The following is a 288,358-nucleotide window of genomic DNA, read 5'->3' on the forward strand; positions in this document are numbered from 1 at the left end:
AAAAATCGGCCCCGAGTGCCAGACTGTTCACTGTAGTTACCAGTCGCCATCCATTGTTTCGAAGTTGTTTGCATTAGTTTATTTGTTATTTCTTCACTGCATAATTATTACATTTTTATCTATTCTGCTCGTAGCGGTCAACAAATCGTGCGTAACTGGCGAGCAGTCTGTACTCGGGGCCGGTTTTTCGTGGGTCACCTTACATTACTTCACTACGATCAGCCACATAACGCTACAGTTGGCTGAACGAGATGTCACGAAAATAACAAGTGTGCGAGAATTCTGTTATGAATAAAAACTCTGTACTCCAGGGGGGAGGCAAGTGCTCCCCTCTTGGCGCCTTCCATCTTCAGTCACCTATGCTACTAATTTTCAATTTTTTAAACAACCATATACCAAGCACAGTGAACGGTGAACGAGTACAAATGAACGGTTCCCAAAAAAGAGCGATCACCCGTGAACTAGTTCTCAAGAATGAACGACTTTGCGCATCTATAGTGGAACGGCCACATTTACTGGGGGATTAACTGGAAGATTCTTCTGGAAGTTTGGTTCAGTCCACGATGAAGATAAGTTATTAAACTGACTAGTACTTGAGTATTGCTACCCAGGGTGTGACCATTACGAGGAAGATACAGGAATGAAGGAAAACAGAAATGAGAGCAAGAGTAGTAAGAGGGAAAATGTCACGAAGATGGTCCTGCACCGCAAGCTAAAGACGTAAGAAGGGAGACATTGTGAGTCATGGAGACGTTTCCTGATATACTTACGAGACGCTACGTTTATCTCTTGATAAGACCATAAGGTTAGATCAAAGAGCTTTAAGCTCGCCCGGGGGCTTATTAGGTGTCGACCTTTCAGCACTCCATTCGCAACTGCATCAGAAATGGCAGAAGTAATCGTGCACCGTGAGGGTGGTTGCGGACCATAGATGTAGATGTAGATTTATTTCACTGTTATATTTCATACTACCCGCATCGTGAAACCTTAGGTAAATACATTTTGTAGTCCATAGCACGTACTGAATATATTGTCCGCTCAAAAATATTTATAAGCTACAATTTTTATACCACAAGACATGTGATATTATTTACATAAAAATGTGCGAAAAAAATTTCTATAGTACTTTACAGTAATATTTAAATTTACATTCTGGATGAAAAATTCCAAAACACATGTGTATACTCTATAACACTCCAGTTGCTATTTAAATAAGAAAAGCAAATACGTATCAACATTCAATGCTGCTTCCGTGATAACAACAGCCTATTTTCATTACTGCATTGTTACAGTTTTGTGTGTAAGCATTTCTGCGGACTTTATTACATCTTTTAGAAATTAATTTTTAGTACCGAACGACAATACCTACGACGATGTCATCAGAGCTGAACATAGAGTAAATATCTCTGGAGTGAGCATTGCGTTCTTCGCATGTTGTCAACATTAAACCAGGATTGTCACGCGTTTTCGGGACTTCGCTGTGCGTGTGTGCTTTCTGCAGCGATTGAAGTTTATAATATCAAAGAGTTTTTGTTGTGTTGTTGATAGTGTAACAGCGAGGGTGCATTACTGTTGTTGCTACGGATGCAAAGAAAAATATGTGATAGGAGGGATAGTAACCTTTCATGGGTACATACCATGTAGCTCTAATTATAATTATCATATTAGTAAGCGACACTGTATATGCTTAAAAATTTCGAGACGCCTTATAATTAAGGCTTGAGTCAGTAGACCTATTTTTCTACGATTTTATGACTATAAAACAGATATTACGGCTCGTACAAAAGCTTACAAACAATCGCTTCTTCTCGTAAATTTGCTAGTGGAACAGGAAAAGGAAAGGTTAGTTGTTTCAGTAAGTACTATCCTCCATGCATTTATCAGTGACTTGTCGATTATGTATATACATTACTCAGTCTACTATTTATTTAATAAACTGGGGGCAAGTACTTAAAATGCGCTAAAAAGATCCCTCAAAGTGCCAACAGTAAGAAAAATTGTGTTTTAGGTCGCAAAAACGACTATCACTGCAAAAATGTGCGTCAGGCTCAGTAACACTATAAAGTGCCGTATCGTAGCGAAAACTACCAAAAATCGAGTGCATCTGAACTAGGACACCTATCGCAAAGAAGCAGAATGTAACATCACTTGCCCTTAAAAGTTACGTAGCTGCTTTATTCCCGGTATCAAATGGATACTGTTAAAATGTCTGCGCAACATATATAAATAATCCACAACACGTACGAAAAGAATCCGTCTGTACTAGCGATGTAGTGACATTCTAAATATACAGGGCGCTATACGGACAAACACATCTCCCGAGATCACGTGACCAGGCCGGCAATGTATGTTGACAACACAAAATCTGTTCTGCGCATGTGAATGCTCACTCCAGAGATATTTACTCTATGGAGCTGAAACACGATCTGTGATTGGACAAAGATGTTGCAGGAAATCGATCGTGTTCTTTCCACGGGAAACGCCCTACCATTTGTCTCAACGAAAATCATGGTTAAGATAAAGCTAACCGCCGGATGCAGTGCTTCCGTTGCACCACCGGTCGGTGTTAATTTCAGTGCCCCCATCATTCCCTCGGCGATTAGTTCTTACTTGCTGTTTAGCTGCGAACAACTCTGTGAGGAAGAGATGCGGTGTTCGCAGCCCGGTTTGCGCCAATGACATTTGGTTAGCCAGTTGATCAGCTGAGCTCCCTGTACTACTAATCGCCTAACGGTCACCCGACCCCACGGGCAGGTTGCTTGACTAACGGCTAACAACAGCAACAAATTTTATTTCGTATAATCATTGACAGAATTTAAAAATTTAAAATGCTGTCGTTACTTATTCATAAAGAAGTATAATTCTACGTTAAACGATTAACACAGTAAGACATGTATTACAATTAGAAATTCTGTATGTACTTGAGGGAGCGTGCAAATCGTATAGGCGATATTTATCCAATATTTGAGCATGAGAGAAGTTACCCAACTCTAAAAATCTTTGCATATGATTTCAAGCCTTTTAGAAATTTCTGCTTGCTAACACCCAGCACAGAATACTGAAACGGAAAAAGGTTTTGTAGTTTACTACATTGTCGCAGTTTATGCAGTGAAAGTTCAACATCAGGAGTGACGGTTTCATTTATTATTTCTTTACTACTAACTTTCTTCAACACTCATTTTTGGGAAATATCCACATATGTCAATGAATATACCTACAAAATTATGCAGCTGTACGACACGTAATTCATAAGTTATGACACAACAAACATTGAGATGTGTAAGAAACTAGCTTTTCGTGAAACGGAGCGCAATTCTTTGAAGAGTCGGGTTCTAAGTTACTGCTAGCTATTGAAATCTACTTCCTCTCCTTAATTTCTGTTTGACTGGTGAAAAATTTCTTCGTTTCGGTGCCATTTAATCTACACACTTTCAATATGTAAGAGTTAATTGTAATTACCTTTAGTGCACTAACGAGAGACACGATTAATATTGGTACATGCTACAAACGTAATCATAAATGTGCGTAAAAACACAGCGCATACATTTGCTGCTCTGTATGAAACGATGGTCCATTGATTCTTCTAACGGAAAACTATATCTTCCGTCTCAATGACAGGAAAAATGTGGTTATTGTACTATACAGCTCTAACAATCTGATGACTATTGCCAAAAGATATTGTAGTAATAAACAACGATAGTAAGTCTTTAATTTCAGAAATCCAATTTTAGAATGAACATGATAACACACATACGCGTTTCTCAACTCTGAAGATTAATATGACCAGAATGTACTTGTTAATTTACAGACTTTAGCAGCGTTGACTGAATAACTCTGAAAAATATATATCACTGAAGTTTATGTTTCAGTCATCGTAAAGAAAATCTTTGCTTGACCTCAAACAGTAAATACTCTGCCTCACACCAAAGGAGCGGGAATAAAAACGTTCTTTAGCATTACGTTAGTGTCATTACTGATAAATTCGTCGTAGGAAATCATCTGTGTTTTAACAATGGCCTCGGAGGTACGTATTATTTAATTAGAGTTCTAATACAGACATTTAACGAGCGAGTAATCTGTCTTAGTTAAAAATAATCGTTAAAGAGGTATTCGTTGTTCTATTTATCCGTATGTCATTTTACGGCACAATCTGCGAAGGCATGTATTATATTTTTATTTAACCATTGTTAGCTTCGTTGACTGTTGAATTTATTGTGACATTTATTAGGGCAGACAAGATACGAATAAGCAGCTACCTCTGTACTAGTCCTTAAGAAGTTAGTAATAATCGAAAAAATGAAATGCATGTCAAGAATTCGTTTTCGTAAAATGGTTTTTACTTTTAAAGCAGTCAACATGAAAGTAGAATAGAGAGTAATTCGAGATTATCGCCCGTAAATACAATTCTGAAACACATGGCATGGTGTCTAGCGTGCGCCACATGATATTTAACGGTCAGTTTTGTTTCACAGTGCTGTTTTTATTGCTTTCTCTGACTGTTGTCCATAATATAAACATTGAATGAAGAGAATGCTACACGCTTGCTTGCTTCCGAATTATTATCTAAGCAGCAGGTGTAATTGACAGCCCACGAGTTCCCATAAATGGAAATTTTCAATTAACCCATCTTCCTCAGAAGGACAAGAAACAAATTTCACATCAGCAATCAGTCAGTAAAGCTATCTCCTCGTGAAATGTGTAGGCAACGATCTGCACGTCCATATGTAAAAGTTAAGGCCCCCAGAATCAGGGGCTTGTCACATCAGTACAAACAAACTCATAAAATACCAGACCATATAAGAGCTACGTGCCGACGTACAGACAGTCGGTGACACATTTCATGTGGAGATAGGTTTACTTACTGATTGCTAATGTGAAGTTTGTTTCTTGTCCTTCTGAGGAACACGGGTTTAAACCTGTTGTAACCACGGAAAAGGTTAACTGGAAACCTCCATTCTTTGCAACTGGTTGGCTGTCTATTGCACCTGCTGTTCTGTAATCGTTGCCGCAGTGCAGCCATGTTCAAAATATTATTTTAGAAGTTTGAATTTCCTACACTTGACATTACGCCACCCTTGTGACAGCTAATTACAATGTATTTTAACCTGATTTATGACGTATTAGCCAGAAATTAATAGGCAACAATACCAATATTACTACCGTATACAACAGTGTCTTACATTACAGTTGGTAACAGTCATGCTTGACTAAATGCCAAAAATTTGAAAATAACAAAACTGCAGAAGTTTTGATCTTTTGTCACAGTCCTTGGTGGGTAAGGATGATCGATTTGGTAATTTCAAAGAATGATTGCCTATCGAAGTCGCGGGGTCCAAACGATACATACAGAATGTGCGATTGTAAATCGATCATGCGACTGGTGGTGGGCGTTATGATCAATTATGTGTGATCATCATTTTTATCTGTTTTCCGTCCTTCCCTTAGTTACTCAAATTTAGATACCTCTACGAATTATTTATGAGTCGCTAGGGAAACTCAGACGATTTATGTCGGTAGTGAGTGGGATGTCTGGTGTTCTTGACGTTTCTTCGGCGAATTCTCACACGTAGAACAATCTAATTCCATGCTTATCCAGCGTAGAAAATTGTTACACATTTTGTCGCAAATATGAAGTACTACCGGACGAGGAAAGGAGAGACCGCGTATACTGTGGTGATGCGAAGTCTGTTAAACATTGTAAGAAGAGTTTCGATGCTGAAATACCGTTACAATTTCACTGCGGACAGTGCGGAAAACGAACCGAGTATCAGGGAGAATACATGGTACGACTCTTCCAAATTATCCATCCAGACCCGCGTGAGTCTTCTATCTTGCTGGATTCGAGACTGCACCTTGCAAGTAACAGCATCGGAAACTAACTTATCTGCTACAACCGTGTGCGACTATTTCGGGTTTTTCCGAGAAGTGTGTTATGTGGTAGTGACTAAAGACAGTGTACCTATTGGTGGACCGAGTGAAGTTGTTGAATGGGACGAATCTCACATAGCAAGGAGGAAGAAGCAGAGAGGACGATCTTCAAAGCGCGAAATTGATCATATTTGGGTATTCGGTGGATTAGATCGGGAGTCCCGGAAGTGTTTCGTTGTCACAGTATTGTCCACAGACGAGGTAACTTTAGTGCGTCTGATAAAGCACTTCATACTGCCTTGTAGTAAAATCATTACAGTCAGGTTTCAGTCCTGCAAGACACTAAAAGCAGAAGGATTCGACCACGAGTTCGTCAACCACTCTGTAGAGTTCGTGACTTCGGATGCTCCCAGCACACGCAGAACATCGAGCGGCTGTGGAAACCTGTGAAGTCTTCCATTAATGAGAACGACGTCCAGGACAAACAGATGAACGATACTTGTTTCAGTACCTCTATTCCCACAACTTGCGTTTGCAGGGAAAACGTAATGCAAGTGGCACTCTACCCATATTTTTGCGTTATATTTTCAGAGTTTACCCAGACTACGGCAAAAAGGGAATTTGTTTCCGTAGCGTACTCATCACATGGGCTTTCACATGACGACAACACCGAGGACAAGTAAGGTAAGTCGTCTCCTTTGTAATTGCAAGTATTTTTGTTACGCTCTTCTTTTGTCGTTGCTGTAGTGACCACCGTAAACATACTCATAACGCCCGCCACCAGAGTCGCATGATCGATTTACAATAGAACGTTCGATATGTATCGTTTGGACCCCACGACCTCGAAAGGCAATCAGACGGAAATTACCATCGATATTGTACTTAAAGTTTAGATTTCATGCTAATCGGCATAATTAATTTTGAACTGTTTAAAGCAATATGTTCTTTTTAAACAACCTTCGTTTTACAGATTTTTCGCGTTTAATCTCAGCAGAGGTCAAGCTCATCAAATTATTGTCAGATGCCTTTCTGGTGATTCATACACATGGTTCACACGGTAATCCATTGGCCTTCGCGGTTTACACAAGCACTGGTAATTTCCATTATGTATTCCGATATTCACCTTTAATGAAAGAAACTGTATTTCTCACTACTCAGCATAATTATAGAGTCCAACTGCGTCGACAGTGACACACACAGCCGCTACTTCGATCATACACACTCGTTTAGTAACGCGATTTCCACAATGTCTACCTTCTAACTGCGCAAGAATATCACTCACCCAACACCCTCGACGTTCCAAACTCGTTAATCAGTCTTAATACCAACCCGTGCCAGTGAGTAACGAATAACACTGTGTCAGGGGTAGTAGAGCTCCTACAAATTCAGTTTCTGTGCCCTTCTTCTTCCATAAATGTTAATTAAGTCTAAAAATCTGTTATAAAAAATGATCGCAATTGATATTTCTTCTCGTCTTAGAAACATTATACGCAATATTATGAGCACTATATTAGCCGTTTGGAAAGGTTTCCAAATCGAAATCCATCACATATTTTATAATTACTAAGTTGGAGCTGTATGAAAACTATGCCGGGATTAGGAACTTAGAGAAAGCTGCAAAATGTAACACTCACATCAACTGACGTCGGAGTGAATTGTGGTAAGTGGTGGCAATAATTACTTTTCACAAATGTTGTATGTAAGAGTCAACAATTAACGAAATTTGAATTTTGTAATTTTATGAGGTGGTCATAAACTAGGCACAACTTCGTAGTACACATTATTGAAAATACAATGATATTGCTAACAATGTACTAAAAGATATTTTCAGGTTATGGACACCACTTACAAATCAGTGCCCTCTTAAAAGTACGTATTGAGTGTAAGTCAACAACAATTAATGATTTATTATTGATGTAGATAGCAGTACCTCAAATTGGGCAGTTCTGTGTATTCACTGCACCGTACAGTGTAAAACATGCCTCGTCACCCCATAGAATGTTGCCCTCCACATGTGACCAACTTCTATCCGTACCAGAAAACGACGAGCAAATTTAGAACGTTGCTGCAGATCATAAGGTCTCCGTTGCTGCACCGTCTGGATATTTACAGATACCAGTGGAAAATAGACAGTACTTTCCGTACTATTGACCATGGGATAGACAATTTTTGTGACATTGCACGAGCTTTAGCACTACCTGGGGTACGTGTTGCATGGTCAGTTACAGCAACATTCTCTTCCAGGTGCCACACCAAGCTCATCAGTGTTTTCGAATATCATTATGATATTCTTTAAACTACTTAATGGAATCGGTTCTCTCCTCAGACCTTTCAGTCGGCGATACTCTCTAAATACAGCCGTTCACATTAAAACTGTTTTATTAACAGCGCACGGTCTCTCATGTCGATCCATACGCTTCACTGACGTTATGGCTCCTCAGATGACAACATGGATGTGAAGCCGTTGTAAAAACACCTGTAAAGCGTCAGATTTGCACCTGTTGGACAAAACTGGAACTATTTTTCTCCATAGCTAATCGATTCAGCATTAAAGCATTAGCGTGTCTGTCATACGATAATTAAAGCCTATCTCCGTGAGTAGCTAAAATTTAATTATAACCACCCGGTATTTGACATGAGCTTCCTTTCGCCTAAGGAGGTCATAATGCGACAAATAGGCCATAAGGATGCTAGTCCTCGGTAGTATAGTGGTTAGTATCCCCGCCTGTCACGCGGGAGACCGGGGTTCGATGGTTCAATTCCTGGCCGGGGAAGCCTCCCCCTCCCTCCCCCCCCCCCCCCCTCCACATGAACCATGGATCTCGCCGTTGGTGGGGAGGCTTCCGTGCCTCAGTGATGCAGATAGCCGTACCGTAGATACAACGACGACGGAAGGGTATCTGTTGAGAGGCCAGACAAACGTGTGATTCTTGAAGAGAGCAGTAGCCTTTTTAGTAGTTGCAGGGGCAACGATCTGGATGACTGACTGATCTGGCCTTGTAACATTAATCAAAACGGCCTTCCTGTGCTGTTACTACGAACGGCTGAAAGCATGGGGAAACTAAAACTGTAATTTTTCCCGAGGGCATGCTGCTTTACTGTGTGGTTAAATGATGAAGGCGTCGTCTTGGGTAAAATATTCCAGCGGTAAAATAGTCGGATCTCCGGGCGGGGACTACTCTGGAGAACGTCGTCATCAGGAGAAAGAAAACTGGCGTTCTACGGATCGGAACGTGGAATTCAGTTATTTCATCCCTGGATGTCTCGCTGCTCTTTTCACAAAATACTTAATGCAGATTGTTTTTTGCTTTTTCTTACCTGTAGCGTTTTTCTTCTTTCTTCTGGGATGATCAGGTGCTGCGTATTTCAGAATGAATGCACCGTGAATCATCTTTTTAGGAACCTGCAAAACACTTCACGGAAGTGCTTTTTATCACGTAGGGATAAGAGATTGCACTAGAAAGCTTCTGTTTTATGATTACACGCTGGAGCTCTAGGACTGTTTCGTTGCTGAGTGCCTACAGTAAAGAATAAAAATACCATCAGAATATAAAGAAACATGCAGTGTAGTAATCATAAGTGAACAGGTCAAAAAATACAACAGTACAAAATACCTGGCAGTTACCTTTCCATTTGTTTTTTTGTATTCTGTCCATTTCTTGGTATCACGGATTCTCTTCCTTCTTCCACGTCCTTGCTATACCTCTGACACGTCTTATACCTGAGATTCTATGTTATAAGCTCAGGATAACACACCAAGTCAGTTTGATAAAGGATAGACAGTTGGGGATATGGCACAAATGCAGCATAATAATATGACACTGAGCTAATGCGGCATTGTTAACGTTCTCTCCAGTGAAAAGCGCGTAATAAAGGTGTAATGTTACAAACTTGTGTAAAATAAATATCACGTATCTTGTAGGAAGGTGACAAAATGTCGGGTTCTGGAAAACTACATGCTATCGTCGTCCACAATGCAAATCTAAATATCTTACTTTGAAAATAACTGGATATGTTGAGTTTTGGAAGGTCCTCTTACGAGAATATGTAGAGCTCTAGAAATAACTGAATTTCAATGTTCATTTTATATGAGAGAAGAAGGGTTTTGGAGAGTACACTGGTGTTTTTTAGACTGTTTCAAGATAAAGAAACAGGAAATGGTCGTACCTCGTTTTACCTCGTTTTCGAGTCAAAATGTCAGATGATTTTTGGAACTATACACCTTATATATTAGCGTACAGCACCGTCACTTTGAAAGTTAACTTTCAAAAGTTTCCAGGACATAACGAAACACAGGACAAAAACATCACTGACATACGAGCAAAAAGAACTGCAAAATGTGATATTGAAAGAAAAGTTGGCAACGATAAGGCCCGGAAGAAGGAAAACTGATCCCAGTCAACATAGTGGTCTTATGGCCAAAACTAAAAGAAGAGGGGGAAGCACATTACATATGTCCATGTATTACAGAAGACGTTGTCTGTACCTTTATTAGGCAATCAAAGTTTCCCCTTTGAGAAAAGAGAAAATTTCACTCAGTTGCTATTAGAGCGTGCGACAAAATCATCTGGCGGATTTTAACTAACAGTTAGATAACAACAATCTGGTATGCTTCAGTAACTTTTTATATATTTTACAATTTTTAATAGTACTGGAAACGCAGTTTACTAAACACATTTTGTACATCACAGTCGGCAATAGTGTGTACCATCTTTTTCATGCAGGTATTAAGCAGCAACCGTACGTCTAGTTAGTTGAGACATTACTACACATAATGATACAGAAGCCCGGTTTAATGAACTCACATTCAAAAATTTTAAGAAGAATTTAAATACCATAATCAGATCTGGAGGGGACTGGAGAAGCTCTCCACCTGTGTGCTGCCTTCTGCTGCTGCTGTTTGGCCCTCTGTGCCTTTGCAGATGTGTTGAAGTGCCTTATCCGGACGAAGGTTCAGGTTTTAGCGTATACTGTGATGACCTCTTGAGGAATAGTTGGAAACTTCCCAATTAAAAGTCTCGTCAGGTTTCTGATCACATTGCCGTCTTTACACAGAGTGCTGCCATGAAAATTTAAAAAAAAAGCACCTCTAACTTTAAAAAAATCAAACCACACATCTGAAGGGATGATTAAGCCACCACGAGACAGTTTCTCAATCCACTCAGAATTTGCGTGGTATTTCGACACTTCGAGTGTCTTACCACTAGGATGACCAAGTGATTTGTCAATGGAGACTCATCTGGAGGCAATATATCCAGCGATGTAGCGGAGACCTTCTAGAGAACACTCTGAATCTTCTATCAAAGGTGGAACAATTAAGTCATGTAGTGTAATGTCCCTCATTTGTTGATCACCTTCTATCATTGACAACGCTTCCTCAAAGCCCGGCACAAGTCCTGTAAACAGGTTGGAAGTCAAATAATTTGTATCAGTTTCCGCTGAGACTGGACAAGAACTGCGTAACTGAATGTCAGCAATACTTTTGTTCATAACTAAAATACGCAAACGGCTTTTAAATTCCACTGGTAAGGGATGATCATAGGCTCTGCCAATTGCTCTTATCTGGGAAAATAAATTTTCAAGGCAGTCTTGGTTCAACCTTGAGGTCAATACATACTTCAAACCGTAGTCATGTTTTAAATCCGAAAAACAACCCAGCAGTGACCGAATCGAGGTGAGTAATCCCTTTTGGAAAGGAAGTAAAGTTTTATGATTTCCCACTCTCATTTTTTCACAGACGGAGTAGAATCTGCGAAGAGCTTCCTACTACGTCTCCTTACACAATCCAAAAGCACATGAAATTGGTCGTTTGCCGACAGGTACCCTCGAATTCATAACATCAAAAGTGTCGTTCACCAATTTGAAGAATTCTGCCGTGTCTTTTTCTTCAGGCATTACAAAAGAAATTGCTTCTGATACAGTGTTGGAAAAGAGTTGGCAAGCAAGATGATCGCGCTGTCGATCTCTTCCACAAACTGTCAGATGATGAGCAGTAAGCTTAGGGCACAGTTTCAGTTCTCCATTATCTTTCGACACTAGCTGCTCGATTACGCGCTTTGTTATCGTTCTTCCGTCACTTAATGAGAAACCATCATCTAAAAGGTAGTTTCTGAGAAGTTTACCATATGTCTTACATCAGCAAATACCCAAACACGTTTCGTTTCATCATCTGGGTTGGTGAAGAACGTGTTTGTGTAGTCGGTGTGGAATTCCTTCCACACTTTCCCATTTTTACCCCCCCCCCCCCCCCCCCAAATCAGACACTGTACCAAGTACGACAAATCCCACTTTCTGCGTCTCTCTGACGATACTAATCAGTGAATCCCGATTCATCGTAGTATAAAAGTTATAATATACGGGCTGCTTCCAGGTTCCACACAAATCACATGCCATAACAACCTGTACCTGGCTATGTGATCCGTATATGGTGTCAGTTTCTTGGTCGTAGCATATTCGACTGTCCACATTCATTTCGTCAAAGCTTAACACACACAGCTTCTCTGCTTGACTGAAGTTTGTTGCTTGCTTATTCATTAAGTACAATACATCAGTCAAAATTCCAAGAACACAACGAAAGGAATTGGATATCCATCGTTTTAACCTAGAAAATCCAGGTAATGGTATTCCCATTATATTTCTTAAATAAATATAAGTTTTTCTGGACAGAGAGCGCAGAAGCAATGCTTTGCTTATATCTTCCTGGGTCCAATGGATACTCTTCTTTGATTTCAGAAGACATTCAATTTGTGCGTTCTTAAACACTTTTTTTTAAACTTGGTGTACTTTAGTTGTCACTTTAGTACTTCGTTGATACTGAAGGCTTTGGCATAGTTTTCTCTGTCTGCTTAATGCATGATCCAGTGATTTGTTTCTCGTTCTCAGCGTGTTGTTTTTAGCTATCAAACGCTTATTTTTTTCTGTCTGTAGCGATAATTCCTTATGAAGCCTCTTCATTTCATCCTCGATGCGGCCTTTTTCAGTTTCTGTGCTGTGATCCACTTTTTTTTTTCTTTGGTGACAGAGAAGCTAGTCTGTTAAGTGCACGTTTACGTGTTTCGTGATCTTTCATTCTGTCATTTCTTTCTTGGACAGAAGACGAAGCAGCAGCAGCTGCTGCAGATGTGGCTTTAATGAGGTGCAATGAAGGAACTGCAGTCGGCTTTAAGACCTTCTTTGGTTAAAGTTTCATTAATTCAGCTTGGAGATCCCGTAAATAATCGTCTTCTTTAAAATGTATGCTACAGATAGTAGCATTTTTAATGTTAAAACTATCACTTCTTCTACAGAGCTGAACCCACCGAGCACATGTTTCAGGATCTTTCGGAAACTTATGATAGGAAATACTACTCCCTTTACTCTTCTGATTATAGTTTTCACACAGAGCCACGGCACAATTCGGCATTGTTAAAGTGTCGCAGAAAGAATAAACTCGATTCTACACGATAACAAACAGCAACAACACAAAACTTATTTTCTTCAGCACATAAGAAAGCGCGCGCGAACTGAGCGAAGTTTCTCGACGCTGACGTCATGCGCAGTACGGCGAAAACTGTTCTGCGCACGCATTATGGGCCACCCCTGGGAACGTCTCACGTGTAACGACACATGTTTGCGTGGCAGAGTAATGATGGTGTACGTGGAGACGGTGTTTGCGCAGCAATCGCCGACACCATGTAACTGAGGCGGTATAAGGGGAGATGGAAAACCGCCTTAAAAACCATCCACAGGCTGGCCGGCACACCGGACCTCGACACTAATCCGCCGGACGGATTCGTGTCGGGGACCGGCGCGCCTTCCCTCTCGGGAAGCAGCGCGCTAGACTGCGCGACTGTCCGGGCGGTGCCACAGTCTGGAACCGCACGGCCGCTGCGGTAGCAGGTTCGAATCCTACCTCGGGCATGGATGTGTGTGATGTCCTTAGGTTAGTTAGGTTTAAGTAGTTCTAAGTCCTAGGGGACTGATGACCTCAGAAGTTAAGTCCCATAGTGCCTAGGGCCATTTGAACCATTTTTTGTCCTGGTGGGCTCACGACGGTATGATTCGGACAGCCAATTAACTTCGCCGTTTCTGAGTACTTCGCACTCAGTCGCATGGTCATAAGATTCTACCCTTTGTCGGAGTCGCATATGCCAGTGTCTTTTCCGCGCCTGCGGCCTCTGTCGTCGTTAAAATGATTCCCCAGACACTACAATACACGTTTCCTTATGAGCAATTCTTAGCTCGGTAGTGGGCAGGTTTAGCGACAAGCGCTATTCCTGCAAATCGTGGTTTTGAGAGAACTGACTGATTTGGACAACCTGTCGGATGCTTTGCATCCATTGACTGTTACGAGTTTTTAGGCTCGCAACACGTCAGGCCAACGTGTCGTTGGGCTGCGGTGGATTGAATGGCCCACTGCCTGAATGAGCCAGTTCTGAGACCGCTCGGTTTGTTGATAGAAATTTCTTGCTGTTTGACGAAAACGGTCCCTGAGAAGAGGGATTCCAGTCTGTTCGTGTAACTGGGCAGTCGGGTAACGACATGGCAGTCGAAGGGCAAGCCGAAGGGCGCGGTTCTGCACCCTCTAGAGCTCAGCAACTTGTGTATCGGCAGCATTCCCCCACGCCACGGCAGCAAATTACAGCACTGGACGAACCACTACTAGGTACATGGTGATGCCATGGCGACGGGGAAGCGTCGACGTCGGGTTGAGGAGAGGTTACAGGACATGAAGACGCCCTCCAGCTCTACCCTTTACCTCCTGACTGTGGGGACGCCACGTTAGCCTCTGGTCGAGGGTGACCCCGAGGTATTTAGCGGTTCTACTCCACGGGACGGGGCCTCCTGCGATGGTGGGCTCTAAAACTGGTGGTAGCAGTCTTTTTGTGAATATTACTGCTGGGCTCTTGGCAGTATTAAATTTAAGCCGCCATTTCGTGGACCGCGTCCCTAATGCTTCTCACCCTAATTGGAGACGACGTAGCATTTCAAACACGTTCATTCTCCGAATGAGTAGCACACATTGTCGTCGGCATTAAGCGCCAACGACACCCGCGCCACCCGCGGAGCATCTGCAATGTAAAGGGAGTCTAGTAGGGATCCCAGTGTGGACCCCTGTGGCATCCCAGCCTGAATGGGTCATTGCGTCGACAATCCGGCGTCCAGGCCCACGTGGAAAGTTCGGTTTTCGAGGTAGGACTTAAGTAGCACCCCGTGTGACGTCGGGACCCCGTGCATAAAAAGTTTATACACGAGGCCGCCATACCACACACAGAGTCGAATGCCCTAGAAACGTCCAGGAGTACCCCCCAAAGGTATTCCCAGGTCTCCAGGGCTCACATGGTCTCCTCCACAAGTCGCATGAGTTGATGCACTATGGAATGACCCTTGCGAAAACCGAACTGCTCATCGGGTAGCAGACGTTCGGCTTCCACGTACCTGAGGAGCCGTTTGGCGTATAAACGCTCAAATACTTTCGAGAGCGACGCCAGAAGACCAACAGGGCGGTAGTTCGCCGCCAGACAAGGGTCCTTGTTTGCCTTGGGGACTGCCACCACTTCCTCGTGTTTCCACACCGTAGGATAGATCCCCGTGCGCAACGCTAGAGAATACCGACGATACCTTCGTCCCCTCCAGCCTTTTTCGGGCAGAGCGACCGCAACTGCAAGGCTCCTTCTTCCACCGAAATGGGTTCAATGTCGTCTCCATCTTCCCTGGCAGCCAGGAAGGTGGGTAGTTGCGCTTCGACTAGGCGAAGTGGTCGTCATCCACATCTTCCATAGGCGTGAAAGGCTCCCCAAAGTGGTGTGCCAACACATTCGCCTTTTCATCAGGGTGGCTACTGACGTCTCGTCCTACCTGAGTAGGCCGAACGTGTCGCCGACGTCTCAGGAATGATTTGGCAACACGCGATGCATTGCCATCCACAGGATCCAGTGTTGCCACCAGATCTGCCCATTCCCTATTTCGGTGTGCCTCAACCGTGGCCTCGATCTCGCGGCGCATACGGTTTAGGCGAGCTTTGGTGCGTGGCTGTCGACTAAGTTGCCACTCACGGATGAGTCGATTCTCCTCCCGAATCGTCTCCCTAATTTCCGGCGGAAGGCGACGGGAGTTGACGGGTGGGTGTTGTGGGGGAGGCGGAGAAGCTGCCTCCGCGGCTAAGAGTAGTTGTCGAGTAAGAAACTGCAGGGCAGTGTCAGTGCCAACCAGAGCAGGGTCTGGGACGTCGACGAAGAGAGAGAGGACCTCCGCTTGGTAACGCTCGCGGTCCACGCGTTTCAAGTTAGGGCGACGCGGCGGAAGAGCAGCACCAACGATGTCCACGTCGAAGATCACTCGCACGTGATCTGACGACAGCGCAAGACTTGTCGAGGCAGAGATGTGCTGCCCAATATCCTTAATAAGGGAAACGTCCAGGACATCAGATAAGTGGTGCACAGGAAAGATCGTGTGATCAAATCGTCCAAGCGCAATGACACCATTTCTCTGGACAGCCCGGAGTAGGCTTCGGCTCGTCTGTGTTCCAATTATATTGGCTGCTGCACACCGCGTCATGTGACCACGCACACCGCGTCATGTGACCACGACGTCACCCACTGGCTTTTAGTCACAGGTGTCACAGCATTTTGGGCCACCGGTGAGTGCACTTATACGACCAACAGTGAAGATTGTGGCTCTCAAAGTAACTAGATGAGCTTCGTCGCACATCGTGAAAACCAGTTCATCTGTCATCACTTGTAGTACTTGTTCTGAAACTGATACCTCTAGTATTGGGCCTTAAGTCGTCAGACTACTGTGATTTTATAATGGTGAAAGTGTAAATTATACTCAGGTATTCACGTTACCCTGCGATAATGGCAGCAGTATGATCACGATGTGGCCGGTGCGGACTCCTCACTCTCCGTCGCACTTCTTACGTCGATTTTCATTATGTTGTGAATGACAGTGAACGGCCAGTTGATACTCAATTCATAGTAGAACCTATTTCTCTGCAGTTTTTCACCCTCGTCAAAAACCGTATTTCGGGTTGAAAAACTGCCTTCTCGATCCACGTTGAAGTGCTGCAGGAATAGTCGTTTAGTTGAAACTTAGGAATCGTGCTTTCTGAAAAATGTTTCCAGGAGAGGTGCACGACGTTAGCTCCACAGTTATCCTACGTGTATTGTTTAGCTAATACAGCTTCACTATGGAGCAAAGAATATGATGTGTAATATGTAGGCTACTATAAATTAATAATTAACTGATATTATTTTCTTTTGCACCCTGTAATTCAGCACTGTGCATATTCGAATTCACACTCGCAGTCGTTCATAATATCAACTCCATTATATCCTAGCAGCAGCAGTGGTTCTCGCAATGTGAGTGGTTCAATTCAAGTAATGGAGGCCAATATAGTCGTTGTATGTATAGAAATATCTGAAACATCGTAACAAGCTATGTTCAACATTTTATAGAACGCTTTACACAACATAGGCGTTAGCAGACATTACCTCGAAACAGGTGGGTAGCGCTAAACAAAATACGGTGGAAAACATTTAATACGAAACTCGGTGGAGCGCTTGTGAAAAAGAGTGCTGTATTTTGGATCAAGTCAGATTTTATTTCGCTTCAATAATCCAATTTCCTGCTAAACATTCACTGTAATAAGCGCATTCTGTACAATGAATGTACACATAGAGTTTGTTATTGTTCTTTTTTCGGACAAAAATTTGTTATTGGCTATCTAAACTGAGAATCGAATCGATGACAATAGTGATCATCATCTAGACTTTCCAATGGTGTTGCAGTCTGTTCAACAGATAATGTGGCTACATATTTTAAAATAACACCGTTTTTTTATCTTTTCCCAATAGCAAATAGGTAATGGTAGTTTTTACAATTCATCCAAACCGTACTGTGATTCTTCCTTTAGTAATTCGCCCCAACCCCACCCCAACGAACGAAATTATTGTTTAAGTTTTAATGTTTTGTTGGGTATTATTACAATAATGTATGTATGAATCGATGCATGTTATACATCTTCTCGTAAACCACTGGAGCCATTTCAACCAAACTTGTACACCTATTACTTTGTTTCTGGAGGTCGGCCCGAATGGCCGAGCGGTTCTAGGCGCTACAGTCTGAAACCGCGAGACCGCTACGGTCGCAGGTTCGAATCCTGCCTTGGACATGTATGTGTGTGATGTCCTTAGGTTAGTTATGTTTAAGTAGTTCTAAGTTCTAGGGGACTGACGCCTCAGAAGTTAAGTCCCATAGTGCTCAGAGCAATTTTTTATTTCTGGAAACAGTTGCTGTGGGGTTAATTATCATCTACCTAGCAAAGGGTTGGGGTAAAAGAACAGGCAGTTTCTCAGAATGAGAATACTTAATGACCTGCAATAAAATTTACACATAATTTCAAAATTTTATGAAAGTTTTTCTCGCTGACAACCCCTACAAAAAGATGAAAGTAAAATAGTTTGTTGCTTACTACCTTTTCGCTCTTCGTGTTTTAATTTGTTCGTGTTTTTATTTATTACTTCCTTACTACTAACTGTGTTCGCGACATATGATGTAGACAGTATTCACATATATCACCGACAGTACCAACAAAATTGTGTCATTATAGACACTGAGAAGCGCGAGAAACTACCACTTCAGGAATGACCTTTTAATTTACTGCCTACCCTATTTGCAAGACATTTCGCAAACTGTATCCGCGTATGTCGCTGAATGTACAGCCAAAGTTAATATCTTTGTGCGGCACATATTTCAGGAGATGCGACGTCATAAACGTTGAGCTCCGTGAAAATGAAACTGCAGGGCTCAATCCGCTAGAGATACAGCTGAAATATATGTACAAATACTTGTGAAATATAATTGACTGTGCGTACGCGGCCAAAGCTACGGGCGAAAAGGTTATTCTAACCAACTGGAACGATGATATCGTCGAAATTTGGTACACACATTAGTTACCAACCGCAAAGAAATAGTGTGGGGGTAAGATCCACCAGCCTTCAAACGTGTTGTGGGCGATAACGTGGAAAGAAAGTGGGAGGAGAAGGCGAATAGACAGAGAGGGGGAGAACGACATGGATGGAGAGGGGGAGGGGGAAATGGACAGAGTAAGGTAAGAGGAGGAGATGCACAGAGAGAAGGCCATCAGGAGATGAGCAGAGAAGCTTAGAGGAGGTGGACAGGGAGGGGTGGAAGGAGGAGATGAATAGGGTTAGGGGGAAGGGGGACTGATAGAACAGTGGTATAAACAAATACCTGTGGAACTCCGGGTACTTAGCTAGTCAGCGTAACCCTAAGCCAGTTTCGTAGCGTCGAATTGTTCAAGTTATGAAGGCAAAGTACCATATTCTCCAGATAACTCAGTACCTGCTTTTACTGTTTTTGAGTTCTTTCCAACAATTTAAGTCTCGATATGGCAGCATTCTGAGGTCTACCTTGTCTGAAATAACGTACACTCTCTTATTTGGCCTTTCTTATACGTTTCCTCTGTGTCTGCAACATACTATCGTATTGTCATAATTTGACCTCTGTTTTTAATTACCGTTGACAGTGTGGCGTTAGGAATGGCAAACTCTTTGCAGATTTTAAGTTTTGTTCTCTATTTTCTACTAACTGCCTGCAGTTCCATATGCGTTGTAATGGGAATGACGGCATATTTTCTACCCTATTTCTTTATTGGCAAAAATGACCTAGGCAGAATGTGATACAGGAATTAAAAGACTTTTGTGATGGATTCGATACATCGGGCTGAAAATCATTTCAGAAGAGCCACTGAAGTATGAGGTTATGGAATCTGCATTATTTAAGATCTACTACTGTCACAGAATCCGAAAATGTGGCCGCGCGGTTAGAGGCGCTATGTGACGGATTTCGCGGCCTCTCCCGCTGGAGGTTCGAGTCCTCCCTCGGGCATGGGTGTATGTGTTGTTCTTAGCATAAGTTAGTTTAAGTAGTGTGTAAGTCTATGGACCAGTGACCTCAGCACTTTGGTCCCTAAGCAATTCACACACATTTGAACATTTTACATGCTATATAGTTTGCAAAGTCCATGGTTCAACACTCATCATATCGCAATTTTATTTGGTGTGTTTTCACAGTCTCGTAGAATTATTTTAAAGGTTTTCATGTTCTCCATTCACCGCACGTTTGTTAAAATTCCACGACAGCAATTTCAACCTTTCGGTCATTTTCAAGTGGGTAACATCCACAGGCAATACATACACAAGGCTAAACATACCACTATCATCAGCATAGTGCAAATTAATTTGGACAATGCGATTATACTTCAACAGTGCATGTTTATAATCAGTATATGTATAATACAGTTAGTAGCTTACCGAATATTAACAAGTGTTGTGTTCTATTGCTTCAATGAGCTGACCATGTCAGAGCAAATGTTTCGAGTTCGTTGTCATGAAACCCTACTTTTATCACATGTACTAACATTCATTCTTTCGTTGAACAGTGCATTTTACCAAGACAACTTATGACACTACCACACAAATTCTTCGTGGGATTTAAGTATGGCGAATTACTGGGCTACTGAAGTACATTAATGTTGTTTTGTTCTATGACCGTCTTGACTGCTTGAGAAGTGTGGCACGGAGCCAGATCATGTTGAAATGTTCCTCCACCACTCCAAAGATCTGTCGGCATGGCACAAACCCGCGCCCAAGGATTTACATGTATTTCGGTGAATTCAACATGCTATTAACTGGAACTAGCGCTCCACGGCTACTTGTAGTGAAGAAATCCCAAAACGTCTTTGGGAGGGTGTTTTACTGTCTGTTTAAGATGCACAGCTTTCATTGCCTTATGGGTGCTTCGCCTTACATCCCTTGATATGTACCTTTGAACAATAAAATGTAGCTCATCAATGAAAATTATAAATTTCTTGTTATTGGTGGTCCAAGATTTAGAAAATAGGGCTTCTAGCTCATCTCCCCTTCTTACAGCATTGCCAATTTTCTATAGTGATAATTTCAAATGTTCGTAAAAATTAAAAAAAAATATATTGGGCAACTCTATTTTTAGTCTAGAATGTGATGGAGTACTTTCCAAAAGACAGTTCTCACTAGCTGCTAGGAAAAAAAAATGAAAACTAACGTTACAAGAAATTTTGGAGGAAAACAATTTTTTACTTCAACCTATGGTAGTAACAGAATCACTAATGTAATAGGACTGAAAAAAATTGTTGACATCCTCAAAGTTTACAGATACATATGCTGCGTCTTTTATTTCAGAAACATAAAAGTATTCTGAGATAAAAAAAAAATATTATAAGAGGTGTGAAACTGTGCCGACTGCGTAGCGAAAAATGAAGTTGCTGATGAATTTTCGCTCTGTGGGACTGCGAAGAAACTTCCCGCGAGAAAGTTGTTACGAAAACTACAAAAATATTTTTGGTAACATTTCAGACATCATTATTGTATCGTATCACGTACAGAGGCAAATTACTTCCGCGATATTCCGTGCGCAGCAGCACGCGTGTCGTTGTAGGCCGTCGCCAAGAGTTTTGTTCGGACGGCTCGCTTTAATATGGCCGAGAATATTCCCTACTCCCCGTAAATATTTTGCTGGCTGCTAATACATATTCTTCGTCATTGCATCCATCACTCAAAACACCAATATACTCTACGCAAAAGTAATTATAGTTATGTTGGTTTCAATATTTTCACTGAAGTCGAGCAAAATATTTGTTCGAAAGGCTTTGTGAAACCCAAGTTTTATCTAAATTTGCTGTAAGCCTATTATTCTCAGCACGCAATACGTGCTTGGTACACAAAAACCTCGTTCTTACTACTGCAGCGTCCCTGTCTTGTGTTACAAATTTCGTCCTTCACTACAGTTTCTGAATTAAAAATCAAGTGGGTGGAGAAGACAGCGCATTGAAATGACTGGCCAGAATAATCAATTTTATCAGGGACGTTACCCTGTATTTCTCTAGCCATCGTATACTGTCCTCTGCCATACTAAAGTAATACAATTCTACGATCTAGCTTTTTGTAAAAGTCGTCAAATATCATAAATTTCTATGCGCTTTTCAGAGAATCTTCTTAAAAACTTCTTTATTCATTTCTGAATGGTAATTGGATTGGCAAGAACTTTTTCCACGACGAAAAACAAGTTTGTCGTCTGGTATGAAGTCTGTCGTTAATGATCCAGCGTGGGGAATGGTTAATCGGCCACCTTGATTGAGGACAAGTTATTCTCTCACCTATTTTTCGTATACAGAAAATTATTAAAGATTTTGTTACAACCTTACGCACCTTGAGCGAGACTCTAGAAAGTTACTGACATGAGCAGACCTTGATGGAGCCTGGTAGGGCGCTAAAAGCATGAGGTATTTTTATGATTCTTAGCTTGCAGAAATGGCATGTTGGAAGTTGAAAGCAATTGGTGGCGAGCCCATCCCTCAGTATATCTTGCTGGACAGTCACAGCCATACAGGGCAGACAGAGCAGCCTCTAGCTGAGACAGGTCTCCAGTAGAACAATGCTGAGCTACGTGCCATGGCACCAGTGGAAGGCTGGGCTGGGGGCAACGGACTGAAGGGATGTGTCTGCACAGTGAAGTCATAAACTGGGTATCATACGCAGAGCCATGCGTAATAAAAGTTCACAAGTTTTCGAAAACATCTTCCACCTTCACAAAAACTTAAAAAAGCCAGCAGCTGGCAGTTTTCTTTTTTTTTTTTTTCAGAGATGCAGGTTTCAAAACTCTTGCGCCGGTTCGACATGAGTTAGTGCTGTCGTGTAGGAGGGGAGATTTAGCGCCTCTAAAGCCCTGTGATTGGCTCATGGCGGCGTGAAGGAAGAAGTGTCGTTCGTGCACTTTGCAGGAAAACGGAATTTTGTTTGTCTGGAGAAGTGCGAAGAACTCGGGTTCTGGACTTTAGTCTGGAAGTATCTTCTGGTCGAAGCTCTAGCATGTGTGGTTGGTGCTTGGGACCTGCCCTGAGACTGACTTCACTTGCAAGTAGTTAGACTGGAGAACTCATGGTGAAGTTCTTACTGTACCAATGTCTGACTGTACCAATGTCTCAGACTACTCATTTGCCGAGGGCACACTTATTCGTTTTTGATTTACTACTCTCGACGTTTGGTATCTTTGTGCGCTCTGTCGTATAAGTGAGCCAAATTGGTCCTTGGTATGACCAGCGAATGGGTGTGTCACACACTGAAATCTACCATGATTTCAGGGCTCTGGTAGAGAGTGAATTGCGATCCGTCTGCCTGATAGCTAGACCGTGAGATTTTTGCATTTCTTTCGTGGCTGCGGTCGATTCACAGGTGCCGCCTCCGCGTCCCGCCACCGCCGTGCACTTCTCCCCTTCTGCAATTTACATCGCCGCACAAAGCAACAGGGTAACGTATTGCTGCTCCGACCTTGTCAGGGCGTACAGATCTCAATCGCCACTTGCGCTCTGCTGCACCTACATTAAGAAACTTATGTAGATTATCAATCAAAGTCCGCTCAGCGTCAGATCAATTCAGACTGCGTTATCCACAATTTTGGGGCCAGAGTACTTGACCCACCTCTGCCACCCAGGATCCCTTGTCCATTGTTCTCTTAACCCAACTGTTAGTTGTTTACAGTATCCAATCAATAACTATAATTTATGACTGCTTTTTCTTTTAAAAAGATAAATGTTGTTAGTAAATTTTACTACATTCTCCATCATTTTATATAGTCAGCACCAGGGGTAACTTTCATTGTGGCGTCTCATGCCAGGATAACTTTCATTGTGGCGTCCCATGTCAGGATAACTTTCAACCTCTACTAGTAGGCACTTTCAAACCGCCGTTTCATTTGGAATAGTGCTATATATATTAATTGATGTGGTTCTGTGAAACGCAACTTTCATCCAAGTACACTACAGGCCTGGTGTCTTCAGCGTGCAAGAAGTGCTTTGTACCCAAAAACTGTGCTCTTGCTGCTGCAATGTCTCTGTGTCCTATTAAGAATTACCGTCTCTCTTTACACTTTTTGAATCAGAAACCAAGGGAGCGGAGAAGACGAAGAACGGAGGTCTATGAGCCCGAGTAATTAATTTTTTCACTTAAGTCATCCGCTGGATACTCTTCCTGTCGTAATGTCCAAGTATAGTTCTACGCACGAGCTCTATGTTAAAATCTTGAAAATCGGTTGATTTCCGTGCACGTTCGTATCCCGTTCTTGGAGAATCGAAACACTCATTCATGTCTGGAGAGTCTGTCAATGACACAGATTTGTTAATATGGCCTAAGTTGACTTGGCGACACCACACGCTTTAGCAGTAAGTTTATGAATTGCGCAAAATTTATTACCCGCTTCTTCATTGTAGACCAGATCAGTAAAATTTGAGTACATTCAATACGATAATTTTCGATTGTTTAGGAATGTCTTTCCATCCTTTACGCACACCGACCGGAGGAGTACCGCAAGTAGGCCGTTGCTCCTGCATTGCTGTTCGCCACCGAACACACGTCAAAGCACCTTTCTAAAGACTGTGTGACGCTGAGATCAGACATGATCACTCGATATAGCACGGTAACACTGAGCTTTCAGTTGCTCTGGCCTACCACCCCGCTAACGGTACCTGCATGGCAACAAAGTCGAGAGGCGGGCAAATCACTGCTGGCGGCAGGCAGCGGCCGTGACCTTGAGGACTCTACTTCCGTGCCGGCCACTTTTTTCTTTTCCTAAGACTTTTAGTAAAGTCTGGTTGACTTCGGGTTCCCATTGCCATAATATTAGCACCTAAGAGTAGACTTATCTATGCTAGCAATGGTCGTGTATCTGGACGCATGCGTGCATCTTAGTGTAGTCTCTGGAGATGGCGATGCCAACTTGAAATGCAAGCGCATATTCAGCACCGCCCAAACACATCGTAGCTACAACAGAGAGAAGAGACTTGGCAAGAACGGACGAGGAGCCTTAGGACATTTTCTACCAACTAAGTAGAAGAAGACCGAAGATTTTGAGCAGAAGGTCCGAGACCTATTAAATTCGACGACGTACCGAAAATTAAGCACAGATCCGACGCAGCGTATCAGACGGAATAAGAATCGGTTAATTAAGGGGTCTTCTCTGCCGGCAGTCATACTGAGAAACCTGCGCAACACAGAAGCCCTACCACCTCAGCTGTATAGATTGACTAAGACCCATAAGAATAACGTTCCACTAAGACCTTCTGTTGGCACTCCTGGCTCACCGACGTAAAAATTGGCAAAATATTTGGCCACTCTGCTCCAGCTGCACGTGGGGAAGGGTGACACATACAAGAGCGACTCAGGATACTTAAATGAGAAGCCGAAGAAAATAAAACGTGCAGCAAATGACAACCTGGTCAGCTCTGAAGTTGTTACTTCATGTACGAAAGTGCCACTCAATGACTCTCTTGTGCACATCACTTCCATTTTCCCTCGACACAAAAAAAAACTTAGAACCACTTAAACCTAACTAACCTAAGGACATCACACACATCCATGCCCGAGGCAGGATTCGAACCTGCGACCGTAGCGGTCGCGCGGTTCCAGACTGTAGTGCCTAGAACCTCTCGGGCACTCCGGCTGGCCTCAAGACAACACAAAGCTCTCTTTAGCATGTCTCACCACGAACTGTTTCTCGTGGAATGGCAACTTCCACGAACAACTGGAAGGCGTCGCCGTGGGTAGTACTCTCAGTGAACTGGTGGCCAACTTCTTCAAGGAACATTTCGAAACACAGGCACTGGGCTAGGAACGTTGTAAACCTAAGTTGTGGTAGAGATACGTCGATGATACTTTCGTTGTGTGGAGCCATGGTGAGAAACAGCTCGGTGATTTCCTAAGACACTTGAACAGTCTCCATGGCAACATAAAATTTACCATGGAAATAGGAAAGGACAAAAATCTATCATTTCTAGATGTGCTGTCACAAGGGATAATGAAAACCAGGTACACAGTGTGTAGCAAAAACCAACACACACGGACCTATAGCTGCACAAACTACCTTATCACCACCCGAACCAGAAGAGGGGCATGATTAATACGCTCGTAAAGCTAGCAAGACGAATATGTGAGCCACATCACCTCAGACGTGAAATACAACACTTGGAAAGTGTTTAGAGGAGCAATGGGTACTCGACCAGTTATATTAGAAGTATAACTGGGCCAAACACTCGGCGAAGTGACAAATCAGAAAAAGATATGCCGGGTACGGCCTTTCTGCCGTACATTCCCAGAGTTACGGACAGAATCGGCCGTATATTCCGCAAACACTTCGTACAGATTATTTACAAACCGACAAAGAAGATGAAAGCGTGTCTCAGATCGGCAAAGGGACCCACTTGTAACGTCGGGAATACACCGCATATCATACACATGTTGTAAGATTTATGTCGGAATAACTGGACGATCAATCAACACCAGGACCAGAGAACATAATCGACATTGCAGGTTGGAGCAGGTGGAGAAATCGGCCGTGGCAGAGCAGGCGCTGTGTGAGACCGACCACGTAGTAAAATTCGCCGACACGAAGGTCTGCCTGTAGAGAAGAACTATCACATCCGCTTGTTCAGAGAAGCTATTGAAATACAAATACACGGGAATAGCTTCAATAAGAGAGAAAAAAGTCTCAAGGTAAACGGATCCTGGCTTCGCGTGCTGCAGCGAACGACCGTCGCAGGTAGCAAGAGAACCGCATCGGAAATGAGCCCGGAGAAGCCCTCGGACGTTGGCCACGAGTTACATACAGTCTGCGGCCGCACGCTCGGCCCCAGCCCATCACCATCGATACAGGGTTAATCTTTGACATTGCCAGCCACTCGTGATGGCGAAACGTCAGAAAAATCATCAGACGAACTTCGCCGAGAAATCCGAGAAGAAGCCAACAGGCAGTTTGTCAACCTCTGTTTAATCTGTTTTTACTAATTCGTATCTTCAAATAACCTTGAAAGAAGGTGTTGTTTCTTGAGGTTTCGTTTTTGGCTGGCTGGCTCTGAGCACTATGGGACTTAACATCCGTGGTCATCAGTCCCCTAGAACTTAGAACTACTTAAACCGAACTAACCTAAGGACATCACACACATCCATGCCCGAGGCAGGATTCGAACCTGCGACCGTAGCGGTCACACGGTTCCAGACTGAAGCGCCTAGAACCGCACGGCCACACCGGCCGGCGATTTCGTTTTTGCTAGACGTTATTTCTCATACTTAGGCCCTAGCAAATCTAATTACGTGCAACGCCGAAAGACTGAATAGAAATATCTCTGAAGAGCTGTAAATTTCATGTTTACCGTTCCGAGTTTCTTATACTTCAATCGCGTTGGTACATCAAGTGAATGTCCGACCTGCAGTTCACTAATCTGTCACTATCTACTGAAGTAACATAAACCTATCAGCATTTTCTCTTTTAAAGATCAAGTTATTCATCAAAATATGAATTATCAGTATACTGTAAGTTTTAGATGTTAATCATCAGATTTTAATAAATTTGAGTTGCTCGTATTTATTTTCAGAAGTTGTCAGGAAGTACTAAACTCTAAGAAAAAAAATGACGTAGCACGAAGAAATTATCAGAATAGGATGGAAATCAGTAGATGTGATATATATGTATAAACACACAAATGATTAATATTTCAGAAAAATAGGATGATTTAGTCCAAAGAAAGAGCTTCACAAATTGAGCAAGCCAACAACATTTTGGTCTACCGCTGGCTCTTATTCAAACAGTTACTGGGCTTGGCATGGATTGATACAGTCGTTGGGTGTCTTACTAAAGGTTATTGTGCCAAATTCTGTCCAGTTCGTGCGTTAGATCGTCAAATTGGTAATAAATGTACTGTCGATTGCGAACATGAAGTGTTTCAAACTGATCTTGTACTTGTAAACTCACACTTCATTTTCAGATTTTAAAAGTTATGTTAGATTAAGTTGTTTTTAAGTCTACAAAGGCAAAGAATGACAGAGGTCACATAGCAGTTCTGAGGATGTTGCTTTTGACTAGAGAGTACATGTATTCCCATTACAATTTCAAGAAGAAAAGGGATCTAAGCCGGGGGAAACTGGGATGTGTTGGATAAATTCATTTATTTCTGAAGACAGCATAGATGTAAAACGATGAAGTCTAAATCGAGTAATACTTGCCTCATCTAATACGTTACACGTGTATCTTGGGTCCTGCCAAATGGCGATCATCTCAGGGAGCTCAGTCTTCGTTACTTGGGTGTGGGTTCGGAAAACCATAGGTTTCCAATGTGGGGGCTAGTGCGCAACACCAGACACCTGTACCTGTGAACTCTGGGTGTTCTGCGGCGATGGAACGTTGCGTGTCACAGGAAACGGGAACCTAAGATTAGCCCCATGGCCTCGAGATTAGTCCATACCTCTGTAAGGTGAGGGCACAACCGCAAGGAGCCCTACACGGCGACGTGGTGATGGTCTGTTGAGGCAGTACAGTGATTAGTGAGCAGCGTATGGTATAGCTGCTGCACAGTTGTATGGGCACTCTGGCTCTGGATCTCAGCTTGGTTAAATGTGGGCGCTTTTCTCGTAGCGCCTCGCCGTGAAAAGGTGGCTAACATCTCTCTTACATAAATGCTGTTCAGTAAATCAGGTATTCTTTAGCTTGATATCAAGAACCGAGGCAGTAAAAGAGCTCGACAGTCAAGCAGTGCAGAGCAATAAACGGCAGATAATGGCAAATGTCGGTAGTAATGGATAAGACTGTAGCAAAATACTGTACGTTGGTTTTCATGAAATGAAATGAAGGCAGTTTCGAGATGGTGTATCCGTCATTATTGTTGGCCATTACAAATGACGTCGACATTTAACAAAAGTCATACTGGCATGTCCTGCTATATTGTCGATCCATCCATTGAGTGGGATTTGAGCGCAGCCGAGAAGCATAACTGACGCTTCCACATTTTGTGCGTAAAGAAGAATGGCTTGTCGAGTTTCAGATTCAGAAACCATATTTGAATGTTGTTTTTTCCTGAAAAGATTATTTTATGCCACGTTTAAGAAGGTGAAACATCTGTCAGCACCCGTCAGAAGTCGACAGCGGCTGGTTTCTGGTTAGCAGAGAGCAGCTATCTGTTTTGGAGGCTGCAGCTAGCGCTGTTTGGGATCCTGCGACTGTGATGTGAACACGGAATGGATGAGTTCAGGAGGTGCATACTCAGTGCCATATAGGATCTCACTCGCCCCACGGATTTAGAGCCCAAGAGAACAGATATACTGTGCGCTTATGCCCCCACCTTGAGTCAAGAAAGAGACTAGTTTGCTGCAAGAGAAAAATCGACATGGATAGCAGGACAGCGTCTCGAGCACCATGGAGAATCATGACGACCAACTCTTAATAAGACTTCCATAGATGGGCCAAGAGAAAGGTCTGCGTTAACAGTTGTGCGCCCAACGGCAACGATGGACGCAGAAATTTAGTATGCCTGCGGGACCAACAAGGGGCCTCGGTGGTCCAGTGTGTAGAGCGCTAGGTTCCGGCACTGCATGTGTGGCGCGCACTGCCACATGGGAGCTCCCAGGATGGCTCAGCTCCATTCGGCCTGCTATGAAACTAGGACAAGTGGAGAAGGCGGACGGGTGATGGGCCCACCACCCTCCCCCTTTTATCACCGTTTCGAACGAAAGGTTGCATTTTTCCTGCTGTCAGGCACCACATGACCTGTTCAGACAAGTCACAGTTTCTTGTACAGCATCACGTTGGACGTGATCTTGAGTGGAGGTTTCGAGGAGAGCGAACGTTGCCAGACTGGTTTCGTTATTATCATGTAGGTCCTACACCTTGAAAGGGGTGCGTTTGGATGCGCAACACGATCACCACTGGTTCGCGTAGCCAGTTATGCCCTACATTCTAGGTCCCCGTGATGTTACTTTCCGGTGAAATAACACAAGACTGCTTGTTGCACGTATCGTCTCGACCTGCCTCAGAACAGGCGGTGTGCCAAGGGCAGCATGTTCTCCAGCTCTCCAGCTAACTAATAACAGGCTCCAATTCATTGCCGAGAGAATGGCGCACTGCCACTCACCAGCTACCGCGACTTGTCAGCTCCTACACAGACTTATAGCAGGGTCTGTGATGCAAGCTCTATTCCAATCAAAGCTAGTCGGCTTCCCAGACGTCTTTTCTGCCATAAGAAATCTGTGGCGCTCAACCTGTGAGACAGCTTCTGGACTGACTGCAGGAATAATGCAACCTTTCGTTCCCTGCGGCACTATGAGGGGGGATGGTGGTGGATCTATCATCCGTCCGCCTATTCCACGTGACTTACGTTTCACACCAGGTTGAATGGACCTGGGCCATACTGGAAGGGCCGACACAAGGAAAAATCCCCACTCCCATGTGAGAGTCAGCGCGACACATGCAGTGCCGAAACCTGGCGCTCTACACACTGGACCACCTCTGCCAGTTCTTGCTGCCGTAGGCGTACTAAATTTCTCTCGTACGTGGACCAAAATCATCTAGAAATGTAGTTAAGAATGTGAGAGATCAAAATTAGTGCATAACAACAAAAATCCGCTAGTCTCCACTTCATCATACATAAGAATAGTAAATAAAGCCTGTAATGTTGTATAGAACGACCACACAACCACAAAATAATGAAAGGGGCCTGTTTTTACTACATTTCATATTATTTCTAGTCTCATACTAGGTTATGTCCTACTGAAAGTCTAACAGATGCTGTTTCCGCTGATAATTGAGCATTTGACGAATGACTGGGAAAAGGGTACAACGTAGCAATCGTGTTTTATTCCATTTCGAATCAACAACTTCAGCCGTTTCCCTAACACGACTTGAATAATTTCTGTGAGATGTGGATGAGCGGTCTGAAGTGTAGCGGCGAAGCTCGGAGAAGCTTTTACTTCCTAGAAGTACTACTAAATGTCGGATCAAAAAGCTTGTCCATTTCATATCGAGAAAATAAGGGGAACACACTTAACATCCTTGGGGAATTGGAAGGTATGAGGGTCATTAAGCAGTTTCCCGATTCAGAGCAGACACTAAACGGGCAACTGGAGGTAGATCATCGTAGCATTCTAGATTGATTTTTTTTAAAAAAGTAAAAATGTCAGTTAATATTGTCTCTGCCTACGTTTGATGACCTCTTTAGTAATGGACCAATGACTCCCTATTTTTAGTGCTTAGCGCTCTTGGTTCGGAATTCAGTATACACAAATTATATTTAAAACATAAAACATAAAACATAAATAAAGTCGTTTTATCCAGGACTGTACTATTTAAGCACCATGTTACAGCTGTTCACTAAAATGTTCAGTAACATGCTTTGTTTACTTGTCATTTATATCTTACATTATCCTCAACTACGCTTGCCTGAAATTGCAATTTATACGTTTATATTCTGATAATGATTTCTACCAGTACTGTTCTTATAAGGTGCCTAATTAACAGATGACAAATTGCATTACCTTCCGCTCATGGTTCTTTGACACTTGTAACTGTTGTATTGTTCTATTAAGTATAGAATCCAAATATTTTGTCGACGAATGTGACCACGCCACGCGAATTTCTATAGGACACACTGTAATAGTGCGTATGCGTAGAACCGATTTCCGACACCGCCACAGATTATCGCTCAGTTCATAGTAGCCCGCCTGTATTTATGGTATGTCATTTACACACAAATTTCTACATCAGTTGCCGCCTTTTATTACTAAGTCGGCTCTTCCCAGCTTTTCACTAAATTTTTGACACTATGGATGGACTGTGCCCCTATATCTAATGTTTAACCAGTTACGTTCGGTCTTGTGTCATCCGTCCGGATTCATAGTTGGTGTCTTTAATTTTTAATTTTTGACTGTGTGTTCTAACTAGTTACTGGTCTTTCATCGCATTCATTTGGGAAAATATTTCTTGACCTTCCTTCCATTTTTTAAAAAGTTTTAAGAAATGTTTTTTGGATACGCTTGAGGAACAATGGAACCATACTTTCCACCTACCTGACGACCCACTAATTGCGTCATTTATTCGTAGACAAGGATTATTCTGTGCCTTCCGTGTTGCATTTATTGATTGTAACTACACTCCTGGAAATTGAAATAAGAACACCGTGAATTCATTGTCCCAGGAAGGGGAAACTTTATTGACACATTCCTGGGGTCAGATACATCACATGATCACACTGACAGAACCACAGGCACATAGACACAGGCAACAGAGCATGCACAATGTCGGCACTAGTACAGTGTATATCCACATTTCGCAGCAATGCAGGCTGCTATTCTCCCATGGAGACGATCGTAGAGATGCTGGATGTAGTCCTGTGGAACGGCTTGCCATGCCATTTCCACCTGGCGCCTCAGTTGGACCAGCGTTCGTGCTGGACGTGCAGACCGCGTGAGACGACGCTTCATCCAGTCCCAAACATGCTCAATGGGGGACAGATCCGGAGATCTTGCTGGCCAGGGTAGTTGACTTACACCTTCTAGAGCACGTTGGGTGGCACGGGATACATGCGGACGTGCATTGTCCTGTTGGAACAGCAAGTTCCCTTGCTGGTCTAGGAATGGTAGAACGATGGGTTCGATGACGGTTTGGATGTATCGTGCACTATTCAGTGTCCCCTCGACGATCACCAGTGGTGTACGGCCAGTGTAGGAGATCGCTCCCCACACCATGATGCCGGGTGTTGGCCCTGTGTGCCTCGGTCGTATGCAGTCCTGATTGTGGCGCTCACCTGCACGGCTCCAAACACGCATACGACCATCATTGGCACCAAGGCAGAAGCGACTCTCATCGCTGAAGACGACACGTCTCCATTCGTCCCTCCATTCACGCCTGTCGCGACACCACTGGAGGCGGGCTGCACGATGTTGGGGCGTGAGCGGAAGACGGCCTAACGGTGTGCGGGACCGTAGCCCAGCTTCATGGAGACGGTTGCGAATGGTCTTCGCCGATACCCCAGGAGCAACAGTGTCCCTAATTTGCTGGGAAGTGGCGGTGCGGTCCCCTACGGCACTGCGTAGGATCCAACGGTCTTGGCGTGCATCCGTGCGTCGCTGCGGTCCGGTCCCAGGTCGACGGGCACGTGCACCTTCCGCCGACCACTGGCGACAACATCGATGTACTGTGGAGACCTCACGCCCCACGTGTTGAGCAATTCGGCGGTACGTCCACCCGGCCTCCCGCATGCCCACTATACGCCCTCGCTCAAAGTCCGTCAACTGCACATACGGTTCACGTCCACGCTGTCGCGGCATGCTACCAGTGTTAAAGACTGCGATGGAGCTCCGTATGCCACGGCAAACTGGCTGACACTGACGGCGGCGGTGCACAAATGCTGCGCAGCTAGCGCCATTCGACGGCCAACACCGCGGTTCCTGGTGTGTCCGCTGTGCCGTGCGTGTGATCATTGCTTGTACAGCCCTCTCGCAGTGTCCGGAGCAAGTATGGTGGGTCTGACACACCGGTATCAATGTGTTCTTTTTTCCATTTCCAGGAGTGTATAACTAGATCACAATTCTAGGGAACGCTTTTTCTAATGTAACTGATCTGACCTGATTATGTGGCTTCTGGGTGACGAAACCGGTCGTTAAATACAGTTAGGTAACAAAAGTCATGGGGCACCTCGTAATATCGTGTCGGACCTCCTTTTGCCCGGCATAGTGCAGCAACTCGACGTGGCGTGGACTCAACAAGTCGTTGGAAGTTCCCTGCAGAAATACTGAGCCATGCTGCCTCCAAAGCCACCTAAAACTGCGAAAGTGTTGCCGGTGCAGGATTTTGTGCACGAACTGGCCTCTCGATTATGTCCCATAAACGTTCGATGAGATTCATGTCGGACCATTCGTGTGGCCAAATTATTCTCTCGAACTGTCCAGAGTCGTGTTCAAACCAATCGCGAACAATTTGGGCCAGTACATCGACCGAGTTAGAAAACTGCTGCGGAAGCAAAGGAAACTTCACAGCAAACATAAACATAGCCAAAGCCTTGAAGACAAACAAAAATTACGCGAAGCGAAATGTAGTGTGAAGGGGGCTATGCGAGAGGCGTTCAATGAATTCGAAAGTAAAGTTCTATGTACTGACTTGGCAGAAAATCCTAAGAAATTTTGATCTGATGTTAAAGCGGTAGGTGGATCCAAACAAAATGTCCAGACACTCTGTGACCAAAATGGTACAGAAACAGAGGATGACAGACTAAAGACTGAAATGCTAAATGTGTTTTTCCAAAGCTGTTTCACAGAGGAAGACTGCACTGTAGTTCCTTCTTTAGATTGTCGCACAGATGACAAAATGGTAGATATCGAAATAGACGACAGAGGGATAGAGAAACAATTAAAATCGCTCGAAAGAGGAAAGGCCGCTGGACCTGATGGGATACCAGTTCGATTTTACACAGAGTACGCGAAGGAACTTGCCCCCCTTCTTGCAGCGGTGTACCGTAGGTCTCTGGATGAGCGTAGCGTTCCAAAGGATTGGAAAAGGGCACAGGTCATCCCCGTTTTCAAGAAGGGACGTCGAACAGATGTGCCGAACTATAGACCTATATCTCCAACGTCGATCAGCTGTAGAATTTAGGAACACGTATTATCTTCGAGTATAATGACTTTTCTGGAGACTAGAAATCTACTCTGTAGGAATCAGCATGGGTTTCGAAAAAGACGGTCGTGTGAAACCCAGCTCGCGCTATTCGTCCACGAGACTCAGAGGGCCATAGACACGGGTTCACAGGTAGACGCCGTGTTTCTTGACTTCCGCAAGGCGTTCGATACAGTTTCCCACAGTAGTTTAATATACAAAGTAACAGCATATGGACTATCAGACCAATTGTGTGATTGGATTGGAGAGTTCCTAGATAACAGAACGCAGCATGTCATTCTCAATGGAGAGAAGTCTTCCGAAGTAAGAGTGATTTTAGGTGTCCCGCAAGGGAGTATCGTAGGACCGTTGCTATTCACAATATAAATAAATTACCTTGTGGATGGCATCGGAAGTTCACTGAGGCTTTTTACGGATGATCCTGTGGTATATCGAGAGGTTGTAACAATGGAAAATTGTACTGAAATGCAGGAGGATCTGCAGCGAATTGACGCATGGTGTAGGGAATGGCAATTGAGTCTCAATGTAGATAAGTGTAATGTGCTGCGAATACATAGAAAGACAAATCCCTTATCATTTAGCTACAATATAGCAGGTCAGCAACTGGAAGCAGTTAATTCCATAAATTGTCTGGGAGTACGCATTAGGAGTGATTTAAAATGGAATGATCATATAAAGTTGATCGTCGGTAAAGCAGATGCCAGACTGAGATTCATTGGAAGAATCCTAAGGAAATGCAATCCGAAAACAAAGGAAGTAGGTTACAGTACGCTTGTTCGCCCACTGCTTGAATACTGCTCAGCAGTGTGGGATCCGTAGCAGATAGGGTTGATAGAAGAGATAGAGAAGATCCAACGGAGAGCAGCGCGCTTCGTTACAGGATCGTTTAGTAATCGCGAAAACGTTACGGAGAAGATAGATAAACTCCAGTGGAAGACTCTGCAGTAGAGACGCTCAGTAGCTCACTACAGGCTTTTGTTGAAGTTTCGAGAACATACCTTCACCGAAGAGTCAAACAGTATATTGCTCCCTCCTACGTATATCTCGCGAAGAGACCAGGAGGATAAAATCAGAGAGATTAGAGACCACACAGAAGCATACCGACAGTCCTTCTTTCCACGAACAATACGAGACTGGAATAGAAGGGAGAACCGATAGAGGTACTCAAGGTACCCTCCGCCACACACCCTCAGGTGGCTTGTGGAGTATGGTTGTAGATGTAGATGTAGATGTAGACATGGCACATTGTCATCCATATAAAAATCCATCGTTGTCCTGGAACATGAGCTGCAGATGTTGTCCAATAGCCGAAAATAACCATTTAGTGAGCAGTTCAGTTGGACCAAAGGACCCAGTAAATTCCACGTAAACACAGCCCACGTCAGGATCACTTTTTACAGTGCCTTGTCGATAACTTGGGTCCATGGTTTCTTGGGGCCTGTGCCACACTCGAACGCTACCGTCAGCTCTTACCAGCTGAAAGCGCAACTCAGCCAACTAGCCCACGGTGTTCCAGTCGTCTAGGGTCTAACCGATACGGTCACGAGCCCAGGAGAGGCGCTGCACGTAATGTCGTGCTGTCAGCAGAACCACCCGCATCGTTCGTCTGCTGCCACAGCCCATTACCGCCAAATTTCGCAACTCTGTCCTATCGGATGCGTTTGTCACACGATTTACATTGATTTCTGCGTTTTTTCACGAAGTGTTACTCGTTATCAGTGATAACGTCGCTGCTCTCGGTCGTTAAGTGAAGGCCGTCAGCCACTGCGTTGTCCGTGGTGAGAGGTAACACCTGAAATTTGGTATTCTCGGCACATTCCTGATGCTGTGGATCTCGGAGTATTGATTTCACTAACGATTTTCGAAATGGAATGTCCCATGCGTGAAGCTCCAACCGTCATTTGGAGTTCAAAATCTATTGAGTCCCGTCGTGCGGCCTTAATTACGTCGGAAACCTTTTCACATGAATCACCTGAGTACAACTGACACCTCCGCCAATGCACCAATGCACTGCCACTTTGTACCATGTGTACGAGATACTACCACCATCTATAAATGCGTATATCGCTATCCTATGAGTATCATCATGTCAGTGTAAATTATTCACAAGAGCTGGTAAGCGGTTACTATTCAAGATGAAATTATACACTGAGGAGCCAAAGAATTATGACCACCGCTTTAATACCTCGTTTGTTCGTTTTTAGAACGAAATATATCACTCATCAGGTATCCAACAGTTTTTTGGTGAGTTTGTGCAGGTATGTGCATAAGATGTCAACGTACAAGTCATGAAACCCGTGTAAATAACGGGCTGTTGATTTCCGTATGTGGTGATGGCGCCCGATAGCGACCCAGATGGGTTACATTGGATTTACATCAGGCGAAACCGATCGCCGAGACATCGACGTGAGTTCACTATAATGCTCCTCAAATCACTGTAGGACGGTTCTGACTCCGAGTCACGGACAATTATACTGCTGAAAGATGACGTCACCGACGGAAAAGACATTAAACATGAAGGGATACAGGTGGTTCGCAGCTGTCAGACTATCTTCGATTACTATCACAGGTCCCATGCAAGCGCAGGAGAATGTCTCCCATAGCATAATACCGCTCCCACTAGCCTGCGTTCGTGGCCCGCTGCATGTTTTTGGAGCCGCTGTTCACGTCGATGACAGCGTTTGTGGCGACGACCATCGATCTAGTGTAGCAAACATGTCATTCACTCGAACAGCCGACGCGTTTCCATTGACTAACGATCGAATCCCGATGGACTCGTTCCCACTGCACTCATAATTGTCGTTGTGTCAATATATGATTAGGTGGAAGCGGTATGCTGCGGATCTCCATGTTCAGCAACGTACGATGAACAGTTTGCCCCAAACACTTCTGCATGTATCAGAACTGTGCTCTTTCGGCAGAGATGTCACATCTGACCATATATCCTACTTTACAGAGCAGAGAAGCCTTCGAACACGACATTGTGTGAAGAGTCGTGGCGTCCAACCATTTAGCGCCAAGTGGTAGTTTCACTCACCTTCTACCTCTTTTCGTAGATGCTCACGACAGAGCAGAGGAATATTCGACCATCTTCGCCATTTTCGAAATACTCATTTACAGGTTCTACGTAATAATGATCTGCCCTTTGTCAAAGTCTTTTATCTCAATGGATTTCACCATTTGTAGTAGGTATTTTCGCACGGGTGATACCACGTTCGTGTCTGCTCCGCTTACATTCTTCTGTTAACGCGTTACGTACCATCAACAACACCAGACGGCATCCAACGTCGCAGTGGACAGGGATCAAATCGAGGTATTGCATAGAACGTGAGATGTACATTATACTCTTGAGAATTTTCCTGCAGGACGTACTAACTGTCAGTAAAATTCTGTAGAGTGAAATTTATCGAATTGCATCATATAGAACACGTGTCGTGACCATCAATTCCCTTCTATACGAGACGATAAGATTTGTTATGAAAACTATTTACGGAATTAATATAATAAGTGTAATAAGCAACGAATTACGGTAGTAAGCAGCCAATTGCTAGGAAGACGTAACCCCGCACAACGAACAGTTTAGCTCGTATCTCCAATCGGTTCGGATTGTCAGCGATCACAGCATTGGCTTGGGGACTTTCACAAGGCAGACAATACTACAAGTACTTTCAGAGCAGAACTCATTTTGCTCGTCATCAACAGATTAAATGAAATAAAAATTAGCGTCACAGACTCAGCCATATTCAGCCACAAGTGGAGTACTTTCTAATGTAGCAGTCTGTTCTAACAATTGTAGTTTGTTAATTGTCATATGAAGTTTCTGATAACCTAGAAGCTTCACTAGTACTTAACAGACAGGAACTAAACGTAAATTAAACATCGCGAATTCCGAAGTTCTGCTTAGAAACTTCATTTCACCTCTTACTGATGTTTTAGTTTCTCTCTAGGTTGATACAGCCATTCATCAGACCCATTTCACTTGCACTGTCAAAGCAATATCAGCGATTACATGTAATCATAACGAGTAAATTATACTACTTGTTATTTTGATTATTGCGGACTAAACGGTTGTTTAGTTTCATTACGACGCATTTCAGGCAATACAGCCAAAACTCTCAGCGTTTTCTATTCCTTTTTACGTGGCTGATTACAGCTGTTTCTCCCTTCGTGACAGCAGAAGTAGAAATTGAATTTGCGTAGACACAATTACTGGGTCCATTGCTTTGCGATTTTTTGATTCAACTTCACTTTCTAAGTTCGATACATTATGTCATTCGTACCTTTCTGGGTAGTTCCATTTAAAGTATTCTTAAGAAAAATTGTTTTTAAGTTCATAATGGTAAAGAGAATAAAAAGTATAGGCTCCTAATGTTCACAGTATAACCAGAGATGATGCTGGAAAATAAAAAGAAGTGAGCCGCAGCTTGCAAATAAGCTTGCCATTTTCACAGAAAAAAACTATCATAGCTGCCACTGAAGATAAGGGCCATCCAAATAACTCCTCCTGCTTATACTGTACATATATATGACGCCTGGTTGCATTAGGTGTTTCTGTATGTTATTCGTAGCTATTCTTTTGACCCAAATGATAGTTACAGAAACACGAACTCATTATGCTATGCTTTAGGTATTTCGGCTACCAGTCAACGTGGCAGCAGCTGGCAATGCTGCGTCTTCGAAGAGCGAGCTTCTCAAGTGCCAGCCAGTTCAGTACATGGGCTGAGCGAATGTCTTCTCCCTGTCGCTAGCCTAACGGAGAACTGTCAACGTTGTAGAATACGTTTGGCAACCGTGTGGCCGTCGATCTACTTCGTCGAAGGTCCGGAGTTGTCGTATTGACAAATAATCTGAATCATTTTCAACTAATGTATAACACTGGGTTGTTGAACTTGTTATTTGATTCCAAGAAGGCAGCTCCATACAAAACGTATAACTAATCTCTTTCTTAATATTACGAATTCTCTCTATTAACAATCACTGTAGCAATGAAGCAGACTCCTAGCAGTACAGTAGCTCTAGTTGAATGGTAATGTGACTTCTTTGTGAAAGAAAAGATACATTAGCTCTAGGATCTGACATCGCTACAAACTGAAGTATTTTGTGTGTTGATTATTTCAAACCCACACCTGGTCATCCAGATTTAGGTTTTCCGTGATTTCGCTAAATCTCTCCACGCAAATGCCGGATAGTTCCTTTGAAAGCGTACAACCTATTTCCTTCCACATCTATTATACAATCCGAGATTGTGCTCCGTCGATGTCTACGCGACGTTAAACTCAACCTTCCTCCCTTCCTTCTTTTGTTTTTTACTTCTTCCCACACAGAGCGAAAAGCTTCCAGACCGAAAACCAGTAAGGAAATCTTAGCTTCACCATCCTAAGTCTCATTGGAATCTCAGTTTAGTACCTTCAAGATCTAAAGGTGACAATTTCAAGAAACTGTGACATTGCGTCATATTTATAACTCACATTCATCTCCTTATGCTAACATACTTCTTAGTTTTGTTAATTTACTATTTTAATGGTTATATGTGGCACTAAAAATTTATTTATAGCGTTTCTTTTAGAGTCTAATTTCACTCCAGGTTTGCATATTTTCGTGGTAATCCCGAAATGATTCTTGTGTAGGGCACAGGACTACACGTTGGCACCAGCCATACTAGGGTCAAAAGTGCGCACTATCTTGCTAATGAGGCTCTTACTACAAATACTTTTTATGTTATTAAATCGTACTTTTGTCGTTAGGGTGTCCTGGTAAGTTATAATGAATGTGAGGCATTGAGAACCGTAAGGGCTAAAGCACGCCGTCGTCGATGCTGAGACTGTAGCGTGTTCTCATGCTACGTACATCTCTTGGACCTGTAGTGAGCCAGGTTTATTTGTGCTGTAGGCCCATTGCACTTGTGTATGTATTCATGAAAAGCTGTCTCACCGGTTAGTCCATTATTCTCTTTAGTATGGTCCTAATGATGGTGCACGTGAAGCCCTAGTCATTCTCGGTCCCTTCTTTCTATTAGAACATGCATATTCTTATACTGTTTTCTGTTAGTTTATTGAATTTAATAGAAAAAACATAAGAGAGAAATTAGTCATCAACAATTTGATGATGCACAGGCAGTTTTTTGGTTCCATGGATTCCACGTCTGTAGAAAAGCTATAGCATCTGATATGAAGACGTCGTCGGTCCAAGTTTAAAGTGAATCTTTGATTGTTAGACAAGGAGTAAAATGTAAATGTCGTATGACTAGGGCCTCCCGTCGGTTACACTGTTCGCCGGGTGCAAGTCTTTCGATTTGACGCTACTTCGTCGACTTGCGCGTCGATGGAGATGAAATGATGATGGTTAGGACAACACAACACCCAGTCCCTGAGCGGAGAAAATCTCCGATCCAGTCGGGAATCGAACCCGGGCCGCTTGGTATGACATTCTGCCTCGCTGACCACTCAGATATCGGGAGCGGGCAGGCAAGGAGTGACAGGAAACGTCTGAGGCCGCTTAATGAGTGGACCAAATGCGGTAGGGATTGCTTTCCAGCCAAACACCTGGACAGGTCCTTTTGTGAAATCTGCATAGTGTAGACAAGCGTTTTTGTACCGTAGCAATGCTTTTAGGTGTGTCCTTGGTTACTTTTCGTATGCTGCGACCGCAGTGCATCTCAGTTGTTGGCAACAGATGGCAACTGCGATGGACGCTTCCCTGGGATGCAGTTCTTAATACAAAACACTCTCTTTGTGCTAGCAGACTCAAATTTAGTACTCATGCTGGCCTTTCATTCAGATATTTTATGTTAGGATCAACAGTTACTTTTTGTTTATTAAGTTAATGCAGAGTGCTTGAAATCCCCGTCTGACCGCCCGATTCAGGTTTTCGCTTATTTTCTTGAATCGGTTAAGAAAAATACTGACATCTTTGAAAAGAGTCGATTTTCTTCCCGAAACATCCCAGTCTGCTTCTTTTGTAACGATCTCGTAGTTGACGGGGTATCTAACATTAAGCCACCTAAATTTCATTTCCCACAACACTTCCCGCTGAATGCAAGTGCCTCATGGAGGTTACCGGCTCCCAGCTCATCACAGTTGCCAGACGTCGGGTGGACCAAAATGGTAAACTATAAAACTATCGTTAATCGAAGCCCGGTGGTCTTTAAAGTTGTGGGGAATGATTTACATCGAAACGAACCTACTTCAAATCGGTAATCTGTTTTCTGAGCTGATTTCTACTGTGCATTTACTCTATACACGACAGAAATATTCCCAGTTACCTGGGCTATATGCTACCTCCTCTCCATTAAATCCAAAGAGAACAACGCCATACCAATTATGTGACAATAAGTGACGTTCAAAACGGTTCAAATGGCTCTGAGCACTATGGGACTCAACTTCTGAGGTCATAAGTCCCCTAGAACTTAGAACTACTTAAACCTAACTAACCTAGGGACAACACACACATACATGCCCGAGGCAGGATTCGAACCTGCGACCGTAGCGGTCGCGCGGTTCCAGACTGTAGCGCCAGAACCGCTCGGCCACCAGCGGCCGGCAATAAGTGACGTTTAAACAATTAAATAAGAGAATGAAATCGATGTCTGGCGTTTGAGTTTACACTGCGCCAGGTTTATCACTAGACCATGAAATGCATACACCATCAGAGAATCAGAAGTGGAAAGCAACACTTTCTGTAAAAGTTTCTGCATCCTATAGTGTTGCACGTTCTTATGTGACTTTACTTCAGTGATTAGAAAATCAAGTGGGTAGCCAAAGCATCTAGTGAATATCGATGCAGACGAACAAGGAAATGGTGGCCGAGCGGTTCTGGGCGCTATAGTCTGGAACAGCGCGACCGCTGCGGTCGCACGTTCGAATCCTGCCTCGGGCATGGATGTGTGTGATGTCCTTAGGTTAGTTAGGTTTAAGTAGTTCTAAGTTCTAGGAGACTGATGACCATTGCAGGTAAGTCCCATAGTGCTCAGAGCCATTAGAACAAGGAAATGAATGTATCGGAAAGGTTGAAATCAAGCTCCAGGGAATCTAAACTCTCATCCAGTGTGGAGCATCCTTTATGTACTACAAAATAATGATGTAGCACTCTGTGGTGTTTGTTGGTCTGTTGGTATGATTTTAGCTTTGTGTGCATAAGGTGTGGCTCGATTGACACATGAGGCAACCATTTTTAACAAACACGGATAGATTCTCTTCACCTCTGGTTACCACAGTTGAACAATATAGGGTTGCACCGCAGTTCTAAATCGACATTAAGCATGACGTCCCTTCGTTCCCTACTGGAGAAGTGTGGCTTAGGTTGGACCATGACAGAGGCAGTAGGCGCGGAAAGTTGAAATTGTCAGCAGTAAACTTTCTTATACGACAAATATTATTATATTAATGAGACAATAGTCGTGTAACGTAACAGGGCACCTATATCTAATTGTTTTTGAACTTGAGGTGTTGAAAATATTGGTGTGGACTGGAAACTGGACTTAGCTTTCCGCTTTCGCTGTGTTTGACCCTTCTGAGATGATACTTCTGCATAGCACAGTTGTTTATCAAAGATTCGAAACTCCTCAAGGTCTCCATGAAATGCGTCTGTCTGGGTGCGAATCGTCGTTCAGCACAAAATTTTTCGTCATGGTATTTCAAGCTATAGCATGCGCACAGCAAACTACAGGTTAAAAATAATTTCAATTTCTAAGACATCTTCGTGCTTTATCATCAATAACGAATGGTGACGGTTTCAACTCCCAGTCAGATACCGAATTTTTCGTCATATCATTTCAGGTTAAAAAATGCCGCCCCTAGCTACTGGTGAAAGATAATTCGATAGTCTACGTCTCTTCGTGGGTAGTCAGCAGTGATGGTTTCTGTAGGGATTGATTACCTGTCTGCATAGAACTTTTCGTAACGTTATTTTCTGTTCAGACATATGCATATCTATGTACTGTGAAATATACCGATATTTAACAAATATTCGTTATTATGACATAATAATGGTAGGTGCTGGGGTCGAATCCCGGTAAAGCAAAAGATTTTCATCTCGTCATTTCTGTTCCCGTCATCTTGCAAGTGATGACAAATTGTGCTTACTTGACGTTCCGGTTAGGTGCTGGGTTCGAATTCCTGTCCAACACATATCTTTATGCCCCATCATTTCACGTGAATCATGTTCAGACTGTGTTACTTGTGAGTCGAATTCTATCTAAGATCTTTAGGGGTTAGTCAGTATGATTGATATCATATTTACCGAAGTCCCGTGTTTGAGTCCAGTACAAAAGTTTTTGTCATGGAATTTGAGGGCTGAAATCTGTTGTTTGAAATTTTATTTATTCTAGTAGACTTGGTTTACGAACTTTAAAGGCCGTGCCATCTTTAATAATATATATTCTAATATCTGCATTAACCTAATATTACTTTGAATTTCTGTCGTTAGTCACGGAGAACAGTTTTTCTAGTGGTCTCTTAAAGTAACCATTTTGTTTACTGAAACGATTGTACCGAAAAGAAAGCTGAGGAAGTAAGACAGTTACGTTATGTGTTGCGTACAAATCAGATGGATCGCACTTCAGGTCGTTTGGATACTTTTGAGAATGACAATTCAATTTTTTTCTCGTAGCATTTGTCAGTGGAGTCTGTCGAACATCTCCGTGAAGCTCTCGCGCCGATTAAACGATCGCCTAGCAAGGTTCATAATTAGTTCAACCTGACTGGGTCCAAGAGTCACGGGAAACACTGATGAGTAAGGTCGGCATTTATTTTGTAAGTTTCATCCTTCGCGGTATAATTACATTTACTTTAAGATCTTCCAGTAAATCTCATACTGATATCTGCTTTTCCCAGAATTTCTTTTACGTGTTCACTCTATTCTACCTTACTCCAAACGATTAGACCTCATTTTACGATTGTTATTGTCTCCACTGATTTGCCGCCAATAGTGTATTGAAACTGTAGTAAATTTCTTCACCTAGTTACGGGAAATACGTTACATTTACTTGCGTCGAGGGTCTACAGCCAATGCCTGCTCCCACCACCGATGCTCTGCTGACATTCCTGCAATGTTTTAGAGCTTTCTACCACCGCTATCTTCTTATAGACAACTGAATCGTGTGTGAAGAGCGTTACAGAGCTTCCAACGTTATGAAAGACGAGGAAGATTAAGGTGTAGCGTCTCGTCGACATCGAGGTCCTTGGAGACAAAACAGACGTTATCCACGTTATTTATGTACAGTGTGAACGAGAACTCCGACCACACAATTTAGAGGTGGTGATCTGAACCAAAAGAAGGAAATAAATTTGGTCAACGTGGTCTCTGAAATGCACACCGGAAGAGCTTATGAGCACTTGTTCATCGTCGTTGCTGTGAACCGCGTCTCTTCTACTGAACAGATCCTCATAGCTGTAAACGTATGCCCTTTCAAGCCAATGTTTACTGGCCATTCTTTCTCGATGTGGTTCATACTACCTCCTCCCAGAATACGGAAAGCAAAGAAATTGCAAGAGAAGATATTTGTCTCACAACAGCGACCATTTTCAAGTGCTTATAGCACTTAATGTATTCACTTTGGAGTCCACGTTTACTCGGCAGTTTTTTCTTGATTAGAACCCTACTATCACGTCTGAAAGTGGAGTTGTGATTCGTATTGTACATATTGTAAACGTTAACGGTGCATACGTCGTAGGTGGACTCCCAAAAATCTTTTTCCATTTGTGGATATAATTTCATTAAAAGCGAGGTGTTGAGTTCTGTCTGCAAGGAAGTTCCGAATACGATCACAAATCTGGTCAGATACTGGGTAAGAGCGTATTTTGTTCACTGAACGACATTGTGGAACTACACTGAAGGGCTAAAGAAACTGATACAACTACCTAATATCGTATGGAGCCCCCACGAGCACTCAGAAGTTCCGCAACACGACGTGGCATGGACTCGACAAATGTCTGAAGTAGTGTTGGCGGAAATTGACACCATGAATCCAGCAGTGCTGTCCATAAATTCGTAACAGTACAAGGGGTGGACATCTCTTCTGGACAGCACGTTACAAGGCATCCCAGATATGCTCAATAATGTTCTTGTGTGGCGAGTGTTTAACCTCAGAAAAGTGTTCCTGGAGCCACTCTGTAGCACTTTTGGACGTGTGGGACGTCGCATTGTCCTGCTGTAATTGCCCAAGTCCGTCGGAATACACAATGGACATGAATGGCTGCTGGTGATCAGACAGGATGCTTACGAACGTGTCACCTGTCGGAGTCTTATCTAGAAGTATCAGGAGTCCCATATCACTTCAACTGCATACGCCAAACACCATTACAGAGCCTCCACCAGCTTGGACCGTCATATGCTGACATGCAGGGTCCATGGATTCATGAGGTTGTCTCCACACCCGTACACGTCCATCCGCTCGATACAATTTGTAGCGAGACTGTTCCGACAAGACAAATGTTTCCAGTCATCAACAGTCCAATGTCGGTACTGATGGGCCCAGGCGAAGCGTAAAGCTTTGTGTCGTGTAGTCATCAAGGGTACACAAGTGGGCCTTCGGCTGCCAACGCCGATATCGATGATGTTTCGTTGAATGGTTCGCACACTGACATTTGGTGATGGCCTAGCACTAAAATCTGCAGCAATTTGCGGAAGGGTTGCACTTCTGTCACGTTCAACGATTCTCTTCAGTCGGCGTTGATCCCGTTCTTGCAGGATCGGATCTTTTTCCGGCCGCAGCGATATCGGAGATGTGATGTTTTACCAATTTTCCTGCTATTTACGGTAAATTCGTGAAATGGTCGTAAGGGAAAAACCCCACATTATTGTTACCTCGGAGATGCTATGTATCATCGCTCGTGCGCCGCTCTATAATATGACGTTCAAATTCACTTAAATCTTGATAAATTGCCATTGTAGCAGCAGGAATCGAACTAACAACTGCTCCAGATACTTGTTGTCTTATACAGGCGGTGCCGATCGCAGACACCTACAACGTGCTGACACGAGGAAAGTTTCCAACCGATTTCTCATACACAAACAGCAGTTGACCGGCGTTACCAGGTGTAACGTTGTTCTAAAGCCTCGTGTAAGGAGGAGAAATGCGTACCATGACGTTTCCAACTTTGATAAAGGTCGGATTGTAGCCTATCGCGATTGCGGTTAATCGTATCGGGACACTGCTGCTCGCGTTGGTCGAGGTGCAATGACTGCTAGCAGATTATGGAATCGGTGGGTTCAGGAGGGTAATACGGAACGCCGTGCTGGATCCCAACGGCCTCGTATCACTAGCAGTCGAGATGACAGGCATCTCATTCGCATGGCTGTAACGGATCGTGCAGCCACGTCTAGATCCCTGAGTCAAGAGACGGGGACGTTTGCAAGACCACAACCACCTGCACGAACAGTTCGACGACGTTTGCAGCAGCGTGGACTATCAGCTTGGAGACCATGGCTGCGGTTACCTTTGACGCTGCATCACAGACAGGAGCGCCTGCGATGGTGTACTCAACGACGACCCTGGGTGCACGAATGGCAAAACGTCATTTTTTCGGATGAATCCAGGTTCTGTTTACAGCATCATGATGGTCGCATCCGTGTTTGGCGACGTCGCTGTGAACGCACATTGGAAGCGTGTATTCGTCACCGCCATACTGGCGTATCACCCGGCGTGATGGTATGGGGTGCCATTGGTTACACGTCTCGGTCACTTATTGTTCGCATTGTCGGCACTTTGAACAGTGGACGTTACATTTCAGATGTGTTACGACCCGTGGCTCTACCCTTCATTCGATCCCTGCGAAACCCTACATTTTAGCAGGATAATACACGACCGCTTGTTGCAGGTCCTGTACGGGCCTTTCTGGACACAGAAAATGTTCGACAGCTGCCCTGGCCCGCACATTCTCCAGATCGCTCACCAAGTGAAGACGTCTGGTCAATTGTGGCCGAGCAACTGGCTCGTCACAATACGCCAGTCACTACTCTTGATGAACAGTGGTATCGCGTTGAAACTGCATAGGCAGCTGTACCTGTACACGCCATCCAAGCTCGGTTTGACTCAATGCCCAGGCGTATCAAGGCCGTTATTACGGCCAGAGGTGTTTGTTCTGGGTGCTGATTTCTCAGGAACTATGCACCCAAACTGCGGTAAAATGTAATCACATGTCAGTTCAAGTATAATATATTTAGCCAATGATTACCCGTTTATCATCTGCATTTCTTCTGGGTGTAGCAATTTTAATGGCCTGTAGTGCCATAGGACAGTGTGGGCCCCTCGGGCACTTAGAGAGTTTCGCCATCGCACCTGTGATGGAGGCGTGGACGGTGCTGTGTGTACACAGGACTCGGAGCCGCAGCGGGTGCTGTCAGGAGAGTCGGTGGAGAGCTGGGACATGAAGCGGCACGCGTCGAGCGCCTTCAAGCAGCAGCGGCTGCCCGCCTGGAGCCCCGTGCTGTCGCCGGCCACCGTGCTGCCCGTCTTCCTCGTCACCGGCGCCATCCTCATACCCGCCGGCGTCGCGCTGCTCTTCCTCAGCGAGACGGTCAGCCCAGCAGCAGGCAGTAAATTACTTGCTGCCCACAGTCCCGACCATGTCTCAACCGGTTCAGTGCGATCTATTCCATTCCACAAAGCGACAACAGTCCATCCTTTCAAATGAAATTTCCTCTCACGGCCGTGTAACCCTCCCACTGGCATGACGGCGTCTCATTAATCCTCTTCTCTTCCCCTGTTCTGATCGTATCTTGTATACAGCGCGTGTTTTTTAAATAAGTACCGTTTCGAAATTAAAAAAAGACGTGCTTAGATATCTCAGTAATTGTAAATAAGTTATACAAAACTGCAACCAGTCACTTTTTTGCATAACTAAGCTCTATTCCATGAACCGGTTTTCCAACCTTTTCAGGTTCGTCTTCAGATGGTTTCAGGAAGTTACATCATTATTGCTAGCATAATGCTGGGTGCTGGCTCTATGACAAAAAGATGGAACACACTTTAATGTATCGCCATGATTATAGCTTATCTGTCGATATGGATCTAAATTTAGTTTCTTTAGTTTTTTATTGTCATGAAAGGAGGGTATAAAATGAACATCAACAAAAGCAAAACGAGGATAGTGGAATGTAGTCGAATTAAGTCGGGTGATGCTGAGGGAATTGGATTAGGAAATGAGACGTTTAAAGTAGTGAAGGAGTTTTGCTATTTGGGGAGCAAAATAACTGATGATGATCGAAGTAGAGAGGATATAAAATGTAGACTGGCAATGGCAAGGAAAGCGTTTCTGAAGAAGAGAAATTTGTTAACATCGAGTATAGATTTCAGGAATCGTTTCTGAAAGTATTTGTATGGAGCGTAGCCATATATGGAAGTGAAACATGGACGATAACTAGTTTGCACAAGAAGAGAATACAACCTTTTGAAATGCGCTGCTACAGAAGAATGCTGAAGATTAGATGGGTAGATCATGTAACTAATGAGGAGGTATTGAATAGGATTGGGGGAGAAGAGAAGTTTGCGGCACAACTTCACTAGAAATGAGGAATCGGTTGGTAGGACATGTTCTGAGGCATCAATTTAGTATTGCAGGGCAATGTGGAGGGTAAAAACCATTGAGGGAGACCAAGAGATGAATACACCAAGCAGATTCAGAAGGATGTAGGTTGCAGTAGGTACTGGGAGATGAAGAAGCTTGCACAGGATAGAGTAGCATGGAGAGCTGCATCAAACCAGTCTCAGGACTGAAGACCACAACAACAACTAGTTTTTTACTTACTGCGACAGTATAGGCTGCTTTTTTCGGTTAGCGTCCATCTGTCTGCCTCCATTTCGATGTCCAGTTGTTGTATCACTACACACACTTCCACTCAAACTATATTAGTTACACTCTGACAGCGAGACTTTTCCAGCATCCAGCATGCGCTTTACAACTGTTGCTTGTAACAAAGATCTTGACAGAAAGATATGGCATAGGCTTACTTTGCACAGAGGTGTAATTTGTTCTTCCTTACGTATATTAAGGACGATATAAGAGCAAATATTTTAATCAGACTGGCGATAACAGGAGAGTACAAAATAAAATAATAAATAAATAATAAATACACTACTACAAGAACAAACTTCAGGTGATCTGATACTTTATTTCTATTTGTATATTACGTATAATACAGTCTGTTAACAGCATTTTTCCTTTTTTTATGTGATTGGCATTAACATGGATATCTATGAATCAATGCTACAGAGTTATTGTATCTGCAGTGAGATGCAGCTGTCTGTTAGACTAGGACCTTTATATATAAATTTCAATTAATAACTAACCTTCAGATGAACTGTTGATTTATTTCTGTTGTTATGTTAACGTGATTTGGGGTGTTAGCAAGAGTAGCTTCTGTTTATTGTAGCTAAAGGTATATGTATAAAAGTTATAGTGACTGTAATGGACTAAAGCTGTTTGTATGGCTGTACACTTTATATTTAAAAACCATGAACAAAAGTTCTTTAACTGTTGACTTATTTTTATTCTAACATTAAAGTGATTTGGAATATTGGTAAAGGCAGCTTCTCAATAATTTTATTTTTACATGAAAGCCTGTACCTTAATCTACTTTTGTACATAATTTCCGTCAATATTTAGGCACTTGTCATAACGTTGTACCAGTTTTTGAATACCCTCCTCATAGAAGTCTGCCGCCTGACTTGTTAACCACTGCATCACCACTGTTTTGACTTCGTCATCGTCTTGAAGACGCTGACCGCCCAGGTGTTTCTTCAAGTGCAGGAACAGATGGTAGTCACTGGGCGCAAGGCCGGGGCTGTACGGAGGATGATCTAGAGTTTCTCATCGAAAAGGAGGATGTGATGAGCTCTTTGGTCGCCACATGCGGACGGGCATTGTCTTGCAGCAAAATGATGCCCTTGCTCAACTTCCATGGACTGTTGCTTTGATTCTGGCGTGACGTAGATCACCCATGTTTCATCGCCCGTAACAATTTGGCTTAAGAAATCATCACCGTCTTTGTCGTACCGCTCAAGGAAATACAATGCACTGTCTAAACGTTTGGTGTTGTGCACATCCGTCAATATTTTCGGTACCCTACGTGCACACAATTTTCGGTAATACAAGTGCTCGGCCACAATGCCGTACAAAACACTGCGAGAAACATTAGGAAAGTCATTCCTCAAGGAGGAAATCGTAAAGCGTCTGTTTTTCTCTCACCTTATTGTCCACTTCCTGCACCAAACTTTCATTAGCGACCAAAGGACGCCTACTCCTTTGTTCATCATGCTCATTTGTGCGGCCATCTTTAAATGCTGTCACCCACTTTCTTACATGTTTTCTCCGTAAACTGCACAGATATCACGAAGAATATCGATTGCTTTTAGGCCTTTAGCAATAAGAAATCTTATAACAGCCCGTACTTCACAGTCGGCGGGACTCACGATTATCGGAGGCATCTTACACACTCAGTACACAACGTAAACAAGGAAGAATCAGACTGTAATGGCGTCAATGCGTAGATTAACGTACAGGCTTTCACGTAACAATAAAATTAGTGACATATCTTAACACGCCTTTTTTTAAATTTCAGAACGGTACTTAAAAAACACGCCTCGTATTTTTACATTTTATCATGGAGAAGGATATCTTTGGTTACAGTTTCCTACAATCATCGTTTTTACGTACGTGGGTATTTTTATCTCATCCAGTATTAACGTAACAAGAACAAAGTCTTACCCAAATATATTATAGTGCTTGCCTACCGAGTGAATGACATTATTCAACAACGTATTAAATATTTTAAGCTGGAGCATGTCATTTGTTCTTAATGTAATAGGATAAAATATTGACCTCTAAGAAATAATTATTTTAAATACACAAAACTACAAATTGGTATATATACTCGGTTCAGTGTTGCAATAAGTTATTAATTAAAATAATAAAATTTATTTTCACCTTTTATTTGGAATACTGTCGAAGTACAGTGCACCTAAAATAGAAATTACATGTAATTCAACACATAAAATAAAAATCAGTATTCATTCCACAGTGTATTCGACAATTTTTAGTTTTGTCTCGCATAGAGGTCATTACATATTAATTACTTAGTTAAAGTTTCATTCCAATATCTATTAAAATTTTTGACTTATTAAATTTCAAAATACTAGTAAAAATTACAAGTCTTCACGTGCAGGTCCCTTTTAACATCAATGATATAAATCAGTAACATTGTCAAAAATTTCGATGTTTTGAAATAACGATGTTTTTGGCCATCCCTGGTTACGATTCCTCTGATGGTGGTTGGAGAGAAGTTGAGACAAACCAAACAATGATATATTTAACATATCTGTGCAGTTCTCTCTGAACGCTTTTGCAACACTGACACAGGTATTTGTACGGACGTCCATTTAGGGTGGCAATAGATCCGGTGTCATGTTTCGTTGCTGGAACCGAGCCATTTAGTAGAACGGGGATTATCATTGAGTCTCACTTTGGTCAAGTATTCTGAAGCAGCCTACAACCTACTTTCCCATCGTGGTTCAAATGGTTCAAATGGCTCTGAGTACTATGGGACTCAACTGCTGGGGTCATTAGTCCCCTAGAACTTAGAACTAGTTAAACCTAACTAACCTAAGGACATCACAAACATCTATGCCCGAGGCAGGATTCGAAACTGCGACCGTAGCGGTCTTGCGGTTCCAGACTGCAGCGCCTTTAACCGCACGCCCACTTCGGCCGGCTTTTTCCCATCGTGCTGACAGTGTGTAGCACGCACACGGAGGAGCGGTAAGAGAGTAGACAGTTTGCTTACCTTTGTAACGTATGCTATCGGAAGATGACTCACTGGCTCACATTCTGTAGCTGTGCTTGTGGATGTTACCGTCAGCAAGGTATGCGACGTGCAGACAAGTCAAACGTGGCTCCTCATTGCTCGTCTTACTCTCTCCCTCTCTCTCTCTCTCTCTCTCTCTCTCTCTCTATCTCTCTCTCTCTCTCTCTCTCTCTCACTATGATGTTAACGCCTTAGTGCCTTACTATATGCATCCTTTGATGGATCGATATATTTGTTAACCAGCGAAATATGACGTTCAGTACTGCTGCTCTCCCTTCCTCTGATTTCAGTTCAGTTTGTATTTTTGCTTGACAAAATGTACATCTTCATTGCACAGTATTTTTCGGTTATCGAGTTAAGTGTGAGCGCAAGCCAATGGTACATTGTACGGCTCCCCATTTTACCACAACCCCCATGATTAACGTACACTAATAAGTTTAACGATTAACTGCTTAATTTACCTGTGTACATAGGATCGAGTGCGATATCTGCGATGCGACTTGGAACGGGTTTCATTTGTTCGTGAATGAAGTTCAGATGTTCAAATCTTCATCTACGAACTTACTTTTCTCTCATATTGACGATATTTTCGCTAGTGTGTCGTCTGAAGCCACGCGAAAAACTTAATCCCTCTCTGACACCAAAGATACTTCCTGAAAACTGTTTATCTAAGCTTCCTGGATATGATGGTGGGTTTTTTGCAATACCATCACTCAAACGCTGTGAAGAATTAACGTAGACAACAGAAAACAGACAGCAATGCACACTCAGCAGTTCTCATAGTGTAGAAAACATGCTAGAAGAAACCATTCATATCAGTCGTCAGTGTATCTTCGATATCATATTCGGAATTATTGATTCCCCTGTTTTCCTGCGTGCAAGGTACACCCTGCGTCTGCCACCGAAAACACTGGTTTTTTTTGTCTATGGGTGGCCTACATTTAACTCATTTAGATTGAAAATACTGCTTTCCAGCTGTTAACTTTACTCATTATTGTAAGCGATGCTGGGCGATATACTATTGAATTTAGCATCTACATCTACATTTATACTCCGCAAGCCACCCAACGGTGTGTGGCAGACGGCACTTTACGTGCCACTGTCATTACCTCCCTTTCCTGTTCCAGTCACGTATGGTTCGCGGGAAGAACGACTGCCGGAAAGACTCCGTGTGCGCTCGAATCTCTATAATTTTGCATTCGCGATCTCCTCGGGAGGTATAAGTAGGGGGAAGCAATATATTCGATACCTCATCCAGAAACGCACTCTCTCTAAAGCTGGACAGCAAGCTACACCGCGGTGCAGAGCACCTCTCTTGCAGAGTCTGCCACTTGAGTTTGCTAAACATCTCCGTAACGCCATCACGCTTACGAATAACCCTGTGACGAAACGCGCCGCTCTTCTTTGGGTCTTCTCTATCTCTTCTGTCAACCCGACCTGGTACGGATCCCACACCGATGAGCAATACTCAAGTATAGGTCGAACGAGTGTCTTGTAAGTCACCTCCTTTGTTGATGGACTACATTTTCTAAGGACTCTCCCAATGAATCTCAACCAGGTATACGCCTTACCAAAAATTAATTTTATGTGATCATTCCACTTCAAATCGTTCCGTACGCATACTCCCAGATATTTTACAGAAGTAACTGCTACCAGTGTTTGTTCCGCTATCATATAATCACACAATAATGGATCCTTCGTCTATGTATTCGCAATACATTACATTTGTCTATGTTAAGGATCAGCTGCCACTCCCTGCACCAAGAGCCTATCCGCTGCAGATCTTCCTGCATTTCGCTGCAATTTTGTAATGCTTCAACTTCTCTGTATACTACATCATCCGCGAAAAGCCGCATGGAACTTCCGACACTATCTACTAGGTCATTTATATATATTGTGAAAAGCAATGGTCCCATAACACTCCCCTGTGGCACGCCAGAGGTTACTTTAATGTGTAGACGTCTCTCCATTGAGAACAACATGCTGTGTTCTGTTTGCTAAAAACTCTTCAATCCAGCCACACAGCTGGTCTGACATTCCGTAGGCTCTTACTTTGTTTATCAGGCGACAGTGCGGAACAGTGTCGAACGCTTTCCGGAAGTCAAGGAAAATGGCATCTACCCGGGAGCCTGTATCTAATATTTTCTGGGTCTCATGAACAAATAAAGCTAGTTTGGAATTACACGATCGCTGTTTCGGGAATCCTTGTTAATTCCTACAGAGTAGATTCTGGGTTTCCAGAAATGACATGATACGCGAGCAAAAAACATGTTCTAAAATTCTACATCAGATCGATGTCAGAGATATAGGCGTATAGTTTTGCGCATCTGCTCGACGACCCTTCTTGAAAACTGGAACTACCTGTGTTGTTTCCCAATCATTTGGAACCTTACGTTCGTCTAGAGACTTGCGGTACACGGCTGTTAGAACGGAGGCAAGTTCTTCCGCGTAATCTGTGTAGAATCGAATTGGTATCACGTCAGATCCAGTGGACTTTCCTCTGTTGAATGATTTGAGTTGCTTTTCTATTCCTTGGGCACTTATTTCGATGTCAGCCATTTTTTCGTTCGTGCGAGGATTTAGAGAAGAAACTGCAGTGCGGTCTTCCTCTGTGAAACAGCTTTGGAAAAAGGTGTTTAGTATTTCAGCTTTACGCGTGTCATCCTCTGTTTAAATGCCATCATCATCCCGAAGTGACTGGATATGCTGTTTACTGATTTAACGTAAGACCAGAACTTCCTAGAATTTTCTGTCAAGTCGGTTCATGGTTCATAGAATTTTACTTTCGAATTCACTGAACGCTTCACGCACAGCCCTCCTTACGCTAACTTTGACATCGTTTAGCTTCTGTTTGTCTGAGAGGTTTTGGCTGTGTTTAAATTTGCAGTAAAGCTCTCTTTGCTTTCGCAGTATTTTCCTAACTTTGTTGTTGAACCACGGTGGGTTTTTCCCGTCCCTCACAGTTTTACTCGGCACGTACCTGTCTAAAACGCATTTTACGATTGCCTTGAACTTTTTCCATAAACACTCAACATTGTCAGTGTCGGATCAGAAATTTTCGTTTTGCTCTGTTACGTAGTCTGAAATCTTGCTAAACAGATAAACCTTCCTCCCTTTTTTGTGTTCCTATTTACTTCCATATTCAGGGATGCTGCAACGGCCTTATGATCACTGATTCCCTGTTCTGCGCTTACAGAGACGAAAAGTTAGGGTCTGTTTGTTATCAGTAGGTCCAAGATGTTATCTCCGCTGTACAACATTATCGTTAAACAATTGAGCATTGATATTAACTGATACAATTAAAAAACAAACAAACTGTGTGCCGTTACGCAATAACGGAATGAATGATAGATACCCAGCTCTGCCTGTACGGTCTGTTTGCAAGGAGCGACTGTCAGCTCTGCTTGAACGCTACTGCCTCCAAGCCCGGTCGCTCCACAACGGTTACAACTGTATTCTGTGTTGCCTGCGCACAGTCGATCCAGAGTTCGTATACAGGGTCTTACAATAAGGTACGGCCAAACTTTCAGGAAACATTCCTCACACACAAATAAAGAAAAGATGTTATGTGGACATGTGTCCGGAAACGCTTAATTTCCATGTTAGAGCTCATTTTAGTTTCGTCAGTATGTACTGTACTTCCTCAATTCACCGCCAGTTGGCCCAATTGAAGGAAGGTAATGTTGACTTCGGTACTTGTGTTGACATGCGACTCATTGCTCTACAGTACTAGTATCAAGCACATCAGTACGTAGCGTCAACAGGTTAGTGTTCATCATGAACGTGGTTTTGCAGTCAGTGCAATGTTTACAAATGCGGAGTTGGCAGATGCCCATTTGATGTATGGATTAGCACGGGGCAATAGCCGTGGCGCGGTACGTTTGTATCGAGACAGATTTCCAGAACGAAGGTGTCCCGACAGGAAGACGTTCGAAGCAATTGATCGGCGTCTTAGGGAGCACGGAATATTCCAGGCTATGACTCGCGACTGGGGAAGACCTAGAACGACGAGGACACCTTCAATGGACGAGGCAACTCTTCGTGCAGTTGACGATAACCCCAGTTTCAGCGTCACAGAAGTTGCTGCTGTACAAGTTAACGTTGATCACGTCACTGTATGGAGAGTGCTACGGGAGAACCAGTTGTTTCCGTACCATGTACAGCGTGTGCAGGCACTATCAGCAGCTGATTGACCTCCACGGGTACACTTCTGCGAATGGTTCATCAAACAATGTGTCAATCCTCATTCCAGTGCAAATGTTCTCTTTACGGATGAGACTTCATTCCAACGCGATCAAATTGTAAGTTTTCACAATCAACATGTGTGGGCTGACGAGAATCCGCACGCAATTGTGCAATCACGTCATCGACACAGATTTTCTGTGAACGTTTCGGCAGGCATTGTTGGTGATGTCTTGATTTGGCCCCATGTTCTTCCACCTACGCTCAATGGAGCACGTTATCATGATTTCATACGGGATACTCTGCCTGTGCTGCTAGAACATGTGCCTTTACAAGTACGACACAACATGTGGTTCACGCACGATGGAGCTCCTGCACATTTCAGTCGAAGTGTTCGTACGCTTCTCATCAACGGGTTCGGTGACCGATGGATTGGTAGAGGCGGACCAATTCCATGGCCTTCACGCTCTCCTGACCTCAACCCTCTTGACTTTCATTTATGGGGGCATTTGAAAGCTCTTGTCTAAAAGCTCTTGTCTACGCAACCCCGGTACCAAATGTAGAGACTCTTCGTGCTCGTATTGTGGACTGCTGTGATACAATACGCCATTCTTCAGGGCTGCATGAGCGCATCAGGGATTCCATGCGACGGAGGGTGGATGCGTGTATCCTCGCTAACGGAGGACATTTTGAACATTTCCTGTAACAAAGCGTTTGAAGTCACGCTGGTACGTTCTGTTGCTGTGTGTTTCCATTCCATGATTAATGTGATTTGAAGGGAAGTAATAAAATGAGCTCTAACATGGAAAGTAAGCGTTTCCGGACACATGTCCACATAACATATTTTCTTTCTTTGTGTGTGAGGAATGTTTCCTAGAAGTTTGGCCGTACCTTTTTGTAACACCCTGTATAAAGGGTATTGTTTCCTTACACTCGGTCTCGTCACACTGTTGCTTTGGCACAGCATTCATCATAGGACATTTTAAACATAAAGAGGGAAAGTTAACTGCTAAAGAAATATAGGAAGGAAAGCTAACAGCTATAGAAATATAGGCGGGATTCCAATCGACAGAGGGTGGATGCATGTATCCTCGCTAACGGAGGACATTTTGAACATTTCCTGTAACAAAGTGTTTAAAGTCACGCTGGTACGTTCTGTTGCTGTGTGTTTCCATTCCATGATTAATGTGATTTGAAGGGAAGTAATAAAATGAGCTCTTACATGGAAAGTAAGCGTTTCCGGACACATGTACACATAACATATTTTCTTTCTCTGTGTGTGAGGAATGTTTCCTAGAAGTTTGGCCGCACCTTTTTGTAACACCCTGTATAAAGGGTATTGTTTCCTTACACTCGGTCTCGTCACACTGTTGCTTTGGTACAGTATTCATCATAGGACATTTTAAACATAAAGATGGAAAGCTAACAGCTAAAGAAATATAGGCACCCTACTGTACAGTTTTCAATTTCAAAACGAAATTAGAAGTCTAATGTCCTTTCGACGTCGTCGGCTTCAGAAACATACCTAATGGTTAGTCAAGGAAGGGAGTGACAATATTTGTTGTTCGTGTGGCAGAATCACCATGTGCTTGATTTGAATTTGTTTATGCACCGAACCAACACCGGTTTGAAAGACGCTCTGCTAGAAAGTGAATCTAGGGCCTTGATGCCAGCAACACCCATTGCGGTTCGCGTTATTGAGTTGGTAACAAGCACAACGTAAGCTTCTGTTTTCCTCTGGTTTTAGTTGGTGACTCTTAAAATATTTGGCCGTTTGCTGCGCATATATATTTCTTACTGTGTGGTTGACAAGAGCTATTTTATTTCTACATAGGTTGGAGAGCACCGGATAGCCTACACCTACTGCCCTCAGTACTTTCAAGAAAACAGGACTTTCGGCGAGAGGAACTGTGCTGTAGTAATAGCAGAAACCAACGAGACTTGCCACTGCGCTTATAACTTCAGTCTGAAACGATCATACAGAGGTAAGTGAAGAATAAATAACCTAAGAGCCAGCTCCGTCGATGAACCTTCTCGCTCACCAACAACGTCATCGTCATATAATAATGTCAAATGTTTAAACAAAACACTGGTAGCTACTAAGGAGAGTCAGTTAATGTTGCTATCAGTTTCGGTTGCATAGATCACTCACAGACGCAGACTAAATCATCTTAGCCTCTGAGTACATCAACGGTCATGTTGTCGGAAATGACAGTTTACTTTGGAATTAGTCACTACAAGGTCAAATCTGGCATCAATATTTTTATCCTCGATAATAGAATTTTATTTCTCCAAGCCTTACGATTACGAGACATCAACGCCAGCTCGTATCATAAACTCACCCAGTCCCAAAGGCAAGTATGCACACTAACACGAAAGCCTGCCAGAACCCACCTCTGTGCTTGCTGCGTCTTGAAGGACAGGAGGTCGCTAGTTCTGCCATCGTGACTCCTGAACTGGCTGAGGTACGCTCTGGTGGCCGGGGGTGACGTGTGGTTGGGGGGGGGGGGGGGGGGGGGGGAGGTCCGCAATGTCCAGTGTCCAGCTCCAACCACAGTCTAACGTAACAGTCGCGACAGTCATTGCTGCCAAAGTTCTTACCGTCTGACAGATGGAGCGACACTAGCGCCCCACGCGGCGAGTAAGGTGATCGTCAGAGGCGTCGTAAGCATAATGTTTGTTTTGTATCCATTTCCTACGTAATTTACGAAATATTTGAGTTATTTTTGTGCCTCCAAGGACTAGTGTAGTAACACAAGGCATATATGTTTCTAAAAATGATTCTAAAATAAGCGCAAGTATGGACAAAAACCACGAATCGAGTGGCAAGCTACAACACATTCGTGAAGAAACACTTGTGACGTTGGATAGAAATACAGCTTACCACTTTGATATCAGAAGAATATAAACTCACATATTCACACGTAAGAAGCACAGACATGTACCTATACATGCAAAAGCGATCGACAGCTCATTTATCGTTCTGTAGGCCTACTGTGTTTGTCATTGTCGTCGCCTGTTGCCACAAGTACCATCTTCATCTTTATATTATTCTAAGTGCGACAAGCAACTGCCAAATAGAGGGAGAAATATGTTGAAAACATTATAATGAGCTGATTATATTACATTTCACGCAAAACCAAATATCTGAATAATTTTCAAACAATCTGTCAGTGAACAAGGTGCTAACAAAATAATGTCATCACACGAAGGAAGCAAGGAAAATCATGTGACTAACAACAGAAGTGAATGAAATACATACCAAACATTACGCTTTTCTATGACACGAATAACTGCACTTAATCTAACCACTTCATCGTCAAAGCAGGCCTGTGTTAACGATTCACACGTATCTGGCGCTCATACATGGAGAGTTGAACTAGCTACTTCTGTGTCACAGGACCGTTTTACAGCTTTAGATGGATTGCCGAATCTTTGTTGCAGTTTCCTCTTCATCGTCAGTTGAGGTGGCTTATTTGGGATGTCAAACAGTGGGGTACTGCATTCCACACGAGTTTATTATTGTCTGCGTTCATGAACTGGTTTTGTTCGAAATGTACCGAACAAAACCTAATATTGTTATACAGGTAAACTGGGTCTTTTTTCATTAGGTCTTCTCGTCTGCTAATTACTAGCCATTTTCTGCTTCTAAAACGATACATTAATCATTAACACACAAGTAGTTTGCAAGTGAATTCTGACAATACAGTTCAGTAACATGATGGCATATACCTCTCAGGATCCTTAGGAATTCTAAAAAAGACAGCTGTGGTGTCTTCTTCCTGTTGTTGCTGCAATTTATTGCGCTACAAACGCTCCCACTTGTAAAAACCACTGTACAATTCAAAATAAACAACCACTACCAGCTTTTACGATCGCGGCGAACTCACACTTTAACTTACTGGCCGCTTGGGACGATGCTAGCGTGGTAGTCAACAAAATCGAGGCGAAGTGCTGCGATTATTATGTTAGGCTGTGGTGCTACTGCCTCTGCCTATGGCGATCATTCCATTGGTGTGAGCCTTAATTCGAAGATGTAGGGCGTTGTAGAGGTGGCGATTACGTACACTGCAGACCAAACAAGGTTTTACAATTGGAAACATCGGTTGTCTTCTTCGATGGAACTGGTACTGACACCAGGAAAAGCAGTCCCTTTCAACGGTGAGCATATGACAGTCATCTGTCCTTCTAATGCTCGTTGTGTCCAGTCTAGGTTGTCAGCCGAAAAAACAACCCATGGCGGTATTGGTGGCGTATCATGTTGAAGACTGCTTCCTCTACTGAGGCATTCGTGTTGCAGGTGGAGAAGAGTCTGGGGTAGCCGTTCTTTTCAGCTCTGTTCATTTGCCAGTGTTCCCCTCTAGGTGATCCAAAAGACTGTACGACCATCTTACATTGCTACAGATAAGACAACTGCTTTCAGTGTTTTGTTATAAGTCCTCATCATTCCTTCAACTTAACCATTCAATTGATAGTGGAATGTGACTGGTAATAAATGTGTAACAGCCTGTTTCATGCAAGAACAGAGAGTACAGTTAAGGTTAACTGAAAACAACTACAGAAGCCTATTGTGCATGTAAATCCCAATGTGGAAAAAATTTGCCTCATCGGCCAAACATGTATTACCCACCCACTCCTGTGCAGGGCCGCGCTGGATTAGCCGAGCGGTCTGACGCGCTGCAGCCGTGGACTGTGCGGCTGGTCCCGGAGGAGGTTCGAATCCTCCCTCGGGCATGGGTATGTGTGTTTGCCTTAGGATATTTAGGTTAAGTAGTGTGTAAGATTAGGGACTGATGACCTTAGCAGTTAAGTCCCATAAGACTTCACACACCTCTTTTCTTTTTTTTTCTCTCTCTCTCTCTCTCTCTCTGCAAGTTCAAGTAGGAATCTGTGATGATGAGACACACAAAACTAAGAAATGGACTAGCAAAATCAAAATAGCCTGAGTCCCACAGGTTTGCTTGGGACACAATGATGAAAAAAATTGTGAGTGTACCTATTACTGATGGGGTCAATCAGAGCACACCTAGGCGAGATACTTAATGATCCAGTCTATAGCTGGCTACTTTCTTTTCTCTTTAGGTTTTTAAGTTTCCTGTACGGGGAAGTGCCACGATCTTGTGGCGCAATCTATTTGGGTACAATACGAATTTTGCCCTGTCCGCAAAAACAGAACTTCCTCTTGAAGGGTTCGGTGGAGCATTATGGTGATGCATGCTCTTAACACAAGGACTTTCCAAAATGCCTGATAATATAGCTAACCTATTTCTGTGTATTTCAGAACTTCGTAGAGATTGCATCCTTTCGGGATTTATGTAAAAGTGTTGAGAGCGATGAGAGGCGTTAATTGAGAATGACAAACTCTGTGAGGAAACTTTCACGACAGGCTTGGTTAATTAGTAAGACACCCAATAAATATATACAAAAGAAAACGTTGACATCTTTAAATAAGGGATATCCCGTCTGCTACTGATGATCTCAAGTCGAACAAAAACAGCCATGTATTGTGGTCTGTTACAAGATGAAATGGCATCCTAACTGTATAGACTAAAGGAAGAGCCTCTTTCGAGAACTGAGGGTGGTTCAGTTGGGCAGAATTAAATGTGACACTGTAGAGGGTGGTCCATCAGATGCGTACTGCAGAGACATTGAAGATTCATGGAGGTATCCAAGATCTCATCTTCAGTTGTTTATGCCAACTAGGCAGCTATCACTCCATCAAGGAGATCTAGTGCTCGTTAAGTGGTGAGTTCTATTTTGCTTGGCAGGCTCATTGTCGTCTGTACTTTCCAGTATGGTTAGTCCCCTGCGGTCTCAGCCAATAGCTCACAAGTCAGCACATGATTTGTACCAACTGTCTCAGCCTCTGTCACGGAAGAGACCCCTTGGTTTGATACACGAAAGATGTGAAAGATGTATTAGTCCAACGACCTATGATAAAAAATGTCCCACTTCTGAAAGTGGTGCTCTCCACTGTGTCTAAAATTTTGGCCTCACAACTGACCAAATGTTGCATAGTAGCTACGAATATTATTGAAATAATTCTTTGATTTCTCTTGATTCTAGGAACATTTGAAGTGTCTTTGATAAAAGGCGTTAAAAAATTTTCTGGTAATGCTGACGTATTGACTTTTTACATATGACCAGTCATCGTTAATGCCACTGTATCAAATACAGTTGCCTCTGATATGAAACAATTTGCATTATAAAATCTGTGATGTAAATTCATCAAACAACAATTATAACTGTCAAAATCGTCCCAAATTACTTTCAGTGTACAAATAAATGTATTGTTCAATAAAATAGTTGTTTACTTGTTGGAAATCTTAATGTGTGAAAGAGGAGGTCTCATCTGAGTTACGAAAGTGAAAGATTCTACTTCTTACAACTCTTAACAGCTATGTACACAAATGATTTCTTTCTTTTTGAACATCTATCGCAAAGTGCCTTTCGAATTATATAACTTTTATTGGTCTCATTGTATAATTAATATTAAAAATCGGTACTTCAATTTTCGTCTTTACACATTAATATTATGATGATTGTCGCCCCACGACCCTATTGTGTTCCTGGAAATCACAATTAATGCCGCCACACACCGTTGGGTGGCTTGCGGAGTATCAATGTAGATCTCTCTTTCTGTAATGATTTGGAATAATAAGCCATAGCATGATATTCATTAGGAAAACCTTAAGAATTCATATTCCAAATCATATGAAACGACATATATAAGCATTTATCATCATGAAAATTTAGTATGTAAAGAAAAACATCTGAAATCGAAGTAACTTCTTCTCTTCAACACCCACAGCCAGAAACAATACTAGCACGACTATCTACATTTATTACCTCCATACGTAGTGATCAACACATAAATAGAGCAAAAATATTCCTCACAACTTGCAATTGTCATAAATAAAAGAACAAGTTTCAGTGCTTATAAACAATACACAAACTGAATCTTTGCATTTTTGTGCACTCGTTCAGCATCTACAATGCCTACACAAACAGTAGTTCCAAGGCGCAACCTTAGTGCCTACAAGACACACTAAAAACTAAAAAAACGGATCTACCATATAGAGGTATCTCTGGGGACACACAAACAAGATGAAATAGGAGGACATCGCCATCCACATTACAAATAACCTAATCACAATCAGATAAGGAGCTCCACTGACCAACAACATAAAGCATGAAATTGACAAGCAGTTTCATATCAGACAGTTCACTGAAAAATGATAATACAAGTATGTAAATATGCAATGATGTGTGCTTAAACCAGGCAACTAGAACATCAAATATGAAATACCACTGTACAATCATTAACTTCAGAATATATTAGTATCCATCATTAAAACATGAAATTCCTATTGTAGAAACAGTTTATCATTGGAAAACAAAACAATAAAACTTTTCGAAGAAAAAAATTCCCTTTTACCACTCATATCCATAAGTATGTTTCAAGATGGCTGGTTGACTCATTGATGTATAGGGATGAGAAAGAAATAGATTCAACATTTTCTCTCTAATGGACAGATTGCATTGACTTACTACGATTTATCTCATACCATCCTCTTGTTTAATTATTCCTGTGGTGACTGCACTTAATCTCTTGTCAAATCCTCTATGTTTGTTCAGAATAAGTAGAATGTGGCTTCACTCTGAAAAAGAGACTCATTAATTTCTCTTCCAAACATTTAGTCACTCACAAACTCAGACACTCGTTACTGCTTAATAAGATTTATTCATGTATACTTGACTTGCAGTAATCACTCTGTATTCTCCTGTCAGATAAGCAGATGGCTCCCATGCATTTTGCAACAGAAATACTTCAATACCTTTCAGATACCAACATAAACAAATCATCAGTTTGACACTATGTTGTATTGTTCCTGGCACCAGAAAATACGGTACTACATTATTAATATCTTCATATTCTCAACAGATCTAAGTACTGTGTAATGTTTTGGACTAATACCCAACTTCTATCAAGAACCACTGCAGGATCCATCAGCTACTAAAATCTCCATTGAGTGGAGAAACTATCAGACCTCACAAACTCCTTATTAGTTCACATAACAGCACAAAATCGCCAAAATGTATTATTTGACCCTCTTTTTTGGAGGGAATTCACAACTACAAAAAAATTCTATACAAATAACATCTTTACAGAATTTAATACAGCTACAAACAAAACAGCCACGTCACTTAATAGTTATGACACGAAATAAGCACATTTGGTTCCCTATACTGATCACAGCACATCAAAACCATAGTACTGCTAAAAACTCACTAACTGTATTCTGCTTGTTCTTGAGTGTGAGGAACTGGAATTTTGTGCCTTGCCTTCTGCCAGTTTTGATTCACATCATTCAAGTGGAGAAACACGACAGAATACTTACAAAGCCATCACTTCGAAATATTGCAATTTTTAAACAGAATATTTCATCTGTATCAAAAATTTTATCACACAAGGAAAAATTAATTATTACATGACATTCATCTGGACCAGGGTTTACAAAATCTTTAACCTGTTACAAAATACTATCAAAAACCATCTCAAAATGTGCAAGAAAATTAATGGCAATACTTTCAAGCCCACCTATGCTACATCTACATCTACATCTACATGCATACTCCGCAAGCCACCTGACGGTATGTGGCGGAGTGTGCTTTGAGTACCCCTATCGGTTCTCCCTTCTATTCCAGTCTCGTATTGTTCGTGGAAAGAAAGATTGTCGGTATGCCCCTGTGTGGGCTCTAATCTCCCTGATTTTGTCCTCCTGGTCTCTTCGCGAGATATACGTAGGAGGGAGCAATATACTGCTTGACCCCTCGGTAAAGGTATATTCTCGAAACTTCAACAAAAGCCCGTACCGAGCTACTGAGCGTCTCTCCTGCAGAGTCTTCCACTGGAGTTTATCTATCATCTCCATAACGCTTTGGCGATTACTAAATGATCCTGTAACGAAGCGCGCTGCTCTCCGTTAGATCTTCTCTATCTCTTCTATCAACCCTATCTGGTGCGGATCCCACACTGGTGAGCAATAATTAATCAGTGGGCGAACAAACGTACTGTAACCTACTTTCTTAGTTTTCGGATTGCATTTCCTTAGGATTCTTCCTATGAATCTCAGTCTGGCATCTGCTTTACCGACAATCAACTTTATATGATCATTCCATTTTAAATCACTCCTAATGACTACTCCCAGATAATTTATGGAATTAACTGCTTCCAGTTGCTGACCTGCTATATTGTAGCTAAATGATAAAGGATATTTCTTTCTGTGTATTCGCAGAACATTACACTTGTCTACATTGAGATTCAGTTGCCATTTCCTGCACCATGCGTCAGTTCGTTGCAGATCCTCCTGCATTTGAGTACAATTTTCCATTGTTACAACCTCTCGATATATTACAGAATCATCCGCAAAAAGCCTCAGTGAACTTCCGATGTTATCCACAAGGTCATTTATGGATACTGTGAATAGCAACGGTCCTACGACACTCCCCTGCGGCACACCTGAAATCATTCTTACTTCGGAAGACTTCTCTCCATTGAGAATGACATGCTGCGTTCTGTTATCTAGGAACCCTTCAATCCAATCACACAATTGGTCTGATAGTCCATATGCTGTTACTTTGTTTATTGAACTACTGTGGGGAACTGTATCGAACGCCTTGCGGAAGTCAAGAAACACGGCATTTACCCAGGAACCCGTGTCTATGGCCCTCTGAGCCTCCTGGACGAATATGCTACCTAATATTTTATACAGTCCGTAATTTATTACTATTATTATCTATTTTATGGCCTTCAGTGGGCCACCTTACTCTATTATAAAGGTTTATACAGGTTGTTATTCGGTAATACCATTCACTTCAACAACACAATAGTTATACTAGGATTATTATAATTTATTATTATATGAAGAGTGATTTGCTCTTATGACCTGACCAATGCATCTTCATTCCTTCAGATATTTTCTATCTTTCCATCTCTGAGATCAGTCTTCCTGTAATTATTTTCTTCATCTTCGACTGTAACCCGGTTTGTGTGTCTCTATTTTGTTTTTTCAGGTCATCTAGTGTAAATTGAAGTTCTCTTACATTTTACCTAATTTCTGTGAACTCATACTACTCCTCAGTTTTTTATATTATTCGATTATTAATTCTGTGTTCTGGTGTTGTCATCAGATGTCCAAAGAATTAGATGCATTTCTTCATCATCATGCTGATTACTGGCTCTCTCTTTTTGTATATTGTTTAATTTGAAGCTGTTCTCCAATGCAATTTACTTGATATTATTTATTTATGTCCTAATTCTTCTTCTTTCTGGGTTCAGTATTTTCTCGATTTCAGATGTATTAGTTGTTGTGAAGGTGCTTTCAGCTATTGGTTAGGAGAGCAGGGTCATCAGCAAATCTCAAGCGGTTTAGACTTATTAATTTGACGCATTTGTATTCATTATGTGTTTCTGTTATTCTTGTTCAATTTTCACATAATGTATTCCAGTGCACAGTTGATCAGTAATGCTTATAGGCAGTCACCTTGTCTTAGTTTGTTTTTATAAGGCATTGGTCAGAAATTTTTTCCTCGAAACTTCACTTTTGGTTTGGTATTTATTACAGTAAGTTCTATTACTTTACTTACTTTTGAATGCAGTCCTACATTCCTTAAGAATTTTAATGCTGAAGTTCCATGGGGAAAATCGTATGCGCACTTAAAGTCTACAAATGTATTGCCAGATGTCTGTTCCCTTTACTGTAGTATTCTGTAATGAATTTTAAACAACTATGTCCTCTGTTCAGGTATTCCATAGTCTGAAGCTTCCCTGGTATTCCCACAGTTTCTGTTCTAGTCGTTTCCTAATTCTTCCATATAGAATCTAGGATAAAATCTTGTATGTGCTGTCTAGGAGAGAGATTCCTCTCTACTTATCCAGATTACTCTGAAACCAGTTCTTCTGTAGTGTGTGGATGATGGCCACGATCCAATGTTTGGGGAATTATTGTGTTAAATTTTTATGTTATCCAAATTTTTTTTAGACCCGTGTGCAAGGAGATCTTGATTGTGTCACTTGAATATTTCGACATTTCAACAAAAACGCGATCTTCTAGACATGCATCGTAACTTTCTCCTTCTTTAAATGGCTTTTCTACTTCTTGGAATGTTCTAGATTCTTATTTTTTGGATTTGGCTTTTATTCGCGTATTTGTGATGATTTGTAAGAGTTTTTATGGGTTCTTCGCTTTTCAAAAGCAGATGCTTTTACCATGATAGCAGCATTATCTTCATTACTGTTTCCCATTCTTACATCTTCATCTTTCATCATTAGCGTATGGACTCATACTGTTGTTTCCCTAAGATTTTTAGGAGTTGATGGAATTAGTTTTGTGTCAGTTATCTTCTATAGAGATTTATGAGAACTCTTGTTTCTCCTAAAGTTTTGTGTAAATTTTTTCCTTCCATTTTTGAGGTTGATGGTATTTTCTTCTTGTTGTGTTTTTCAAACTTTAACCATGATTGGTGTACTTCTCCATGAAATTTGTTGAATTATGGTCTAACCATGTATGTTTTCTTTGCGGATTCAAGGCAGCACGATTCTCATCTTGTTTTGAGAATTGCTAATTTAATGATTTATGTTATTTGTTGGTACTTGTCACTTTAAAAGGTCTGAATGGGGTCATACCTCCTTTTTGTTTTATTAATTGTTCCATTCTTCAAAACCAAAGAATTATGAGATGTACCTGCTAGTGGAGACCGATTTATGTCACTGGGGGAAGTTGAAAATTTGTGCCAGATCAGGATTCGGTGCCCGGTTTCCTGCTTACTAGGCAGAAGCTCTGACTTCGGACCATTCGCACGCAGCAGGAGACATGGATTCGAATTTCAGTGTGGCACAAATTTTCAACTTTTCCCATGCATGTAAATAAATGCCCACTAGCATTCATTGATAATGGATGCAGGATCAAAATGGTGTCTGTTCTTTCATACATGTCTGAAATAACAGACACCACATACATTTTCTATTCTTTTCCTTTAACCGAGTGAATCTGATTTTAATTTAAATTGTGTAATGGTTTGAACTTGTGATTACTGCTTTGAGTACATTAACATTGTAGATTCCCTTATGAAAGTTTTGTTTACACACACATGGTCTAGCTGACACCCCTCTTCCTCCAGTCTGGATCTTTCCGTTATCTCTTTTTTCTCACCATCAACTCACCTACAGCATGCCTGGTTTCAAGTTTTGATTTGTCAAAACAGAATCTAATTTGTTTGCAGTCCATTGATTCAATCCTGGAGCAGGCCCAACATCACTTACATCAATAAGTATTTCTTCATCACCATTCTTCTGACGCATAATTTTCAATACGATAGGGTCCACAGCTGCGATGCATTATTTGAATGATTCCTTGAAGCATTCAGCTGCCATTTTCTTTATTTCCTGTACGATTGTACAATTTCGGTCTTACGAGCAACGACATACATTACGTAATCTGTTTCCAAAAAATCATACGTAAAATACTTGCAAATGGCCTAAGGCCGAAATTGTGCAGTCGTACAGGAAATAATGAGAATAGCAGGTGAAGGCTTCAAGGAATCATTCAAAAAATTCTTGTGATGATCTCTCACCACATTACAAGTTTAATTCTTTCACATCACTGGGTAATTCAACATCAACTACATCCAATAACTCTTGGTTGACCTGTACCATGTGATCATCAGGTAAAGGCACAATCTCCTCCTGAACAGCTGTGACCTCTAATTCACAAGCACAGCCTGTCACTATGCCATCTGAGCTTTGTTCAGCACTATCGGTGAGAAGGTCTGCAGCAGTAACAAGTCCAACTTATGGAATGACCACGTTCACCTTATAAAGCCTCGGACTTCGAAGCATAGCTAAGCTGGGGGTTAAACCTTGGTTCAGGTTCGTTGTTGGTGTACCAGAGGGAGAAATGTGCATTTATAATGTAGGGGATGCCGGCGGAACAGAAAAAAAACTCTTCGTAATCTCGTTTAACGTCATTTCTCTCTCTGTACCAAAGCAGTCCTCTTGCTGATATCCAGAGAGCTGTTTGGTTACCAGGCAGACTCCCCATCGCACCACCCTCAGATTTAGTGGTATAATGGCCCACTGGACAGCCCGCCAAAAACTGAACACAGACCAAGCATAAAAACAGGAAGAAGGGTGTACTGAACTGTGAAACAAGCAGTAACAGTGATCGGCCCAAGCTCAGGACGTGCAACATCGAGCGACTTCCAAGAACCATGGCGTCGTGGTTGTGCGGTCACGGTGTTGAACTTTAAAGTGGGAGATCTAAGTTCAAACGTCCATTAAGGCCCATGTTTTTCACAAATTTGTGGACTGTCTGTCTGTTCATTGACGAGTCTGTTTTACTTCTGTAGTCCTAGTAATTGTCATACTGTACATCGGATATACAAAGGTAGACAAAATAATGGGAACAGTGGTAGCAATGGAATGCTTGTGTTTGAGGTCAACAACGCAGATTAGCATGTGTCGTCCTGGACTGTGCGTGTTAAGTTCGGACTAGGCATCAGAGCAGATTGTTTACGAGTAGCGCACACTTCGTATTTGCATTCAGAGGCCGAGGTCGACGTGCAGTGAAAGACCTAACAGAGTTCCAAAGAGGGCAGATTTGACGGGTCCGATTACCTAGAGCATCAGTAACCAAGAAAGCCATCTTCTCGAAACTGTTTCAACAGTCACGACAGCCTACACAAAACATGGAAAAACATTATCGTGTAAACGTAATAGTGGGCGCAAATCAAAACTAAATGAGAGAGATCGTCGTACGATAACCCGAATTGTGTCAGAACAATACAAATTTACGATGACTAAAGTGACTGCACAGCTCAATAGCCATCTTCGAGTCCCCGTATCTATCGACACTGTCCACCGAGAACTGTATAAAGCGAATATTCATGGACGAGCTGCTATACCGAAACCATTAGTGACGACAGCCAACGCTAAGAAGCCTAAAACATCGTGTCAGGAGGATAAAATCTGGACGGCTGATCAGTGGAAACACATCAAATGGCCCGACGAGTCAACTTTTTCGTTATTTCCAACATCGGGCCTGGTCTACGCCAGGAGAACGCCAAAAGAAGCTTACAATCCTGATTGCTTGATTCCAACGGTTAATCATGGAGGTGGAAGTGTGATCGTGTGGACAGCCATATCATGGTATTCTGCTGGTCCCATCATTGCTCTCAAAACCCGTGTTACAGCCAACGATGATGTGAACAGTTTAGGTGACCAGGTGCATCCCATGATTCAAATGTTGTTCCCAACAATGATGCCATATTTCAAGACAATAATGAATCCATTCACACTCCCAGGACAGTACAATCGTGGTATGAGGAGCATGCAACTGCACTGCAGCGTCTTCCCTGTCCAGCACAGTCCCTGGACTTAAACATTATCAAACCCTTGTAGTTGGTACTGGAGAGCGGACTCCGGAACAGATCCGCCTCCGTCGTCAGTACTGATCGAAGAGTGGCATGACATTCCACTGAAGACTATGTAATCATTATATCCCAGTATTCCAAGAAGGATCGCAGCTGTATTGCCGGCAAATGGGGTCAGACCCCTTACCGATAAACCCGAGTAAGTACAGGTGTTCACTTCATTTCGACTAAACCCTGTAGAATATGTCGTGTGGTAAGAATATGTTACCGTCGTAAGTAAATGTGATGAATAGTGAACGCAAGCGAGATACCGCAACAGACTTTCACATAAATGAGAAAAAGAAATACGCGGACTTGAACCATGTTACAACAAAGGAATTCGTAAGTCAAAACTTTCACAACGGAACGCAAGAGTCATAACGGGTGGCACTTGTGTAGAACAAATAGGTCGCTTTCTTACACCTCGTTGTTGCCAACTGACGTTACACCAGGACGCAGGCACAAATATGAATACAGCGGACAGACACCTCAATTACCGAACGGACAGTTCATAATTTTGTGAAAAACAAATTGGGGCACTTTCGCAGTCCAACTCCATGACCACATAACCACGACGCCGTAGCTACGCAACTACGCTCGATGCTACACATCTTGAGGTTGGACCCTTCACTGTTTCTATTTTGCTTATTTTTTCCTCAGTTCAGTACACCTTATTCCTATGTGCATGCTTGATCTGAGTTCAGTTTTTGACGAGCCCACCACCGAGCCATCTTACGACTATACCTGACGGTAGCACTGTGGGAAGTTTCCCTTGTTAGTAATTTCTATCCTATCAATTCGCTTATGCCTTTCCATCGAAGAATTCAGCATTCATCAGTTTAATCTGGAAAGGAAATTTATTTTAATATCGTACCTCCCTTAAAAGCTCAGAAAATGATCAATAGTTCTCTTCGTCACACTAGAATTGCAATGCACTGCAGTCAGATGGCAGCAGCTAGACCTTGTAGAACCTTTTACTAAAGGACAGCATCCACATAGAATAAGTTCAGCGTGTTTCATATAAAGAGTCCGGTACACAGTAACGAACCGACCCGCCTCCATCAGTGGCCACACACGCGCGGTCCTTTTTCCTTAAGCGACGCGACACGGCTTGTCCCCGAACTCACGTAACATGTAAAGAAAACGTTAATGCGCTTAATCTGTTTGAAGCAAAAACAACAACATAAAAAAGAAATACTTTACTCGTTCACAAAATCAACTCTAAACTTGGATAGCCCGCATCTCGTGGTCGTGCGGTAGCGTTCTCGCTTCCCACGCCCGGGTTCCCGGGTTCGATTCCCGGCGGGGTCAGGGATTTTCTCTGCCTCGTGATGGCTGGGTGTTGTGTGCTGTCCTTAGGTTAGTTAGGTTTAAGTAGTTCTAGGTTCTAGGGGACTGATGACCATAGATGTTAAGTCCCATAGCGCTCAGAGCCAACCAAACTTGGATACTGCGGAAAACGCTAACACAGGGTTCCAATATAATTTTTCGGTCATTACAACCAGGAAGCTGCCTGGTAGAATTTTGCACGGACCATAACTTAGTCATACCTAACATTTGGTCTAAAAATCATGAAAGAAGGTTGTATACGTGGAAGAGGCCTGGAGGCGCTGCAAGGTTTCAGATAGATTATATAATGGTAAGATAGATATTTAGGAACCAGGTTTTAAATTGTAAGACATTTCCAGGGGCAGATGTGGACTCTGACCACAATATACTGGTTATGAACTATAGATGAAAACTGAATAAACTGTGAAAAGGTGGAAATTTAAGGAGATGGGATCTGGATAAACTGAAAGAACCAGAGGTTGTCGAGAGTTTCGGGGAGTGCATAAAGGAACGATTGCCAAGAACGGGGGAAAGAAGTACAGAAGAAGAAGAATGGGTAGCTCTGAGAGATGAAAATGTAAAGGCAGCAGAGAATCAAGTAGGTAAAAAGATGAGGGATAGTTGAAATCCTTGGGTAACAGAAGAGATCTTGAACTAAATTGACGAAAGGAGAAAATATGACAATGCTGTAAATGAAATGAGCAAAAAGGAATACAAACGTCTCCAAAATGAGATCGACTGGAAGTGCAAAATGGCTAAGCAGAGATGGCTAGAGGACAAATGCAAGGTTGTAGAGGCTTATCGCACTAGAGGTAAGATAGATACTGCCTACAGGAAAATTAAAGAGACCATTGGAGAAAAGAGAACCACTTGTATGAATATCAAGTGCTCAGATGGAAACCCAGTTCTAAGCAAAGAAGGGAAAGCAGGAAGGTGGAAGGGAGTATATAGAGCCTATACAAGGGCGACATATTTGTGGGCGATATTATGGCAATAGAAGAGAACATAGATGAAGATCAAATGGGAGATACGACACAGGGTAAAGAATTTGACAGAGCGCTGATAGACCGAAGTCCAAACAATGCCCCAGGAGTAGACAACATTCCATTAGAGCTACTGGTAAACTTGGGAGAGCCAGCCTTGACAAAACTCTACCATCTGGTGAGCAAGATGTATGAGACAGGCGAAATACCCTCAGACTTCTAGAAGAATATAATAATTTCAGTACCAAAGAAAACACGTGTCGACAGGTGTGACAATTACCGAACTATCAGTTTAATAAGTCACGGGTAGCAGTGGTTCGGAAGGGAGTGAGGCAGAGTTGTGGCCTATCCCCAGTGTTATTCAATCTGTATATTGAGCAAGCAGTAAAGAAAACAAAAGAAAAATTTGGACTAAGAATTAAAATCCAGGAGAAGAAATAAAAACTTTCATGTTTGCCGATGACATTGTAATTCTGTCAGAGACAGCTAAAGGCTTGAAGGACTAGTTGAACGGAATAGACAGTGTCTTGAAAGGAGGATACAAGATGAACATCAATAAAATCAAAAGGAAGATAATGGAATTTAGTCTACTTAAATCAGATGATGCTGAGGGAATTGGATTAGGAAATGAGACACTTAAAGCAGTAGACGACTTTTGCTATTTGGGGAGAAAAATAACTGATGATGGTCGAAGTAGAGAGAATATAAAATGTAGACTGGCAATGGCAAGGAAAGCGTCTTTGAAGATGAGAAATTTGTTACGATCGAGTATAGATTTAAGTGTCAGGAAGCCTTTTCTGAATGTATTTGTATGGAGCGTGGCCACGTATCGAAGTGAAACATGGACGATAACTAGTTTAGACAAGAAGAGAATAGAAGCTTTCGAAATGTGGTGGTACAGAAGAGTGCTGAAGATTAGATGGGTAGATTACATAGCTAATGAGGAAGTAGTGAATAGAATTGAGGAGAAGAGAAATTTGTGGCACAACTTGAATAGTATGGCAATGACGAATACACGCTTCCAATGTGCGTTCACCGCGATGTCGTCAAACACGGATGCGGCCATCATGACGCTGAAATCAGAACCTGGATTCATGCGAAAAAATGACGTTTTGCCATTCGTGCACCAAGGTTCGTCGTTGAGTAGACCATCGCAGGCGCTCCCGTCTGTGATGCAGCGTCAAGGGTAACCGCAGCCATGGTCTTCGAGTTGATAGTCTATGCTGCTGCAAACGTCGTCGAACAGTTCGTGCAGATGGTTGTTGTCTTGCAAACGTCCCCATCTTATTGACCCAGGGATTGAGACGTGGCTGTACGATCCGTTACAGCCACACGTATAAGACGCCTGTCATCTCGACCGCTAGTGATACGAGGCCATTGGGATCCAGCACGGGGTTCCGTATTACCCTCCTGAACCCACCGATTCCATATTCTGCTAACAGTCATTGGATCTCGACCAACTCGAGCAGCAACGTCGCGGTACGATGAACCGCAATCGCGATAGGCTACAATTTGACCTTTATCAAAGTCGGAAACGTGATGGTACGCAATTCTCCTCCTTACACGAGGCATCACAACAACGTTTTCACTAGACAACGACGGTCAACTGCTGTTTGTGTATGAGAAATCGGTTGGAAACTTTCCTCATGTCAGCACGTTGTAGATGTCGCCACCGGCGCCAACCTTGTGTGAATGCTCTGAAAAGCTAAAGTTGCATGTCACAGCATCTTCCTCCTGTCGATTAAATTTCGCGTCTGTAGCACGTCATCTTCGTGGTGCAGCAATTTTAATGGCCGGTAGTGTATACTGTGCGACTGAGTGTTAGGGTCTTTTGTTTTTACTGTCCTCTCGAGTTTCTATTCGATGTTGTATAAACGAAGGACTAACGAGTGTTTATTGTGTTGAACTATGCAAAAACAGAATCGTATGTGGAATGTCGGCTTGTTTTTCATACGAAAATTTCCTGGTTTTCATGTTCCGAATGATTCGATGAGACGCAGATTAGTGACGAAATATCAAGACAATGGATCTGCGTTACACAAACGAAGGCGTAGGGAACCTAGCGTTTTAACCGAAAATAAATTAGATGGTATAGGGGAGGCTATGGAAAGAAGTTCGACAAAATCTCTGCGCCGTTTGGAGCCTCGGACTGGTGTGTCAAGACCATTTGATTACAGAGCTGTTCACAAACTGAAATTGAAACCATATAACTTGATGGTAGTGCACCAACTGACGAACTCAGATACTTTTGCTGGGCATCATTATTGCAGGTGGCTGTTATAGTCTGTGATCGATGGGGAAGTTGGTCGTGAGATGCTTTTTTTCCTGATGGGGCATGGCTGCTTTTGTCAGGGTACGTGAATTCTCAGAACAGTCGTCGCAGGAGCTCCGAAAATCCTCATGAATTACATCAACAGCCTCTGTATTATATGAAATACGGAGTTTGGTGCGCAATTAGCGCAAGACGAATAACTGGCTCCATCTTTCCTCAAAATAATATGTTTTGGTTCAAATGGCTCTGAGCACTATGGGCCTTAACATCTGAGGTCATCAGTCCCCTAGAACTTAGAACTACATAAACCTAACTAACGTAAGGACTTCACACTCATCTATACCCGAGGCAGGATTCGAACCTGCGACAGTAGCTGTCGCGCGGTTCCAGACTGTAGCGCCTAGAAACTGTCGGCCACTGTGGCCGGCAATATGTTTTGACAGGTACGTGAATAATAGAGTGCATCTTTTTTTTCGAGAACTAACACCTAACGAAAAGATGCACTGTTATTTCAAGCAGATCAGTCCAAGATCACGCATCACCAGTGCTTCTATGACAGCAATAGGAAGTGATGTAGATAATGGAGTAGTTGACTGGCCTTCTGATTCTCCACATATAAATCCGTGTGATTTTTATCTTCGGGAAATGTTGACAGACAATTGTATGCAAACAGTCCCCACAGGATTGAAGTGTTGGAAGACAGGGTTCGGTTAGTCACTTCCCAGATTTCGGCAGCGAAAACTCGTCGAGTGTTTGCTAATGTGTTGAGGAGATGTCAGGCTGTTCTTACGACACAGAGACATCATTTTGAGCACCTGCTACAAATAAAGGTAGACTTAAGTTTATCATATGGCAACGTTGTTTCTGCTTAACTCAGGGGGGGCGACTATTGGCAGATCAGTGACGGAGAGCTGGGCGCGGCGGCGGCCGGAGGATGCGGTGGCGGCGCCGGCGGCCGTGCGTTCGAGCCGCGGACCCCACCCGGGCGTCTTTCGTGAGACATCCTGTAGTTCGAGAGTAAAAGTTTAAGTCCCAGAAATGTGCAGCGCGCGACAAAACGCACCTAATTTTACAAGACGGAAATTTAAGCGATAAATCGTCAGCAAAAGTGAATGACACAAACGGTCGTGGCAAAGAGTCAAATCCTAATCACTATTTCATCCTTTACGTAAGGCTTGGCTCGTCCCTAAGTAAACACCGTGGCATACACACACATAAGAAGAAATGCAATAAATACACAAAGGAAAATGCGCTGACATCTTATTTCAAAGACAAATCATAAAAGTGGGAAACAAGTAATCGAGTTTGTATTCTAAAGATATTTGCTTGCTACCTTCTAAAGCTAACCACGGAATTACAAGCAGTCTTTGCGCTTTCATGTAAACATGCAGTTATTGGGAATGTGATTTATACAGAAGTCTTTGGCTTTGTTTCGCGCATGGCAATCGTTTTGTACACTGACAGAGTTGTCAGTATTTGACATGTACTGGGTTTCTCTCGTTAATCCCAGTTTGTTTAAAAGTCTTTCATCTGATAAGAATAAGACACTCATGTGTAGGTTATTGTTCATGACACGAATAAATTCCTTCGTTATGATACTTCATACTAAAAATTTTCACATTTCTGCTGATGAGACAAGTGTCGTCAATATGGCATAGCCATGCAATCTCTTACACGATACAAATAATATTATCTTGTTAATTTATGACAACACATAATAGTGTAAGATGTTGTTGTTGTTTTTGTGGTCTTCAGTCCTGAGACTGGTTTGATGCAGCTCTCCATGCTACTCTATCCTGTGCAAGCTTCTTCATCTCCCAGTACCTACTGCAACCTACATCCTTCTGAATCTGCTTAGTGTATTCATCTCGTGGTCTCCCTCTACGATTTTTACCCTCCACGCTGCCCTCCAATACTAAATTGGTGATCCCTTGATGCCTCAGAACATGTCCTACCAACCGATCCCTTCTTCTGGTCAAGTTGTGCCACAAACTTCTCTTCTCCCCAATCCTATTCAATACTTCCTCATTAGTTATGTGATCTACCCATCTAATCTTCAGCATTCTTCTGTAGCACCACATTTCGAAAGCTTCTATTCTCTTCTTGTCCAAACTATTTATCGTCCATGTTTCACTTCCATACATGGCTACACTCCATACGAATACTTTCATAAATGACTTCCTCACACTTAAATCAATACTGGATGTTAACAAATTTCTCTTCTTCAGAAACGCTTTCCTTGCCATTGCCAGCCTACATTTTATATCCTCTCTACTTCGACCATCATCAGTTATTTTGCTCCCCAAATAGCAAAACTCCTTTACTACTTTAAGTGCCTCATTTCCTAATCTAATTCTCTCAGCATCACGACTTAATTAGACTACATTCCATTATCCTTGTTTTGCTTTTGTTCATGTTCATCTTATATCCTCCTTTCAAGACACTGTCCATTCCATTCAACTGCTCTTGCAAGTCCTTTGCTGTCTCTGACAGAATTACAATGTCATCGGCGAACCTCAAAGTTTTTATTTCTTCTCCATGAATTTTAACACCTACTCCGAATTTTTCTTTTGTTTCCTTTACTGCTTGCTCAATATACAGATTGAACAACATCGGGGAGAGGCTACAACCCTGTCTTACTCCCTTCCCAACCACTGCTTCCCTTTCATGTCCCTCGACTCTTATAACTGCTATCTGGTTTCTGTACATATTGTAAATAGCCTTTCGCTCCCTGTATTTTACCCCTGCCACCTTTAGAATTTGAAAGAGAGTATTCCAGTCAACATTGTCAAAAGCTTTCTCTAAGTCTGCAAATGCTAGAAACGTAGGTTTGCCTTTTCTTAGTCTTTCTTCTAAGATAAGTCGTAAGGTCAATATTGCCTCACGTGTTCCAGTGTTTCTACGGAATCCAAACTGATCTTCCCCGCGGTTGGCTTCTACTAGTTTTTCCATTCGTCTGTAAAGAATTCGTGTTAGTATTTTGCAGCTGTGACTTATTAAGCAGATAGTTCGGTAATTTTCACATCTGTCAACACCTGCTTTCTTTGGGATTGGAATTATTATATTCTTCTTGAAGTCTGAGGGTATTTCGCCTGTTTCATACATCTTGCTCACCAGATGGTAGAGTTTTGTCAGGACTGGCTCTCCCACGGCCGTCAGAAGTTCCAATGGAATATTGTCTACTCCGGGGGCCTTGTTTCGACTCAGGTCTTTCAGTGCTCTGTCAAACTCTTCACGCAGTATCATATCTCCCATTTCATCGTCATCTACATCCTCTTCCATTCCCATAATATTGTCCTCAAGTACATCGCCCCTGTATAGGCCCTCTATATACTCCTTCCACCTTTCTGCTTTCCCTTCTTTGCTTAGAACTGGGTTTCCATCTGAGCTCTTGATATTCATACAAGTTGTTCTCTTATCTCCAAAGGTCTCTTTAATTTTCCTGTAGGCGGTATCTATCTTACCCCTAGTGAGATAGGCCTCTACATCCTTACATTTGTCCTCCAGCCATCCCTGCTTAGCCATTTTGCACTTCCTGTCGATCTCATTTTTGAGACGTTTGCATTCCTTTTTGCCTGTTTCACTTACTGCATTTTTATATTTTCTCCTTTCATCAATTAAATTCAATATTTCTTCTGTTACCCAAGGATTTCTACTAGCCCTCGTCTTTTTACCTACTTGATCCTCTGCTGCCTTCACTACTTCATCCCTCAAAGCTACCCATTCTTCTTCTACTGTATTTATTTCCCCCATTCCCGTCAATTGCTCCCTTATGCTCTCCCTGAATCTCTGTACAACCACTGGTTCTTTTAGTTTATCCAGGTCCCATCTCCTTAAATTCCCACCTTTTTGCAGTTTCTTCAGTTTTTATCTACCGGTCATAACCAATAGATTGTGGGCAGAGTCCACATCTGCCCCTGGAAATGTCTTACAATTTAAAACCTGGTTCCTAAATCTCTGTCTTACCATTATATAATCTATCTGAAACCTTTTAGTATCTCCAGGGTTCTTCCATGTATACAACCTTCTTTCATGATTCTTAAACCAAGTGTTAGTTATGATTATGTTGTGCTCTGTACAAAATTCGACCAGGCGGCTTCCTCTTTCATTTCTGTCCCCCAATCCATATTCACCTACTATGTTTCCTTCTCTCCCTTTTCCTACACTCGAATTCCAGTCACCCATGACTATTAAATTTTCGTCTCCCTTCACAATCTGAATAATTTCTTTTATTTCATCATACATTTCTTCAATTTCTTCGTCATCTGCAGAGCTAGTTGGCATATAAACTTGTACTACTGTAGTAGGCGTGGGCTTCGTATCTATCTTGGCCACAATAATGCGTTCACTATGCTGTTTGTAGTAGCTTACCCGCATTCCTATTTTCCTATTCATTATTGAACCTACTCCTGCATTACCCCTATTTGATTTTGTGTTTATAACCCTGTAGTCACCTGACCAGAAGTCTTGTTCCTCCTGCCACCGAACTTCACTAATTCCCACTATATCTAACTTCAACCTATCCATTTCCCTTTTTAAAGATAAGATAAAATACAATAAAATATGCAGACACCTACATACACGACAATATAATTATAAAAGACCAGGTTACCGATGAAGTTTTCAAAATGCATAAACATATGTAGATCTTTTGACATCGCGGTGATGGTACAATCCATTGATTCTGTTTGGACATGCCAGCAAATATGATGCTTCATGAGGTATTTTGGCTATTTTAAATGGACCGTTGTACATTGTTTGCCATTTCTCGTTTTTGAGTTTAAGCAAAGATGGTTTTGTGCGGCTTCTGCGAAATCCCAGGCAATCATCTTTTGTATTTCCCATTTAATTGCTTCACTCTTCGACCAAGGAATGGGATAAGTTTGACGTAAAAATGTTCGATTTCGCACAACATTCATCTTGTGACATATCCTTTTATGACTCCAGGTTTACAAGGAAACACGTTTACAATAGATGATAATAAATCAGACAGCTCATGTTTCTGCTATTCACTAGGGTATTCTGATTCTCGTGCCTTAGCGAATATCTTGTTATTATCAGATAAATCATCATTTACGTGATTAGATACGGGCTTGCCATTTTCTTAGTCTACAAGATGATTGTCTGCCAGCAATACCTTGCTGCCTATAATCTTCCATTTGAGATTTTGGCAAAATTTTCTTTGAACTTACCTCCAACATTAATTTGGCGGGTTCCACTCTGGAGGTCATGCTTTCCATTCCCCCTTCATAGAAATTCCGTACCTAACAAGCAGGACACAGACAAGCGCTTAACCTTGAAAAACGTGCATTCTGCTGCTCCGCTTACAAACAATACTTCAATCTGTGCCTGCTTTTGAATACTTTGTGTCCGTGCACCAACGGCTGCAAAGGCAATATGATTCTGCACTGGCAGAGTCGCAACCTTTCTGGTTTCACATATCTCATTTAAAAAATTTAAAGCGAGTACACTGAATTTCGCCACCGTATCTATAATGACGGTAGTTGGCATTCCACCTACTACAGCATTAAACTGCTGCCCGAACATGCTCTCCATGACATTCTGTACTCGATACTAGATTGTTATATAACTCACCCTTCGTTATAATGAATAATGTCCGTCATAACATAATTCATTTCGCCCCCATTCTGTTCCGCGGCCGATATCCGGAAGTAGTATAAGATAGCTTTTAGTTTGCCTCCTGATTTTCTTGTTAAGGCTGCCGACCGGTAACGGCAACTATAGTATTGGTTGGTTGTTATATGTCGCTTGAGGCTGCTGGTCTTGCAAGCAGGAATGCGACTTTAAAAAATTTGCCGGCAGTGGCCCCCAATAAATGGTTTAAATGGCTCTGAGCACTATGGGACTTAACTTCTGAAGTCATCAGTCCCCTAGAACTTAGAGCTACTTAAACTGAACTAACCTAAGGACATCACACACATCCATGCCCTACGCAGGATTCGAATCTGTGACCGTAGCAGTCGCGCGGCTCCAGACTGTAGCGCCTAGAACCGCTCGGCCAGTCCGGCCGGCGGCCCCCAATAATTAAGTTGCCACTGACTCTAGTTTTGGTTTTGGTTTTGCCACCAGTATCCCTGATCTTTGTGAGTGTCTGTTATCCTGATAGTCGGGGTGGTATCTGTTGTTATTGTGTACAAATTGTTGTAATTATTTCGATCACAAATCCGGAACCGTTCTGGCTTTGTGCGTGCGTGCTGTCATTCCTGCGGCCAGTACGCGTGCCACCGTTGCCTTGTCCAGCGTGATTCCTACAATTGTTGTTGTGGTTCGTGTTAGGTAGCGGCCCATCACTGCGGTTGCCGTTCATACTTTTCACGTCTTGCTTTTATTAAATCAAGCGGAGCCACTACAGATTAAAAGTTTTCCAAAGTGTCTTCGGGCGCTTGTAGTAGGTTTACCGGAATATTGATTGGTAGTTTGTCTTTGAAAACTCCTATTGCATCTTTGTCTGATATGAGACTGTCCCAATCACGTGTCTTTCCCACGTACTTCTCAAAATATTTTCCTTGCTTGGCACTATGAGCCTCCGGATTGAATACTTCACGTCATAGACGCGCTTAAGTATGTGGTGACCAGAATTTGTTAAAGAATGCCTGTTCAAACTTGTTCATACGTCGAACAAGATTCTGCCGTTGCCGCGGCCCATAGCAAGGATTCGCCCTGTATGTACGAGGCGGCAAACTATATCTTCTGTCGTTCATTCCACGTCTTTGGCATTATGCCCTTAACATAGCGTATGAAAATCACCGGATGTGGAACCATTTTTTCTCGAATAAACACCTGAAACTGCCTATGCCTAAGAAGGCTTTCTTCCAAAAGCACGACTACTAACGTTGACGCTGCGCCCACAGAATCGTAACTGCATCCTGCACATGTACCATAAGATCCTACTTCATCTTGTACTTGTGGGTTGTATACAGCGTTACATTCCTGTACGTTTGCGGTATGTGCATGCGCGTCTGTATTGTGTCACGCGGCGTATTAGCAACTCTTTCGATCTAGTGTTTAAGTCGGTTACTTGAGCATTAAAACTGCTGCGCCATCGGGGTAAACCTTCTGCTAAAATTTTGTGCATTTCACCAATTTCTGTGCGAATAATTTCGCCTGCAGTTCCTGGTTCGGACACGACTTCCGCTCATATGGCTTGCGCCACAGCACGTATTTCTTGTTCGGCCTTTCTCGTTATTTCGGTATCGTTTTTAGAAATTCATTCCTGAAATGCTTTATCAAATTTTTCTCCTTGAGCAGTCAGATCCTTTGTCACGTTCTGAGTCTGCTCAAGAGACAATATACCCCCCCCCCCCCTCTAGTGAGGTTCGCGACTTTAGTTTCTATTTGGGAATCCTAGTGTTTCATTTTTGTGACATCATCTGTTAATTTATTTCCCGTACTGAATATATCGCTATACTCTTAGTCAGACTTGAAATTTCTGTTTTTATTTCCTCCAGTGTCGTAGTAATCCGTGTATTTATATCTCCCACTACGACATCGAATTTTGTATCCAATCTTAGCCACTGAAGTTAAGCGATTGCGATATTTTGCTGTTATAAATTTTCACATTGTTCTCTGAATTTATTTTCAATGATCTGAGTATGATTTTTGGCAATATCTAAATTTTGTTCTTTGACAATCTGCGTGAAGCTCGTGTAATTCGTGCAATCAAATCGTCTAATATACAAGCTGACTCTACAGGCGGCATCACCGGTTCCCAAATTTACGAATGTATATCCACACCCTCAAACAAGGCATTTCAATTTCCTTCTCCAGATTCTGATATTTTTGTATCAGAATCTCCTTCTGCTCACTCGGCTCAGCTGCACTGTTGTCATCGACTGGAATCTGGTTTTGCCTTAAGTGGTTTGCATCCATACTCTCAGGCCTTCCGATTTTTGTCATATTCACACTATAAACCACAGAAGTTCAAATTATTTACACAAATCGAAGTAGTTACACACCTATGGAAACAACGAACAAATACATAAGCACAGCGCAAAAATAATTTAGGAGTGCGTAACACAAGATGGATGCCTAATTATAGAAAAAGAACAGTGCCTAACTCTCCAACTTGCCGACACGCTGCACAAGAGCACCCATTTTGGCAACGTGTGGTATAACAATGCTTTGTAAGAAAATCTTGTCCATGAATGGTAATGAAAGTAATTCTTTAAAGATCTTACACTTAATGAGAAAGAAGTTACTGAAATGCAAAGGCGGACTAGCAATACTGGCGTCCCTTACCGTTTTTAGAGCACGGGGTGTGAGGACTGGAATGATTTTCTGGATTCTCGGATATGCCCCGGTTACAATTCAACTTCCATCCGTACGCAGTATCTCCAGATTTAATGGACTTAACATCTGAGATCATCAGTCCCTTAGAGCTTAGAACAACTTAAACCTATCTAACCTAAGGGCACCACACACATCCATGCCCGAGGCAGGATTTGAACCTGTGACCGTAGCGGCCGCGCGGTTCCAGACTGAAGTGCCTAGAACCGTTCGACCACTGCGGCCGGCGATTAGTTCTCCTCCAGCAAATTGGATACGGATTCGAACCTGTAATCGTAGCGGCCGCGTGGTTCCAGACTGAAGTGCCTGGAACCACTCGGCCACTGCGGCCGGCGATTAGTTCTCCTCCAACAGACTGGATACATTAAAAAGATAACAAACATATCTAATTCATGTACAACAATTTTTCCGCGCCCCACGTTGGAAGCCAAACTAACTCGTCTGCTCACGCAAGATTACGAAAAGTATGCTAATTTGACTTTAAATGAAATTTGACATTAATCACCGGAAAGAAAACTGTTAAAATTAATTGGAGCAGAAGACCATCGTTGATGGTCGATCCATCTTTGTTATTAGCCAAGTTGACTTGAAGAAATATGACATTTAATTTAGAAATACCACCACCTGATTCGCGGGGTCTGTATCTGTTTTTTCGGGGTGAAATGGAATAATAGCATGGAAAATGTGGCCAGATCATTTAAGGTTCCGCGCTTGCATTCAAGTTTGCAAAACGCTTCCTGATGTTCGGCAGTTAATCTCAGGCACGTTATAGCCAGTTGCAAATGAACTGACGGCAAAATACTAATTGTATTCGGCCATTGTGCCTCCGCGCCACAATCCATCAAACTCTGTTGGTAATTGTCTGTACCAATAAACTTTTAAAACATTGCATATATCACAATTCCATTAGATATCCATTAGGAGAACTGTTAAAATGAGACCTAAATAATTTACGTTAATTTAATTGCAAACAGTTCCAAAGCTAATACGAGAAAATTACATCATATTTTTCCACACAAAAGGGTTAATTAATAATGCGGAACGAAGTAGCTATAGTGCGTCCTATCAGTATGAAGACTAACAGGCACGAGAGAGAGAAAGAGAGAGAGGGAGAGAGATCCGAGCACTTAGTTTCTAAAACAAATAAACGTATTACAATCGATCGCAATCAGCCACAGGCTAACTGCCGCTGTATCTTTGAAATATTATTTGTGAAATAATAATGACATTTCACAAAATTAATTTACATAAGTTATTTACAGTAAGGCTTGAAGCTATTTCATTTATAAATTGCCTTCAAGGCTTTGACACATAAATTCAGAACTGTTTATATTCTTTTTAGTTCAGTTAAAATGACATATTTTTGCCTGTACAGTTGTTTGTACAACATGTTTGAGTATTTAAAATTGTTTGTACACAAAAACTACAGTTTCAGAGCATTCACATAATTACAATATATTTATACAAGCACATATATAGGTTGAAAAAAGAGACAGCATTGGTCGTATATTTTTTACTATTGCAAAATCGATTTTCTGTCACTGAGTGGAGTCTATGTGATTGCCGTAAGCTTAGTGACAACAGTGCATCCCAATTTAAGTTCTACAATATAGCACTGAAGATGGTCACTCAGTGACAGAAAATCGATTTTGCAATAGTAAAAAATATACGACCAATGCTGTCTCTTTTTTCAACTATACCTGTTATCTGGTCGTAGTGCACAAGACAACATGGAGTCGCCAATCAACATATATAGGTAAATGAAACATTATAGTCTATTAGTTACACGAATCGAAAAAGTGCCGTTATATTCCCGTACGTTCAAGTCTTGAGTGATATTGCCGAACCATAGTCTAGTGCACATGTTTCATGTGTCGTGCTGTTGTAATGTATGAAGATCAGCGTAGAACGTGTGCCGCGTGTAAGGCTCCTGTAAGTACGAGATGGCGCATCCGCTATTTTGTTTCTCAGAGCTCTGAAGCGTAAACGTTCTGCGATGCTAACGGATGTGCGTCAAGGCACTTTAGCACGAAATTATGGGTGGATGTGCCACCATAAAATGTTCTAACCATTCTAGAAGTGGATTTAGAATGGTTCTTTTGGAAATTTTTGGAAATTTGTGGTAAGATCTTATGGTACCAAACTGCTGAGGTCGTCGGTCTCTAAGCTTGCACACTACTTAATCTGACTTAAACTAAATTACGCTAAGGACAACACACACATACATGCCCGAGGGAGGACTCGAACCTCCGACGGAGGGAGCCGCGTGTACCGTTCAAGGCGCCTGAGACCGCGCGTCTACGCCAAGCGGCTGTGGTTCGTTTCCCAGAAGATTCGGAGAAAAGAAAAAAAAAATTTGACTGTTGACTGTCGTCACGAAAACTGGGAACCCGGAAGGAGCGCATAGTTATGTATTGTAAGTAAATAATATTTATTATGACCTGAAGCAGTATTTAATAGTAAAACTCGTATGTGATATTCGAATGTAGGTTTTTGTTCAGCTGTTTTGAAAGTACTGCCTCTTATCAGGAGTCACTATATTTGCTACAATTTGTTTTAGGGTGATAACATGTAGAAAGTGAAAAATGTTGAGTAGAGCAACGTATAGCAGCATGTATCTGTGAGCGTAAGGTAAATAATGGTACTTTTATCATTGTATCTCGGTAACGGTCCCCACTGGGAAATTTTCAGTTGTTTCTGAAAAACTGGATTCCTTATTGTGCTATCGGTCAGATAGAGGGAAGCATATTTCAATGTAGATTTTTTGAATGAGTCTGATAGAAAGAATGACTTTCACCTATTACTTGGTTTTTCAGCTTAACATCAGTTATTCACTTTCCTACTCAGGTAGTACAGGAGAGCATCACACTGATATATTATGTTTTCAATAGACCAAGACAAATTTAATCAAATAAAAACTTTTCCTGTTAAGAATGGTCTTTGTGATCACGATGCACAGCTAGTTACAGTATATTACATAGCTCCATACAGTAATGCAAAACAGTCCTCCAAAATAGTGCGTTCAATTAATGATTTTACAATTGCAAATTTTAAGGAAAACATGCAACAGTTAGACTGGGATGAGGTGTACAGGGAACATAACGCAAATTTAAAATTTAACCTGTTTCAGGATACCTTTGTGAGTATATTTGAAAACAGTTTCCCTAAGAAAACAGTGAAACATAATTATAAGTAACGATCTAAAAAGTCTCGGCTTACTAAATGAATGATAATATCTTACCACCAGAAAAGAGAAACGTATCTTTTAGCTAGGAGGAGTAACGATCCAGAAACAGTCAAACATTGTAAAAACTACTACACTGTATTAAGAAAAGTTATTAAAAAATCGAGAAGTATGTGCATTACGTCTGAAATTGGCACCTCTGATAACAAAATTAAAACAATCAGGAATACTGTTAAAAGGGAACCAGGAGAACCGAGAGAACAGGAAGACTGTGTTTCTGTCAAACTCAATGAAAAGTTTGTTAACAAAAAGTCACAGGCAGAAAATATTTTTAATAATCATATTTAACTGTTATAGAGAAAACAGGATCCAGTTGTTCACTACAAAATGCAAGGGTATATTTGAAGGAGGCAGTACTTATGCAATTTGATAAAACTGAAATTCAACCTATATCTCTTACTGAAATTAGCAGAATAATAAATTCACTCAAACGTAAAAGCTCACACGGAATTGATGACATTTCAAATAGAGTACTAAAAGCTTGTTCCCAAGAGATAAGTGGGATTCTCAGCCACTGTAGTAGATAACTGAAACAGGGCATTTTTCCATAATATGCTATTGTTAAATCATTGCATAAAAAGGGGGATATGTCTGATGCTAACAACTACCACCCAGTCTCACTTCTGACAACTTTATCCAGAATTCTTGAAAAAGTAAAGTATTCAAGAGTAGCTTCATATATTTTAAAAATGAACTAATAACAAAATGCCGATTTGGATTTCAAAAAGGCGTCTCAACAGAAAATGGTATCTATATATGCTTTCACTGATCAAATATTAAATGCTCTTAATAACCGGACATCACCCACTGGAATTTCTTTGTGATCTCTCAAAGGCTTCTAACTGCGTGAAGCATGAAATTCTTCTAGATAAGCTTATGTATTGTGGTAAGAGTGGGTCAGTGCACAAATTGTTTACTTCATATTTAACTGGAAGAATGCAGAAGGTTGAAATTAACAGTACAATAGTCAGCCCATTGTCAACCTTAGCCATTTTCCATATTTACACATAACTTGTGATTTACCTTGGAGAAGGAACTGTGTAGTGTGTGAGTGGTAAGTGTATTTTTGTGTGCCCTGGAAATTTAACGAAGCAAGCTTTCCTTCTATTAGAAGTGGCGTGTTTGGTGAGTTTCGTATTTATACTTGGTTCCTGCGCAAATATGCACTTTAGCTGCAGCCGCGCCAACTCGTACTTATAGAAGCCTGGTACATGATTTAATAAACGTCATTATCGAATATTTAATTTGAATTCCGCTAAGAAAATAAAACATAAACACAGTACGCGATTCTATCACAGAAATATACATGTTTATTGCACCTTTGTTCCTCATTCGGGCAGCAAATAAAAGCAGCAATAAGCAAATGAAACGCGAGATTTTTGTGTCTAATCCACATATCGATGTAAGCATGAGCGAAATGGACGCTCAAAATTGTACTATGTAAGGCTCTACGCACGACACTTCTAAAATATTTCAGAAAACTTGAACAAAACACCACAGTTCTCCTTAGCTACGTGCTATGTTTAGCATTCGTTGGGAAACAAAATGGCGGATGCGCCAGCCTCTGTTTTTAGGAGCTCCAGCCACGTGCAGCTCACCAGGCCAGTATACATTTGGCTGCGGAGAGAGAGTATGGTTTTGCGCGTCGTACGCTACACTACAGTTTTACCTCAGTCCCCATCCCTGTGATACGTACGGGATTCTTACCCAAAAGAAACATTTTCTAGACTGTAAGTAATACACTCCTGGAAATTGAAATAAGAACACCGTGAATTCATTGTCCCAGGAAGGGGAAACTTTATTGACACATTCCTGGGGTCAGATACATCACATGATCACACTGACAGAACCACAGGCACATAGACACAGGCAACAGAGCATGCACAATGTCGGCACTAGTACAGTGTATATCCACCTTTCGCAGCAATGCAGGCTGCTATTCTCCCATGGAGACGATCGTAGAGATGCTGGATGTAGTCCTGTGGAACGGCTTGCCATGCCATTTCCACCTGGCGCCTCAGTTGGACCAGCGTTCGTGCTGGACGTGCAGACCGCGTGAGACGACGCTTCATCCAGTCCCAAACATGCTCAATGGGGGACAGATCCGGAGATCTTGCTGGCCTTCTAGAGCACGTTGGGTGGCACGGGATACATGCGGACGTGCATTGTCCTGTTGGAACAGCAAGTTCCCTTGCCGGTCTAGGAATGGTAGAACGATGGGTTCGATGACGGTTTGGATGTACCGTGCACTATTCAGTGTCTCCTCGACGATCGCCAGTGGTGTACGGCCAGTGCAGGAGATCGCTCCCCACACCATGATGCCGGGTGTTGGCCCTGTGTGCCTCGGTCGTATGCAGTCCTGATTGTGGCGCTCACCTGCACGGCGCCAAACGCGCATACGACCATCATTGGCACCAAGGCAGAAGCGACTCTCATCGCTGAAGACGACACGTCTCCATTCGTCCCTCCATTCACGCCTGTCGCGACACCACTGGAGGCGGGCTGCACGATGTTGGGGCGTGAGCGGAAGACGGCCTAACGGTGTGCGGGACCGTAGCCCAGCTTCATGGAGACGGTTGCGAATGGTCCTCGCCGATACCCCAGGAGCAACAGTGTCCCTAATTTGCTGGGAAGTGGCGGTGCGGTCCCCTACGGCACTGTGTAGGATCCTACGGTCTTGGCGTGCATCCGTGCGTCGCTGCGGTCCGGTCCCAGGTCGACGGGCACGTGCACCTTCCGCCGACCACTGGCGACAACATCGATGTACTGTGGAGACCTCACGCCCCACGTGTTGAGCAATTCGGCGGTACGTCCACCCGGCCTCCCGCATGCCCACTATACGCCCTCGCTCAAAGTCCGTCAACTGCACATACGGTTCACGTCCACGCTGTCGCGGCATGCTACTATTGTTAAAGACTGCGATGGAGCTCCGTATGCCACGGCAAACTGGCTGACACTGACGGCGGCGGTGCACATATGCTGCGCAGCTAGCGCCATTCAACGGCCAACACCGCGGTTCCTGGTGTGTCCGCTGTGCCGTGCGTGTGATCATTGCTTGTACAGCCCTCTCGCAGTGTCCGGAGCAAGTATGGTGGGTCTGACACACCGGTGTCAATGTGTTCTTTTTTCCATTTCCAGGAGTGTATGTGTCCCAAATTTGGTTGAAATAGATCCAGTTATTTAGGAAAAGATGTGGAACATACATAAATACGTTAATATGTACATCCCTTCATTTTCATGATATGTATGGATTAGTCATGCTGCCTATCTTTCTTTCTAAGAGTTTTGAAGCTAAATGTTGAATTGTTATCTGGAATAATCGCACCTGCCTGTAAGAAATGTTGTTGTCTCTACTGCTTGTTTGTACAGCAGCTGACATTAATCACACTGCCTTTCATCGCGTATCTGGTACTGTCTCAATTGAAATTATCTGCTGAAGCAAGTTAGCCTGGTAGGGCACACCGGAAACACTATTGTCTCACAAGGGAGTGGTAGAACCTGACGTGTCTATACCAACCATGAAATTTTTTATGCAGACGGAATACAAGGGAAAAAATTTAGTTTCAAAATTTTAGCTGCTTAAATGCACTATAGGTATTTTTTAAAACTGTTGGACTTACTTCTTTTTGTTACACGAGGAACCGCAAACGACAGGGGCTTGTACAGCCCTTCCTGCCTACCGCGCTAACGGCTATGGGAAGAGACCATAGTACTGTTAGTGCTAACACCGGAGTGAGACGAACGAACGTGAAGCACCTAAATCACACAAAAAAGTCACGTTTCATTGTTGTTTTGAATAAGAGGCAGTTTGCATCGATAACTAAACCGTTGCATACGGAATTCTTATAAGTGTGAACAGCGGAAAAAAGTAAATCAGGCAAGCTTCTGATATTAGGCCTACATGACTTTAATTTATTGAAATGAAGTATTTCTTACAAACACGTAATTTCGTAACAATTTCTGTAGCATATTTCTTATGATAATTTTTCAATAATGTGTCCGGCCGTTGTGACCGAGCGGTTCTAGGCGCTTCAGTCCGGAACCGCGCTGCTGCTACAGTTGCAGGTTCGAATCCTGCCTCGGGCATGGATGTGTGTGATGTCCTTAGGTTAGTTAGGTTTAAGTAGTTCTAAGTCTAGGGGACTGATAACCTCAGACGGTAAGTCCCGTAGTGCTTAGAGCAATCTGAACCAGTTTTTGAATAATGTGTATTTTAGTGACAATGAAACAATTATTTGTTTATTCCCCATAGTCGTCACAGTAAAGCAAAGTGTCGTTTGAACGACGAAAATAACCATTACCCTTACATCAGACACACCTGAAGAAAGAAAAATTAATGCTTTCAGGCACGTCACAGTAATTACTAGTTTTATTTACACAGAATTACTCAGGATTAAGAAATGTTCCTGGCCATTGTTCTACTAATTTTGCTGCATATCGGGCATACTTAAGCAATTCATAAAATTTGCCAATGCAAACTGATAATGCACAAAATGACTGCAGTTTAATAATACTATTCTCCTAATAAATCTCAAGTGACACAGACTGTCGGAATTTATACTGTCCGACAACTTCCTTAAAAATATTGATAACTTGAATACAACGTAATAACGTTTCACAATACTGTGGAACATTAATACTTTGTATTCAAGTTATGTCTATGTTCCTCCAAGTACCGATGGAGTATTCCATAAATATCATCCTTAAAAATAGTTTCCACAATCGAAAAATTTCTGTATCGAGAGTCACACTGGTTGTTCCAGGTGCAATCAAAAATGTCAGCAATTCTTTCATCGTCCTCCTGAACGGCAGAGGTATCGTTAAGTCCTCGCCAAGACTCCAAGAAAGGAGTGAATTAATCCCTGGGTGTGTTTAGAAACCGTTTCGCATTATTCTTTCCTATGATTGCTGATTTTGATAGGTTGATTACAAAATTTTTACCACTAAACACTCCTTTCTTTTGTCCTAATGTGCCTCGAGGTCCCCGAAGACAGATATTAAGCTGTGGATACGGTAATCCACTCATAATTATCACTGTCATTGTTGTACATGTATGTGTCGCAGCAGTAATCCATTGCACAACAGGCTCTGCATTTTTTCGGCGCGAAATGATGAAGTGCGGTTTACTCGCATTTCTTTTATTGAGTCACATTAGACAGCAGATGCGAGGATAACGGCAAGCTTCATCTTCATGACAGCTACCAATTAATGGCACCACCTTTACACTTTTACTTGGAGTAAACTTCGTAGTTTTGATACTTTCTTTACTGTCTGATTTCTTGGATATGCTTAACAATGTCTAAGAAGAGTTGAAATCAACAATGTTCATCTCAGATGCGATTCGGAGGGCCTAGTCTCGTAGATCTTCAACGGTAGTGGTGCATTGCCTCTCACTAGCAGCTCTACGTGGTTCATATCTCAAGAAAAGTCCTCTAAAGAACTATTGTTTATATTCCAGAATGAGATTGTGCGCTAATATGAAACTTCCTGGCAGATTAAAAGTGTCTGCCGGACCGAGACTCGAACTCGGGACCTTTGCCTTTCGCGAGAAAGTGCTCTGCCAACTGAGCCACCCAAGCACGGCTCACGTTCTGCCCTCACAGCTTTACTTCTGCCAGTACCTCGCCTCCTACCTTCCAAACTTCGCAGAAGCTCTCCTGCGGACCTTGCAGTACCAGCACTCCTAGAAGAACGGAAACTCTGATGTTTGGAAGGTAGGAGACCGAGATACTTGCAGAAGTAAATCTGTGAGGGCGGGGCGTGATTCGTGCTTGGGTAGCTCAGTTGGTAGAGCACTTGCCCGCGAAAGGCAAAGATGCCGAGTTCGAGTCTCGGTCCGGCACACAGTTTCAATCTGCCAGGAAGTTTCATTTTTATAATATTATTTATTCAAGTTCACGAGTTTATGTTGGTTATTTATGGGGTTTAATGGGACATTGAGGCCACCATGTACAGTAAATCTTGCAGGTAGTTTTACTTTCGCAGTTTTGGGAGTTTCATTGTGACGTGTATTTATTACTTCATGAAATTCTCTCTTCCATCTATGCAATTCACGATCAGATATTACGAAGCGAAACCGGGTTTGCACGCTACTTAACATTAAATATTAAACACAACGAATATTAATTCAGTTGTATATCCATTGTTAACACTTATGCTAACACAACAGAAACTGGTAATTATTGAGGACATTAAATGAGTTGCAAACCGAGTGAACAATAACTTCGGGCGATTGTTTCAGAGAAATTTTTAACGAAATCTGAAATTCGCTTTACTACTTACGATCACTCCGATTCGTGTTATCTGTTTACCGAGGCACTGTCTTTCTCCTGCTGGCTGCCGAGCTTCGTATTTGGCCATTTTGAACATTTTTTTAAAATACTTCCAGTGCGTCTTAGTCGCTAAAATTCTGACAGTGTCTTTCTTTCTGTGTATTCTTCTTGTACAAAAAATTTCGAAACACGTTTCGACATTTCGGAATCGACTATCCCCTTGCAAGCTGTGGGCACAGAAACACCTATTATTCTTATGCACATTTCGCTAAAGGACTTTTATTCCAGCTGTCTGTCATAACTGAAGCCATATTCGCTGCATATATGTTGGTTTTCACGAATCGCAATGAGCAAAGCGACCAATCTGCAATTCGATATATGTTCTAGCCCAATCGAACATTCTGGCTTCCCATATTCCTTCTTTATTTTCTCTTATGGCCTTTCTCAGTGTGTTTCTCACGCCTTTTTAAAAATTGCAATAATTTAAACAGTTTATGAGGCTTGCTTGGTCATGCAGTGCGTGCTTTTACGGTCTGGTCAATGTGTACGCTCACATTGTGGTTGAAACCGCCACTGGTTATGGTGTATTCTTCCCAATATATATGTACTGGAAGTGGAAGTTGTGTTATGGATTGCGCATCCCCTCCCGCCGGAGGTTCGAGTCCTCCCTCAGGTATGGGTGTGAGTGCTGTTCGTATTATAAGATTTTTTAGGTAGTGCGTAAGTCTAGGGACCGATGACCTCAGCAGTTTGGTCCCTTAGGAATTCACACACATCTGAACATTTGAAGTGGTAGTTCCTGAAGACACGCACCCTCCGGACAGTCTTCCGTAATCCTCGTCCTGCCTTTCCTATGGCCACAATTTTTTGTTTCTTTGTAAAGATTGAGATATGTTCCATGCACATCTAGTAACAAAAATATTTCAAATTTCAATGTAATGATGTCGGGTGGTCGCTGTAGGAGTATACGAGTTGTGGGACACATAGTCTGGGAAATCCCGTTACGCGGAATTGCCGTGGACATTTCATTCATGTCACGGCACTTATCAGTAACATCGATTGTTAGCTAATATTAGCTATGGCTCTCACCCACTGGTACAGATACTGTCTGTTTTCAAGAAGATGAACTGATAATTATCCGTAAGAAACTACGCTCAGGGGCCTGCAAGTTTCAAGTTATTCTGACGCATTACCTGCTAGAGTTCTGCGATTGTAATTATTCTGCCACAGCCAGACACTCATTAGCGACACATCGCCATGTTGAATACACACAGTCCCATAAAATGTGTAAAGACTAAAGGTAGTGCCAACTGATGCGTTAGAGCGTAGCCAACACCCGCAGGTTAAGTTACAGTACTAACAAATGGTAGCAAAGTGACGTGCGGAGCAGCATGGACCAGTGTTACTAAGGAATGGGAAATTCAGAAGAATTCTTGTGTTCAGCGGTTCACAATTACCTATTACATGGGAAAGGGAACTAAATAGTGATAACTAAGTTCCGTCGTAAGAATGTCCATTCTTGTGAGCGGAGGTCTAGGGGACTACGGCCTTTCATTTCTATAAGAACATAAAACACCTGCAGCCGTCCTTAATTGTATGGATATCAGTTTCGCCGCTTCAGTGCACCATATTCAGGCCTTTGTTAATGCTGAAGGGCTTAACGCCATCCGTATACACGATGCATCAGTGGTCAACAGAACTGGTTTACGCAGACGACCTGTAACTGTGTTGTTGTTTCTCTAATCATCAACTGTCAACTCATAGACGGTGCATCAGTGGCCGACATACACTACTGGCCATTTAAATTGCTACACCAAGAAGAAATGCAGATGATAAACGGGTATTCATTGGACAAATGTATTGTACTAGAACTGACATGTGATTACATTTTGACGGATTTTGGGTGCATCGATCCTGAGAAATCAGTATCCAGAACAACCACCTCTGGCCGTAATAACGGCCTTGATACGCCTCGGCTAGATGGCGTGTACAGGTACAGCTGCCCATGCAGCTTCAACATGGTACCACAGCTCATCATCAGTAGTGACTGGCGTATTGTGACGAGCCAGTTGCTCGGCCACCATTGACCAGACGTTTTCAGTTGTTGAGAGATCTGGAGAATGTACTGGCCAGGGGAGCAGTCGAACATTTTCTGTATCCAGATAGGCCCGTAAAGGACCTGCAACAAGTGGTCGTGCATTATCCTGCTGAAATGCAGTACTGATTTCTCAGGATCTATGCACCCAAAATGCGTGAAAATGTAACCACATGTCAGTTCTAGTGTAATATATTTGTCCAATGAATACCCGTTTATCATCTGCATTTCTTCTTGGTGTAGCAATTTAAATGGCCAGTAGTGTATGTTGGCCGCAGGCATCGAATGAAGCGTAGAGCCACGGGTCGTAACACATCTGAAATGTAACGTCCACTGTTCAAAGTGCCGTCAATGCGAACAAGAGGTGACCGAGACGTATAACCAATGGCACCCTATACCGTCACGCCGGGTGATACTCCAGTATGGCGATGACGAATACACGCTTCCAATGTGCGTTCACTGCGATGTCGCCAAACACGGATGCAACCGTCATGATGGTGTAAACAGAATCTCGATTTATCCGAATAATTGACGTTTTGCCATTTGTGCACCCAGGTTCGTCGTTAAGTGCACCATCGCAGGCGCTCCTGTCTGTGGAGATGCAGCGTCAAGGTTAACCTCAGCCATGGTCTCCGAGCTGATAGTCCATGCTGCTGCGAACATCGTCGAACTGTTCGTGCAGATGGTTGTTGTCTTGCAAACGTCCCCATCTGTTGACTCAGGGATCGAGGCGTTGCTGCACGACCGTTACAGCCATGTGGATAAGGTACCTGTCATCTCGACTGCTAGTGATACGAGGCCGTTGGGATCCAGCTCGGCGTTCCTTATTACCCTCCTGAACCCACCAATTCCATATTCTGCTAACAGTCATTGGATCTCGACCAAACCGAGCAGCAGTGTCGAGATACGATAAACCGCAATAGCGATAGGCTACAATCCGACTTGTATCAAAGTCGGAAACGTGATGGTACGTAATTCTTTTCCTTACACAAGGCATCACAACAACGTTTCACCAGGCAACGCCGGTCAACTGTTGTTTGTGTGTGAGAAATCGGTTGGAAACTTTCCTCATGCCAGCACGTTTTAGGTGTCGCCACCGGCGCCAACCGTGTGTGAATGCTCTGAAAAGCTAATAATTTGCATATCACAGCATTTTGTTCCTGTCGGTTAAATTTCGCGTCTGTAGCACGTCATATTCGTGGTGTATCAATTTTAATGGCCAGTAGTGTTAGTGGTATACGCAGACTACGTGTAAAAAACTGTGATGGGGGTCTCCAACTATCAACTGCATACCGACGATGTTCACCCATTCAGTGTCAGGTAAGGCGTGAAGGTGCTGCATAGAAGCGCCGAAACTGGTAGCCATAAAATAAATGAGATCGTAAGGACGGCTATAGGTGCTTCATTTTATTAGGAAAAATAGCTCGGGCGGAAGCTTTTCTCTGTATTAAGCTGCATATTGAAATTCATTTAACATGCCTGCCTGCACAGGGAGTGGGCCTACTTTGTGTGTTTAAAACGAAGTTTAGCCTCACCACTTTCAACATTACGCAAAAACGTGAACAGCTGACCGATCCATTGCGTTCAGGGGAAACGCTTGAGGTAAGCACTTCGGCTTAACATAACTTTCGCCTGCCGAGTCATTGCTCTGAGACGGAGATAATCTTTGTCCTTGTGACAAATTCAACCACTTTTTTTTATTTATTTGAGGCATTTCGAGGCATCTTTCAGTACTTTGTATCACAACAGTTTTCATGGACTCTATGGTACAATAATTTGTCTAGATAGGCTGTGGCAGAATAGTTACATACAGTGTGTTACAAAAAGGTACGGCCAAACTTTCAGGAAGCATTCCTCACACACAAATAAAGAAAAGATGTTATGTGGACATGTGTCCGGAAACACTTAATTTCCATGTTAGAGCTCATTTTAGTTTCGTCAGTATGTACTGTACTCGCGACTGGGGAAGACCTAGAACGACGAGAACACCTGCAATGGACGAGGCAATTCTTCGTGCAGTTGACGATAACACTAATGTCAGCGTTAGAGAAGTTGCTGCCGTACAAGGTAACGTTGACCACGTCACTGTATGGAGAGTGCTACGGGAGAACCAGTTGTTTCCGTACCATGTACAGCGTGTGCAGGCACTATCAGCAGCTGATTGGCCTCCACGGGTACACTTCTGCGAATGTTTCATCCAACAATGTGTCAATCCTCATTTCAGTGCAAATGTTCTCTTTGCGGATGAGGCTTCATTCCAACGTGAACAAATTGTAAATTTTCACAATCAACATATGAGGGCTGACGAGAATCAATGTAGAGACTCTTTGTGCTCGTGCTCGTACTGTCGACGGCTGTGATACAACACGCCATTCTCCAGGGCTGCATGAGCGCACCAGGGATTCCATGCGACGGAGGGTGGGTGTATCCTCGCTAAAGGACGATGTTTTGAACATTTCCTGTAACAAAGTGTTTGAAGTCACACTGGTACGTTCTGTTGCTGTGTGTTTCCATTCCATGATTAATGTGATTTGAAGAGAAGTAATAAAATGAGCTGTAACACGGAAAGTAAGCGTTTCCGGACACATGTCCACAAAACATATTTTCTTTCTTTGTGTGTGAGGAATGCTTCCTGAAAGGTTGGCCGTACCTTATTGTAACACCCTGTATAATAATAAGAGACTTTTCTGTACAATTCCATATTTCAATAAACTTTTCCCCATTCTCTCTGCGTATCTACGAGGACCTTGGCGTCCTGTCAAACTAACTTGCTATACAGGTTAATGTTATCCGGCTGTTGTTGTTTTGCGACTGAATTTCAGGGCGCAATCATTAGTTTCGGGCTCTCGCGTACATGCACATAAACCGATCTCAGTTCAAGATATTCGCTTATCCCACCTTATTTCCTCATTTACTCTTGTTTCAGCTCCCGTATTCATCTACTACCAACTGAGTAACTACTACCAGAACCACCGGCGCTACGTGAACTCGCGTGACGACTACCAGCTGCGGGGAAAACTCTACGACCGGGTCTCCAGCTACTGTGCGCCCTACGACTACGACGATGAGGGCCGACCTATAGGTGAGTGAGTGCGAGCGGCGAGGCGAGGGAGGCGGGCCATGGCTTCGCGACTATAAGAAAGACATCGGGCGGATTCGCTTTTTTTTTTTTCTTTTCCTTTTCCCCCAGACACTGTGTGAAACTAAATTCTGTTGACACTGTTTTGCGGTGTTCGAATATGTTAACTGTACACTCCGATCTCGACAGTCTTCTGTCATCTCATTTTAATGATTTCTTTTAAAAGCAGATATTGTCGACGTATGTTAGGGATACCAACTCATGACTCTTCCGTCTGAGAGCAGCGATCTTGCAGCCACAGAGTAGCATGAACAAAGTTTACAATGAAATATAAGTGCGATAAAAGAAAGAAATTCACGCAGTCAGTCAACGGAGATCAGCCTAATGGAGTAACGAAATAGCCAAACATCACCATGAACATTCCGTACGAGAAGTTTGTTGGTATATCTCGCTTCCCCTTTTATACAACGCTAAGGACTCAAAATGCAGTCGCTGTTGTCGAATTCCCATGTGATATATTACCTTCTAAGTTGCCAGTATCTCAAAATTTTTACTACCTTTATTTTATTTAACGTTTACCATACACCACTTATCAAAATTTTCGGGCCTAATCACGCTGCATGAAGTCGAATGTTGTATTTTTTAGGGTGATGTACCAATCGAAACGAAACCACAATATCCATCTTTCTACAATGAGCCGCTCCTTACATGCTCAGAGTTTGTCGAAGCCTAAGGCGCAAGTTAACAGTAGACGATTCTCTTAGACCCATTGGACAACACTGTCACGGTTGTATTACTAATACCTTCATTCATTACTGGACGTCTATAATTCGTACACATTATTGCTCAGAGTCGAGAGGCATGAAAGGGAAGCACTGGTTGGGAAGGGAGTGAGACAGGGTTATAATCTCTCCCCAATATTATTCGATCTGTATATTGTGCAGGCAGTAAAAGAAACAAAAGGAAAATTCGGGGTAGGTATTAAAATCCATGGAGAAGAAATAAAAACTTTGAGGTTCGCTGATGACATTGTGATTTTGTCAGAGACAGCAAAGGACTTGGAAGAGCAGTTGAACGGAATGGATAGTGTCTTGAATGGAGGATATAAGATGAACATCAACAAAAGCAAAACGAGGATAATGGAATGTAGTCGAATTAAGTCGGGTGATGCTGAGGAAATTAGATTAGGAAATGACACACTTAAAGTAGTAAAGGAGTTTTGCTATTTGGGGAGCAAAATAACTGATAATGGTCCAAGTAGAGAAGATATAAAATGTAGACTGGCAATGGCAAGGAAAGCGTTTCTGAAAACGAGGAATTTGTTAACATCGAGTATAGATTTAAGTATCAGGAAGTCGTTTCTGAAAGTGTTTGTATGGAGTGTAGCCATGTATTGAAGTGAAACGTGGACGATAAGTAGTTTGGACAAGAAGAGAATAGAAGCTTTCGAAATGTGGTGCTACAGAAGAATGCTGAAAATTATATGAGTAGATCACATAACTAATGAGGAGGTATTGAATAGGATTGGGGAGAAGAGGATTTGTGGCACAACCTGACTAGAAGAAGGGATCGGTTGGTAGGACATTTTGTGAGGCATCGAGGGATCACCAATTTAGTGTTGGAGGGCAGCGTGGAGGGTAAAAATCGTAGATGGAGACCAAGAGATGAATACACTAAGCAGATTCAGAAGGATGTAGGTTGCAATAGGTACTGGGAGATGAAGAAGCTTGCACAGGATAGAGTAGCATGGAGAGCTGCATCAAACCAGTCTCAGGACTAAAGTCCACAACAACAACATTGCTCCAGGGATGTCTGGGATGGAACCTGAGTGCAGCATGTGAGATAAAAGAGCGCTCGCAACAAAGTGGTCTTGAAAAACTGATTACGTTTCATGTAATCACCTTACATAGGGCATCCACAATTTTTTTTCCTGTTGTAATTTTAGTATTATCAGATCCTGAATCGGCAGTACGTCAACAAAGACTGGTATATCTCTCCGCCACTGCCAGGACACCGCCAGAGTGTATCTGCCTCTCCTTGAGGATAATATGAAAATTTCTTCTAGTTTTACACCACTGTTATTCAGTTTCCAAATAGTTCTTCTGTAGTAAATCGATCACACGCCAGTTGTTGAATATCATTTGCTAATGTGGTTTCTTGCAAACGTGAAGTTACATTACTTAACGTAGTATATATTCTATGGTCTGAACTGCGCATTAAATTAGAAACAAATTTATATGCGTGCAGAAAGAAATGCAGTGTAAACTAATCCTCTACCTTTCAGGAAACTCGTAACATCACAAAGCTGTGGCGAGACGATGAATCTCCATTGGCTCATTGGTTTCCTGGTAACTAAATACTGCGAAACCATTTCACTTCTAGAGCTATGTCGTTAGTACCCGTGTCGTCATACATACTGTGGTACACCGTATGTATGTTACTTTTTTTCAAGAACATATATGGAATAAGTGTATCACGGGACATTTTAGCAAGTGCCTCACTTCTTAGATATCACGAGGGGTTGTCCAGAAAGTAAGTTCCGATCGGTCGCGAAATGGTCACCACTGAGAAAATCAGGTAAAGCTTTCCACAAATGTGTCAGGCAGTGTCTCTTGTTTTCCCGTCGATCGTGTCGCGTCGCTCTTTTCTGTTTTGAGTGAACAGTGAGCATATAAAGATGCGTAGGGAATAGTGTCTCCCGCCAAGAATGAGGGCCTGCTTAGAGATTTCGCCTGTGTCATGCAGCTCACATGACACAACTGTCGACCAGTTCCTTCTTCATGCCAATTCTCGGCCGCACACTTCAGGGGCAATGAAGACGCCCCTGCAGCGTTTCCAATGAGAAGTGTTTGATCACCCACAATACAGTCCGTAATTGGCGCTCCCTGAGTCTCATCTCTGCTCACAAGAACCGCTGGCTATGAAGACAAAAACTTCCACGGACAACGAGCTGCAGACCAGTGCAGATAACTGGCCGAAAGCACAGGCAGCTGCTTTATATGACGAAGATATTGGAAAGCTGATACAAAACTACGACAAAACTCGAAGTTGGTTCGGCGACTATGTAGAGAAGTCTGTTCTGGTTTCCATTGTGGTTTCCATTTCGCGACCGATCGGAACTTACTTTCTGGACAACCCTTGTATTAGCAGAACACCAACAGGGAATGAGGGTACATGGAGCAAATGGTTCTTCCTATGGTAAAATCATGTCTCAAAGGTCTGAAAGAAGTTATCGACGCATTAAGCACAGTCATCAAAACATGCACATACAAAAATAGACGTTGTCAACACCTGGCTATAGCGCGTTTGTCCACCTTTGGATCCCTCAAAGCTGCGATTCTACAACCCATGGGTTTGACAAGTCATAAGCACGTTTACGGCGGTATGTGACCCAGTTGTCAACGTACAGGTCACGCGTTTCCCGTAAATTACGGGCTGGTGGCCTGTGGGTGTGGAAATGGCACGCGGTAGCGTCGCAGATGTCTGGGGGTTCAGATTAGGTAAATATGCTGTCCTAGACACCAAAGTGAGATCACAGTCATGCTTCTCAAACCACCATTGCGCGATTCTTTGATTGTAATTCCAATGAACTATGCCCTCACCACCCGGCAGGACAACCATGAATGAATGCAGGTGGTCCACAACAGCGTTCATATAGTCGATAGCTGTCAAGATAACTTCAATAACTGCGACGGGTCCCATGGAAGCCCACTGACACGAAAATAATTCCATACGCTGATCTGAACCTCGTTGCCTCTGCCAAAACGCTGCATTTATAGCAGCGGTTCATTTGAGCGAAGAGATGATAATCAGAGGGAACCAAGTCCAGTTTGTATGGTGGCTGATCAAACACTTCCCATCGAAAACCCTGTACTAGCGTCTTCGTTGCATCTGCACTACGCGGCCGAGATTCGTCACGAAGAAAGAAACGCATGACTTTTACGGTGGGTGTGTTTAATGAAATCAGGTGAAACCTCTCAATAAGACTTCACATCAATAGGGGATACTATTGTTCTAGCGAACTTTACGTCCCCCCTGTGAGCTCAGAACTGAAACCTGGGTTGTGACGCTCTAGTCCAGCATACTAGAGACACTGTGCAACACATCTTCAGTAAGCTTCAATGGAAGTTCATTGCGGTTTTAATTCCACGGCCGATCAAATGTTGAAAGAAAATAGCTCTTGCATAAAAAATAATTACTCATCTTCGATTATTAGTTGGTTGTATCAAGGTATTAACTTTTCGAAGTTTATTCTACTTTAATAAGCTTCAGCGTATATACTTGCCACCCTTTTCTTACTCTACACTGAGAAAAAAGCTTCCGGTTGACGAACATCACCATAGATTGCTGAGATGGCTCACTGGAATCTTTGGCATCTTACTCGATTTCCTGATTACAGTCTTATGTGCAATAAAATACAACCCAGATAAGTTTTAACATCCCCTTCTAGCGGTTCCAAGTCGGCGATAATCGAATACTGTCATGGGCGATCAAAAAGTTTCCGTTCGAAGTACAGAATAGATATACCAAAGAGGGTGTTGATGGAGATGATGGAGAGGGTTTTAAGGGCGCACGAAGGCAAGGTCTTCATCGGCCGCTCAGTAACAGATTGAGATGGGTGTCAAGGAAAGACTCAGAACAGTAAGATAAAACAGAGCGTAAAACACAGGTAACAAGCTTGGAAAAATATGAGCCTACCTACACCGAAGCGTCGGACGAAGCATGCCGTCAGCAGTAAAACATGGGCAACACAGGAAGAAAGTGGTACAGAGAGCTAAAACAATACAGCAGATGGAAGTGGCTGGCTGACCGCAAGGAAAAAAGGGAGGAGCCATCCACTTTGCAATACACTAAAACCTCCAGCCTACAAGTTTAGGCCAGAGTCCAGACACATCACAAAACTTTAAAACCCTAGACACACACGTCTCATCATTAGCTAAAACACAGGGCAGATCCCCATCAACTTGTGCTTCTGCCCTTGCATCACGGTATAAAATGCAGTCTGTTAAAATGTGCCGGACAGAGATGTGCACACCACAAGCATCACAAAACGGGGGATCCTCCCGCCGTAATAGAAAGCTATGTGTGAGAGGACAGTGAGAAATCGCAATGAGTATAGGCGCAACGACCCTACCGACGCACCATGAAGATAAAAGACGTTCCGTGAAACATCTTGTCCTGTTGCGTGAAGACGTACGTAACTGCCTGTTGCACATCCTCATCCGACAGGAATCGTCGACCCTTTGCAGTCTTTTTCTACAGACCGAAGGCGTTGTAGTTGCAGAACGTGAGACCAGGACTATTGATCGGATGCTCCAGTGTCTCCCTCTGGCGTAACCTCTGCATCGCGACGTCTGCGATGTGGGGACGTGTGCTATCAGCAGCATTCCTAGTAGAGGAGCGCCGTTTGACAACCGTGGTTTGCGACAGACATGCTGCTACGTACACATTCTTCATTCCCTGCTACATGTCTAACGGTGTCTGTCCTTCGACACCCAAGTGAAGAATAACAGCACGTAGGTCCTGTTTGGTCACATTTGGTAATAACATCGCCATAGTTCGCGTTGCCGCATTTACCGCATGCACGTCGAAAAGACATAACTAGCACACTAATCCCTTGCCCAGATGTCGGTGCTTACAGACCCACATCGGAGTCGCGTTACGTTTTACACACGTTGCAGTAACGCCACCACTCGAATCCTTTTCGATCACCCCTTATACTTCGACGTTGGAGAGCACGCATTTGCAGCAGAATATGACACGATACCGACTATTAGCTGACTACTCGGCTTTACAGATTTACTTTCATTTATGTGGGAACCATTCAGTCTTAGAGAGAGCGCTATTGAAACAGAGATTAGTGAAATAAGGGTGGAGATGAGCAGTCCAATCACATAGACTGTCGCCACATCCTGTGACATTCTTCACTTGCACTGTCGAAAAACATGACGTTACGAGACTACCTTTACAGAGGGGGATAATGTGATATGGAAATCAATTACTATTTTCTGAAACAAGCTTGAGCTCCATCAATTGCCAAACCTCGATACTGTTGCACTTCATAGTTAAAACTTACATCGTGCGTCTTGCTACTTTTAAGGACTCTGTCTACATTATTGTTTCTCCAATCTGCGTATCAATGTTGCCAGCTACTAATAAACATTTCCTGTGTTTCTACCGGTCACAACATGGTAATCCGCCCGGAGTCTTGTTAGCCACGCGGTCTAGGGCACCTTGCCAAGGTTCGCGCGGCTCCCCCCGTCGGAGGTTCGAGTCCTCCCTGGGGCATGGGTGCGTGTGTGTTGTCCTTAGCGTAAGTTAGTTTAAGTTAGATTAAGGTAGTGCATAAGCCTAGGGACCTATGACCTCAACAGTTTGGTCCCATAGGATCTTACCACAAATTTCCCAAAATTTCTCGTTAAACACGTCCAATTTTTTGATGTTTTCCAAAATCGTATGCATAGATAGTATCGTTATTAAGATTTAAACTGGCATAGTAGTCACCGAGCTCGGCTTGTAGTTAGTCGCTATTAGGTTCGAGCTATGCATTTTGTTTCGCTCCATGAGTACAGTTACCCAGGAGGTCTTATAATAAGTCGCTAAGGACTTACAATCGTCTTCGAGCAATGCTTATCGTTTCTGTCCAAAATATGAAGTTAAAAATGTTCCTTAGCGCCGTGAAACAAAAATTTAGGCGTTTATACCATGTTACTCGAGTAGCAAATGAGAAGTTACTTTTTCACAGATAATCTCTTACCCTAAGATGGTTTGGTAAATGCCTTCCGGAGATTACGCTGTGGAACCAAACATGAGAAAACGACCTCATCTAACGATATCGCCCACCATTTTCAGGGGAATCTAGGTGCTTAACACACATACTTGTAGCCGTATGTTCTTCTGGAATAGGCGAGGCCTATAAGCAATGTTTCATACCTACCTGCAAAAGGCAGACTGAAAGCGATTGTTCCATGACTGACTAGTTGCGTCTTTCTACCGAGACAGTGTCTGAAACTCGTTAACCTGCAAGCGGCGTCCTGGTAATGTCAGTTATCAGTCAAGGGCTTGGGACGGCTGGTGCAAAGTTCAAGCGCAGATCGGTGACACGAACTGTGTTTAGCCAACGTTTTATGAGGGCGAATTCATGAACAAATTTAAACGAAAAAAGTATGGTGTACATCTGTAGACGTTAATATAATTTTCTAGCACTATTATAATCAAAATTTTGGGTACACAAAAAAACAGAAATGTTTACAGGAAACTGAGAGCAGCAATAAATCTGAATAAGTGTGGATTTAGGGTTTGACGTAGTGAAAAAGTGAATTTCAGATAGGTGGAAAAGGGATAGTTTTAAAACGAGTTATTTACTGTTTTCTGACGAGCTACTGAGACTGGTATGGTTTAAAATGGATAAAAATACTTGAACAAATAGCAGAAAAATACGGGATATTAAACTCCCGTAATAATAAGAAATAAATTATTACTACACACAAGATGATGCCATCAAAATCAGTCAAGAAATGTCGGAAAAATCTCTAGAAGATTCATCAAGGGAAGAGAAAAAGAGCTTTTCAGGACAAGATTACAAGATATGGACTTGGTATTTCAATCCATAAGCCGAAAATTAAAAGATGTGATGAACTTTTGATGATAAGAAGCGGTAACGTCTGATTGAAAAAGAAGCTTAGTGGATAAATGGCAGATTAAAGATGGCAAGGTCTGGCGTTCGTCTCATTCTTACCGGGATGTTCTTTTCCGTCACTTATTGCTTTTATCTATCCTCTGGCAGCGATTTGATACTTCCCAAATCAGAAGCTGCACCGCCGATCGGTGTTTGCGTTATATTGTAGGTTCATATAAGACTGTCTATGCACGTCGGATCAATGGTAGAATAAAACAAGGTGATACTATCCTCAACAGTGTCATGCCAAAGTCGTCGCTGCGGCATTCACATGAAAGTAGCTTCATTTTTTTGGAGGAAAGTGAGATGAAAGTTGTAATTACAGTGTTGATAATCTTATTCAGTTATACATGCATGCCAGGCAGACCATCTAAATGGACTTATTTATTTATTTATTTAGTTAGTTAGTTAGTTACACGTTCCGTACATCATCTGAACGGTTCTTTTATCGAAATGCTGTGAAATGAGTCATTTAACGAGATATATGTACAGGATTAATGTTAACATTAATGAATACATTACACTGAGTAGGTGACCACAGTGACGGGATATCGCTTAATATTGTGTCGGACCTCCTTTCACTCGGCGTAGTGCTACGACTCGACACGGCGTGGAGTCTCGATTATGTCACATAAATTTCGATGGGATCCATGTGAGGCGATCTGGGCGCCCAAATCATTCGCTCTAACTGTCCAGAATGTTGGTCAAACCAACCGAGAACAATTGTGGCCCTGTGACCTGTCTAAGTAGGCTGTTAAGGATTTAGTGTTGCTAACACCACGTAGCGCTCTATATGAAAATCACTGACTGTGCTGTGTGAAGTCTGTGTCTGGTTTGCATTGTTGGAATATTTGCTGTTGTAGTGTTGGGCAGTTGAATGTGAACAGCACGTAGCGTTGCGCAGTTGGAGGTGAGCCGCTAGCCAGCAGTGGTGGATGTGGGGAGACAGATGGCAGAATTTTGAGAACGGACGGTCTGGACGTGTGTCCATCAGAAAGAGTAAATTTGTAATATATATATATATATATATATATATATATATATATATATATATATATATATATATATAGTATTTAAACCGACAAACTCTGGGAGGTTGCAGGGGACATCAAAAAAAATATTTTTCCCTCATCTCAATTTTTTCCTATGAAGATTATTTAAACCGGTGGAGGGCATATTACGATCTTCAGTTGTTAGAGGGCGTATTACGGTCTTCAGTTGTAGCAACTTCTGTCCACCAATGTAATAGTGCATTGTCTCTGTTTACTAATGGAGCGATACACCTCGAGTGAGTACAATGATATGGTTGGTGCGTACTGCGTAGCGCGCCACAACGGACGAGCTGCACAGCGGGTTTATCAACAACAATAACCCCCAGGCTGTGGCTAAGCCATGTCACCGCAATATCCTTTCTTCCAGGCGTGCTAGTTTTACATGGTTCGCAGGAGAGCTTCTGTGAAGTTTGGAAGGTAGGAGACGAGGTACTGGCGGAATTAAACCTGTGAGGACGGGACCTGAGTCGTGCTTGGGTAGCTCAGTTGGTAGAGCACTTGCCCGCGAAAGGCAAAGGTCTCGAGTTCGAGTCCGGATCCGGCACACAGATTTAATCTGCCAGGAAGTTTCAACAACATCCTAGTCGCCGTATCCCGGATCATACGACCTTTGCTGCTGTGTACCAACGTCTGCTTGAGACCGGGTCATTTAGCAGATTACCTGGACAGGGACGCCGTCGCACGGTAAGAACGCTGCAATTTGAGGAAGCTGTCTTGCAGCATGTGGAGCGGGATATTTCAATCAGCACTCGTGCAATTGCACGTAACATGAGGACGAATCAGACGAATGTAAGAACAGTCCTTCGAGAGCAATTGTTACATACATTTCACTTACAGTGTGTCCACAATCTGGAACCAGTTGATTATCCACCCAGAGCACAGTTCCACTATCGGTTTAAATACTCCTCATAGGAAAAAATGACATTAGGGAAAAATATTTATTTTGATGTCCCCTACAACCTCGCAGAGTTTGTCGGTTTAAATACTTTTCACCCTGTATATATGATTACTTTTGAATATTATTAAGGTAAATATATTGTTTGTTCTACATCAAAATCTTTCATTTGCTAACTATGCCTATCAGTAGTTGGTGCCTTCAGTACTTAGAATCATTTATTTAGCTGGCAGTATTGGCGCTCGCTGTATTGCAGTAGTTCGAGTAACGAAGATTTTTCTGAGGTAAGTGATTCATGAAAGGTATAGGTTATTGTTAGTCAGGGCCATTCGTTTGTAGGGATTATTGAAAGTCAGATAGCGTTGCGCTAAAAATATTGTGTGTCATTTTAGTGTTGATCAGAATAAGTAAAGAGAGAATAGTCTGAGTACGTTCAGTTCCGCTGAGCTATTTGAAAATCAAATAACGTAAGAGGTTTATCAGCACAGTAATTCACTAATTTTTCGAAGGGGATGTTACACCTGGCGCGTCGTCATCCATAAGAACTCCATCACTGTTTGGCTACGTGAAGTCCATGAATAGCTTCAAATGGTCTTCAAGCAGCCGAATATAACCATTTCCACTCAGTGATAGATTCACTTGGCCCAGTGTCCCCAGTCAATTCCACGTAAACACAGCCCACGCCGTTATGGAGAAACCTTGCCCAGCGCCTTGATTTCTTTGGGTCAACGGCTTTGTGGGGTGTGCGCCACACTCAGCTACAATCACCTTTTACCAACTGAAATTGGGACTTACCTGACCAGTCTACGGTTTTCTAGTCGCCTACGGTCCCACCTACATGGTCACGAACCCAGTAGAGGCGCTGCAGGCAGTGCCGCGCTGTTAGTGAAGCAGCCACGCCGGTCGTCTTGCTGCCATAACCCATTAACGCCAAACTTCGCCGCACTATCCAAACGGATACGTTCGTTGCATGTCCCACAATGATTCCTCTGGTTATTTCATGCAATTTTGCTTGTCCTGTTAGCACTGAAAACTGCACGAAACGCTGCTGCTCTGCTTTCTCCTTGGTGAGAGGTAATGCCTGGAATTTGGTGTTTTCGGCGCACTCTTGACACTGTAGATCTCAGAATACTGAATCCCCTAACAAATTCCGCAATGGAAAGTCCCATGCTACCATTCGACATTAACAGTCTGTTAATTCCAATCGTACGGCTATAATCATATTGAAAAGCTTTTCATGTGATTCGCCTGAGTACAAATGACAGCTCCACCAATGCACTGCCGTTTTATATGTTGTGTACGCTGTACTACCACTATTTGTACATGTGCATATCGCTATCCCATAACGTTTGTCACCTCAGTGTTGATTTTAGGTCTACTCATGCAACAACACATAAAACTAGCTTTTTTTAGTTTTTTTATTGGTTGGCAGATTTACAATAAAAATTCTTCTGTGGGCAAGGAGTTTTACATGTTATATTTAAAACTTGCTTAGATTCAAAGGTTGGTTTTTACCTGTGAGACATTTGGCATTATCCAGCAAATGATCAAAAAATTTTGCTGCTGCATGCTGAAATCCTTTCAGAATCTCTGGAAGCTTCAGTAAAGGATAATTAAGGCCATTTTTTCCTCAAATGCCGTAGGTATGGACATCACTGTCCTTCTCGAATTGTGATACAAAGTATTTCATTACATATTTTTCTTACCGCTCCATTTTTCTGTTGTCAGTATTTTCTTTCTAAGTGAGGAGGTGCCTCATAAAACTGTGGCATAAGCATTACTGAGTGGGGAAATGCAAAATATGGTCGGCGGCTCTTTTCAAGATTAGCAGTTATACAAAGTGCAAAAGTACCTAATCTTAATTCTTTGAGATGCTTAGTGCTGTGCTTCTTCTAGTTCAGGTTTTCACCAATATGTGCAGCCGAAACTCTGGAGCGTTCTGTCCTGTTTAATGATTCCTGCTCACATACTACATCAACTGTTGGTATGTCTTTGTTTGTTGTACAGAACTGTATATAGTTAAATTAGGGAAAGTCTGTTTTCAGGACGACACTTTCTTTGATGAAATTACTATCAGTTTCTTCTATTGCTTTCCTTCAAATGGAATTCCTTACAACGTTGGTATTACATTCCGATCTTGAATGTTAAGTGGAAAATAATTCATACAGCTGAGGAATAGGAGTACAACCAAAATTGAACCCTACGGGGTACCCTTTGTGGTGTCTCTCAGATCACTAAAATTTTCTGTCCTTCCACCACTGTTTTAATTATTTAGCTCAATATTTTGCATTCTGTTTGATAAGTATTATTCCAACCAGTTTTGTGTAGAGCCATCAGTTCACAAAACTTATGTTTTTATAAAATAGTAGGATGATGTACAGAATGAGACACCTTGGAAAGATAGCATAAAATACAAATTTGCAATATTTCGTTATTTAAGGCTTGTAATATTTGGTGGGTGAATGTATAAATAGCATTTTCAGTCTAGCAACCCTTCTGGAACCCAAACTGTGATATATGTAAACTGTTTCTACTTAGATGTGAGACTCTCTTGAGTTCATTACTTTTTCACATATTTTGAAAAAAAAACACCAGTAGAAAATTGGATTATAACTGTTTAAGTATTTTTTGTAAACTTTCTCATACAGAAGCTTTAAGGAGTGCTTATTTTAATCTCTCTGCAAAAATTCCCTGTCAGTGATACATTACATGTATCAGTAATGGCATTACTTATTAAGATAGAATAACTTTTCAGAATTCTGTCTGTAGACTGACTAGGCTAACCATATAGTATTAACCTCACTGTTTGCATTATTACTTTCTCTAAGGATGTGTATACTTCAGGACATTTTAATGACTTTTCTTAAAGTATTACAATATTCTTCGTAGAGTGTAAGTATTGTAGTCTTTAGATACATTGTCGTCTTTCTCTTACGTAAGATTTTAGTTCCCTTAGTTGTCCATGGCTAGCTTATTTTATAACTTTTCATTTTTTAACGCTCTATTGGATTATTTTCTGGAGAAGCTGCTTTCAAATACTGATCCAGTATTACCATGGGGGAAATTTCATTTGACATTAGCATCTCTTTCTATATATACCTAATCCGACCTCCTTTAACGTTCTCTTAAGAGACTTTACACTGTTCTTATTAACAAGCGAATAGTTTTGTATGGACCGCCCTCAGTGCTGTACTGTGCTATATTGTCTGTTTCCATCAACTGTCCATCGTGATAAGATAGTCGAATAATAACGGGGTCACAATGTTTCAGTTTTAGCACTGTCTATAAAACGTTTGTTATTCAGGGTCCTTCTATGTTGGCGCACAAGAGCTGAAAAATTAACTACTAAAATCAGCCTGAAGCAGCTAAATAGTGATTCCATTTATGTTATCATGTTTTCAGGAATTTCCACAGAGTACCAAATCTTACTTCTTGTCTGACTAGTAGCTACAAATAACGCATTTAAATTGCTCATAAGCAGCTGAAAGTTTCCTAAAAGGGATCTGTAGACTGGTACAATTACGGTATAGCTCGCAAGCACATGATTCTAGCTTCTGATCCACCAAACCACTTCGTTTTATATGTGTGTGACTTTGTGTTCAACTTTTACGGAAGTTGGAACTCTTCTGTGTTTCATTTCAACGCTGCAGGAAGTGTTGGTAGTATAAACTCCCTGATTTTATCTTGTCCATCCCTCTGGTTACATGGTATTCGGCGAGGCACAGGACATATATCATTTTAGAGCTTTACTCATCTTCTACACATGCAAGAAGCTCATCTATCTGATTTTTCAGCCACCTAATGTTCTGATGAAATAAACTACTTCTACTAAGAGGGCCGCTTGAATCTTAAAAGTCAGTGCTTCCGGAATGTCTTAGAATATTTACTCAGTAATTTTTCTTTCTGCTTTTTTTCCACAATAATGAGATGAGCTACACGGACTGTACTGACCAAGGCATTTTACGCATCAAATCACACTATTGACGTGACATCCAACTTGAAGCGATTGCTTTATATTCAGCGATAAGTTTTCTAGTCCTTACTCTGAGGATGGACGGACAATACGCGGCCGAAATATCGGAAAGAATTTTATTTGTGCGGCTACATTTTTGAAATTTATTGGAGTATTCATTACCTGTGAAAAATTGAAAATGCACGACAAGTTTTCTCTTTATTCCTTGAAGTGTTTTAGGGAAAAAGCGTGAAAATCAAAGCACGAAGACCAGAAATGGATTGTAACACCAACCACTGGAATAGAAATCCACTCGTAACCACTGCAACGTCATACTTGTATTGCAGTTACTCGCACTTGGCACGAATTTCCCAGTCAGAGTGAAGGTAACTGCTATGTGTTGTAACTGAACATGAGACGGATATGGAACATATTTTTAAGATGTCCTTAATGTTGCTCTGTGGTTATAGTACCGACGCGAATGTTGGTCGTATTCCCATATGTACATAATACTCACTTTTTCATCTAATGTCTTGTGAATGAACAGGCAGTAGCGTGTGATTTCACTGTGACTAGGACGCTCATATACTAACTTACTATTTCAGTATGGGTTAAGCACAGAGGCAGATTTGACGATCTGAGACCGATATTGCGTGTCAGGCCGCGAGTCTGGTTCTGATCTTTGCCGGTTGTTGGTAATAAACGCCAAGTAAACCATCTGACCCCTCTTTAGACCGAGTCTCTTATAATTAATACCACTGCGGCGTAGCGGTACTGACACCTCCGGGTGAACAGGTGGAGAATTGCTCATCTGATGACACGGTTTGTGCGTAGATTTAATGAAGTCCATTAACAGTCACGCCTCTGATAAGAAGAACTTGTATCAGTCATTACGAATAGTCTGGAGACGTAACTCAGTCTTATCGTATTCGACAAGACTTATATAATGCCTTATCATATATTTAACATTGTTCCTGTATCATGAACACCACCGAACTGGTCATGTGGAATGTATTGTCTTTTGGAAATCGACAGCACAGCTAAACACATGAAACATATTCTTACCGCCATTGAGTTTATTTATTGACATACCGAAGAACGTCCAAATCAGTGAAAATAAATATTATTATCGCCAAAATTCGTTGTATGGCATTCCTCATCTCGTTCAAGGTTTTCTTTGTGGTCAGTATGCCTTTTTACTTAGAATGTAAATTTCTTCCTATTTTTTGGACGATAACTAGTTTCTTGCATGCAGAGAGCATAAAGATTTGGAGACTCTAATCAAAATTTAATCATCTGATGACGGACAGTGAATTTTTCGGCTGTAATATATTGCTGTAACGTTCGCTATTTGTAACTTGCACAAACATTTCAGTCATAAAAGGAAACCTTACCATGTTTTATTTCGCCGTCTCCACATTGCTCTTTGTTCAGCTCAATAACAGTCCGTGCAGAAACTATGCATTTTTAAATGTGAATATTTCGGTAGAATGAGTTAAGGGAAAATTCTGTACGTCAGTGTTATCGGCTTGCAGTTTTAACAAGTGACCGTGTATTCAACCCACATAACTTGAGAAAGACGTAGGACGCTTTTACTCTGAATAACTGGTGCATTCCATTAAAACCGAGCTCGTTTCGTAGAGCCGGACGGCAGACTTGTGGCATAAATAACTTTTCTCGCAGGAAGAAATATTTCTTTACTTGAAGAGGCGTAGTGCCACGAGCTTCATATCGCAGAAAGAGGGCTTCTGTTAATCAGCGGATCAAAAGCTCTAGGAGTATTTGTTTTTTCTTATTTCAGTCGCCGTTAATAACTGCATAAAGCAGACTGCTGCCCACTTCAGTAAATGTAATTTCGCAAGAATAATATAGGAGCCCAGGGAAATTGCTTTCAGTAGTAAAATGAGATGACCGAAGGAAAAAACAAGTGTTGCTTCAGCCACAGCTTAATTAAATGGAAATAGAAAAATAAAGTTATCAACAGTGGAGGACTGGTGAAAGGCAATTACGACCAATAGACTTCTCTAGCTCGCCGAGCAATAATAGATCATCTTAAATTATAAATTACAAATTAAATGATAAGAAAAATCTTTGGAACTATCAGTAATGTGTTCTACAGCTTGTACACTCTACCGCGTACAGTTTCGTGACAAGCATTATGTTTCCAACAGGAAGTGTGTGTGTTTATATGCCCGTGTTTGCGTGTGTGTCCGAATCTTTGGCACTTTGTTCTGCTACGGGCCTGGTTCACTGAATTTGTGTTCTAGCCCATACAATATCATGGCACATGGGTTTTGGAGCCAGTTGGCCACGATCAAAGGGCAGATAGCTTTTATTAATTAGAGTACAATTGCACATGACTGTACCACCTGAAAATTAGCAAGAAATACAGAATGTAGGAGAGATGGCACCATTTCCTCTCAAGTGTTACTCCAAGTCCTTTGCCGTCTCTGACAGATTTAAAGTGACATCATAAAATCACAAAATTTTCTTCTCTCTAAACGTTAGTTCTTTTTATGAATTTTCATTTTGTTTCTACCACAGTTTGCCAAGTGTACAGATTCACCAACTAGACGGATAAGCTATAACCGCGTCTCGGCCCTTCCCAACTACTGCTTCTCGTTCACGTCCTCCGAATGTTTCTTTAAAAGTTGGAGAAACCTTTCGCTTCCTTTATTTTATCATTTCTACCGCCAGGATTTAAAATATTTTGCTCCAGTCAGCGCTGTAAAAAAGCTTTCTCTACGTCTACAAATGCTGTAAACGTAGGTTGGGGTTTCCTTAAGCTGTCTTCTACGTTACATCTAGGTTCCATAATGTACTTGCTGTGGCTCTATTTCTCCGATATTCGTTGATCTTCCTCGAGGTTGGCCTCTACCAGTGTTTCCATTCTTCTGTAAATCATTCTTGCCAGTATTTTGCAACCATGACTTATTAGAACCATAGTTCTGTAATATTCAGTCCTATAAGTACTTGCCTGCCTTTGAAATTGAATTACTACATTCCGATTACGGATGAAGTTGTTTCGGCTCTCTCATATATTCTGTACACACGGGGTGGTAAAATTTTGTCGTGGCTGAGTGTCCCAAGGATCTCCAGTATGTCTTTTACTCCATGGGCCTTATTTCAACACAGATTTTTCAGTGTATTGTCAAGACCCACGCACATTGTCATGCGTCCCTGCTCATTTTAATCTACTTCCTCTTGCCTTCTGTAATACTGCCTGCAAGTTTATTTCCTTTTATAGCCTTTCAATATATTACTTTCAGCTTTCCTTCATTTGCTTACAACTGGCTTGCCGTGTGAGCTAACGGTATTCACATAGCCGCATCTCTGCTTCCCGAAGTTCTGTTTAATTTTGTTATAGACATCAGGCTTTACCCTGAAACTTCCTGGCAGATTAAAACTGTGTGCCGGACCGAGACTCGAACTAGGGAGCTTTGCCTCACACGGGCAACTTGCCCGCGAAACGCAAAGGTCCCGAGTTCGACTCTCAGTCCGGCACAAAGTTTTAATCTGCCAGAAAACCTTCGTATCGGCGCACACTCCGCTGCAGAGTGAAAATCTCATTCAGGCCTTACCCTAGTCAAGCATACTTCTGCACCCTGCGATTGTTCTTTTGTCATGCTTCACTTGGCATTTGTATTTACTGCGAACCTCATGAGCTCCACAACTGTATCTCTATTTTGCCTGACATTATCTCTACATCTGTACTCCTTTTTTGCCTCCTTCGTTGGGTGCATTTTTGTATTTCTTACTTACGATAGCTAGAATCAGTGTCCCGTTTGTCATCAAAGTATTTCTACTACTGAATCTGGTCCTTTGCTTGTTTGATCCTCTGCCGCATACGCTACTTTATCTCTCAGTTCCACTGCCATTCGCCTTCTATTGAGTTCCTTTCCCCTGTTTCAGTCAGTCGTTGACTAATGGTATGACTGAAAATGCAAGCCGCGCGGGATTAGCCGAGCGGTTTCAGGCGCTGCAGTCAAGGACTGTGCGACTGGTCCCGGCGGAGGTTCGAGTCCTCGCTCGGGCATGGGTGTGTGTGTTTGTCCTTAGGATAATTTAGTTTAAGTAGTGTGTAAGCTTAGGGACTGATGACCTTAGCAGTAAAGTCCCATAAGATTTCAACAAAATTTTTTTGAAAATGCAAAAAAGTGAGTGGTTCCTTCAGTTTATCTACGTCCCATTCTGAAATTTCCTACGTTGCTGCAATTTTTTGGTTTTAATTTGCTGTTGCTTAGCAATAAATTATGGTCAGGGATTACATCCGCTCAGGGAATGTTTTGCAGTATAATATCTGGTTTCGCAATGTCATGTTGATGAAAAGGAGGCAAACGTCATAGTGGGCAGGCGGAGTACGCAGGCAGTAGCAGACACGGCGGTCTCGGCTGGCGGCTGGCTCCACACACTATTCGGCTGCAGCTGGAGCATCTGCTGCTGCGGCGTTGTGCTGTTAGGGACGCAGGGTAATCTACAGGCGCCGAGCGCTTGCGGCGACCACCTAAGAGGAGGCCACAGCGTGCGCGTGTGACGTCACGCAGAGGGGGCCAGTGCTGGCGACGCCCTGCGCTGACACGATCGAGGCAGTCTTGGGCATAGCATTCTACAGAATGCAGTCGGGAAAAAATTTGATTTATCGTTTCTTGTAGCTTTTTATGACAGCTTCGTGGTGAAGTGCCCATCATTTCGTTAAAGGCCGTAGTTATCGTGATGTTTATTACATAATACACTAAGAGCCAAAAATACTGGTACACAAGCCTAAAATCGTGTAGGGCACCCGCGAGCACGCAGAAGTGCACCAAAACGACGTGGCATAGACTCAACTGATGTCTGAAGTAGTGCTGGAGGGAACTGACACCATGAACCCTGCAGGGCTGTCCATAAATCTGTAAGAGTACGAGGGAGTGGAGATCTCTTCCGAGCAGCACGTCGCAAGACATCCGAGACATTGCTCAATAATGTTTACGTCTGTGGAGTTTGGTGGCCAGTGTTTAAACTCAGAAGAGTGTTCCTGGAGTCACCCTGTAGCAACTGGAATTGCCCAAGGCCTTCGGAATATACAGTGGACATGAATGGATGCAGGTGATCAGATAAGATGCTTATGTACGAGTCACCTGTTAGAGTCGTGTCAGGGGTCTCGTATCACTCCAACTGCACCGCCACACAGCAATACAGAGCCTTCACCAGCTTGGATAGCAGGGTCCACGGGTTCATGAAAATGCCTCCATACCCGTACAGATCCATCCACTCGATACAATTTGAGAACAGACTCGTCCGACCAGTCTACATGCTTCCAATCATCGACAGTGCAATTTCGCTGTTGACGGGCTCAGACGAGGCGTAAAGCATTGTGTCGTGCAGTCACCACGGGTACACCTTTCGGCCTTCGGCTCCGAAAGCCCATATCGATGATATTTCGTTCAATGCTTCGCACACTGACACTTGTTGATGGACCAGCATTGAAATCTGCAACAATTTGCTGCAGAGTTGCACTTTTCTCACGTTGAACGACTCTCTTCAGTTGTCTTTGGTCCCGTTCTTTCTGGATCTTTTTCCGGCCGCTGCGATGTCGGAAATTTTATGTTTTACCGGATTCCTGATATTCACGGTACACTTGTGAAATGTTCACCACTTCATCGCTACCTCGAAGTTGCTGTGTCCTATCGCCCGAGCGCCAACTATAACACGTTTAAACTCACATAAGTCTTGATAACCTGTCATTGTAGAAACAGTAACCGATCTAACAACTGTGCCACACACGTGTTGGCTTATATATGTTTTGCCGACCACAGCGCCGTATTCTGCCTGTTTACGTATCTCAGTATTTGACTAAGCATGCCTATACCAGTTTCTTTGGCGCTTTAGTGTGTATTGCTGTGTGTAAAATGTAACTAAAATCTTGAACTTTTCTACAAACTTGAGTCGGGAACAGTTTGTGCTTAATCCTCAAGAAAACGCATCTCTTATTTTATTTTATTTTATTTTTTTGTTACCGAGAGAAGTGGCGCAATAGTTAGCCTGATTTTCGTTTTCCGTGATCGCCATAAATCGCTCAAGGCACATGCCAGGACGGTTCCTTTCAAAGGACGTTGCCGATTTACTTCCCTGTCCTTGACACAATCCGAACTTGTGCTCCACCTCTAGTGACCTTGCCGGCCGAGGTGGCCGTGCGGTTCTAGGCGCTGCAGTCCGGAACCGCAGGACTGCTACGGTCGCAGGTTCGAATCCTGCCTCGGGCATTGATGTGTGTGATGTCCTTAGGTTAGTTAGATTTAAGTAGTTCTAAGTTCTAGGGGACTGATGACCTAAGGTGTTAAGTCCCATAGTGCTCAGAGCCATTTGAACCATTTTCTAATGACCTTGATGTCAGCGAGATATTAAACTCCAATCTTCCTTCCTTATAATGAACTTTATGTAGCACTTTCACTCCCATGGTCCATGTACAAGAATGAAACATACATAACATCTCTCATATCTCCATGAAGCATACACTTTGCCACTGGTGGGGAGGCTTGCGTGCCTCAGCGTTACAGACAGCCGTGCTGTAGCTGCAACCACAGTGGTGGAGTGTGTGTTGAGAGGCCAGACAAACGTGTGGTTCCTGAAGAGGGGCAGCAGCCTTTTCAGTAGTTGCAGGGGAATGAGTCTGGATGACTGACTGATATGACCTTGAACATAAACCAAACCGGTCTTGCTGTACTGGTACTACGAACGCGTGAAAACACGGGGAATTGCGATCATAATTTTTCTCGAGGACATGCAGCTATATTGTATGATTACGTGATGATGGCATCCTCTTGGGTAAAATATTCCAGAGGTAAAATAGTCCCACATTCCGATCTGCAGACGGGGATTACTCAGGAGGATGTCTTTACCAGGAGAAAAAGAACTACGGACTGCAGTGTGGAATGTCAGCTGCTTTAATCGATTAGGTAGGTTGGAAACTTTAAAGTGAGAAATGAATAGGTTAGAGTGAGACATAGTAGCAATTTGTGAAGTATGGTGGCAGGAGAAACAGGTCTTCTGGTCAGGTGAATAAAATGGTTATAAAACACAAAATCACATAGGGATAATGCAGGAGAGGGTTTAATAATGAGTAAGAAAATAGGAATGCGGTTTAAACGATCATGAACAGTTTAGTCAATGCACTATTGTAGCCAAGATAGGCACAAAGCAAACACCTATCATATTAGTACAAGTTCATATGCCAACTAGCTTCGCAGATGTTGAAGAGATTGAAGAAATGTATGCAGAAATAAAAGAAATTATTCAAATAGTTAAGAGGCACGAAAATTTAACTCTTATGGGGGACTAGAATTCGATAGTAGGTACAGTAAGAGAAGGAAAAATTGTAGGTCAAATGAAATGAAAGAGGAAGCCGCCTGGTACAATTTTACACAGTGCATTATTTAATCATAGCTAACATTTGGCTTAAGAATCATGAAAGAAGGTTGTATATGTGGAAGAGACCTGGAAACACTGGAAGGTTTCAGGTTGATTATGCAAGACAGAGGCTTCGGAGTCAGATTTCAAATTGTAAGACATTTCCTGTGGCAGATGTGCCCTCTGACCAAAATTTATTGGTTATGAACTATAGATTAAAACTAAGAAACTGCCGGCCGAAGTGGCCGTGCTGTTAAAGGCGCTGCAGTCTGGAACCGCAAGACCGCTACGGTCGCAGGTTCGAATCCTGCCTCGGGCATGGATGTTTGTGATGTCCTTAGGTTAATTAGGTTTAACTAGTTCTAAGTTCTAGAGGACTAACGACCTCAGCAGTTGAGTCCCATAGTGCTCAGAGCCATTTGAACCATTTGAACTAAGAAACTGTGAAAGGTAAGAATCTAAGAAGATGGAACCTGGATCGACTGAAAGAGCAAGAAATTTCAGAGAGTTTCAGTGGGAGCGTTACGGAACGATTGGCAAGAACAGTAGAAGAAGAATGGGTGGTTTTCTGAGACGAAATAGTGAAGGTAGCAGAGGATGAAGTCGGTGAAAAGACGAGGGCTTGTAGAAATTCTTGAGAAACACAAGGGGTATTGAATTTAATTGATGAAAGGAGAAAATACAAAAATGCAGCAAAACGAAGCTGGCGGAAGGGACTTCACACGTCTAAAAAGTGAGTCTGACATGAAGTGCAAAATGGCTAAGCAGAATTGACTAGACGACAGGTGTGAGGATTTTGATGCATATATCACTAGGGGAAAGGTAGATGCCGCCTACAGGAAAATGAAAGAGACTCTTGAAGAAAAGAGAACCATCTGTATGAACATCAAGAGCTCAGATGCAGAATTAGTCCTAATCTCAGAAAGGAAAGCAGGAAGATGAAAAGAGTATATAGAGGGTCTATACAAGAGGGATGAACTGGAGAGCAATATTATGGAAATGGAAAAGGACATAATGAGATAGGAGATATGTTACTGAGTGAATAATTTGATAGAGTACTGAAAGACATAAATAGAAAGAAGGCCGTGGAGTAGACACCATTCCGTTAGAACTACTCATAGCATGGGAGAGCCAGCCATGACAAAACTCTTCGATCTGGTCAGCAAGATGTATGAGACAGGTGAAATACCCTCAGACTTCAAGAATAATATAATAATGTCAATTCCAAAGATCACAGGTGCTTACAGGTGTGAGAATCACTGACCTATCAGTTTAATAAGTCATGGTAGCAAAATACTAACACAAATTCTTTACAGAAAAATGCAAAAATAGGTAGAAGCCGACCTACGACATGTCATAGAAGGTAGGTTAAGGAAAGGCAAACCTACGTTTATAGCTTTTGTAGACTCAGAGAAAGCTTTTGACGATGTTGACTGGAATACTCTCTTTCAAATTATAATAGGGACAGGGGTAAATACAGAGAGCGAAAGGCAATTTACAACTTGTGCAGAAACGAGATGGCAGTTGTAACATCCAAGGGGCCTGAATAGGAAGCAGTTGTTGAGAAGGGAGGGGAACAGGTTTGTAGCCTATGGCCGATGTTATTCAATGTGTATATTGAGCAAGCAGTAAAGGAAATAAAAGAAAAATGGAGTAGGAATTAAAATCCAGGGAGAAGAAATGAAAACTTTGGGGTTTCCCGATGACGTTATAGTTCTGTCAGATACAGCAAAGGACTTGGAAGAGCAGTTGAACGGAGTGGACAGTGTCTCAAAAGGAGGATATAAGATGAACATCAATAAAAGCAAAACAGGGTGAAGAAATTTAATCGAATTAAATCAGGCGATACTGGTGGAATGAAATTGGGAAATGACACTTAAAGTAGTAGATGAGTTTTGCTCTTTGAGCAGCAAAACAGTTGATGATCTTCTAAACTGTTCGATATACAGAAAGGAGATTATGGCAAATGCTAGCAGGCAATGAGAGGAGTATTTTGTTGTACGTTTAACATGTGTAACTTTCTATCTACGGCGATATAGTCGAAGCTAAATGTTTTATGTTTTCAATCCAGTACCATATTTTTTTGAAGTGTCATCGACAGCCAGTGGAAAGATAATTTTCTAGTATGAAAATAAACATGAAATTTCTGCTCTTACATTACGGCAAACCGACACAGTGAGGTTTTCTATAAGCCATTCACATCTCAGGTTGCCTATTGCTTGCTTAATGTGACACACTGTTTCAGGATTCTGTCGCAATAGGTAGCGCAAGGTGACTTTTTGCGAATTATACTGCGTTTTGCCAAAAGACACAATTGAAACTAGTAATGTAGTTATTAGTCATAAATGATTATGCTCGTGAAATGAGAAGAGGTTAATATTGATTCACTCCCAACTTTAAAGAAAAATTCAAAATGTTAGCTACATTTCGTACATGACTATATATGGTCTAACGTGCTCCAAACGCAAAGTAATAGTGACCTTTATGTATCATTGTATCGTTTGCGAATTTGATGCAGTTACTTGCATGCGAAATATCGGACATATTATGAGTAGTAGCGAAATGATGGGCACATCACTATGAAGTTGACATTTTAATGTCAGCTTCAGCTACAAGTAACGTAGAACTTAAATTTAACGATTAAAAATGCTTAATTGTTGTGTGGGAGAGATCTACAAGTTTCTTACTTACGCCACAGCTGCTACTGCTACGTGTAACGGCCCCTTCATACTTACTGGATTTGGAGCTCACTTCCTGGAGGTCGATTCCCTGAAGCAGTGCGACGAATTTAAAAAACACTGCCATAGATGTAGTGAACAAGAAAGTAATAAATGACCAAATCAATACAAATAATAATTCACTGACCATGTTAAGCACTAAAATAATAACAAATAGGTGCAGAACGTAACGAAATTAAATAATAACTTAATATCTTCGCCATAGAACTTAAAAAATTATTATTTGCCATTACCTTCACACCAAATTCCTCCTTTTTCCCAGAGAAGTTCCCATCACACGCAATAGTCCACATACGCATACAAAGACACACACACACACACACACACACATATATATATATATATATATATATATATATATATATATATATAACAAGCAAACGGATATGATAGTAGATAGTGAGATATAATAGTACATAGTGTTGCAAAGTATGAAGTCCTGAAAAGACTGCTACAAACTGTTGGTCTTTTCACACTAAAGCAAATGTTAAATTTAGATAAAGAAAAACATGTGGAATCATAGAGAGCTGTTAGAGACATTGAGACAAATTCAAGACATCGCAGAGAAGGAGGAAAAAGGATATTGCGAGAAGAGATAGAAGAGGATGCAGACAACATATCATATGGGATACTAACAAATTGAGTGGCTATTTCCCGTAAGTCGTATTTTTTAAGAATAAAGTGTACTTTTTCTCAGCCTCTGCTAGTCAGTATTTGTTCAAAATTACAGGGTACACTGATTGGAGTACCGTAGGAACATTAGCCCAGTGTTTTTTTGATTTTCGAAATCTCAAAGAAGATAAAGCCTTACACATATAGAAAAGTGTAGACATTTTTTAAAATTATTATGTCCACTTTTTACAGAAATAACTGTTGTCTCAAAACCAGTCACTACTTTTAAATATCCCTCTGTTAAAGTGGTTAGGAACGCGCAACCTACAGGTCATACCTTTTTTCCAATTTTTATTCTCTGTAATTTGAGAAAAGGTACCGTTTATATGAATAAATTATATAGTGTTTAAAACAGGGATTTTCGAAGTTATCCGAAGCCCCTTAAGCGAGTAATAATTAAAATTCTATTTCGTGAAACAAAGCGAACATTATTAGTTTAAGATTGTGCCAAGAAAAGTCAATTTGTACAGTAATTGACAATAAAGCAGAATAAATGACTGAGCCCTGTGCAGCCAGTAAAGATCACCTGTTAGTTCACTTTCAACGAAGCTCAAGTAGATCGCTTAAATCTCGAAACTTGAAATGTCTGTCTGCACATGTACTTTGAAGTATGTGTGAAACACTGTGAAGTTCTCATATTTTAGAATTACGTTTATTGTAGGAAAATTATCTGTGCCTCATTTCTGTTACACTTGTGGCACATATGGAAAATATTGTAGCACTCCATAGTGACGAATAGCGAACTTCTTGTTGTTGTACGGTTGTCAGTGGTATATATAGGCCAGGTGACAGAGACATTGATGAAGAGGTTCAGATACTTATAGTAGAAGGAGCAGGAAGCACAGTACAGTACCTAAGGTGAATAGAGGAAATAGAAGCAGCAACAGCACACACTTGTGCATGGTTTATGGAGATTTTGCCATGACCCTTGGTTGACACAGCTGTCAGCTATGTAAACAAAGACGTAAGTGCACTGCTTTTGGCTGAAACAAAGTCTCAAATCCCTGTTCTGCTGAAACAAAGTCTCAAATCTCTGTTCAGCTTGTTGCTGCAGTTGATAGGGATAAACGATTCATGACCTGCACCTAAATAACAGGGAAGAGGACAGATCGGCTGAGTATCTTGCAGAAAATTTAAATGCGGGTGCGGGACGGGGTGGTGTCATAACGACTCAGGCAAAAATCACTGCTATTGCAGAAGTCTTACGGACACGTTTCTTAGGCTAGTTTCAGATGTAGACAGGCAATCTTGAAAGAAGTGAGGGCAGTACACGACCATAACATATGTAACACTTTCTAGAAAACTAAAATTAATTTGTTTCGTCAGACCATTAGGAGGCTGATAAAGAAGATAGATAGGCTTCTTTTTATGTGTAGAAGATGTGCCTCTCTTAACACAATGTAATCACGGATATGGAGAAGTTAAATATGAGGGACTAGGGGGTAGAATACCATCATTTTGGTGTAGAGTTAACATGGAAATGTGGATAGTTGTGACATTTGTAAAAGTTCGACAATAACCAATAACGATGTTGAAACAGAAAATTTTTGTGTAGGTCGGAGCCTGGAAGCACGAGCTTGTGAATTGTACTGCAGATTACTTCTCTGGTAATTGTAACAGTCTACAGATCACCTTTAGGAAACTTTCAGCTCCTTATGAGAAATCTAGACGCATTATTGAGCTATCTGTCAGACAAGAAAGAACAGTTAGCAGTTCGCGGGGATTTTAGTGTAGATTTCATATACGATTGTGACACCAAAAATGAACGGGAATTATTATTTGGGAGTTTCAATTCAATTTCAGTAGTTAATTTTCCAACTCATGTGAAACAAGATTGCAGGTCCCTGACATCATTTTTATCGATAGTGCTTTGGCTGACATAATTACTGGGCACCAATTGTTAATGGACTTGTTGACCAGGATACACAATAAATGGAACTAAACAATGTTGCATCTTATAGGTCTGAGCCAGTTTCATACAAAACAGTAACACGTATTAATGAGAACAGGGCACAATGTTTTAAGAGCTGGTGAAATGGTTTGATGGAGATGAAAATGCAAAATGCAATTTATTTCAAGGTAATTTTGTGTTAGTATAGCAAAGTGGTTTCCCTGAAAAGTTGTCTAACCAGTACATTTAAAAAAGGAATATATTTTTCTTTTGTTTTATTCTTATTTATTTTCGTTATCTTCAATACGTTTTGATACAGTTCGTGGCTAACCATCCCATGAATTGTGATTGTAATTTTCTCATAAGGTGTATTCGTTTGTTTGCGAATATTATCCGCTGCATTCAAAGCTTGCATCTAAGTAGCATCCTTGCCATGGACATGGTCCTTGCCTCTTGTATGACGTCATTGCTCAAAGCTGACGAGTGGAATCGAACACTAAATTTACCCTAAAATCGAATATCACGATTCCGATAAATTTTACGTGGGACAGACATGGCGCAATTTCAGTACCACATATCGAGAATCAGCTAAAATATTCGATCTACATTTTTAACCACTTGAAGTATTGGTGGTGGTAAGTTCCTATGGGACCAAACTGCAGAGGTCATCGGTTCCTAGCCTTACACGCAACTTAATCTAACATAAACTAACGTACGCTAAGGAGCACACACATCCATGCCCGAGGGAGGACTCGAACCTCCGACGGGTGGAGCCACAAAGAACCGTTGCAAGGCGCCCAAGACCGAGCGGCTACCCCGCGCGGCTTGAAGTATTATAAACAAGACGCATAACGAATGGAGTTAGCAATGAAAATTTTACGCATAATGCCTAAAGGTTCAGTAATGAACGTACTTTAAGAGATAGAAATCTACATAGACACAGTACAACGCCCTACTGACATTTTGAATCGGGAACAAACGGATTTAAAATATAAAAACTCAAAACAAAATTTATGTGAATTCGTAACTAAAGACTGCGGATGGACACAAATAACTAGCCACAGACACATCGATTACAAAGCTCACACATACAGCCCAACAACCACACATCTTACCTGCTGTAGCCATATTGCATCTTTGGCCAGCTGTTACATCTGTCTGTCTGTCTGTCTGTCAGTCTGATCGTACATCTTAAAATTATAAAAACTACGAGAAAAAACGATTAACAACAGCGGCAAAGCACAAAACAGCTTATGACATAATAGTCCTAAGGCTACACCACATTGTAATCGAATACAGAGTGAAAGTGATCACTGATCGTACGTGGACCTAAGTACAAAATCTGTATATCTGAAAATACGATATCCAACGTTATGATAAAATAAAACAAAAATATTTTATGACTTTCGCAGGTGCTCTGAAGACGACAATCTAGCCGAAATGGATCCATCACAATAAAAACACTAAACCATTATAGCTGATGGCCCATTGGATCATAAAAGATTTTTACAGAATTATTTAGTGGTTCTCTGAAAATGGAATCTCTCTTAGCTTTGAGAAAACATCCTACAATTCAATTTTGTACAACAAACACAGGTACACCAACAATTGATGGTGATGATGATGTTTGGTTTGTCGGGCGCTCAACTGCGTGGTTATCAGCGCCCATACAATTATCCAATCTTTGCTCAGTCCAATTTCGCCACTGTCCTGGATGATGATGAAATGATGAGGACAACACAAACACCAACAATTGATGTGGCACATCAGCAGGAGTTATTAAATACAGTATAATGGTCAAAAATTTTGGGTGTATCCATTGATGAAAACTTGGAACTCGAAGAAGCATTTTACTGAGCTTCTCAAACAATTATGTTCAGCAACTTATGTTCATGAGATAATTGCTAGTCTTGTAAACAGGAGAATCAGCCACCTGACATATTTTGGAAACTTCGCTCAACAATGTCTTACGGAATAACTGCACGGAGTAATTCATCACTTAAAAAGCAACTCTTGGTAGGGCAAAAGTAAGCAATAAGAATAGCGTGTGATATTCACCCGTGGTGATCTTGTAGTTGGGTGTTGAAGGAAATCGGAATTTAAACTCGTCATCGCAATACATACTGTATCTGCTGATGAAATTCGTCATAAGTAGTACATCACAATTTGAGAAGTATAGTGATATCGACAACTACAATGTTGGAGGAACACCGACGTTTGTTATTATTATTAAAGCGCCAGTGGTTCAAAAAGGAGGTCAGTATGCAGCAACAAAAATCTTTGGTCAATTGCGCAACATAATATGTCTGAAAGATAGTAAAGCAAAATTTAAACTTAACGTCATTTGTCCTGGACGACTCCTTCCATTCCATGTGGGGGTGGGGATACGAATTTAAAAAGTCGTAGCCTGGAAAAAGAATGTCGCTATTAGTTTTAAAGTATAATTACATAGAAAATTATGTGTTCGTTAAGGTTAATACTAATCATGGATACATATCTTGTAAACTGAGTCGTTCCAAATCATATTGATAAAAGAATCGTCTAAACGATCTTTGGAACTTGTAATGAACTAACTAAATATTAAATTTTTTGCTGGTAGCACGTAAACATACTTTTCCAACTCCTGCAATCAATATGCTGGAAGCTACAATCAATATGCTGGAAGTTACCGGATACGGCATGAGGACTGATTTGGTAGTTGCTGATGGAAGCATAAATACAGTTGACACCAAAAGTTCGGTGGGGAACGTACAGATCTTTGACTGACCTGCTGAGTCCCTGATCTGTTACAGGTAGTGCTTGTCTGCTCTGCGATGGAAAGATGAAAAGGTTCACCCCAGGATAGGGGTGGAAAATGAAATAAGCACTGCCTCAAGATGATATTGGAAGGCTGTGAGAGTGAAGTTGTTCCCTTGGAGTTCACATCTCATAATCACGTTGATGATGGACATCATTTCCAAATGCAGTGAGACTATAATGATTTTATACTCGCTAAGCGATGAACATCCCCACAAAGTTAGATAAATATTGGACTAAAAAATGGTTGAAATGGCTCTGAGCACTATGGGACTTAACATCTGAGGTCATCAGTCCCCTCGAATTTAGAACTACTTAAACCTAAATAACCCAAAACATCACACACATCCATGCCCGAGGCAGGATTCGAACCTGCGACCGTAGCCGTCGCGCGGTTCCAGACTGAAGCGCCTAGAACCGCTCAGCCACTCCGGCCGGCGCTAGACACAAAATTTTGACAATTGATGTACGCATTTTTGTAACACCTACCCCTGGCTTCAAGGAATACTTGCCCTTTCTCCTATCACTGTATATTCGCAATAGCCATCGATTACTGAACGCAACTACCCGTATTCTTTATGATGTTGGTGTCCAACATACACGAGAATAAGATGATCTGAGACTTTGGAGGCGAGCAGGAAAGGAAAAGACCCAATCGTGTCGGCTGCCAAGACAGTTTACCGTGTTCATCTCTCTCATTCACCGCAGCAGCGCCAAGGTGAGCTGCTGCAAACCCCCACATCTGAACCCCCCCCCCTTCCCTCCCTCACACCCACTTGTGGCCGGGGCAATCTCAACAGGCAGCCCACCTACACCGCGACAATGTAGCGGAAGACGAACTTATGTGGATCTATGTTAAAAGTCAACGTAGACACTGTCTCAGAAAAAAGCGTCATGACTAACATGTAATAGAATGTTACCGTTGCGTATTGAGTTTCACAATTGATGTTTGAGTTGACGGGAAAGAATTTCCTTGTGGTCACTCGAAAAGGGTATAAGAAAATACTGAAATGTTTCGTGCGTAATGTATACATGATACTGAAACGCTGACAAAACTGAGACACGAGGGGCGATATTTAGAAACTACTGCAATATCTGTCTGGAGGATGATAGAAAATGTCACCTAGAAAGGCGAGGAAGTTTGTGAGAATGTTTCAGAAAATGTGATTTGCGAAGGTGTTTTTGCGGACAATAGAGAAGCGATGTAGCTGGGTAGTCGAAGGAAACAGAGTAATAAATGATATTCCAGAAGGAATTGTAACGCACACAATATAAAAGTATAGAGAGGATACCACCTGATAGGAGTTGGCAGTATACATTTATGTGACTGCGAAAGAAAAAAGAAAAAAAGAAAGCGATAAAGAAAGAAAAAGTGCTAAAATGCTGTGTAAGGATTCGCCTCATAAGGCGAAGCAAATAATGGTGATGATGGTAAATGATGATTCCCTCTAAAATGAATTTCTCACAGTTCTCCTACGAAAGAAGAAGTGACGCGCACTTGTAATTGTACCATACACATGCGTACTCTGTAAAACACATGTAAGTGCTCATGCTCAGAGGCTGCTCGATGCGGCGGTGATGACAGCTAAATTCGTGGCTCTATAAGGATAATCAGAGAAGATGCGTCGGAATTTCTCATTAGGGCACCATTGAGGCAGTCGACCACTTAGTTATGCCTGACTGGGTCCTTTTGAGACGACTAAAGGATCACTGCGTCGGATAATTATGAAATCTGCGTATCGTAGCATCTCCCAAATAGCCGACTGACATAACTACAGGGTTGTTCCCACAATTAGCAAGTCATTTCACATGACAGTAACCCTACAGTAAGCAATGTAACAAGGCAAAAACGGTCTATATTGGAAATCTTGGCAATATTTTGCCTGCTTGCACACATATCGTACGATAGTAACATCAAAATGTTCGACACATTAACATAAACAATGAGCCACAGTATTATCAGATATAGAGCGTAAATAAATTAACTAATATTTGCTCATAAAAAATACTAATTAAAATTATTGATGTGCTATCGTAATAACTATGCTTCAAAGAAAGTGCAGTAATTTGTAATTTTTCTCGTCTTTCGTCAGTGATGTAGACCTTTCGTTCAATATTATGTCTGGTACCAATTTCAGTCTGCTACGTTTGAGAAGTCACGTCCCTGCGCTGCCAGATGGACATGTGTATTTCTTCTCCCGAGTGAAAATACTACCTGAGTGATCTCTGTTGGGAGCTAATGAAGGTGCACATGTCAACCAAGCGTTTTTAATGACAGTCTGGAAAAGGAGGTATCAAATAAATGACTAAACATGTTACGTGTCCGACAGTAAAAGACAGTGTGTGGTTTATCTATGAATCTTTGTAACTTAATAACATCAAAATTTCTGAACTATAGTTTAACTTAGTGGCTTATAGGGTGCTTTGCCTAGTAAATAACAGTATTGGGGCAGACATTGTTCTGGTGCACTTTTGACATCAAATTGATAAGTTAAGTAATTAAATTGATCAATTAAACCACTCTCCTCTTCCCCTCACCTTAAATTATTGTTACGCTATTTGATTTATGACCCCTAAGGATAATCTGTCCTTCTGAGAAACTGCTAACTCTTCCCTCTGCCCTCATCCTCTCTCACCCATCAGGGAAAAGAGACAGAAGTGAAGTGGGGGGTTACCCCTTCTCAGTTCATTTCTGAGCCTCTTTATCCTTTCCTGGGAAATTCCCCAGCCCTCTCCTCCCCCACTTCCTCCCTCTCCTCTCCCATCTGGAAATTGGTGGGAAAACACTACTCTGTGCTGGAGAGAATGGGTCTCAAGATATGAAATTCTAATCAGTGTCAATAATATATTGTTCAATTCAATTTGCATATTCTTTATTTAATCAGTTTGCAGGAGACACGGCTCCTCCCACTCTGGTGGACCTCGTGTCTGTAACCCTTCCCTCCACTTCCCACGACGTAATAACCACAAGCACCGAGTAATGGAACGTACTGCTGTGTATTAGATGCCATTTTGTGTCTTCGACGCGTGTGTCCGTCGTGCAGACGTCATCAGCAGCGGGCAGAGCACCGAGCACTGACAGCTCTGAGCAAAAACACTGACACTGCACTGCTTTGGGACCGCTGGCAGCAGAAGAGACTGTGCCTCTGCCATGCACTGTCCATAGCCCAAGCAACACACGCGATCGCGAAGGCAGACCAATTCATTCTGAGTGGTAGTTCACAAAATTACCACAGAGGGCGCTTGGAAGAGGTTCTCCCACACCACTTCCCTCTCGTACTAGTAGGAACACAATATTCCTTCCTTCCCCATCTGAAATTGGCGAGGGAACAATAGCAATGCTGCATATGGTCATGTGTTCGTGACATTCGGAGATATAAGACGGATGTGCTCTCAGTTGCGGTCGGTCAGTGGAAGGAATATGAGGCAGCAACAGCAACTGAGATCGTTATCTGCCTCCTCTTCCACTGAGCAGAGGAAGTGTAAAAGTAAGTACATGTGGTTTATTTCAATGTCTTTTTTCATTTCCATGTCTGTGTTGAACTCCAAGTCTTTGTTTGATGGTGCTTATTGTTTCTTGTTCAGCGACGTCCAGCACGCCCAGACTGGCAGCAATCTCCAGCATGTCGGGGCCAACAGAAGCCACCGCCAGCTAATCTGGACCTGTAGTGATCTTTAGCCTGTTGGGGCCAGCAGTGGCAGCAGCACTGTGGTATCCTGTAGTGCACCTGATCAGCATCTTGCAGCAGGACAATGAGCTGCTGTTATCCATCCCACTCATCGATGAAGACATCCAGCTAGCCCTTGACTTTCAGAAGAGGTGTTCTGAGGGTCCTGCACCATATGGTGCAGGCAGTGCTGGTCCAACATACGCTCCATCCCAGAAAATTCTGGTGTTCCACAAATAGCAGAGTGTTGATGCAGTGGATGGTAAGCTGCCGATTCCTCCCAGTCTCTACATCTGTTCACTTGAACTTATAATTGACAGCTAGCTGTTCAAAGCGCTTAAATATAAAAGCATCAACGAACAGTGACCAGCATGTTGTGTTAGAGATTGAAAATGCATGAAGATATGCGTTAAACTATATAGTGCAGAATCCTACATCAGTCAACAGATGGCTCTGAGCGCTATGGGACTCAACTTCTGAGGTCATCAGTCCCCTAGAATTTATAACTACTTAAACCAAACTAACCTAAGGACATCACACACGTCCATGCCCAAGGCAGGATTCGAACCTGCGACCGTAGCGGTAGCGCGGTTCCAGACTGTAGCGCCTAGAACCGCTCGGCCACTCCAGCCGGCCAACAGATGGCGTCTGAGTATTTTGTATCTCTGGATATTTGCTGTGCTGGCCAGACACTATCTATAACACCATAGTATGACAGTGTAGCACTCTTGGTGAGATCTGTAAGTCGAAACATTTATCTGCAACGTTCCACCATTACGAACTTGTTTGGCTTACTGATGATGCTATCCCTTGGATTGGAAAGACTGAGCCATGGACTGCCGTGTGTTCAAACTGTGCTTAAAGACCTTGTGAATTATCTCTGTATGTACTGTGTCCATGCAGACTATTTAGAAGATTGCATCAATATGGTGTGAAAAGTAGAAGGTAAAGAAACACCCATCAGCTTCAGAAAAATACCCTCTTAATTCTGTCTATAATAGTATGCTTTAGTTGCTAAATACTGTACTGTTGTGAAGTTTGAACCAGTGGAATTTTGCTAATGTATACCATTGCTAATTATATAGAAAAATATTATTGCAAAATCTTTGTTGTTCTTCTTATTTAACTATCCTGTCATTATGTTATGTAAGGTGTGGCCATTGTAGCTCAGTCAGTGAGATGATTGGCTATAGTGGCTACACATATCATTGTACTGTATTGTATGTATTGTATGTTAACCGGGGGCCTAGAAACGACAGAGAGGCTCCATCCCCGCCGCAGCAGCAGTGGTCCACAGCCCCACGACGACTACCACAGTACGCTACGCCCCTCCGCCGCCCCACACCGAACCCAGGACTGTTGTGCCGTTCGGCCCCCAGTGGACACCCCAGGGAACGTCTCACGCCAGACGAGTGTAACCCCTATATTTGCGTGGTAAAGTAATGGTGGTATACGCGTACATGGAGAACTCGTTTGCGCAACAATCGCCGACAGTGTAGCTCAGGTAGAATAAGGGGAAAACCGCCGAAAACCATCCACAGACTGGCCAGCTCACCGGACCTCGACGTAAGTCCGCCGGACGGATTCGTGCCGGGGACCAAGCGCTCCTTTCCGCCCGGAAAGCCGTGCGTCAGACCGCACGGCCAACCGGGCGGGCTACACATATCATTATTATTGTTATTATCATCATTACAAGTGTTGATTTTTCTATAAAAGCACATTGCACGACAAAACCGGAGGTTATCATGGCAGGGTGGGTGAAATATCAGGCCTTTGTTTTAAGTGAGTGATCCTGTGATGGCGCAGAAGATCAGAAGAAGAAGAGGAATGGGATATTCCTACTCAATAATATACGAGTCATAACTGTGGGTCTTCCCATCTGTGGCAAGACAAATGTTCTCATGTAATTGCTAACACACCAAGATGGAGTCCGCTTTGAGGGTGTATGTGTATTTTCGAAAATGCCGTTTTCAGCCCAAGTACTAGTTACTGCAAAGAATACTGCAAAGGTTTAGGTCGTATAACATACACAGTATTCAGTCAAATTGTAAAGTCCTTCCGCCACAAGAAGTAAAGTCAAATACCATGTTCATATTTGACGATGTTGTTGTGGAAAATATGGATGAAATTGTATGATATTTCTGTCTGGTCATCATATGCGTTTCGAGATATTTTATTTGGGTCAAACATACTCCATAATCCCGACAAAGCTGGTGAGGGATAATGCGGATCTCATTATAGCTTTAAAATAAATCAATTGGAAATTAAAACACATGTACCAGGCGAATGTAGGAACACACATATCATTCAATGATTTTGTGAAGATATGCACATAGTGCTAGAATCACACATAGTACATGTTACTCATTAGTGACAAATAAAGAAAACTGAATGATGGTAGGTATAGATGGTACTTGCAGTATTTCTTTATATATATATATATATATATATATATATATATATATATATATATATATATATATATATGTTAGTTTAATATCACACTTATGTTGGGCACTCAGCGCGAGAAGATAGGTGTACACAGGCAGAGAATACGTCTATTAATACATGGAAAATTTCAACACGTCGAATGTAAAGTTAAGGACCTGGAGACATATTCCCATACCCTTCCGTGACTGATCAACAACTTAGATGCTATCGTTAAGGAACTGGAAATATACATCCAGATAATTCTGCAAAATAAAATAAGCGACTGAGCTGTAAGGATTGGTGGCATTGAAAAGAAAGTACATGACTTAACTGTAAAGGTTGATAGAATTGTATGGAACGTATATAAAATGCACTTTGCGAAGGAGTCTGCTTAGTATGCAACAAGATGTCGAATGACCACAAGGTCATCAGAGCATCGAGGGCTGTTCGAGGTAAGTCAAGACTGCTAAGGTTAGGACATTTGGATCGAAAGCAGACTCTGTGAGAAACTTTCAAATCAGTCACTGAATCTCTCGATGAATTCTCAGAGAAATTACACAATGATGACGGTGTTACTGGTTTGATTTACCGTTACAGTGACAATAGGATAGAGAAAACATTAGGTGACACCGGTGAGAAACCATACATGTTGGGACGCAGTCTTTAAGTTTAAAAGAAAAAAACAGTACAGATAGGAGACAGAGAATTTCAAAGGACAACTGACGTAATGAACCTCATATTCCTAAATCCCACAAAAATTGTATATTATTCACCCAATGATCAGACAGATGTTTTCTTTTTACTCTCGTGACAGAAACATACATAGCTGTACAGTTAACATGTCATGTAGTCTTTGACCAAAATTGGGCTACTTCCAGTCTGTCGCTTGATGCAGGTCTTCTGTAGTAGAGGAGGCTGCACACAGTCGACACCGAAGCATATGATGGACAGTCTGGACTTCTCCACAGTCACGCTTAATATTGTTTTCTGTACTGTAGCCCCATCTTGTCAGATTAAACCTTGATCTATCCATTCCTGATCTCGCCCTATTCAAAGATTTCCAAGTCATCCAGTCCTCGTCAAGTCCTGGGGGCAAGCTTCGGAAACTCTTTTCCAAATAGTAGTAGGAGGAGTGTTAGGCTTCCAAAGTTGCACCCTGGGATTTTCGGCAGTTATAGTAAGTACCTTTTATGTTCTTCCTTGATTTCAGTCGCTGAGAATGCGGTTTATGTCCATACAGTAGATGGGATTGTTCTTGTTCCACTTTCTTTCGTACCTTATTCGCTGCAGTTTCTATTCGAATGGGAGATGCTGCTATTCCCGCAAGGTGGTAAATCCATTCGACAGGAGTAGATTTCAAGCAACCTGTTATAATTCTGCAGGTGTCGTTGAAGCTAACTCTACCTATTTGGAAAGTTATGAGTTATACCAAACAGGACAAGCGTACTCTGTCGCCAAATAGCGCAAGTGCAGAGGTTCGAATGGTTTCCGTTTGACTGCCCCACTGTGATCTGGCCAGTTTTCTTAACAGATTGTTCCTGATTGAAACTTTCAACATGCATTTCATTCACTCTAACTTGAAAGTAATAGATCTGTCCAACGTCACTCCTACGTATTTTGGAGCCTAGAAATTTTGCAACTCAACTCCTGACGATACTATCATCAGTTTACGAATAGCTTTCCTAGTTCTTGAATGAATAGCACACACTTCACTCTTTGAGGGGTTTAGATTAAGCTGATTTGTGCCACAGTATCCTGACAGAACTTGAAGGTGATTCGTTACGGAGTTCTCCACTGATTCAAAGTCCGAGTTCTGAGTGGCAAGTGCAAGGTCATCAGCATACAAGAAACCGTTGGTGTTGGAGGCTATAGGTTTGTCGTTTGTATACATGGTAAATAGGATTAGAGCCAACAGGCTTCCTTCGGAACACCGTTTTCTGTAGTCCCCATGGACTGCGCTACCCTTGGAAGTCAACGAAGAACCTGGAGTTTTACAGAACTGCTGCGATGAACCCAGTTAGGTTAAAATACCTCGAGTAGTAGTAGCTGGTGGTTGACAGTGTAATAATCCGCTGATAAGTTAACAAATACCACCTACGTCACCTTACGAGCTTCAAACCCATCGTCTATGAACTGCGTAAGATTCCGCTGTTGTCCAGAGCAGCTTTTATCAGGACGAAATCTAGCTTGTTGAGGTATTAGCAGGCGGTCAATTACAGGAAGGAGGCGATTTAAGATCATACTTTCCAGCAGGTGTTATAGTTGACAGAGGAATGAAACTAATCTAAAATTCTTTGGATAGTTCGCTTCTTCACCAGGTTTCAGTATAGCAGTCAATCGGCTCTTCTGCCTCATCTTTCGAATATAGCATCTGCTCACGCAATTATTAAAGAGTTTCTGAATCCGTTTCTTTGTTGTTATGCCAAAGTGCTTAATTTGCTCAGTTCGTATATCATGTAATCTAGCTAATTTCCCGTTCTTACTTTAATAGCCTTATATAATTCTTCCTTGCTGAATGATGTTGTAAGCAGAGAGTTCTCCTCTTGCTCTTCTCTTTCCAATTTTGGCTTTTTGAGTTTGTTGCTTGCTTTCCCGTTCAGCAGTAACTCATGTGCTATTCTATTGGCTGTAATGTTGTGGTGTACAGCGCTCACAAATGGATCATTACTTTGATCTTTCAGGATTCTCCAAGTTTCATGACTGTCTGTTTTTAGACACAAGTTTTCTATTGTATCAATCCATTGATCACTTTTGATCTTTCTTATAGAAGCAATGAGATTGTTCCCCTTGCTTCTACAGTTGCTTTACTGGAAAGATCTTCTTCTAATAATTTCCTGTATTCTGTGAGTAGGGTGGCTTGATCTGATGTAAGACCAGGAAGGTGAGGTGTTCGACAACCACGAGGAATTGACATTTTGGAACAGCTCTTTATAGCAGCGGTGAAGGTGTCATAATTTTCTGGTGCTGGTTGTATAAAAGTCGCTTCGACGTCGAGCAATTCTGCATGTCTCGAACAGTCTGCTTTTCTAAAATTGAACCTCCATGGAAAAGGTATTTTCGAGACCTAACAGCAGAAAATATTTCACAAATTAATGGGCTATGCTATGAGTTGGGTATTGGGGAACCGTCAGATACTGTTGCTACTAAATTCGAAGTCAGTATTATGTCTTCGCTTCCACCTACCCGTTTTGTTTGATGCTGATAATTTTGCATCGTGGATTAAACGCAACCGATTTACTTCTGCCCATTCATATACTACTGCCCCATTCTCATATTCAAGATCATAGCTCCAAACATTACTATGGCTATTGAAATCACCAGTCAGAATCTGCACTCTTTTATTATGAAAAAAGGATGGTTTATTAATCGTAAATTGAGCACTGAGTTGTTTGTAAAGGGATGGAAAGGTACAACTGGCTGTTTCTAGAATGAGAATTTCGATACCATTTTCCTCGGTAAATGCTGTGGATAGGATCTCAATGTCTGGAAGAACAAAAATAGCACTTCAATATTTATTATGCACTCTTTCAATGGTGAGGCGCATTCCGTTTACTTCTGGTCTGCGCATGTCGCAACTTATGTGTGTCTGCTGTACACACAGTACTTGGCACTGGTGTTGACTACAAAATCATGTAGCAGCTCTTCTTCCGCTGCTGTTATGCCTCATCTATTAACAGATAAAACCAGAAACATCCAAATCTTAGATGTATCGTGGAATGCTGCAAATGACTGGTGTACATAGTAAAACAGAAAACTGGCGCTGTGTGAAATACAGTACAGTTATAAATACTATATTTGATGCTCGGTGAAGAAGTGGCGATGGTATTGATGTCCAACATAAAAAAGTCAGCAATCGACCCCCACAGTATGTATACGACGACGATCCCAGTGAGATAACAGATCAAATGCGACTGCTTGTGGCGTCAGCTGCTGCTGGTTATACCGTTCAATCGAACGAGGTTGTTTCAATAATCTCTAAGCTTAGAGAGAAAAGTATGATCGAATAACTATAGAGACAGTATTTTGAGTGCTACACAAACCAGCACACAGAACATACTATCATATACATATTATGGTTAAAGATTTGGATGACTTATGGCAGGCTGAACTTGTTTGTTGCAGACAGGGACGAATCGAAGCCTAGACAACCTCCAAACTGATCACAGCGGAGAGTTTTCCAATACGTATTTCAACACCATGATGCAGCGACTTGGAATACAGCACTACTGAACATTCACCCACCTGAAGGCGAGTATCGTGGAATGTCTGAACAGAACAATTAAAGATCAAATGTGTTTACGTTTTAATGTTCGTGGCTCACACAAAGAGACAGATATACTCCCAAAAATAATTGCGTAGTATAATCGTACCAACCACAGCACAAGAAAAATGAGACCAATCGATGTTCTGATAATGGATTCATTGACAGGGCATACTATCATATTAAAATGCTGGATCCACGTAAACAGAAATTAAATGTAGGTGATTTGGTATTTATCTCAAAACTCAAAAAAGCATTTGAGAAGCCCTACCTCCCAAACTGGTCTAGTTATACTCATAGTTTCCAAAGTGCAAAAAACAAATCCCAGAACTTACAAGTTAAAGGATAGCAGTGGCACTAAAATTTCAGGATGCTTTTACACAGAGGGATTGCCGGAGAACTCAGAACCACATATGTTTCTCATTGAGCATGTCATAAGACATCAGGGGAGCGGAGCACTAGTTAAATGGCTCGTTTACCAGTAACGCAAAACAACTGGGTTAATGCTGACAATTTATTATACCAGTTTAATGGGGTGCACGGAGCAGAACTAGCACAGCTGCATAACATGCACTATAGGAGACACATTATAGGAGGTGGCGATATTATCCCCAAACTTCCAGTCGAATTGCACATTCTGGAGTATAAGTATAGCGGACCTGGTACAGAGTTTCAGAAATGTTTGACTTATGATGATGATGGGATTAGCCTATCTGATGAGATGCATTTGGAACACGACACTGCATAAGCAGAACAAGAACATGTTGACCTTAAACGCTGGCTCATGGTGATAATGGGATTATGATGATAATGGGATTAGCCTATCTGATGAGATGCATTTGGAACACGACACTGCATAAGCAGAATAAGAAGATCCCACATGTTGACCTTAAACGCTGGCTCATGGTGATAATGGGATTAGCCTACTTGATTAGATGTATTTGGAACACGACACTGCATAAGCATAACATAAATATCCCACATGTTGACCTTTGCTGCGAATTTCAAGCAAGCTATTAACGCTGCACGCCGTGAAAAGAAGAAGCCAGGGCAGCTGTGTTAAAAACCAGACCCTGCCAGCCACCCATGTATGCAGCCAAAAGCGTCCTGAAGCATAAAGGACCAGTTAAGAGCCCCGGGCTCTACCGATACCCAAGACATCAGGCGGAATTATCCCATTCCTCATTCCTGTCCTCACAGGTGCCTCAAGTATGGCTTCACTGTCTGGTGGTGCTGCGGCTATTGTCAGAACAGTCAAGAACACACAAGAAGCCCAGGGGCAGCTAGAGGAAGCAAGAAGACGTAACTGGATGATGAAAAAAGCAGCCATCAGAAACCATACAAGAAAGGGATAGGCTTATTCATAGTTTCCGTGGTGTATTTATGCAAGATACTGAATATCACCGAAGACTATGTGGCAATCCGGAGAAAGTGGAATTGTGAATTGAGATGTTGCTGGAGGACTGGGAATCCACTGAGTGGCGCATGGCAAGAAAAATACAAATGATGTCTACAGTTTCTACTCATTTGGAGACCTGCAGCCACAAGAAGGGTTACAGCGATAGTTCGCCGACAAAAGATGTGTGTTATACTATTTTCATCCCTACCAGGGCTTTAATAGCTAGTTATGTGGGCATCTGTGCATCATGTTCTTCCTAACGTTAACGAAGAAAGATATACAAGGAGGCGCATTAAACACTCGCTCAGCAGCTGAAGTACAGCTGCAATGTCACATATGCTGACTTTAAAAGAACGATCGTCAGTATTATAAGCGAATTACTCCCGTCGATTGATGTAAGCAACGGAGAGCGGAGTAGTGCATTGACTGGACCGGAGACATACAACGGCATTATGAATATTACAGAAGCTTTACCTGTGAATTAAAAAATGGTTCAAATGGCTCTGAGCACTATGGGACTTAACATCTGTGGTCATCAGTCCCTTAGAATTTAGAACTACTCAAACGTAACTAACCTAAGGACATCACACACATCCATGCCCGAGGCAGGATTCGAACCTGCGGCCGTAGCGGTCACGCGGTTCCAGACTGAAGTGCCTAGAACCGCACGGCCACACCGGCCGGCTGCGAATTAAAGACGGAAAAGAAATGGTGGGAATGCAGTATGGTACCTACGATGCTGACGATGTTCATGGAAAGTTCTCGAGTTCCCGGTGCTACCGACTGCAAACAGACAGACTGGGTCTGTTAAAACCTCTGCTCAACTGGGGACAACCAAGTTCCTTATACTTGCATTTTAGACCAATAGAAGGGGCAATATATCAAATTATTCCACTAAATTTGACAAATTCAGATTAACTAATGCGAAAGTGGAATGAAAATGTATATAGCGTAGCATATGACGTGTATACAAGGTTCCATGCTTCACATTCTGAAGAGGAAGGATGTTCTGCTCACCACACGGAAATTCAAGGAGCTGGCGCCAGTGATCGTACTAGACTGCTCGAAACAGATCGAGATAGTTAAATCTGGACCGAAAGATGTATGAACTGAATTTGAATCCTAAGGTAAATTTCCCAGAACACACTGCTGCGTATGCTCTAGTTCTGCATGATCGTCTAATTAACTATTGCCCACTCACCAGCGTTGTCCAATGAGCTCTATAAATGAACAGGTGCTGAGCCATACCCAGAGCATTTCACAATGGCACCTCAAGGTGTGAACATCTTTGCAGATGCTCTGTGTTTCAGTGATGATGAGCACAGACAGTTCATATTTAAAGATGATGCAATTCATAGCATACACGGTATACAGAAAAATTTTCAGCAAACATTACATCGACGAGGGCTTTCAGGGGTGTGAAGTGTGCTAAAATACAGAGGAGTGTAACGTGGTTAATACGTTTCTACCACGAAATTCGCTGGGATGATCCTTCTTCTTCCATTGTCATTTCATCACAGGATGGGACTTGACCTCCTCGATAATTTTTCGCCATTCCACTCTGGACTTCGCTGTAGACCTCCAATTATGGCAAACAACTGGGGCAACGTCTTCTCTAACCTCGTCACTCCACCTCAACCTCGGTTGTCCTCTTGCTCTTCTTCCTCTAGGTTCACTGCTACAGGCTTTACTTGCAGGATCTGTCTCATCAATCGAGTCGCATTATATATCCACCCCATCTCAGTCTACACAACTTCACAAATTTGTCCATGTCATCCTCCTTAATGCAGTCAAAAAGCTCGTTATTCCTTCGCCTTCTCGAACTCCCACTTTCATACACAGGCCAAAAGAAAATCCTCAATGTACTTCTCTCATGTGATATACACTCCTGGAAATTGAAATAAGAACACCGTGAATTCATTGTCCCAGGAAGGGGAAACTTTATTGACACACTCCTGGGGTCAGATACATCACATGATCACACTGACAGAACCACAGGCACATAGACACAGGCAACAGAGCATGCACAATGTCGGCACTAGTACAGTGTATATCCACCTTTCGCAGCAATGCAGGCTGCTATTCTCCCATGGAGACGATCGTAGAGATGCTGGATGTAGTCCTGTGGAACGGCTTGCCATGCCATTTCCACCTGGCGCCTCAGTTGGACCAGCGTTCGTGCTGGACGTGCAGACCGCGTGAGACGACGCTTCATCCAGTCCCAAACATGCTCAATGGGGGACAGATCCGGAGATCTTGCTGGCCAGGGTAGTTGACTTACACCTTCTAGAGCACGTTGGGTGGCACGGGATACATGCGGACGTGCATTGTCCTGTTGGAACAGCAAGTTCCCTTGTCGGTCTAGGAATGGTAGAACGATGGGTTCGATGACGGTTTGGATGTACCGTGCACTATTCAGTGTCCCCTCGACGATCACCAGTGGTGTACGGCCAGTGTAGGAGATCGCTCCCCACACCATGATGCCAGGTGTTGGCCCTGTGTGCCTCGGTCGTATGCAGTCCTGATTGTGGCGCTCACCTGCACGGCGCCAAACACGCATATGACCATCATTGGCACCAGGGCAGAAGCGACTCTCATCGCTGAAGACGACACGTCTCCATTCGTCCCTCCATTCACGCCTGTCGCGACACCACTGGAGGCGGGCTGCACGATGTTGGGGCGTGAGCGGAAGACGGCCTAACGGTGTGCGGGACCGTAGCCCAGCTTCATGAAGACGGTTGCGAATGGTCCTCGCCGATACCCCAGGAGCACAGTGTCCCTAATTTGCTGGGAAGTGGCGGTGCGGTCCCCTACGGCACTGCGTAGGATCCTACGGTCTTGGCGTGCATCCGTGCGTCGCTGCGGTCCGGTCCCAGGTCGACGGGCACGTGCACCTTCCGCCGACCACTGGCGGCAACATCGATGTACTGTGGAGACCTCACGCCCCACGTGTTGAGCAATTCGGCGGTACGTCCACCCGGCCTCCCGCATGCCCACTATACGCCCTCGCTCAAAGTCAGTCAACTGCACATACGGTTCACGTCCACGCTGTCGCGGCATGCTACCAGTGTTAAAGACTGCGATGGAGCTCCGTATGCCACGGCAAACTGGCTGACACCGACGGCAGCGGTGCACAAATGCTGCGCAACTAGCGCCATTCGACGGCCAACACCGCGGTTCCTGGTGTGTCCGCTGTGCCGTGCGTGTGATCATTGCTTGTACAGCCCTCTCGCAGTGTCCGGAGCAAGTATGGTGGGTCTGACACACCGGTGTCAATGTGTTCTTTTTTCCATTTCCAGGAGTGTAAATCTCTTTCACGCTGCTTTGCAATCTTCCATGTTTTTGAGCCATACGTAAGTACTGGGCGTGTCAGTGTTAATGTCTAGTGATAGAAAATAGGATTTAAAGATGCAGCAGTATTCCAAACTAACATCTATTAGAAGCACTTATGCAGACCATAATTTCCGTCGAAGTGCTGCCATTTCCTTCTGTCTGTGAGTCCAAATAAGTGAAAAATTCCCCTTTCCTCAAAAGTCATTCCGTCAACGGTTATTCTGGGCTGCAAGGGTTAATTTGTACCAGTATACATATGCTTGGTCTTTCCCTCATTAATTTTCAAGTCCATCTTCTCTGCACTCAGTTTCAGAGATGAGAACGCGCTTTGTAGAACTCTGAATGTTTTTCTCATTAGCTCCAAATCAGCTGCGTATCCCAATAGTTGTACAGACTTATAGTAGATAGTACCTCTTGTCTGTATACCCGATTCACTCACGACTTTTTCGAGTGCCTAATTGGAGAGTATGCAGGAAAGCCCATCCCCTTGTCTTAGCCTAGTTCGTGTGAGAAACTGGGGTAATAGCCTGGACTGCACTCGCACAGAACACTGTGGTGCCTTAGGGTGACCTCGTGATGACTGAGTGTTGTGTGCTGTACTTAGGTTAGTTAGATTTAAGTAGTTCTAAGTTCTGGGGGACTGATGTCCATAGATGTTAAGTCCCATAGTGCTCAGAGCCATTTGAACCATTTGAACCTTAGGGTGACTTCTATCAAATGCATCAACGTTCCCTTTTCTTCTTCCCATGCAATTTCTTCTCTTCTTTCCCTTTAACTTGAGGGTTTCTTACGGCTAAATATGTAATCGATTTCTCAAGCATTTTCCTATAAGCCAGGTTTGTCTTACGACTTCTTCTCGTACTACCTTCATGAAACCAGCAATTCCTTGGTCGTTTTCTTTCTTTCTTTCTCTAGAAGTTCTTCTGCTGACTACAAGCACTCCATTCCTGATCCAGAGTACCACTTACGTTCGGAGTGTGTAGTGCAAGATTCTAAGTAAGCTTCTCAGAGTGTGTTGTTGCAGTTTCTTCATTTTTTAGCTTTGATACAATATACGTTCCTTAAGATGTTCCTTTTTCTTTTCGTGCGTTAGATATTCGAGCTCTTAGTTTCGCAATTACAAGGTGGCGGTCTGAATCCAATTTAACTCCTCTGTAAGTACGTACGTCTAGTTGGAAAATAATTTCATGGTCGTTTTGGTTGAAGATAAGCTGAACAGGGCTACATCATGTTTCTTTATGGATTTCTTTGTATGCTATCTCCAGCCATGTTATGTGATAGTGGAAACTGAACAACTCTGTGTCCATTGTCACTTGTGTAAGCATAGAGGCCATACTTTCGTAATGCTGGACGGTAATGATGTTCTTTTCCAATATGTGCATCGAGGTCTCCAATAATTATTTTAACATCATGCGCGGGGCATCTGTCATAGGATCACCCGAGGTTCTGATAGAAGGCGTCATAGTCCTGGTCATCCGCTGCTTCTGTACTTGCGAATCGGGCCTTCAGTCTCATTTGTGAGAGTTTAGATATTATTCCAGTTAATCTACCTACTATATATTCAAAAACTGGTCTTATAGCGAACACTGTACCAACTTCATGGTTGCTCTGTGGACCATGCTAGAAAATCATTCACCTTCGCGTATCAGGTCAGCACTCTGTGCAGGCCAGACCATTACAGGGATGTTATTGTGTAACAACTCCGCTACAGGCCGTGCATTATGAACAGGTGCTCGATCGTGCTGAAAGATGAAGTCGCCATCCCCGAATTGCTCTTCAACAGTGGGAACCAAGAAGGTGCTTAAAACATCAATGTAGGCCTGTGCTGTGTTACTGCCACGCAAGACACAACAAGGGGTGCAAGCCCCCTCCATGAATTTTACTGTTGGCTTTACACATGCTAGCAAATTATGTTTACCGGGCTTTCGTCGTACCCACACCCTGCCATCTGATCGAAACATTGTGTACCGTGATTCGTCACTTCACACAATGTCTGTGTCAGTCAACAGACGAGGTCGGCCTGTACGCTTTTGTGCTGTACGTGTCCCTTCACGTGTCCGCTTCACTATCACATCGGGAACAGTGAACCTAGGGATGTTTAGGAGTGTGGAAAACTTGCATACAGACGTATGACACAAGTGACACCCAATCACCTGACGACATTCGAAGTCCGTGAGTTCCGCTCTCTCACGATGTCTAACGACCACTGAGGTCGCTCATATGACGTACCTGGCAATAGCTGGCTGCACAATGCACCTAATATGAGAAACGCACGTTTTTGAGGGTGTCCGGATACTGTTGATCACATAGTGTATAGTCTGCAGAGTGTAAATGTTGCGTTTTCTTGCGATACTGATTTGCAGCCAGTAAAGATTTGTGAAGCTGCCTCCCAGCATACACGTGCAGTCGTGTTGCAGAGCTACAATTTGTTTCGTGTGTCCAGTATCTTCTGTAGGTAACCTTATTCCTGATGTTAATTTTCGAGAGAAATTAAGGTCACGGTTTGCCGGAAATATGGTTATCAGTTTGTAATCACGAGTTGGCGATCGGTAGGAGACTGGAAATTCTTCTCGTTTAGTTTCTGCGTGCTTATTGTAATCCCAGTTAAAATACAGCTTTAGAAAGACTGACCTTAACTCCGTGAGCCACATTATGGTGTGTGGCAGAGCGTACTTTCTGTAGCATTGCCATTTCCGCCCCTGTCCTGTTACAGCCGTGAATGGTGTTAGCCCCTGTGGGATTTTGTCTTCACATCCTTTTCAGAATATATGCATACAAGGAACGTTCTGTCTCGAAATTTTAACTTTAGGCCAGCCTGTGATGACAACGCCTCTCGTATATGTCCAGAATTGAAACTGGACGGGCATATGCAAGATACTTTCGTGGTTACTAAACGAATTCGGGACGAATCACACTGCTCCTCTGTCGATGTTCTCTGTTTCGTCCATCAGTCCGACCTGTCAATGCTCCCAGACTGATGAACGATTCTCAAGAATCCGACTACCCCTGAACCTGAAGTTTTAAATTACGCATTTAAGAAGTCATTGACGCAGGAGGATCGAAGAAACATACCATCATTTGACCGTCGCAAAGAGTTACGTACGGAGAATATAGTAATTGGCATTCCTGGCGCTGAGAAGCAACGGAAAGAGTCGGAAAGAAATAAGTCTCCAGGTCCAGATTGAATCCGGACCTGCAAAATTACAGACCAAATTCCGTAACATTTGTTTGATGCACAGTTCTTGAAGATTTACTGGGTTGAAATACAACAAATTTCCTTAATACGGAACAGCTTCGGTCCATAAATTAGCACGGATTTAGAAATCGTCGCTCGTGAAAAACTCAGCACTTTCGTTGCTTGATTCCACATTCTTAGGTTTCTTCGGAGTCTTTCGTGAAGGCATACATGAATAAATTGTTCTCGGATTGCCAGCCGCGTCAATTCGAATAAAATCATCGTGCTTTCGATGGCCATATCCGCCATCGTCGTCAGGAGTTCATTGACGCGGCTGGAAAACCGAGAATGTTTTATTCACATTCTTAGGTTTCCGGATGCGTTTGACACGGTGCCCCATTGCAGAGTATTAACGAAGGTCCCACATATGTGACAGGCTCGAAGACGTCTTAACTAATAGGACCTAGTACGTACCTCTCGACGGCGAGTATTCATCGATGACAAGGGTATCGTCTGCAGTGCCCCATAAGTGTGATAGGACCGCTCTTACTCTCTATATAAATAAATGATCTGACGGATCACGGTGAGCAACTATCTATGGCTATTTGCTGAAGACGTTGAGGTGTACGGGAATGTGTCTTCGTTGAGCGGTTGTAGGTGGTAACAAGATGACTTAGAGAGAATTTCTGGTTGGTTTGATGAGTGCCAGCTTTCTCTAAATGTATAAAAAGTAAGTTAATGCGGATAAGAAGGAAGTACCGTCCTGTAAGTTAGAATATAGCATTACGAGTTTGATGCCTGAAAAGTCACGTTGATTAAACGTCTACACGTAACATTACAAAGCGATATGAAATAGAATGAACGCCAGAGGTTAGTAATAGGGAGGCAAAATGGTCGACTTCCATTTATTGGTAGAATTTTGGGAAAGTGGAGTTCATCTATGAGGGATATGGCGTGTAGGATTGCAGTGCGATCTATTCTTGTGAACTGCGCCAGTGTTTGGGATCCCTACCAGATACAAGGCTCAAACCAATTCAGAGGCCGGCCTCTAGATCTGTTACTGGTAGATTCGGTCTGTTGTTGTGGTCTTCAGTTCAGAGACTGGTTTGATGCAGAAAGCTTCATGCTCTCGGGAAAAATTACGACTGTAGTTTCCCCTTGTTTTCAGCCGTTCGCAGTACCAGTACAGAAAGTCCGTTTTGGTTAGTGTTACAAGGCCAGATCAGTCAATCATCCAGACTGTTGCCCCTGCAACTACTGAAAAGACTGCTGCTCCTCTTCAGGAACCACACGTTTGTCTGGCCTCTCGACAGATACCCCTCCGTTGTGGTTGCACCTACGGTACGGCTATCTGTATCGCTGAGGCACGCAAGTCTCCACACCAACGGTAAGGTCCATGGATCGTGGGGCGAGATTCGATCTACATGGAAGTATTATGGAGATGTAGGCTATCATGAGATGAAATGGGAATTCCTGGACGGTAGACGACGTTTTCTTCGCGAGAGTATTAAGAAAACTTAGAAAATCGTCACTTGATCCTTATTGCAGACCAATTCTACTACCGCTCGGTTCATTTTCCGTAAGGACAACGAATGTAAGAGAAATGGGGGCTCATACGAAGGCATATACACTGCAGAGCCAAAGAAACTGGTACACCAGCCTTATATTGCCTACGGCCCTCGCGAACACGCAGAAGTGCCGCAAATGACGTGGCATGGACTCCCCTAATGTCTGAAGTAGTGCTGGAGGGATCTGACACCATGAATACTGCAGGGCTGTCCATAAATCCGTAAGAGTACAAGGGGGTCGAGATCTCTTCTGAACAGCAAGTTGCAAGGCATCCCAGATATGCTCAATAACGTTCATGTCTGAGCAGTTTGGTTGCCAGTAGAAGTGTTCAAACTCAGAAGAGTGTTCCTGGAGCCACTCTGTAGCAATGATGAACGTGTGGGGTCTCGCATTGTCCTGCTGAAATTGCCCAGGTCCGTCGGAATGGACAATGGGCATGAATGGACTCAGGTGATCAGAGAGGACGCTTACGTAAGTGTCACCTATCAGAGTCATATCTAGACGTACCTGGGGTCCCATATCACTCCAGCTGCAAACGCTGCAGTCTCCACCCGCTTCAACCCTCCCCTACTGGAATGCAGGGCCCATAAATTCATGACGTTGTCTCCATACCCGTACACGTCGATCCGCTAGATACAATTTTAAATGAGTCTCGAGTGACCAGGCAACATGTTTCCAGTCATCAACAGTCGAATGTCGGTGTTGGTGGGCTTTGTGTCTTTCAGTCATCCAGGGACACGAGTGGGCCTTCGGCACCGAAAGTCCATAACTATGGTGTTTTGTTGAATGGTTCGCACGCTGTCACTTGTTGATGGCCCGGCACTGAAATCTGCGGCAATTTGCGGAAGGGTTCCACTTCTGTCACGCTGAACGATTCTCATCAGTCCTCGTTGGTCCCGTTCTTGCAGGATATTTTTCCGGCAGCAACGATGTCGGAGATTTGATGTTTTACAGGATTCCTGATATTCACGGTACACTCATGAAATTCTCGTATGGGAAAATCCCCACTTCATCGCTACCTCGTAGATGCAGTGTCACACTGCTCGTGCGCCGTGTATGACACCACGATGAAAATTATTTAAATTTTGATAATTTGCCATTGTAGTAGCAGTAACTGATCTAGCCACTATGCCAGACACTTGTTGTCTTATACATGCACTGCCAACGGGTGCGCCGTATTCTGTCTGTTTACATGTAGCTCTGCATTTGAATACACATGCCTATACCAGTTTCTTTGATAGATCTAGATGTAACGAGAGTTTCGTAAGCTACGTGCTTCGTGTGTTGACAACACTTCCTGAAGATGTTTGCCGTAGTAAAAGTATTCTCAGATTTGTGAGATTTCAGCTACTTGCTATGTATGGTAACTGATAACATAAACATATTTAATTGAAACACCATTATTTTTACTGATCAAGATCGTTCTTAATGCTTTTGAACACTCGGAGCATAGTTTTTCTGTACTTTACTCCGTACCGTTGTCAAAGTCGTAATTGTGTCCTCACACAGTATGTTAAGTTCTGTACGTTGCACATGGACAGGTAATTAATATATTCTCTTGCGGTCTATAAGGAACGTTCGTCTACTCTGCAGACAGTTTACGTCGCGCATTATATCACAGATCAAAAAGTGCAAGTCATTGAATTTGACAGCAGATGTCAAAGCCATTAAGTATCTTCAGGAAGTTCAATACATTCGATCCTTTCAGGACATAACATTTACTTGTTACAGTTAAGATATTCACTGGTTAATATATACAAATCTGAGTGAGCGAGGTGGCTCAGCGGTTAGCACATTGGAGTCGCATTCGGGAGGACGACAGTTCAAACCCTCGTCCGGCGATCCAGATTTAGGTCTTCCGAGATTTCCCGAAAATCGCTTCGGGCAAATACCCCGATGGTTCCTTTGAAAGAGCACGGCCAAATTCCTCCTTCATCATTGACAAAATCCGAGCTTGTGCTCCGTCTCTAATGACCTTAAGGTCGATGACACGTTCAACGCAAACCTACTTTCTGTTCTTATACAAATCTGATTACTCTCATATTACAGTTCAAAGGAAAACGTAGCTTAAAATTACTTGCAATGGATTACTTTCACTACATTAGATTTCAGAACGTAGTTTTCGTAGATGGGAGTTAGCCGTTTTGCACATGGGAGATTTTCAGAACTGGATTGGCGCCAAACGTATGACGTAGAAGGGTTCCCTAACAGAGAAGATACGGATGATTGTGTCCCAGAAGGTGTATGTCACGTTAGAAGACAGAAGACCAGAAATTACTGCGGACCGTGTTTCCGACCAGTCTTGTTTCGGAGGTCTCTTAGTGTTGGGAGAACGGACGGCTGCGGAACTCTCGCCCTACACTGCTGCTGAGCTGGAAGACACAACATGTTTTCTCCATACAAACTAGCCCCAGAGTAATACTGAAAGACAAAGTACCGTTAAATGTCTTCTCTGGGGATGAAAATATTATCAGAGACGTTACCATTTCTATGTGTCTGGAACAGCTCCTTCGTAATTGAGTCTTGTTGGTGCGAGAGCAAGTTGGGCAAGACTTTTGTGACTGTTCAAGGTTTTTGAGAAAGGTAACGTGACTGACAACTCTGAGAGCCATCTCAGTCCGAATTTCAACTCCGTAAAACCATCTTGTGATTTCGTAGGGCGTCATCAGTTAAATTTAATTTTTGTGTGTGTTACTAAAATGGAACACCGGAATTTAGAGCAACGTTATGCAATCACGCTTTGGGTTGAACTTCGGGAATCCGCGAGTGTGACCTTTGAAAAGTTAACACTGGCCTGTGGAAAACATTCCTTATCAAGAGACGGCCGGAGTTGCCGTGCGGTTCTAGGCGCTACAGTCTGGAGCCGAGTGACCGCTACGGTCGCAGGTTCGAATCCTGCCTCGGGCATGGGTGTGTGTGATGTCTTTAGGTTAGTTAGGTTTAATTAGTTCTAAGTTCTGCGCGACTAATGACCTCAGAAGTTAAGTCGCATAGTGCTCAGAGTCATTTGAACCATTTGAACCTTATCAAGAGCACAAGTGTTTTCGCTGGCACAAAGCATTTCTGAAAGTCAGAGAACACGTTGAAGATGAACCCCGCTCAGGGAGGCCTTCAACCTCAAAAACCGACGAAAATTTCGAACTTGTCAGTGCTTTTATGACACCAGACCGAAAGAAAGATGCACGGTGACCTACTGAACTTAAACATTTTCACCATACGTCAGATTCTGATCAAAGATTTGCACATGCAAAAGTTTGTGCCAAAATGCTGCCGAAAAATCTCACATCAGAGCAGAAGGGCAATAAACGAAACGTGTGCATTCACCTTTATGAGAGAATTACCAGTAACTACGAATGCTTCAGCTGTGTGATCACAGGTGATGTATCAGGGGTGCTTGAGTACGACCCTGAGACAAAATGGCAAAGTGAGGAACGGCATATTGAGACACTTCCTTCACCGGAAAAATCTCGGATGAACGGACTAAGATCAAAACAATGCTGATTTGTTTCTTTTGGCAGCAGGGGTATAGTGCACAAAGAATTTGTTTCTCCAGGACAAACTGCCAATCGAGTGTTTTACAAAGATGTCCCTGAAAGGCTCAGGAAAGGGGTGAATCAAGTGAGACCGGACATTGCAGACAACTGGATGTTGCATTATAAGAACGTCCCATTTCATAGGGCCAGCTCCGTCACGGACTCTTTGACCTCAGAAGGCGCCCCTGTTGTTTCACAGCCACACTAATCACCTAATCTGCATCCTTGTGGCTTTTTCCTTGTCCCGAAATTGTAAAATGTCTTAAGAGGACGTCATTTTGGGACTCAGGAGAGGATTCAAAAGACTGTATCCGACACGTTAAAGGTCATTAGTGCAGCGTACAGTGGCCACTATGAAATATCGAGAAACTTCAAAATGAAGCATAGGGAACTTTAAACTGTACTCAATCCCGTTGTACACAGCAGCCAAATGCAAAACTGCCATCGGAAGTGGCGAATTTGCTTTCCACGCCAAAGGTACAGGTGACAAGTTGAAGCCTTTTAGCGCTGCTGCCAAGACTAGGAACAACGACTCCGCTGGTGTTTAGCAGCAGGAGGGAACTACATTGTAGAGGGAAATATTGTAATTAAAAAAAATAAAGACTTGGCTACATTAAAAAATCTGTCTGATTATTTCACTTCGCGTATAATGGTACTGAAGATATGTCTGACTCATACCTAAGCCATCACTGAATCAGTCTATGGCCATGATAAAGAGGGAGGGGGGCGGTCCTTTAAAAAAGCCGAGGCGAACCATTAGGCTGCCCGTGAGATCCCTATTCCCACTCTGGGTGGAATAGATTACACTGCCGCTACGTCCTGAATTTTCAGTAAACTATAAGCTTTGATAAAAGCAGCTTTTCTTATCCGATCTGTGTTCCGGAGTCGGTTTTCTCATACCGGCGTCCACATGATAGGCAATTTTGTGGTCCGATTTCAGCTGGCACTGCAAGGAAACAGAAACATTACAAGTGGTGTGGGTGACGCCGGATAATGGTCATTAAGCGTGTGGCAGTTTGTAGACGTTGGATGGCTGACAAGTGTACATCATTCCCAAATGTCACACCAATATCGTCAGCATTTCTGCGTGCTGCTATCTTAATACCTTGTACTCGTAAGCGTTGATGGAAGTGCGAAACGTTCGTATACGGTGTCTCTACCTCCGGCCAGCGCATAGAGAGAAGACGGTTGTGGCGAACGGTCGTGGCGAACTCTGCTTGATATCGCTTTCCAAGGTAAACTCGCCCCGTCGGTGACCTCTTGATTTGGATAAGTATGTGCGCATGTTTAGTGAGCTGTACGAACTTCTCCTTTTCCCTACTGTTCATTCCATCTTATACAGGGTCCGATTTCCCAGGATATAGCAACCTCTGTTCTGTTACTTACATATATGGGCGGATGCCCCTCGTGACGCCACAGTCGTCAAGGTAAGATAGAGAGGCTGTGTGCACCACTCTTCTGCGAGTGGCATGAACTTTTTCCTGTGCCTAACCCTATTATACTGTTCGTGTATGGAATCTAGGAGACGGAAGGTGGCTACCAGCCCAAAATAAACTTATATGATCGTGGAAGACCGCCTATAAACAACCCTCAGGCTGCCCAGGGTACCAGCCACGGTCGTTAGTTTCCACCTAGGATTCGATCGGATGTAACTAATCTATTTGGGCAGCAAGTCATTTGTGCATCGTACAGTGATCGCTGTAAAATATCGAGAAAATTCAAAATGAAGCTTAGGGAACCTTAAACTGTACTCAATCCCGTTGTACGCAGCAGCCAAGTGCAAAACTGCCATTGGAGCTGGCGAATTTGCTTTTCACGTCAAAGGCACAGTTGACAAGTTTTGAAATAATGGAAAAAAAAGAAATTCGTTACAAACTACGGTGTGCACACACTCTATTCAACATATAATGTCACTACAGATATTCGGATTTAGATTATGACATGCCCGACATACCTGCCAATATTGGCATTGATGTGATGCAGACGAATATCGAAGTTCTCTATGACCCCCTGAAGTGACTGAACAGCGATGTTGTCGATGACCTCCTGGATGGCTGTTTTCAGCTCAGCAACTATTTTGGAGTTATTGCTACACACCTTGTCTTTAAGTTAGCCCCATAAAAAGGGGTCGTATGTGTTCAGATCAGGAGAATATGGCGGCCAATCGACGCCCATGCCAATGGCCTCTGGGTATCTCAGAGGCAGAATGCGATCCCCAAAATGCTCTTCCATGACAAACTCTCTCTTGCTTTGATGGGGTCGATCTCCGTCTTGCATGGATCACATCTTGTCGAAATCAGAGTCCCTTTGAATAATGGGTATAAATCATCTTCCGAAACCTTCACGTACCATTCGGTAGTCACGTTGCCATCAAGGAATATCTCTCCGATTACTCCATGAATGGACTTTGCACACCACACAATCACCTGTTGAGGGTCAAGAGACTTCTCGATCACGAAATTCGAATTCTCAGTCCCTCAAATACACAAATTTTGCTTATTGACGAATCCGTCCAAATGAAAGGGTGTATCGCCGCTAAACCAACCATGTAGCGCATACTAATTCCCATCATGCCTCATAGCCAATCGAGCAGTTTCAAAGTCCTAACGCAAACTGTTCAGAAGTTATGACGATTTTATTTCTCGTAGTTCAGTAACTGTCACCCTGTACTTCATGCCGGTATTTTGCTAAAACTGATAAGCAGTGTTAAACACCGCTGAATTGACGTAATTATGTTACATGTGCCTACAGTGTTGGCAAATTTCCGTTATTTAAAGTTCTTTTTCTGCCGAAAATATACTCTATACGAAAATTTTTAATAAACTAATTTGTGTTGCTGGTAGTCAAGGAGTCCTGCTGCAAAGACCGAATGAACGGTTCTTCTTCGCCCAGCAGAAAAGGAATAGTCCATAAAAGACTTGAGCAGACCGTTTGCTTTCAATCGATGTGACTATTCAAGCTTTCGTTTCAAAGACAGACTATCGATGCTTGAAAACTGCTTTAATTACCCATTGGTTTATAATATTCTGTTTTCTTATTTGGTTGTGAGAGGAGCCATACGACTTAACATATCCATGCGTTTCAACATAGTAATGTTCAGGAAACATTACATCCCGCTTTCAGCTCATAACCTCCTCAATTCCGAGCACATATTAAAAGAACAACTGGGCTGCTAGTGTGTTCATTGATTTGCGTCAATGCTAGATAACAATTATTCACTGTCAAACGAATTTTTGAAAGTATAGTCAATTTTTTTTCTGGGTGGTATCATATACACAACTTTGCAGCCTCATGTTGCTTTACATTTACCTTTGTACATTACTTTTGTTCCTCATATTTGCTATATATTTCAAGATGGTCAAAAAGTATACTTGGTATCAAAACTTTCATCAGTAATAAGTAAATAATTCAAAATGAGTAAATAAATTATTTACTTACTTTCTTTCTTATACTGGCCACACAAACTGCAGTCGATCCTTGGCCTAACTCAGTCCAGCCTTCCACACTTTCCTGTCATCTGCTTCTTCATCTCCCAGACCCAGCACCTGCACGACTCCCATGGTATTATCCGTCCATCTCATTCTCGGCCGTCCCAGTGGTCTCTTTTCTTCAGCTTCTCCATCCATTACAGTTTTAAATAAATTACCATAGCAAAATTGTTTAAAGCATTTTTTTTTTAATTTCCTGATATTACTCACGGATAAGTATTACGTTAACTTCACTTGATCTAACTTAATTTAGTTTTTTGTGGAATGTGTAAAATAATTGTCATGGACTGTGCGGCTGGCGCCGGCAGAGGTTCGAGTCCTCCCTCGGGCATGGGTGTGTATGTTTGTCCTTAAGATAATTTACGTTAAGTAGTGTGTAAGCTTAGGGACTGATGACCTTAGCAGTTAAGTCCCATAAGATGTCACACACATTTGAACATTTTTTTGTAAAATAATTTCTGTCAGTAGTGAAGCAATGGAACACTTTGCACTAATCACACCGTACAATCGGAAGGCTCCAACATCGTTCAACCCACCATTTTGACGTGCTATTCTGTGCATAACAGTCAAAAGAGGTAAACAACCGAAAAAAATATAACCCCATAAAATTGGGATTGAGTCCCGAGGTATCATATATGATACCCAAGACTTTAATTTATTAAAGTTAATAAATAAAACGTTAATTTGTTGTTGACTAATAATTGAGGAATGTCTGTGAAACTACAATCAGTTATTATAGCAAGTGAAAACACTTGTAATTAAAAAAAATACGTCTTTATCTAAATTCCGCCGTGACATGCTGGGCAGTTGCAGAACCAGAAGTTTGCAGTCAGTGCTGCCACCTGGTAGTACTCACAAGGGAACCTCCCCATCGCACCCCTCTCAGATTTAGCTATAAGCTGGCACAGTGGATAGGCCTTGAAAAACTGAACACATATCAATCGAGAAAACAGAAGGAAGTTGTGTGGAACTATGAAAAAAATGAACAAAATATACAAACTGAGTAGTCCATGTGTATCATATGCAACATCATGGAAACTGTAAGCTTAGGTGCGCCGTGGTCCCGTGGTTAGCGTGAGCAACTGCTAAATGAGAGATCCTTAGTTCAAGTCTTCCATCGAGTGAAAAGTTCACTTTTTTTATTTTCGCAAAGTTATGATCTGTCCATTCGTTCATTGATGTCTCTGTTCACTGTAATAAGTTTAGTGTCTGTGTTTTGCGACCGCACCGCAAAACTGTGCGATTAGTAGACGAAAGGACGTGCCTCTTCAATGGGAAACGAAAACATTTGATCGCAAGGTCCTAGGTCAACCGATTCCTCCACAGGAAAACACGTCTGATATATTCTACACGACGCTGGTGACGGCGTGTGCGTCACATGACAGGAATATGAGGTCGACCCACCTAACTTCTACACTTGGCGAATGGGGAGAAAGATTCTTCTACCTTGCCCGATTTAGCTTTTCTTGTGGATGTGATAATCACTCCCAAAAAAGTGATGAAAACATAAGAGTTTGTCACATAAACTACAACAAATGAATGCAACAGTTTCACAGTCGAACAGTTTTCCCTGTGCTCTGTCAAAACATCTGTTTTTAACGTTTTCAAGTTTTTCCGTGTGTAGACCGTCAAATCCTGCATATGTCGAAGCAAATCTGAACATGTCCTGGAATTTTGGAGTGCGAAGTTGAATACGTGTGAGTGCCTGAACTCTGATAATTGTCTGAAAATAAAAAATTAAAATTTTCGCTCGGGAGAAGAATTGAACCAAAGACCTCTCCTTCTGCAGCAGCTCACGCTAACCACGGGACCACGGCGCTACTGAGTTTATACTCTCCTGAATGTTACATATCTTGCACATGGACTACTCAGTTTGTATATTTTGCTTATTTTTTTCATAGTTCCACACAACTTCTTCCTGTTTTCTCGATTGATCTGTGTTCAGTTTTTCAAGATCTATCCACTGTGCCAGCTTATAACTAAATCTGAGGGGGGTGCGATGGGGAGGTTCCCCTGTAAGCAGAATGACTATCAAGTGAGTAGCGACAAGAGAGTGCGATGTGTATCGTACATCATAACACAGGCCACAGAAGGTTCAGCTGCGTACGCGCCCGAGACAGTATTAAAACTGGAGGTACCATATAACGCGATATCTCGAAACTGACGAAGACAATATAGTTAATTTAGTACAAATACCGTTCGTTGTATTCTGTACTGCCTGCAGTCGAAATTAATATTTCCTCATACGTCTGGATAAAGCATGTTACTAGCGGTTATAATTACATTCCTTCAGTAATTATAAGCCTTTATTATATGTAAGAAACTTGCCTTTATGCATTTCTTTATTACTCCAAACACTACACCATGGTGTTTACTTTAGCATGGCCCATTCCATTCGAACAGGTCATAATTTGGTAGCTAGTACAGCACGTATAGCTTTGGTGACTCTGAACTAAAATGTTTTAAAATCTGATATACTTCTACCGAAGACTGTATGATGTACAACCGTATTTAACATGCAAAATAACGGATGCTATCATTACCTGGCTGACATGGTGGCCCACGGCAAAGAAGGAAATTAGTCTTTAGTGAGTTGTTGCAAGAAACGGTAGTATCTGAGCTGAGTAGTAAGGCCGCAGCATCGTGTTTCTACCGTCATTAATTTGAGCAAATGTCGTCTAAGCCCACATCATTTTAGACACAAAACATAGCATGCTATAAATTGTTGCAAAAGTATTTTCGGCCTCTGGAATTTAAATTCCTTTGCTTTGTTTGGTAACTATTATAAGACGTTAGGGAACGTAATGAGAACGCAGAACGTGTATGTAACGTTTAACACAATTATAATTTATTCCTTTCATAATAAATGTAGCTTTCTTACATTAATGGGTACCGTAAGCTATCAGGAACGAAGGCGAAACTTGGTATCTGAAATGGCCGTAATGAACTTTATGGACTGATGACCATAGATGTTAAGTCTCATAGTGTTCAGAGCCATTTGAACCATTTGAATCTTAATGCTGTTTTTCGGCGAACAGCGAGTCATGTTAGAAGATGAGAGAGATTCATCTCTCGCACTACAAGCTCCTGTGCACGGTTAAGTTATCTCTGACAAAGTTAAAAGGCAACTCGAAATACTAACTTTTCGCTTCATGTATTGCCAAATCTGTTTGTTCATACTGATTCAGACATTAATCTGGGTGAAAAAACGCTCCTATAGTAGGCAACTGTAATCCTATGGAGGATTTTCCAGTTATAATATATTTATACAATATGGTTCAAATGGCTCTGAGCACTATGGGACTCAACTGCTGAGGTCATTAGTCCCTTAGAACTTAGAACTAGTTAAACCTAACTAACCTAAGGACATCACAAACATTCATGCCCGAGGCAGGATTCGAACCTGCGACCGTAGCGGTCTTGCGGTTCCAGACTGCAGCGCCTTTAACCGCACGGCCACTTCGGCCGGCCTATACAATATGTGAAATGATCTTACCCTCATACTAAATGTGAAGCAGCTGTCTCCAAAAGTTGTATTTCAGTCCAGTGAGAGAGCGCAAAACATAGGGTATGTATTATTTTGTCACTGGATGATATTTCATTTGCATAACAAATAAAATGGAAGTGTTAAACAACACTGCGTATACATAAATTGCTATGGACCCGCGCATTAATATATCACAGACAGCTAATCTGACGGATGCAGAGACACCCAGAGGCAAGTAAACAAACCAGGAAAGCCCCCCCCGCAGCAGCTGTCGAACTTGAATAATGCGGCGCTGTCTGTTGCTGAAAGCTAGAAGCGAGAAGCAACGCATAGAACGGGTTTAGATTACTACTGGCGATTCAGACAGGACTCAGTTTTAGAAATGTTTGCAACGGAAGTGCACAGGACGAGGATTTCGTTTCTGTAAACAATACCAGAAAAATACCGCTGTGAGAAGGACTATCTCCGCAGAAACAGAAAACGTGGAATAATCCATTGCGCTACTATTTATTTGCAGTAATAACAAATACAGTTTCAGCGTTGGTTCGCAAATTCATATTTGAGTATACTACAATGAAACACTCTAATGTAACTTAAACTGTTGCTCTAGAAATTTATTTGTCCCGAAGAAACAACCTTCAGCAGCTGAAATGATATAGGGCGTGCGTCGCGCCTGTGCGTATCGACATGGACGACATAATACATAATTGCTTGTAGTCGCAGGTTTTTTTTTCGAATGTTCCCTCAAATACTTGAGATTTGAAAACAGAAACTAGTCAACAGAAACCCTGAACCGAAAATGAAAGGAGCTTAATTTGAGCAACAACGAATACTGTCGATCGGCTTTCAAAAATGAATTGACACGGTTATTCATTTTGTGACAGCAAACGTTAACAAAGTATGCGCATATGGTAGCACTTGTAACAGTTTGTTGGTCTCCACTTATTGTACCATTGTGTGTTACCTCACGGTCGCGTGCGGCTGTTGTACTCGTCCACGTATCAGTAATAACAATGAGTATGCAACTGCCTGTCAGGTCACGCAAACAATCGGCGCGTTTCCATTCGGCGTAGTGGTTGAACTTTCACGCCCCGTGAATACAGGCGTTGTCAATGTATACGTTTTCACACATATGTTGTTGGAACAAAAGTATAAAATAAAACACTTTCACATTGCAGGTCTACACAGAAGGGTTTCATCGGTCACTCACAGCAATACGCTTTATGATACGTTCATCAATCCGCAGCATAGCAGTCAGTTTAAACGATATAGGTGTTGACATGTGGAATAATCGGGTCTACTGGCACAATATTTCGGCCACGTAACTCGTTGCCTTCTTCAGGTGCTACCTGAGACTACCGTGTTATAAATTTACTATGGAGATAGAGAAGGATGGACATCTCCCATTCCTGGATGTCCTGGTCAAGAGGAAGGCAGATGGGACTCTGGGGCACAGTGTGTATCATAAGCCCACCCACACTGACTTATACCTTCAAGCCAGTAGCTGCCACCACCCGGCACAGAACAATGGAGTCTTGAAAATATTAGTTCACAGGGCTCGAGTTCTGTCAGATACGGAAAGTCTGGCCACAGAGATAGAACATCTACAGCTGGTGTTCAGCAGAAATGGATACTCCTCCAAAGACATCCAAAGGGCACTTCGTACTACCAGTCAACCACAGGGTAAACAAGAGGAGCCAGAGGAGGCGAAGAAGGTGGCATACCTGCCGTATGCTGGACCTATTTCCGCAAAGATCAGCAGAATTCTTTCAAAATATGATATAAAGAGTATCTTCTGTCCACCTTCCAAAATTGGGACCATGATAGGCAGTGTGAAGGACGACCTGGGGCTACGTAAACCAGGCATTTACAACATCCCATGCCAGTGTGGAAAGTCATACATTGGCCAGACAACCAGGACGGTGGACGCCAGGTGCAAAGAACACCAGAGGCACACCAGCCTCGAACAGGCAACAAAATCTGCCATAGCGGAGCACTGTCTGGAGCTTGGCCACTCAATGGACTATAACAACACCAAAGTTGTGACACAGACGCCAAGATTTTGGGACAGTGTCATAAAGAAGGCCATCGAGATCAAAGTCACAGACAACCTAATAAACCGAGACAGTGGTTACCAGCTCAGCTCGGCGTGGAGTCCGGCTCTGGAGCTTATCAGGGCTCAACGAAATGAACCAACAAACTCCTCAAGAAGTAGTAACACTGCAGGAGTAGCGCCACGCGGGTGCGGACCGCGAACGCAACTCCCGACGCAGGACGGGCCTCTGACAGCCGCCACGACCGCAGATGATGGACGAGCCGAGCACGGACGACTGTCGGAGCACCAGGGAGGTGCCAACACCGCAGGATCGGCGCCAGGCGGGCGCGGACCGCGAATGGAGCGCCCAACCAAGGACAGGCCTCAGAGAGCTGCCACAGACGGAGACCAAGTCGGGCGCGGACGTCCGAGGGAACACCGGGGAAGAGACAACACATTACAAGTAGCGCCAGGCGGGCGCAGACGGCAAAGAGAGCTCCCAGCGCCCTCTGGGCACAAATACTGGACAAGATCCTCCAACACGGCAGTCTCAGGTGGCACCTGAAGAAGGCAACGGGTTACGTGGCCGAAATATTGTGCCAGAGCGACACAAACATCTGGCAGTAGACCCGATTATTCCACATGTCAAGATCTCGCCGGGAAAGCCTGAAGAGTTACGATATAGGGGTTGTTCGCTGAATAGCTATGTTATGTTGTTTCAATGATCACAAGCACAACGCCAGTTTACAAAAAACTTGTCATGGCCAGTAATCAGTATGAGTTGCACCAGTCTGAATGCATAGTTGATCTGGTTAAAAAGGATGTCATACCGATGTATCCTGCCCTGAGACAGACTGGCTCACAACTATTGTTGTGCACCTGAGCTTATTGTCAGATGAGGTGTCAAGAGAAATTTGTGACTGGATTGAGGACTTTTTTGAGGGGAAAACACAACATGTTGTCTAAGATTGAGAGTCATCGTCAGATGTAGAAGTAACTTCGGGTGTGCCTCAGGGAAGTGTGATGGGACTCTTGCTGTTCATATTGTGTATTAATGACTTTGCAGACAATATTAATAGTAATATCAGCCACTTGCAGGGGATGCCGTTTTAATGGGGTGCTATCCGAAAGAAGCTGCATAAATATTCAGTCAGATCTTGGTATCATATCAACGTGATGCAGAAATTGGCAACTTGCTCTAAATGTTCAGAAATGTAAAATTATGCACTACACAAAACGAAAAATCTTGGTATCCTATCACAATAATATCAACGAGTCACTGGCGGAATCAGTCACAAATACCTGGGTGTAGCACTTTGTAGGGATATGAAACGGAATGATCACATAGGCTCAGTCACGGGTAAAGCAGGTGAAAGACTTCGGTTTGCTGGTAGAATACTGGGGAAGTGCGATCAGTGTGCAAAGGAGATTGCTTACGAATCAGTCGAGCGACAGGTTGTAGAATATTGCTCAAGTGTGTGGGGCCAATACCAGATAGGACTAACAGGGGATATTGAATGTATACAGGGAAGAGCAGCACAAATGGTCACAGGTTTGTTTATTTCGTTGGAGAGTGTCACAGAAATACTGAAGGAACTGAACTGGAAGACTCTTGAAAATATATGTAAACTATCCCGAGAAAGTCTGTTAACAATGTTTCAACAACCTGCTTCAAATGGTTACTCTAGGAGTATACTACAATCCCCGACATATTGCTCACATAGGGATGTTGAGGATAAGATTCGAATAGTTACTGCACGCACAGAGGCATTCAGACAATCAATCCTCCCATGCTCCATAACTGAATGGAACAGGAAGAAACCCTAATAACTGGTGAAATGGAACGTACCCTCCGCCATGCACCTAATGGTGATTTACAGAGTATAGATGTAGATGTATACGTAGATGCAGCTGTCTGTGATATCATGGTACTTCCATGGCCATCAAGATCAGCAGATCTCTCCGACGTGATCCCATACGTCTTCTACTGGGGAGAGATCTTGGGACATTGCTGGTCATGGAACGTTACGAAGACAATGCATAGATACACGTCCCTTGCGTCGACGAGAATTACCCTATTGTAAAATGGCACCACGATATTGTTATTTGAAAGCTAACACAGAGTTACCTCAACACTGTCGCCCATGATATAAAGTAATGCCCGATGGCTTCCTATACCATGATGCCAGGAGTAACACCGCTGTGCCTTTTAAAACATTGGAAGAACGAGCACTTCCACTTTTCGACCCCATAGTCGCTAACGATGGCCATTCGGAGTGACGCAGAACCGAGATCCATCGCAGAACACAATATGTTGCCATTCATCAGCAGCCCATGATTCCTGCCCACAGCACCAGCACAAACGCATATGTCTGTACTGTGGTGTTTGTGACAGCCTATACAATTTACTAGTCCAACTCTACTTGTTGGTTGGGTGGTTAGTTGGTTGATTTGGGGGAGGTAACCAAACGGCAAGGTCGTCGGCCCAATCAAATTAGGGAAGGATGGGCAAGGAAATCGGGCTTGCCATTTCAGAAGAACCATCTCGGCGTTTGCCTGAAACGATTTAGGGAAATCACGGAAAACCTCAAAGAGGATGGCCAGACGCGGGTTTGTATCGTCGTTCTCCCGAATGCGAGTCCTGTGTGCTAACCACTGCGCCACCTCGCACGGTTTGTACTTGTTCGCAGATGGCAGGCGCAGGCGTGGAGGGGGCTATAAAGTGCTTGGTGCACAATACGGCGATCTCCTCTGGTGGCAGTCAGACGTGGTACCCTTGACTACGAGTACGCCTGCCCTCCCGTTTCTATGCAGTCCAACATAAGGCCTATCACGTCCGAATGTTCCACAAATGTGGATACTGCACGACTCGACCAGCTTGTCAAACGGCGGCCTCTTTCTAATTGTGTCAGGGTCTGGCAACGTTGTCTCACTCGAGAAAGCGGCATCTTCATCTTCGTATCCTTAACGGTGATCACTCAGCGTTTGGCTCTGTCCAAAAGCCATATGAACCCACACAAACAACATGAACACCACCAATACACTCTGACGGCCGTTCTGCCTGTCATAGAATATTACATACACATTAGTAGTGCGTCCGTGTACGAAGTCACATTAACGTACGGGACTTCACTTTTTGTCAAGCAGTGTATTTCAACGAGTCATCTACTAGTTAAATACTGAATTTCATTCTTCCGTTTTGCTGTTTGTGCACATATTACTGGCATGATCGCATTGTAAATCCGAAGGGACAGATCCAAGTTCAGCTCTTGAACTCCCGAGATCATCCACCACAGGATTCTATGAGGATGTAGTTCTCGCTCTTATATCGACGTGGTAGCTTATGTGGAGCATAAATCCCCAAGGTTAGAGGTTTCAAAGAACAGTAAAGTGAGCCATACCAGTAACAGCTCCAATAGTTGCTGATTTTTGTTTGACTATGAAAAATCTAAATGTAAATAACGCATTTACATTTTGCGTGAAATTCATTTCAAGGTAGTACGTCCACATACGTAAACCATAAACGATACAGTTCGATTTAAGCATATTCCATAATTATTTTTCACTAGAACGGAGGAATAACTCAGTATACTAAACGATGAGACAGTATAATAGTAATAATTAGGATTCACATTATGAACACGGTACTGAACGTTTCAAAATGAAGAAGAAACCTCTAAAGATACCACCCATTCGTCGTCCCACAGTTATCATCATCAACTGTTTCAAATGAAGTCCCTGTCTTCTTGTTGCTTGTCACTGAAGAAGTGAAATTAAAGTAAAACCGATTACCAATAACTCTGGGTTCCTTAGAATCCAAATAGTCCTTAACTTGCTGCACAATGGAGACTGCAAAATAACCCAGAACTGACATGGGCACGCATTCGCATCTAGTTACACATCAGTTAATCGCTGCAATCAACCGCATTGCAAAACACGTGTCTATTTGCGTAGTATCAAAAAGCATATTTTCGATATCGTGAACTGATTTCGAAATTTTAGAAATACGCACGATACATCAGACACGTTAATTGAGTCCACTGAATGCGTTGGTGAAAATTCGTACAACTCGGAAAATTAAGAGTGTTGAAAGATACTTTTCGACACGATCACATGACCATTTCAAATATCTGTTGCCGACACGAAACGTCCATGTTATTACCTCCAACACAATATACCATTTTTTCAAAAGCTATGAATCAACAAGAAAATACATACGTAGATGAAGATGGGATAGGAGATATGATAGTGTGAGAAAAATTTTACAGAGCACTGAAATACCTAAGTCGAAACAAGGCCCAGGGAGTAGACAACATTCCATTAGAACTACTGATAGCCTTGGGAGAGCTAGCCATGTCGAAACTATTCCATCTGGTGAGTAAGAAGTATGAAACAGGCGAAATACCCTCAAACTTTAAGCAGAATATAATAATTCCAATCCTCAAGAAGAAGGGTGTTCACAGGTGAGAAAACTACCGAACATCAGTTGGATAAGTCATGGTTGCAAAATACTAACACGAATTCGTTACAAACGAATGGAAAAACTGGTAGAAGCCGACTTCGGGAAAGATCAGTTTGAATTCCGTAGAAATGTTGGAACACGTGAGGCAATACTGACCCTACGACTTATCTTAGAAAATAGATTAAGGAATGGCAAACCTACGTTTCTAGCATTTATAGACTTATAGAAAGCTTTTGACATTGTTGACTGGAATACTCTCTTTCAAGTTCTGAAGGTGGCAGGGGTAAAATGCAGGGAGCGAAAGGCTATTTACAATTTGTACAGAAACCAGATGGCGGTTAAAGAGTCAAGGGCCATGAAAGGGAAGCATTGGTTGGGAAGGGAGTGAGACAGGGCTGTAGTCTATCCCCTTTTTTATTCAATCTGTGTATTGAGCAAGCAGTAAAGGAAACAAAAGAAAAAATTGGAGTGGGAATTAAAATCCATGGAGAAGAAATACAAACTTTGAAGTTAGCCGATGACATTGTAATTCTGACATAGACAGGAAAGGACCTAGAAGAACGATGAATGGAATGTACAGTGTCTTGAATGGAGGATATAAGATGAACATCAACAAAAACAAAACAAGGACAGTTGAATGTAATCGAATTAAATCAGGTGATGCTGAGGCAGTTAGATTTGAAAACGAGACTCTTTCAATAGCAGATGTAGTTTGCTATTTGGGCAGCTAAATAACTGATGAGAGGAAATAAAACCTGACTTGAAGAAGGACCCATTCTGAAGCAAAAATGGATCACAACTTTAGTACTGGAAGGAACCGTGGGGCTTAAAATCGTATACTGTGACCAAGAGATGAATATTGTTAGCAAAATTACAAGGAATGCAAGTCGCATTAGTTATTCGCAGAAGAAGCAGCTTTCACCGGAAAGTGTAGCTGGGAGGGTTGTATCAACCCAGTTTTCGGACTGAAGATCACAACAACAATAAGTTGTACAAGATAGATGTTTCCTGATATGGAGAGTGCTGGGGAAGGGAAATTTAATGTAACACTTAAAGAATACTCGGAAATGAAGAAAATCTGATTGGAAAGATGGATGAGCAGAGGTACCGAGTTCGTAAATGGACAATGGTTGTCATTATTGTTACTTCAGTGTATGTGTCGTTAACTGTCTTCTGAAGCTGGAAATGTTATTTAGTTCCCTAATATTATGCGGGAGGTTTTTCCAGAGTCGGGTTTTCACTGCTGAGAGGGACGTCGAGAAACTGACTAAACGATGGAGTGTAACAGAAAGGATTTTGCACTGATGGCGATAGGTGTTTCGGCGATGTTGTTCAGACAAGAGTGTTAAGATCAAGGAGAGATATGTGGCATAATGTACGCTGGTAAGACAGTAGAGAAGACAGAGGGCAGCCAATCCAGCATTACATATGATGGTGAAATATGATCAAGGAGTCCGACATTACAGATATAACGAACACAAGATTTCACAACCGGTTCCAGACGCTGTGAGCTTTCATCTACATCTACATCTACATGGTTATTCTGCAATTCACACTTAAGTGCCTGGCAGCGGGTTCATCGAACCATTTTCATACTACTTCTCTACCATTTCATTCTCGAATGGCGCGTGGGAAGAAGGAACACCTAAATCTTTCTGTTCGAGCTCTGATTTCTCTTATTTTGTTATGATGATCATATCTTCCTACGTAAGTGGGTGTCATCTAAATATTTTCGCATTGGGAAGAGAAAGTTGGTGACTGATATTTCGTAAATAGATGTTGCTGCACAAAAAAAAAAAAAAAAAATAAATAAATAAATAAAATAAAATAAAATAAAAAAAATAAAATCGCTTATCATATCAGTGACACTCTCACGCCTATTGTGCGATGCCAAGAAACGAGCTGCCCTTCTTTACACCTTTTCGATGTACTCCGTCAATCCTACCTGGTAAGGATCCCACACCGCGCAGCAATATTCCAGTAGAGCAGGGACAAGTGTTAAGTACGCTGACGCTTTAGTGGGTTTGTCGCATCTTCTAAGTGTTCTGCCAACAAAGCGCAGTCTTTGTTTCGCCTTCCCCACAATATTATCTATGTGGTCGTTCCAATTTAAGTTGCTCTTAATTGTAATTCCTAGGCATTTATCGTATACCCTAAATTTATCGGATTTCTTTTAGTACCCATGTGGATGACCTCGCACTTTTCTTTGTTTAGTTCCTGAGAAAGAACTTGCAAGATAACATCGCTGTAACCAATAACTGGAAGAATGTCTTTGTACAAGTTTATTTTGCAAGTCGAGAGAGAAGAGCTTTTGATATATTTGTAGTGCACAGAGAGATGCTGACGCCTTCTTGCACGCTGCAGTTACTTGCTCAGTCCACTTTAGATTTTCATCGCTTGTTACTCCTATGCTCCTTGCTGAGAAAGACAAGTTGATATTTGTCGCATTTAGGATTAAAGATACGAGGGGTTCCGATGTCCTGTGCTAATGAGATTAGAATGACTACCCATATAAGCTTTGGTTTAAGGTTGGGCTGAACTTTAAATTATATTCCCAATTTGATAATGAACACGGGGTGGTACTGAGATTGTAGACAGCTGTCTTCAGGTTTATTGGTTTTGCACATAGGTACACGTCGAGGTTATCAGTGTACATGTGGTTTTTGCAATAGGACAAAAGTGATGACATATCATTGACATACAATGCAAAGAGTATAGTACTTAATACCGAAACGTGGGGGATACCTGATATGACCCTCCTCCATCGTGATATTGTGGTGCCAGACATGTCACATTGCTTTCGAGACATTAGGTATGGGCGAAACCATTGCACTGCGGTTGGTTAGAAGTTTAGGTTGCTAAGTATGGAATGTAAAATATCGAAGTCGACAGTATCAAAGGCTCTGCTGAAGTCCAGGAAGCACATGATAGTCGCCTCTTGTGCGTTCATGCAAGCTTCAGGTAGTCTCGCACCTTCATTAAGGCAGGAGTTTAGCTGCCATGTTAACGGAAACCTGATTGGTTTCGTCTAGTAGGTTGTTTGTGGTTAAGTAGTTTGCTAGCTGTTCGTGGACTAGAAGCTGTAAGACCTTGAACAGTCCAGGAAAAAAGCAAACTGGTCGGTAATCAGAGTTAAGTCAAACATTAGATATACCTTGCAAAAGGTTGCCGACAAAAGTAACGTTGATTAAATTTTCTTCAGATAAAAAAAGTTTGAAAACTTGGTACTTTATCAGTTTTTTAAAAATCTCAGTTTTTAGCTCCTAGAGCTGTAACATTCATTTCCGTTTTAGAAGAGCACAAAAACCTTCACAATTGTGATAAAAAGCCGGCCTGAGTGGCCGAGCGATTATTGGCGCTACAGTCTGGAACCGCGCGACTGCGACAGTCGCAGGTTCGAATCCTGCCTCGGGCATAGATGTGTGTGATGTCCTTAGCTTAGTTAGGTTTAAGTAGTTGTAAGTCTAGGGGACTGATGACCTCAGATGTTAAGTCCCATAGTGCTCAGAGCCATTTGAACCAATTGTGATAAATACATCTTTTGTCTGCACCCAGTACCAGCAACGCTATATTTCGGCAAATAGTATCAGTTTTTCAAATTTTGTGCAAAATAGCCAGAAACTTTGGTTTTAGCACTTTTAATTCCGTTTCTGTTTATATAGTAGAAGTATATTACAAATGACATTGTTTATTGGAAATGAACATCTAACTCTGCGATACTCAGTTATATTGCGTGCATTCGTGTGATTACTGGGCATCCATCTATTGATATTCGTATACCACTCTTCGAAGTTAAGCTCCAGGACATTTCAACCCTGACTCATGCCCATCTATAAAACTACTTCATCTTCTATTTATGTTTTACATCCTCATGCTCTCTTCGTTCCGGAGGATACACTTCACTACAACTAACCGTTTCCTTTCCCGTTCTACTCGCAGATAGAGCGACGGGAAAACGACTATCTATATGCCATATGCCCCACTACGAGCCCCAATTTCTCGTATCTTATCTTCGTGTTTTCTATGAGAAAGGTATATTGGCGGCAGTAGGTTCGTTCTGCACTCAGCTTCAAATGCCGTTTATCTAAACTTTCTCGGTAGTGTTATTCGAAATGAATGTCTTCCTCCCGCCACTGATTCTCACTTGTGCTCCTGAAGCAGGTCTTTAACACTTGCATGCTGATCGAACCTACCGGTAACAAATATAGCAGCTCGCCTCTGAATTGCTTCGATGTCTTCTTTCAATCCGACCCGGTGTGGATCCCAAACAGTCGAGCAGTACTCAAGAATAGGTCGCACTAGCGTCCTATATGCCTTCTCCTTTATAGATGAACCACACTTTCCTTAAACTCTCCCAATAAACCGAAGTCGATCATTCGACTCTCATATCACAAACCTCATATGCTCTTTCCGTTTCATATCGCAATCCTCATATGCTCGTTCCGTTTCATATCGATTCGCAGCGTTATGCCGATATATTTAAACGACATGACTGTGTCAAGTAGGACATTACTAATGCTGTATTCGAACATTACGTGTTTGTTTTTCCTACTAATCCACATTAACATATATCTGTACATTAAGAGCTAGCTGCCATTCATCACACCAACTTGAAATCTTGTCTAGGTCATCTTGTATCAACGTACAGCCTTTTATCTCCGACACCTTTCTACACACCACAGCATCATCAGTGAACAACTGAAGATTTCTGTCCACCCTGTCTGCCAGATCATTTATGTATATAGAAAATAGCAACGGTCCTTCCACACTTCCTTGCGGCGCTCCTGATCTTACCTGTGTCTCCAATGAAAACTCGCGGGCGAGGGCAGCATACCGGGTATATTACTTAAGAAGTTTTCGACTCAGTTACGTATCTGGAAGCCTACTCCGTACACACCACCTTCATTGATAGTCTGCAGTGGAGTACCATGTCGCATGCTTTACGGAAATCTATAAATATGATATCTACCCGTTGCATTCATCCATAGGTCGCAGTATATTATGTGAGAAAAGAGAGAGCTGGGTTTCGCACTCCTGATGCTTTCTAAAGCCTTAATGATTCGTGGACATTAGCTTTCCGATCACTAGGAGATTTACGATTTTCGTACTCAGAATATGCTCTAGAATTCTGCATGAAATTTATGTTAAGTATGGTGGCCTGTAATTTTGCGGCTCTGTTCTTTTACCCTTCTTATATACAGGAGTCAACTGCGCTTTTTTCTAGTCGCTTGGTACTTTGCCCTGATCAAGAGGTTCGCGATACATGAAAACTTAGTAAGCGACCAATGACGTAGATTACTCTTTGTAAAACCGAATTGGGATTCCATTCGGTCTACTCCAGGGATGCTTATTCCTATGTCATCCCTATGGGCTACTATGCGATGGTCAAACGAAGGTACGTTTGTACGATTGTCTTGCGTAAACGATTTATTTAAAGTGGAATTTAAGACTTTGGACTTCCTTTTCCTACCTCCTACTGTCAAACCAGACTCGTCAACGCTTACTGGATGGAAGCCTTAGAACCCCTTAGAGGTTTTATATAGGACCAGAATGTTTTCGGGATCTCCGCCAGAACTTTAGCCAGGTTGTGACAGCAACTGCTGTTGTATGCTTCACGAATGGATGTTTGCAATGTCGCACGAATATCTACTAACCTTCGCTTGTCGTCGTTTGCGCTTCTTCTATTGAACCTACAGTGCAACAGTCTTTGCTTCCTCAGCATTTGCTTCCTCGGCATCAAGCCAGGGTATGAATCAGACACTCATAGGAACTACGATCCTCCTTGAAAATATCCTTCGCAGATGGAGAAGAAATATTGGGTTTAAGAGTGAAATCTATTCGGGCACGGCATAATAGCTCGGACCATTTTATTAATTGTTTAAAATGTCTTTTAATACCTCCGTCAGTTTCTAGACTTTACAGACATTGTTGTAAGTTTTTCTGTCACTTCGGCGTTTGAGATATTGGCAGCCTGTTCTGTGTGTTCTAAGTTGTTGTTTCCTTAGATTAGAGAGTCATGGGTTTCTCTTTGAGAACATGCTTCGGTGGGCTAAGTTTACATGTTTTTGGTGGACTACATCACAAGAACATGTACCCGTAACAACGTAGTAAGTGTCACGGACTCAGACGTCAGAGTTTTTTGCCTGCTTTGGTAAGGTTGTAGCTGATGACAGACCCTATATGAGCATACTCTCGTTGCGTAGTTGTCCTATGTGTTCTGTACTTTCGTAATTCATTGGCTAAATATTTGGTACTGCAACAAAGTATAAACTTCTCTATGAAAGTACCTCTATGGTTTCGTTATAAGAGTAACTTGTTTGACTACCATGCTAAAACAGTTTACAGGCAAGGATTCTTGAGCTTTCGTCCTCAAAGTTGATATTTGTTTATATTACAGATAACTTAACAATGTCTCTAACTCAGAGGTCCAGGAAAGAGTAACTACTATTGCGCCGAGCTAATAGACGAATGGCGCTCTAGTGGACGTTAGTTCCTCCCTAAAAATCTAAACCCCAAAGAATGATAAAACTGATTTCGTCTTATTAGAAGAAATGAAATACGTGCGAAACTAGTCAGCTACACGACGTAGACGTACCGAAGATAATGTTCTCTCTATCCGACGTAGTAAACGTGTAAACGTATATGATGTGCCACTGAATGGAGCTCGTTCTCCTAAATGCTTAGGTGTGTAAGACTGGGTTGGTTCCACTCTCCACGCTATTTCGTCCCGTGCAAGTTTCCTCAGCTCTGCATAACTGACCACCCTAAATCAGTGTGGCCCCAGTTTTGGTCTTCCTGTACAGTTTTTAATCCTCTTCCCCCACCCCCACCCATCAATCCACATTCATCTCATTTGTTATTCGATGTGGCCATCTAATCTTCTACGTTAATGTATACTACTTCATTTCACACGTTTCTGTTCCCTGTGCACTGTTTATCGCCTATTTTTTACATACTTTCTTAGAAAACTTACTAAATGAAACATTAGTCTACCACTGAGGGCATTGTATTAGGAGACGATACACTTCTTGTCGTCTGCTTGTCGTCTGTTTGTCGTCTGGTGTGATTCGACTACTTTTCAGGACTTTGTTTTGCTGTTTGTAGGTGTTAATCATAAATAAACTTTTCAAGACCAACAATTCGGTTCAATTAATCATCCAAGTCCGTCAAAGCTTCTGATCGAATTACAATGTCATCGACAAATTATAAAAGTTCTATCTGTTCTTCAGGATTTATTTTCATGCCGAAATAGTAAATCTCATCTACTACTTTTAGTGCCTCTTTTACTAACCTAATTCCAGCGGGATGGCTGGTTTGCTTAGACTACATTAAGATACCCTTGTTTTGCTTTTGTTGATGTTCATCTTGTAATCTATTCGAGAAACAACATCCATTCCGCCGAACTGTCCGCCCAGATCTCTGACCAAATTAGAATGCCGTCAGCAAATCACAAAGATTTTATTTCCTCTCCCTGACCTTTATCGAATTTCTCCTTCGATTACTTTACTCCTTGCTCTATGTACAGGTCGAATAACTCCCATCTCAACTACCACCTCTATGTAATGTCCGTTGATACACATAACTGCAGCCTGCAAGCTGGAGATAGCAATTCATTACATGTGTTTTATCCGTGCTACCTTTGGAATTCAGTCTACTTCCTCAAAAGCACTGTCTAAATGTGCAAGTACTAAAAACGCCGGTTTCACTATCTTCAAACTATCCTTTAAGATAAGCCATTTGGTTTGTATTTCCGTGCATGTTCCTACGTTTCACAGGGACTCAAATTAACATTTCCGCAAATTGGCGTCTACCAATCTTTCCTTTCTCCTGTAAATAATCTGCTGTGGTATTTTAGAGCTACGATTCCTTAAACGGTAATATTGACACCTCTCTGCGCATGCCCTTTTTTAGATTGGAACGGTAACAGTATTCTTGGAGTCTGAGGGTATTTCGCTTCTCTCGTACATCTTGATAATATGATATTCTATAACAGGCAGTAGGACTACAGGTTTAGAGGTCTCAACTAGTCAGTCACAATGACTTCGACCTCAGAAAGTTGAATTCTGGACGTTGTTAGAAACTAAGGAAAGTCTTTTGACATGGAATTTAGGGAGTCTTGAATGTAAAGACACTTTTCTCGAAATCCGTTCTGGATTATAGCTACTAACTGTGTAAGCTATCAAACCGTCGACAAAGGATCTGTTTTCGTAAAACGCACTTTTGTTGCAGACTAATAAATGATACTGGTGCTTGCAGACGTGAATGATACCATGTTTCAAAGGTTGTGGTGGTATGGCACGTCAATTTGTTCTTTAATCGATTGCAAATAATTTAGTTATATCAGCTATATCTAGTAAGCGGGACAGTAACATAAAAATACTTTAAGATTGACCTAATCATCCTGATCTGAGAAAAAAAATGAAATTATGTTTTGTATGGTTTGATTCATGCGTGTTCGTTTTCGTTTCACATGCAGGCAGTAATCATCAATTTCGACTGATTCCTGTTGCCACAATTTTGTGTACGTTATAACTAAGTGACTGTATTAAAATGGCAAGTCTTTTATTATCTTCTTTCTTTTTGCACTTTTCACAATAGTTCCACTTTCTGGACCAGTAAATAGATTTATTTCCATCGCAAGAGATTTCTCCCCCAAAGACGTCGAACACAGATATTAACACGAAGTAACAGCTGTGCCACGTGTCTCAGATCTGAAGTACCGACTTGCTTTTAAACACTGTTTTGTATCGTCTACATCACGTTTTTCAGTGTACTTTCTACACTTCGCACAGACGCGTCAATACAGTACAACCCATATCACAAAAGTCGCTGGATCCTTCTTGAAACTATGCACGGACACTCGGTCAGGAAACCGTTTTGCTTATACATACAGTTACATCCAAGTTTAAGTTCAGGGGAAAGCTTTCAGCGTCCTTCGAGGTCAAACCTGGAGCTAGACAGGAAGGGGGACTCTCTCCGTTGTTCCAAATTGTATCCATACGACTATGAAACAAGAAAGAATGAACAGGGTTGACGTCCGATTCTCACAGGCCATATTGTGATATTGTCGGAATCATTAGAAGAAACCCGGCTAAACAATCCATGCGACTATAGAGACAAGCTACTAAAGCAAGTCTACAGATCTCTGTCGTGAAGACACAAAACGTGACGAACATGTAGACCGCTTCTAGATGGATAACAACAGAAGAAGGGAATATGCAGAAGCTGAAGAGATTGAAACACCTAGAATAATGGATAAAATTGGTGCGATAGGAAAAAGAAGCAATGCTATCACGAACAAACAAGATGAATTTACCGATCAAATTAACTACGAAATCTTCAATAAGAAGAATCCTTCGTTTAATGCAAAATTCAGGCTTTACCTGACGGTGATCCAACCTGAAGCACTATGTCCAGCAGAAACTCTGAAGTTCGTAAGAACAGGATCACTTAAGAGGCTAGAACTTATGTAACGACGAGTTCTTAGGAGGGTAGCGAGACCTCAGGAGATCGACACATCAGATGATACACCTATTCTGAATAGGAGAACAAACGTCGGCTACTGCAGGAGATACAGATAGGTCCGGAACAAATTGGAACACTGGACACAGCGAAATGCAACGAGGTGACTTTCAAATGAAATATTCAGGCTGACGTAGATTTGAAGGACAGAACTAGGCCTAAAACAAATTGATCATCAACAGGAGAACGAACAACATTGTAAAGAGTGGGAATCAAAGAATACTGGACAAGGATGAAGACCAGAAGAAACGAAACTGATTAGAGCAAAATTCGTTCTCGGGCGGTCCAAAACGAAAAGAAGAAACAAAGAAAGAATATTTGGTCAAAATAAATTATCTGCTTATGTTTTGGTAAGTATACTTAATTTAAAATCAGTACCTGATGCACAATATTTATGAGATTACCAGTATTGAAGGCCACTACAAGAAAAATGAAATGGAATGAGAAGTAACGTTTAGTAAAATTCACTGTAAAGCTTTAGATGGTGTTAATTCTATTTTCCCCTGAGATATGCTTTCAGAACGGGTCAGGCAACACAATTCCCGCGTATAGCCGGTTCCGGTTATCCTGTATGAAGCATCTGCAGTTGTGCTTCCTGTCCAGTTGGTGCAGCGACAGCACGGCGGACTTGTATTACGGACGACGGCCGTTGAAAGAACCGTTCGGCCATCCAGAGATTTCGCTAAGCTGCATAAAGCAGCTGCCGCTAGCGTTCCTTTCAGAGGATACGGCACGTTTCTTTATCATATCCGAGTTTTGCTCCGTCTGCAACATCCTCCCCGTCGACGGGACATAGAACTCTAATCTGCTTGCCTTCCTTTCTTCCTTTCATACAGTGGCAACAGTGATGGCAGTGGAATCGGAACGGACCTGCCATAATTTCAGTGAGTGACTGTACCAGATTACCTGCCAGAATTCTTTGAGTGACCGAGTGGACTACGTAAAGAGACGAAGGACCAGCCTTCCTTATCAAATAACACAGATCAGGTACAAGAAAGTGCGATATCTTATAAGACCAAGATCCAGTATTTTAATCGACACATGTCATAAACAAGAATGTGTATATGTGTGTATGTTCCACAGCTCCTCGTAAACCTATAGACCGATTTCAATCAAGCCTGGTACAAAAATATACCTTACTGCCAGACGACAACTGCTGTGGGCATAAGAACCACCTACCTATTATAGTTCGGTAGATGTGACCTCATAATCAACAAGAGACATGAAAACTTCGTCGTCATGCATGAAGTTTAAATTTATTATTTCTGTGTTACTAACACTATTCGAAATAAATTTCTTAGACAATATCCACAGACATCACTAAATGCAGCTATAATATTATATCATGGTGCCACATGTAGATCAGGAGATATGACGTCGTAACACCGAGACGTGTGAAAACCTGGCGCATGATTATTTCTTTGCTATTATGTCTATTCGCAACGTATTTCGCAGACAGTATTTACAAATCCCGCTCAATGTACCTACACAGATATCACACGACAAATAGTTCAAGAGAGACGACGTCATAGACACTGAGATGCTTCATAAAATGCGGAATCGCCGGCCGAAGTGGCCGTGCGGTTAAAGGCGCTGCAGTCTGGAACCGCAAGACCGCTACGGTCGCAGGTTCGAATCCTGCCTCGGGCATGGATGTTTGTGATGTCCTTAGGTTAGTTAGGTTTAACTAGTTCTAAGTTCTAGGGGACTAATGACCTCAGCAGTTTAGTCCCTTAGTGCTCAGAGCCATTTGAACCATTTTTGAAAATGCGGCATCATGATTGGAGTAAATATATATTTTACTGCTAGAACACCCCTACAGTCGAGTATAAGGAAAGCCCAGACACCGATCAGTGTTTGTGACAGCTTTCAACTGCAAAGGGCGAACGGCTTTAGGAGAAAACGATAGCCGTCCATAGAGTTATGACGAGGCGTTGCTATAGACACGCTTACAAAATCGTTTTGCAGAGACGTGAAGCAACTGAGACCAGCATACAGAAATTGTGCACTAGATACGGAGTCCATTTTGTTTTCGTTTCTACTGGAAAATGGGAAAAAGAAAACTCGGGCATTGCCGGGTTTGCGAGCTACTTATAAAACCATAAGGACTCTTACCGAGCACACAGGACTCGCGTTCGGGAATACAACTGCTTAAACCCGAGTCCGGCCATACACATTTAGGTTCTCTGTGCGCTTCAGGGAAATGCCGAGATGGTTACTTTGAAATGGCACGGGCGACTTCCTTAATCCGATGGGACCGATGACTTCGCTGCTTCATCACCTCACCCCAAACCAACCAACCAACCTAAGGACTCTTACGTTTCGGAGTACATAATTGTAAATAAAATTAGACAGATGGAAGAACTTGAAAAGAAAGAAACGAAAATTATCAGGAGAATTTTCGGACCTTAGAAGACTACTGATAGGATTCGGAAGAATGCGAAAAACGAGGAGCTCTACATGTCCATCGAAAAGTTAACGGACGGGATTTAAAGTAGAACGGTATTGGCGTGAATCACTAGCTTAGCGTCAGCCTGAGCGGCGGGTACAGATCATCGTGACGTTTAATAACACAACAAATTTCCACCCCCACTGTATAGCTCCCTCTGTTACTGATTCCACAAATTCACTACTTAGCTCTGACAGCGACTGAAAACTATATCTAAATCTGTACACAGTATGAATGACATTTGTGTGTACGTACTGACAGACTTTTGTCCATCTCCACCCTTTGAATTTGACAAAGCACTGAAAGACCTGAGTCGAAACAAGGCCCCGGGAGTAGACAACATTCCATTAGAACTACTGACGGCCTTGGGAGATCCAGTTCTGACAAAACTCTACCATCTGGTGAGCAAGATGTATGAGACAGTCGAAATACCCTCAGACTTCAAGAAGAGTATAATAATTCCAATCCCAAAGAAAGCAGGTGTTGACAGATGTGAAAATTACCGAACTATCAGTTTCATAAGTCACAGCTGCAAAATACTAACGCAAATTCTTTACAGACGAATGGAAAAACTGGTAGAGGCCGACCTCGGCGAAGATCAGTTTGGATTCCGCAGAAATACTGGAACACGTGAGGCAATACTGACCCTACGAGTTACCTCAGAAAATAGATTATGGAAAGGCAAACCTACATTTCTAGCATTTGTGGACTTAGAGAAAGCTTTTGACAATGTTGACTGGAATACTCTCTTTCAAATTCTAAAGGTGGCAGGGGTAAAATACCGGGAGCGAAAGGCTATTTACAATTTGTACAGAAACCAGATGGCAGTTATAAGAGTCGAGGGGCATGAAAGGGAAGCAGCGGTTGGGAAGGGAGTAAGACAGGGTTGTAGCCTCTCTCCGATGTTATTCAATCTGTATATTGAGCAAGCAGTAAAGGAAACAAAAGAAAAATTCCGAGTATGTATTAAAGTCCATGGAGAAGAAATAAAAACGTTGAAGTTCGCCGATGACATTGTAATTCTGTCAGAGACAGCAAAGGACTTGGAAGAGCAGTTGAACGGAATGGACAGTGTCTTGAAAGGAGGATATAAGATGAACATCAACAAAAGCAAAACGAGGATAATGGAATGTAGCCTAATTAAGTCGGGTGATGCTGAGGGAATTAGATTAGGAAATGAGACACTTAAAGTAGTAAAGGAGTTTTGCTATTTGGGGAGCAAAATAACTGATGATGGTCGAAGTAGAGAGGATATAAAATGTAGACTGGCAATGGCAAGGAAAGCGTTTCTGAAGAAGAGAAATTTGTTAACATCGAGTATAGATTTAAGTGTCAGGAGGCCGGCCGCGGTGGTCTCGCGGTTCTAGGCGCGCAGTCCGGAACCGCGCGACTGCTACGGTCGCAGGTTCGAATCCTGCCTCGGGCATGGGTGTGTGTGATGTCCTTCGGTTAGTTAGATTTAAGTAGTTCTAGGATCTAGGGGACTTATGACCTAAGATGTTGAGTCCCATAGTTCTCAGAGCCATTTGAACCATTTAAGTGTCAGGAAGTCGTTTCTGAAAGTATTTGTATGGAGTGAGGCCATATATGGAAGTGAAACATGGGCGATAAACAGTTTGGACAAGAAGAGAATAGAAGCTTTCGAAATGTGGTGCTACAGATGAATGCTGAAGATTAGATGGGTAGATTACATAGCTAATGAGGAGGTATTGAATAGAATTGAGGAGAAGAGGAGTTTGTGGCACAACTCGAGTAGAAGAAGGGACTGGTTGGTAGGGCATGTTCTGAGGCATCAAGGGATCACAAATTTAGCATTTGAGGGCAGCGTGGAGGGTAAAAATCGTAGAGGGAGAAATGGCTCTGAGCACTATGGGACTTAACATCTTAGGTCATCAGTCCCCTAGAGCTTAGAACTACTTAAACCTAACTAACCTAAGGACATCACACACATCCATGCCCGAGGCAGGATTCGAACCTGCGACCGTAGCAGTCCCACGGTTCCGGACTGCAGTGCCTAGAACAGCACGGCCACCACGGCCGGCGCAGATGGAGACCAAGAGATGAATACACTAAGCAGATTAAGAAGGATGTAGGCTGCAGTAGGTACTGGGAGATGAAGGAGCTTGCACAGGATAGAGTAGCATGGAGAGCTGCATCAAACCAGTCTCAAGACTGAAGACAACAACAACAACACTGTTGACTGGTTGTGTCGGTAGATAGCACTTGGTATCCTGCTGTTAATAAGGGAGTTTGGTCAGGATGCGCGGCAGTGGCTGACTGTGGCGGGCCAAAACCCGCGATATACGAAGCAGTAAACAATCTTAGGAAAAGCTGTGTACTCTGTGACATACGAACTTTACCGTTCATGTGAAAGTGTGTTTACTGTTTCTTCGTCCAATAATACGATGCTTGCGCGATTTCGTCAGTCAGACTTTAAGAACAACGTATAATATCAAACATATCATTTTTTAATCTCTCAGCTCGTTTTCGCCAGTCGCACTTTACTGACGATCGGAAGAGACATACAAAAAAATTCAGATCGGGTAACTGCATTAAAAATATGCTCAATGAGATACACATCTGTACGCATCTCCTATGTAGAATGGTACTCAGGCCTTCTCCCATGCCTTGTATTCTAGCCCAAGCAACGACGGGTTTCTCAGTTTGTTCTTGTGAAGTCGTCAGTCATACGACCACACCGCCACCTGAGAGATCGATCCGCCAGAAGCGATTCTCTCGATAAACGGTACAGAAGAGCGGCTGTGTTAGCCAAAGAGTTCACAGCCAGTCGCAGTACTTATGCTCGCCGCGAGGCGCCGCTGGGCCACTTCGTGTGCAGCAGGAGAGTTGTGCAGTTGTGCCACCCTACAGTTCGTAGCCGCGCTCAGTGGTCAGCCAGCGCCGATGTTAGAAGGTCATCGTCTGCAGCTCAGTCATTGCTGCCATCAAGTCTTTGTAGTCCAGTTCCAAGTTAGTCTTCAAATTCACCGGATTCGACATTCAAGATTACGAGAGATTAATTCGTCACTGCAAGGTTTGTGACTTGTAAATTATGTCATTCTACAGGCGCTTAGTCTAGTCGCGCCTTCTATAGTTGTCAACCAATCAACCAACTGATGATGGACCACAGCAAAGTTAAGTAATAAATACTTTCTTATTTTGTACTCCTGCTAATTAATTGTGTTTTCCGATTGTAGCTACCAAGCAATCTTGGCATAGTAGAACCCACGTTTCCACCTCCTTGGCTGCCTCATATTTGCCACCTCATGTTGATGGACTCGATTATGGTGGTAGATTGAGAGCCATCAGTACTCGATAAAATTTAACGGCTTTTATTCCTGCTCATTTTACATATTGGTTCTGTTTTCCTTAAAACCATCACACTGCACAACATTCGCCTGTTCATTTACGGTTATGGAATGAAAATTAGCACCAAATGTTGCTATAACAGTTGCGATTAAGTGTACAGGGTGTGTGTGTGTGTGTGTGTGTGTGTGTGTGTGTATGTGGAACATGTCTTTGGATATGGAGTGAGGTTGAACAATTCTCTTTTCATTGGAGTTTTTTGTTTTGCTGCTTTCCTGTCTACTGTCTTCGAAGCATCATATCGTATCAGACGTTGATCTGATACGTACAGGAATACTGGGCTAAAATAGGTGCCTTCAGCGTTGCGTAGTGGTTAGCGTCAGTAGCTGACATGCTGCAGGTCACCGGATCAAATCCGAGCACATTCTATTTTCTAGTATTTACCATTTCTAGAAAGTTATTGAAATAATGTATAGTTATAATGATTATGTATTTTGAAATATCCGCTGTTTGTATAAATACCAGTGTCATGGAATATTCGATGTTTGTACAATGAAGAGCCAAAAAAATTGGTACACCTGCCTTATATCGTGTAGGGCCCCCTCGAGCACGCGGAAGTGTCGCAACACGACGTGGCATGGACTCAACTAATGTCTGAAGTAGTGCTGGAGGGAATTGACACTATGAATCCTGCAGGGCTGTCCATAAATCCGTAAGAGTACGAGAGGGTGGAGATCTCTTCTGCACAGCACGTTGCAAGGCATCGCAGATATGTTCAATATCGTTCATGTCTGATGAGTTTGGTGGCCAGTGGAAATGTTTAAACTCAGAAGAGTATTCCTGAAGGCCTTCTGTAGCAATTCTGGACGTGTGGGGTGTAGCATTGGCTCTGAGCACTATGGGACTTAACTTCTGTGGTCATCAGTCCCCTAGAACTTAGAACTACTTAAACCTAACTAACCTAAGGACATCACACACATCCATGCCCGAGGCAGGATTCGAACCTGCGACCGTAGCAGTCGCGCGGTTCCGGACGGAGCGCCTTAACCGCGAGACCACCGCGGCCGGCCAGGGGTGTAGCATTGTCCTGCTGAAATTGCCCAAGTCCGTCTGAATGCACAATGGTCATGAATGGATGCAGCTGATCCGACAGGATGCTTACGTACGTGTCACCTGTCACACTCGTATCTAAACGTACCAGGTGTTCCATATCATTCCAACTACAGAGGTCACACACCATTATAGAGTTTCCACCAGCTTGAACAGTCCGTTGCTGACATGCAGGGGCCATGGTTTGATGAGGTTGTCTCTGTACTCGCACACGTCCATTTGCTCGATACAATTTTAATCGAAACTCGTCTGACCAGGCAACATGTTTCCAGTCATCAGCAGTCCAAAGTCGGTGTTGACGGGTCTAGGCGAAGTATAACGCTTTCTGTCGTGCACTCATGAAGGGTACACGAGTGGGCCTTTGGCTCCGAAAGCCCATATCGATGACGTTTCGTTGGATGGTTCGCACGCTGACACTTGCTGATGGCCCAGAATTGAAATCTGCAGCAATTTGCGGAAGGGTTGCACTTCTGTCACGTTAAATAGTTCTCTTCAGTGATCGTTGGTCCTGTTGTTGCAGGATTCTTAGCCGGCCGCAGTGATGTCGGAGATTTTATGTTTTTTTCGGGATCCCTGACATTCATGGTACACTCGTGAAATGGCCGTAAGGGAAAATCCCCACTTCGTCGCTACCTCGGAGATGCTGTGTCCCGTGGCTTGTCCGCCGACTATAACACTCACTTAAACCTTGATAACCTGTCGTTGTAGCAGCAGTAACCGATCTAGCAAGTGCGCCAGGCACTTGTTGTCTTATATAAACGTTGCCGACCGCAGAGTCGCATCCTGCCTGTTTACATATCTCTGTATTTAAATACAAATGCCTATACCAGATTCTTTGGCGCTTCAGTGTATTAATAGCTGCACTCTCCACCGAGGAAGTTCTCGCTGTGCTCTGGTGTCAGTAACAAAGGAGCTTTCAGTGCCAGGCGCTATACATCATTGATGACAAATGCCTTCGAAATTGCAATTGACTGTGATTTCGATATTAAAATATTATTAGGCTGTTTGAAAAATGTTAGGATTTAGTGCCAACTGGTCAAATAAAAATTTCTCTGTGATACTCCTGCAGCCCGTTTCAGTCCGTACGCCATCATTAGGCATCGTAAAATATTTGTGATAACATACAACGCAGTACAAAATGAATGACGTCGAATGATATCATTCGTCCTACTTTCAAAGTCAGTTTACAAAGTTACTATATGAAGCGCTGTACATACTGGCAAGCGAAAATTATCTGTTTTGGCCTGTCCACCTCAGTGCCGTGACGTCACATCGCCCATATTAGCGTTAGTTTGGCTTGCATTTGCCTAATTTGAGAATCGGTACCCTCTGAGTTTGCTGATGTCTAATATCGCTGCTGTTTTTTCCCACTACTTCAAATCGAGAAGAAATGCGTTTCGTGTTTCAGAGCCTCTCCGCGTCAAAAATCAGTATTTTCAAGAATGTAGTCCGTGATTGCAGTGATGTCAGCTCTTGGACTCGAACACTCTGATTGCTTGCGTGTGTGTGGAATCAAAACCGACACAAGCTACGCATTTATAGTCTTGTTTATACTACTGTATTACAGATATTGGTCGTAGAAGTGTTCCTAAGTTTCCATGTGTAATTTAATCTAAAGATTTCAGTTGTAGCTTATCCCGGCGTAGGGATCCATGTATAATCTAGTTCGTCCATGTGAAATTGTTATTGCAACTCGTCTGTAGTTAACTAACTACACCTCTTTTAGATGTTTAATCTGTATTATAGGATATGCCTACTTATATTTGTGCCCTGTAAATGTCAATTCATGTTTTTCTACTTATTTGCGCAACGGTTTTACTTTCGCGCTATCTGATCTGACTGAAAAATGTTAGTTCGAGAATTTGTGACAAGTAATATTTATTCCCCAGCACTGAAGCTCATAGTCGTGATGTAAAAAATTTGTGTCATGATCTATTTCTGATCCTTAAAGAGATTGTTTCTGGAGCATATGAGTTACGTGCTCCGTTTTATGTGCAATTTGCCTGAAACTCTTGGTTAGGTGAGTCGCTCTCCTCATGGTGATGTATTGCGGGAAGATTATTAAATTGAAGGACAAACACACAAATAGTTGATTTCAGCGTAAATTGTTATTGTCAGCTTTGCTTTTTCGGCGCAAACCGTTAACATATAAAACTAGCGCCGACTGATGAAATACATTTTCATTTATATATACAGGGCGTCCCACGACGGTGATTACACTGTTTGAACTTTAACAGTTCGAACTGAAATAGCAAAAACTATTAATTTTAAAATCATATTGATGATTTACTGATGAAGATGTTCAAAGTATCTTCCATTGGGAGCAATATAGTGTTCGCAACGCTGCTTAATAGCTCGGCAGACATGTGTTATGGCTGCCATTGGAACGACTTCTCTCAGGTCATCCAGCACAGCTTATGTGACGTAGACGGTGTCCTTCATAGTTCCCCAAAGAAAGATTCTGGATGGATACTCAACACTTCCTCAAAAATGGGTCAAATGGCTGTGAGCACTATGAGACTTAACTTCTGAGGTCATCAGTCCCCTAAAACTTAGAACTACTTAAACCTAAGTAGCCTAAGGACATGTAATGCGTATATGCATTCCCTTAATGTGTTTAAGCCAAGTATTACGCACATTTATTCGATCGGGAATGCTCAGTAGCAGCCAGGCTACATGTACATTTAACAATTAAGCGTCAGCAAGAGCATTAGTGATGAAATCATAGGAGGCAATGTTTTGCAACCTCAGTAGGAGCAGTATCTGCAGGATCCGATTATTCGGGAGTAGGATCTTACAATCTGAGAGTATTTCGAGACAAACTTCCGTCACAATATCCGCAAACGTGACGTCAGATCCGCCTAGCAACAGCGATCTGAACGGCCATTGGCTGAAGGCTTGGATATATATATGTATATATATATATATATATATATATATATATATATATATATGTGTGTGTGTGTGTGTGTGTGTGTGTGTGTGTGTGTGTGTGTAGGAAACGAGAGAAGTTTCCTCATTTGCTGAGAGAGAAAGGTGGGGTGGTCTCTCTTGTCCTTCAGGAAGGCAGGGCGAATTAGCCGAGAGGATCCACTCAAAACGCACGGTCGGGTAACCGGGGTAGCTCTAAGAGAACGGTCGCGAGTGCATATTTCAGATGTTAAACAAGATATAAAGTGAAGTTATTAGTTATAAGAACGCCACGTGTCGTGGGGCAGTGTCTATCATTATGTAAAGTCAGAAAACGGTGTTAATGTGTGCAAAGGGTCGAATATAACGGCGTAGTCCGGAGCCGCCATATTGCAAATGCTGATTCTGTGACATGTGTGAGAAAGCAATTTCTGTATTAAAACAAGTATAGTGCAAACGTTGTTGACAATTAACAACTGGCATCCGTAAACACTCCAATTCGGCAGGATCACCACCTACATGGAACCTGGCGACTGAGCGCTACTTCTGTGCTACGAGGGACTTACCGAAGCAGCAAGACACCAGGTTAGTGATACCGCCCAGAGAAGTACTTCCTTCCCGCTACAATGCCAATGAGGGTGTTGTAGACATCACACACGTCCATGCCCGAGGCAGGATTCGAACCTGCGACCGAAGCGGCCACGCGGTTCCAGACTGAAGCGCCTAGAATCGCTCGACCGCCCCGGCCGGCCAACACTTCTTCGTTGGTCTATTCTCCTCTCAACGAATGTTTCATCTTCATTTCGGTACAGCTCGTGAACAGCTGGTAGAATCAGCTCCGGAAACATGATGAAGCACATTACTTCCGTCATTATTCCTTCAAAAAGAATGGCCCTATAAATCTTGTGACAGACGCAACACGCCATATTGATAACCCAGGAAGATTAATGCCTTGTTCTTCTGTAAAATGGGGATTATCTCTTGCCCTGCTCACCGAGCTATGGCGACTGATGGTTCCGTCCGGATTAAACGTCGCCCCATAAGGCCAAACAACATCAATCAACACTCCATTATCGCAAATTCATTCACAAAATTCGAGGCACCTATTCAGGTAACGCTCATTCATCGCGTGAAGAAATCTGGGACAGTATGTTCACCACCCTGCTGGATTTAAAATGCGGCGACAACATAATTGGGTGAGACCAGATCCACGCACACCGCGCTGTGTCCACTTCTTTGGGAGACTTGAGAAAACTTGTACCTCTGCGTCCGTTCCTATTTCGCCCGCTACGGGCTTCTTCCTGACACATCGTCCCTTCTTGGGATCACGCACGTTTCCTTCTCTCTCAGGTTCGTCGCATAATTTCGTTATTGGTATACGTCACTGTAGCGCCATATCAAACACTGCCCACCACCCTCTCGGCATATCTTTCATGTATATACATTTCTAATAGCACTTTAAAATACACTCTCCTTGCCCCAAGGACGAGTTTCCAGCCATCTTGTTATTTATGTGTACTTACGGGCAACTGAATACAAACAAAATATGTTATTTAATATATTGGACTGGTATCGACCACATGCTCCAAATCATAATGGATGATACACAAAAGTAAAACACAGTAAATACTATAGGCTATATATTATGGATATTCGAGTGTGTCTGTAACTACGTTTATTCTGTGTTAGACTGTCCAGGATATACTTATATTTTAGTTTAAGTTTTCATAGAACTTTTTCAGTTGTTATGTTAATTTTATGTCGTTTCTAGCACATTCTCATATTACTATGAATTAACCAAATCGTACTTTCAAATATCACTCACGTATTTTGCTGTCAAAGGTACCAAAGGTTTCAAAGTTATCGCCTGTTGTTTATTTGATGATGTGTGCAATCTCTTATTTCTTTCGCGCATTGACAACATAAGAAATTGTAAATATAACAGTTAAATTGCAAATGTTGATAGTATGAACTCTGTTCAATTTCGTTTGTAAGATTGCTTGATCTTTGGACGAGAATATTTATAAAATTAGTGATAGCTACTACTCGGATTTTTTTCCATGTAAGTTAAAATTTTTAGTTCCTCCAGAATGTTTACCCATTTGCCTTTATCAGTACTATTTGTAAGTGACAGTATTGTTCTCCGTCTGTCGTTTCGTGATCTTGCTCTCGGAATTGTGTACTGAAAGTTGCTGGATTGTTTGGAGTTTTTTTCCCGTGTTCTCCGAATCTCGTTTAAATACTTCTCCATTTTGAGCAATGTATACATTCTCACAGTCTTTCCATTTACATTTATGAACTCCCGATCGAGATAATGTTGTTGGTTGCTGTATAGAGTGGTATGTTTGTGTTCTCAACATGTAATTTGATCTGAATCCAGGTCTTAGATTCGTTTTTTCAGGACATGATGAATTCTGTCTGCTATTTGACCCCAATATTGTAGAACAATTTATATGGTTCTCTCTTCTTTCGGAAAGAACAGACACCACATACATATATAATTAAGCCTAGGATGGCAAATAATCTCTTCCGTGTGGATGCACACAATTCGCGAACTCTTACGGGAATTGGCGAAATGCAGTGAGTAACGAGGATAGTGGGTTGGTTCAAATGGCTCTGAGCACTATGGGACTCAACTGCTGAGGTCATTAGTCCCCTAGAACTTAGAACTAGTTAAACCTAACTAACCTAAGGACATCACAAACATCCATGCCCGAGGCAGGATTCGAACCTGCGACCGTAGCAGTCTTGCGGTTCCAGACTGCAGCGCCTTTAACCGCACGGCCACTTCGGCCGGCGAGGATAGTGGGCAAGAGGCACTACATTAGTAGTAGTGTGTTGTACAGGATGGATGGTTGGGCAGGCAGTGGCCGTTATAGAATGAATAGGATCATATTTAGACAAAGGCCATTTATTGGCGAAAGCATGTTGAAAAGTAGTCACATGGGCCGAGGAAGGTGAGGGTAAGCCAGAGCATAAGAGTTTGGCGAAACATAGTTCGCAAAGCTAACGAAAGTACACAGTGCCGCAGCGCCGGGAGAAGCAGGAAGGTCTACACTGCTACTGGGCGCATGTACAACTCACGGGTGAGCAAGAATACAAGAGAGCGGGCCCGGCGACGGGCGGCCGGGTATATTCGACGCACCACGTGGCTTCCTCCGCTCTGATTGGTCGGGATCGAGAAAACAGTGCGGGCGGCATGGAATTTTCCAGAGCGCCGCCTGCTAAGCGACTCCTGGGGCGGCGTTACCTCGTCACCACGTGAGGTAGGCGCGTGGCCAAGATGCCCTTCCTCGGTGCTGACTGCCTGTTACTAAATCGTGGGACGAAAGAATTTACAGACAGCCAACACGCCCGGCCTTGGCTTGGCCGCAATGGAAAAATGAAGTTACCGTTGGAAAGCTCATATAATAAAGTAAAATCTCCTACTGTCTGCCTCATCCTTTACAGTGTTAATAAGTTGAGAATTTGCGTCTGACAGGAGTTATACTAGAGTAGTCCGTGCAGTTGCGATGACCAGTGTGTCCATATGGCCCAGTGGTCAGTGCATGTGCGTAGTAAGCAGCAGAACTAGGTTTGAAATTTTCAACTTTCCCCACTGAATTAGATTAATGCCTATTCACAGCCAATGTCTGTAATTCCTCTGTGTCTTAAAGGTGGTATAAGTTTTAACATAAAGCGCCTAGCGAATCAAATCATTCTAAAACGTGTTCAAGTCAGCATCAAGTCAACCTCATATGTAACAAGACAAATAAAAACTGAAAATCGAAAACTCAGTGTTTGACATTATGGCGAATATTATGGGTGTACTTATCAAAAATAAGCATAAGACAATTAGACATCGTAATGGGAAGAATATTATAGCTTTGATAGCTAAGAAGTACCCCATCAAAACAGAATCCAAGAATTAGTCTAAATTTCATTTCTACTAGAAATGGTTCAAATGGCTCTGAGCACTATGGGACTTAACATCTGAGGTCATCAGTCCCCTAGAACTGAGAACTACTTAAACCTAACTAACCTAAGGACATCACACACATCCATGCCCGAGACAGGATTCTAACCTGCGACCGTAGCTGTCGCGCGGTTCCGGACTGCTGAGCCTAGAACAGCGTAGCCATCGCGGTCGGCTCTACTAGAAACTGTCAACCCTTAGTAAGATTATGTTTAATGACAGTGAAGAGAAGCCAGTTGTAATGTTAAATTTCTGTTCTACAAAAATTGTCGAACCTGACCCACATTACCTTTTATGGCAATGAAATTAGTTTAAAAAAAAATTGAAGTTATATCACAGAATGAAAACCATCCCATAGCAGTGCCACAGAAAGGACTGCAGTATATGCAGCAAAACTTGCCGTAGAAGGATAAAACAATGTAGTTAGTAAAACATTGCAAATAAAAAATGTAATAGTAAGGAATGCAAAAATAGTGAGGTGCCCACAGAAACGCAAACCGTAGATGCTGTTAATGACGAAATAAAGAATAATGATGCTATGCTTCTAAAAGAAGACAGTGGAAACACTAAAGTAATCATGAAGAAACAAGAATGCAGTAATAATACATTAGAATCTTTTAGTAAACGCGACATAAGAAGCATTGACAGAGATCAAGTACACAGTTTCAAGGCACTTATTAATAATTCGCTAAAGTTTACAGACAACTTCATCTAGAAAATTGAAAAGTGGTGGTGTATTATGACGTATCCATGAGCTTCGAAATTACGAGGACAAGCAAAAATACACAAAGAAAATATACTGATCGGGCCTGTAGTTAACTGAAAGAGTAGTACACCCACATAAAAAATGTCGAGGTTGTTTTCTCTATGATCAAACCCACCTAAAACAAAATATTTCTTCGGAAATTTTACCAATATTCTCTTCCGAAGATGAACCAGCCTTTCAAATCAAATATAACAGACTTTATGCTTTTAATATTTACACATTTTACTTTTCTATACGCTATATTTTTATATATTTACAAGCAATGAATGAAAGAAACATGGGTACAGCACGTATCACCAAAACCAAAAAGAAAGTAGAGAATAAGAGATAAGTTGGACGTGGCCTACAGTTTAATCTTCTTGTTTGTTTGCAGTACCTTCCTGACGTCCTCGTCCGCAACTCGCGGTCTAGTGGCTACCGTTGCTGCCTCTGGATCACGGGGTCCCGGGCCCCATTCCCGACTGGGTTGGGGATTTTTCTCTGCCCGTGGTCTGGGTGTTTCTGTAGTCCTCATCATTTCATCGTCATCATCATTCGTGACAATGGCTAGATTGGACTGTGTAAAAATTGGTACTGTGTAAAAATTGGGAGTTTGTACGGGCGCCGATGACCGTGCAGTTGAGCACCCTACAAACCAAACGTCATCTGGCATCATCGTACAGACTGGAACCCTCGCACGACAGCACTGTAGCATCCCACTGGAGGACAGAAACCTGGCCTGTGTCCAGTTTATCAACTGGCCACGAAATTTTGTATTTCGTCCTCTAGCCGTAAGCTGCGATACTCTGGTGAGGGGATTTCAGCGCGAACAAGAGCTGCAGACAGCAACCGGAATAGAAACGGGAAAATAATTAAGTAACTTTCCGTTTTGGAGGTGACGATTAGAGCTTCGTGGCTAGCTGTGATGTTAAAAGTGCCCCTTGTTGTGCCGGCAGCGCCGTGCGGGGCCATCGCCGACTCGCTGTTCAACGACTCGCTGCGCCTGGAGCTGCGGTGGCTGGGGCACCCCGACAACGAGACCGAGGAGGATGCCGAGGAGCAGGAGGAGCAGGTGGCGGGCCGCGCGGCGCCGCCCCTGGACGTGCCCCTGCCGATGGACGTCCCCGTGCTGCGCACCGGCATCGCCTGGCCCTCCGACAAGCAGCGCCGATACGCCAACCCGCCGGGCAACCTGACCGCCGCCCTAGCAGGGTTCGCCAAGCCGCGCAGCTGGAGGCGCCACGTGTACGAGCTGGACCCGGACAACGAAGACAACAACGGCTTCGTGGTACTGTACTGCCGCCCCTCATACACATTACGAGGTCGTCCGTAAATTAAGATCTCCAATGTTTTTCACATACACTACTGCCCATTAAAATTGCTGCACCACGAAGATGACGTGCTACAGACGCGAAATTTAACCGAGAGGAAGAAGATGCTGTGACATGCGAATGATTAGCTTTTCAGAGCATTCACACATGGTTGGCGCCGGTGGCGACACCTACAACGTGCTGACATGAGAAAAGTTTCCAACCGATTTCTCATACACAAACAGCAGTTGACCGGCGTGCCTGGTGAAACGTTGTTGTGATGCCTCGTGTAAGGAGGAGAAATGCGTACCATCACGTTTCCGACTTTGATAAACGTCGGATTGTAGCCTATCGCGATTGCGGTTTATCGTATCGCGACATTGCTGCTCGCGTTGGTCTAGATCCAATGACTGTTAGCAAAATATGGAATCGGTGGGTTCAGGAGCGTAATACGGAACGCCATGCTGGATTCCAATGACCTCGTATCACTAGCAGTCGAGATGACAGGCATCTTATCCGCATCGTTGTAACAGATCGTTCAGCCACGTCTCGATCCCTGAGTCAACAGATGGGGACGTTTGCAAGACAACAACCATCTGCACGAACAGTTCGACGACGTTTGCAGCAGCGTGGACTATCAGCTCGGAGACCGTGGCTGCGGTTACCCTCGACGCTGCATCACAGACAGGAGCTCCTGGGATGGTGTACTCAACGACGAACACGGGTGCACGTATGGCAAAATGTCATTTTTTCGGATTCATCCTGGTTCTCTTCACAGCATCATGAAGGTCGCATCCGTGTTTGGCGACATCGCGGTGAATGCACATTGGAAGCGCGTATTCGTCATCGCCATATTGGCGTATCACCCGGCGTGATGGTAGGGGGTGCCATTGGTTACACGTCTCGGTCACCTCTTGTTCGCATTGACGCCACTTTGAACAGGGGACGTTACATTTCAGATGTGTTACGACCCGTGTCTCTACGCTTGATTCGATCCCTCAGAAACCCTACATTTCAGCAGGATAATGCACGACCGCATGTTGCAGTCCTTTACGTGCGTTTCTGGATACAGAAAATGTTCGACAGCTGCCCTGGCCACCACATTCCCCAGATCCCTCACCAATTGAAAACGTCTGATCAATGTTGGCTGAGCAACTGGCTCGTCACAATACGCCAGTCACTACTCTTGATGAACTGTGGTATCGTGTTGACGCTGCATGGGCAGCTGTACCTGTACACGCCATCCAAACTCTGTTTGACTCAATACCGAGGCGTATCAAGGCCGTTATTACGGCCAAAGTTGGTTGTTCTGGGTACTGATTTCTCAGGATCTATTTACCCAAATTGCGTGAAAATACAATCACATCTCAGTTCTAGTATAATGTATTTTCCAATGAATACCCGTCTATCATCTGCATTTCTTCTTGGTGTAGCAATTTTAATGACCAGGAGTGTAGTAAACATCATTTTATAGCAAAGATTCTGTAGCTTGGACCTTTAGCTACTTTTCAACGTAGTCCCGTCACGATCGACGCATTTTCGGATAATATTCAGAAGCTTTTTCATACCAGTGTTGTACTACTCTCCTGATGACTCGTGCAGGAAGAAATGGACAGCTGCCTTCAGCTCTTTGTCGCTTGAGAATTTCATTCTCCCCAAGAGTTGTTTTAAGTTGGGGAAGAAATGGTAGTTACTGGGAGCCAAATCAGGGCTATATGTGGGATGGTGAATGATTTCTCACCCGAATTTGGCGATGAGATATGTCGTGGTGCTGGCGACGAGAGGGCGGGCGTTGTAACGCTGCAAGCGAACTCCCTTTGTCAGCCGACCCCTCCTTTTGTTCTGTGTAGCCCGGGGTAACTTTGTTAGTGTCTGGCAGTACGTTGCCGATGTGATTGTTGTACTTCTTTCCAGGTAGTCGACCAGACGAATGCCTTCCCCGGTGACGGCGTTTGGTTGAACTTCTTGATATTTGGAGAACCGGAATGCCGCCATTGTTTTGATTGTTCCTTGGTCTCTGGCGTGAAGTAGTGGACCCAAGTCTCATCCCCGGCTACAGTTGAATCCCGAAATTACTCACCCTCTTCGCGGTAACAGCGCAGAAATTTGCGGCCACTTTCGATCTGCTTCTTTTTGTGTTCATCAGTGAACATCCGTGGCTCCCACCTGGCGCTCACCTTGTGACACTTCATTTCAAAATTTCCGTCAAAATCTTGTCAACAGTAGTCATAGAGACGTCCCCTATCAGTTCAGCAAGCTCTCGCACAGTCACCCGCCGATCCGTAAGCAAAGTTCCTCCGACTTTCGTCACTGTCTCGTTCGAATCTAAATGACGATCGCAGCCGACCTCGTCGTGCACGTCTGTACGGCCGTCTGCGCTCTCTCTACTCCACTGACGCACATTTTTTTTACGTCCACACTCTTTTCTCCATACTTATCGGTCAACTGGCGATGGATTTCAATAAGGGGTGACCCCTTAAACCAAAGAAATCTAATCAGCAGAAAGCAATTCACACTTTTCGGGAGCGTCGATTTTTCCCTTATGTCGTTAACGGCTGCTACGCCAAGAATGAGCGTCGCAGAGAGGAGGGTGCAGACAAGAATGATGTCAGAAAAAAGCAACACGGCGCTGATGTTAGATTTAAGCTAGCTCGCTCCGTCCCGACGAGAGATCGTTGGAGACCTTACTTTACGCACAATCCTCTTGCATACTAGTCAGATATCTGCTCTTATCGTCAGTCCAACAAAAGAGTCTTACAGACTACGCTGTCCTCTGAGATTTTATTCATACCTGTAGCATTTCGACGTCACAGCGGAGAAAAATTTGCTGAAACAGAACAACGAATTTTTCCAGCGCATTAACTGACGATTTTCTTCTTGGATCTGCAGTTGAATCATACAGTTCTCTGAACACGATATTTCAGAAGCCCACCTGGCGGCCATCGTCAACTGAGAATGGTGATTTCGCGAGATTTGCATACACCGTTTTCATTCGACGATGGCGGCCAGATAGAGCGTGGAAATATTGTGTTCAGATGATTGTCTGTTCCAAATGTAGATCATAGAAGAAAGTCGTCTATATGACACATTCCTCAAGAAAAAAAATTGCCTTTGAAGATAAGAAGATTTCCAAGCACCATTAGGTGCCAAAAACTTTTAATTTGTTGAAATAGTCGTCGGTAACTGAATGACTAGCGTAAAATACTTCTAATTGCAACATGTGTGGTTGAAATCTTGCTAAGTAGTAAATTTTTTTTCTACTGTTATTTACATATCCATGTGTGAAGGATACACTGGTAAAAACGGGAATGTCAGTCTGACAAGAAAAATGAAGTTACACCACCAATATGTACCTTATTTTCAGCAGAATAGTGTAATAATACTCCAACTAAATATAGAGAAACGCCACTGAAACAGTACAAGTTGCAGTAAACACGCAAAATGAAGGGGGAATGTCATCACAGAACAATCAAAAAAGGGAAAGTGTTAGCTTCGGATGTGGCAGCACTGTTTCACATGACGCTGAATTACCAGTCGCCTATCTCATCTTTCCGGCTGTTAGTTGTTCATGACGGTGGTTTATTGCCTGTTTTGCACAAGATTACCATATCTTAAGATGGGAATGGTAATACAGGTCTGGCATCAACCAGGAAGAAACGTAGTTGGAGTTGAATGATTGAGATAGGAAAGAAACTTAACATACAGTTACGTGAAAGTGGAGCAGACTATAATTGCAGTAGGACGCAGTGTTTTACTAACATTTCTGATGACAACAGAGAAAGGCTCCTTCATGCCATTAATCTGATCAGTACTAGAACGCTCGTCCTCTCATATTCACGCTGCGACAGAGAAATTGCTCCACCATCACACTGCTACATGTTTCTGCAAGCGCCTCACCATGGTAATAAGGCTGCTCGTCAGGAATTGCCTGGCCATCTGACGGATGCTGCCCTATGGCATAGGCCTCGATGACACTCTTCGAGTTATTCTGCTAGTGTATATCTGTGACACGGCCTTAAGCATTTGGCTACTGTCTCAGCATGGAAACTCTTCTAGGTTTCCAGTATCTATATCTACAAATCACAGTTAACTGCCTGGCACAGAGTTTATTGAACCATCTTCACGATTCTCTGTCATTCCAACCTCGTATAGCGCACGGAAAGAACGAACACCTTATCTTTCGTACGAGCTCTGATTTCCCTTATTTTATCGTGGTGATCATTTCTCCCTATGTAGGTCAGTTTCAACAAAATATTTTCGCATTCGGAGTAGAAAATTGGTGATTGGAATTTCGGGAGATGATTATGCCGCAACGAGAAACGCCTTTGTTTTATTGATGTCCAGCCCAAATCCTGCATCATTTCAGTGACACACTCTCCCATATTTCGCAATAATACAAAACGTGCTGCCCTTCTTTGAACTTTTTCGATGTTCTCCGTAGATCCTATCTGGTAAGGATCCGAAACCGAGCAGAAATTTTGTAAAGGAGAACGGACAAGTTTATTGTAGACAATCTCCTTAGTAGATTTGTTACGGTTTCTAAGTGTCCTGGCAATAAAACTCAATCTTGGTTAGTCTTCTCCACAACATTTTCTATGTGTTCCTTCCAATTTAAGTTTTCGTAATTGTAATTCCTAGGTATTTACTAGGATTGTCGACCTCACAGCATTTTCTATATGTTCCTTCCAATTTAAGTTTTCGTAATTGTAATTCCTAGGTATTTACTAGAATTTACGGCCTTTAAATTTCACTGATTTATCGTGTAACGGAAGTTTAACGAATTCCTTTCAGCACTCATGTGGATTATCTCACAGCTTTCGTAATTTAGGGTCACCTACAATTTTCGCACCATTCGGATATCTTTTCTAAATCGTTTTGAATTTGTTTTGATCTTCTTATGACTTTACTAGTCGATAAACGATAGTCTCGTCTGCAAACAACCTAAGACGGCTAATGAGATTGTCTCCCAAATCGTTTATATAGATAAGGAACAGCAAAGGGCCTATAACACTACCTTGGGGAACGCCAGAAATCACTTCTGGTTTACTCGATGACTTTCCGTCAGTTACTACGAACTGTGATCTCTCTGACAGGATATCACAAATCCAGTCACATAACGCAGACGATATTCCTAACTACACAAGCCGCTTGTGTGGTACTGTGTCAAAAGCCTTCCGGAAATCCAGAAATACGGAACCAATCTGAAATCCCTGGTGAGCAGCGCGCAACACTTTGTGTGTGTTTCACAAGAATGATGTTTTCTAAACCCTTGTTAATTGTGTGTCAATATACCGTTTCCCTCGAGGTAATTCATAATTTTCGAACACGACATTTGTTCCAGGATCCTGCTGCATATCGTCGTTAATGATATGGGCTTGTAATTTAGTGGATTACTCCTACTGCCTTTCTGAATAATGCTGTGACCTGTGCAACTTTCCAGTCTTTATGTACGGATCTTTCTTCGAGCGAGCCTTCCGCGGGAGCCGAGCGGTTCTAGGCGCTTCAGTCCGGAACCGCACGACTGCTCCGGTCGCAGGTTCGAAGCCTGCCTCGGGCATGGATGTGTGTGATCTCCCTAGGTTAATTATGTTTAACTAGTTCTAAGTTCTAGGTGACTGATGACCTCAGATGTTAAGTCCCATAGTGCTCAGAGCCATTTGAACGATTTTTTTTTTCTTCGAGCGAACGGTTGTATATGATTGTTAAGTGTGGAACTAATGCATCAGCATAATCTGAAAGGGTTCTAAATGGTATACAGTCTGTACCGGAAGACTTGCTTTTATTAAGTGATTGAAGTTGCTTCACTACGCCGAGGATATTTACTTCTACGTTACTCATGTTTGTAGCTGTTCCCAATTCGAATTCTGGAATATTTACTTCGCCTTCTTTTGTGAAGGTATTTCAGAAGGCTGTGTTTAGTAACTTCGCTTTGGCAGCACTGTCTCTGATAGCATCTCTGTTACTATCACGCAGAGAAGGCACTGATTGTTTCTTGCTGTTAACATACTTCACATACGACCAGAATCTCTTCGGATTTTCTACCAGTTTTCGAGACAAAGTTTCGTTGTGGGAAGTGTTATTAGCATCTCGCATTGAAGTCCGTGCTAAATTTCGCGCTTCTTAAAAGATCGCCAATCTTGGGGATTTTACGTCTGTTTAAATGTGGCATGATGGTTTCGTTGTTTCTGCAACAGTGTTCTGACCCGTTTTGTGTACCAAGGAGAATCAGCTCCGTCGTTTGTTAATTTATTTGGTATAAATCTCTCAAGTCCTGCCGATACTATTTCTTTGAATTCAAACCAAATCTGGTCTACACTTATAATATTAATTTGGAAGGAGTGGAGATTGTCTCTTAGGAAGGCGTCAAGTAAATTTTTATCTGCTTTTTTTTAACAATTATATTTTTCGTTTGTATTCGGAGTATTTGGGGGATTACAATATACAATCTCGTTACGACAACCCTCTATTCACTAATGCCTGTATCCATTTTGATGCTCGTTATTAACTCAGGTTTATTTTTTGCTAAGAGGTCAAATGTATTTTCACAACCATTTACTATTAGCGTGGACTCGTGAACTAACTGCTCGAAACAATTTTCAGAGAATCCGTTAGCACGATTTCGGGTGATGTTTTATGCGTACTCCCGGAATTAAACATTTATTTTGGCCAACGTATCGAATGTAAATTGAAGTCAGCACCAACTATAATCGTGTGAATCAGGTACGTGTTTGAAATGAAACTCAAGTTTCCTTTGAACCTTGCAGCAACTGTATCATCTGAAAGGATCCGATTATTATTTTATTCCGGCTGCCTACAATGACCACTGCACATAACAACTCACAGGAATTATCTGAATCAATTTCGTGACAAGTTAAACTACTAGTAACAGCAACAAACACTTCACCGCTGACAGAGTTTAGCCTATCCTTTCGGAACGCCGTTAGGTTCTTCGCAAAAATTTCGGCTGAGCATATATCCGGCTTTAGTCAGCTTTCAGTGCCTATAACGATTTGAACATCAGTGCTTTCCATTAACGCTTGGAGCTCTGGTACTTTCCCAACACAGCTACGACAATTTACAACTGTTATGCCGATGGTTCCCGTATCTAGGTGCTTCCTGTCTTCAGCCTGCACCCTTTGTGACTGAAGCCCATCTTGTGTTTTCCAGAGACCCTCTAACCCAAAAAACCGCCCAGTCCACGCCAAACAGCGTGTAGCTGCCTCCTGCGTATAGTGGACACCTGACCTATTCAGTGGAACCCGAAACACAACAACCCTTTGGCGCAAGTCGAAAAATCTGCAGCCTACACGGTCGCAGAACCATCTGAGCCTCTGATTCAGCCCCTCCACTCGGCTCTGTAACAGAGGTCATAGTCTAGGACTATACTTCAGATGGTCTGCTCTGCTTTCATCTTGCAAGCAGGACTGGCAGCCTTTACCACTTCTGTTAGCCGCTCGAAATCAGAGAGCGTGTCTTCTGATCCAAAGCGACGCACATCGTTTGTACCGACGTGAACCACCACCAGGAGTTGGCAGCACACTGTGCTCTTCATCGCATCTGGCAGGACCAATTCCACGTCTGGAATGACTCCACCCGGAATGTACACGTAGTGAATAATGGTTTTGCTTCCCTTCTTGGCAGCCATGTCCCGAAGGGGCCCCATATCGCGCCTAACGTGGGAGCTCCCAACTAACAACAAACCCTTCCTCTGTGATTGTCCGGATCTTGCATGCTGAGAGGCTTTTTTTCTGAAACAGGACAGGCCACAGCATCGGGCTCAGCGACAGTGTCAGCCACAAACAGTACCTGGAATCTGTTTGGCAGACAAACTGGGGAAGCCTTACGTGCGCCCGCCTGGGAAGCCTTTCGCCGCCTGCTATGGCCCAGGGCGACCTCCCACTCGACCACAGGTGAGGGGTCAGCCTCACTGCGAGCAGTAAGTGGGTTGACCACCGGTGAGCACCGATTGGAGGACTCGGACGTGCTGGAGGTCCGTTGGATCCCCACGACCGGCCCACAACAGTGATGCCCATCCACTGCAGCCCCAAGCTGTGTAACCGAAGCCTTCACAGGCTGGAGCTGAGAACGAAATGTCAACAACACGGCTACAATGTGCACACAACAGTCGCAGTCCCTGTCCACACTAAAGACCGTGGAAAACTAAACTATGTATCGGAACGTGCTGTGCAACTCTACTGTAGATACTGACGAAAACGGAGGACCTGAGTCAAATAAATTAGATGAATATGCAGAGATTTGAAAACCTAGAAACCAAAGCACCCAGGTGGAACTGAATAATTCACCCCTGATGAGGGACTCTTAGTATGTCGAAAATCGATTTACTTTCCGACGTAAAAGAAAAAAACGCGAGAACTGTGGCTATTAGATATTAAATTAACATGCAGAAACGCAAGAAATTAAACTACTAAAGCACACTGATGATATTATAAAATTCTCTCGTGATTATGAACTCGTAAAAGTCAAAAAATCGGTTACCTCCATCTTGCTGCTTGTGTATCGGCCAGCTGCAGCTGCCTGACTGACTGGCTGCCCGACTACCGCATGTAAACAAGGCATAACTGCAGTCTTACTTACATTCTGGTAGTGTGAATCTATGATACTGCCACAGGCATTTGGCTGTGGCCAAAGTGTAGTATCTCTTCTGGGTGTCCAGTAACTTGTATACGAAGAAAAGCCGCCAGCTTACTGTAACCCTCCCACCCTCAGACTGACGATGGGACGCATACATTGCCTCATGATCACACCACTAACGGCTTTTTGCAGAAGCCTGACCACGATAGTAATGTTGCCACACCATCAGACATGTGTTGCCCTATTGCATAGGTCTCGATGACACTGTTGGAGTCATTTTACTAGTGTATATCCATGATACTGCCACAGGCGTTTGCCTGCTGTCTCAACATGGAATCTACTCGGGGTGTCCAGTAGCTTGTAACCGAGGCACAGCTACCATCTTACTGTAAACCTCCAAATCCTGAGATTGAAGATTGGACACAGACATTTCTTCCCCATCGAACTACTACAGGCTTTCCTCAGACGCCACACCATGACAGTAATGCTGCTGATCCGGAACTTCCGCACCATCAGAATGGTGCCGACCTATTGCACAGGTCTCGATGACACTGCTGGAGTGATTCTGTTAATGTGTATCTATGATTCTGCCGCAGGCATTTTGCTATGGTCTGACAAGGGGAATGCCTCAGACACGGCCAACCGATTCGGCTCAGATTTTGCAGGTCACTTGTTTACAACCTAAAACGCAGGAATCTAAGATATTTTGGGTCAACACTCCCGCGTTTTTTAGAAAATCGCCCCTAAAAGTTATGACGAGCAATCGACTCAGAATTGGAGGGATCGATAGATAATTGTAAATAGAGCATTTTTCATCATCAGCTATGGGGTCCGCAAACACAAACTTTTCCAGCAATCGAGGAAAGAAGCTTCTACAACTGCCGTTTCTGTACCCACATGGTAAACGCTTTTCACGCCGGTATGGTACCTCAGCGTGTTCGGTCAGAGGTTTAGCTGCCACTGTAATAAAAAAAAAAAAAAACTGAGTTAATCGATCAACGACGAACTTAAACGGGTATCTCAGACGTCCACCCCGAGCAGATGCAAAGAACGAAAACGAAAAAAATGAGAAAAATAGCGCAACGGCCGAAGTAACTGGCTGGGAATCGGAAAACCCGTGTTCGAATCTCGAAGAAACCTAGCGGATGTTATTATTTTCGTTTGTATTTTTCCATATCTCAATTGATAAGGATACGAGGGTTAATAAGGTAAGTAAATCAATAAGAAATGATAATAATAAGGTAGCAAACGGTGGTGTCACCGCCAGACACCACACTTGCTAGGTGGTAGCTTTTAAATCGGCCGCGGTCCGGTAGTATACTACGGACCCGCATGTCGCCACTGTCAGTAATTGCAGACCGAGCGCCGCCACACGGCAGGTCTAGAGAGACTTACTAGCACTCGCCCCAGTTGTACGGACGACTTAGTTAGCGATGCAACACTGACGAAGCCTCGTTTATTTGCAGAGAAGATAGTTAGAACAGCCTTCAGCTAAGTCAATGGCTACGACCTAGCAATGCGCCATAGCACTTGATAGTTATCGTATGAAGCATGTCTCATCAAGAACGATGTATACAAATGATGGATTAAAGTTAAGTATTCCAGCAGCTACGTACTTTTCTTTATAGCATTCATTACGTATCCTGTTTCAGACCTCACGCCAGCCTGCGTGAGTTTAAGTGCGTGCCTTTCGGTTACCCGTCACTGTGGACTGGCTGTCTTGTCAGTTCACAGCACAAACTAATTTCCCAAACGCCGTGAGTTAGTAAAGTATTAAACTTTTAAGCCTTGTCACATGAAAACAACTCCGAGCAAGAGTGCTGCGAATTCCTCACGAGGGATCACAGATAGCCATACGCGCGACGCTTGTTTACAGCGAGACACGGGAAAGAATGCATGCGGGGAGAGTTATGTTGTCCCGGTTGCCTCTTCGTCATATCATAGTTGTGAACCTGGAAGAGTGAAGGTGTCCAGCACGAGCCTTATAGAAGTCAATCAGGAAGAGCTGTTTTCCGTCATTAGGCTACCGCGAACCTCGCGGATACATGTAGTGATTTCTCCATCGTTTATGTGCCGAATGAAATACATTTTGTCAATGAATACAGTGTTCTTCCGTAAGTAACATATGACGAGTACTGTATGTAGTTTATAGTAATTAGCTCGTCTGTTTATGCCGTAGTAACTAGTTATTGTTTGTTGTGTCATATCTTTCATGTGCATAATCTGAATAATGATGGATGAACACCCTTCGACTAGCGCTGAAATATGTAGTTGGGAGCCTGTCACAGGCGATGACAAGCAGGAAGTTACCGACGCTGTGTATTGGTTCGTGAAAGTGTTACAGTACAGATGCATTATCAGTGCACAGCCGGAATCAGGCAGTTCTGTTTCTCGGAGTTCCAGATTGATAGGAGCGGCTATCGGCGAGTGATTTTTGGAGCTGAAGAACGAAATGACTTGATACTGAAGTACTATATCATGAAGACGAAGCAGAAGGTGATTCAGTGGAAGATATCTCGACTAGTGAATCGCAAAATGGTCATAATACTTTGGAAATCTCTACGTCACTGGGAATATGTGCTTCATCTGTTCCCGATGAGTATTACGAACCGGTTACTAAACGATTGAACTACGGCGCTATACCCCTTGAAGTGAAAGTAAAGGCGGTAGCGCTAGCCAGGAATCATCCAAATTGGTACTTACAAACACTGCAAACGAATGGAGCAGTAACAGCGCTGAAAGGGAAGAAGGACTTGAAATTGTGGGAAAGTGATATCGTTAAAGGAGGGGCAAGAAACGACAAATACCAGGCGATAAATAAGTGGACGTATGAGACATTTGTCGAATCTCGTTGTCGTAACGAGGATGTAGGAACGAGAATACTTCCGAAGTGGGCTGCATGTGCAGCGCTTCAATATACGGCCAACAAGGATTTTACGTTTGCTGCATCATTATCTTGGGCAAAAAATTTCAAATTGGAGTATGAAATTCGTCAACGGCACGTCACTAAATACGTCTCTCATAAGGAGGTACAAAATATAGAAGATATACAGAAAGTGGCGGCTCTTTTCAGCACGCAAACGGCGTCACTTATGACCGGTTTTAACCGTGATTACGTGATCAACACCGATCAAACAGGATGCGAGTATCGGGTGAACATTCGACACACGTTATCGCATAAGGGAGAAAGACGAACGCTTGTCGCAGTTGGTAGTAAAAACAAACTAACACAATCGTACACGGCGCAATATGCCATCACAGCCTCTGGAAAAGTGTTGCCTAAGGTTTTCCTGTATTTACAAGAAACGAATGTTACATTTGGTCCTCGGATTGTAGAAGAGGTCAATCGTTTCACCGACTCGTTGAAAAATGTTTACATTGCCTGCTCCAAACTCGGGAAACTGACGAATGCGATTTACAGAACATTGCTTGAGAATGTTTTAAAACCGTACGTTTCTGATAACAAGTTTTGTCTAATATTGGATTCCTGCAGCGGGCAAATTAATACTACAACATATGACACAATGTTTATAGATGGTGTGGTCAGCCGACGTGCACACCGCCAAACTACACACCTGTGTGCCAGCCGTGTGATGTTTATTTCTATCACCAGGTTAAAAACTTTATTTCCAGGCTTCAGAATTGCAGTGTGCTTCTGGAAACGCAGGGGGAATTGCACAACCGCACCGATGCAATAACTATTCACAGGATAATTCATAACCAACTTTCAGCACCGATTTTTCAGGCAAGAATGTCGTATGCGTGGTAAGCATCAAAATTAATTCCCGAAAAAGACATATGTTTAAATGTAAACCAAGTTTGTTTTCCGCCGACTCTTCGGAAGGAACAGTGTAGCTGTCGAAAGATTGCATTCATTAAATGTTCCTGGTGCCGTGAGTGTATTTGTTTAGAATGTTTATATGACAAGTACAATCCATCTAGTTGTTCGGAGAAAAGTGAGGACACGTAACAGTGAGTGGAAGAGCCATTGTCAAGTGACCCGGAGTAACATTTTAGTTGTTTACTATCCCAAGAGGTTAGAGGAATTTATTTTCCTACCTTATTGTTATCGTTCCTTATTTATTTACTTACCTTATTAACCCTCCTATCCCTATCAATTGAGATATGGAAAAATACAAACGCCAAGAAGAACATCTGCTAGATTTCTTCGAGATTCGAATCCGGGTTCTCCGATTCCCTGACAGATACCTTGACCGTTGTGCTATATTTTTTTATCTCATTTTGTTCATTTTCGTTCGTTGTATCTGCCCGGGGAGGACGTCGCAAGACACCCGTTTAAGTTCGTCGTTGATCCATTAACTCAGTTTTTTTTTTTTTTTTTTTTTTTTCCGTCGGCAGCTAACCCTCTCACCGAACAGGCTGAGTTACCGTGCCGGTGTTATCGGTGCTGTGGGCGAGAAATGTTTGCCTTGTGGGTACAGAAGCGGCAGCTGTAAAAGTTTCTTACCTCGATTTCTGGAAAAGTATGCGTTTTGCGACCCCATACGTGATGATGAAAAATACTCTATTTACAATTATCTATCGATCCCGCCAATTTTAAGTCGATTGCTCGTCATTACCTTTAGGGGTGATTTTCTCAAAAACGCGGGGGTGTTGACCCAAAATATCTTAGATTCCTTCGTTTTAGGTTTACACAAGCGACCTGCCAAAATTGAGCCGAATCGGTTGGCTATGTCCGAGGCCTTCTCCTTGTGAGTATAGAATCTGTTGTTGGTGTCCAGTAGCTTGTAACGGGTCACAGCTGCCAGCTTACGGTAACCCTCCCACCCTCAGATGGACGATGGGATGCAGAAATTGTTTCCCCGTCGAACTACTAAACGCTTTCTGCAGACGCCTCACCTTGGCATTAATGCTGCCCATTACGAATTGCCTCACCATCAGACGGGTGGTACCTTACTGCATAGGTCTCAATGACACTGTTGGAGTCATTCTGCAAGTGTATATCTGTGACACTGCCGCAGGCAATTCGCTATGGTCCAGCAATGAATCTCTTCTATGTGTTCAGCAGCTTGTAACTGAGGCACAGCTGTGCGACTGCTACGGTCGCAGGTTCGAATCCTACCTCTGGCATGGATGTGTGTGATGTCCTTAGGTTAGTTAGGTTTAAGTAGTTCTAAGTTCTAGGAGACTGATGACCACAGCAGTTGAGTCCCATAGTGCTCAGAGCCATTTGAGGCACAGCTGCTGGCCTACTGTAACACTCCCACCCTCAGATTGACGATGGCACACAGTAATTGCTTCACTCTCAGACTACTGAAGGTTTTCTGCAGATGCCTAAACATGGCTGTAATGCTATCCATCAGGAATTGCCTCACCATCAGACAGGTGCTGCCCTATTGCATAGGTCTCGATGACATGCTGCATGCATTTAGCAATGGTCACAGAATTTTGTCCCTTCTGGGTGTCCAAGAGCTTGTACATAGAATGTGATTTTGACTCTGCATCGGAGTGTGCGCTGATATGAAACTTTCTTGCAGATTAAAATTGTGTGCCGGACCGAGACTCGAACTTGGGACCTTCGCAGGAGAGCTTCTGTTAAGTCTGGAAGGCAGGAGACGAGGTACTGGCAGAAGTACAGCTGTAAGGACGGGTGCTTGGGTAACTCAGATGGTAGAGCACTTGCCCGCGAAAGGCAAAGATCCCGAGTTCGAGTTTCGGTCCGGCACACAGCTCTAATCAGCCAGGAAGCTTGTAACTGCCGGCTGACAGTAACCCTCCCACCTTCAGATCGACGATCGGAGGTAGAAATTCTTTGCCGTCGCACTGCAGGAGTATTTCTGTCCACGCCTCACCATGACAGTAATGTTGCCCATCAGGAATTGCCTCACCTTCACATGGATGCTGCCCTATTGCACTGGTGTCGATGACACTGTTGAAGTCATTCTGCGGAGTGTATCTATGATACTGATGCAGGCTAATGGTTATGGTCTCAGAATGGAATATCTTCTGTGTGTCCAGTTGCTTGTTAATGTGTCATAGCTGCCGGCTTACTGTAACGTTCTCACCCTCAGATTGAAGGTGAGACAGAGAAATTGCTTTGCCGACACACTACTAGAGCCATTTGTACACGACTCAACATGAAGATACGGCTGCCCATCAAAAATTGCCTTGCCATCATACGGTTGCTGCCGTATTGCACAGGTCTCGTTGACACAGTTGGAGTCATTCTTCTAGTGTATATCTATCATACTGACACAGGCTATTTGGCTTTGGTCTCAACATAGAAAATATTCTGGGTATCCAGTAGCTTGTAACCGAGGGACAGCTGCCTGCTTACTGTAACCCTTCCACCCTCAGTACGGGGCACAGAAATAGCTTTGCTGTGACACTACTAAAGGGTTTCTGCAGATGACTCATCATGACAGTAATGCTGCCCATCAGCAGTTGTCTCATCACAGGCAGGTGCTACCCTATTGCATAGGCCTGGATGACACTGTTGGATTCGTTCTGCTAGTGTATATCTATTATAGTGCCACGAGTATTTGGCTACGGCTTCAGCATGGAATCTCTCGTGGGTGTCGAGTAACTTGTAACTGAGGGAAAGCTGCCAGCTTACTGTAACCCTCCAACCCTCAGATTGACGATGAGACACAGTACCTGCGTCGCTGTCGCAATACTACAGAATTATGGCAAACGCCTCACTTGAAACGTCCCCTTAGAAAAATTTATGAATGACTGTGCTGGTAAACCCCTTACGTTATTTGATTTCCAAACAGCTGAGCAAAACTGAACGTACTCAGACTATTCTCTCTTTACTTATTCTGATCATCACTAAACTGACACACAATATTTTTAGCGCAACGCAATCTGACTTTCAATAATCCCTACAAAAGAATGGCCCTGACTAACAATAACCTACAGCTTTCATGAATCACTTACCTCACAAAAATCTTCGTTACTCGAACTACTGCAATACAGCGAGCGGCACTACAGCCAGCTAAATAAAAGATTCTAACTACTGAAGTCACAAACTACTGATAGGCTTAGTTAGCAAATGAAAGATTTTGATAAAGAACAAACCATGTATTTACCATAATAGTGTTCAAAAGTCATTATATATATATATATATCAGTTCATGGCATCCAGTCTTACAAATTTACTGTCTCTGATGGACACACGTCCAGATCATCCGCTCTCAAAACTCCGCCATCTCTCTCCCCACATGCACCACTGCTGGCGGCTCACCTCCAACTGCGTAACGCTACGCGCTGTTAACAGCCAACTGCCCAACACTACATTAGTGAATTCCAACAATGCAAACCAGCCTCAGACGGCACACAGCGGGACCGATCACCATAGCAGTCTGGTCCCTTCAATCCCACAAACCCACCAACCAACGAACTGCACACAGCACAGTCAGTGATTTTCATACAGAGCGCTGCGTCACGTTACCAATATAAAAACCTAAAAAGCCTACTTACACACTATAACAGTATAGCTGCCCATTAGCAATTGCCTCGCCTTCAGACGGGTGTTGCTCAATAGCATAGGTCTCAATGCAACGCTGGAGTCGTTCTGTTAGTGTATATGATACAGCTGCAGGTTTTTGGTTATGGCCCCAACATGTAATCTCTTCTGGGCGTCCAGTAGCTTGTGACCGAGGCACAGCTACCAGGTTACCGTAACACTCCCAACCTCAGATTGACGATGGGACACAGAAATTGCTTGCCGTCGCACTACTACAGGCTTTCTGAACACGCCTCACCATGATAGTAGTGCTGCCATCAGGAATCGCCTCATCATCAGACAGGCGCTGCACCACTGCACAGATCTCGATCACACTGTTGGAGTCACTCTGCTAGTGTGAGTCTGATACTGCGGCAGGCCTTTGGCTACAATCTCAACATGGAATCTTTTCTGGTTGTCCAGTAGACTGTAACAGAGCTACAGCTACCGCGTTACTGTATACCCTCCCGCCCCCAGATTGACGATGGGACACAGAAATTGCTTCGCTGTTGCACTATTCTGAACACGCCTCACCATGAGAGTAGTGCTGCCCATCAGGAATTGCCTCACCATCAGACGGGTGCTGCCCTATTGCATAGCCCTCGATGACACTGTTGGAGTCATTTTGTTTGTCTATATCTATGATACCGGTCCTGCCGTAGGCATTTGGCAACGGTCTCGACATGGAATCTTTTCTGGGTGTCCAGTAGCTTGTAACCCAGGGACAGCTGCCGTCTTACTATACCCCTTGCTTCGTTACATTGACGCTGTGACACCAGAGTTGCTTCAGCATCAGACTGCTACAGGCATTCTGCATACGCCTTATCGTGACACTACGGCTGACCTTCATGAATCGTCTCTCCATGTCACCTGTGCTGTCCTTGAGCAAGTGTGTCTATGACACTGCTCTTGCCGGCCGCGGTGGTCTAGCGGTTCTAGGCGCTCAGTCCGGAACCGCGCGACTGCTACGGTCGCAGGTTCGAATCCTGCCTCGGGCAAGGATGTGTGTGATGTCCTTAGGTTAGTTAGGTTTAAGTAGTTCTAAGTTCTAGGGGACTGATGACCACAGCAGTTAAGTCCCATAGTGCTCAGAGCCATTTGAACCATTTTTATGACACTGCTCGAGTTATTCTGCATGTGCATTTCTCCGAGACTGCGGCTGGAATCCTGCTAGCGTTTCACCATGGAATGTCCTCTGGGAGTCCAGCAGTAATTCTAGGATATAAAGCCAATGGCTTGCTGTAACTCTCTCCCCATCGCATTGCTGAAGGCTCACAGTAATTACATCGCCATTCCATTACATTAGTCATTCTGCAGACGTCTCAATATGACACTCCCGCTGCCGTTGTGTTATGGCCTAACGTTGACACGGCTGCTGCTCTTTATAAGGGTCTCCGAGACACTGTTGGAGTATTTCTGCAAGTAACTCGTGTGCCAAAGCTGCTGGCATTTAGTAAGTTTCTCACCATGAAATTACTTCCGGTTCTCCAATAATCTCACTTCACCATCACAATAATGTTGCCTCTCAGGAATTGGCACTCCATTAAACGGGCACTGCTCTATTGCATATGTTTAAGTGACAGTGATGAAATCATTCTGCTAGCCTACATCTATGATACTGCCGCTGGCATATGGCTACGGTCCCACCATGCAAACTATCCTGGGTGTCCAGTACTCTTTCTGCAACACAAAACTGACGTCATTCTGTAAGTCTCTCCCCATCGCATTGCACGTGGCACATGGTTATCGCTTCTCCATTGCAAAACAAGTGCCATCCTTCAGAGGCCTTAATATGTCGCTTGTGCTGGTGCTCAGTTGTACATCTCCCAAAACGCCTCCTGGCCTACTGCAAGTGTCTCGCCGATTTTGTTCGAGTATTTCAGCGAATACCTGTCTAACAAAAATGCTGCTGGGATTTATCTCTGGTCTCACCATAAATCGTCTCCGAGGCACACTTGCTAACTTATCGTATATCTCCTGTCATCTTGTTCTTGCTGGGACACTAAAATTGCTTCGCCTTTGCGCTACTATAGACATTCTGAACACGCCTCACCATGACACTAATACTCCCTGTGGTATCGATAGCTATGATGTCATGGCATAGGTACAAGTTCTTAGGTTGGCACTACGACACCGACACCGACGACAGCGCCCTCTAGCCGGCGCTGTGCAGCTCTACGAGCGCCGCTCCAGATTCTGCCCATTTCTTCTGGAACTGACGACCAATCAATATTGTTTCATTTTCATAGTGGGCGAGCCACTACAGATCTTGCCTCAGTTAGCTTTGACCCACGTGCTCATCTTTACCAAAAGTATATGTCAATGACTAATATTCTCTATTAAATGTTCTTTTAGTTTAAAAGCGGTACCGACATTTTTACCTCACCTGCTCCTACTCGCTTCCTACATTCGGCCTACCCTTCAGTTTACAGGAGCAGACCCTCGCGCCGCCTTCCAGGCGGGATACAAAGCTCCCTCTCAGAAACTGCGTCTCTATCACACGTGGCTGGGCTACTGCAAGAGTCTCTACCACACTGCTGGAGTCATTCTGCAAGTGTATTCTTGCTATGCTGCTGCTAGCATGAGGCTTGGATCACACCGAGGAATCTCTTCTGGGTGTCCAGCAGTACAACTGTATCATAGATATACACTAACAGAATGCATCGAGACCTATGCAACTGGGCAACACCCGTCTGAAGCCGAGGCAATTCCTGATGGGCAGCTTTACTGTTATGGTGAGGCATCTGCGTAATCCTGTAGTAGTGCGACAGCGAAACAGTTTCTGTGTCTCATCGTCAATCTGAGGGTTGGAGGGTTACAGTGAGTTGGTAGCTGGCCCTCGGTTCTGCAACTCGAAGGTGATGGCGTTCTGTAGTGCTTTCCTCATCACACTACTCCTGGGACACAGTAATCGCTTCGCCATTACAATACAATACGCATTCTGCAGACGCCTTAAGATTACACTCGTGCTGGCGCTCGGTTATGCCTCTCCATAGCACGGTTGCTGCACTACTGCAAGTGTCTCATCGACATTGTTGGAGTATTCCTGCGAGTGCCTTTCTGTGAGAATGCTGCTGGAATTTAGCACTGGTCTCAACATGTAATCTCATCTCGGAGTTCAATAATCTGTCTCCGAGGCACAGTATCTAACTTAGTGTAACTCCTGTACCGTCTTATTGTTGCTGGGATACAGAAATTGCCCGGTCATCGCACTACTACAGGCTTTCTACAGACGCCTCGCCATGACACTAATGCTGCCCCTCAGGAATTACCTCTCCATCAGACGGGTCCTCAGCTACGCCCAGTCTCTCTACCACACTTCTCGAATCATTCTGTATATGATTCACTATTATACTGCTACTGACATGAGGCTAGGGTGCCACCATGGAATCTCTTCTGGGAGTCCAGTACTCTTACTAGGAAACAAAAGTGGCTGCTTTTGGTAATTCTCTCCCCATCGCATTGCTACTGGGACACAGTAATCGCTTCGACAGTTCAATATAATAGGCACTCTGCAGACGCATCAATATGACACTCGTGCTGGTGCGCAGTTATGCCTCTCCTTAAGATGTCTGCAAGTGTCTCGTCGACACTGTTAGAGTATTTCTGCGATTATCTTTCTATGAGAATGCTGCTGGAGTTTAGTAATGGTCACACCTTGGAACCTTACCTGCGTATCCAATAGTCTCACTCTGTTGGAAAGTTCCTAACGTCCTGTATCTCCAGTTCAATTTTATTGTTGGTGGGATATTAAAGTTTTCTCAACTTTTCACTACTATAGGCATTCCACAGACGCCTCACCGTGACAGTAATGCTGACCCTCAAAATTTGCCTTTCCATCAGCCTGCCCTTTGCATATATATCTCGATGACGCTGTTGGAGTCAGACTGATATATATTGCCTCTCCATCAGGTTTGCCCGCAGCTTGTGGTCGTGCGGTAGCGTTCTCGCTTCCCGCGCCCGGGTTCCCGGGTTCGATTCCCGGCGGGGTCAGGGATTTTCTCTGCCTCCTGATGACTGGGTGTTGTATGATGTCCTTAGGTTAGTTAGGTTTAAGTAGTTCTAAGATCTCGGGGACTGATGACCATAGATGTTACGTCCCATAATGCTCAGAGCCATTTGAACCATTTTCTTCCATCAGGTTGGTGCCGCCCTTTACATATATATCTCGATGACGCTGTTGGAGTCAGTCTGCTAGTGTATACCTATGATACTGCTGCTAGCATTCGGCTACCGTCACATCGTGGAACCTCCTCTGTGTGTCCAATAGCTTGTAATAGAAGCACAGCTGTCAGCTTACTGTAACCCTCGCTGTTGTGTTGGCAGAAGAGCCAACACCTTGTTGCTAGAGGAGGCCGAACGCACGCGTTTTAGCTCACCTAGGCTGGCGTGAGGAGCGAAAAACTATACTGACGGGAGGTCTGGAACATGACAAGAAATTAGAATTCAGAAGGCGGACCTAATTAGTGTGATACTTAACTTTAATCCATTAATGATGAACGTCGCTCTGGACGGTACATGATTCACATTGTTATCTGTTCAGAATAGTAACTGAATATGGCGCCTTGCTAGGTTGTAGCAAATAACGTAGCTGAAGGCTATGCTAAACTGTCGTCTCTGGAAATGAGAGCGTATGTAGTCAGTGAACCATCGCTGCCAAAGTCGGCTGTACAACTGGGGCCAGTGTTGGGAGTCTCTCTAGACTAGACCTGCGGTGTGGCGGCGCTCGGTCTGCAGCCACTGATAGTGGCGACACGCCGGTCCGACGTATACTAACGGACAGCGGCCGATTTAGAGGCCACCACATAGCAAGTGTGGTGTCTGGTGGTGACACCACATTCCTCCCCTGCAAATCGGCGCACGGTCGTGGTATAAGGCCTCCGCCCGCCGTGGGGAGGACCCCATGTTGACGTATGCGACGAGGTGCGCAGCCTTACAACAGGCGAGGCTGTGCCATCCGCACCCTGCCATTCGGACCACGGGGAACTAGGAAAAGCCTGAAAACCTCCTCCAGGGTGCACGCCAACATGCGGTGTATGCGCCCGTAGAGAAACGGGAGGGGACGAAGGGTCGACCTCCATCGGGCCGGGGCACCCGACGGGCGAAGTCGACATATGGTCCGGAGCGGGCAAGAGTTCCATGTCGGAGGACACTGGTCACGGGGAGCGGTCGGCGGCGCGTGACCCAGGGGGGCGCCCGGCGGGTGCAGCGACGCGTCCACTGCGGGCGTCGCCGGCGGGAGAACAGGCGGCGGCGGCGGCGCGTCGCCATGGTACAAAATGGAAGGTAGCGTAGGTAACATCTGGGCTGAGGCGAGCCAGTAGATGGGTCCCCGGGGCGCTGATCGGACGGCACCGTCGCTGAAAGCAGACGGCGATCGGCAGATCCCGTGAGTCGATAGAGGCGCAGCTGATTGAGATGCCGGCGCACCTCACCAGAGGCCCCCAAAACCAGATACATTGGGCGTCCGAGGCAGCGAAGAATGCGACTTTCGAGCCAATGCCGTGAACCTCGATAGTGGCGGTAATAGACAACTTCGCCTGGGGCAAAAGCAGGTGTCTGCCACTGCACAGGAACCTGATGCTGCGGATGTAGCAAAAACATCAAGGTTCGATGATGGTGACCGTGGAGCAACTCAGCCGGCGAGCGACCATCTCGGGGCTGAGAGCGATACGAGGACAAAAAGAGCAACAACGCGTCCTCCCGAGAATGCGACTGTTTCAACTTCAACATCTGTGACTTGAAAGTCCTGACCAATTGTTCAGCGGCACCGTTTCACTGTGACGAAAACGGCGCGGACGTCAGATGTTGAATACCATTGGCCTTGCAGAATGATTGAAATTCTGCGGACATGAATTATGGGCCATTGTCGGAAACAATTGTCTGTGGAAGACCATCAATGCAAAAGATAGCAGATAACGCTTGGATGGTGGCAGATGATGTCGTGGAAGACATCCGGACAACAAAAGGAAAATTACTGAATGACTCTATCACATTCAACCATCGAGCATTCCAGAATGGACCAGCAAAATCGATGTGTAAGCGTTGCCAAGGGGAAGTGGCTGTTGGCCATGCAAAGAATTTCCGCGGTGGTGCTGATTATTGTTCGGCACACACCATGCAAGAAGAGCACATATTCGTAATCTCGGCACTGATCCCGAACCAAGCACAGTGCTGACGAGCAAGTTGTTTCTTTCTCACTATACCCCAATGTCCTTGGTGGAGAAGCTTTAAGACAGAGGAATGTAACGAACGTGGGACGACGACTCTGGACTGATCATTATCAGAACGCAAAAGCAAAACACCACGTCGAACAAAAAGTCTCTCCTTCTGAGCAAAAAATCGGCGAACCAACGGGTCCCCGATCAGTGACTTTGACAAGGGCCATTGCGTAGCAACAAAACGCAGAACGGTAGCAAGGACAAGGTCGGCAGTTGTGGCTGTAGCTACACGACGAAAATCAATCGGAAACGATTCGACCACATCATCGGCTTCTGAATCAATGAACATGCAAGCAAGTTTGGAGCAATCGAATGCCCTATCCTCAGCAACAGGCAAACGGGACAACGCATCGGCGTTCCCGTGCTTAGCAGTGGACCGATACAAGATATCGTAGCGGTACTGCGAGAGGAAAATGGATCAGCGAATGAATTTCTGCGCTGTAGGTGGAGGTACAGGCTTGTTCGGATGAAAAAGCGATGTCAAATGTTTGTGGTCTGTGTAAAGTGACGACCATACAAGAAGTCATGAAATTTTGTAACACCAAATACGAGAGCCAATGCATCTTTCTCGATCTGTGAATAGTTTCTTTTCGCAGATGAGAGCAATTTGGACGCAAAGGCCATAGGGCGATCGTGCGAGCCCTCTTTGTGCGCAAGCACAGCACCGATCCCGAAATCCGATGCATCCACCATCAACAAAAGGGGCTTCCGGGGATCGAATGGCGTAAGGCAAGTATTGGAAAGCAACACCGATTTCAACCGGCGAAAGGCGATTTCGCATTCTGTCGTCGAGACGAACGGAACACCTTTATGGCGTAAGCGATGAAGCGGAGCTGAAATGGAAGAGGCTTGCGGCACATAGTATAATAATGAAGTTTTCCCAGCACACTCTGTAGCTGCTTCAATTCTGCGGCGAAGGCAAGTCTTGTATGGCACAGAGGTGCGTGGGACTGGGATGTAGGCCTTGGGCATTGAGTACATGTCCCAGGTATGGCAAGTCATGAGCAAAAAACACACATTTGTCCCGTAAGCAAAGACCATTTTGCCGCAAGAACTGATATAATGTTCTGAGTTTGGAGAAATGTTCTTCTTCCATCTTTCCGGAGATTACAATATCGTCCAGATAGTTTGCTGCAGTAGGGACCGACGCACAAACAGTTTGTACATAATGCTGAAACAATGCAGGGGCAGATGCACACCCGAATGGCAGTCGTTTGAATTGACACAAACCTGGATGCGTGTTAAGCACCAAAACGCGCTGGGATTCTTTGTCCACCGGTATTTGCAGGTACGTATCTGCTAGGTCGAACTTCGAAAAATATTTGCCTGGGCACAGTTTGTCAAAAACATCTTCCGGGCGGGGTAAAGGGAAGGTTGCAATCACCAGTTGTGGATTCACTGTTGCTTTGAAGTCCACACAAAGTCTCAAATTTCCGGAAGGTTTTGGCAAAATTACTAAGGGTGATGCCCAGAGAGAAGCCTGCACACGTTCAATTACACCTTGTGATTCCAAATCGTGTAATGTTTTTGCGACATCATCACGCAATGCGTGAGGAACATTGCGCGCTCTGAAAAATTTCGGTTGCGCGTTTACTTTCAGTTCCAAATGTGCTTTATAGTTCTTAGCGCAACCGAAGCCCGGCGCAAAAATGTCTGCAAATTCTTCACATAGACGAGAAACACTGTCTGAAGGCACAGTCTGGTTCACTGATAGGACTTCATTGACTATAGACAAGTTAAACAACTGAAACAAATCGAAACCAAACAAGTTCACTGCAGAAGAAGAATGAAGGATGTAAAATGACACAAGTTTTGTTTGTCCTTTGTATGTTGCAAGAAGGCTGCACTGTCCTAACACAGGGATCTCTTGACCTGAATAGCTAGTTAACTTAACCTTTGCGGCACGCAACGGAGGTGAGCCCAGCAGTTTGTAAGTGTCTTGATTGATTAGTGAAACTGCAGTTCCGGTATCGAGTTGGCATGGTATCACTTTGCCGTTAATGTCCAAGTCCACAAAAAGTTTATTGTCCTGCTGACAACAAGAGTGACTGTCTCGTGCAATGTGAACTGACACTGGGACATAATCACTTGCGACTTGACGGGACTTCCGGCGACGTCGATGCACACTATGTGTGGGACGGACACGGTCACTGTTAGAGAGAGTGGCACTGGGCGGAGTGGAATGAACTATATGAATTTCCATGGGCTAAGTTTCGCGAGCCTGAGTATCCATGGTTCGATTCCGATTCCGGCGCGAAGCAAAGGGCCCGGAAAGATTTTGAGTTGCCGATCAGAGCTTTTTCTGGCTAACACTTTGAACATGTCCTTTTTTATTACAGAAAAAGCAAGTAGCTTGGCGTGACGGGCAATTCTCACGCGAATGTCTAGTAGCACACCGCGGGCATGATTTTAGCACTGCATTTGCTTGCTTGCGCGGCACACGTGGCGGAGAGATTTGCGGCAGCGGCGCGGCCGGGCGCGAAAGCTGTTTACTGTTCCGTGCAGCTCGCCCGGCGGGCCGGTTAACCTGACACATGGCTGGTGAAGTTTCAAATAATTCCTAAGCAAAGTCAAGTGTGTCCTGCCGATCCAATATGTCCATCCCTGGTTGAAGGGAGGATTGACTAGTTTCAAAATCTGTTCCCTTATACGAACATCAGAAACGTTCTGTGCAATGCATCATGTACCATAATGTCTGAATATGGGAGTCCACATTGACACTCAAAAGCACAATCCCTAGAAAGGCCTTGAAAGATTGCAGCCCACTCCCGATTAGTCTGACCTGCCGTACGTTTTGTACGAAAGAAGGTATGCCGTTTCGCAACAACATTCATTGATTGTTTGAAATATGCATCTAATGCAGAAAAAATTTCGTCGTAGGACAGAGTTGCTACGTGGCGTCGGGGAAATAATTTGACTATCACACGGTAGGTTTGCACACCGACGGACGACAAAAGAAAAGGCTGCCGCTCGTTACATTGAATTCTGTAGGCGGCGAGATGGAATCCAAATTGGCGGGACCACTCCGTCCACCTTTCCAGTGCAGCATCAAAAGGTCAGAATGTCGGTGCAACTGCGTGTTGTGGCTACGTTAACGGTGGAGCGGCGGCTGCCGCATCGTTTTGCATTGCACGTTGACCCTGGACGAGCTGTCCAAGGGCATCCAGTAATGCCTGCGTGTGCTGATTCTGTAAGCGATAAAATTCGGACAGTACATCTGGAGATTGTGACGAAGCCATGACACAATGAAATCAGGGCAGTATAGATAAGAACACCGTTTTTACACTCGTCGCCAATGTTGTGTTGGCAGAAGAGCCAACACTGTGTTGCTAGAGGAGGCCGAAATGCACGCATTTTAGCTCACCTAGGCTGGCGTGAGGAGGGAGGAACTATACTGACGTGAGGTCTGGAACATGACAAGAAATTAGAATTCAGAAGGCGGACCTAATTAGTGTGATACTTAACTTTAATCGAATAATGATGAACGTCGCTCTGGACGGTGCATGATTCACTATTCAGAATAGTTACTGAATATATCGCCTTGCTAGATCGTAGCAAATGACGTAGCTGAAGGATATGCTAAACTGTCGTCTCTGCTAATGAGAGCGTATGTAGTCAGTGAACAATCGCTAGCAAACTCGGCTGTACAACTGGGGCGAGTGCTAGGGAGTCTCTCTAGACTAGACCTGCCGTGTGGCGGCACTCGGTCTGCAATCACTGATAGTGGCGACACACGGGTCCAACGTATACTAACGGACCGCGGTCGATGTAAAACCTACCACCTAGCAAGTGTGGTGTCTGGCGGTGACACCACACGCGCACCATAAGATTGACGATGAAACACAGTAACTGCTTCGCCATCCCACTACTACAGGCTTTCTGCAGATGCCTCACACCATGACAGTAACGCTATAATGCAGGAAATGCTTCTCCATCAGATGACTGCTGGAATACTGCAAGATTTTCTACCACCTTTCTGGACCCACTTCGGATGTTTATTACTGTTACAGTGTTGCTCGCATTAGGCTAGGGTCGCACCATGGAACCTTTACTGCATGTCCAGTACTCATTCTGCGACAGAGAGCTGATGGGTGTCTGTAAGTCTCACCCCGTCACACTGCTTCTGGGACACAGTAATCACTTTGTCATTGCATTACAATAGGCCCTCAGTAGACTCGTTAATATGACACTCACGCTGGCGCTTACTTATACCTCTCCATAACACATGTACTGGTCTACTGCAAGTCTCTTGCCAACATTGTTCGAGTATTTCTGCGAATACCTTCCTATGAGAGTGCTGCTGGAAATTAGCACTGGCCTCACCATGCAACCTTTTCTAGGTGTCCAATGATCTATCTCTGACGCACAGTTGCTAACTTAGTGTAACTCTCGTGCCATCTTATTGTTGCAGGGTCATCAAAATAGCTTAGCCTGTGCACTAATATATGCAGTCTGCAGACGCCTCACCATGCTGCCCCTCAAGATTGCCTGCCCATCATACATTCGCTGCCCAGTTCTATATGTCTCGATGACACTGTTGGCGTCATTCTGCTGATGTATATCTGTGATACTGCCACAGGCATTCGGTTACCGGCACATCACGGAACCTCTTCTGGGTGTCCAGTAGCTTGTAACCAAGTCATTACTGCTGGCATACTGTAACCCTCGTTCCCACAGATTGACGGTGGGATACAGAAATTCTTTCGCAATCACACTACTACAGTCTTTCTGCAAACACCTCACCATGTCACTTATGCTGAACCTCAGCAAATGTCTCTCCATGAGACTGTTGCTGGGATACTACAAGAGTTTCTATCACACTGCTGGAATCACTCATCATGTATATTACTATTATAGTTCTGTTGGCGTTAGGCTAGTGTCACACCATGGAGCCTCATTTGCATATTTAGTAATCTTCCTCCGACAGAGAGCTGAAGGGTATCTGTAATTCTCACCCCGTCGCATTGCTCCTGGGACACGGTACTCGGTTCGCCATTGCAATACAATACACATTCTACAGACGCGTTAATGACACACGTGCTCGCGGTGACTTGTGCCCCAACCCAACACGGCTGCCGGCCTATTACAGGTGTCTCGTCAACATTGTTGAAGTATTTCTGCGAGCGCTTTTCTTTGCGAATAGTTGTGCAATTTAGCACAGATCTCACCATGGAACCTCTTCTGGGTGTCGAACAATCTGTCTGCGAGGCACAGTTGCTAACTTACTGTAACTCTTGTCCCGTCTTCTTTTCGCTGAGAGATTAAAATGCCACCGCTTTTGTGCTACTATAGTCATTCTGCAAACGACTCACCATTAAACTAATGTTCCTTTCAGGAATTGCCTCTCCATCAGACGGGTGTTGCCCTATTGCATATGTTTCTATAACACTGCAGGAGAAATTCTGGAACGCCTTGTAGGTGTCCAGTAGCGTGTACCCGTCACAGGTCAACACACAGACTTCCCTGAATTTCATGTCTTTTCCGCAATCTTTCTGATGTTCTGCCACTACAAAAATGGTTCAAATGGCTCTGAGCACTATAGGACTTAACATCTGAGGTCATCAGTCTATTAGAACTTAGAACCACTTAAACCCAACTAACCTAAGGACATCACACACATCCATGCCCGAGGCAGAATTCGAACCTGCAACGTAGCGGTCAGGCGGTTCCAGACTGTAGCGCCTAGAACCGCTCGGCCACTGCGGCCCGCTCTTGTTCCCGAATGCGCCTTGCTATTGACCTGCCAGTCTCGCCGATGTATGCCTCTCCAAATTCGCATTCCACCTTCTACACGCCCGCAGTGTGTAAGGCATCCATTTTGTCCTCAGTGGAGCCTAGCACGTCCTTGTTCCTGCGACCACTATAGCCTGGGGCATGTTTCCAAAATGAAATTTTCACGCTGCAGCGGAGTGTGCGTTGAAATGAAACTTCCCGGCAGATTAACATTTTATTCCAGGAGTGCCAGTCTTGCAAGTTTCGCAGAAGACGTTCTACTAAGTTGGAAGGTTGAAACGAAATACTGGCGGAGGTAAACCTGTGAGTCGTGATTGGGTAGCTCAGATGATAGAGCACTTGCTTGCGAAAGGCAAGTTTCACCCTTAACTGAAATTATGAGACTTATAAAATCTCAATAAACAAAAGGTAACATGGTGTCGATGGAATTTCGGACAGGATTCTGAAAAGCTGCTCTAGCACAATAAGTAATGTCTACAGCGATGTATATAATACACCAACGGGACAGAGGATTTTTACAGACAGAAAATCAGAAAAATGACAGGAAATATTTAAATAATTACAGTAAAATTTCCTTACTGACATATTTTATCAACATATCGGTAAAAGAAATGTATCCAAGTATAATGTCACCTGTAAGTTTACTTAGCAAATCACAGTTTCGATTCTAGAGGTTTTGCTGGGCAGAGAATGATGTCTGTACGTTCATTCGTCGAATAGTATAATCCTTAAGTAATAAAATATCGCCAGTTGCTATTTTTTGTGATATTTTCAAGGCGTTGCATTCTACAGCTTATGTTACACTAGTAGAAAAACTAAAGTTTTATGGATTTGATGGTTTCAATCATTCTTAACAAACAGAAGACAAAACGTCGTGCTGATAACTTAGGCGATGTTAGGAGAGTAGACAATTTTAGTGATTGTCGGGGGAAAAAATCACAAACGACGTCCCACAGGGATCCACTCCTACACCTTACATATGGGAATGACCAACCACTTAACATTCAATAAACAGAATTAGTTATTTTTGCAGACTATACTTGTGTTATAAAAAGTCCCATTAGCGAGAAACCAACACAAGAGATTTTTAACGAAGTGTTTCAGAGAATTACTAACTGGTTCCCTGAATGTGGATTATTCCCTAGTTTTGAGGAAACCCGCTATATTCAGCTCTGTACAGCAAATACAATCATATCAACGATTGATGCAACACCTGAATTGAAGTCCGTAAATAGGGTACAATGATCCAAATTTTTAGGAGTACATATCGATGAAAACTCGAACTGGTAGATGCATACAACTAAGCTTCTCAAAAAATTAAGTTCAGCTACTCTTCGTATAACTGCTAGTCTCTGAAACAACTGAATCAGCCTCATGATATCTTTTGCGTATCTCCAGTCTTACGAAATGAAAGTCACAGGTAATTCATCAGTTACAAAGAAATTTTTATTTGTACAAAAATGATAACTAAGGAGAACATGTCATAATCACCCGTGGTCATCATGTATGTGTCTCATCAACGAGTTAGGCATTTTAACTGGACCATAATACTATGCATATTATACAATGAAATTCGCCATAAATAATTCATCAAAAAATTAGAAGAATATTGAAGTCTATACCTACAACACTAGAGGAAAAAATCACCCTCCTTATCTAATATCGAAACTGTCAGTGGCTCACACAGGATTTCAATGTGAAGCAATTAAAATTTTTGTTGATTTGCTCAAAACCATAAAAATGGTTGATAGGTAGCAAATAACTTTTAATTGTAATTAATATCATTTTTCCGGAATATTGTTTCTGTTCTATGAACGAATTTTTTAAATAACTAGTAGACTGTTAAAAAAGAAAAGAAAACTGGTTAGAATGTGTAGTAGTAGCATGAGTAGCACACGGTATGAATATCCTGTGACTGACTCGTTCCTAATCAGTTCAATAAAAGAATCAGTCCGATAGTCTACGGACCATGTAATTGACTAGGTAACTAAATAGCTGTCATTCTGAATCGTTGTTCACCACAAATGTTGCATAACTCCAAAAACAGGTCGATCCGAACTGACGGCCTTGATTCGTTGTAATATATACTGGACAACAGAAACACGATATCTAGTTTTGCAGCAACACACTAATATTGGCCAATGTTACGGCTTCCACCCAGCGAGCAACGCGGTCTGTTACTGAGAGTATGTAGCAATAACCTTCTGACTCGGGTAGAAGTTCTACGAGGTCATGGTGGTTTGATGTATGCTATTTTTGGATATGTGTGCTGTCCTACTTTACTTTGCTGACAGCCTATGCTAGCTTGTCTGCATAAATTGCAGTGTGCTTTCACTTTCGGTCGGACGAAACGTTTTGTTATTAATTTTTAGTTGATCGTACCACTGAGCATCGAAAACGGTTTTGTGACACTTTTGTCGGACTACTGGACGTAATCCAGCGTCTTGTTGTAACTATTTCATTTGTGGATCTTGCTGCTGTGCTGCTGCGAGATCTTCATAACTGATGTTGACCGTTACTGCATTAATGCGCAAGGGGCAATCAGGAGCTACAGTGTTGTCTGTGTCACTAAGATGTCGAACATCTTTAGTGAGGTGGCGAACTAGCATGATAAAAGGATGGAGTGCGCTAGTGGCTGATGATTACTAAAAGTTGGTTTTCTTACAAATGCTTGAGTGCTTCGCAAAGTGCCAACAGCTCTCTGTCTTAATCTGATCACTTACGTTGTGACTCCATAAGGTTTTGATAGAAAAGTTGCTATAAGGCGACTATTTGCTGTGCAGCCAATTCTAAAGAAGCTTTGCAAGTGTCAGTGGTAATCGATATTACGCTGGTAGACGTTAGATGCACCTATATGATTGCTTAGTGTAAACTACAGTTTATTCAGTGAAACATATGTTGGTTTTTTCTGGTCCATGGAAGTATTTTTTTGCTGTCAGCATTATTTCTACTCATAAGTGTTTGAATTTCGGCAACCTGAGGTACATTATCATCGTAGAAACTGATGATGCCGAGGAATCCTCTCATGTTGCTAAAGTTTGTTGGCCTAGGCATCTGACAGATAATATCTGTGTACTGCTGAGTGATTCTAATATCTGTCTACATCAAAAGTGACTGAGAAAGATGAATTCTTGTTCACAAAGTTGACATTTTATGTCTTTCACGACTATATCAAATTGCCAAAGGTGTCCTTCAAGCTTGTGTGGGAGATGTCGACAATACTAGGATGCCATTCAGGAAAGAAAAGCTAAATGAGATTTAGGGATGGCTTTATCCACAAAACTTGGCCAAGTCTGAGCAGCATTTTTCAATTTAAAGTGCATGGAAAGGAAATAGTATAGTCCAAGCATCATAATTACCGCAGTTTTTGGATTGTCTTCGGGGGATATCTGGAGCTGAAAATATGCATTCTCGCAGTCTAACGTGCTGAATGTGAAGGTACCTGCTAATATTTGCGCAAAGTTTTGTATATTAGGTATCAAGAATAGGTAGGATCCTGTACGTGAATTAAGAGCGGTGGTGCATACTCAACGGGATGCCCAAACGGATTACTACCCTTGACTGCAGTAGTTGACGAACAGTAGCATTAATGGCTCATGACTTGTCCGAAGCTAGCCGGCGAGTCTTTGAAGGAACAGGTACCATATGGACTTCATCACGTTTAAGGCCTCTCTTTTCCCTAGGAACAGTTGTAACATTGGGAGCACTGACAACACTGGGTGTGGTAGCAAGCATACTATTTTTGCATTATTGTACTGAACTTGCGAGTTACTTGTGTACTGTGCTGCGATGAGTCCGCAGCTCGTGCTCGTGCGGTAGCGTTCTCGCTTCCCGCGCCCGGGTTCCCGGGTTCGATTCCCGGCGGGGTCAGGGATTTTCTCTGCCTCGTGATGACTGGGTGTTGTGTGATGTCCTTAGGCTAGTTAGGTTTAAGTAGTTCTAAGTTCTAGGGGACTGATGACCATAGATGTTAAGTCCCATAGTGCTCAGAGCCATTTGTGCTGCGATTAACTGTGTTTCTAATCCTCACGTTTGATTTCACCTGACGTTCTTCTCCTGTTGTCACTCGCACGCGTCACTCGCTGTAGTTACAGCTTCACCAGTCTTGTGAGCCACAAATGATTTTCGGGTTTGAGCTCTTTCATTCCCAATCATCCTGTTTGCTTTTTAACAGCTTCCAGTTCCTTTGACTTGTAAAACAAATTTGAATTTAAGTGCTGGTTTTCCTCATGTATGTTTTCTTATGTCTTCATACATCTTTTTCATAGCTTCTAAATCTGATTTCAAAGAACTGTAAATATCGTTCAATCGTTCAGTTGTTCTTTGATGTCATTGCTTTGGAATCTGCAGATCGTGTGTATGGGTTGTCTGCCAATGATGCCTGTCACTATATCTCCGTTGCATGTGTGTCGAACTGTGACGTTTGCTATCTCATGAGAGGAGTGAAACTGGCTTAAAAAAATCTGCACCCAATATCGACTCGTTCAAGTCTGCAATTATAAAATGCCAGATGAAAGTTTAGCACAAGCAGAGGTCCATTGTACATGTGACTGTTCCACATAGTTTAATGTGCGTGTCATTTTTAGCGTGCAGCTAGAGTACGGCGTCCTAAATCTCCGCATAAGTTCCTGTTCTTGGAAGGATGCTCGCCTTTGAGCCGGTGTCAATTAGAAAATAGTGGTCTGGCGTCTTGTACAGGATGTGCAATCTACAGCTGTCGTGTGTAGCTTGTACCAAACTTGTTTTGCCAAGTCGTTTGTACCACTGTTGCAATTTTGATGTGCCACATCCCGCAGAACCTATTTAAATGCCATGCCGTGCGTTTGGGTGACTATATGGCTCGGAACGTGTGCGTTCTCAATTTCCAATTGATGTGCCACATCCCGCAGAACCTATTTAAATGTCGTGCCGTGCGTTTGGGTGACTGTATGGCTCGGAACGTGTGTGTTCTCAATTTCCAAAGGATGTATGAAATCAACACAACGATACCTGTTCTTGTATTTAGAATTTATAGCATCGGCAACTGGGAGTGTGTCCGGTGTAAACAACTGGCGTCTGCCATTACCGTTAGCTGCATGTATACTGGTGTTTATTTGTGATGTCAGTGTCTTGTATTTCTATGAGTGCTCGGTGCCTTTCATCAAATAGTTACCGTAGAAAGGAATTTAGAATTGATGATGATGATGATGATGATGATATTTGGTTTGTAGGGCGCTCAACCACGTGGTTATCAGCGCCCGTACAAATTCTCAATCTTTTCATTGTCTAGTCTCACGACTTTTCCGAATTATGATGAAATGGCGAGGACAACACAAATATCCAGTTCCCGGGCGGAGAAAATCCCCGACCTGGCCGGAAATCGAAACCGGGACCCCGTGATCCAGAGGCAGCAGACTACGACCTGTAGATAAATTCGGAACTGGTGCTGTGATTTATTGGCACTCCTTCCATAATGGTGTAGTCGTTGTTACAGAAATGCAAAAATTCTCTCTGCTATTTGTAACATGAATTACCCACCTGTTTTCATTCACAATTGCCAGGACAGTTGGGCTACGGAGGGTGCATCAGCTGTTGTTGTAGGCGAACTGAACAGGAGCAGAAATGATTAGTAAACGAATTATCACAGTGAATAGAAGATATACGTAACTTGTGTTTCTCCAACCTTAGGAAGACATATTACAAATAATGCAGGAAGAAATAGAGTCCAGCTGTCGCAATGTCAGCTAGGGTGAGACTTGCCGTATTCAGCATGCACGTTGGTATTGTAGTCGAGAGGCTCCAAATGCGAGTGAGTTAAATGGCTGCCGCCGGTCGCGCTATATCACGGCGGGAGAGGGCGCTCATGGTATGGAGCCACTGGGGGCGTAGTTGAGGGGCACATACCATTGAGTCCATCAGACTCTCCGAGACGACTATCGGTGTCTATGGGAAACTTGCAATTGGTATAAATGGCTCTGAGCGCTATGGGACTTAACATCTAAGGTCATCAGAAGACTTAGAAAATGGTTCAAATGGCTCTGAGCACTATGGGACTCAACTGCTGAGGTCATTAGTCCCCTAGAACTTAGAACTAGTTAAACCTAACTAACCTAAGGACATCACAAACATCCATGCCCGAGGCAGGATTCGAACCTGCGACCGTAGCGGTCTTGCGGTTCCAGACTGCAGCGCCTTTAACCGCACGGCCACTTCGGCCGGCAGATGACTTAGAACTTCTTAAACCTAACTAACCTAAGGACACCACACACATACATACCCGAGACAGGATTCGAACCTGCGATCGTAGCAGCAGCGCGGTTCCGGACACAAGCGCCTAGAACCGCTGTATTATTTGGTTTAGCCACGAAGGCTTCTTTCATTTGGACGGGTTCGTCAGTAAGCAAACCTGGCGCATTAGGGAGACTGAGAACCCAATTTTCACGATCGAGAAGTCTCTTCACCCTCAACAGGTGAGTGTGTGGTGTGCAGTGTCCAGTCACGGGATAATCACTGCGATATTCCTTGGTGGCAAGGTGACTACCGAATGGTATGTAAAGGTTTTGGAAGATGATTTCATCCCCATTATCGAAAGTGACCCTGATTTCGACAAGATGTGGTTCATGCAAGACGGAGCTCAGCCTCATCCAAGCAAGAGAGTGTTTTATGTCGTGGAGGAGCACTTTGGGGACCGCATAGTGGCTCTGGGCTAGAGGTCACTGGCGTGGGCCTCGATTGGCCGCCGTATTCTCCGTAACTAAACACAAGCGACTCCTTTTGTGGGTCTATATTAAAGACAAGATGTACAGCGATAACTCCAAAATCACTGTTGAGCTAAAAAAAAGCCATTCAGGAGGTCATCGACAGCATCGATGTTCCGACACTTCAGCAAGTCATGCAGAATTTCGCTATTCGTCTGCGCCACATCATCGCCAGTGATGGCAGGCATATCTAACATGTCATAACTTGAGTCCGAATATGTGTAGTGACGTTTACGTGTTGAATGACGTGTGTGCCCGCCGTAGTTTGTAACTAATTTACTTTTTCTTTTTGATATATTTCAATAATTGTCTCCCTGTACATACATACCTAGTACACACACACATACATACACACCACTCCTTCCACTAACAGACTGATAATACCTTATGCCTCTGAATGTGTTCTGTCAGCCGATCTCTTCTTTTAATAAAGTTGTGCCCTTTTTTTCAGTTCGATTCTCGCTCCTCTTCATTACTTACTCGATCGATCCATCTCACCTTCAGCATTATTGTCTAACAGCAAATTTCAAAAGCAGTTTTTCTCTTCTTGTCTAATGTTCTTACCGTCCACGTTCACTTCGTACAAAATACCTTAAGAAACGACATTAAAACATTTAAATTTATATTTCATGTTAGCAAATTACTCTTTTTCAGAAAAAATAGAGCCAATCTGCATTTTATAGTGTCTCTACTTCGTCCACAGTCAGATACTCTGCTGCACATGTACCAAAACTCCTCGACTATTCTTAGTGCTTCGTTTCCTCGTCTGGTTTTATCAGTATCAGATGATTTTATACGAATACATTCTACTGCTGTTGGTTCGCTTTTGTTCAACTTTTCGTTATAACCTCGTTTCAACAGAGTGTCTATTCTAGTCAGTCGCTCTTTCACCTCCTTTGCCGTCTCTGATAGTATTACAATGTCGTCTCAAATCTCAAAGTGTTTATTTCTTCTCTCCGAACTTTAATTTCCTCGCTAACACTCTCGTTGCTTCCGTGGATTACTTCCTCATTTTACAGATTTTCGCTGCTGTATACAAATACGAGGTGCATTCAAGTTCTAAGGCTTCCGATTTTTTTTTTCTAATTAACTACTCACCCGAAATCGATGAAACCGGCGTTACTTCTCGACGTAATCGCCCTGCAGACGCACACATTTTTCACAACGCTGACGCCATGATTCCATGGCAGCGGCGAAGGTTTCTTTAGGAGTCTGTTTTGACCACTGGGAAATCGCTGAGGCAATAGCAGCACGGCTGGTGAATGTGTGGCCACGGAGAGTATCTTTCATTGTTGGAAAAAGACAAAAGTCACTAGGAGCCAGGTCAGGTGAGTAGGGAGCATGAGGAATCACTTCAAAGTTGTTATCATGAAGAAACTGTTGCGTAACGTTAGCTCGATGTGCGGGTGCGTTGTCTTCGTGAAACAGCACACGAGCAGCCCTTCCCGGACGTTTTTGTTGCAGTGCAGGAAGGAATTTGTTCTTGAAAACATTTTCGTAGGATGCACCTGTTACCGTAGTGTCCTTTGTAACGCAATGGGTAAGGATTGCGCCCTCGCTATCCCAGAACATGGACACCATCATTTTTAGCACTGGCGGTTACCCGAAATTTTTTTGGTGGCGGTGAATCTGTGTGCTTCCATTGAGCTGACAGGCGCTTTGTTTCTGGATTGAAAAATGGCACCCACGTCTCATCCATTGTCACAACCGACGAAAAGAAAGTCCCATTCATGCTGTCGTTGCGCGTCAACATTGCTTGGCAACATGCCGCACGGGCAGCCATGTTGTCGTCCGTCAGCATTCGTGGCACCCACCTGGATGACACTTTTCGCATTTTCAGGTCGTCATGCAGGATTGTGTGCACAGAACCCACAGAAATGCCAACTCTGGAGGCGATCTGTTCAACAGTCATTCGGCGATCCCCCAAAACAGTTCTCTCCACTTTCTCGATCATGTCGTCAGACCGGCTTGTGCGAGCCCGAGGTTGTTTCGGTTTGTTGTCACACGATGTTCTGCCTTCATTAAACTGTCGCACCCACGAACGCACTTTCGACACATCCATAACTCCATCACCACATGTCTCCTTTCAACTGTCGATGAATTTCAATTGGTTTCACATCACGCAAATTCAGAAAACGAATGATAGCACGCTGTTGAAGTAAGAAAAACATCGCCATTTTAAGTATTTAAAACAGTTCTCATTCTCGGCGCTGGCGGTAAAATTCCAACTGTCGTACAGTGCTGCCATCTCTGGGACGTATTGACAATGAATGCGGCCTCATTTTAAAACAATGCGCATGTTTCTATCTCTTTCCAGTCTGGAGAAAAAAAATCGGAGGCCTTAGAACTTGAATGCACCTCGTAGTATAGTGTTGTATTTACTGGTGAAGGGGGCTGGTATCCAACAATTGCAACCAGGAAGATGGTGGAGTTGCTGTGTTGCAGAGACGGGAGTCAGTAGTGGACGTTCCAGGATATCCAGCTGAGCATTCTTTGCCTAACCCAGAGACCGCAGCGCCGAGTAACGGGAGCCCGCCGCCACCACTGTTGCAGAACGAGGACCTCATAGTGTGGATGCGCACCTCCGCCCTGCCCAAGTTCCGCAAACTGTACCGCCGTGTCGACCACAGCCGGGAGCCGTTCGCGGACGGTCTGCCCGCCGGCAACTACACGCTCCACGTCGAATACAACTACCCGGTGAGTTAGCGCAGCGAACTGCAGCTGCACCCCAGCCTGCTACTCAACTATGTGCGCTGTATGGCTTCGAGCCAGCATTTCGTTAGCCTGTTGATGGGAAGGTAATCAGTGTGACACTTATTAAGTAAAAGATATTTCTAGAAGCTGCTTTTATGCTGGCCACTTTACTGCTTTATACAGATTAGGAAGTTGATGAATTTTAATAACATTTGTTAACTATAAACAATGATAGTTAGAACAAAGTAAGTATAAAATAAATTGATGAGGTGCAAACGCTAAAATATTGTAATTAAAGCACGATAATTTTTATATCCGGAGATAAAATATTCCCCCATTCTAATCTCTGGTCGGAAGTTACTCAACAGGATGTCATCATCAAGAGAAACAAAAGCGGTGCTCTACGGATCGGAGCGTGGAACGTTAGATCCCTTAATCGGGCATGTAGGTTAGAAAATGAAAAAAGCGAAATGGAAGGGCTCAAGTTGTGTGTAGAGAAAGTTAGTGAAATTCAGTGGCAAGAGGAACGGGACTTCTGGTCAAGTGAATACAGGGTTATAAGTAAAAAATAAAATAGAGGTACTGCAGGAATAGGTTTAATAATGAATAAGAAAATAACATCGCTGGTAAACTACTACGGACAGCATAGTGACCGGATTATTGTAGCCAAGATAGACTCGAAGCCCACACCCATCACAGTAGTACACATTTCCATGACAAGTATAGATTTCAGTGTTAGGAAGTCTCTTCTAAAGTTATTTTTTTGCAGTGCAGTCATGTCCGTGTGAAACGTGGACGATAAACGGTTTAGACAAGAAGAGAATGGAGCTTTTGAAATGTGGTACTACGGAAAAATGCTGAAGATTAGTTGAGTAGGTCACGTAACTAATGAGGACGTACTGGATTGAATTTGGAGAAACGAAAACTGTGGCACAACCTGACAAAAAGAGGGGATCATTTGACAGGACACGTTCTGAGACATCCAGGGATCACCACGTTAGTATTCGAGGGAAGTGAGGGGTAGCGGGCGTAAAAATAATAGAGTGAGGCCAGGAGATGAATGCAGTAAGCAGTTTGACGAGGATGTAGTTTGGGGTAGTTATCGGGCGATGAAGAGGCTTGCAGAGGATAGAGCAGCATGGAGAGCTGGACTGATGACCACAACAACAATCATTGTTTTTATTTTCTGAGAATGATTTATTTTAAAAAAAACATAAACGGGCTATTTAGTCTTCATACAGTTATTTAATAAGTTATTTTGAAGCAGTAAAAATTTTTTTTCAGCCCTATATTAAAAAAAAGGAAACATTAATAAAGCCAATGTAGTGATGAAATTCTCTGTTCGTTTTGCTAGTTGTACGTTATTACTGTGAGAAAAGTAAAATATAGCACGACGGTCAGTTATAGAACTGCTATTTTGGGTATAATTAGGTCCAACTGCATGGCATATGAAATGACATTAGAAGACACATGCATACACTTGTGGCAGCATTTTGAGGTGGTGAGCATACCCCTTCCGCATACACACACACACACACACACACACACACACACACACACACACACACACACACACACACACGCACACACACACACACACACATTCCAGTCTTGCATTACAAAAAATATAGCGTATGACATTTCTCTTTATGCCCTTGAAAACTTGCTATACTTATATAGCTCTACTAAGTTCAGATGTACCGATAAACAAAAAGACAGAGAGAGAGAATGGTAATTAGCTGAACTGTACCTGTAGGAAGTACGATGAAAGCTAATTTCCGTGGAATTTTCGAAAGCAGTCTTGAGCACAGCGATCGGTATAAATGCTAAACATCATATAAAAACAGTCTCGACCTTGTTTCCAGATTTTTTATTTGATAGCAACCAGTTTCGGCCCTTTCCTCAGACGACGTTCAGGCTTTTGATTGCTATTATGGCTGCTGATGGAGGCAAGCCTCATCAAGATCCTTAAAAGTTAGCAGTGACAACCTTAATTGTAAATATCGTGCTCCGTCTGCCGCCACCAGCATCCATAATGGCGATAAAAAGCCTGAAGATGGTCTGAGGAAAGAGCCATAACTGGTTGGCAACAAATACAGAATCTGAAAACGCGGTCAAGACTGTTTTTATCTGATTTTTAATTTCTGTGACTTAACAATGTACTATTCTCATGCTGCGAAATCTAGTTCATTCCCGAGGTTTTTGGTGAATGTGTGAATTATTTTGATGTACGAATTCTGACCACGTTATCTACCGATATACAGCAGAACAAAAGCCAACAGTCTCCGCATGCGTGCAAGAGAGTACTGATTTTTTGTAGCATCGATTCAAAAGTGGGAGATGAGTACACGGCAAAATCTGGGAAACTTACAACAGCCTCATACAAAAATTTTTAGACTGAAATGATGATGCCGTACGTATACGGGGAGAATTCTGTTAACTGACTCGTATGGAAGACAAAAATCCACAATTATACGAGGAGATATTTCAAGATGAATCAGGTTTGCCGTTATGTAGTATTAATGTGATTCCCCCCAAATTCAGTCCGCTAGAGCAGGCCTGCGACCTCTGACTTTATCATCTGGTAAAGAATTTGTTCCAAGTTCCTTTAAACTGCTCTTGTCTCTTCGAGAGAGTAAAGCATATCACTTCCCGAGAAGAATGATCAAAATGCAATCCGCTGTACGTCGCCAGCTATCCTCGCCAATATTTGACGAAATAATGCTTTGCGCATGGTCTGATCCCAACCTGTACAATGAGAGCGAACCTCCTATGAGTGTAAACCAGTTTTTTTTCCTATAGAAACTTTAAAATAACCATGGAATTTAAGAAAGCGGCGTTTATAAAGTGTGCAAGATATTGAGAAAATTACCGCCTCCCCTGTTTTCACGATGAATATCACAACAGCACGAGTAAATCATCAACTGTATAACAATAAAAGAATCGAATTTTATAAACAAAGTACTCCTGTCAGCCCTATAATCCCTTCCTGAAAATTTATTTCCTATCCCAAATTGACCTCTTATGAAAATATTAATAAATACTATATATTAAACGTTATTTCGGTTTATTTTCAGTGCAAGTTACGTAAAAATTAAAAAAAATCCCGCAAAAGGGCTCCAGCCCTTGATCCTCGGATTACCATTATGAAGCCTTTCGACACCCCAGTGGCTGCCAAAAATCTCTGCACATTCCATAAATTTGGACGAAATCGCTGATGACGAATACGCGCTGTTTCATTGCTAAAGTTTGGCGTAGTGAGTTTATACATTTCTCCAATTACGTTTCTCAGAGCGCATGATCCACTGAGGTGGACGGTCTTCCCTATGATGTAGAGTAGTAAAAAATTTTTAGTGAGGAGTTATTTGGCTGGCACCATAAAAAACTTTCTTCTTAGCCGCTGTGCTTTTTGCAAGGTATTGCTTCGGGAGTCGGATCATATTCCGAGGATATGGTTGCTTTTAACATTAATTGCTTCTGTAACTCCGTGAATATGAAAACAGGAACAGTTACAGGCCAATCCATGAAGATCAAAAGCAACTCCTGTAGAAGTGTATATGTTTTAGTATTTCCGAATCTGGTAGTGCTAGAGAGCAACCCTCCTTTGGAGGCCGATTTTGCCATTTGTTTAGACCTTCTGCTACTTGGAGGGTAAGGATTAAGCAAGTCGATTTAATAGAGCCGGAAGGAAAGGTGGCATTGACTTTTATCTGACAGCTTCATTAGTTACGTATTGGGAGTTGTTTATAGATATAAACACAGGAGCCCTGTATTATTGCACGCATGTAGGGCTGTAGATGACCAATTGGGCTAACGTTTTCCTAAGAAAGGTATGTCTGGTAACTTTTGGTTCCTATTCCACAGATGAAACATTATTGTCTCCCTTGTTTATCTTCTGAACTAATAATAACGGCTCCTGCGTATGCTCTACATGACGCACGCTAAAAACACTGCACAGATTGTATTCGTGGATTCAGTAGTAATGCACTCGATCAATAATATATTTTCTACGGTCTGTCCATTTTACCGCGCTCATAACTGGTTCAACAAGTTCATCTTTTCATTTTATACCGATGTCGAAACCTTGACCCTCGTACAACTCCACAAGAAAATGTCTAACAAATCGTGGGAGTTTGACGGCCAGTAAAGTGTTCCACCTCAACCTGCCCCCACCTGCTGAATGCAGGTTTTCTGTGAAGGGAACTGCAAAATGTGGTACTACGCCATCGTGTTGAAACAGTCTGTCCCTACGCATGTTCAGAGGCATGTACTTCTATATCGCAACCAGTGGTTCTCGCAGGAAAACTATGTGCGCCACAACGGTTAGGTACGGTCGTTCCTACCGTGGAGGAATCACATCTGAAGAACTCTTATATCTGTGCCATTGTAGACGTTGTACTATCGGCAATCTTAGTTCCACGGCTTCGCCAAAGGAGACACTTTCACCGGTATTAATGTTCTAGTATTAATATATCTTACAGGTGAATTACATAACAAGTAAAGTGAAATTAGTGTTCGAATTTTGTGTAGGGACGAGTGCACCAAGGTATTTTTGGCGGCGTAATTGTACGGCAGTCGTCGTTCTGAATTACTCTACAGACATGGGAATGACGAAGTGTCCCAAGCCTTTTACAACGAACTGCAAACAAATTACCGGGGATGTAGGCTGAATGGGTGTACGAAACGTGGCGTCTTAATTTAGAAACCCAAGCAGCAAAGGTGATTCTTTTGTTCACCCTACAAACGGTTAACTTGCTTGATGTGTGACGCTGTTAGTGTACGAAATTGTCATATATGTCTTGCGAGGAGAGGTCACAAGAAGCAGCACAACTTTTTGAAACGATCTGTGCGATGATTTACGTTAGATTCCTAGGTATCACAGTCTGCAGCCATTCACCGTGGTGTACCCTCATTGTCGAGTAAACGATGAAAAACATTTCAGTAAAATTTTGGGAGAAATGGCAATTCTTCACAGTGAGGCACTGTGACGTAGTGATAAAGGTACATCCGTATATGTAGAAGGTTATACGACCGAATCTCATCAGGAGCTACTATTCTTTTATATTTTTAAATTTTTATTGAAATGACTTTGATCATTAATTTTATTCAGTTAACTGGTTTAAATGAAATCTTTTTCATTTATTATCCTTTGTCACGTAATTTCAATCAAAATATTCATTATTTCTTTTGCTCTTATTATGTTTTCCAGTCATTCTGTTTTTCTCTGGAATCTTTCAGCATGTGATTTTAATTACTTTTATATATTAACTTCGACTCCATATCATCCGTTTTATCATCCTATATTTTCATTCATGTCACTGCCTGATAGAAATGGAAATACTAATGATGACGCTGCTGCTAAAGCAGATTGTCAGAACGTCTCTGTAGCTCTACTTGTAGATGCATTTTCTTAAATTTCGTTTTATTTATAATCCCTTCATTCGTTGAAATTTCATCTGCGTTATTTTATTCATAGTGCAACAGGAATTTATGCTGTAAGTTTTCAACAACTATAATAAAAAGGAATGTACATGTCGACGTCGCAAGCCAAAGAAGAAGAGACGCAGAAAGTGAGGATTTTCAACGGGTATTCAGCACGAAAAGGAATATGACAGTCTAGTAGTCATGGGAGATTGGAATGCGGTTGTAGGGAAATATTGTAGAAGAAAGGATTACGGGGTAATGTGGGCTTGGTACCAGGGATCAGAGAGGAGAAACATTACTTGAGTTCTACAATAAATTTCAGATAGTAGTAGCGAACACTCTGCTCGAGAATCGCAAGAGAAGGAGGTGTACTGGGAAAAGTCCGGGAGATACAGGAAGATTTGAGTTACATTCCAGCGTGTCAGGCAAAGATTCCGAAATGAGACACTAGATTGTAAGGCGCACCAAGGAGCAGATGTAGACTAAGATCACAATTTAGTAGTGATGAAGAGTAGGCTGTAGTTTAAGAGAGCGTTCAGGAAGAATCAATGCCCAAAGAAGTGGGTTTCCGAGGTACTAAGGAATGAATAGTATCACTTGAAGTTCTGTAGTAGATACTGCGATAAGGAATAGCTCATTAGGAAGTTCAGTTGAGGAGTACTGGACATCTCTAAAACTGGCAGACACAGAACCTGGAAATAAAAACATAGGTACAAAGAATTTAACTGCGAAGAACCCACGGGAATAGAAGAAATGCATTAGTCGATCAATCAAGGAAGGAAGTACAAACATTGTTGAGGGAAATATAGAATTACAAGTCACTCAGGAATGAAATAAATAGAAAGGCGAATTGGCTCCATGAAATATGTGAAGAATTCGGAGAAGAAATGATTGTCGAAAGGACTGACTGTGCAAATAGAAAATTTAAACCAACCTTCAGTGAAGTTAAAAACAAGACTGGAATTGCACTGCTAAATGCAGGGGAGAGAGCGGATAGATGGATTGAGTACATTGAAGGCCTCTATAAAGGGGAAGTTTAGTCTGATGACGTAATAGACGAAGACACAGAAGTCGATATGGAAGAGATAGCGGATCCAGTATTAGAATTACAATTTAAAAGATCTTTGGAAGGCTTAAGACCGAAGAGTGCAGAAAGGATTGATAAGAGTCCATCGGAATTTCTAAAATCATTGTGGGAAGTGGCAAAAAGTCGACTACTCACATTCGTTTGTAGAATGTGTGAATCTCACATATGCCATCTGACTTTCCGAAAACCGTCATCCACACAATTCCGAAGATTACAAGAGCCGACAAGGGCGCGAATTATCGTACAATCAGCTTAACAGCTCATGCGTGCTAGTTTATGACAGGAATAATACACAGGAGAGTGGAAAAGAAAATCGAGGTTGTGGTAGAAGACGCTCAGTTTGGCTTTAGGAAAGGTAAAGGTACCAGAGAGCAAATTCTGAAGTTGCGGTTGAAAATGGAAGCAAGGCTGCAGAAAAATCAAGACACATTCATAGGAAACATAGAACTAGTAAAAGCCTTGACGGTATCAAATGGTGCAAAATGTTCGATCTTCTGAGAAAAATATGGTTAAGATGTATGGAAAGGCGTGTAATACACAGTATGTGTCAAGAGCCAAGAGGAAAAATAAGAGTGGAAGACCAAGTACGAAATGAGCGGATTAAAAAGAGGGTAAGACAGGGATGTAGTCTTTCTCCACTGCTGTTCAATCAATACATCGAAAAAGCAATGACGGAAATAAAACAAAGATTCAAGAGTGAATTCAAATCCAAGGTGAAAGGATGTCAGTGATAATTTTCGCTGATGGCATTGCTAGCTTCAGTGAATGTGCAGAAGAATTACAGGATCTTCTGAATAGAATGAACAGTCTAATGAGTGCAGAATATGGACTGAGAGTAAATCGAAGAAAGAGGAAGGTAATGAGAAGTAGCTGAAATGAGAAAAGGTGACGAGCGCTGGAAAAAGGGTTATTCCTTGTCAAGAGAAGAAATATCTGTCATATACGTTTGGAACACATCATTGTATGGTAGTGAAATACTGACTTCGGGAAAACCTGAAAAGAAGATCATCGAAGCATTTGAGTTGTGGTGCTATAGAAGAATGCTGAAGATTAGGTGGACTGGTAGGATAAAGAATGAGGGCATTCTACAGAGAATCGGAGAGGAAAGGAATATACTGAAACCACTGACCAGAAGAAGGGACAGCACAGTGGAACAATGTTGATATCAGGAAATACCTTCGATGATACTAGATGGAGCTGTAGAGGGTAAGGCCGGCCGAAGTGGCCGTGCGGTTAAAGGCGCTGCAGTCTGGAACCGCAAGACCGCTACGGTCGCAGGTTCGAATCCTGCCTCGGGCATGGATGTTTCTGATGTCCTTAGGTTAGTTAGGTTTAACTAGTTCTAAGTTCTAGGGGACTAATGACCTCAGCAGTTGAGTCCCATTGTGCTCAGAGCCATTTGAACCATTTTTTTTTGTAGAGGGTAAAAGCTGTAGAAGAAAACAGATTGTAATCCCTCCAACAAATAATTACCGACGTGGGTGCAGATGCTACTCTGAGATGAAAATCAAACCAGTCAGAAGACTGATGAAAATAAAAAAGATACAAACCTACAGGCTGTAAAATCAGTTAAACATTTAGGGACTACAATCACGAATAACTTAAATTAGAACGATTACATAGCTAATGTTGTGAAGAAAGCAAACCAAAGACTGCGATTTATTAGAAGAACTGACAGAACGCTTAGAGGTATATAAATTTTCAGTAACATGCAGATTCACTTGAAAAAAAAAAAAAAAAAACAATTGCTCCTAACAACGAATGTTAACACCAAGATATAGTGACAAGTCAGTTATTTGCATCATTAGACCAGATATCTCTGTGGATAGCACTATTAATGACAAATTATTCAAACCGTTTTCAACAATTCAGCTAGTAAATCATAAAGTGAAAGTGCAGCATTTAAAGCTTAAAATATAAGTGCAATACTATCTTATCTCGCATTAAATCACAAATATACAGGAACTTGCAATTTGTAAGCATTGCTAGTTATTGTGCAGTCGTTTTTCTTTTTGTACAAACCATACAGAAAAATTTAAAAGAGTACATTGGTGTATTACATTAAATGAGACACAGTGACACATGAATCTGACTGCGGTTAACAGTGTTTTGTGCATTAGTACTTTATTGTAAAGTCATCAGATGATCAAAAGCAATTGCAAAATGATTTATACAAGATATCTGTATGGTGCGAAAATAGGCAATCGATTCAAAATAAAGAAAAGTGTGAAGTCATCCACATGAGTGCTACAAGGAATCCGCTAAATTTCGGTTGCCCGATAAATCACACAAGCTTAAAGGCTGTAAATGCAGCTAAACATTTAGAGGCTGCAGTTACGAGTAACTTAAATTAGAACGATCACATAGATAATGTTGTGAGGGAAGCAAACCAAAGACCGCGATTTATTGTCAGAATTGGCAGAACACTGAAAATGCAACAGGTTTGCTAAAGAGACTGCTTACACTACAATTATTGAGGATCGATGGAGGACGTCGAGGAAGTTCAAAGAAGTGTGTGCTACGGAAATGATATACTAAATGAGGTGTCAATCATTAAAACAAAGGCGTTTTTCTTACAGCAGGATCTTATCATTAAATTCCAATCAAAAACTTTCTCCTATGAATGGGATAATATTTTGTTGGCGCCCATCTTCATAAGGAGAAAAGACCATCATAATAAAATAAGAAAAATCAAAGCTCGCACGGAAAGAGTTATGTGTTCGTTTTTGCCACGTGCTGTTAGACGCTGGAACGGTAAAGACATACACTATGTGATCAAAACTATCCGGACAGCCTCAAAAACATGGGTTTATCAGATAGGATGCATTGCGCTGCCACCTACTGCCAGGTACTCCATATCAGCGACATCAGTAGTCATTTTACATCGTGAAAGATCAGAATCGGGCGCTCCGCGGAGCTTACAGCCTTCCAACGTGGTCAGTTTACTGGGTGTCACTTGTGTCGTAAGTCCGTACGCGAGATTTCCACACTCCTAAACATCCCTAGGTCCACTGTTCCCAATGTGACAGTGAAGTGGAAACGAGAAGTGACACGTGGAGCACAAAAGCGTGCAGGCCGACCTCGTATGTTGACTGACAGAGACCGCCGCAGCTGAAGACGGTCGTAATGTGTAATAGGCAGACATCTATCCAGAACATCACACAGGAACTCCAAACTGCATCAGGACCCACTGCAAATATTGTGACAGTTAGGCGGGAGGTGAGAAAATTTGGATTTTATGGTCGAGCAGTTGCTCATAAGCCACACATCAAGCCAGTAAACACCAAACATCCACTGACCATAGAAAATAGTCTTTGTATTTGACAACAGAGAATCATCGACTTCATCATCATTACTATTCTTATTATTATACTGACTGCGAACTTAATAAGTTTATTAGGGAATATGAAAACGACATTATCATTGGTTTAATCTAACAGTGTGAGACAAAATGTTCCTACCCTACAGTAACCAAACCAACATGCACATTAGTTGAGGCCCTCATCCATATCTACACGATTACTTTACAATTTACAATTATCTGTCTGGCAGAAGGTTATTGGGACCAACTTACAGCTACACTATGTGATCAAATGTATCCGGACACCTGGCTGAAAATGACTTACAAGTTCGTGTCACCCACCATCTGGAATGCTGGAATTCAGTGTGGTGTTGGCCCACCCTTAGCCCTGATGACAGCTTCCACTCTCGCAGGCATACGTTCAATCAGGTGCTGGAAACTTTCTTGGGGAATGGCAGCCCATTCTTCACTGAGTGCTACACTGAGGAGAGGTATCGATGTCGGTCTTATATGTCCGTAATCTTGGTTCTGTACACTTGATCATTTACAAATCACAGGAAGTCTTGAGTTGATGGCGGCGGCCAGCGATTGTGGCCCTCTTGTCGAATCCACAAACACATAAACTTTTCATCGAGAAATTCATGGACATTTGGGGACCAATGAGGTGGCGCCGCATGCTGCTTCATTGTCAGGTCACAGGTGACATTGAAGGGTATTGCAGCGAGCCCAAGTACATAACACTGTTAAAAGCGGACTCCCTGAAGGAAATTTTACCAATTTGTTTATTTATTCGCAGATTTTTAAGCTAGTCTTCAAACACTAGTGTTTTTTTACTTGGATGTGTTACAATGATTTGCTGTACCACAAATAATGTAATTGTTCTGAACTACGCATCACAAATCACGATCGTTAATAGATTCCAGTTTGCCGTGCATATGAAAAGTAAAGTCGTAACAGAAACAAAACTTCACTACAACCTGATTTCTTGCACCAGTCTTGGCTAGCACGTCTAACGCAAACGAGTGGCAGACAGATTTGTCTGGCCACTTTAGTGACTGAAATGGTGGCACATTGTCAGCATAAAGATATAGCCTGTAACGGCGGATCTCATGCACAGCTAGAGGCGGAATTTCTAACTCTGTGTCTGCCGTACCCTCAGATTTTGATGGACTCTTTGCATACGCCTCCCTCACCTTATCCACGTTGGCGTTTCAAACAGATGGGTGAGCTGCTTTCCTGTTTAGGGAAAGCTACCAAGTTAATCGATGGTGTGGTCCAGTACCGGACATAGTCTTCTCTAACAATCAGGTTACACACTCCGCATTCTACTTTAGTTTTCACATTTCTCGTCACGTTTGTGACATCCTGAGGGAAAGCAAGAAAGAAAAGATTCTTTCAATTACCTTGTCACAAGCTGAAAACCAGATGCTATTGCCTAGGATACATTTTAATTTGTTGTTTAGGTTTTAAGTCAACCGCGTGCAAGGCCCTTCATCTCCACGTAGCTACTGCAGTCTACATCCATTTGAAGCTGCTTACTGTGTTCGAGCCTTGATCTACGTATACAGTTTTTTCCTCCCGCATTCTTCCCTTCATAACTAAACTGACGGCTCCCTGATGCCTCAGGTTGTGTCCTGTCTACCGGTTTCTCCTTTTCCTCGGATTGCGTCGGAAGTTTTTCATTTCGCAGTTGGCTTTAGTGCCTCCTCACTAATTATTCGATATACTGATGTAATGTTCGTCATTATTTCGTAGTACAACATTTCAAAAGCTTCTGTCCTCTTTCCAGCTCAACCTCCAAATTTCGCTTCCATACAAGCTTACACTCAAAATCTCCAAATACCTTCAGAAAACACTTCTTAAATATTTAAATTTAGTTTCGATGTTAACGAATTTCTATATTTCTTAAAAGCATTTTTTACCCTTTGTCCTACAGCTATGATGTTTATTATGCTTCCGAAAAAATAGAGCTTATCTCCTACCTTCAGTGTCTCATTTCCTAATCCAAAGCTCTGAGTATCGTCTATTTACATTCAACTAGACACCATTGGCCTTCATTTGCTTTTGTTAATGTCCGTCTTATAACCTCTTCTCAAGAAACTTAGCATTCCCTTCTACTATTCTTCAAAGTTCATTGACGTCTGTGTTTGAACTGCAGTTCCATCAGCAAACGTTAAAGATTTTTGTCTTTTATTTCTTCTTCATGAATTTTAATTTCCTTGCGAAATTTGTCTTCGGCTTCCTTCACAACTAGCTCAATGGCAGGTTCAGCAGCATTGGGGATAATCTGCGACCATCTGCGTGTGAGAATGTGTGTGAAATCTTTGTGGGACTTAACTGCTATGGTCATCACTTCCTAAGTTTACACACTACTTCACCTAATTTATCCTAAGGACAAACACACACACCCATGCCCGAGGGAGGACTCGAACCTCCGCCGGGACCAGCCGCACAGTCCATGACTGCAGCGCCTTTAGACCGCTCGGCCAATCCTGCGCGGCCGACCGTCTGCCACTCGCTTCTTAATTACTGCTTTCCTATCATATGTGTTGACTCTTATAATACATCTCTCCTTTATGTAGTAGTTGTCTATAGACTCTCCTTGGCTCTACTTTAAATCTGTCAAACTGTAAAATCGTAAAGATAATTCATTGCACAGCCTTCAGAGGAGAATTTGATAACTGTGCGCAGTGGTTAACCAAAACCAACGTTCCAATACGCATGACGACTTCCGACTACTGCAGTCCTTTTCTGATTACTGTAACGATCTGTGGAGAAAAATACACAGACAAAGTACTGAATTTGAGGTGTGTGCGCTGCTCTACTTGGATTTTCTCTACATATACTTGAGAAGATACGCCACGGCTATGTCTGTGATTACTTGTTTTTTCAAGGAATTGCCATTCTAAACACATTAAAATGTGAAAAAGAAAGTGCTTACGCAGTCCATGTTACTGTTTAAATATATTTCAGTATTCTAATTTCCATGCAGAAGCTGGCAGATAATACACGATTGTTTTCACTCCCGTATGTTTAATACAATCTTCCAATCTGAAGAATACAATTCACCAACCACTGTGTCTAGTTACCCAATAGCGTGCGAAATCGCAGCTATCCGATATCTATGTTTACCGTTCTTACGTTCAAACTAAGTCAGTGCAGTAGAGAAAGAACAGCAAACTCACATACAGTTAGTTTTAGGTTACTTACTACCAAAGTTATAAGACCACAGTAGACTACCGTCGAGTATCATAAATAAGATTGGATGCAGTGGTTTTCCTAGAAGCTTCGGTCAGTTAAGTTTCTACTCACCACTTACCTGTACGTTACGTGTGTACGTAGTTATCGGGCGTTACTTAATAAAGATTGCTTTCTTTGCGTGTACTATCAGTGTCTTACTAGATTCCCCTACAATCCGGAGGCGGTGAAACTTCAAGAAACTGCGTGAGGATATATATAGGACCGAGTAAAATTCGGAACATTTTTTTTTCTAAATAGTTATCCTCCTGCCAATTACTTAAAAATAAGGATTGATAGCAAAATAAAAATTGTTAATGTTTAATTCAGGTTTTATTCGTAAATTGTTGATTTTTAAATGAACCAGAGGGACGGTCTAGTAAAAATAAGGAAAAAAATATATATTTGTCATATAGCGCGAAAAAGCTCCATTTCCTCAACAAAGGGGTAAAATAAAAGGCGTATAAAACATGTTTCTGTTATCCATATACAACTTTCACATCTATCGCAAATACCAGGAAAATCTTGCCATCGATCACGATTAAGAACGTTGTATTGAGCACAAAATAACAAAAATATTATATACGTTTTCATGTTTGCGCTTGTAAACTGCACCTGCATCAAAGGTAATTGCTTTGGTTACACCAAAGCGCGGACGTTACGCGATCATTTACATTTGATGACTTATAAAATGCAGTTTATATTGTGTGAAGATATAAAATACAGAATGGACTAACACCGAATGACGTGCTCTAACTGTGTCCAAAACAAGCAGCCAAACAAACAAAAAATCAAAGCGAAGTAGTCAGTCCCCGGTTCCTCGCTTACACATTCATTTATGTTCCTTTCCTTATTAATGCTACTGGTAAACTTACGATTCGTTATGTCGTTTATGTAGTGTAGCAAAACTACCAAAACATAGTTCTGGTTGAACGGTACTGTACATTATACGAATGAGTCAAAACAACGACCCGTGTGGATAACCATGCGTGTTAAGGCGGCGCTTCCGGGAGGATAAGGTGCGCTGACCCACGTACGAAGCCACCCACCGGATTAAGGACGATGGTCGGTGAGCCGATGAGCCTAGATATTGTTTTCAGGAGGTTCCCCACATTCCACAAGGTGAATAACAGGCTGGTACCCAAGACCCACCGCACGTGCACGATTCGCAGACATTTAGAAACTTCCACTCACGTCCACATGATTAACACACCACGTTTAAAAGTTGTGGTAGACATTTTCCGTTCTGGAGAGAGGGGTGGGAGGGAGGTGGAGGGAGAAGGGTAGTAACGAGATGGCGACAGAGGACGGGCCTCCGTGCACCCCTCAAGCTAACGACGAAAAATCCGTCGGTAAGTGCGCCGGAACTTTGCCGATGTGGGACAAAGAATGTGTCGAAGTAACAATATTTGCGTGAATGTGCAGTACTCCCCGGGTTTCCCTTACGTCAAAGTACCGGGTGATCAAAGAGTCAGTATAAATTTGAAAACTGAATAAATCACGGAATAATGTAGATAGAGAGGTACAAATTGACACATATGCTTGGAATGACATGGGGTTTCATTAGAACCAAAAAATACAAAAGTTCAAACAATGTCGGACAGATTGCGCTTCATGTGATCAGAATAGCAATAATTAGCATAACAAAGTAAGACAAAGCAAAGATGATGTTCTTTACAGGAAATGTTCAATATGTCCACCATCATTCCTCAACAATAGCTGTAGTCGAGGAATAATGTTGTGAACAGCACTATAAAGCATGTCCGGAGTTATGGTGAGACACTGGCGTCGGATGTTGTCTTTCAGCATCCCTAGAGATGTCGGTCGATCACGATATACCTGCGACTTCAGGTAACCCCAAAGCCGGTAATCGCACCGACTAAGGTCTGGGGATGTGGGAGGCCAAGCATGACGAAAGTGGCGGCTCAGCACACGCTCATCACCAAACGACGCGCGCAAGACATCTTTCACGAGTCTAACAATATGGAGTGAAGCGCCATCCTGCATAAACATCGTACGTTCCTGCAGGTGTTTATCAGCCAGGCTGGGGATGATGCGATTTTCTAACATATCGGCGTACCTCTCACCCATCACGTTAGCAGTTGCTGTTCAGCGCCATCTGTCGGTCATTTTGTGGACTTTGTTTTTTTTGTTTTTTTTTTGTTCTAATAAAACCCCATGTCATTCCAAGAATGTGTGTCAATTTTTACGTCTCTCTCTACATTATTCCGTGGTTTATTAAGTTTTCAAATTTATACTGACTTCTTGATCACTCGTTATTGCAGAGGGAAACGCCGGCAAGTTGGTTGGGTTGATTTGGAGGAGGAGACCAAATTGCGAGGTCACCGATCTCATTGGAGTAAGGAAGGAGTCGGCTGTGCCGTTTCAAAGGAACCATCCCGGCATTTGCCTGAAGCGATTGAGGGAAGTCACAGGAAATGTAAATCAGGATGGCCGGATGCGGGACTGAACCGTCGTCCTCCCGAATGCGAGTCCAGTGTGCTAGCCACTGCGGCAACTCGCTCGGTAACGCCGGCAAGTAGTGCTGCCTGTCGCTCCCTCACGAGCGCCGCTCCGCCTGTGTGCAGGTGGCGTCGTTCAGCGGCAGCAAGGTGTTCATCGTGACGTCGACGACGGCGGTGGGCGCGGGCAACCAGTTCCTGGGGGCAGCCTACGTCACGTGCGGCTGCGTCTGCATGCTGTTGGGTGCCATGTTCGTCGCGCTCCACCTGCGCTACCGCCAGGCTGCCGCATTCATGGTCACCGTCGAGAGGGAGACGCCCTACCTCTGAACGGCGCGCCGCCACCTGGCAGCCACAACTAGCGTCACGTACCAGACGTGTGAGCGCGTCTTAGCCAATCCCCTGGTTAGACGAGAGGGTGTGTTCCAGCCTGCAGTGATTTTCACACGAAGAGGAAAATATTTCTGGGACATTCCATCCCTTTTAAAGTATGGAGTATCTCATTCACATGGTGCAATATTTTTTGTGATGGTGCTTCAAATTGACATTGCCGGTTTATTCACATTCTTCACGAAATGAGCCCACATCTTCTGTTTTCGGGAAGTAACCATTTTTTGGATGAACTGTAATATTCCCTAATTTGCTTTCAGAATTTCTTTCTTGCCACATACTCTTGCATTCGTGCAGCATACCTTCACTTTATTCTATCAACAGCGATATTCTTTTTATGCATCATGTGCCGTGTTTGCAAAATAAGATGAATTGGTGGTGATTGAGTTCCATTTATATGCGAAATAATTTAATTAACATCCCGATCTTATTTCCGTCTAGCGTAAATACAATTCAGTTCAATTGTCGTCCTTCCTGATCGAATTATTTGCCTTCTTACTTCCGGTTTATCTAACTAGACGTACAAGATCATCTCTGCTCAGAGCGAGGTCACTCGTTCCTTTGCCTTATATTCCGATGGTGGCCGATAACGTCAGTAATGAGGTGCCATCCTCGTTTGCTTCATTAAAAATCCAATGTAGCCCATGGTAGTAAACTGTCTTTCTGCTGGACAATTTCTGTTTTCGTGATAATTTTTTCCACGAAGTAGCCCTCTTAGGTGGAAAACGTAAGTAAAAATGCGTTGCATGAATGAATGTATTACCAAGTCGTTACAAATGGTACTACACGCAGACAATGCAGAAAGAAACTATTCTAAATTAAGCGATAAAAACTCTGTTGTTAGAAAGACGTAGAAACGTTCACGTTACCGAGAACTGATTGATGTGAATGGATGCCCCATTGACTTGCCAGTTTCGAAGCAGGCAGCTACGCTCCTGGGAAATAACAAGTCTGTGTGAAATATCTCACAGCTATATATGAAACAGACTGTGAGGACTGTACACAGTGCTCGTTCTAAGACGCGCAAAGAGAAAGTCATAAATGAAGGCCTTTTTCATTAATGTTATATTTACGAAGTTAATCGATTATCCTGTGTTTGATATCAGTGTTGTTCTTGTCATTCATTCCTCATATGTCAACTGTAATATATCTTTCGGTGTTGACCCAATAAACCAGCAGTCTCTAGTTGGTTTTTCCGTTTAACTTCATTCTTGAACGTTTAATTGTCAATCTTACATGCTTCACATCTGTAATATGTACAATATGCAAACAATGGTTTTGTTAATTAAATCTTCTTGCCATTAACTTAAATAATCGTCGGATTGTAAAGAAACATTGGACGTATTGTGCTGTTCCTGGCAGACTATTTTTTCTCAGTCGTGCGATTCAGTGACAAACTTATGACAAACAGTCATATGTTTGCCATTGAATCGCACTGTGCTACACTTATATCGCGACGATCGAAGATGTCAAATTTGTTGAAATAAATAAAACACATGACACCTAAAAAACGGGTACAATAAATGAAACATCGTATACGATATAAAATGTACTTGTAGAGCACACGCTGTGCATTCCTATATACAGCGACCAAAGGCACCGAGGTTGACACACGCCTGTACTCGTTGACAATTGTAATCGTCGTAAGCAATGTTGAATGAAATTGGTCTATACTGGTGCCTTCCTGTGCGAAAAACGCTCCCTGGCTGAATGGTGGAATGGAAAAGCAAGTAAAACAGGCAATAGTTGAAAGATCGCTGGAGCAACGAAGGCTACTCAGCCACTGGGAACCAGTGCAGTCTTTCCCTCATAGTTATAGTCCTGTATCGTTGACGTCAGTCTGAAGTAAAAATATGGAACATGTTATATGCACTGAGGTGACAAAAGTCGTGAGATAGCGGCACGCACATATACAGACGGTTGTAGTAACGCATACACAAAGTACAAAAGGCGGAGCTGTCATTTGTATCCAGGTGATTCATGGGAAAAGGTTTCCAACGTGATTACGGCAACACGATTTGAATTAACATACTTTGAACGCGGAATGGCACATAGAGTAAGACGCATCGGACATTCGATTTAAGCAATCGTTAGGGAATTTAATATTGCGAGATCCACGTGTCAAGACTGTGCACGGATTACCACATTTCAGGTATTAGTTCCCATCACGGGCAACGCCGAGGTCGACGGTGTTCACTTAACGATAGAGAGCAGCGACGTTTACGTGGAGTTGTCACTGCTAACAATCAAGCAACACTGCGTGAAATAACCGCAGAAATGAATGTGAGACGTACGACGAACGTATTCGTTAGGACATTGCGGCGAAACTGGGCGTTATTGCGCCTTGTTAGCATACGACTGTCGCGAGTGCTTTCGCTAACAGCACGACATCGTCTGCCACTCCTCTCCTGGAGCTGTGTCCATATCGACTGGACCCTAGACGACTGGAGAACCGTGGCCTGATCAGGTAAGCCCCGATTTCATTTGGTAAGAGCTGTGGTGGGGTTCGAGAGTGGCGCAGAACCTGCGAAGCCACGGACCCAAGCTGTCAACAAGGCGCTGTACAAACTGGTGGTGGTTCCATAATGGTGTGGGCTGTGTTTACATGGAATGAACTGAGCCCTCTGGTCCTATTGAACCAATCATTGATTGTAAATGACTACGTTCCGCTACTTGGAGACCATTTGCAGCAGTTCATGGACTTCGTGTACCCAAACAACGACGGAATTTTTGTGGATGACAATGCGCCATATGAACAGGCCACAATTCTTCGCGACTGGTCTGAAGAACATTTTACAACTCGAGCGAATGATTTGGCCATCCGGATACCCTGGCATGAATCTCATCGAATATTAATGGCATATAATGGAGAGAGGTTAGTTCGTGTACCAAATCCTGCACCTGCATCAGTGTCGTAATTATGGACGAGTATAGAGGCATCATGGCTCAGTATTTCTGCAGGGGACATCCAACGAGTTTTTGAGTCCATGCCACGTCGAGTTGCTGCACTATGCCGGGCATAAAAAGGCTCGACATGATATTAGAAGGTATCCCATGTCTTTTGTCACATCAGTGTATAATATATGTTTATTCAAGCCGCTACACAAAACTTGATCTGAATGGATAAGAGACAGTGACATTAGGGAGGACTCAATATATCCTACACAAGAAACAAAATTGAGGACAACAAAAGAAAATGGAGCGAATATCTCGTCAGAATTATATGCGTCAGGTTTCGTTGAATAGTTGTAATCCGATGGACCGAAGAAGTCTGGGAAATCGGAGGAGGAGATGGTCAGCAGCCAAAGGTTTGATATCTGAATTATCGAAGAAGAGGGATATAATTCAATTCTGGCAGATTATATCCATATCACAATACTTCAGTTTTCCATGAAATTGTGTGGAGTAGAAGACATGCATCAGTTGGCATACCATATTCGTATGACAATCTGAAAAAGATTGTTGTTATCACAAGCGCAGGAGTGTGGCGAACATCATTGAATACTGTTCTTACCTGCTCCATTGGTAGCATTTTTAGACATTCTCAGTCAGGGCTGAATAGTTGTACGTAGCGAAATCTTGTCACTCTTCATCTTGCACAGTGACATACTTTCAAGAGCGACACCTACATCAACAGCCATAAAGTTGGTACTATCACGAAAGTCAGTACACTGCTGCGTAGACGCTTTTGCAGTATTCCTTCCCTGTAAGCGTCTACCGCGATTTGACGGAGAATCGGTGAACCATGTACACTATCAAATGGTTCAAATGGCTCTGAGCACTACGGGACTTAACATCTATGGCCATCAGTCCCCTAGAACTTAGAAGTACTTAAACCTAACTAACCTAAGGACATAACACAACACCCAGTCATCACGAAGCAGAGAAATTCCCGGCCCCGCCGGGAATCGAACCCGGGAACCCGGGCGTGGGAAGCGAGAACACTACCGCACGACCACGAGCTGCGGACACGTACACTATCATATCGAACTAATTTACAGGTCTGACATATGGGTTACTTCTGACATTTGACTATTTTGAACACGCAGAATTCACCCGTCGTTGCAAAATTTACTTAAATCTGATGTTCTCTGCTCGACTGATCGGTTGTGTCGGGCACGTTAACCAACTGGCACACATGCCTCACGATCCTCAAACAAACATTTGAATCTAAAACGGCCATCACGTAAAATCGTGAGCAGAAACGTTAAGACGAGAAAAAGGACTAATCGACTGAAAACACCAAGGCTTCCTCTGAATCTCTATACGTTTTACAGGGGACGTAGATGCTTTAAAGTTGATCGTGTTTGTATTTCATAATTTATACAATATTAAAGTGTTTATATATATTTGCATATTTAGGCTTCAATAATAACTTAATTTAGTTGTGTGTTAAACTTAATAGTCTTTTTTTTTCATTTTATAACGAGCAAACTATTCAAACCAATATTCAATTATAAATTTGGCTTAACAGTCTGAAGGACGCTGACAAAACAAGCATTACTTCGTGCTATCATATTTTATCATTGCATTTCTCTCAGTGTTTAGGGGATGAGACGACCATGCAGAACATATGTTACATTACTACGTTAAGATTCTAAAATCCACGACGCAAGTATTACGTATTTTGCACGATATTGCTGACGTTAAGCTCTTGGATTAACGGAAGTGTTTGCTGTCCATTGCTGTTGGTGGCTTCAGCGAGTAGTGCGACGGAAGTAGCAAGACGCTCTCACAGCAGTTCTTTATCTCGGAACAGACCGGCACACGGACACGAAGTCAGTTCTGAGCCAGGCTACGTTCCAGTTGACGTCTAGTCCACAGCAAGCAACGAGAAGATTTTGTCTGCCGACAACAAGAGTCAGACACAACCAGTTAGAGGCTGCAAGTCCTTGCATGTCTAAGTGAACTTTATCTTTGAACAGTGCTACGAGAAAGAGTTTCTACTGAACGAACAGTGCTACGAGATAGAGATTCTATTGAACAGTGCTTCCTGTTACATTTCTAACGCCAATCTATTTCCTCAGAGCTGTTAGACTGGTTATACCAATGTGTGTGAATGTAGCTACACTCTGACTCACAGTGACAGAAAAGAAGACGTTGCATAACAAAAGATAATTGTTCATTTTGACTGTAAATATATTTCAGTTCTCACATTTTACACGTGCACTGATCATCTCATTTATCATCTGTTAACAAACCAATTCATTTGTGACAACCCGTCACCATAGCAACAACATTCACAAATGATGAATTAATACTTGTTTTAGGCTGGTATCATGATTTCAGCAACTTATTTTGCATTATACAGTCAGTGACAGTGCACAGCCAAACGTTGAGCAATTGATGTGACTGTAGGCTTTCCCGGCGTATAGACCCTACTGCTGGTGAGGGTTTCTCGGGTCTCCAGCCTGGTGATAGCGTTGATATATCGCGAGGTTTCAGGAAGTGTCATACTACCTATCTTCCTACCCGAGAAACGTTCATTGAGCAACTGAGTTACTCGTGTTGCTCGCCAGACGCCCACCCGATCTCCGAGTCGGCTGCTTCCTACAACCTGGAGTTCAGCAAAGAACTTTTCTCTCCGTCTGTCTTCCATGAGCATGTCTGCACATTCCACCTACGTGAATTTTACTTTCAGATCAGTCATAATTGTGCCTGCCACTTCATTCTGACTCATATTATATTTGCTTAATTTCCTATTACTCCTTGTTGTTTTCAACGTCTGCCCATTGGCTGTTGGGTATGCCTCAGTTTGTGAAAAGTTTTACAATATGTGGTAAGGATGAGCCAGATAGTAGCCCGATAGTTGTGGATTTTACTTTTTATCCGTTTTCAAAAGGTAATTTTATTTTTCTCGTTACAGCTAAGACTCAGCCGGCAGCGTCGGGCGCCTGTAACTTTTCTGTCCCACGGTCTGGTAGCAGCAAGTCAGCACCAAGGAAGACTACCTCGATCACGCGCCTCCCTGGTGTAACGCCACACAGGCGTCGCTGACCAAGCCATGCCCTGGAAAGTTCCAGCCGCGGGTTTCTCGATCCCGACCGATGAGGGCGGAAGAAGCCGCGTGGCGCGTTGGATGTACCCGGCCGCCCGTCGCCTGGCCCGCTCTCTTGGACGCGCGCCCTGTAGCAGTGAAGATCTTCCGCTTCTCCCGGTGCTGCAGCACTGTGAACTTAGTTTCGCAGCCGGCATGCCGTTCGAACTTGCCCGATTGGCAGACACCAATTTTCGTTAGCTTCGCGAACTATGTTTCGCCAAACTCTACACTCTGGCTCACCCTCCCCTCTCTAGGCCTGGCTTTTTAACATGCTTTCGCCAATAAATGGCTTTTGTCTGAATATTGTCCTGATGATTTAATTACGCCCATTGCCACCCGCTCCTAACCGAGCCATCCTGTACAATGTGTTTCAATGCCATAAGGCAACATTGATAGTAAACTCATTTGATATTTGGTTTTGAAAATTTTGTTCAGGCTGTGAGAAGTGCTATAGGTCATTTGTATTCATGTGGTTTTACAGTAGAATATTTGTTTCTCAGTGTCCACGCACTGGTTGTCTTAAAGTGCCCTAAAATACAAAAAGTCAACAAGTAATTCCATCACGCCGTTGTCAAGTGGCACCTTTTTCTTTAGACATTTCCACTGTGTGTTAAACAGCTAAAATATTTGGCAGCACCCCACATGATTGTCACATCATGTGTTTTTACAGTCGAAAATGTGTTTCTCAGTATCCTGTTTTCAAGAGGAAATCGTTATTTACAGCCACTTGTCTAGTACAGGATAAAGGAAACCTCCATTCTCGGTGCAGTCACATGTGTCCATGGGTCATTTCAAGATTAGTCCGTGCTCGCATTATCATACCATGGAAAGAAAGATTGTCAGCTCAGGAAGATCCCCAGTTATGTGGCGAGCACCACGCGAGCATCCCCAAAAATTCAGCAACCACTGTACGAAACAAAACAGGTATGGGCTGCTCCATGGACGTCGTGTACCTCGTCTGGGCTGAGTCATGTTTCCGGCCGGTGTCATGCATGGACGTCGGACTCCCCCCATCGCTCCAGAGTCTAATTTGCAGGCTGTGCAATGTTGGGAGACGATCCTGCAACATATGGACCAACCCTACAGCCGACGCATGAGTCAAGGTGGCAGCGCACGAGGACAGGGCACTGAATTGGTGTACGCACTTCTCCTGGGGGCACGAGTCAACAGAATGCAATGGACTCTGATATTAGCGTACGTGACTAAAATCAGGTGCCGCTGTGGGCACTCGGGGCTTAGTGTACGTTGTCACCAGAACCCTCGTAACACAACGGACGCGGTATCAGCAGAGCCGTCTTGACGGAGAGCGCCATACCTGAGAGGATAGAGGCGTATAGCAGTCGACTATGAGGAGCAGCACCCTACTGAATGTTACCCGGCAAGCTACTCTGATTTTACAGACGTGCATAAAAGTCTGTACTTTCGATTCAGGTGCCTGCATTGTGTTCCATCACATTTCGGGCGAACTGCCGGAAGTCTGTAATGTGCTGCCATTCTTTCTCGCCCGAAAGCCCTCTGGCCATCTTGAAGGTATATGGTGCCAAAAATGCTTTTAACTCCGCTGTTTAAGACCTCTCTGGTACATGTGTGGTGTACACAGATCTCATTTCATCTACATTTACATCTGCTTCTACACACCGCAAGCCTCTTTCGGCGTAGTCCGCAGGAAGAGCGATCGATGGTAAGCTTGAACCTGGAGTCGAATCTCTGAAATGTTCTGTTCGTGGTCTTTTCGCGAGTTGTGCATAGGAAGAAGCAATGTACATTTTTGCTCTTGAAGGAGCGTACGCTCTCGCTATTTTAAAGGCAAACCATGCCGTGATGCGCAACGCCTCTCTTGCAGCGTCTTCACACGCGTTGCTTGAGCTCACGCACTTTTGCTGCAATCCTGCAAGCTGCTGCAACCGCCCGCCGTGGTGAAAGCTAAATCGTTTTCTACAGATCTCAGAATACCGAATTTTTGATGGAGGACGGACGATTAGCACTTTCTTTTTTCTCACTTTATTTTTTCTTCATACTCTATTTACCCAGAAACATTTCCAATACGCGGTGGGCAGTTTGTTGTCTGCAATGCCTCATCCTCTTTCACGTTCAGCTGACGAATTGTGCCAGTTGTGACGAATATCCGTTCTCAGATAACACAGACTGTTGGTGTTAAATATCCGCTTGCACGCTGTCAGCATTAGTGATGCTAGGGCTATGTTAATCGGAGTCTTCGTAAAGCCTACTGTTTGTGCAGGACAGTTACAGCGAGTAACCTTTAAATATAAGCTTATGAGAGGGCATTCGAAATGGGGAATGTGCGTATGTACCGTAACTCTTACATCGCACTAACGCCTTTCCTAATTTTAAAAGCAACTTTTTTTTTGTTTTCATGTAGGGAAACCCCTACATTAAAATTGACATTGGAAATGAGGAAAGAAGACGTGTTAGAGGCATGTAAGAATTTAGACATTGTAGAAACTCTTGGAAAATGTCGAAAAGGATGAGACACAACGATAAAAGTAACATAAACGGATAACACAACTATTCAGTCAGTTATCTAATTTATAAAGTATCTTGCCTTTAAAATTTGTTATAATGTACCTGTGATATGCAGATACTATATGGAAAGCAATATATATGGGATGTTAGAGTACTTTGCTAATGTATCTTTGCTACTTATGTAAAGAAATATGTGAAATGTCTAAGTTACTATTAGTGTTTTGTCATGGGTTAATGAAATGAGAAAGTTCGTGTCTGTAACTGTATATATTTGTCCAAGTTGTTATTTGTACAAAATGGTACACGTTTAGGGACAATGGTTCAAATGGTTCAAATGGATCTGAGCACTATGGGACTCAACTGCTGAGGTCATTAGTCCCCTAGAACTTAGAACTAGTTAAACCTAACTAACCTAAGGACATCACAAACATCCATGCCCGAGGCAGGATTCGAACCTGCGACCGTAGCGGTCTTGCGGTTACAGACTGCAGCGCCTTTAACCGCACGGCCACTTCGGCCGGCTTACGGACAATGCATAGGATGTGTGTTAGTATAGGATGGAGTGCTTTTATACTGTAGGGAAGTTGCTGTAGGAAGGGCAGAACGTTGCTTGGGTTTCTGGCGCGCTAAGTGTGCAGCTAGCAAACAGGTCTGTAGGCATCAGTGGAAGAGCCAACTCTCGGACGGGGCAGGCGGTGCCTGGCCTGGAAATTGTGGTTCAATAGCCTCGGATGAGGACTGCTGAATCATCACTGCTTTCGTGCATATTGTTGGGCTATGTTATGGACGTTAAAACGACGCCAAAAAGAACTAATTAGTCCATGCTCCAAGAAACTTGTACGCCATACCATGGGTAGTGTAGTTGCCATTACTACCCGCGACACCCAATGCCTACAGCTAATAGGTTACGAACTATATAACTAGAATTTTATAAGCATGAACCATTAATTTAAAATTATCTTTTTTGAATAATCATTGTGTTAAACATGAAATTTGGTTCTTCTTGTTATTTTACTGCTAATCGTTCAACTTCGTAGGGTCCTTTCCTGGTGTTTCATTATTCCGAATAAACCTGTTATAAAAACATGTGAAGTGCTTTATTTCGTATCTACAAGCTCTAATTTTCATTTTGGAATAAATGTCTGAACGTAATCGTAGTGGAGTAACTTTTAAAGTGGAAGTAAAGGTACTGTATTTTTTACGTAGCAAAACTGCTGAAGTGAAATTTTAATCAAGTACTGAATCAGATTTTTCCAGTCAAATTTAACGATTTAAATATTCTTACTATCTTTATGGTAATAATTAACGTGAAAGTGTGCAAATAAGTTTTGCTAAAAAGACGAACTTGTCATCAGTAAGTTTTGAGTAACGTGAAGATAATATTATTTCATTTACAAATGACATTCCATAAACGTATGTTGGAATCGAAGGTTGAGGGAAAATTTTTGCAGGTAAATAAGGTAATTATAAAGCAAATGAAGAACAGATGTCTCAGCTGACAATAACTGATCAAGAGGCTGAGAAAATTCTAGATGAAAGAGTAGAACATTGCGAAGAGAAGTGTAGTAGTTATATATCCAGTATAACGGAGTTCGTAATACAGAAAGATAAACTGTAACAGTACTTACGTTGTAGATGGGTAGATGGAACAGCAAATGACAAGCTACTTAAGGGCGAAGATAAATTGAACCCAACATTGTGGATTATCCCCTGTGAACTTTATAAACAACTACGAAAGGTTAAAAAAATGGCTCTGAGCACTATGGGACTCAACTGCTGAGGTCATTAGTCCCCTAGAACTTAGAACTAGTTAAACCTAACTAACCTAAGGACAACACAAACATCCATGCCCGAGGCAGGATTCGAACCTGCGACCGTAGCGGCCTTGCGGTTCCAGACCGCAGCGCCTTTAACCGCACGGCCACTTCGGCCGGCACGAAAGGTTATTTCCTGAAAATCTTACAGACCAGGAAAAAATAAACATTGTGATTGGTGGTTTAGCAGGAGATGCTAAATGATGGTGGATTGGCCACAGCACTGAAGCAATGACTTTCGGTGAATGTAGACAAAAGTTCTTGGGCGATTATTGCTCCGAGCACACACAAAACAGTCTGTGGCGTCAATTTATAATGGTTAGTATGTCGAAGGTAAAGACTAAATGACTGTGAAAGAATTTTGCGAGTCATGGTTATATAATAATTTCCATTTCTCTAGAAACATAGGTAGGTGTATTAATGAACAGTATTCTTCAACAACGTTCCGACTGCACCATAACTGCACCGTAATGCTAAACATTGTAACGGTCCAGTTGCATATGTTTTTCCATTTTCTGCTGTAATGTTAAACTGAGACATAAGGGCAGGAAAGTACAAATTTAAAACTGTTAGTGGTTAATCAGAGCATGGCGACAAACGGGGAATATTTCATTCATTAATGGTATGGGAATGGAAAAGTTACTTTAAGCTGAGGATCACCGAGCTGCCATACAGCTTCGAGTATGTGGAAGACTTGTGAATGCAGTCTAGGCACGGTACCGTAGTCTGAGAGGGACCAAATCCATAGGCCGCCTTCCCGGGGTATCGCAGAAAACAAACAACTAATCAGTCTGTGCACTGTACTCGTCCTAGACTGACGTGTTTATTATAGTTTTACCGGACTGTAGCTACTGCAGTTATCTTTATTATTTTTAAAGACAATTAGGCAGTTATATACTGCCAGGTTCAACGCCAATAACGTTATTAAGAAAATATATTCTGTTTTGTTCCACGTCATCCATAATTTTCTTTGCAAAAAACTTTAGTGAAAGCGACGATATTTTATTTTAAATCAGTTAAGTGCAGTGCACGGTTTTTTAAATTGCTAGGCAAAGCTGCGACAGTTATTTACTCTCTGTCTTTCCTTTTAGTGTTCTCTAGCGATTAGCGGTGTCTCGAGCGTCGAACATTACTGAAGACACTCGGATGCGGATTCCCGGGCTCCAGTAGTGAAGCTTACACTCGCTAACAAATTTGCTATGGGGCATTTTGTTGTACTACCTACAACGGTGGTTCAGCAGCGACAACTTATTATAATTTTCATTGATATTGAATTTTAGCGCTCGGAATCTGAGAAATTTCATTAACTATTAAATAAATTCCATCCCCCTTTTTTTTTATTAAGGAAGGGAACCTCCACAAAGCCGATTACGGGAAGCATTAAAAGTAGGCAGTCTGACAAAAGTACGAGTAATGCAGCACCGAGAAGAGCGGCCATATGTCAGTGCAACTTCGTACATGTTGACGCCGTCGCGTCGGTAGATATTACAGCTCTCTGTTATAGTTCATTACTGTGGCTCGCATTTTATTTTGTTACAGACCTTGTAGTGTATAAAGGAGCGCGAGCAGCGTCAGGAGCCGAATGGTCACTGTCAGGGACACATAGCCGCCGTGTACTGTCCCATTCTACACGTCTGATCACAGACTGACAGCAACTGGGCTAGCGAAATAGTGTGCCATCCGTAGGTTGCCGTTGACCCAAGGACACAAACGATTGCTTCGGGATTGGCACCTTCACAGGGAATAGTGGGCTTCCGCTGGATGGTGTCGCATTGTGTTCGGAGATTATCCCGCACTCTCCGGATGGCCGTCGTCGGAGAGCGAGTAGGAGGCCTGGGGAGAGGGCACGTTCTTCCGATGTTTTCTAGAGGCTCAGCGGTGTCATTCCTGTAGTCACGGGAATGTAAGCCATCTGGTATGATTTCACCCCACGGCTGATGGTGCCTGAGCGAACTTTGATTGCCCAGTGCTGCGTCACGCATATCCTGTGTCCTCATACATTGTATCTCATGCGTCAGTACTCTGGTGCCATTTTTCGAGAGGACAGTGCTTGTCCAAATACGGCACCGCCTCTGTGAACCGTCTCCCTCATGACAAGGTAGATCTGTGGTCGACATGATCCACTAATCTTTATCCGATAGGACCCATGTGTGACTGGCTCGAACGTTAACATCGTCCTAGAGCCGGTAGCCATCTAAGATACCATGGACCGTTTTAACAGATGCGGCCCAGCTTCCCTCAGGAGAAAATACAACGTTCTTTTGTCACCCTTCCCAGTTGAATCAGTGCAACGTGTGGCGTGCTGTATCGTGGCTTGATTGAATGTTGTACGATTTCTGCAAGATTACAATAAAACTAGTTTCTTATTATTAATGTAACATAAGGATTTATTTAATCACTGCTGTTCCCGGCTAATGACCGTTATTTTGTTAAAGGAATATCCACGTCGGAACGTGAAGCGATATTGTCTGTCAAGTAGCGTAAATCATGCACAAAAGTAATCATCTATAACCAACAAGCAAGCTAAATGTATGATAAGTAAATTAAGCAAGATTAATGGTTTTAGTCATTTTCAGTGCTGCTGCATAATAGTCCCTTTACTAGTTGCAGATCGTTAATTGAATTTAATGCTACTGTTATTCGAGGTGGAAACACTTTTCTTTAAGAAAAATGAACAGTTTTGTCACACATTACCACATGCACACAACACAAATGTATTTTTTCATTTCATAATACCTTCACTACATGCATTAACAATTGAAAATATTTCTCAATGTTAATCGCTTATTATTCAGCATTTACCAATAAACCGCGCTGGAGATCAATAGCTCTAGTGGCTCCGCTCCTTTGTAGCTGACCAAAAAACTTAACATATGTATAGGTCGATAATCACAATGACATAAAACTCCAAACAAAGTAGATTCATTTCGGTAACACATAAACTCTATTTTTCAAATATTAAATTAGCAACATAATACAGTTTTGTAAATACCTCTGTGTTACGAGACATCAATCACATCCTATCAGTAGAACAGTTCGAAGAAGAAGAAGGATTATTCTAGAAGAATCATAGATAACAAAAGATTGAGATTTTCGTTATCTTCTTCCATGGGTATTGTCTGAGATATAATTTTTACAAAATATTAAATTATGTCATTGACAATAATTATTTGTTATTTTATTAACGACGAAGTCCTTTTAATTAATATCACGAGAATCTTCGTTCACATTTCACACACAATACTGTCGTGAATATTATTCTGAATAAAATATAGGCGTGGATATTACATTGCCCCTTGGGCTGAGGAAAGAAAAAACTAGTTTATGGATTTAATTTTTTTTATCAGATCACCATATCTACGTTGCTTATGATTCACTTTTACTTGATTAACACACTGTTCTCATCTTGCAGATGTTCAGATATAACATTGAGTAACTCATTACAGAATTATTGTTGTTGTGATTGTGTAAATGACTTCAGAAACTGTAAAATCGTGGCAAATGCGGCAGAGACTTCCCGGATTAACTTTTCCCCTCCTCCCCATCTGGGTTCACTGGATCCGGAAAACCGGGAACAAAACCGTCCAAAGGGCTTCAAGACAACACAGTTACCTACGCTTAACAGATAATATTTTAAACACGAGTATTTATGCTTGCGTTTAATTGTATCAGAGGTCAAGAGAGTCTTTCACGGAGGTTTAACATGAAAATTAAAAGTTCATGTAGTTCAAAATAACAAAAGTTCTTATAACGATTCCTCGACGACGCCGCACAGCCGCCTCCGTGTCGAGCTGGTGGGTCGAAAGCAGGCAGAAACCGCTGCTGGAACGCCCCCGACCGCGTGAATGTAGCGTTGGCTGCCGTCGGCCGCACCCTGGTCTGGATCTGTTGCTGTCTGAAATCATTACTGCAGCAGGTCGTGCTTCGCTCTTTGCGCGTCTCTCTCTACAAGGTGTGTACATGAAACGTCGAGAAGAGGTGTCAGTAACAAGGTAATTTTTATATTCATACTGTGGAAGAAGCCTTAGTTTCAAGTTCACTTTCATTCGCACGGATTCATACAGTTTGTTTTCGATGTCCTGCATCTTAACACTGTTCATTTGAATGCAGTGTTCCATTGTCAACGTTAATTAGCTATGTACATGGTGCCCATCGTGTGCTCTGTTTATTTTTTGCGGTATGCAAACGTTTCCGCGAGGCGTTGCATTATATTTATGTCTCGTAACAGAGAGGTCTGTAGAAAAGTGTATTATGCTGCCAATTTAATATTTGAAAAATGGAGTTAATGTGTCAGTGAAATGAGTCTTTTGTTTGGAGTTTTATTTCATTGTGATTTTCGACTATATAAATGTTAAGTTTTTTGATCAGCTACAAAGGAGCGGAGCCATTAGCGCTATTGGCCTACAGAGCGGTTTATTGGTAAATGCTGAATAACGAGCGATTAACATTGGCTGTACAGTCTGTCTCATAACATTTGACACGCGTAGATGACTCTTAACAGCTTTATTTGAGGTCTGAAATTTTGTATCAGTTTTTATACTGTTAATAGTTTTTCAACGTCCATGTCGTTGCTGCTAAGATTAACACTCTATGAGCGTTCGTATGTTTAACGTCCATCACTTTTCTTAAAAGAAAACACTAGACTTTCATAGTTCTTGTGAGGCACGCTTTACTGTCCTAATTGCTGCTAGTGTTTCATAAGCCACACAACAGACAATTTTCTATACAATTAACACATTACAAAGTAATGATTTTTGTTCATGTTCGCATTGTCCCATATTGCAATAACATGATAAAGATCGTATACCGTCAAAAAAAAAAAAATAATAATATGACAAGATGACTGTCAGAATCCTCTACATTCTTCTGACCACAGAATCATCACTGAACTGTGTAGTTACCAGTACATTTCCGTATTGGATGACACACATTTTGTTTAGGTTCATTTATACTCATTTATTCACATTCTTGCTAGAATTATTATCAGATTATGGGACAGATGTTCACGTTCGGCTCATCTAACAAGAGAAAAGCTCATGAGAACAAACGGAAAAGATAACCGCGTAAGGGAAAACGTACCCAAACGGTACACAACAGGAAAATGTTCCATAAAGAGCGAATGCAGATACAGACAAATAAGCGAACTCACACGCAATTAACATTCGTCACGAGTGTGCGACTACATGGGTGAGGTTCATAGAAAATTCATGATTCATTTAACATCGTACATGAATAAAAACAATATATATTGGAGATTTCTGTTACCTACACAGAAAAGAAAAGAAAATTATATTTAATGAGATACCATTTACACTAACTTCTATCGAGTAAATGAAATTTTCAGAATAATTAAAATTTTTTTCACAATAAAAGCTATTCTCTCCCTTTGGGATTTATACTTCATGAACATTACAATGTAACTACTGACATGTGAGCTTATACACTAGAACATATAAATTCATGAGATTACTTATGTTAACATTTTCACTGCAACTACTGTTTACATATTTACATTTGTGTTACTGCGCATTAGCACTGGACATATTATTCTCTTTACAGAGACAGAAAGGTGGTTTCCTGCTGCAAATATTTCTTAATGTCTCTATGATAATACAAATGGTTCAAATGGCTCTGAGCACTATGGGACTTAACTTCTGAGGTCATCAGTCCCCTAGAACTTAGAACTACTTAAACCTAACTAACCTAAGGACATCACAAGCATCCAAGCCCGAGGCAGGATTCGAACCTGCGGCCATAGCGGTCGCGCGGCTCCAGACTGTAGCACCTAGAACCGCTCGGCCAATATGGCCGGCTATGACAATACAGTCCTTTTAGGTTCCCTGTAGTGACATCTTCTAGTACATAACATCCGTCATGTGGGATTGAGACTGTTTTAAAGGGTCGTTCGCGCAATAAATGCCGTTTTCTATTCTTCCTCTTGATTAACGATGTCTTGGGATGCGTTCTTAGCAACACCAATTCATCGATTCAGTATTCCTGTTTGTTAGTAAGTGTTTTTGTCAGATTTCGCCTTGCGGAGTTGGCAACTTATATTCTGTAACGTCATATTCAGTTTCTGCTGATGTGTTATTTTTTCTTCTTGGATCTTTGGAATGGGATTCGCCCATTCATTTTCTTTGTTTTCTTTTCATTCACTGGCTAACACGGTATAACAACGGTAAATTATTGTAGATTTCCATAAAGCTAATTAGGTATTCTACCCATTTAGTGTGCTTATTGTGGGCGTAAGTTCGGATGAACCGGTTTAGCTCTCTAAAAGTTCTCTCGACCGGATTACTGCTAGGAGAAAACCGTGAAATCAAGACATGTTTGGTGTTATGTTCTTCCATAAGATCCCTCCACATCTATCCTCTGCATTACTGCAGATGACGTGTCACTGAGCACATTTGTTCTGTGCATGCAGTACACGTGAGGCGCCTAGTTGTTGCCACTGCACTGTGTGCAATACGAAGATTGTGTTATAGTTCACTAACCTGCTGTCTTCAAGTTCATGTCCCCAGTGCAGAAAACAGCACGCAGGTCTTTGGGATGCTACTCGCGTATTTTAATATAGCCACACGAGAAGACTATATGATTTTAATACAACACCTTCTGATACAGCAAAGTACATGATCAAACACAATGTTTACGAAAATGTATGTTTACACTATTTGTGGCACGTGTGTGTGCCTCATGACTATCGGAGTGAGTCTTTTAATACTGAATACTGGCAAACACATCCTGCCACAGACAACATGACTGTACATCTCGACTGCCTAATGCAGAGTGGCGAACAGGAACTTAAAGAAAAATTGGAAACACATCCTATGACAGACAACATGTCTGTTCATCTCGATTGCCTAAACCAGAGTGACGAACAGTCCGAAACATTTCGCGCACCACCAGAAAAGGCGTGACCCGAATGCTTCCGAAGTGCTTCGTCTGCAATTTCATCAGTCTTTTATTTTTGATGTAAATTGGTTTTAACAATTCTAAAATGACTGATTGATAGTCAGCTGTTGAGAGATATTTATATTAAAAAGTGAAGTAATTCCTATGAGTAGTTTAACTAATAATAATAACTATACTTTAACGTTTTGGCGCTCTTGCTCCAAACACAGCAGCCAATCACACAGCAGTAGCATTATGCAAGCGGTCTTTCTCACGGGAATGGTACCCAATCTAACATCTGTCACAGGTACCTCACACCACATTTCGTCATCTATATACTTATTGCATCTCCACTGCTCTGGGAACAGCTTCTTGGAGCCTAATATGATGGCTGACTAAGCCAGAAATATTACATCCTTTTCCCAATACTGCTGGCAGTTGACGTTCGGAATGGATACATTTTTATATATTTAATAAACAAATCATACACTACTAGGATATATTTCAGCCCCCCTCTAGCAGTTGGTAGGGGTCCCGCAATGTCGATAGCTGCGATACCTCGCTGTTGTCGTGCAATAATGGGATGTATTTCAGTGTCCCTGCATATATTGCTCGGTTTCACTTTTCGGCATATCTTACATATTATTATATAAGTGCTTGCATTTTTTTTATGGAATTCGGATAGTAACAATACTGATTAATCTTCATTGTGCATTTAATAATGTCGAAATGCCCCCATGCTCTAAGTGTTAACCAGATTAGGTCTTCAAGCTGGTCTGATGGAATACACACTCGCCAATTACTATTAGGATTGTCTAATTTGTAAAACAGAATATCGTTGCTGAACTTGTAATATTGGTGGAAAGCACTGTCACTTGGCTGACGCAATATGTCTTTGATGTTCATCCACATCGGATTACTTTCTTGACATTGCTTCAGTTTTTTCCACATCGCTAGATACCTTTTTCTATAAAATTTGTCCTTTACCGGCAAGATCTTATATTCTGTGGAGTTTTCAACTAAGGCTGCAAACTCTGGTAAACCTTGCGATAGCCTGGATAATGTGTCGTCAACTACCTTATCAGGTCCATGAACAAGCCTGATTTCAAAGTCAGATCGTTGCAGGGCTAGAGTCCACCGAGCTAAACGTCCGTCCAGTAACGTGCAAGTTAACATGAAGCTCAAAGCCTGATGATCACACAGGACGTTAAAATGCTTCCCATATACATAGTACCGGAATTTTTTAAATGCAAATACAGCAGCGAGTGCCTCAAGTTCGGTCACTGTGTAGGAGCGTTCACATTTGGTTAGTATTCTACTGGCAAATCCGATCATTTTGACTTCCAGTTTATCATCTATCAATTCAGTTTGAAACAGGCATGCCCCTATTCCATAATTTAAGGCGTCTGATGCAGTCCAGATATCCTTTGACATATCTGGGTGGTAGAGAATCGGTGCATTAATACCTCCTTGAGATTGTCAAAGTCTTCCCTGCACTTCGATGTACAACACCGTTGTGCATTTTTCTTAAATGGCGCAGTAACGCTTCGCTTTTAAACTGCTGAGTCGTCAGAAATCTTCGAAAAAAGGATGCTAACCCAATGAAACTTTTGAGTTGTTCTTTCGTCCGTGGGTACGGAAAATTCGCAACTGCCTCCATTTTGCTTCGATCTGATCTTATCCCTTGAGTCGATATTATCTGACCTCAGAATTTTATTTCTTGTCAAGTGAACTTGGATTTTTTATTTTATTTACCGTTACGCCCCTTGCTAGGATCTTGTCTAGCACATTCTGCATTAATTGAAGGTGTTCTTCCCAAGAGTGTGTCGCTAGCAAAAGGTGATACACATATGCTGTGACCTGATCTAACAGTAGAGGTCCTAGTAAATTATCTAAGGCTGCTATGAATACACCAGCACTAATAATATTCAAGCCAAAGGGAAGAACACAGAATTCGTATCTTCGGCCCCCAAACACAAAAGCAGTATATTGTCTAGATTCCTTAGATAATAGGATCAGCCAAAACAAAGAATGTAAATCAAGTGAAGTCAAATATTTCTTGCCGAAGAACTTCTGAACTTGCTCATAAAGGTTTTCAGGCCTCCTCGCACTGGCACAATAATTTTGTTGATGTCTCGTGCTTTGGTTATCGCCTGCAAGGGGCTACTATATGGTGAGTTTGATGTGTCAATAATTCCCCAGTTCAGCATTTTCGGATTTCCTTTATTACTTCATTTTTCTTTGTCCAGGGGACCGAGTATGAAGCTCTACAATAGATCTTACGGGGATAGACGTTCATATCATAAACATAATCTTTTGTGATACCTGGTCGATCTATAATACTTCAGTGTATCTGGACAGCAATTTTATTAATTGTGTAGCCAGTGAAGATTCAATACAAGAGGCCTCTTTCATCTTCTCCTCTATTGTTGCACAGTATTGGGTGCATCCTTTTTTCAGTTAGTACGACACTTCTGTGGGTGATCATACAGTTTTTGTTTGCCGACAGATACGTCTACTCCTCTTGTCAGTGGAAGGCTTGTACCGAACTCCCGATTCAGCTTCAACGTTATTGGTCGCTGGCGGTACTTAAGTACACATGTCCCCGAGCGTGATCTATTATAGCCTCTCTGTCTCGTTAAAACTCAAGGCCCAGTAACATCGGTATTGATAAGTTTTCCATTAATAGGAACGTGCATGTAACTCTATCATTTCCAAAGGATTGTTGTGTACATAGTTCCACGTAGTCAGCGCATACACAACTTCCCCACTAGAGCGCGCCCCGCTAAGCACAACAGCGTAGGCGCAACGCTTATCCGTCTCCGCACTACGAGATGGCGCTGCCATAGAGAAGGACCAAATTCTGCTTCCGCCAATCCGTGTAGTAGTATGTAACCGCAGACAATGAGATTGCTGTTAATGTAGAACCTTTTCTCCTCGCAGATCACACTCGTGCAGTGATACATGAACGCGTGAGGTATTATAACAAGTGAACAGACCTCCGATTAGTCAGTCTGCATTTGTCTGCACCAGTCTGTACCAGACTGCATTAGTCGGTACCAGTCTGTACGAGTTCTAAATTTGTCTGTACCAGTCTCTGGTCAAGTTTCAGTCTGCGCCTAATAAGATTACCATATTCCTGTGCATAGCAATGAAGATAAATGTATATACACTTTTTTCAAGTATCAGAGATATATGTGAGAATAACAGTAACGTACTAATACCAAAGGAACTTCAGATTGTCAATTGTAAATAGCATCCAGAACCAAGTTAAATAATTTTTATAATTGTTATTATTTTAATAAATGTGTGTGAAAATTAATCAAGTTCTGTTTAAAGTTGGTCACGTCAGTCTGCTACTCTAAGCGTGCAAGTGGCATTTCTGTCGTCTGACCTAACGGCAGAAGATAAACACGCCACGCTAAGACCACGAGACATATTGCTGACACTCGCCTACTTCCTTAGAGCGACAAGTCAAATAATCTGATGGTGGGTGTATTGAAGGTCTTACAGTACGCACACCACATGGATACTGGCAATTCGGCATGGGTATAGCCTGTATGTAATGAAACGTCTCTGTGCAAGCAGCCAATGCAAACTGCGTGCGTGTGCGGAAGTTTGGAACAGTTTATCATGACTGACTGCTTCCAACTTAGCTGCGGTTGTCGGCAGGTAGCACAACTCCGTTGCTCCGAGCTACCGCTTGCAACACTTCAGATGCCATATATATGCATACAGAAATCTCTCTCGTGTCTGATTCATACGTAAAAAGCAAATAACATTCGTGTTAATATCTTATTATGGCACACTAAACCTGTGAACAATTACAATAAATATTGTGGATTGTGGACCCACGCTGAACGCCAATGTGTCGTTCCATATCGTGGTTTGATTATGTGTTACTTATTATTAATGTTGAGACACGTACGTTCCATATGTATTCTGTAACAGCGATGGCGAGGCATGACAGAATCTCTGACCAGAGAGTTATTTATCGTTGCTAGTCTGCGCTTGACCGCGCGAGAGTTCGGTTGCGAGTGGCATTCTGTCGGCAGTAGTAGTCTGGTACAGTTGCGAGTTCTGAGTGGCGAGTTGCAAGTCGGCAGTAGTAGTCGATCGTTGTTGTGTGTGAGGAGTCGGCGGGCGTCGACATGGGTCTCTGGTCATGATTCAGGACGAGGTATATTGTTAATTAAGGTAATGAAGCTGCATTGCGCACATCAGATAATGTAATGTATGTTTATTGTAATTAATTTGTCCAAGAAATGCCCCAATAATAATTTTGTTTTCAAACCAAGCATTTTTAACAAAAGAATCATGTAATTGAAAGAATATTTCCCATGCATTTCCTTAAAGAAAATATTTACTTAAATTGAAAGAATATTTGCTATGCATTTCCTCCAAGCTATGGCGAAAATAAGAGCAGATGCAGTTTTACTGAGGTAAGAATTTGGGTTTAATTATTGCACAGGGCCTAAGATCGACATTTCGGTCTATTTGCGTTTTCATTGTCACTGAGATTTCATTATCATTGAATTGTCTTTCATTTTTGTGGGGAGCTTACATCTGGCTCAGATTGCTATTTCTCATATATTGTCATTGTCATTAAATTTTATTGCTGGGAGGTTACAATGTAACATGTGGTTTTATTTAATCAGTGCTTTTCCCAGCTAATGATCGTTATTTTGTTAAAGAAATTTTCTCCTGGGAACGTGTAACAATGCTGTCTCTCAAGCAGTGTAAATGGCATTAAGTTCCTCCACAAAAGTAATCATGTATAACCAGCAAACAAGCTAAATGTATGATAATTAATTTGAACTAGGCAAGATTAATGATTTGTACTGACTTTCAGGGCTGTTGCATGATAGTCTCTTTACTAGTGATAGATCGTATATTGAATCTAACGCTACTTTTATTCGAGTTGGCAACACTTTTCTTTAAGAAAAATGAACAGTTTTGTCACACAATACCACATGCACCCGACGGTAATATGTTTTTGCCTGTCAAAATACTTCATAAAAGTTGTTACGAAATAACGAGGCTCCCATACATCAACATATAAGAATTTATATCATGTAAGGTGCTGTTTGCATTCGTAAGAGTTCATTATTTTTAAAGATTATCACAGTCTAACTGGAATCTATCACCTCAGAGTGGGTTCTGGGCCACCAATACACAATTATTATCACAATTATGACCAACAACATTTATGTCTGTATAGAAAATCAATTTAAAACTGCCCCTGCAATATTTCTCTAACATGGTAGCTACCATAAGACAATCACTTGTCGATTCTCCTTTAGTCACTGTTTTACTACTAACAAATAATATATATTAAATCTTTTTGTACTTTTACTATATGCATTAACATTTGAAAATGCTGAAAAACAGCTGCCGACATGTGTAACGTAGAAGTAAATATCCTCCGAGTAGTCAAGCAACTTAAATCACTAAATAAAAGCAAGTCTTCTTCTCCAGACTATATACCAATTAGGTTCCTTTCGGAGTATGCTGATGCATTAGCTCCATACTTAACAATCATATACAACCGTTCGCTCGACGAAAGATCGGTAACCAAAGACTGGAAAGTTGCACAGGTCACACCACTATTCAAGAAAGATAGTAGGATTAATTCAATAAATTACAGGCCCATATCGTTAATGTCGATATGCAGCAGGATTTTGGAACATACATTGTATTCGAACATTATGAATTACCTCGAAGAAAACGGCCTATTAACACACAGTTAACATGGGTTTAGAGAGCAACGTTCCTGTGAAACACAACAAGCTGTTTATTCACATGAAGTGTTGAGTGCTATTGACAAGGGATTTTAGATCGACTCCGTATTTCTGTATTTGCGGAGGGCTTTTTACACTGTACCACACAAGCGGCTTGTAGTGAAGTTGCATGATTATGGAATATCGTCTCAGTTATGTGACTGGATTTGTGATTTCCTGTCAGAGAGGTCACAATTCGTAGTAACTGACGGAAAGTCATCGAGTAAAACAGAAGTGATTTCTGGCGATTCCCAAGGTAGTGTTATAGGCCCTTTGCTATTCCTTATCTGTGTGAACGATTTTGAAGACTATCTGAGCAGCCGACTTCGGTTGTCTGCAGATGGCTCTAAGCACTATGGGACTTAACATCTGAGGTCATCAGTCCTCTGTTTGCAGATGACGCTGTCGTTTATCGCCTAATAAAGTCATCAGAAGATCAAAACAAACTGCAAAACGATTTAGAAAAGATATCTGAATGGTGCGAAAAGTGGCAGTTGACCCCAAATAACGAAAAGTGTGAGGTCATCAACATGAGTGCTAAAAGGAACTCGTTAAACTTTGATTACACGATAAATCAGTCTAATTTAAAAGCCATAAATCCAACTAAATACCTAGGTATTACAATTACGAACAACTTTAATTGGAAGGAACTCATAGAAAATGCTGTGGGGAAGGCTAACCAAAGACTGCGTTTTATTGGCAGAATGCTTAGAAAATATAACATACCTACTAAGGAGACTGCCTATACTACGCTTGTCCGTCCACTTTTAGAATACTGCTGCGCGGTGTGGGATCCCTACCAGATGGGGCTGACGGAGTACATGGCAAGAGTTCAAAGAATGGCAGCACGTTTTGTGTTATCTTGAAATCCTAGATAACAGAAGATTGAGATTTTCATTATCTTTTGAGTATTGTCTGAGATATAATTTTTTGCAAGATATTAAATTATGTCGTGGACAATAATTATTTATTATTTTATTAACGATGAAGTCCTTTTTATTAATATCACGAGAATGTCCATTCATATTCCGCACAAATACTGCCGTGAATATTATTCTGAATAAAATATAGGCTTGGATATTACAAACGCTATACTGAGAAGTTGCCTAATACTGCCAAAGTCTTTCTCAATTTTACTCGATTTTGTAATCACTGCAATAACATGAGATACCCTCTCAAACTGTGAAGTTTTATCTCGTTTCCTCTAATTATTATTTTAGGAATGATGAGCCACATGGTATTGAATGATCTAGAACTGGAAATGAGATAAATATTGTTACATATTCCTGATTAGATAGGAAGAACTTATAAACTAATGAAAGTAAATAAAAATAATGGAGCATTAAAGCACGAGAAAATAGGAAAATGAGAGAGGGCTAGGTTCTGGATGAACGAAATCACATATAATGATCATAATGAACATGAACGCAGAAGACATTATGTAAACAGTAAAATGACACAGAGTAATTACAGAAACATAAAGCGAAAATAACTATTGAAAATGTAATATTCAGGAAGTGTCAGAGGAGCATGTCAGTACCATAGGAGTGCGTGAAAAGATACCGATAAACACAATTTCAGCTCAGTTGTGATACAAATCACCGTAAATCGTGTTGTCGTGAATGAATATATGAATATGTCATATATAAGTTTGGATGTCTTATTTAAAAAACTGGAAGTATTCAGTGGTTCGCTGGAAAATATCTTCTCAGCATAAAAAAAAATCTTAAAAAGGAATCATGGAATGAGATTGTTCGGTGGCGATGCTGTGGAGAATATTTACACTTGATCTAATGAATGTCAACTCCATTATATACTGATAAATGTAATAGAACAAATAGAGGGAATCAGAAATTATATTTTACAAGATGAGAGGTTAACGTTCTGAGCATGTTAAATAATATGAGTTATCAGGTTTAATACTCAGAACCAAACTGACTAGGACTATATGGTAAAATGAGTATTAGGAAGGGTATATGGAAGGCACAAATAATTTGGAGGACATCTTCGAGCATACTTTAATACATCTCCAAAGAAAGTCACATACAAGATGCTACTGCTGTCGCTTGTAGAATTTTTTTTTTTAAGTTTTTGCCATGTATTGAAAATACTCAGCCTGATACTAAGGAATACGCCGATTAATTCCAGCAAATTCTACTCTTAATTTCTAACGTTTGCGAATCTCTATCTCGAGAATCTCCCCCCCCCCCCTTTCCCTGAAAACGGAGAAAATGTATCCCGCCTACTAGATTTTTGCCGTCCCTGCAGCAAAATGTCTGGATCTGTCATGATGTATTAATTTATTACTTGTCTGACACTAATTCTATTCACTAGAATTTTGCAGAGACTATCCACAATACATTTGGATACTGTCATGAACAAACGTATCCCAACGACCTCAATGACAATACGCCTGATTTATATGCAACCTCTTTTCGGTACAGTCGATTGAAAATAGGCCTACTAAATTGTAACTGCAAGGGACACCACTCTGTATGACAATCACTCTAGATGAAAACGGATACCGCGATAATGAGAATGCGACTAAACATATTCTCATTACTACTGTATCTGTTACCTAAGCATGAAAGATTATAAGTTCCGCGTCGCTCACAAACAATAAGGTACCCGGATCTTTAAATTTGAAGCCGGCCGGGGTGGCCGACCGGTTCTAGGCGCTACAGTGTGGAACCGCGCGACCGCTACGGTCGCAGGTTCGAATCCTGCGTCGGGCATGGATGTGTGTGATGTCCTTAGGTTAGTTAGGTTTAAGTAGTTCTAAGTTCTAGGGGACTGATGACCTCAGAGCCATTTTTTAAATTTGAAATGATGTTGCGCAAAGTTTCGAATCGGAGGAAAATTCGAATCCAGCGCCCAATCGGATACCTAATTAAACACCATCGATGTCAGATATCGGAAATTTTCACCATTTGCGAGATTATTTAAACGGAAACGACGTGGCGAAAAAGTTTTCCCTCGCCGGGATTTGAAACCAGCACCTACTACCGTGGCTTTCTAACCACAAATAGACGTTAAATGTTGGTTTCTTTGACCAGTAGGGAGTTGTGCATGTGTTCGAACTGGAAATAATGTGACTGTGGAACGAACCCCGTACGATTAACCGCTGTGGTCCTCACGCGAAAAGACGTTAACTATTGAATTCTTTTTCACCAGTATAGCTAGTAGCTGCATGTCTGAACCCGAAATTTTACCTTGAAAAGTTCTCTGTCTCTCTGGGTGTCGAAACAGGCAACAGTCGTTATTGTTGACAACAAACGAAAGGTGTTGAAATCATAATTATGTTTCACGTGTAATGCTCTGCGTGGTCCTTACAGCTTGAAATGACGTAATGAAAACTTTTTTTGCCTCCCCAGGAATTTTATTGAGACACGTCTTTCATGGAGACAATGAGGAGCTTGCACTCAAAGCACTCATATCGTTACCAAACCTTGTATGTCGGTAGGATATCAACCAAAACTCCGATTTAGTTCGTACTATGCGCTGCCGTCCAGCATAGCGGGCGTAAACGCAAATCAAAGTAACACCAGATTTTCGGGACACCGAAAATCATAGCAGCACCGAGTTCTGGAATATCCCGTGGTCTGTTGCTTTCAGCGGCCTTCGCGTGCTGACCTCTGCTGCGAGCTGCGGCCATCTCGCTCGCCTCCAGTAAGTCTTAAGAGCTCATTGCAGCTTTCCGCTGTAGTGTTCGCGTATTTGAGAATATCGGAAGATGCAAGTATGAGTCAACTTATAGAGCAGACACTTCGCAGTTCACCTTCGATCGGAACTTTGTTAAACCGAACTCTTATTAATTTCAATCTTTTCTTGAAGAGTCTTCGAAGATAGATTTTGGTGATTTAGTTGGTATCTATTTCTCGTTCTTGAACACTGTTCTGTATGTAAAACTGATTAATGCCGATCTTTGTGATAAAAATTTTTTCGAATCTAGTGGAAGAACCTTTAGATTGAAGGATTCTGACGGAAACGTTACTGAAGTTAGTGAAGGGGAGGATATTTGTGTTTAACGTCCCGTCGACAACGAGGTCATTAGAGACGGAGCGCAAGCTCGGGTGAGGGAAGGATGGGGAAGGAAATCGGCCGTGCCCTTTCAAAGGAACCATCCCGGCATTTGCCTGAAGCGATTTAGGGAAATCACGGAAAACCTAAATCAGGATGGCCGGAGACGGGATTGAACCGTCGTCCTCCCGAATGCGAGTCCAGTGTGCACTGAAGTTAGTGTTACCCACGCAGGTTTCGGTATAAGAACTGCAAGGATTTTTGAATTACCATTCGAAGTTCCGGGCGAGAAAAAGAATTCAGTAGTCTCGATTTATGCGAAAGTACTCACAAGGGGAGGCCACAAAGTTTTGAACGCGGATTTACTGTAAACTTCGTACACTCGTAGTACTCCAGTAGAACAACAAAATGTGTAAGCAGTAGCGTGGACTTCTCAAGCGTTATTGAGAAAATTGCAAGATAATTTCGGTCGTCAAAGATATACCTATACGTGGCCATTTTCACCATCAAGCGCTGACAGCCGAGTGGTTAGCATTCAAGCCCCGTAATCGCTGGGTCGCTGGATCGAGTGTCATTCGTTAGTTTTCCTTTTTGTTTCTAACACAGTCATTTTCTTTTCTATTTATATTACAGTTGATGTAATGGGAAAAATACGTGTAATCCGGATGAACTTTTATTAAATTTACAATGTTATTTGGCAGTCTACAAATTTTTATTATCACAAATAATATAATATTCATAACTACCGACTATTAAACGACCAAACGCATAAAGTGATACTGAAAATGTATGCTTGTCCGTGATTTGAGAAATCCCTTATACCAGGAAGGAGCCCGAAACGACTTGTTACCTCAAGTTTTGACCGGCACAGACGGCTTTCGAAAGATGTACAATTAATCGTCGCTTTCGACATTACGAATATAAGTTGCAGGATGGTATTTTTCGTAAAAACATGAAAAACAAAACTAAACGGTACCAGCTGCATTGAATAAATGCTATGTTTCCGCACACGCAAGGTCTTTTGGGGTTTTGCGTGGAAAAACAAACCTCGTTAACATTTTGGAAAACCTCTCTTTCAGCCGATAATTTGGAAGTAAACCATGCATAATGCAGCATTTCCTTAAATATCGGCGCTGATCATTGTTCATGCAGTATCGAGTGTATTTTAATAGCGTCCTCACGAGAAGCAATTTCTCGTTCTATTTCGATTAAATACGAACAATTTTGAAGACACGGACAAGCATACATTTTCAGTAACACTTTATACGTTTGTTGGTTTACTAGTCAGTAGTTATGAATACTATATTATTTGTGATAGTAAAAATTTGCAGCATACCAAATAACATTGTAAATTTGATAAACGTTCATCCGATTACACGTATTTTTCCCATTACATAAATTGCAATATAAGTAGAAAAGAAAATGATTGTGTTGAATATAAAAAAAAAAACCTAACGGACGGAACTCGATCCAGCGGCTTGAACGCCAACCACTTTTTTTAAAAAAAACATTGTTCTACGAGGTGCATTCAAGTTCTAAGGCCTCCAATTTTTTTCTCTGGACTGGAAAGAGATAGAAACATGCGCATTGTTTTTAAATGAGGCCGCGTTCATTGTCAATACGTCCCAGAGATGGCAGCACCATACGGCAGATGGAATTTTACCGCCAGCGGCGAGAATGAGAACTGTTTTAAATACTTAAAATGGCGACGTTTTCCTTACTTGAACAGCGTGCATTCATTCGTTTTCTGAATTTGCGTGGTGTGAAACCAATTGAAATTCATCGACAGTTGAAGGAGGCATGTGGTGATGGAGTTATGGATGTGTCGAAAGTACGTTCGTGGGTGCGACAGTTTAATGAAGGCAGAACATGGTGTGACAACAAACCGAAACAACCTCGGGCTCGCACAAGCCGGTCTGACGACGTGATCGAGAAAGTGGAGAGAATTGTTTTGGGGGATCGCCGAATGACTGTTGAACAGATCGCCTGCAGGGTTAGCATTTCTGTGGGTTCTGTGCACACAATCCTGCATGGCGACCTGAAAATGCGAAAAGTGTCATCCAGGTGGGTGCCACGAATGCTGACAGACGACCACATGGCTGCCCGTGTGGCATGTTGCCAAGCAATGTTGACACGCAACGACAGCATGAATAGGACTTTCTTTTCGTCGGTTGTGACAGTTGATGAGACGTGGATGCCATTTTTCAATGCAGAAACAAAGCGCCAGTCAGCTCAATGGAAGCACACAGATTCACCGCCACCAAAAAAATTTCGGGTAACCACCAGTGCTGAAAAAATGATGGTGTCCATGTTCTGGGACAGCGAGGGCGTAATCCCTACCCATTGCGTTCCAAAGGGCACTACAGTAACAGGTGCATCCTACGAAAATGTTTTGAAGAACAAATTCCTTCCTGCACTGCAACATAAACGTCCGGGAAGGGCTGCGCATGTGCTGTTTCACCAAGACAACGCACCCGCACATCGAGCTAACGTTACGCAACAGTTTCTTCGTGATAACAACTTTGAAGTGATTCCTCATGCTCCCTACTCACCTGACATGGCTCCTAGTGACTTTTGGCTTTTTCCAACAATGAAAGACACTCTCCGTGGCCGCACATTCACCAGCCGTCGTGCTATTGCCTCAGCGATTTTCCAGTGGTCAAAACAGACTCCTAAAGAAGCCTTCGCCGCTGCCATGGAATCATGGCGTCAGCGTTGTGAAAAATGTGTACGTCTGCAGGGCGATTACGTCGAGAAGTAACGCCAGTTTCATCGATTTCGGGTGAGTAGTTAATTAGAAAAAAAATCGGAGGCCTTAGAACTTGAATGCACCTCGTATATTGTTCCATTAATTTCTCCAGGGCGGGCGTTCTGTTTGTTCGCTCATCCGTTGGCTCAGTTTTTTTATTAGAAAGTGTAGCTAACGCTCTGACGGAACACGGTTTTTTTATTCATTTTGTTCGATATTGTTCGCTGCGATTGGTCTGGGCGGACGTCACAAGACATCCGTTGAAGCTGATCATTGATTCTTTGAATCAGTTTCTTTTAATTACAGAGAGCACGCAGCTCTCTGACCGAACACGCTGAGCTACCGTCCCGTCTCCACTCCGCTGCTGCCGCTTCGTAGTTATAATGGCCACTCACAGATATATATCAGACGACCGAAATTATCTTGCGATTTTCTCAATAACGCTTGAGAAGTACGCGCTACTGCTTACACATTGTGTTGTCCTCGTGGAGTACTACGAGTGTACGAAGTTTGCAGTAAATCCGCGTTCCAAACGTCGTGGCCTCCCCTTGCCAGTAATATTCAAGAAAAATGGAAGAACACACATAACTTTCCGGTGCCGAATAACATCAGACAATTAAAGTGGAACTACAGAAACATATCCCACCTTATATTAATGTTCGTGGGTACCAAGCTGTCGTCATGTATGAAGGGTGACCTAGAACGCACGCAGGATGTGGCTCGACAGGGCACGTGGGGGCCCAGTGTATAAAACGGTGCGTGGCCCAACCTGCCGGCCGGCGCAGCTGTTAGACGTACTCTGTGTCCTCCGTGCCGACAACGTACGTGGCGGCCGTCACTGGGCTCCCAACCAAAGGCCCTCTTTAGGCCACTCCTCAAACTGATGATGCTACTGCTACCCGTACCCCAATGCAAGTCACTGAAGTAGGGAGGGCATTTTGGCCGCACCGCAACCGACCGGACCTTCCAAGGAAGAACTAAACGAGACCAGTTCCGAATAGTACACCGAAATCGGAAGCACCATCTGCTGACGGAAACATCACCGAACCTGACCAGGACGACGCACCTGAAAATTCTGCAAGCTCACCGAAAAGCCGCTCCACCAGTAAAAATAAGAAACGAAGGGATGTCCATCAAACTGCTGAGCAAATTGTTCCGCTGATGGGCGAAAAGGTCTGACGAGTAGTTCTGAAGTTAAATGAAAGTTCGGAGAAAAGTAATTGTACTGAGCCTGAACCTGTTCACACACCAGCCACGGAAGCAAAACAAGACACAAGTGCAGCTTCCCACAAAGCTAACGCAGAAATCCGCTGTACAACCGCAAATGACATGCTCAGATCTCCTTTCGCGAAGAACTGGGCGGACGAGACCGCGGAAGATGAGGAAATGAGAGAATCTCTTTTAACTAACAGAGGATCACTGACAGCCTTTGCTCACAAATGGTTACCTCACCCAGACCAAGTAACAGGAGGCGGACATGTCTCCGACACTTGTTAACAGCTTTCATACTGACTGCGATGAATTGACAAAACATAGCACATTATGAACCCCCCTCAAACGTACAAGATTGCAACTCTGAACCATAACAGCATACACAGTTCTTTGAAATTAAGTAGGTTAAAAGAGTTTTTGTATGCGGCAGACAGTGATATTATTCTACTTCATGAAGTAACGAACATTGCTCTACACGATATTTTTGGATATAGCACTATAGTTAGTGCTGGAACTGAAGTGATACCCTCTAAAGAGGGTATAATGGCCAATCACTCTGCAAAACTCACAAATTAGAGAGGTATCACATGCACTATCCACAACATCTGGGTGATTAATATATGTGCTCCATCTGGTAGCAGCAAACGCCGCAACCGGGCAGAGATTTTTAAATCTGAAATTGTCCCCCCTTTTTGGAGTTCATTATGATAACATCATTTTAGCGAGAGATTTTAGGTGTGTCCTACGTCCCAAAGCGCAAGCCCCTAATTTTAACTCGTCTGATGAAGTAGAATGCACAATTTAAGAGTTCCACTTAAGTGACACTTGAAAGTACAAAAATAGTGACGCAGCTGGTTCTACGTTCATTAATAATTGCTCTTCAGGTTCTTTTGATAGGATGTACGTATCTACCAACTTAAAGGCAAATATCATGCACCAAAAAGTGTGGGCCATCAGCTTCACTCACCAACACTCCATTTATACGAACAATTAACATGGAAAAACAGGGCTCCTACTGCGCTGGAAGTTATTGGAAGCTAAACGTTGCACACTTGTAAGGTGCTGAATGCCGCCAGCGTTTCCACGAAACTTGGCAGGAATGCGAAAGTCAGTTCACCTACTAAAATTCTTCCCTGACCTTGAGGCTGAAATGCACGAAACCGCGATTAAGGAAAATGTTGATCGACTATTCGCGGGAAAAAAGTTTCTGGCACAGTAAAACAGTCGAGTTTTATTTCCAGTGTCTGTGGGACTTGTACAAAACGGACGCTTCTGTCATTGGAAATTATGTTCAAATGTTCAAATGTGTGTGAAATCTTGTGGGACTGGACTGCTAAGGTCATCCATCTCTAAGCTTACACGCTACTTAACCTAAATTATCCTAAGGACAAACACCCATGCCCCAGGGAGGATTCGAACCTCCGCCAGGACCAGCCGCACAGTCCATGACTGCAGCGCCCAAGACCGCTCGCTTTGGTAATTATGTTGCGATCAAACGAACCAAATCAAAAATTTCGGCTCTGGGACGAAATCAGTTAGAAGCATTCCAAATACGTGCGAGAACGCAAGGTGGTGTCTTCAGTGAAGAAACGCTCATATTTCACATCATACGCGAACAGAAGCGAGGACGTAGAAGAATTATCACAGAACTTAAAAGGACCAACCGGACTATTCTCACAGCTGAGAATAGAAATAAAAACGAAATCTATGGCCATCTCGCTGATCTAATGTCGGGCAGTTTTGTTAATAGCGAAGCACAGGAAAACCTGATACAAAATCTATAAGGCAGACTTAGCACTGCGGCATCTCGGAGTCTAATAGAAGAGATTGACGATGATAATCTGGTAACCGCGACTTCGCAGAGTTCCAATAACAAAGCGCGGAGGCCTGACGGCCTTCCAGAGGAGTTTTACCAGGTTTTCCAGGTTCAAATGAAATCTAAATTGCTGTCAGTATGCAATGAATTAATGAATTCTGACAGGGAAATGTCAGAGGAATTTTTGGATGGAATTGTGGTTCTAGTTCTGAAACACTCACACAACGTGTCAATAAGAAACCTAAGACCAATTACTATCCTGAATAGTGATTACAAATTATGGTGCGCATTCTTGCCCACAGACTAAAAAAGGTAATGCATGAGGTAAGTGGCTCTTATCAAACTAGTGTGGGTAAAGACATAGCCATTATCCAAACTGTTTGCGAATATAGGGACATCACATCTACAGAAGATGTTCCCAGGCTTCCGTGTGCTACAGTGTCGCTTGATTTCGAGTAGGCTTTCGACAGGGTGAGCCACCAGTACCTTCTCAAAACAATGACCGCACTGGATTTTCCCTAATGTTATGCCAACATCGTTGGTAGAATTTTGAAGACAGAACTTCGAAAACCATGATTAGTAGTCAGCTAACTTGACAACTTCTGTTCCCGAGTTCCGTGCGACATAGTGGTCCGATGTCGATGGCCTTGTTGCCGTTGCCAGATGCAGAAATAACTACGAGGGCTGTACATACAAGACTAAAATATCGTGTGTAGGGCATACGCAGATGATTTGGGTCCTGTGATCATCGGTGAAAGTGACTTGGAGAAGGCATTGCAGGTCATCAGCAAATGCGAACTTGCGTCAGGTGTGAAGCTAAGCCAAATTAAATCACGCATCATGAATGTAGGGCATGCAATGTCTTCGTAAAACACGGGAAACCTCATTGTGGTCACCCAGATGCAGATTCTGTGTATCGACTACGGGTCTAATACAGTGCATGCTATAGCTCTAAAATCTAGGAAGATCCTTGTCAGTGTACGAGCCAGCGTTAAAGAACATAGCCAAGAGGCAGGTCTTTGCGAATATGTGCATGGTCTATAAAGTGAACTATGTGGCGCAGGTTTTACCCATGCCACCTGAAACAGCAGCAAGAATTCTCTCAGCTTCGGGTTGTGAGAAAAAGAGACCGACCAGTGGAGCACATTGCTTAGTCCTTGGAAGAGTAACTGATTTTGAGAGCTGTGTATCTATTCTTTGTTTTGGTTAGAACTGTTATTTCCGACTGTAAGCCTACTAAATAAAAGTCTCGATGTATAAGTGGGTTTCATTGCTGACCTACATAACTGGCGACCCCGACTGTGTGAAAACAAGAGACTAACCAGAGAAGTACATTGTTTACTCCTTGGGAGAGTAACTGATTGTGAGGGTTGGGTGTTTACTCTTTGTTTTCGTCATAGCTGTTATTTACGACTGTAAGCCTACTAAATAAAAGTCTCGAAGTCGACCTACAGGATCATTTTGTAACTTGTGGTGAGGTTTTCAAAGTAAAGTTTGCCATGTTGCCCCTCTCAGCCGAAAACGGGGGATTAAATCTCACCGACGTTGGGAGAAAATCACAAGCTTTAATCGTGTGTTCCACACACAAGCTGTGAAAAAAGACACCCATCAGCCTCACGGCCCACTTACTGGACGAAATTACTCCCACTGTCTTGAATTCACCCAAATAGTTTCTGTCATTTTCAACAAATTTTATTCAAACGCAGCTATATTCAGACCAGAGTCCGCTCGTCGAATCTGGAAAAAGTAAGGAACGTTTCTGTGAAATTAATGGAAAACAAAAGCAGAAATATCACTGAACAAAAATACTCGCACTGTAACTGAAAGGTCATTTGTAAAAACATCATCCCTCCTCACTCATGTGAAAATTAGTTGGTACAGGGCAGTAAACAGGAAGGTGGCAACCAAAGTGAAACTCCATGCAATTCTTCTGGCAGATTCGCCAACATGTAAGAATTGCCCCCAAATAGACACCAAAGAACATGGCTTTATGTGCAATCAAGTGATGGACAGCTGGCGAGTTCTCTGACAAATGTTAGCCACAATGACAAGAACACTACCAGCCTACATCTTGTCTGCCGATTTTTTAAATCCTAGTGATGCGCCAAATCCATTTAAAAAAATAAATGAACTGGTTGAAAGGTCAAACAGTACATTACTTTGTGACTAAAGAAATAAAACGAAAGACGATTTCCACACACAGCTTTTCATTGTACATCATCGCTTAATGTAGACGAAAGGCTGTAAGAAAAACTTAAAGAATTTTGGTAGATATAACTATGTATAACATAGTGTGCAAAGGAATAGAGCAAGACTTAAACTCCAGAACACAGCAACGAACTCTAGTTAAGTCTTTTTCTCTCTCATGCGGTGTTTTTTTCTTATGTATTTATGTCTTTCTTCTTTTTTAAGGAAGCAGAAATCTACTCTGAAATACATTGCTGAGAAGCACGCTATTACTTGCTGAAATAATATCAGAGGTTTATCCTCACGATACAAGACGTCGTGCTTTTTATTATATTTTATTTTATTCCTTTTATCAAAATTCCTTTTAACGAGAAGAAGTTATTGTCCTAATTTCTTCTATTCTGCGTTACATTCATCGTTACCGAAGCATCCAAAGTGGCAGCACGGAGCTTCCGGCGAGTGGAATGCTCGGAGTTTAGAGAAGGCCATCTTGGCAAATGAACTTTTGGAAACTGATGCATTGGGCGAGTTACAAGATATTGCGAAATAAATCTCAAAACAAACCTCGGAGAAGATGAACTTCGAGGCTTCCGCTCATCTGAGATACTTCCTGCGCAGACAGGGTCTTCTGGATGAAGCATTAAAAAACCGTTGACGAAAATAATGGTGAGTGATATGGGGGAGGCATCGTGGCCAGGCCGCGGTGTCAGAAGAGAAAAATAAAGAAACAACTGCATAGCATGTGCTATAATAATAAAAAAAATTATAAAAATAATAATAACAGTAATAATAACGCTAATAGTACAATTATTTAAAAATCTGTTTGTGTCCGTTCTAAATACGTTCTTCTCTGTCGTGTTGACTTCTTTAGATGATTCTTCCCATTTCTCTGATTTAGCTATTTTATTTCTTCTTCAAAATTTTTTATTGCCTCTTTTGTGAAGGTGAGTCTATCTCTGTTATATTTAATCAATTTTTGCTGTCTTTTTTGGTTTTTATTTGGTACAAGTTTGAGTTTAATTTTATCAGGCAATCATCCGAGTCGAATTCTCTGTTTCTGGTTACTTTTACATTCATGATTTATTTAATGTTGCTTTGAGGAATAGCCATGTGATTTATCTGGAATTCCCATAGTATTATATTTGTAGATATCGATGTTTCTGCTTTTCTTGGCAAGTGTTAGAAGGATGTTGACATTAACTTCAAATGAAATGTTTTACAAAACGTAATTAGTCTGGTGCCATTTTTGTTGTGGTGGACTTTATATTCTCCTACTATTTTTCGAAAAGTTTTTCCCTCCCTATTTGTGCGTTAAAATCCCCCAGTAGTAACACAACATTTGCTTTTGGAAGTTTTGATCTTTTGTCTTGCAAAAGTTCACAGAACGCTTCTACTTGCTTGGATTTTTTAATTGTCAACATTAACTGGATCAAAGCAATAAACAGAGGTAAATTGTTGATTTTTGCATTTCACTGGGAGAAGAGAGAGTCTTTCCGAACTGAATTCGAATTCTGTAACGTTGTTTAGTAGATTTTATTAATACAGAAAGTGATACCAAGTATTGGCATGCCTTTCGTAATTTTTATTGCTGGTTTACTCATAAAAATTCCGTAGTTTTCGGTTTATGTAACATTTTCCTCCAAAGTTCTTGTTTCTTGTACTGCCAAAATTTGTATTTCATGCTTATCTAAGAGAATTTCAAGTTGGTTCAGTTTGCCAGTTTTTAGTAAGGAGCTCACATTCAAGGTGGCTGCGAACAAGTTCCTTGAGTTTGGAAGGATGCCAGGAAGCCCTGATTCATCCTTACTGCAGATGTTGGGACTCCTCAGAACCCTCAGTCCTGGTGCACTGCATAAAGCGGTGGTGGATTCCTCTTTCGAAGTACCTCGTGGGGTTGTTATTGTTGTTGTTGTGATCTTCAGTCCAGAGACTCGTTTGATGCACCTCAGGATGCTACTCTGTCCTGTGCAAGCTTCTTCATTTCCACGTACCTACTACAACATACATCCTTGAGAATCTGCTTAGTGTACTCATCTCTCGGTCTCCCTCTACGATTTTTACCCTCCACTCGGCCCTCCACTACTAAATTGGTGATCCCTTGATGGCTCAAAGTTTTTATTTCTTCTCCATGGATTTTGAGTTTTGCCGATGACACTGTAACTCTGTCAGAGACAGCAAAGGAGCTGGAAGAGCAGTTGAATGGAATAGACAGTGTCTTGAAAGGAGGATATAAAATGAACATCAACAAATGCAAAACGGGGATAATGGAATGTAGTCGAATTAAGTCAGGCGGTACTAAAGATCTACACCAGTAAGTTCAATAAAAAAAATGTCCTACAACTTATCCATACATATAATACTAAACAATATTCACTTCTTTAACACCTAGCCAACAGTCCCAAAGGTTCAAGACGAAGCTTAACTTCTAACGACAGAGTGAGCAGAAGAACTTAATGGAGAAATCCAAGAAAAATAATCATTTTGGACCAACAATTTGATCTCGTTGGAATTTATTTCCAACCATGTACAACGTACAATTTGAATTGCAGAATGGGAAGTCCCCTAAAAGGAATCCATGGATTTTAGTTCCTACTCCACATTTTTCTTTTGTTTCCTTTACTGCTTGGTCAGTATACACATTGAACAACATCGAGAATAGGCTACAACCATGTCTTACTCATGGGGTAGTGTCTCCTTTTAGGGGACTTCCCATTCTGCAATTCAAATTGTACGTTGTACATGGTTGGAAATAAATTCCAACGAGATCAAATTGTTGGTCCAAAATGATTATTTTTCTTGGATTTCTCCATTAAGTTCTTCTGCTCACTCTGTCGTTAGAAGTTAAGCTTCGTCTTGAACCTTTGGGACTGTTGGCTAGGTGTTAAAGAAGTGAATATTGTTTAGTATTATATGTGTGGATAAGTTGTAGGACATTTTTTTTATTGAACTTACTGGTGTAGATCTTTAGTATTCGGCGAAGTATCACCCTTGTGGGTCGACACAACGTACGTTTTCTGGAACTCGCTTTCGTGATCCTGTTTAGAGGCGCCGTCACAGAACCGAATCGGTGTCCCTTGAGGTCCCGGTTGAGCTGAGGGAAGAAGAGGAAGTGTGCCGATGTCGGATCTGGACTGTAGGGAGGGTGAGGCAACGTGGCAACCCTGTGCTTGGCCTGGTTTCCAACACCTGTTGCATGCTGTGGCATGGTGCATTGTCACGGTGAAGCTTCCAACAAGCAGCGATGTCTGGCCTCACTCGGAGGACGGGTTTGCACAACCTTTCAAGCACTTCCACGTAATATTTAGCATTCACAGTTTGTCCAGGGGCCACAAACTCTGGGTGATCCACACTGCGACGGTCAAGAAAGCAGGTTAGTGTGGTTTTGACCCTCGACTTTCTTCTTGGTGGTGTGCCACTCAAGGCTCTGGTGTCTGGGGCGTATTCAAAACACCATGATCCGTTACCGGTAATCATATTGTGAAGAAAATTTGGGTTTTCTTGGACACAGTTCACAATTTTCCTAGAAATTAGCATACTATTCAGTTTTTCTTCGCCACTCAGGATCTTTGGCACAAACTTGACACACACCTTTCGCGTGGCCCAGTCCTCAGAAACAATTTCTTCCATGGTACCGTATTAAATCCCCAACTCATCAACCATGAGCCGAATGTTTAAGCGTCGTCGGAGTCCAGGAGGGCCTTCACTTTGGCCACATTTTCATCGGTGCTTGAAGTTGATGGGCGACTGGCGCGCTGGTAGTCTTCGAGTTGTTCCTGCCACTCCTGGAACAGCTTGTCCCACTCGAACAATGTTGAGTGGCTCAGGGTAGCATCCCTGAAGGCGCCCTTAACCATACCGAGGGCCTGCCTCGCGTTTTTCCCGAGTTTCACGCAGAATTTTGCGGCTTAGCGCTGCTCGAGATTTTTCTCCGTCTTGAAACGTAACTGCACTACTGAACGGAGGACAACAAAAATCGACGTGCTCATCCTCCGTTTCCCTGCAGGTGACTGGAAAAAAAATGTCGGTCTTTCCGGAAGGCTCCCCATTATCACGTCCAGGCGGTCTCACGCCCCTCCTCCACTCCGTTCACGCTACAGAAATTCAGTCCTACTACTTATTGAACACACTCTCAATGTATATGTATATATCTATAGCATATAATATAAAGTTGTATCATATAATTTAAAGACATTAATATTATTACTTTCAAGTTTATCATTTCGAAACACTCTCCAAGTATTGTGTCATGAATGAAGATTTCCAGTTCTTTATAGAAGTCCATTTGATGTCCCTTGTTCATTTTATGTATTATACGAAGGACATGTGCTATATCATGGAATGGGTAGCATGTGTTTTTATGTGGGTGTCTATCGCTCATTTGTAAAACTGAAAATATTCATTCATGGTACAGTATATGGAAAGATATTACTAGATGATGTTCTTGAAAGTAAAAGCATTAACTTCTTTAAAAACTTCACCAATACTGAATGCCTACTTCATTGAAAATAAAAACTACTAAGTGATTTTTTCACCAATGTTGAATGCCTACTTCATTGAAAATAAAAACTACTAAGTGATATTTTCACCAATGTTGAATGCCTACTTCATTGAAAATAAAAACTACTAAGTGATATTCTTGAAAGTAAAAATATTAACTTCTTTAAAAACTTCACCAATGTTGAATGCCTTCTTCATTGAAAATAAAAACTATCTTTACCAGCTACTCAATATTTGACAAGACATAAATACACCTAGATATAAATGTTTTATCTTCACTCTGTACTACCGTTTTAGCAATATAAGCTAGTTTATCTTCGATATTAAGACTCTTCCTATTGATATAAACAAATGATTGCGAAAGTGTTAGTTAAGTCATGAAGTAGATGTTACTGCGATCTTTGCGCCAGATAGGAAATTACCAACAAAAATGTAAGCAAATGCACTAAAAATAACTAACCATGCTTATGTACACACTTATACATTTTTATCTTCCTCAACAAGTGCCTTTTTCGACACATATTCTCACTGGCACACATAACGACAGAGACTAATATTAATTAGGTAACTCTAAATGCACGTGATAACTGCAGCATGTTGCCAAACTGCGTTGTGCTAGTAAAATATTAGTAGCAAGTGGCTGTTTCAGTATACAGACTGGTCCATTGATAGTGACAGGGGCCAAATATCTCACGAAATTAGCATCAAACGAAAAAATAAGAAGAAAAATCTATTCTACCGTAATGGGGGAAAGCATATGGCGCGATGGATGGCGCACGAGACGGCGCTGCCATAAGTCAAATTGATACAAACTACCTAATTTTGGAAAAATGCAGTTTTTATCCATTTGACCTTTGGCAGTGCTATCTAGTGGGCCATCCATAGCGCCATCTGTCTTCTCTCTTCACGCTCCAACAAATTTGTTCTTCTTATTTCTTCGTTTAATGTTAATTGCATAAGATTTTTGGCCCAGTCATTATCAGTGGACCACCCTGTATATTATTTCATATACATTTTACAATAGAGTGGCAGTCCTCAATATAACATGGATAAACTTATGTGAGAATGTTTACTGGTGATAGAGTTTCTACCTGCCATAAGTTTCGTCTCTACACCGGCTATCCTCTAGTCGATAACAACACTCTTCTAGCACCATTCTCGATAACCTCGATTCCAAGTCGGAAGGTTACACTGCCTGGGCTACACTCAGAGTGGATTCAAGCATTTGGAATGCACCCTGCCCCTGCTGCTGCCACCGATTGTGCTGGCCATCGTTACCATTCCTTTGTTCGCCGCCGCCGCCGCCAGGCAGCCGTTCTTCCGTCGGCCCTTTCGTCAATCGCCGTCAATCGCCGTCGCCGCCACCGCCGCCGCCGCTGCCACCGCCGGCGCCACCTCCAGCCGATAAAACTGGGCCACCCCTGTTGCTGTCATTGTCCAGCTGCTGCCCATAGGGATTCGCCGGGCCACCTTTCACCACCTGCCAGAGAGACTGCCACCCCACCCTGGTCGAGTCGCTGCTGTCCTCCACCCCCCCCCCCCCCAATCGCTGAGGGCTCCCTTGTCACCGCCGCCATAGGTTCTGCTGCCACCATTTCCATAGTCCTTCACCACCACCACTGTCCTCACTGCCGCCGCCATCTGTCGTCCCTGCAGCCATCACTGTCACCGTCACCATTGCTGTTGCCATCACCAGAGTCACCACTGTAACCATCATCACCAGTTTCACCCCCCACTTGCTCACCACCACCATATCTCACCGTACCACCCACACTATTTTCACCTCCCCCTTAGCTGCTCCAACCACCATCACATGGCGCATATCTGCAGAAACCATCCCCATTCTGCCTTCCTCCCTGTCTGCCCCACTTCTGCGCCATTTTCAGCTGTCAGTTCCCCTGACTCTCCCTCACCCTTAACTGTCACCCCATCGCCATCTTCAGACTTCTCACCACTCACTGCACCACCTATGACAGGCTCCCAGCCAGCACAGACCTCAGCCCACCGTACCACAGTCTCTGCCACACTCAGGCCCCCACCCCCTGCATCACCTGTCCCTCAAGAAGGACATGCCCCATGACACCTCCCCCTCCAACCCATCCCTTAGACCCCTTCCCAACCTGTCCTGTCCAAGAACCCTACTAAATGGTCTAATGTTGACCCTGCCTCTACCCTCTCCACACAGAAAACCTGTTATCTCTGTGACCCACCCAACCCCCATGGACATGACCTTGACCACCATCCATGCAACCCCTTCCACCCACACCTTTGTCCTGTGCCTTCCAGATCCTCAATTCCTCAACACCCACATCCTCACCCTGGCCATCTGTAAATACTTCCTCATTGCCCCCATCTCCATTCTCATTCCTCAAAAGGACTCGGTCCTCATCAAATTCCCCGATGATTTCTTCCACACTGTTCTCATCTCCAAAATCTCACATATCTAACTTTTCCTATGAGCCACACTTACCCTCTACTATACCTCGTCCCCTCCCCAGCAGCCTCAACCTCCCTGACATCCGCCAAATTTCACTGCCGTGATCACAAAGCTTAGCCCCATGATCACAAAGGCTGAGGTGTTCACAGAACGAAATTCCCATTCTGACATTTAAATCCGCTCAGCCCATCTGATGCCAGGCTGACTTACCTTGTGCGAATATTCACAGAATACTCCTCCTCGATCGACCGCCTCCTTACAGAGGGAGCTCTCATCTATAATAGACGTCTCATAGTTGACCCCTCCTGTTTCCCCCCTCCAAACCTACCACTGACAATGCTGCATTAAGTATAACGACTATGTCACTGCCACTTGCCAGAGCCCCCCTACATTGCAAAGATTCCCAATTCGTGAAGAATTGCCCCAACCTCACTTCTCCTGCCTCCTGTAGTACCTATAATAAACCCCATCCTACCTACTCCTCTAAATGTAAAGCAAAACCTCCTCCCATCACCCCAGAGCTCACCATCCCGATGTGCCCCGTCGATGAACACATCCACCCCAGCAAGCAACTCACTTTGCCCTCCTCCTACTGCAGAGGACATCATCTGCTTTGTCGCCATTGTGATCCAAAACATCTACCACTTCCAACACCCCCATTCCCAAATCGGCGGTGTTGCCTGTTCCATCTTCCACCTCACCACCTATGCCACCTAGTCCCACAACCAGGCCCTCTTCACCCTCACCCCTCTCATTGCCATCATTGAAATCTCCTCCATCCATGGTACAGCAACATTACAGTATCCTTTACCATAATATCCACACCCTGCCCACCCACAAGCTCTTCTTCCTCCACATCCTCAATCAATACTTTGTGGATGCCATCATCCTGAATGAAACCTCCCTCCAATCCCGTCACTCCATCACCACAGCTCCACCACTCTGATAACCCGTACCCTTTTGCATTTGGAAGGGTTGCTGTCGGCCACCTTAAACATCTCCCTGTGAGGCCCCAAACCCTCATCAACGATCCTGCCAAGCATCTCATTTTCAGGCTCTTACTCTCCACCCTTAATGCCACAAGTGCCAACATTTACATCTGACCTCATCACCCAATTCCATGCAATTTCCTGGACCACACTGACCGCACTCTCTCCACCTACATGATTGCCACAAACCTCAATATCCATAGCCATGCTCCTCCCGATCTCCAGCAGTGGCATCAGTTTCTCACCACCCCCCACCTGGTTCCCCTCCCCCATCACACCTGACCCAAATCCAACACCACTCCTTATGTGATCCTAGCTTTTCCCAACCTCCTTCAGTGCATCTCCATGGAAGTCCTTGACCTAATTGGCAGCGACCATGCCCCCATCCTCATCACTCTCTCTAATGGTCGCCATCCCTGCCCCATTCCTCACCCTGACATTGCTCCTAAGCTTGTCCACAATTGCTCCTACGCCAATGGGGATACCCACCGGGACTCCATACACAAGCAGGTCGAACGCTCTATCCTCCAGTTTCCGGATGATATCTCCCAAACTGCTACCTTACTCCACCACATCTTGTCTGATGCTGTTGCCACCTGTATCACTGCCAAGGCCATCTACCCCCACTGCCCAGCCTTGCCCCCACAGGCCATCCGTCTTCTTCATGAATCCCATCGCCATTACCGATCCTTCCTCCGCACTCGTGACTGGGACACACTCACCCGCCACCAGCAAATAGAACAACACATCCACAACATGCTTACTGCGAATAAATGCCATGCCTGCCGACAGATATGTACACAACTCAATGCCACACTCCTAATAAACTCTTCCAAGTGTTGGTCAGCTTTCCACAACCTTACTGGAAAACACCTTACCCTGCAGTACCCTCTTCTCCTTGATGACCATCCTTTTCCTGACAACCGGAGTAAGGCCAACCACTTTGTCTCCCACCTATTTGATATCTTTTCCATTCCCTTGCTCTTACCTTCCAGTACTTGGGCCAAACACCACCATCAGAAATTAACACTCCCATCACTACACTGGGCATCAGCATCACACTCCCAATAAACCCCCAGCTATGACCGCGTTATATATTGCCATCTCAAACACTGCCCTCCCTCCTTCCTTGCAGTCCATGCTGCCCTCTACAACGTAATCTTTTCCACTGGCTTCTACCCCGACCGGTGGAAAACCTCCTGTATCCTGATGTTCCCCAAAACTAACAAGCCCCCATCTGATGCCTCTTTCTGTCGCTCTATATGTCTCATGTCAGTGTTCAGCAAGGTCTCGGAATCCATCCTTACCCAGCGCATCCATGACCATCTCTACCAACGCCATCTCCTCTCCAACACCCAATGTGGCTTTCGGTCTTCCTTCTCTGCCAATGACCAACTCCTACACCTCATCCATCTCCTCTCCCTCCAGCTTAACTCTTGTTGCTCTGCCATTTTTGTCTCCCTTGACCTCAAAAAAGACTACGACCGCACATGGCATCCTGGTCTCCTGTTTAAATCCCAGACCTACGCCCTTCCTATGAACTATGTCCATGTGATTGGTTCCTTTCTCTCCCGCTGCCCCTCCTAGGTTACCATCCATAACAATGATTCCCAAACATTCTACCCCTCTGCTGGTTGCCCCAGGCCTCTTTCCTCTCCCCTCTCCTCTACCTCCTGTACACAGCAGATACGCCCCAACCCCCCCCCCCCCAAGTCCAGTCCACCTCATACAGTATGGCGATGACAGCACCTTCCTTGCCCTCGCTCCTACCCTTCAACGGTCCCAACACTTTCTCCAGAATCACCTTGACCTTTTTGCCGCATGGTGTAACCAGTGGCTCCTGAAAATCAATCCTTACAAGACCCAGGCAATCATCATAGGTCATACCACTCGCTCCTTCTGGCTCCTTGATTTTTCCCTTACTATCTGCGCTCGTTCTGTCAACATGTCCCCCACCCTCATCTGCCTTTGACTCACCATTGACCATCACCTCACCTGAATCCCTCATGTATGCTCTATCCAATCCAAAGCCCATAACCGCCTCCATCTCCTTAAATTCCTCTCTGGCCGAACATGGGGGTTTTAGGAAGACAGTCAAATAGAGGAAATTAAATAGTTTTCAAACCACAGGACTTGAAGCACGGCGGTTTCCGAGGAAATAATACAGCTTAATCTTATTTTAGAGGACCGAAGATGTGGTGATTAATCTTAGCAGTATGTTAGATTCTCGAGACATATATCTGGGATCTGTAGGGACTGACCTAGCTACATTTCTGGTGTGGAGATAGTGAAAGAACTCTATGTTCTACGGAACTTACCTGATGGTAATCGGACTGCTGCAGAAATTGTGGTAGTGTGCAGCTGATGGCTTGTTTATGTTTTATCCACGTGGTTCAGGGCGAGACTGGTGAGTCTTTTGTAATGTATTTTGTTAGTACGAATGACACTGGATTTGATCCAAGAAGC

At 42.8% G+C, this 288,358-nt stretch overlaps 1 protein-coding gene across 1 annotated transcript; it reads left to right on the forward strand.

Annotated features, from left to right (window-relative positions):
• Positions 1-4,012: 4,012 nt before the first annotated feature.
• LOC126484709 (cell cycle control protein 50A-like) lies at positions 4,013-242,916 on the forward strand. Its single transcript, XM_050108305.1, has 7 exons — positions 4,013-4,024; positions 47,703-47,903; positions 58,205-58,355; positions 98,271-98,426; positions 189,277-189,608; positions 226,935-227,078; positions 242,713-242,916. Exons 1-7 carry the CDS (start codon positions 4,013-4,015, stop codon positions 242,914-242,916), a joined length of 1,200 nt encoding a protein of 399 aa, XP_049964262.1.
• The last annotated feature ends 45,442 nt before the right edge of the window (positions 242,917-288,358 follow it).

The sequence above is a fragment of the Schistocerca serialis genome, chromosome 6 (genome assembly GCF_023864345.2).
Source record: "Schistocerca serialis cubense isolate TAMUIC-IGC-003099 chromosome 6, iqSchSeri2.2, whole genome shotgun sequence".
Classification (NCBI taxonomy): domain Eukaryota; kingdom Metazoa; phylum Arthropoda; class Insecta; order Orthoptera; family Acrididae; genus Schistocerca; species Schistocerca serialis.

What these genes read in the sequence shown, in the direction of transcription:
- LOC126484709 (XM_050108305.1), top strand. An exon ending in TCTGAAACGATCATACAGAG is followed by an intron (nt 58,356 to 98,270) that starts GTAAGTGAAGAA and finishes CTCTTGTTTCAG; the next exon opens with CTCCCGTATTCATCTACTAC. An exon ending in ACGTCGAATACAACTACCCG is followed by an intron (nt 227,079 to 242,712) that starts GTGAGTTAGCGC and finishes GCCTGTGTGCAG; the next exon opens with GTGGCGTCGTTCAGCGGCAG.